The 288,358-nt window shown below is 37.1% G+C and overlaps 5 protein-coding genes and 2 long non-coding RNA genes across 10 annotated transcripts; 5 read left to right on the top strand and 2 right to left on the bottom strand.

Moving 5' to 3' along the window:
- Positions 1-33,775: 33,775 nt before the first annotated feature.
- LOC101886558 (uncharacterized) lies at positions 33,776-42,579 on the top strand. 2 transcript variants are annotated; one of them, XR_012397257.1, is made up of 3 exons: positions 33,776-33,833; positions 34,218-40,783; positions 41,168-42,579. XR_012397257.1 is itself a non-coding variant. In XM_005168784.5 (2 exons), the coding sequence occupies exon 2, from the start codon at positions 34,395-34,397 to the stop codon at positions 40,548-40,550; it is 6,156 nt and encodes a 2,051-aa protein (XP_005168841.2). In that variant the 5' UTR covers positions 33,776-33,833; positions 34,218-34,394; the 3' UTR covers positions 40,551-42,579. The 2 variants fall into 2 exon arrangements, 1 of the variants encoding a protein (XP_005168841.2); XM_005168784.5 differs by having other exon boundaries at positions 34,218-42,579.
- Positions 42,580-57,215: 14,636 nt separating this feature from the next.
- Positions 57,216-226,343, top strand: adamts2a (ADAM metallopeptidase with thrombospondin type 1 motif, 2a). The gene is made up of 22 exons (XM_695292.8): positions 57,216-57,352; positions 61,175-61,560; positions 121,441-121,609; positions 150,939-151,135; positions 176,838-176,921; positions 179,337-179,493; positions 180,174-180,279; positions 182,994-183,137; positions 186,953-187,085; positions 190,124-190,237; positions 190,435-190,580; positions 193,470-193,645; positions 199,286-199,419; positions 201,533-201,656; positions 206,722-206,802; positions 207,106-207,269; positions 210,641-210,800; positions 211,882-212,014; positions 212,169-212,376; positions 213,101-213,230; positions 215,212-215,286; positions 222,069-226,343. The coding sequence occupies exons 1-22, from the start codon at positions 57,268-57,270 to the stop codon at positions 222,848-222,850; spliced, it is 3,888 nt and encodes a 1,295-aa protein (XP_700384.4). The 5' UTR covers positions 57,216-57,267; the 3' UTR covers positions 222,851-226,343.
- Positions 82,301-85,954, top strand: LOC101886742 (uncharacterized). The gene is made up of 5 exons (XR_012397268.1): positions 82,301-82,355; positions 82,940-83,073; positions 83,160-83,202; positions 83,290-83,436; positions 84,853-85,954. It is a non-coding gene; the product is annotated as an uncharacterized lncRNA (long non-coding RNA).
- LOC141380020 (uncharacterized) lies at positions 152,371-157,363 on the bottom strand. Its single transcript, XM_073936056.1, has 2 exons — positions 154,712-157,363; positions 152,371-154,343 (listed from the first exon to the last, which is right to left on the bottom strand). The coding sequence occupies exon 1, from the start codon at positions 157,107-157,109 to the stop codon at positions 155,625-155,627; it is 1,485 nt and encodes a 494-aa protein (XP_073792157.1). The 5' UTR covers positions 157,110-157,363; the 3' UTR covers positions 152,371-154,343; positions 154,712-155,624.
- On the bottom strand, positions 207,222-267,802 carry LOC141380025 (uncharacterized). Of its 2 annotated transcripts, none has more exons than XR_012397272.1 (4): positions 267,256-267,802; positions 265,348-265,488; positions 221,454-221,559; positions 207,222-208,930 (listed from the first exon to the last, which is right to left on the bottom strand). It is a non-coding gene; the product is annotated as an uncharacterized lncRNA (long non-coding RNA). The 2 variants fall into 2 exon arrangements; XR_012397273.1 differs by lacking the exon at positions 267,256-267,802 and adding an exon at positions 235,590-235,708 and having other exon boundaries at positions 207,874-208,930.
- Positions 250,005-260,219, top strand: si:dkeyp-72g9.4. The gene is made up of 3 exons (XM_017352953.4): positions 250,005-250,136; positions 253,065-253,196; positions 257,699-260,219. Exon 3 carries the CDS (start codon positions 257,701-257,703, stop codon positions 258,496-258,498), a length of 798 nt encoding a protein of 265 aa, XP_017208442.2. The 5' UTR covers positions 250,005-250,136; positions 253,065-253,196; positions 257,699-257,700; the 3' UTR covers positions 258,499-260,219.
- On the top strand, positions 267,354-277,722 carry zgc:123105. Of its 2 annotated transcripts, none has more exon segments than NM_001365567.1 (9): positions 267,354-267,543; positions 268,054-268,165; positions 269,001-269,108; positions 270,434-270,627; positions 272,309-272,417; positions 272,514-272,638; positions 274,030-274,133; positions 274,232-274,392; positions 276,315-277,722. In NM_001365567.1, coding segments are annotated over 7 exon segments (933 nt in total). In that variant the 5' UTR covers positions 267,354-267,543; positions 268,054-268,165; positions 269,001-269,080; the 3' UTR covers positions 276,527-277,722.
- The last annotated feature ends 10,636 nt before the right edge of the window (positions 277,723-288,358 follow it).

Genomic DNA, 288,358 nt, shown 5'->3' with positions numbered 1-288,358 from the left:
TTGTTTTGGCAGCAAACAAATATAAAACAGAAAATGTATAACAAAATTAAGAAATCATTAGATATAAATATCATCTTACATATTACTGAGAGCCACAGGTCTACACAGCAAGGCTGCAGTCAAACTAACGTTTAAGCATGCAAAATTCTGTCATATGGCTCTGCGAAAAGGAGTGGGATTAAACAAAATATTTAGAGATTGAAAAAGCAAGCAACTGGTCCATAATTTTTGTTCAGAGAGGTCATGGTTTGATCTTTGATTAGTCTCAAGCAATCACATGATGTGATTTCGCAGTTCAGAGTTCTCCAAGCTTGAACTTTCCAATGCTGCAAACTGTAAAATTTGCCGCATGAGCTAGCATTCCAGGTCTGCAGCATTCACGTGCGTATGAATGGAAGTATATAGGAAGAAAAGTGCAGTGTGACCGGGACTTTAAGCTGTAACTCTAATTAAACACACCTGATAAAACTAATTAAGGCTCGTTAGAAATCTACAGGTAATGTTGAAGCAGGGTGGGAACTAAACTCTGCAGCCCTGCAGTTCTCCAGTAACTTGGAGTTTGACCCCCATGGTATATAGCAGGGGTGCTTAATCCTGTTCCTGCAGATTTCAGTTGCTACCCATATCAAACACACCTGCCTGTAATTATCATGTGGTGTTCAGGTCCTAATTAATTGGTTTAGGTGTGTTTGATATGGGTAGCAACTGAAATCTGCAGGAAGGTAGATCTCCAGGAACAGGATTAAGCACCCCTGGTATATAGCATACTTTTAAAGCAACTGCTAACATTTATCACAATCACATATCCAATAAATACACACACACACACACACACACGCACGCACGCACGCACGCACGCACGCGCACACACACACACACACACACACACACACACAAAGTGCTGCAGTGAAATGTGTTACTCTCTCCTCAATGCTGACCATGCAAAAAAAAAAAAAAAAAAACTGAACAGCAAAAAACACAAAATAATTATTTTAAATTTTAAAGTTTTAAATAATTAAAAGCTCTGTCAAATCTCAAAAAGTTTAAAATAATTATATAAAACAAAAATAAAGTTGGCAACACCGAAAAACCAAAGGATCCAATCTTTTATTGTTATAATTATTATTTTTTTACTTTAAAAATCTCATGACAACAAACTTTTATATTGTTTCTAATATAAATTCATAGGTGGAAACACTACTCTGATATCTGAAATAGCAACAAACTCACAACCTGGGACCTGACAGTAGAGCTTTTGTGTGTGGATGGTTATGTGTATCATGTTTTTGTGATTCCCTGTGATGATTTCTGTTCACATGTTACCTTACTAAGGTGATGGAATTTAATGGTTTTTATGTGCATAAAAGCTGCTTATTTGCCAGAAAGATACATGAAACTGTTAGCATCTGTATATGGCAGTATGCAATGTCCAATAAATAAATATACTTAAATAAAAGTAATGTAAGAAGTTATATGAGGAGAGGCTAACTAGCTAACAATGTAGCTTTCAACACATTTTAAGATAACTACAATATAACTTAAAACACAGCCTTATTTTAGAAACCCTCAACATTAATTTGAACACATTTTACTTACTCATTGTAGATTCTTATTTAAAGCCTAAAACATATCAGACTACATCTGAATTGATGGACAGAGAACAGAGCACACAGCAGTAAACAAATCAAACACCTGGCTCCCTTAAAGGGGCAGCATTTTCTGAAAACATTTTCTCAAACTTTTTTGTTAAGAATAAGACAGCCTATGTGAGTGTCTGGTGATGCCTAAATCATTGTTTTCTGCCTTTAAAATGCACGTCTTTATGATTAGCAACATAAAGCATCAGAGTAGATAGGACAGTTCTGGTTGTACAGTAATTTGCCATTTATTGTCACAGTTACTACCTGCAATGTGTACGTAAAGTAAGTTACTGTAATTTATCATTTGCACTACACAATTTAATACAAAGTCTGCTCCTTTTACAGTAAAATACTGTTTCTTTTCATTACAGCTAAACACTGGCTATTTTATAGTTATTTACTGCATAATCTACGGTAAGGGTTAACAGTGTAGCAATAATATCACTTTTATGCTGAGCTCACACCAAACAAAATAAGTTTTTGCATGAGTAAATTATGTACAAATCAATGCAAACGTGAGAACAGAGGCAGATTACCTTCCTGTGGGCAAACAACAGGAAATATGAATTACATTTGCTGTAAATGTGCAGAATTTTGCCTCATTTGCATTTTCTGCATTTGCTGTGAACCCAGCAATGTTGGCTGGTCAAAAGGGAGAAAACAGCATGCATGTTGATGTCATGAGAGAAAACTCCTGTTGTGGCATTTACATTAGTGATCCTCAACCACCGGTCCGTGGATCAATTAAAAAAAAAAATGACCATATTCTCTCAATTATAACTTGGTCACACGAGTGCCCAAATTTAACCCACAAGCTGCATAATGAGTTAGAAACAGACGTCTTTGGAAAGTTTCATTGCTAAGGGGAGAAGGCCCAGTGAAGAAGAACCCGCAAACTGCCAAGGAATGGATTCGCAAACATGACGGTGGGCTTTAAGGGGCTGTTCACATATCACGTCTTTTCTAGAGTTCACACAAGTTCATTATTTCAAATGGAGGTGTGCAACTTGTGACATGACACACTTGTACTTTTCAGACACACCCAGCTGAATGAATGCCGCAACTCACTGTGAGTCACTTGACAAGAACTGACCACTCAGCATCAGTTTGTATGGAATATGCACATTGCGGTAGACTAATTATCTCAGACAAACACAGATCACCAAAACACTGCAGTGCTTTGTAATTTTCTTCATTAATAAAACTTGTATCAGAGTGACAAAAATGATTTTCAGCTTGTCATTCTCTGAGAAAACAGTTGATCCCCTGGTCCTAAATGTAATTGTCATATTTGACTGGTCCAAGGTAGTAAAAAGATTAGGGATCTCTGGTGTGCATGACCACACTGTGCTTGGAGTTTTGGAAAATCTTCACCCTTGCCGAAGTTTTCAGAAAGTTTCGCTTTCAGTCTCCATACACTGTATTCTTGTGGAAAATCAGCAAAACTGTGTTAAAAAAACAGGGTTTTGAAAATGCCCATGTTTGTGTGGACAGGGCCTAAAAATGTTCATAGTGTGAAAGGTCACATATCATGCAATTTAGGCTGTATAATGTGGATAGAATTCATTTTTTTTATAAACTCAACAAAAACATATGACGAGAAGTGTTGGTAACACTTTCTAATAGCTAAACACTATGAACCATTTATTAAGCATTAGCATCTAGTGAATTCATTATCTGTTAAGCATTAACTCTACATTAATAAACGTTAGTAAGCAGTTTATAACTGCAGATATAAATGCCGAATTCTTGACTTACAAACACATTTATAATGTGCCTAATAATTGTATTTTCATACTTTGTTAATGATTTATTTTTCATTCCTAAATTAAGTATTGCATTACTTACAAACCAGTTATATAAGCATAGATGGTGGTTTTTTTAAGATCATTCAGAATGAGTTAGTAAATGATTAATAAACTATTGATTCTCATTATCAATATCATGAGATATTGATTAACATTTATAATTCTTATTATTCAGGCATATATTAATAGTTAATTGGTATGTTAATAAATGCTTTATTAACTAATTTTCATGCAGTTTTGTGACCTAATCTAAAGTGAGGACTATTTATGCTTTATTAATCCCTTATAAATGACAATTAAAGGCTCAGTTAAATTCTGAACATGAAAAAAGAACATAAACAACATTATTCAAACATATTCGTTTGGAGATACACAAATCAAACTGTATGGATTAAAAAATAAATCTTTGCAACCTTATCTAAAATAAAATGACTAAAATGATTATATTGTTGTTGTTTTATCCAATTTTATGTCGTATTTTGACTCTCCTGTTATTCAGCAACGTTTAAACTACAGTAATTTTACTTTTTAGATAATATTGCAAAGATGTAAAGTTCATTTGATACTGAGCTTTTAATTGTCATTTATAAGGGATTTATAAAGTATAAATAGTTCTTACTTGGGTTACAATGTTAGTTAATGAAGCATTTATTAACATATATTGTAACCATTACTATGTGCCTGAATAATAAGATATAAGAATGGTAATTTCAATAGTTTATTAATCATTTACTAACTCATTCTGAATGATCTTAAAAACCACCAACTTTTCTTAAATACAAAAGATTAGAAAATAATGCCATACTTAATTTAGTCATGAAAAATCAACCATTTACAAAGTATGAAAAACAATCATTAAACACATTATAAATGTGGTTGTAGGACAAGAATACAGCATTTGTAGCCGCAGTTATAACCTGCTTACTTTATAACTCTGCTTAGTTTATAAATTTAGCTATATTTAGTTAATGCTTAACTGATAATGAATTTACTAGATGCTAATGCTTAATAATTGATTTATAGTGTGTAGTTATTATAAAGTGTTACCAAAGTGGTTTTATTTTTTAAAGTCTGCTTTAGCCCATCTATACTGTTGTATGGATAGATTTTCCTCAGAATCAAATGTGCCCTGAAATAATACAAAAAGAAATAAATAAATAAAATCTCTGGAAGTTGAAAAAGAGGACATGAGATAAAGGGCCCTGGACAACCTTTGACACATTCCTGCCCTCTTTCCTGCTGAGCTTAGAAATTTCCTTCCCAACTGGTCTTGCAAAGTAAAAACACATATTCAGATGCGGCTGGTAATGAGGTTTTGTTCCCTGAAATAAATGTCTAGTTTAAGACATACCTGTCAACCCTCTCGTTTTTCCTGGAATTCTTCTATATTTTACAGTTCTATCCTGCTATCATCCCGTAAAGGTATTTTCCCGTATTTCTTCCAAATGTTCAGTATTTCTCTGAGGGTGGCAAGAAACATTAAAGAGCCGAGCATCCCTATACGCAACCCATATCGCCGAACCACCAGGGGCTGCCCTTGCTCTTAAATGTGAGACTGTTCCGTGCTTTCGCTTTGTTTGGGCACGAAAACACTTGCAAATAAATAAAAAAACAGCGCGACCTTCTTTCCGTTTCATTACAGGTGTCGTCACCCCTCCTATGCAATCCTCAAAACAGTAATTTAATGGTGCATGACTGTCAGCTACTCCGATCCATAGTGATAAATAGACGCTGTTTCCTAAACGGATTCTGTACACACGATTTGAAGCGGAGCGTAAGTCTGGCTTTTGGGTGCGTGTTTAAACAGACATATACACATAATTAATAATAATAATATCTTAAGATGTCGATCTTGTTTTTTTTTTTTTCAAACACAACTAAAATCTTAAATGAGCATAATAAGTTAGGAAAGCAGTTGAATGCCTTTATTATATTGTTAGATGTGTGCATTTTTAAAGTGACACCGGTAATTTAATGTAATAAAATGAAAAAATCTAAATAAATATTCAGAAAGATTTATTTATTGTTCTTTAATCAGAATGTGTACTTTGCAAAGTGAGGTCCCTTATTATGGTCGTCATATCCCTTATTTTCACATCCCAATGTTGACAAGTCTGGTTTAAGATAACAATGTTTCCTCTCCTGATAAATGACAGAATCAATAAAGACCTTTGATAAACTTTGTTACAACCCAACAGATGTGCAGTTTAGAAATTCTGAGAACACAGACAAAAATTTGGGTGCTAAATATTCATGACTGTTCTCTGGCTTTATATGGGTATTTAAAGGGATCTGGCAAAACATTTGGAGAAGATTTTGTAGCCAGATTTCCTGCACAGCCTTTGTGTCTCTACTATTGCCAAGTATGCTGACTTTGAGAAATTAAGTTTAAACCTTGTATTAGTACATGTGTTTATATATTATGCTGATCAGTTGTGTATTTTTATTCATTTTTCAATTCATTCTAAGTAATGTTTGTACCTACCTGGCAAACCTTTTTGATTAATTCTGGACTCTTACAAATTCATTGTATCCAGTAGATTAAGTGGAGTCTGTGCTACCAGTATGATGTGACAAGATTTTATTGATCTTTAAAGGGCCATGAAACCCCCTCGTTTCAGCAGGGTGTTTTCACACCTCTACTTTGGAAAAAGTCAGAAAAGTGGGTGTGTCCAGCTTTGTTTAGGGGGGGAGTGTCGAAGGAAGTAAAGAGGCATGGTGTGGGAGTGTCTATTTGGGCGCGCTGACTTTCCGAGTCAAAACACAGACCCACACAGGGGACAAAGTGACGGTGTTTACATGGACATCTGTAGTCGAATTATTTGCCAAAATATTAAATGGTGGACTTTAACTGCAGTCTGGCTCTTTCATTCAGGGAATTCATTCATGTTCCTCGTGGCAAACAAAATATTTGATTCGAGGAGCTGCTCTAAGCGTGTATTTTTCATGCAATGTTTGATACCGCACAGCGAATGAGAGAAAAAAAAAACTCAGCATTTCCCGGAAACTTAGATGCACTCGGCAGGTAGCGTCAGAAAGCCGTGTGTGTTATTCCGGTCACTAAATGCAGCGAAAATCCTACACGAGGTTAAAGTTTGGTTGTCTAAACACTAAACACTATGACACTAATGAATATTAAGGAAGTTGCACAATGGAGCCCGCTGATTGGTTTGAACCAAGCCTTACTCATGCATTAATGCATCACACTGTAAGACGTAATAAGACACCCTCTGGCACAGATGTCCAGTCTGCACGCTGGAATACAACGCTATTATGTCATGACCGTGACGCAGCTTCAAAAATTAGTTTCAAACCGGAAGTCCGAATTTGCTTGAAATAACGCAAAAACAACCAATTTACACTTTTTTTGTGAAATATAGGTGTCCTAATAGTGTTTTTAGCAGTGTGGGACACATATAAGACTGTCAACAGCTCAAAAAATGTGTTTTGGTGTTTCGTGACCCTTTAAGGTGCATTTGACTGCATGGAGCAGGAGGCACGGCAGCATGAAGACCTACCAAGAGTTCACACTTAGCTGATGATTGTTTATAAAGCTTGTTTGGCATGCTGTCCTGGGAGAGATCCCTGAGCTCACAAGATCCTCAAACCCAGAGCTCCCTCCCGTTTGCAAGGCGAGAGGGGAGTTTGAGCTCAGGTAGATCTTGAGAACTCCCCTGCTGTAGTAGCTGATGAACAGATAGTGATTGCTCTTAAGAGATAACCATTTACTAGAAGCATGTCAATGATGCTGATTTGGATTAGTTAATTAACTTAAGTTGCATGTTTTTTGATGGAGGAAGGAAACCAGAGAACCCGGGGAAACCCACATGAGCACGGGGAGAACGTGTAAACTCCGCACAGAAACGTTGGCTGGCTTGGTAAGGGCTAGAACCAGTGACGTTCTTGCTGTGAGGCAACAGTGCTAACCACTGGGCCACCGTGTCACCCATCTAGGAAAGGAGAAGTTGGGGTGGAAGGGGGGATTCTTCAAAACGAAGATGATCATCATATGGATCTTGGGGTACTTTATAGTGGCTTAGGAATCTTCTGATTGGTGAATCAAAAATTGAATAATGCAGGGTTGGCTGCAAGCAATCAAAAGCACGTGATCCTCTCGAAATTAGTTTATAAATAAACTTCACTTCAAGAGTTCACACTTAGCTGATAATAGTTTAAAAAGCTTGTTTGGCATGCTGTCCCGGGAGAGATCCCTGAGCTCATAAGATCCTCGAGCCCGGGGCTCCCTCCCGTTTGCAAGGCGAGAGGGGAGTTTGAGCTCAGGTAGATCTCAAGAACTCCCCAAGATGCCTTAATAAGCTCGGGACAGCATCCGCATATTAAAGACGGACGGGAGAGTGAGACAGATGTAATCATTTTATTGCAGGATGTATGAGCTCTGCTAGAGAGACTCTTAAAATGGTAGTGATGTTAGTATTAGTTACATTAGTATTAGCCGCTGAATGCGAATCAGTTTGAATCAATCCTTTTTGTAGAGAATGAATTACGCTGAGGCCCTCTTGTGGGCCTCTTGTTTGCCTGTTGGGAGCCGCTGCATTAGCCTACATAATCAAATTTGTTTGTTAAGTGCAAAAATCTGTTTTAAAACTAGTTCTAAATTCAGTTTTTAATTTCCAGCAAACAAATAAATGAGCAATAATAATGAAGTGTGGTCAAAAGTTATATCCAAGCACACATCCTATACCCCATATGGTCCAAAATCCGACAGGTGAACAAATCTAAGCTTGTTTTTATTAAAACAAATACAAATATTCCTATTATAAAAAAAAAAAACATACTACTAATAATAACAACATTAAACAAAAGCAAATTGTCATGAGTAAACTGAAAAAAAAATCCCCCTGAGATGAAGCATGGAGGCAGTGGTTTTTATATTCATGCAGAAAGTAATGATTTTTGTAATATTTTATTCCTTTAATTCTTTTTCATTTATAAAAATATTTGTGTATTGCTGTACATATTGCATGTTTAAAGCAATGTGTAGCGAGGCACACAACTAATAAGCTCTGCGCTGGACTTAAGACCTGCTATCAGCTGGTCTATTGCAGAGATGTATAATAACGAAGTAGAACTACTTCTGTAACACGGGGATTGACAAAGACAACTGAAGTAGGATCAACATGCAGGTTTATTCAGAGTCAGGTAAGCAATGGTCAACAAAGGTGCAAACAGATGTATAAAGGCAGTCCAGAATCGTAGTCAAAGTATCAGGCGAGGGGTCAGAAGGCAGGCGGCAGACTAAGACAAAAAGTAAACAAGGTTAAGGTCAAAACACAGGAAAACAAGACTAGGAAACGCATTGTAATGTCACTATACAGATAAACAAGACTTGGCAATGTGAATGAGTGTGTGTGCTGCTTAAATAGTGTGTGTATTAGGGATGTGCGGAGCAGCCGGTATTTGTATCTTTATTTGTATTTGTTGAGTGGGGAAAAGTACTTGTATTTGTATTTGTATTCGAGTAAAATTCAAAATGGCGCAAAAATATATATTTTTTCTATTACACTTCTAATTTACGTTATAGTAAAAGTATTGTTTAATTATACCCATTATATAAATTATAGACATGCAATATTGGTTGTTGTTTTTGAACATGGGACAAGAAATGTCATTGAAAAGAAAATAACATAGAAGCCATTATCTCATCCATGGTTAAACCAACAACTAATAAAATACCATTGTAAATATTAAACCCACCCCCCCCCCCCACCACCACCGTTCTTGTTGAAGGACACTAAATAGACAGAAAAAAAACTAATAATACTTCAAAAAACTGTTCTTCTTCTGAAAGAACTTCTTTCCAATGCACAGAATTACAAAAACTAAAATTAACTAAATAAATGTAAATAAAACCCTGCCTGGGAGATCTGGCAGAACAAAAGTATTCTATATAATACTAAAAGATACAGCCCTGCTATTGTCATCTGCCTGCCACAAAACAGACACAAAGGTTTTTTTTTTTTTTTTTTTTTTTTTTTTTTTTATGTTTGAAACATAAAACTGCAACTGACTTGCTGGGGCAGAATGTGGCTGTGTTGATGATTTGGTGCTTGTGGAGGATTTAGCAGAACATAGCTGTGCTGATGAGGGGATTGATGCTTGTGGGGGGTTCACAGACAGTATCAGGAGTGGAGGCTTTTAGTGCATGTGATAATACATTACATAGAGGGTTGCGTGGTGGCACAGTGAGTAGCACTGTCGCCTCACAGCAAGAAGGTTGCTGGTTCGAGCCCCGACTGGGTTCTCCCCATGTTGGCGTGGGTTTCCTCCGGGTGCTCCGGTTTCCCCCACTGTCCAAACACGTGCAATACAGGTGAATTGGGTAAGCTAAATTGTCCCTATTGTATGTGTGTGAAAGAGAGTGTATGGATGTTTCCCAGTGCTGGGTAGCAGCTGGAAGGGCAGCCACTGCATAAAACATATGCTGGATAAATTGGTGGTTCATTCCACTGTGGCAACCCCAGATTGATAAAGGGACTTATACGAAAAGAAATGAATGAATGATTATGCATAGAAGATGTTGACAGATGTTTAATATCTCTGCCTCTGCTGGTTTCACTTTTGCACACATTATACAGTATCACTTTGTTTTATCTGCAGCACCACTGACTGTAAAATGCTTCCACAAAGAACATGAATTTTTTTTTTTTGACTGGTGGAGGACCAAGAAATGGCTCAGCAGCAGTCTCACTCTTTTTCACTCTTTTTCTGGGTGCCCAAATGTATTTGAGGAGTTTTAAGTTAATAAAAAGTGACGGGAAGCTATGCTAAGGTTAACTAGCCTATAGCATATATCTTGCTGTCTGCAAAAGACAGTAATTTAGACGTACCATATAACTCCCATAAGTGCATACTATTCGACACAACTGCACAAGCATCGTTTTACCCTTTATAAACGAGCGTTAACGTTACTCTGTCAACAGTCTATAGTCTAAATTACCGCGCTAACTGAGCTAACGTTGCGTAAACAGAGCACCCGATTGCAAACTTAAAAAATGCAGCGTAATGGAATATCCCAATCAAACTCCGCTACAAGTTTATAAACTGCATCTGGAACCCAATTAAGGTACAAAAATTTATTTGACAAAAATAGTGATGCAGTGAAGTATTTTTTTCGCTCAGCCGAGCCTTCTCTGTCTGTTGCTGTGGAGAAGCTTGTGCCAGACACCTTTTACCTCCGCCCCGCCCTCCGACTTCTGACTGAGCGTCTCTCTCTCTTTCTCTCTCTTTCACTCACTCACTCACTCACTCACTCACTTACTCACTCACTCACTCACTCACGCGGGCATGCACTGTGGTCTCATGAGGAAACGCTGCTTTTTGATTTAATGTTTTTCTTGCTCCCGAATACAAATAATTTTTCAAGTATTTGTTCGAAATAAGTATTCGTAAAAACACGCTATTCGTGCCTTTCCGAATACCGTATTCGGGTTCGGCTCCACCCTTAGTGTGTATACAGTCTTTAACAATCCTCAGGTGGTGGGAGTGTTATCAGTCTAAATGAGGAAGTAGGTGTGTGTGGGCGAAGTGCATGTATGAAGTTGTAGTCCATAAATTGGCGGATTTGTAGTTTGTACGAGTGAGAATGTTTTTCAGCAACCTCTAGTGGTTAGAGGTCCCTGGTGATTGTGACAACTTCCCTACTGTGCTTAAGTACTAAAAGGCTGTATCTGTACTCCACTGGAGTATTGTTTTTTTCTCCTACTTCCACTTTTACTTCAGTACATATTTTCGATGAGTTTAATACTTTCCCTTCAATAGATTTTTATGTGCTGCATCATTACTTGTACAAAGGATGTCAAAATTATTCATATCGGTTCAGTAATAGAACATAACCGGTTATTATGTACTGACGTCGTTTATCTTCTATGGGCGATGTCGCAACACTATGGGGAAGGAGGCGAGGGCGAGTAAATAATGCTCTTACTACAATGAAGGCGGCACAGCACACAAGCTGCTATTTCACTACGGAGAAATGCTGTAAAACTCCATCTCTGCCTCTCTCTCTCTCTCTCTCTCTCTCTCTCTCACACTTTGGACATTTGACCCGCTGGCCTGTTTGTGAGGTAACTTTTTCCTCTCCTCTTGGCTGTTAAAGTGATACTTGTGGATTCAGACATGAGCGTGCCTGAGGTGCAAGTTTTCTCCACTGTGTCTATTACGGATAACCTGTGATAACCGCGTATTACTCACATACAGACTGTAACCGCGGCTGTTCTTCCCACCATCGGCGAACAGCCTTTTCATTTCCAAAGCCAATAGCAGCCCTTTCTGTTGAGCAAGTGAAGACAATAACCAATCATAGAGACCTCGCCTGTCAGCGCTCAAAAAGCGAGCGGGATGATATTTACATTAGTTTATTAGCTATAAATGCTCATGTTGTTTTCTGTGCATTTGTTGGAGTTTTGTTTAATACATTCAGAAAGAGAGTTTTCTTTGAGCAGGTCAAATTAAGGGTACAGTTCATATGTCTTACTGCTGTATTAAAGAACAAAATTGTATTACAAATAAAGTAAATATATTTATAGATTTTCATTAAAAAATTTATGTGCTGTGAAGAAAAAAATCTAATCATGTATGGAAAGCATCGTCAATGCACCAAGATGCACCAAGATATTGAATTGAACCGAATCGATGGCATGATAATCGTAACCGAACCGTGAGACCAGTGTGGATTCACACCCCTGCCCTACTCGTTACAATTATAGACTTTTTTCTTGGCTACTGCATGGAGGGCGCCATAGTAACCAGCGTCTTCCGGTAAAATGTTTAGAACTTTTGTTTAGATTGTTTACAGCCGGTAATTTGCGCTCCGAAAACAGGTTTCAATAATGCCTTGAGTGGATTACGGAGTGTTTCTGTGACACAATTTTGAAAGGTCTGTGTTAAAGCTGTTATAACCTGTCAGATCTGTGGTTCAAGCGCGAGAGAAAAACAGTTTCGTAAGCCGTGTTTCTTTTTGTTCTGCTTAAAGGTTCAGGACACCCTGGAGAACTTTTTTTTTATATTAACAGATTTGTGTGTGTTGAGCATCAGTTAAGACAATGTTAGCACCTGTCAGCTTTAATTGTGTGGAAAACTGGGTAATTTTGAGCTTTTTGTCAGCTAATTTCAGCTTCCGGGTTTAAAATGATTTTTAGGGCGGGATCAAAATCGGCAATGTAGCGCAGAACTGCAAGTGCAATGATGACGCGTCGGTTTCTCATTATTATTCATAGCGGAGTTTTCTTATCCTATAAGAAGAGCCGGCTGCTTAATTATTCATGAGACCTGCCAGAGTCAAGCCCGAGCTGTGAGACACGGACGGACCCACAGCAGTATTTAGCCGTTTATGAAGGCTCATATGCGTTTGTTTCCATGATTCACGGGGTTTGTTGCATGCTTTTCCCCCGCGATCCTGTCAGGCCCGATCATACAGCAAAGCTGTGTGCGTGCTGCTAGCATTTTTGTCGGGAGAGCAGCACGAGAATTAGAGAATGGCGGACGTTGACTTTTATCAGGAGTTCATTCACATTCAGACACATCACTGTGCTGCTGTGTTTGCCTTAATCCTCCAGATTACCAGCAGGGCTAATGGTTAAAATAGACAGGTCAGGAGACCTGCTGCACTGAGTCTGCTGGATACGGGGATTGAGGTAGAAATCCTCATTTATAGGGTTTACATGAACACACTTATCTTTATAATGATATAAATTGTGGTTATGTGTATATGAAATTACGAAAAACAAATGTAGCAGGGCATTAAATCACTGTTAATTTCTTTGCATTTTAACTTTGTAAACTAAAAACTCAAGCGTCTCCTCACGGTTTGTCTCATTTTGTGAGCTAACTGACAACAACAGTTGTTCGCTCACGTTCTCCCCTGCTGGCCACGCCCACTCCTGCCCAATGCTCGCGGAGCTCCACGCCCATTAATCATGCATCTTTTGAAAAAATTCTGAAGTTGACTTTAACCGAAATTGGGGGGTGTCATGGCCCTTTAATCACGTGCCCCAAAAAAGATATTTAAAGGGCCATGAAACCCCCTCGTTTCAGCAGGGTGTTTTCACACCTCTACTTTGGAAAAAGTCAGAAAAGTGGGCGTGTCCAGCTCTGTTTAGGGGGAGTGTCGGAGGAACTAAAGTGGGATGGTGTGGGAGTGTCTATTTGTGCACGCGCGAGTTTCAGAGTCAAAATACACACCCACACAGACAGGAGAAAGTGATGGTGTTTAACCTACATGGACATCTGTAGTCGAATTATTTGCCAAATTATTAAATGTTGGACTTTAACTGCAGTTTGGCTCTTTCATTCAGGGAATTCATTCATGCCTCTCGCGACAAACGAGATATCGAGGAACTGCTGCAAGCGTGTATTTTTCATGCAATGTTTGATACCGCACGGCGAATGAGAGAAAAGAAAACTCTGCATTTCCCGGAAACTTAGATGCACACGGCAGGTAGTGTAAGAAAGCCACGTGTGTTATTCCGGTCACAAAATGCGGTGCTAACATTTCTGCACTCAGTGCAATAGTTAACTTAATTCGATACGAACAAACTGAATAAACAAAGAGCACTGGTCGCTCACTTACCAAATCTGTAGAGACAGAACAATCACCAGCAACTAGAGCCGCGTCTTTATGAAGAGAATACTACAAGCAAATCCAGATTTCAGCGTTTGCAGATGAGAACAGCTCTCAGGTAAACAATAATCCTCCTTAGACACGTAAGTTATTGTTGTCGAGCGTCGCGTACACTGTTAATCCACACGTGATCCAGGTAAGCTCTCACAGAGAGAAAATGAAAACAAAACTTAACAGCAGCAAACTATAAAAGCAACACTTCACGCTTGTTTTGCCAACACAACGTGGCGTCTTTGTGGTGTAAACACGGTGACAATAATGAATATTAATGAAGTTGCACAATAGAGCGCGCTGATTGGTTTGACCCAAGCCTTACTCATGCATTAATGCATCACACTGTAAGACGTAATAAGACTCACTCAGGCACAGACGCCCAGTCTGCACGCTGGAATACACGCTATTATGTCATGGCCGTGACACAGCTTCAAAAATTCGTTTCAAACAGGAAGTACAAATTTGCTTGAAATAACGCAAAAACAACCAATTTACACTTTTTAGTGAAATATAGGTGTCCTAATAGTGTTTTTAGCAGTGTGGGACACATATACGACTGTCAACAGCTCAAAAAATGTGTTTTGGTGTTTCGTGACCCTTTAAAAAAAAACAATATGTCTTTTGACTGCTTTCTTTAATAACTACATTACACAATACTTGTTCTTTTACTTTCAGAATTTGAGTAGTAATTTTTTTAACTAAACTACTTGCAATACTTGTTGAATGTTGAATACTTTAGTACTTCCCCTTAAGTATGGTGTTTAAAGAGCACTTCAACTTCTACTCAAGTCACTTTTTGATAGAGCAATTGTACTTTTACTTAAGTCTGGGTCTCTAGTACTTTTTACCTCTTTGGTCTATTACACAGTCTATTTTAGTTCCTCACAATAGCAATACACCAACAATGTGCCTTAACACACCTCTTTTCTAGACCGAAACACCCATGGGTCCGCAAAGTGGCGTAAATGGATTTGCTATTTAAACAACGTGGCAGAAAACAGGAAAACTGAAGTTGGCTGGTCTGAAGCAACACATCAAGGCAAATTTTGCTGGGTGTATGATAGGGCCCTAAGCAATGTTTGGTCCCTAATGAATGTACAATTAAAAATATTGGAGAAATTTCAAAGAAAATATCAAAATCTAAATCTTAACACAACTAAAAATATGATCAGCTTAAAACATAAACAGAAAATTGGAATAATCAAAATTTGAGTCAGATTAAATTATTCTTAAGGTCAGAAGTAAAATTGCCCAACAAATTTAAATAAATCAAAATAATTCATGCCAGAAGTGCCAGAAAAGCATACAAGCAGAAGTCCTTTGAACACTTCACTGGATTCCGTGTTTGGGCCGGTGGGTGGAACCTTACAACGAAAATGGAACACCAGCATGTCCCAACCTAAATGGTGTCTTCAGCATTTTCAAAATGCTTCATTTTATTTGTATTGAAGATGCTGGAGTTGTGTGGATGCCAGGCATAACAAAATGTATAAGCCTTTAAGAAAAACACTCTAATGTAAACAGCACCTTAAAGCTTCGAGAGATGGATTAAAAGCCGCAACGTCCTTTACCTCCACACAGAGTAAGTCTGCATCCTGCATCCCAGTTGTGGATTACATTGTTATTTTCAGTGATAGTGCAAATATCAGTGCTGCAAGAGAAGTGCTGCCACACAGAAACACAGATGAGTCTTGACTGCAGTCACCTCAGTGAGGCTGATTTGATGTAAATGTCAGCAGACAGCTCCCAAATGCACCCTCTCCACTTCCCCTGAGTTGTGCTCTGCTCACAATGTCACCTGCTTTCTTCCCTTTTGCCAAAAGCAGAAAAGTTCATTTCGCAACAAACCCCCCTCCGCTCTTCACCTAACAAAAACCCGATTGATTACTTGTCAGCTTGTGTGTTGCTTCCTTAGTTTTGTCACTTCAAATTCTTACCATCATCCATCTAAGGCTCACAAGGACCCGTGCTGCGTCAAGGAGTTATTTAAGTAACCCCGCTCAAATTGAGTTGTTGATGAAGCCACGCTCAGAGTGGAGAGATTTAGGGGACCGAACTAAACTGCAGCATCTAGAGCCAGGGAGAGGCGTTTGTCACTGCCATAGTGTCGGAGAGACATCAAGGACACTGATGTTTGCTTGCGGGGGAGTGAGGCTCAGCTGGAGGTGCAGGTACAGGTAGGATGAGTAGATGCAGGGTGACAGCAGTTCCAGGTAGCTGCCGTTGCCGAATCCATAGGGAAATGCTGAGCTCAGCAGTCTGAAGTGAAGTTAACAGAACAGGCAGCTTGCAAAAGCGCAGGGAGGAGTGTGAGGTGAGAAGGCACAGCAAACATGACTGAGCAGATGGGAATTTCTTATTGTTTACCAGAATCCGCTCTCATAAGGGAACGTGCTTTGGTTTTGAAAGAGCTTCTTTTTTTTCACTTGAGCTCGACATTTTAAATATGGAAAAACAGCGAATAACCTCAATTTATGGCACTCTTCTTAAAAGGAAAGGCAAAGCTGTTATGTTCGTTTTCTTTGTTGGCATGTTGCAACATGTTTTTAATATTCGAAATCTTGCTAAATGTTTGTCCAGAGCCTTTATATAAGCTTTGATGCCTTTTGACCATCTGGAGAAATTAAAGGTGAAGAGCTTTGGTTTATTGTCCATTTTAGGTCTGCAAAAGTTTGGCCCTGGACTCTGATAAGCACCATTAGGGTGCAATGAAATAGGTCACGATTCCACCATAAAAAGAGCTTCTCCTGATGATAATTAAGGTATTAAGAGAACAGTTTTTTTAGTTCAAGCAGTTTACACTCAGCAGGCACAGGACATCAACATGATGTCAAATGGATGCATACCTGCCAACACTCCTGTTTTTCCCGGGAGTGTCCCGTATTTCAAACCTATCTTCCGCCCATCTCACGTATTGTTCTGTATCTCGGAAAACTCCCAGAATTCCACCCCCCTCTCCCACGCTCCTCAGCTTTTTGGTACAGTCCCCCTAGCTTTTTGGTTCAGGTTTGGTTCATTACATTTTGGTTACTTTCCAACACAACCTAAAAACAACAAAATATTAACGTCTAATGATGTCACAGCATGATGTTGTGTTGAAGTTACCAATATGACGTCTATCAGACGTTGGATTTTGATTGCCGTACCTAATGAATAAATGTCAGTGTTTGATGTCAGTATGACGTTAGTTTAAGATGTGGGCTTGACGTTGGATTTTGATCACTTTCCAATTCAACCTAAAATCAACAAAATATCAACGTCATTTTACAACGTTATTGGATGCCAAAGTAACATTGTCCTTTGACACTGCCGATCTAAATCTTACCTAATATTAATGTCTTATGATGTGTCTGCTGGGCAGTGATTTTACAGGAAATATGCAGTTGTCAGTGTATAAAAAGAGTCCAATTAAGGAATAAACACTTTTAAAGAAACCCCAATATGAGTTAAAAAATGTCATATTTTGGTTTTGGGTGTCTCCAACAACAGTATGAAGTGCATACAAGATCAAAAAACACTTTCATTGTTTTATAATTTGCATTTATTTTTACCTAATTATCTCAACGACTCCCATATCTTTTGTTCAGTGATTCATTTGTTCCCAACCCCCTCCTTAGCGTGATGCTAATCTGCACTGATTGGTCCGATGACCCAGTCTGTTGTGATTGGTTGACTGCAGCCCACCAGGGCTTATCAACAATTTTGAAGTAGTCAGAGTGCAGAGTTTATGTGTGAGCACAATACAGGAGTGCATTAAAGCAATGCAGTTAAACACCAGCATATTGCTCTATTCCTAACCATAAGTAAAAACAGTGACACACATTCAGTATTAATCCACAGTGGCAAAAGCTGAACTATTTTGAAACTTGACTGTCGCACGTGTGTAGGAACAGCTGACGGTGGCCATAGCAACAACAAACGGCAGTAGATTGTGAGCTCACAAACGTATTTAAATCCAAAAACAAAGCAGCATTCGTCGCATTTTCAATGTGGTTTTAGCCATGATATGAGAATATAAAGAGTTAACCTGATAAAGTACAAGCGGTTACAATTAACAAAACACAATTAAATACTTAATTTGCATCTAGAGAAAACAAGGAAGGAGGCAACCATTTTACTCACACCTGCTTACACTTGTGAAATGCCGGAAGAAACTAATCCCTGAACTGTGTACCGTAAAGTTCCTGTCAAGCTCTGACAAAGTTCTATACATCAATAGTCTTTTCAGATCCTTCTTTTAACAAACTGCCAATGAATCCCCCGTTGTAATTGTGCAGATTGCTGAAGCACTAGTCAGAAAAATGACAGGAACACAGCACAAGGCTGGGGCTCTAATGCTGAGGTACTTTTGCAAAAATAAACTTCAACCACTGACTATTCACAGCCTCATCTTTGGGAAGGGAAACTTTCTCTCACACTTTAGAGCACAGCATCTATGCAACTTAATTTAACCGGCATCTGCTACAGTGTTTGTCTTTCTCTTTTTCTTACTACAGTGTTTGTGGCCGGGGCAGGGGGTCTACATTTTCCCGGGTCTGTGTGCTCAACAGATTGATGGGGCTTGAGTTCTGTATCAATGTCACACCAACACGGCTAAAGACTTGTTACAGCAGCGATTCATTTAAACCACCATTAGTCAACTCTTTTATAGTTTAATCAATAGTTTTAAACACAGTGCACTTTCAGATTTTAGCCTCAGCTGATTATTTCACTTCAATTAGAGCTGTGTTACACACTACATGGAAGGTCATTTTCAAAAAAAACAAGAATGATGCAAGATTAATGCATGGAAGCTTGTTTCTGCCTCAGAATAAAATGTAAAATATAAACTTCAAATAGCCATTTTAGAATTTTAATTATCACAATTCTGACTTCGTGGCTGTTGTGGTGTCCCATTTCTTTTGGGTACATTTTAAAGCCCTTCCCCTTCACACTCGGTTTTAAGGGCTAAGGGGAAGGGGTAGAGGTACAATTATAGAATTGAAATTGGGCCTTATACTTCAGATTGTATAAATCAGAACTTCAGCATATATACTTAGCTTTTCATTTTTTACACCATGTGGAAATAGCCTTCCATATTAAATACAAATAAATCAGTTTCTTTACACTTTGCCATTTCAAGGGTCTCTCAGCAAGTCATCCTGTGATTTAATGCATCAAAGCTTTTTGATTTCTTGTACTGGGCAGAAAATGAGACAGTAATTTATGCTTTGGTGCTGAACATTGCAGAGACGGTCACCAGATTTGCAGACAGGACGAGCAGTTAAAAACAAACTGTTCCTGAAACACCAGGGGATTTCAATTCTTTAAGTCACTTTTTTGGAAGATTTCCCTCCCATTCCATTCTATTTCTTTCCTGTCCAAAGTTTCAATGTCTTTGATCATGGAATTGGAAGCAGAAGATGTGGTGCACATTGCAGAGTGAGCCAAAAATCGGGACTGCTTCTGGTTAAACAGAGGGATTAAACTTCGCAGTCTTGTTTGGTGCACAGTCTGTTATTCAGTTTATATTCACACTGCGAGGATGTTACCAAGTAAAGAAAAGGCTGTTTACAAGACTATAGCTCCTTCCACGTTTCAGAGCTATGTAACTCTTGGCACTTTCTGTAAATGTAGAGTACAAATCTGAACCTGAGACTCAGAAACTACACATTTGAATATTCTTAAATTATAATTCACTCAAGAATGGAAATTTACAGATCATTTGCTAACTCCCAAACAATTCCAATCATATGGAGTTTTTTGTCTTGTTGAACACAAATTAAGATATTTTGAATAATGCTGGAAATGTGTAGCCATTGACAATCATAATAGGGAAAAAGACTGTCAATGACTGTTGGTTTCTAAAATCTTCAAAATGTCTTTTGTGTTTTAACATAAACTCATTTTGGAACAAGTAGAGGATAGTTTTTAAAGAATTAAAATTTTTGGGCAATTTATTTTATTAAAAATGGTCAATGAGAAGTACCTTAAGTTTGCAAATACACTAAATATGCTTATAATTCATTCATTCATTTTCCTTCAGGTTAGTTCCTTATTTATCAGGGGTTGCCACCAGGGGTGTAGCAACCGGGGTGAAAAAGACCATTTAGAAACAGGTCATTAATAATTATATAAACGTAAACTTTTTGTATGTCATTCAGCTGTCCCCCCACTTTTAAAATGTCTGCTATGCCCCTGGTCACCACAGCCAACTATTCTGGTATATGATTTAAACAGCGGATGGCCTTCCAGAAACCCACGCAAACATGGAGAGAACATGCAAAATCCACACAAAAATGCCAACCCAGCCTAAACTCAAACCAGCGACATTCTTGCTATGAGGTGACAGTGCTAACCATGGAGCCACCATGCCACCCTATATACAGTTGAAGTCAGAATTATTAGCCCCCCTAAATTATTAGACCGCTTGTTTATTTTTCCCCAATTTCTGTTTAACGGAGAGAATTTTTTTTTAACACATTTCTAAACATAATTCTTTTAATAACTCATTTCTAATAACCGATTTATTTAATCTTTACCATGATGACAGTAAATAATATTTTACTAGATATTTTTCAAGACACTTCTTTACAGCTTAAAGTGACATTTAAACGCTTATCTAGGTTAATTAAGTTAACTAGGCAGATTAGAGGAATTAGGCAAGTTATTGTATAATGATAGTTTGTTCTGTAGATTATCGAGAAAAAAATATAGCTTAAAGGGGCTAATAATTTTGTCCCTAAAATGGTTCATAAAAAATTCAAAACTGCTTTTATTTTAGCCGAAATAAAACAAATAAGACTTTGTCCAGAAGAAAAAAAATATTATCAGACATACTGTGAAAATGTCCTTGCTCTTTTAAACATCATTTGGAAAATATTTAAAACAGAAGAAAAAAAATCGAAGGGGGCTAATAATTCTGACTTCAACTGTATTTATAATATTAAAACTAAATATGAACTATGCTATTAAGATGTAAACATTATTAAGTTATTAATTTTCTATTAAATTGATTTCTTTGCATTCCACATGCTTTTTAGATCAACATCAGTTTTACAATATTACTTATTTTATAAATAGGCATACAGTGAATGATGGCACATTCTACCAGAAATGTACATTTTTACGCTTGTCCTCCAAAAGAATCACACAAAAACAAGCATAAAATTTTACAATTCAATGATAGAACGCATCCTTGATCAAAATCCAAATGCAACAAAATGGCATTTAACTTTACAAATTATGTACCACATTTGGAAGAGTCAACAAAATAATATACAAAAATGCAAAAAGTGTAAATTACAAAAATCAAAAATGTAAAGTTCAAAAATCACACATCCTTGATCATTGTCAGCTTCTTCTCCATCAAATGATGTCACTTTACAGCCTGGTCGGTTTCTTGGGTCATTTTACTAGACATTGTTATGTATCCCTAAGTCGAGGCTGAAATGCAGGGGTGACTGTGTCTTCGCAGTAGCTAGTCCTAGGTTGGGGAATGCTCTGCCCCTCTGTATTAGATCTTTTTAATCTCTGTCTGTTTTTAAATCTAGGTTGAAAACTTGACTTTGATTTGGCATTTTATCAATGAAAATTGTCCTTTTTAGCTATAATTTTATATTTTGTCTTTGTTGTGATGTGTATTGTGCAGCACATTGGTCAACCTCTGGTTATGTTTAATAGTGCTATAAAAAAAAAATTAACATTGACTTCCTCTGAGTCATAGCTTAAAGGTGCATTGGACACATTAAATGGTAAATTTAATGCAAATGTGACAGGGCTGACAAAAACATGAGGACAATTGTAAAATAGTATTTATTTGTAGAATTTATTTATAATTTCATGTTTTAATCAGTTGATGTGAATGATAACAGCTTAAAATGGCTATTTATGAAGTTGTTTTTAGCATAACAAAACTATTAAAGCAGTAGGTTCAATTGGGCTGAGGACAATGAGAAAGAAAACAATGAGACAAATGAGAACCAAATGAATGACAGATTTCTTTACAAAACAACTCACAGAAATCTACCACAGGCCATTTTGGAATTTTTTAAGGACGAAATACTTTTTATTGACTGTATGTTTTTATTTCAAGCACAGATAATATATCCCTAAAGTAAAGTAAACAGAAGACCATTAATGTATATTGATGATAATATAACATACAGGGCGTCACGGTGGCACAGTGGGTAGCACGATCACTTTACAGCAAGAATGTTGCTGGTTTGCGCCTCGGCTGGGTCAGATGGCATTTCTGTGCGAAGGTATCATCTGGGTGCTGCGGTTTTCCTCACAAGTCCAAAGACATAGGGTGAATTGGGTATGCTAAAATTGTTCCAACTTGTGTAAATGAGAGTGTACAGTGCACCCAGAAAATATTCATAGCACTTCACTTTTTCCACATTTTTTATGTGACAGTCTTATTCCAAAATAAATTAAATTAATTTATTTCCTCAAAATTCTACACACAATACCCCATAATGACAATGTGAAAAAAAGATTTGTTGAAATTGTTGCAAATTTATTCAAAATAAAAAGCCTGAAAAATCACACAAACCACTTTGAATACTTTTCGGATGCACTGTAGGCTATGGATGTATTCCAGTGATGGGTTGCAGCTGGAAGGGCATCCGCTGGGTAAAACATATGCTGGAAAAGTTGGCGGTTCATTTTGCTGTGGCGACCTCTGCTTAATAAAGGGACTAAGCCAAAAAAGACAATGAATGAATGAATGAATGAATGAATATTTTATACAATTTCATTAACTGTAATTTCTGAAATGAAGGAAAAATTCAGGACTGCATTATGTGGGATGCAGCAAACAAACAAACAATAATTTAGTAGGCTATGTAATATATACATACATGCTACAATTAACAGATCGAATTTCATACAAATATTAAACTGATATACACTGATTTGTGGGTGATGCAGTGGCGCAGTAGGTAGTGCTGTCGCCTCACAGCAAGAAGGTTGCTGGTTCGAGCCTCAGCTTGGTCAGTTGGCATTTCTGTGAGGAGTTTGCATGTTCTCCCTGCTTTTGCGTGGGTTTCCTTCGGGTGCTCCGGTTTCCCTCAAAGTTCAAAAACATGCAGTGCAAGTGAATTGGTTTGGCTAAATTGTTCGTAGTGTATGAGTGTGAATGAGTGTGTGTGTGGATGTTTCCCAGAGATGGATTGTGGCTGGAAGGGCATCCGTTGTGTAAAAACGTGCTGGATAAGTTGGTGGATCATTCAAGAAAATGAATGAACTCTGATTTGTTGTCAAGCTACTCATATTGACACAGATATTGAAAACATCGAATGTACCATCCCATTCTTAACAATAGGTATACAGATAGGCATTGCCCTACAGTGATAGATCACCACAAAATGAAAAATCTGTCATAATTTACTCACCCTGAACTGGTTACAAACCTTCATGACAAGGGTCTCAAACTCAAATTGGCAGGAGGTCATATCAATGACTGACAATTCATAGGAGGGCCGTTTTAACTTTCAAGCACAAGAAAAAAGTTGAAACCTGATGTAATAAATGCACTCATTCATTCTTCCTCAGTGGATCAAAGATCTTTTTGTGTCTCGTATATATTGAAGTGGTAGTTTAAATTGCTATTAAAATGTGACAGATAGAGGGAAATTATTCTACATAATGTGTTAAAAAATAAAAAATAAACACCCCCTCCCCCCCAAACCTTTTACTTCATTCATTCATCCATTCATTTATTTTCTTTTCGGCTTAGTCCCTTTATTAATCCGGGGTTGCCACAGCGGATTGAACCGCCAACTTATCCAGCAGGTTTTTACGCAGCGGATGCCCTTCCAGCCGCAACCCATCCCTGGGAAACATCCACACACACATACACACACTCATACACTACGGACAATTTAGCCTACCCAATTCACCTGTACTGCATGTCTTTGGACTGTAGGGGAAACCGGAGCACCAAGTAGAAACCCACGCGAACGCAGGGAGAACATGCAAACTTCACACAGAAAGGCCAACCAGCGACCTTCTTGCTGTGAGGCAACAGCACTACCTACTGCACCACTGCTTCGCCCCCCTTTACTTCATTTTTTTAGTTTTTTTATTCCTGTTCAAGTTCTTATGAGGAAATAAAATAATTCATGTATTTCACCACCAGATCTGTAGAAGGCAGTGTGGTGTGTCAGTGGGTTACCTAGGAGAATGGCACTGCAGGCAGCTCCAGGTCATATTAAAGGTTCATGAAACCCTTGAGTACTTTTTTTGAGATTTTATCAGATAAAAAAAAAAGGAAAACTGGATAAGTTTGAGCTTTTGTCAGCTAATTTTAGCTTCCAGGTTTAAAATGATTTTTGGGGCGGGATCAAAATCAGCGACGTAGAGCAAAACTGCAAGTGCAAAGGTGACACGGCGGTTGCTCATTATTATTCATATAAAAAGATTTCTTATCCTATGAGAAGAGCGATTATCTTTATTCTGATGTAAATTGTGGTTATGTGTATATGGAATTACGAATAACTAATGTAGCAGGATATTAAATTACTGTTTAATTCTTTGCATTTTAACTTGAAAAGATGTTAGAATGTGTTGAGTCTTTAAATTTATTAGTTTTTGGTTTAATTAGATGGTAAACATTATAGCCACTCATGGTTAGCAAAAGCAGCCGAAGCTAATGATGAGTTTAGGGTTAACTCAAGTGATGTGAACGGAGCATGTACTTTTGTATGCATTCAGAAATATGTCTTTTTTAAACACCTTCTAAACACCTTCATGCTAAGTAATTGTTGTAATTGTTACGTTTGTGAATGTCAGCCAGATTAAGTTAATATGGTGTAAATTTTTTAGTGATTCTCTTCTCAAATGTTTGTGAAAGCATAACACTGTCCCATAAAATACTAAATTTAAATAGTAATAAGAGATAGTAAGAGTTTAATGTTTTAATAGTGGAATTTTGTTTTTTAAAACGTCATAATTTGCTTTCTTAATAACTTAAGGCTATTAAATGTGTAAAACGATTTTTTTTTTATTCTTTATTATTTATATTTCTCATAAATATATTAACAAGTGTTAATATAAATGTTGATGTAATGTTATTGCAATTTGGAAATGCTGTGAAAGAGAATGCTATTATATTATTATAATGATTAGAATAATTTTTGCATTTATATATTTATAAAGTAGTCATAGATGTGGGTAAGAAATGTATATGTTTTATAATTCTTGTAATATTCAGTATCTCAAAAGCAGGTTTATTCAAGTGTATAAAGTACTTTTGTTCAATTTATTAATGCCATTTATTCACATAGAAAATCTACTTGGGACACATTTGAGTTTTATCTTATTGAGATAAGTTTTTATTCTGAAACACTGTGTACAATGTGTTAGCTTAAAAAAAAGTAATTATCTTTGTCATATTAAACTGCACTCGAGCAATGCTTAATAATGCTTAATACGTGTCTGTCTCCTTATCATTCACAGTTTTGTGTGTGATTTGGTTTGTGCCCGTCCAGATTCCCCTAAGTCTGGAGCTGGTAACAAGAATACTACACTTTAATATAATAGGCATACTAATAATAATCAATTATTCCAAATCAATTGTTGCTTAACCAAAAGTTTAACAAATAGCATAAGCAGTTTTGGTAACTGCATTGACTTTACTGGCAATTATTCTTCTCAATACATAATTTTTTTTGTTAAACTACAACAAAGAGGGGAAAAGGATGTAAATATTCACACTTACTTTATCATGTTCAATTTAGCTAGCAGTAAACATTTAGTAATGCACATTTTTCCACAGTTCTTAATATGCTTATTAGGAAAATTTATTAATGAATTGAATTGAATCATTTGAATCAAATTTTGAAACTATCATATTTACATCACCAGCATAACGTGTGAGTCATAAAGATGTGTTTGTACAACAAAAAACAGGTGGTATAAATTAATTATAATTAAATGACTCTTGAATATTTACAAAAATAGAGCTTTAGCAAAAAAAATAGAGCACTTACGGACATACATTTCAACACTTAAATCAGCCCCAGAAATAATCTGCATGTGCTCCACTGCACTCTAAAAAAAATAGAAAGTAACCCAAATATATAGTACAATACCTTAAATGTCCAGTAGGTGAGGGGTCAATACCACAATTGGATATACGACTGCACAACAATGATATAGCGGTTCAAAAATATATGTTTTGTTAGGCTGAACCTCGTTCGGGGTTGGGCCGATAGACGATGCCATCGTCCATCGACGATGGCCAATAGACATCACGATGCTGAGCCGGCATTGCCGATCCTCTGCCCTGCCCCCATCGCAAAACCCGCTCGCGAAAAATACACACTTAGGCCCCGTTTGCACTAATACGTCTTAGTATTAAAATGGCATTTTAGAACGAAAATGATCCACATCCACACCGTGTTTTACCTAGCATTTCTGAACAGCCCTCCGTCCGCTGAAAACGCACATCACGTGACCACACACACACACATAAGTGGTGCTCACTGCAGAGCCACACACACAGCCACAAACCGTCATGCGCTCCTCTGAGCTCCAGACAGAGGGCAGTGCACGTCGGACAGTTAATCAAAGATGTACCGCTGGATCGCGTCTCACTATAGTTGTTAAACATGATATTCAGACATCCCAAGTCTCCCGGAAGTTCCTCCCGGTCCTCAAATAAGTCGCGCACCCTTCTCACCCCCAGATCCCTTCTCGCTCTTCAGACATGTAGCGCGCAGTCTATCAAACCACCCCCCACCAGTCCTTCACATGATGACGATGCCATCATCCATCGCAATGTTTCACATTAGACATTGTACGATGCCAAATTGGTCGACATCGCCCAACCCAAATCTTGTTATATTTTTGACCTCAGTTGCGGGCCGAAGGGAGGGGGCGGGCTGCAAATGGTCCCCAAGCCAGCAGTTTAAAACCCCTGCTTTATGATTTCCTATCATCTGTAAAACACAAAAGTAGATATTTTGAATAATTCTGAAAACTTGTAACCATTGGCTTCCGTAGTATGTTTTTCCTATGGTTTGTAACTTTCTTCAAAATATCTTCTTTTGTGTTCAAGAGAAAAAGGAAACTCATAAAGAAATTTGAGGTTAAATAGTGAGTAAATTTTCATTTCTTCTTTTCGTCTCTTTAATGTGTTTCAAACGATGCTATAAACATAGCCTAGTTTACAGTAAATACATTTTTACTCTTTTATCTTCTTTTTGTCTTATAATCAGAATCTTCTTCCTGTTTCCTCTATGCTGTGCGTGAATTAAGAGGGGGATGTGTTTCCTTCAGGAGAGACACCTTGTCTATGAAACATTGTATAATGAGTATTTCCGCTGTCGCTGTGCTTGACTACTATGACTGTCTACCGCTCCATTTTCCAGGCAGATTCCACTGTCTCCTGTCACAGCCATGTCTCATAAAGCCCACTCATGCTTCAGCCCCACAGTTATGGATATTAGTCAATGCCGGAGAAGATCCAGAAGACCTTGAGGTCCTCCTGGCCCACAGTGAGCGCACTGCTGATCTGACATATGGCTGCTCAGTGGGTTTATTGTGCGCAACAGCAGAGAGCTTTCCCAATCTTCCTCTATTAAACAGCAGAAAGGAATAACCTTTACCTGAACCCACTGGAGACATCACCGATGAGGTGCAGTCGCCTACTCGTCTCCATCGCTTGAGAGAATGACGTACCTGCTAAAGTGAGAAATGCATTCCTTGGAAATCCCTCTTCGTTCTTTATAGTCAGTTCAGCAGGGTGTTATCACAAAACTGATGACACAGTAGGTTTGAGTGACATCTTTGGTACTTTTATGCCATAAAAGGTTCTTTACTAAGAATTCTATTAAATACAAAGAATACTAAGAAATAATTCTTTGAAGAACTCTTTACTGAAAGGAAAACTTATATGAAATTGCTGAAAAAAACCTTTAGAAACTTCTATTTTTAACCACTAGAACAGGATATTTTTAAAGGGCACCTAATTAACCCCTTTTTCAAGATTTAAGTCTTTTGTGTCTCCATAATATGTTAGGGAAGTTTTAGCTCAAAACACCCATCAGATTATTTATTATACACTCTTAGAAATAAAGGTACACAAGCTGTCACATATTTGTACATAAAAGGTCCATATTAATACCTCAAGGGTACATATTAGTACCTTAAAAGTACAAAAGTGTTCCTCTTAAAAATTTTAGGTACTAATATATACTTTTAAGGTACCAATATGGACCCTTTGAGTACAAATGTGTACCTTTTGAAAAGGTACCACCCCAGTGACTGTTCTGTACCTTTATTTCTGAGAGTGTATGTTTCAGAAAATTGGCATTTTCGGCTCTGAACAATATGTAGCTGTTTTTGTTGCCTGTACCTTTAGTGCTATTTCTCTCTGCCCACCGTTCCTACGTGCCTGTCAGAATGTGCCTCAATCTCTGCCTCGGCTGCATCAGATAAACAGCAAAGTGACAGACATGAAGGAAGCAGATCAATGAGAAATACTAAAGTAAGAACTTTCCCAATGATTATTTGATGTATTTGTTATGGAGTTAACCCCTTGGGGTTGAAGACCGCGTATACGCTGTCTGACAAGTTTTTACCTCATTAAGCTGAAATTAACTTAAATTACACTTTCAGTTTTGATCGTACAGATAAGATCAATACATCACTCGAATGTGTTAGGTGTCTAGTTTTCAATGTGTACACTCAAAATGACAACAGCCGTGTGTGCTTTTGCAAAACAAGGATAACAAACAGTGTTGGCAATCTGTCTTTTCTCTCTCCGTTTACTGTTTTTAGAAACGCGTCAGTAAAATGTGCTGAAATTCAGTGAAAACAAAACACCTGGAGATAAGACACATATCTTTAGAAAGCTTGAAGTGTCTACTTTTAAATGCAGCGAGTGCATGTTGAAAACAAAAATTTTGATTGACAAAGTAATCAGTATGAAACCAACGCTATGTCTGGTTTCTCAGTCTGAGCTCATAAGAGTTAATGCTACCACGCCCACAAGGTTGTGATATTACAAATAGCCTGCATGAGATGCAGGCAAGATGTAGACTGTGTAAGGAAAAACTTGTCATTAAATTAACTGAAACTAAAATGAGCAAACACTCAACAAAGAAATATGGGAGATGTTTCTAAAGAAAGCTTGATATGTCTACTTTTGCATTAACCAGTTCAAAGTCGAAAACAAATAATCTCTTTTTGTGTAATCTGTATAAAAGTAAGGACAGATTCTCCTGTCGCCTCATTAGAGCGAACGTAATCCCGCCCTTAGTGAGCGCGCACTTCATATGGAAATTAACTGAAGTGAGCCAGGAAATAATGTACACGCTCCCCAAGACATGCCATCAAACGACAAGCTTTATTATAGTTACTTACTTTCATTTAAATGATGATTACATGAGTGAAGAAGCACAGAACAGCGATGAAGAACTTACTTTCTCCTCAGAGGAAGAGCGCGACTCTGATGATGAACGCATACATTTTGAAGAACGTCTAGACCCGGCAAAGTAAGACTTTTATTATTACCTTCATGATTTATATGAAATATGTCCTTATAGACCACTTATAGTTTCATTGCTATACAAAGTGTTTCCTATAACGTATAGCGTATAATGATAAGCATAGGCCTTCAAAAAAAATGTAATGCTATATAAATAAAGAATTACACACACACACACACACACACATATATATATATATATATATATATATATATATATATATATATATATATATATATATATATATACATACACACACACACACACACACACACAGCAACTAATGAATTAATAAAACAAATTATGTCAAGTACTCTACTATAGTATGGTTCAAAACAACTGCATTATTCACTGTAACTTAATAATAATGTTTTTTATGTGAGTATGATAAACTTATTTGTGGTTACTAATGTTAAAATATAGTTTATTTGTTATTTGCATTCTGTTCTCTCATCAAGTATGCATATGCTAAGCTATTGTGAAAAATAAATACTGACAGTCATTTACAAAACAGGTCCTATTCAGTTTATAATTTCTGTGGTAACTGAATTTATTAGGTAAATTAGTACTAGTGTCAGTGAACATCACAAAAATGTTAGTAATGTAGTTTATGTAATCAGCTGATTATTCTTTAAGTAGATTTGCTATGTGGAAGTTTATATAGTTTACAGAGTTTTATACAGTATGCTGTCTCTCACAAAAGTATCTCGAGTTATTTTGTGTGAGTTTATAGTATAGTATATTTTTAATCAACTGCAAACAAAGAAATATATAAACTTATTTTTTCTCAGATTATTTTTTAAAACTCTTAGTCACATACCTGTCTGATGGCTCATTATGCAGCTCATTATGCAGCTCTTTGTCTTCTCAGGTGTGACTCACTGCATTAGTAATGATAGTTCACACCTTATCACAAAGACCATTTTCACTCAAAAAGTGACTTAGAAATTTTAATTCATTATATTGTTTTCTGTGAGCAAGTAAACAAAAAGATTCTCACATAATTTTGAAGCAAAAACACTAGTCTACAAGATCCAGTTCTCAAAAGTCTTGTGCACAAATGTTCTCTGTGTGTTTCACAGCCTTGTTTCAGTGACTTCAAAATTGTAGTTTTTCACTAACCACGCATAAATGTTTCTTTCTCAAAAACACAAACACATACAAACATTCTGCTTTGGTATTATTGTAGCCCAACTTGTGCTGTTTACATTGTTATCACACTTTAGCTATTAATATGTTTTAAGATACAGAAAACAACACAAATGTCAGTGCATGTCAAAACTTCTCCAGAGCCCCAAAACACCCTCAGACCCCAGAGGGTTGGATCCTATTTTAACGTCTGGAAATTAAAAAAAGAGGCTTATTGTGGTTCTATCACAATAATGATTATGATTTATTGGCATGTTTGATTGTTTGGAGAACCTTGAATATTCATGGAACCTTTTCATTGAACAAAAAATCGTAAAAAGTAAAGATTTTAGTGTAATGCTCTTACATTCGTAGTTCCTTAAAGTGTTTGTGAAATAAAAATTTACAGGTTATTTTGCTAGAACATTGTGCTATTCTGTAGGTGAACATTCATTCATTTTCTTTTCGGCTTAGTCCCTTTATTAGTCTGGGGTTGCCACAGCGGTATGAACTGCCAACTTATCCAGCACATGTTTTACGCAGCGGATGCATGAGTTTTCATGAGTTTCCTGGGAGAGATAACAAAACAGGAGGGTGGCGGGAGACTCTCTAGAAAAATGAGAGTGTTGGCATGTATGAATTAATATCTCTTGTGCAAATAAATTAAGAACAGCAGCTATGCTAATTCTTTTCTTTGCTTTTTATTTCCCGAGGCCTCTAGATTGTGTCGTGCCACTAGATCAGATCCAAGACCAGTGAAGAGATGATGCTAAACCTACGAGGACTCGAAGAGATGATGCCAACCATCTGAGAACTTCAAGGACAACAAACACTTAATATTAAAATTTGCTTTGTTGAACATGTATTTATACATGTAAATATCATTTCTTTGGATGGACACTATATACTGTATAACTGCAAGGTGAGTATGTTTATATACTGCCAACTCTATATACAGCTCCTTAACTTTTCAGATTTGGACTGTAATGTAATATTCTGTCCATTTTGTGAAGCTGCTTTGGAATGATAATAATTATGAAAAGCACCGTACAGGTAAACTTTAATGGAATTGGATATATTTATATTGAATTATGATTATTGGTTTCTACAATCTTCAATTCAGCCAACCATCAGTGAAAATTCTAAACTGAGTCATCACTTTTACTTTTACTAAGCAAATGTCTGTTGATGCAGATGTCAGGTGCTACACAGACCCTGAAAAGTGAAGTAATTTTTAATTGCCTCCTGCTGTCTGGCTGTAATAATGTTTATAAGCCTCACCCTCGCAATTAAAACTAACAAGACATGAGCCAATCAACAAAATAATTTTAGATTCTCAATTGAAACGGTTTAAACACTTTGCAAATGCAGGTCAATACAGCACGAATACAACCGGCCTCTGAGCGAGCTGAGAGAGGATCATGTGAGCTCTATTAGTGTTCCTGTTGGCTGTCGCTCAACAAAGTCGCTCTTCATTTGCAATAAGTTGAAGGATCGTCAACTTTGTCCATCACTTGATACGCCTAGATACGAACCTGGTTCGCTAACGTTCGCGGTCACTCACGTAGATGGAGATCGCCGAAGTTGTTTGCTCTCCGTTGAAATGAATGGTTGCTTGCCACTGTGAGTTACTCGTAGTGTGAATGAGGCTAAAATAAACATAAAAAATGCATGAATGACTACATTTACATGGACATCAGCAATAAAATTGTTTTTTATTTATCTGAATAAGATAATAATTTAATTAAGTTTACACAAATTATAATTACTGTAATTAAGTTTACACTAGAAGCTTTTTAAATATTCCTTTCATGATCCCGTTTTACATGTTATAGCACATAATTTGATTGTCAATGCGTCACCACATTATCCCCATTTCCTCCAGAGTATCATGCAATTTCGGGTGTTTCATTTTTAATTTGTCGACTTTAGCTACAGTTTGGCACTTTTACTTTCATTTAGGAACATTTCATGCATGCCCCCCATGACAAACAAGATTTTGGATGCAAGAAACTGCTGGATAATTGTAGATTTAAAGGAATTTGATACTACTTGCTCTGCATTTTGCTGTGCCGGTGACTGTGGTCCTTCACTGGCTCGGTAGGTGCAGATAATAGAGTCAAATGGCTGTGTGTACAGACTATCCTGTTGCAAAATGCGGCGAAAGTCCTACATGGCGGTAATAGTTTGATTACAGTGTTTACATGTCTGTACTGCACAAATCGACATACTCCATGTCTTAATTAGATTTCTGTTTAGTTCAGTTATGAATTTAGTCAGATTAAGGTAATCAAAAATCGCTGTTTACATGATGGACTCTTAATCAGAGTATTGTCTTAATAGTTTTAAAATTGATAATTGGATTATTGCGGTCCATGTAAACATACTTACTGTTTGAACATTTTCTGTTTACAGTGTCTGAACATATATGGGAAAAGATATTGATCCTTAGTTAGCAGTTACTAATTGTTATTTTTTATTGTTAATTATGGTTATGCTTGAGTTTGGAGTTTTGATTCAGCAGCAATTACAATTTTACAGACTGTGGCTCCAAGTGACATCATCAACACAACATGGCAACGGTCCCTAGTGGGTCATTTTGGCTTCACATTCAATGGATGAAAGTCGAGATGCATTGCCCACATTTTTTAACAGTGTGTGGTTAAACAGGCTTATAGGTTTGCTTGTGTATAAAAAGTCTACACAGTTATATAACTTTATAAAGAGTTCAAAAAGCTGAACAACAGCTTTCATAACAGTGCCAAAACTGCTCCCTTTACTAGTCCTCACTGTTTTCTTTCTGGTCCTGTAAATGTCCTTTGTAAATCACGCAGCCCTGAGATGCTGCTTTGGGTTCTTGAAGGACTCCTTCCAAAACCAACCTATAAAATCATTTTTTTTTCTGGTGGGTTGAGCCACTTTATACAATTGTAACTCTTTCAAAGTGAAAGCAAAACAGGTTTGCCATGTGTAGGAAAGTCCTATACAGGGTTGCAGTTCTTATGAGTATACCCTAGATGGCGCACCTCTCTAATTTGACCGACATTCACTACTTTCGCTTTCAAGAGCAAGCACATGGCAAAAATCACTTGTGAGGCACGGTGAGAAGGCAAACATCTATCCTGTGTGCGTTCATGCCAAGAAAGTAAGTTTATTTACTGATTCCCACCAAAAATATGGGTAATACTTATGTTAATACTGTTGTAACAATATCTGTAATGTTGTATTTCACCTTTAATGCATATATTTGCATAATCTTATGTTATATGTTAATCTGTGTTGGGAAGCTAATATGCTAGTCCAAACTATTTATGCCATAGTATGTTTCCTTGTTGGATTAATGTTTATATTTTGACACATGGTGTAATGTTGAGTCATTTCTAAACACTACAGTTTGACAGTGAATTTATTCCTATACCTAAAGATTATTTTCTGTTGTAATCTAAATGGAAATGTTTGACTGGTATTTGTTAATTGCTAAACCTGTAATATTTTATTGATACTTAATTTGTTCTATTTTATGTTCCAGACCACACACACACACACACACACGTACTCACTCATTAAAGCTATTTTTGGATGAAACTCTCCGAGCCCTTTACTCTCTTACCGGAGTCTCCAGTTTTCAAGGACTATCAGAACATTCCAGAGGTTCCACCTCAACAAATGGTCCTTCGAGCCGGAGGATAGTAACCTTGAAGACAACATGCAATCCGAGCAGGAGGTCACACCAACCATTGTGCAACCTCGTACTCAGCGGGAGAGACACCCACCAGCCTACTTGGGTGATTATGATGTTGGATATCAACCAAGCCAGATTCCAGCTTCCAGTGCAGGGGACAGTAATACAATGCCAGCAGCTGCCATTGCATCTGCACATCCAGATGAAGCGCATGTGTCTTGCCGATCATTATCAGCACATTCATCTGCAAAGTCATGTCATAGCCGATCCAGGACAAAGACCACCAGAAGCAGTGTATCCAGCCGTTCAACAGCTTCGCAACTGACAGAGCTACAGGCAGCTATTGTAGAGGAAAAGCTGAAAAGTATGGAGCTAGCAGAGATGCAGAGGCAGATGGTGGAGGAGAGCAAAGCTGAGGAGCAGTGTGAGTTCCTGGATCAACAAGCACGCTTAGCATTATATGAGAGAGAAGAATTACTCAGAGAGCAGCAGAGGAGAAGTCATCAGTTAGATGAAGAGGCTCGTGCAGCACACAAGACCAAAGAACTGATCACCAAACAGCTTGAAAGACAGCGTCGTATTAAGCAGAAAGAGATGGAGCTGGAGAAAGCGCGTCTTGTTGCTTCACTTCTCCGAGAATCAGAGACTGAGAATGCAACTGCTATTTCACAAACTGAAGGTGAACTTGACCCAGAGCAGGTACAGACTGATACACTCCGTTTACCAAAGGTAGAGGTTGCTCACCATACACTACGACAGTTCCCTGATAGTACACAGCACTCTACACCACACACATATCAGAGTAAACCTGTTACTGCTCAGCCATTAGTTCCACATTCAGTACATGAGCACATTACCTCTCATGCTACATCCAAATCATTATATGTAGAACCAATGAATGTTGTTCCTTCTCCTATCTGTTCTGTTGCAGCACCAGGTGTGTTTCCCTCACAGGTAAAATTACATGTTGCAGATGTTTGCCCTCCTTTAACCGTACAGCCATCTTTGTCCTATGAGAGACAAACATATAGTCAGTTAGGCTCTAACCTTCTATGCCCAGGTGCATCATATGTGTCTCCGGATTCAACAGCGACCAGCTATGCTCAGCCACCTCACCAGTCAATTTCAGTACCGTCTCAGCCCACAATTAATCAGTCACAAAATCCTGTTAGGCAACAGCAATTAAGCTCACAGCCATTACCCAGGCTAAATGTTCCCAGTGTACAGCCACCAGCCCCAGCCAATGTTATAGATATGCTAATTGCTAATTCATATGGTATACCTAAACCAGCTCTGCCTACATTTGAGAGTGGTAGGGAGTCAGACTTTGCCCTACTAAAAATGGCATTAGATAGTCTCATAGGCTGCCACGCTCATCTCACAGAGCAGTTTAAGTACCAGGTACTTCTAGACAGAATAAGACTACCCAGTGCATACAAATTAGCACAAGCCTATATGCATGATCCTACACCGTACACTACTGCATTGCAAGCCCTCCAAGACAAATATGGGCAACCTCGTCAACTTGTACAGAGTGAACTTGGGTCCATTTTGAACTCTCCACCAGTTAGAGTAGGGGATGCCGAAGCCTTTGATAATTTCGCTCTTGCAGTACATGCACTTGTAGGTATGCTTCGTTCTTTAGAGGGGGAGAATGGGTACGAACTGAAGTGTGGCTCACATGTGGACAGACTTTTAGTCAAATTGCCGGCTACCTACCGAGATGGATTTGTTGAACATTGTCTCAGTCGTGGTATACTCGTCACAGGGACAGATAAAACATACACTCTTCATGACTTAGCAGCATGGCTTCAGCTAAAATCACAGGCGAAGCGCATCTCAAGTAGAGCTGTTGACATGTTTCAAGAACAGATAAAGCCTCAAAGGAAAGGGAAGAGTAGCCATACATCATCATCTTCTGTGTACTACAACATTAGTAGCAGTCATGATAAAATGCCACTTACCACTCTGCCATGTCGTACCTTTCCACAAAAGCCCAGGGACAAACCAAAAGCTTACTGTCCATACTGTAATACCCGTGAGCATTATCTCAGTATGTGTTCCAAATTTAAGTCACTGACGACTACCCAGATCACAGAATGGATCAGAGACAAAGGTTGTTTCCGCTGTGGACGCAATCACAAACCTGAGGCTTGCACCCTCAAAAAGCCCTGTAATATATGTCAAAAGCAGCATCTTACTGTACTACATGATGTAAACATGCAGGAGCCCAACAAGGTCCTTATGGTCAGTACCTCAGCAGACACCATTTATCTTGACCGTCCCAATCGTCCTCAACAGGTCATGTTAAAGGTGGTCAAAGTACTCATACATAATGCCAGACACTCACTAGAGGCTTATGCTTTGCTAGATGATGGTTCCGAGCGGACAATTCTCCTCTCCTCTGCTACACAATACCTCCAGCTGCATAAAAACCCTGAAACGCTCTCATTGAGAACTGTTCGACATGAGGTTGTTCACCTGAAGGGGTCATCTGTATCATTTGAAATTTCACCCGCTGACAATCCTAGACAAAAATACAAGATCCATCATGCCTTTACGGCTGATGAATTGGGTTTCTCAGAGCATACTTACCCAGTGAAAGTACTGATGAAAAAGTACAAGCATTTGCGAGGGTTACCAATACCAGAAATTGATCATGTGCGGCCTGTACTACTAATCGGTTCCGACTTTCCACATTTGCTCATTCCCACTCAGCCTGTGCATATTGGCCCATCTGGTGGACCTGTAGCAATCTGCACCCCGCTTGGTTGGACACTCCAAGGTCCTGCCAGCCTGATGCATGTTCCTAGTGATGAGCAGCGGTGTCTCTTCACTGCAGTGGGACCTACCCACTTAGATCTACAGAGACATGTGGAGAAATTGTGGCAGATCGACACTTTACCTTATATCAGTGAGAAAGCAGCCACTCGATCCAAGCTCGATCAACAAGCACTTGAATTGCTCGAGCAGCAAACTGTAAGGGTGAATGTAAATGGCACAATGAGATATGCTACACCACTTCTCAGGCGGAAAGACAGTCCTTGTCTAAAAGCACCCAAATCGGCTTGTCTTTCACTACTTCGAAGTACAGAACGGAGAATCATTAATGACCCCAATCAAACCCTGACATATTGCGAGGAGATTCAGAAACTTGAAAATGCAGGTTATGTAAAGAGGCTGACAAATGAAGAAGTTGAATCCTCTGCTGAATCATGGTATCTACCACATCACTTAGTCCACCACAATAACAAAGCCAGGCTTGTTTTCAATTGTTCATACCAGTACAGAGGACTTGCGCTTAATGAACATCTTCTTCCTGGGCCGATCCTGGGTCCTTCACTTCTTGGAGTCCTACTTCGGTTTCGTGAGCACACAGTGGCAATCAGTGGGGACATTAAAGCAATGTTCCATCAGATCAGACTTTTGCCAGAAGATCGCTCACTGTTACGTTTCCTTTGGAGGGACATGAAGAAGAACGAAGAGCCAAATGTCTTTGAATGGCAAGTCCTCCCATTTGGAACAACCTGCAGTCCCTGCTGTGCCACATATGCACTACAACAACATGTGAAAGACAACTGTGTAGGCTATGAGGATGTTCAAATGTCTGTCGAACAAGCATTCTATGTAGATAACTGTTTGCAGAGTCTTAACTGCCCAGAGAAAGCTCGCAGCCTAATTGACCGAATGCGTAGTCATCTGTCGTCAGGGGGGTTTGAAATCCGCCAGTGGGCCAGCAACATACCCCAAGTAATAGAACACCTCCCAATAGAAGCCAGAGCAGCTAGCACTGAACTGTGGGTTTCTGAGCATAGTTCAGATCCACAAGAGCCAGCTTTGGGTCTCCGCTGGAACTGTCTCACTGACCATCTTGGATACCAACACCGTCAAGTTCATTATTCTGAACCCACACTCCGAAATGTTTACAAGGTACTGGCTACGCAGTATGACCCACTTGGATATCTAATACCTTTCACTACGAAAGCAAAGATATTAATTCAGGATCTTTGGAACCTAAAAGTTGGTTGGGATGATGTTATCCACCCAGAAAGCCTGCGAATACAGTGGCGCCAATGGGAGGCTGAACTGGCTAATTTGCACACCGTTGAAATACCCCGAGCATACATACCACCATGTGCAGACACAGAAGGCATGCAGAGAACCATACATATCTTCTGCGATGCCTCTGAACGCGCGTACGGGTCAGTCGCTTACCTCTGTACTTTAGATCAGCATAACCAAACACATGTTGCCTTTGTGATGGCAAGATCCAGGGTGGCTCCACGCAAACAGATATCAATGCCACGCTTGGAGCTTTGTGGAGCTCTCACAGGAGCGCAGCTAGCAAAGTTACTCAGTAAAGAGTTGTCTATTCCTGCCAGAGATGTTGTCCTGTGGACTGATTCGACAACGGTCCTGAGTTGGTTAAAATCCGACTCCTGCCGCTATAAAGTCTTTGTCGGAACCCGCATAGCGGAAATTCAGTATTTGACAATGGAGTCTTGTTGGCGATATGTTAACACTGCAGACAACCCAGCGGATGATTTGACCAGGGGGAAGACTTTGGTAGAGTTAACCAAATCCCAGCGATGGAGTCAAGGACCACAGTTCATTCACCAGCATCCAGACACCTGGCCATCCCTGCCTGAATTAGCTGCTCCTGATGATCATGATGAGCTAAGAAAACAAACATTCTGTGGCAATACAATCATCACTACGCCTCAACCTGCCATCTCCAATTATAAAAATTGGAGTGAACTGTTGAAGTTTACTTACCAGTCCCTTCACGGGGCGGCTGATTCCATGACTGCAGCAGATGCCATTGAGGTTGAGTTACATATACTAAGGCAAGCTCAGAGTGACAGCTTTCCAGAAGAGGTGGGTGCACTAACAAAAGGTAAACCCATATCCACCCAGAGCCGTCTGGCTGCACTAGCCCCTGAGTATGATCAAACAGTTGGTCTTATCCGAGTAGGCGGACGGCTTCGCAGAGCTGAGTGCCTAGTTCCAGACACCATACATCCCATAATACTGGACCCTAAACATCCAATTACCATGCTCCTAATCAAGAAATATGACAACCAGCTTCTCCATCCAGGTCCAGAACGGGTCTTAGGTGAGATCAGACGCAAATACTGGATCCTTCGTGGCAGGGAATCCATTAAGAGACACCAGTACAACTGTGAAACATGCCAAAAATGGAGAGCAAAGCCTGTAATACCAAAGATGGCAGACTTGCCTCCATCACGTTTAAGACTATATAAACCCCCTTTCTGGTCAACAGGCGTTGATTGTTTTGGCCCATTCACCATTAAAATAGGACGACGCACTGAGAAACGCTGGGGCATCATATTCAAATGCATGACGACAAGTTGTATACATCTTGATCTCTTAGAGAGCATGGACACAGATGCCTTTCTGATGGCTTTACGAAGATTTGTATCACGTCGGGGAAAGCCATTTGAGATACTGGCGGATAGGGGGACAAATTTCAGGGGAGGAGCCACTGAATTGCAAGAAGCTTTTACAGCGTTAGAAGCTTCACTTAAAGAACAGTTAGCTGGTCAGGAAATTACATTTCAGTTTAATCCGCCACATGCCCCGCATTTTGGTGGTACCTGGGAGCGAGAGATACGGTCTGTCAAAACAGCTCTTCAGGTAGTCCTAGGCAATCGAACTGTGACTGAGTCCGTTTTACGTACAGTGCTGGTAGAGGTTGAGGGAATCATCAACTCCAAGCCACTCGGGTATGTTTCCTCGGATGTAGCTGATCCAGACCCAGTCACACCCAATCTATTGCTGATGGGCCGTCGCGATGCATCACTCCCACAAGCGATCTACTCCTCTAGTGATCTGTTAGGTAGAAGGAGGTGGCGACATAGTCAAATTTTGGCTGATCATTTTTGGGTAAACTTTGTACGGCATTACTTACCAGGCCTACAGACACGCCAAAAATGGCAAAGGGACACCGGCAATTTAACTATTGGACAGATCGTCATGATAGTTGATCCACAGTTGCCACGAGCTTCATGGCCTATTGGTAAAGTGATTAAGACATATGCTGGTGTAGATCATTGCGTACGTACTGCAGAAGTGCAAGTAAAAGAGCGAACTTATCTTCGGCCTGTCGCCCGGTTAGTTAAGTTACCATCATGGGAAGATGAGGAAGGAAACAATTAGCCTTGAGACTTTCCCTAGACTAATTACAAATTTATCTAGTAAATTTGGGGGCGGCTTTGTAGGAAAGTCCTATACAGGGTTGCAGTTCTTATGAGTATACCCTAGATGGCGCACCTCTCTAATTTGACCGACATTCACTACTTTCGCTTTCAAGAGCAAGCACATGGCAAAAATCACTTGTGAGGCACGGTGAGAAGGCAAACATCTATCCTGTGTGCGTTCATGCCAAGAAAGTAAGTTTATTTACTGATTCCCACCAAAAATATGGGTAATACTTATGTTAATACTGTTGTAACAATATCTGTAATGTTGTATTTCACCTTTAATGCATATATTTGCATAATCTTATGTTATATGTTAATCTGTGTTGGGAAGCTAATATGCTAGTCCAAACTATTTATGCCATAGTATGTTTCCTTGTTGGATTAATGTTTATATTTTGACACATGGTGTAATGTTGAGTCATTTCTAAACACTACAGTTTGACAGTGAATTTATTCCTATACCTAAAGATTATTTTCTGTTGTAATCTAAATGGAAATGTTTGACTGGTATTTGTTAATTGCTAAACCTGTAATATTTTATTGATACTTAATTTGTTCTATTTTATGTTCCAGACCACACACACACACACACACACGTACTCACTCATTAAAGCTATTTTTGGATGAAACTCTCCGAGCCCTTTACTCTCTTACCGGAGTCTCCAGTTTTCAAGGACTATCAGAACATTCCAGAGGTTCCACCTCAACACCATGAAAAATACACATTTGAGGTATAAAACCCACTTGAGAAATGTAAGAAATGTGCTGTGATGTAATTTTTGCTTCATATGCAAATACCCATCCACCAAAACAAGGATTTGAGATTTAGCTGAAAGGCATGACAGTAAACCACACTGGTGTTGAGGTGTAAAATGTTACTAGAGTGTATGACCTAGTTTTCCATGGTTGATCATAATATAGTCATTGGACTCAACAGATTTATTGTTTCCTTAAAGGAATAGTGCACCTAAAAATTAAACTTACCGAACTTTTTCGAGTCTACATGGCATAGACATTTAAGGGTGCTTGAGATTTCTCAAGATTACATTGTCTTTGTATTCATACAATAATATGCAATACCATTAATTAATTAATTCATTCATTTATTCATTCATTCATTTGTTTTCCCTTGCCTTAGTCCCTTTATTAAGCCTGATTTATACTTCTGCGTCAAACGCCGGCGTATGCTACGGTGCTGACGCATAGCCCTTCGCCGTGGCCATCGCCGTCACTGACGTTCACCTCTCAAAAATTGTAACTACACGTCGCAACGACGCGTAGCGTAAGCTCTGTGATTGGTCGGCTTGGTAGCGCTGACGAGTCTGGGCGGGACCGAGAGCCGCGCGAATGGCGCGAGCGATTGTTTACAAGTGTGGAGTCCCGTGAAGGAGCTCCGGATGGAAAGTTTTGTTTTGTGTTTGCCTCATGGTTAAAGTTGTTGCACATCCGCCAACATACACACTCATTGACATACATACACTACGGCCAATTTAGTTTATTCAATTCACCTAGGACATGTATTTGGACTGTAAGGGAAACCGGAGCACCTGGAGGAAACCCATGCCAACATGGGGAGAACATGCAAACACCATAGAGAAACCCAACTGACCCAGCTAGAACTCGAAACAGCGACCTTCTTGCTGTGAGGCAACAGTGCTAACCACTGCGCCACCGTGACGCCTTGGGAACACTTTGGGGTGAAAAAAAAGTAGAACCATGAAATGCAGCTACCCCTGCAATCACACATTTTGGCCAAAACACCAGTCAGATGATGAGTACTGTGAGTTTGTTTGCAGAGGATCTGTTCAAATAAAATAACATTTCCCAATGAAAGGTAACAACTGCCGATTCACAAACAACAATTACTCAATTTATATGAAAAATTGTGAAATTTTTTTTTGATTGATTGTGAATTAAATTGTTGAAATGTTTTTTGAGTTAATATTAACATCTAATAAACAAAAAAGGCTAATTAACAATACAAAGTGTTTTTTGGTGAATTTATTGCATTTAATTTTACATTAAGAAGATAAATACTGGTCGAGAGAGCTGCAATTTAAGAAAGCACATGCAATTACAAAAAACACCAGCAAATAAAGAGACGATCTTCATCAGCACACGTGTTGAGAAATGGACGTATTTTTTATTTAATGTCATGTAATCAAGATTAAAATAAACGAAAAACAACTCACCTTTAAAGGCCGCCAATCACTTCACTGAGCGACAGTCACTACATCATAATACATCCATATCTCAGCAGGGTTTATCATGGTTTTGGGTCTTCTAGAAACATTTTCCATTGTATTACTTGCAAATCCGCAAGTGTTGTGACCAATTTGCTATGCATTTCTTTAAGGTGAAATGTGCTATCAAATTGATGAAGATAGTTTCTTTATTTACTGTTTGTAATTGCACATGCTGAAATTGCAGCACGTTAAGCTCTCTCGGCTACCATAGATAAAGTTTCCTTTAAATATCAAAATATATAAAATCTACTTCAAATATATATTTTTAACATGCTGTTTATTTACCACAAAAAATGTTTTGAGTTTCAGTGCTAGGGCCCCCAAATCACTAAGTCTCTCCTCTGACTGTATGTATAGTCTCAGAAAAAAATTATACAATGTAGTACCAGAGAAGTTACAAACCCTTGTCACTGGGGTAGTACCTTTTTATGGATCAGAATTGTACCAAAAGACAAAGAAACAAATTTGTACCATAGCAGTTTGTACTTTTAAGGCGTGATTTGTACCATGGGAAACCAAAATGTACCTTTGGTTTTTAAAGCCTGCAGATACAATATTGTACCTTCATCAAAAGTACAAATCTGATCCATAAAGGTACCACCACAGTGACAAGACACTTTGTATCTTAACAGTGTCAAAAATGCTTTCCAAACATTATAAAAAATGCCTAAAAAGTTTAGTTTACAACACCTGTAGTTATATTTTGTATTATAGAACTTCATAATTAATGTTTATGAATTTCTTTAAACTCATCAATACTTTTAAATGAGGATTCATGTTTTAATACAGAAACTATTCATAAAATCACTTTGCCTCTCCAGTCATATTTATTTTCATAGATATTGTAACAAAAGAGTTATTCAACACTTTTGTACCTTTTATATGGGAACAATTGTGTACCTTCATTTCAGTTGTACCATAAAAGGCAGAGAACAGTATCATAAGAGGTCTTTTCTGTACCATATAGGGTAACATTTTTACAAAGGTACAAAACTGTTCCTCATGGATATTATTTGTACCACCGTATACCTTTTTTTTACTGAGAGTGTATACAAAAACCAAAAGATTCACAAAAATCCCTAAAAAAAAGTTTAATTCTATGGAAGAGAGCAGCATGAACACTCAAATTATCTTATTTTGTGTTCCAAAGAACAACATGACATGAGGCTGAATAAATGATGACAGAAATGTCCTATTTGGCTGAACTCTGCCTTTAAGTGTCTTGTCAGTACTTGTATCTGGGTGCTTGTATGCCTTTAAGTGTATGTTCATGTAATCCAGCAGCAGCAGCCATTTGGCCCAGCAGGTCATGTGACCTGTGAGTTTGAGCAAGGCGTTTCTGGAGGAGAGGGGAGAGAAGGAGCGGAGGAACAAATGTAAAACACACGTCCTGGCGGGACACACTGGCTCGGCCGTGGCTGGTTTCAAAGCCAGCAGTGACGGCAATAGATCCAACTCTCTTTTACAGCCACCAACCAGTAACAAGTCCCTCTAGTGCTAACAGCTGCCAGCTCTGGCCCTGATCTTCCATTAAAACCAAAGGCAAAGTAAGAAAGCATATCTTGTCAGCTAGCTGATTCCCAGATCCTCAGAAGTGAATCATATGACACATATGGCAGACTTGGCCGGATTTACCGGAACAGAAGAGGAATTCAAACAGTGTGATACACGCATTAGGACATGCTGTTGCACATGTGGTCTGTGATGATATCAGTGGTCATAATGGAGTTGTTTGGGGACATTAGATGGCCGTGTTTAGACTTTAGGTTGTATGTAAACGCAGCTGTTGGTTTGTGTATGGAAAGCTTGTGTTTAGCTGCAGTGTGCATCTATTGGTTTTCCCTTCAGGCTCTATTACATGAAGTTTGCTGACTCATCTTTTTTTCGTCCACAGTGGGCAGTAAATGGGTTGGAATAGCAATAGTCTATTGTTGCCTGACTACATTAGGTTTGTAAATTAAATTTTCTAATTTGAAATGTGTTCTGTGCTGCGCTTGTTTTTATGTGTGTCTGCGTGTGTACTTCAACTTAGGAAATATGTAGTATTATGTTGTTGTAAGATACATTTTAAGTTTTAGATTTATTTTAAATTTATATATTGCATTAAAATGACAAAAAGTTCTTTTTTTAACTGAATACATTTTAAGATTATTTGTTATTTGATATATATGTATATATATATATACACACACACACACACACACACACACACACACACATATATACATACAAACAGTTCTGTCTGGTTCTCAAATCTGGGGTGCGCTGCGAAGAGAGCACTAGGTAAACATGAAGATTGCTAAAACTGAACTGTAAAAATAGTTTGAAAGCAAATTACACCTAAGAGAGATGACTTTAATGCGTTTTTATTTTTAATAATTCCAACTTTGAATGTAAAAATATTCTAAGTGAATAGGGCATGGGGGGATAAGTGGGAATAGAACACAGCCAGGAACTATGTTTCTAACTACAGCTCCAGAGCTGTAGTTGCAAGTGCTCAAGTTTGCGAATGTTCGTTGGAGCGACGGATTTGGGAAATGGCAAATCGATGAAACTGTGTTTATAACAACGGAACTTGCGAGTTTAGTTGGCTAACGATGGTTTTGGGTAAAATACCTCGATTGCCTGATAGCCATGCAATATTCTGCAATAACAGCACTTGTACAGCTTCCTCACCCTTCTGAATTACTCCACCCACAAAGACTGATGGCAGATGAATAAACTCACTTCATTGCAGCTGTTGGACAACATAATGTACTTCTTAGGAGTTTTTGGGTAAGAATGTAGTTGTTTAGGTTGCAACTATGCAGTTTATTCAGAAGGATAGTGTCTATTTTAAAATATTTATAATTTCTGAGATACAGCGCGTTGGCATCCATCAGCCTGTCATTGAGCTAAACAAAGATGGTTGATGTTCCACCACAAGATGACCGCATAATAAGCCCTTAGGGGAGAAAAACTCAGCTTTTTTTAAACTACAGCTGATTAAATCAATTTTAAATCAATTTTAAACAGGTAAGTAACTTTCTAGGTTGATCTTTCTTTTTTGTATGATGTACCACTGTGTTTATACCATAGTCAAGTATGCTTTGGCATTTTCAGGGTTAATTATTGTGATATCCAGATTGCAGCAGAGAAATACTGGGACATGTCTCTGGACTGATGGCATTTTATGCCGTTCAGCCTTATAATCTTGAAATGTGAGCAAAATCCCCTGTTTTGTTATTACTTTAGACATTACACTAAATAATGATTCAAATACGAGCTCTAAAATGACATTGGTGAATTAGTTGAAGTTTAATTCAAAATTATTAGCCCCTTAATTTTTAATTCTGACTTTAGCTGTGTATATATATATATATATATATATAAATATATATATATATATATATATATATATTTATATATATATATATATATATATATATATATATATATATATATATATATATATATATATATATATATTAGTGCTGTCAATCGATTGAAAAAATTAACTAATTAATCACACCTTTTTTAAAAATTTATCGCGATTAATCGCATTTAAAATACAAAAACTTTTAATTTTGCCTATTCAAATGTAAAATTAATGTAAACGCAAGACAAAAATCTATTTAGAATCAAAATATAATTGTTTATTATAATTAAAATTCAAAATATAATTGTTTAATAGAATTTTTGTTTAACTTGTAACACAGATTTCTTCATGTAAACAACATATCCACAATAAACCATCAAGATCCTGGCTTGACAGCCTTATTTATTAAAGAAATTAAAACACAGGCATGTTAATGACATTTAAATTTCAAAACAATCAATGCCAATAAAGAAAACATTGATTTCCATGTTGGATTCTAAGTGGACTGCAAAAAAAATGCCAAAATACAGGAATTGCAGATATGGAAAATGAAAAATTATAATAATAAACTATAGAATACAAACTGTTGCACTCATTGTAAAGTTTTATTGCTGTGAGTTGAGAACATTAGTTATAGAGTAGAAACAATTTTGCTTAATCCTCCTTTTCATTCATCCAGTTGCTAAGACTAGGAGTATCCTTTAAGTGCACAGAGACTCCCAAATGCCCGCAAATAAATGATAATTTCCCACAAACCGGTCGTTAAATACATTGTACACCCCTCTCCCCCGCATCCCTCTTAGCTCTTCAGGTAGCCTATGTTGCGCGCAACTCACCCCCACCGTCCTTAAGGTACGTCTCCCGCGCACACGCCCCTACTCAGATACGTCGCTCACTCCACCCCTAACACCCCTCAAAGGGCCTAACACAGACAAACACACAGACTATCACACAACGCGCTGCAGACTTTTTACAACCCCAACAGCCTTCCATACTGGAGCGACTCCCCTCAGATTCAACACGCATGATCACGTTCATTAAATTTGCTTAAACTAAGCGTCCTAAAGTATTACTGACACAACAACGCGAAGCATATGCTTTCGTTGCGTTTAATGAGGAAACATGCTAAACTTGGAGGGCTCATGCTGAAAGGCAGAGTAATGCCCTGTCTTTGACAGCTCTCACCAGAGACTTTCTGAGTACATTCACATAAGACACCAATACTCCGATTTTAATATGATTAAGATTATACTCTTATTAAAATTCTACCGTGTAGCCTAAGCAGTGATTTTATTACCTTAAAGGAACACCGAGTCACGAAATGTGGAGGATTTTCTATCTGTTTGCCATGCGGTATTAACTTACAACAGAAGACACCCGAAATTGCATGAAACTTTGGACAGCCTGGTGATGCGACTAATTGTTTTATACTGAAACTTGCCTTCAAAAAGTGCTTCCTTGGTCTTATCTACATTTCTTGCATGTTAAACACGTCTACCACAACAGGAAGTAAAAAAAAACCTGCAACTGCGTTAATTTATTTTAACGCGTTAATTATTTAAAATTAATCGCATGCGTTAACATACTAATTTTGACAGCGCTAATATATATATATAAAATGTACAACATGTACATATCATTTGACTAATTGGTTAAAGTGAGTGAGTGAAAGAGTATCCAAAAATCCAAAAGCTTTTCAATTGTAACATAGGCTCATTCTGAAAACGTAGCCCATTATATACGTATGGCTGCTTTTCGTATTTAAAACAAACAAAACAGAATGGTCTGACACCATTTTTTTATGCTTACCAGTTGACCATGGTTTTTCTGCTGTTACCAGTTTGTCCAGTGGCTCATCGCGTATGTCTGAGGGTTTGAGATGCAGAGCACAGAGTTGAGTTCTGTAAAGAACGGTTCCAGGAAGCAGGTAAGACAAAAACAAAAGCAAAAAAATAAAACAAAAAAGTATATTAAAGGGTGAGATGTGCTAAATATCAGGCTGCCACAAGTGCTTTTCTTTTTCTGGATTGCTTTTCAAAACACTGTTGGTTAAGCTTAGGAAAGTGGGTGGATGCTGGTCAATCGGTGCTTTTTAAAACACTATTGGTTGGGTTTAGGGAAGGGGGTGGGTGGTGTTATCGGTCGGTCGGTCAGTCAGTCAACAGCGGCCTCTGGTGGATTTACGTGAGAAGAGCAGGCGTGAATGGCAATTGTGAGAGAAATTTGAGATTTCAAACAGCATACATAGTGGCCTTTGATGGATTTGTGAAAACAAAAACTGCACAAAAATGTACCTCATGGGACATATTTTGCACTCTCCAGTATATAAGGGCAGGTAATCAGAATGAGCCCTGTTTGAGTTTTTAGGATCAATCATAGACATATTCTAATTTTTAAAGCGCTTAGAGAAAATATTCCTTTCACAGATTGCCTCTGAGGGTGTTATTTAGACAAGGATTAATATACATGACCATCTGCTTTCACATTTACACTTTTGCAACTTCTTTCAGTTCAGTGAACCAAAACTCAAGTAGCCTTTCCTCGTCTGACCTCATCTAGCAAGTTCAAATGACAAAACTCTCAACTATTCCCAGGACATGACCTTCCCCATAAGTATAAATTATACTTTTACAGCTTCAAAACAGTGTTTGGCCTTGATATGGTGTACTATTACATTTTTTAAATGCAGGAATTTTTAGGTTTACATTCTGGTTGTCAGCAGCAAAATAGTAATAGAGTGACAGAGTTAGAATGTAGAGGTTTGATTAAACCCCTGTCTGCCTTTACCACAGTGACAACCTCAATCTTTTACCTCAGTCAGAGAAGCATGACAAATGGATGGTGTCCCAGCTGCCCGAGTGCCGCCCCCCTCAGAAACCATCTCTTCTGCTCTGCACTTAAAATCCCACAATCTGAGGTCTCTGCAATTATGTCATAAAGTTAACCACAGCTGACTTTTGCTAACTGAGCTTATAGTTTCATAGTGCGCTGGTGTCTTTACACTCTTATTTGATCCAGAATGCTTCCCATAATAAACTGTTTTCCATGCATATTCCTGTTAACACTTTACATGAAGGGGTGTTTCAAAGTGAAATATTTATAATCATGACATAACATGAGATTTTTTGCATGCTTATGGCAACTATCTTTAATGTTTTTCACTCCGTTTTTTTAATTTTAAATGTGAAGGTGACAACTTGACGTAACAAAATATACCTTAACCTTTCAGTGTTATGTCATGACTACTTGACATTAACAAGACATTATTACTTGACATAAATTTTTCATAAACATGATTGTCATGAGGCCATTATAAATGAAACTAATTAAATTTGTCAATAAAAATGTCATTAAATATTATTGATTCTGTTTAGAAAACAATTTGACAGAGGATTGATAATGTTAATGATTAATTTTGTTTTACTGAAAAAGGTAATCAGAAAAGTCATGTTTATGACAGATTTATGACAAGTTATCTTGTCTTTTTAATGTCAAGTTGTCATAACTATGACATCTCAAACAATGTAACCTCTTCATTAAAATTGGCACAACTGAGCGAATGACTATTAACGACAGTTGACATGTGTTATGCCATGATTATATTCTACCGGACAAAAAGCTTTGTCTTTGAACCCAGTTGTAAAAGCAACAAATAACAACCTGACTTCTAGTTGATCATTTGGAAAAGTGGCAAAAGGTGGATTTTTCAGATGAATCATCTTTTGAACTGCATCCCAATCATCACAAATACTGCAGAGTCCAACTAGTACCCGTATGAACCCAAGATTCTTATAGAAATCAGTCAAGTTGGGTAAAGGAAAATCATGGTTTGGGGTACATTCAGTATGGGGGCGTGAAAGAAATCAGCAAAGTAGATACCATCGGCCTGAGGTATCCTTCTCATACTTTAGCACCCACATCAAAGTACCTGAAAGCAAAAATTGTCAAAGTGCTCCAAGATTGCCCAGCCCAGTCACCAGACACGAGCATTATTGAGCATGTCTGGGGTAAGATCAAGGAGGAGGCACTGAAAATGAATCCAAAGGATCTTGATGCACTCTGGTAGTCTTGCAAGAAGGTATTTTTTATGCAATTCCAGATGACTTTATTAGTAAGTTATTTGAGTCTTTGCAAAGATGTATGATTGCAGTTCTCTAAGCTTATGGCAGTCCTACACAATATTAAATTTTTTTTTTTTTTCCATTGCACCATGACTTTATTTTCTATATTGTTCATTAATTCTGTTAAGTGACAAGACTTTTATCTAAGCAAGTAAATGAAGCAATTTGAGCACAGTAAAACCTGATAAATGAAGAGAACTCAAACCAACTGAGTACTGTAATACACAATAAGTTAAGGCAACTCAAACCGTTTGAGGAAATCGATTGCTACAAACCATTTGAGTTAAAAAATAAACAAATCTATATGAGAACTGTGAACATTTAAGTGGAAATAATGAGGTATTTAATTAACTTATTACCTTCAACATGGAGTTCATAACACTTTTCAAATTTGTAGAATTAACTTTCAGTAAATTGAGTTAACTACACTTATTTAATTTGATAAAGTTGACCGTTGGGTTTTACAGTGCACTGAATTATTTTCTGAATGAAATTAAGTGCGTTATTTAATATGATGTAGCCTAAATTACAAAGCTTAAAGTTTTTTTTTTTATTACTGAATACATAAGTGAGAGGAGAAGGGTGGTGATAATGTCATATGTGTGACACTCAAGTTCCTCACTAGAGCTCCAGAGAAAAGTAGGATTGAAGCCATTTAACACGAAGAGAGGTCCAGACCTTAAACAATTTATGTTGCTGACTTGATTGCATTTCTGTGGCAGTTGTCTATGAGGAGCTGCTGCTTGCTTTTGTGTTGTTTATATTGTTATTAGAGTTAGACTGATTGTCCTGATGCTATTGGAGAGCTCTCAACAGTGAGAGGAAAATCAGTCTAGATCGAGTCATCATGGATGTTTGAATCTTGTGCTGGAAGAGCTTGCCAGGGGGACTGATAGACTTGCTGTCTGCTACAGTATGAAGGGGCAGTTGCAATATGTGAGGGGGCAGAGGAGTCACCACAATTCCCCAAAGACTGAGGTCTACAGTTTTTGCCCTAAGGCATGGACCAGGGAGAGTGAAGGAAGGGGGAGACAGAGGACAGAGCAGCAAATCAAGACACATCCTATGACACTAGGTAATAATAGTGATGGTCTCTTTTAATGCAATTTTAGCTGTTTGACGAATTCTAAGAACCAGGCTTCAGTGTGTTTGGGAAATTATTATTTCCTCCTTTCCCTCGCCCACCCCCCTCTCTCTTTCTGTCTATCCTAATCAACACAGGCTTATTCTGAAAATGTACCCCTGCATTCCTTTCTGGAGAGCGCTATTTATGTAGCCAGAGCTACAGTACATATGGCTGAATTTCATCTTTAAAACTAACATTACGGGGTGGTATGACACCGGCGACGACTTCTGTATCATTTCGCACTACCAGCTGACTACTTACCTTCATGTGAACCGCTTTTCTGCTGTTACCAGTTTGCCCTGTAGCTTGTCATGTGTTTTGATGAACTTGAGAGGGAGAGAGGAGTTGCCGGCGAAGAGGAAGTTCGAGTCTGGCAAAGAACGGTTCCAAATATAGGTAAAACAAAATAAAAAAATATATATACAAAAAATATACAACTTTTGTTAAAACAAAAAGTAAAACAAACAAGTAAATGACAGGGTGAAAACATAAAAACATCAAGCTAGGGCTTTTTTTTTCCTGGATTGCTTTTGAAAACAACATAGGTTGGGTTTAGTGAAGGGGTTGGGTGGGTGTATTCAGTCAGTCAGTCAAAAGAGGTCTCTGGTGGATTCACTCACAAGACACTTGTGGCACTCACAAGAGAAATCTGAGATCTGAAAAAGCATACACAGTGGTCTGGTGGATTTGAGAAAACAAAAATTGCAAAAAAAAAAAACATACTTCCTGAAATGTATTTGTATATTGTATCCAGAAATGTATATAGGGGTACGTATGTATAATGAGCCCGGGTTGATCCTAATACTTTCATTTCCTTTCTCCTGCCTTGTCTAACTTCTAGTGAGATGAGATCTGGAGCAACTCTACCACTCCACAAGACTCATGAAAACAAAAATAACAAAACTGTAAGAAAAAAAGAGGATTTAATCAATACTTGAGATAAAGTAGACACATGTATTGATAGTGCTATTAATAAATTAATCTCAGGTAGTGCTGGAATTACCCTTCTTCTTTAAAGTTTCGTCAAACCCCTAGGTAGGTACCACCTTCCCTAAACTCCCTTTAACTTAATTACGGTAGTAAGGGGCATATCTGCCAATACTTCTGTTTTTCCTGGGAGTCTCCGGTATTTGAGACCCACTAATGACCCACCAATTTGAGACCCACCAATCTCTCGCCACCAATGCACTCAATAGAACTAGTGATGTCACTGTGAGGGGTAGGGTTACGGGTGGGGTTAGGTGAGCACATTAAAAAGCATTGGATGCAGCTCAAATTGCATCTGCACCAAGTCTGCAGCCAGACCCCTCTCACTCTGCCTATTAATTATTTCTCCTGAAAAACTCCTTTAATTTCACCACGTCCCCGGTCCCTAGTTAGGACGATTTTAAGGGCCCACGCATTCTGGGGGCCCCCAGAGATATTATTAGGGGCCCATATACCCCTATCTTCACTTTTGACTGCGACACTGCCAACCACCCCCCTCCCTCTCTTCGGTTTTGTCCATGACTCTAACCTCCCCCCACTTTCGACTTTTTCAACAATCCCCCTCGCTCGTCACTGTTGTCCGCGACACCCGCCCCGCCACAAACCAACCCCCACCCCTCCAGTCTTTGCTTAGGTCCCTGAAAGTTTGTCAGATGGGTCGCCTATCCCCGGGTTGTCAACTTTGGCATAGTATCCGATGACAGCAGCACCCAAAACAAAGTCCATTGTTCAGTCACACCACAGTACAGTTACTAACCCAGTGTTATTCAGCGAAACACACACTGCCACCCCCAAAGCCAACTGCCCATCCCCCCACTGGTCTTCTGGAATTTTGGAGAAAATTGTTGGCAAGCATGGGTTAAGTTTGAAAGAATTTATATTTTCACATTGTAGCTTTGGCAATTGAGAGTGTAAGTGAATTTTCATAAATGAAGAGAACTCAAACCAACTGAGTACTGAAATACCCAATAAGCAATCCCCCCTCGCTCGTCACTATTGTTTGTGACACGCGCCCCGCCACCAAACCCTACCCCCCCCGCACTCTTTGCTTGGGTCCGTGAAAGGTTGCCAGATGGGTCGCCTACCCCTGGGTCACCAATGTTGTATAGTATCTGATTGCAGCAGCGACATATATCTAGCCCAAATAATTTTGCCATCTCTGTGTAATCAGAGGAGAATTTATTAAAAAAGCATTTTACACCATGCCATTATAAATGGTCATCAGTGTTAAAGCTCCACAGTGTTTCTCATTAAACCACACAGTAGTGATGGCCTCTTACATGGCTTTGATCATCATCAATGCTTTCAAATATCCTGATTGTTGTACTTTTACAGCCTTTGCCAACAGAGGTGGTTGAAGTAAAGGTGCTGACAGATAGATGTCACATGATCCATTTCCTCCTGTGCCACAGAGATGCATTAGATATTCTTTTTCCAAGAAGCAGGCATCCAATCTCAGCAGGTGATTTATTTCAATAATCCGCTAACTTCATAACACAGCAAGATGCTTCTTCTTCAATTGCTGTATGGTCAGGTCCAGAAAAAAAAAATAATGTATGGTATTAAAAACAATATGACAGATGTACTCATTTTGTGTGTGGTAAGAAATAGAACATGAAAGATGAGGAATGCCAGTTTATAGTAAACACCTTCTTATTCTGTATTTTCATCGTAAAAGTGCAATAGATGATTATGTTTTTTTTTTTTTTTGTGCAGGTTAAAAGTCTCGTCATATTCTGATAGTAATGAGTAAAGTAAGTGATCTAAATGTATTTATGTTTATGATCAGGGCAACACGTGAGAATAAAAAATGTTCATCCATTCAAAATGCATGTACAAAACATTATGATTATGTATGTCAACATACAGTGTGTAGATTTGTATACATGTCAGTCAAACAACATCAACCTTGTTTCTATTGTATTAGTGAAAAGAAAGACCGTCTTTAAAAGTGCTTCTGTGAAGAAAGCTGGATAAAAAAACATTCTAAAACCTTAATAAATATTAAAGTTGCTTTGGGGTCAACTAGAGGAGTTAAAGGTGCCTTATAAAAAAAATCTGGGAATACATATAGGCATAGTCAAATAATAAGAGTTCAGTATATGGAAATAAATATACCATGAGCCTCAAACATCCTTGTTTACTTGTTCTCATTTAAATTCCACAAGTGTAAAACTCAAGTGAAAAGCAGCTCAATCAGAACACAATGAGAACTGTTGCGTGGTTTGCAGGATGTGTATGTACTTTAGCTCACATTCTACGTCAGGGGTTCTCAATGTTTACATTAAAACATCAAAATCTGAATTTTAATTAAGGTCAAGAGTCTGGAGCAATTGATATTACATAACTTGTTTTTAATAAACATCCATAACATGCATTGCAAGGCAACACTATTTATTTTTCTTTAAATAAAGTGGCATTTGCGTTCAAAACATTAAATACAATGCAAATGTGGCAAAACAACTAATATAAGTGTATTTTTGTACAAGCTGTGATTGCATATCTAAGAGATGCAATGTTAGACACTATGCACTCAATGGAGTTAGTGAAGTCACTGTGAAGGGTAGGGTTAGGGGTGGTCATTAAAAAGCATTGCATGCAGCTCAGATTGCAACTGCACCAGGTCTGCATGCAGATCTCTCTCCAAAAAAGGTGAAAAAATACAAAAGGTGTTTAACGAAAATTAGGTGTTGTAGTTTGCGGTCTCCATATCTGTATTTTGTGGATACTGCTGTTCAAAATGTCAGTGTTTTATTTCACAGAGGCGTTTCACATTTCCACTCTTTACAACTCCATTTGTCTCATTAAAGACATTAAATCAATCAGAATGGCTTTGTGCTGGCTTGTGGCAAAATAAACGCATACTTATCTGCCCATTCAACTTTATCCTTTCTCTTCTCTCCATCAAGTTTTCTTTTCTGTGAGACAGACATTTTTATTCATTCATATCATCGCTTTGCTGCGGTGTGTTAAAGCAAGCGTGCATGCATGATTAGCCCGCTTGATTGCATGAAGCCTCGTATAATCACTAGGTCATGTCAACAGTCAAACAGGAAAACTTTGAATATTTCGCCTTCGATTTCATTTTCATTTCTGTACTTTTTATTTTTATTTTTTTATTTTTTTACAAAAATGCAAACAACCAAACAGTTAATTTACAAAGTTTATACATTTATCAGTGAAGGAAATCCACAATTTGGATATCCAAAATGGAGTCGGGTCCAAATTGAATACCCTCGCAGTCCAGAAGCCCTGTTCTACATCATCAGCGGAGCCAAGCACACTGTCAACGAGGAAACCCTTGAATGCAATAAATATTATTACACACCGATAAGTTTTGCTTCCTACACAACTAAAAAGTGTTAGATATAATTCTGTTTTTTAAAAGGGTTTTAAGTTTGGAATTGCAGTAGCCTACTATAACGGTGTAGTGTTACAATGTTGTCATCTTTTTGGTGTGTGTTCATAACTTCAGGAGCCCATGGCTTTGGATTGCAGTTTGCATGTAGGGAGGGACATGCATCTCAATGCCATCATTAGGCTAAATTTTGCGTTTTCCCAAATATCCTACTGCACCTTTAAATGCAAACTATCCTTCTGGAAGGACCAGGGTTTGGCTGATTAGTTTTGGCAGTACACAATAGCCACAATATAGCTATTTAAAAAGAAATATATAAACAAACTAATATGACAATTAAAAAAATCATGCCAAAACAAAGATGGCTAACGTTTATTTCAGGACTTGTTTAAAGTAACTTTCCAAAAAAGTTTTGTCTGGTGGTAAACACCTTTGACCTACCATTGGTCTGTGGAGATTAGTGTAATAGGTGTGGCCCTAAATCAGTCTATCAAGATCACATGACTGTGAGTAAAAACAAACACCAGAGAGCTGATTTATAGTTCAAATTTAAGTTGCTATTCTTTATGAAGAGGAAATGGACATGTTTAATACTGTTAAGCTGCTTTCATTAAAGCAACAGATTGTATAAAGTGCTAAGCTGGCACAAACACTGTAATTATGCCTTCTTAACCGCTGTTCTCTCACCGCTGTCATTTTATTAATGTACGCATTTTTATGGTTGAGAGGATGGTGCATGTTTCCTTATTCATGTAAACACTTGTAAATTTTATTTGATGCAGGTGGAATAGTAACAACGCCTTATTAGCTTATTCATTGTTACTATTTATTTTATTTTAATTTTGTTAGTAGCTTACTACCACTACCAGTTAGTAGTTACTATTTGGAATATTCTTTTTTTTTTTTTTCTTAAAATCTATGGTTGGTCATGTGATGCAAACATGGCGGTGCCCATGAGAGGGCGACCCGCTCCACGTCGAATATTGTTTTAACGAAGACTGCTGTTTACCTTCTCATGCGATTATAAAGCCCAGTTCATTTACTTGGTCTAAAACTCGCCAAAAAAGTACATGTAGTGCTATTCAATGATTTCATATTACACTAATTATTTTTTTTCTTCCTACATCTTCATCCATTAAACTTGTAAAACTATGTGTACAAATAAACTTAATGGTGTTTTACAAGTCCATCACAGGCATGATAAAAGTGCAGTTCCCCATTATTCTGACCAGAAGAAGAATCAGCCGCCGGTGGTCATCTGCTGTCAGGAGAGGATCTGCATTTCCCGTGGCCTGTGGAGGAGGAGAGAGGGCCGGACAGGGAGGGCGAGAATCAGAGCCTCTCTTCCCCAGTGCACTTTGCAGTCAGTCAGGAAGGGGAGGGGGGAAGGAGGGGGCCGCGTTCACTGCTGGATCGCTTATCTGAGATCTCAAAGTCCGCCTTTCGCCGTGCGCTCTCCCCTCTCCGCGGACCTGCCATGGATGTTACTCCTGGATGTGCATTCTTCATTATTTTCCTCCACTTTCAGCGCGCGGATACTCTTTACATCGCCAACAGTATAGGTAGGTGGAGAGGTTTTTTTATTGTCAGCACTAATCACGGTTACTTTATGCAGGAGATACGGATCGGTTCAGATGTCCAGGGTTATGAAGCAGCAACTCAGTTTCCATGTTTCAGCAACTTACACTTTTATAGAGATGAATGACTTTTATAAGAATGGAAGATTTTATTTATTTTTTTGTCTGTCAGCGACGTTTTCCTTGAATGTGAGTGTCTGGAACTTTTCATGACATCTAAACTGAAACTTGAACTTTTATTACGGTTTTAAAGAACGTTATACAGCATATGCAATATGCATTAGATTGACCATTAAGGCGTTGATTGTGGAACTCCCACGCGAGCTGTCAATAATGTAAACAGCTGATGGATCTTGTGTCTCTTGCTTGAAATAACTGTCGCAAAATGCCGACATTAGTGTCAAGATGATGAGTACACAGAAGAGTAAATTAGAAAGAAGAACCAATGCATATTATAATAGCATCAAATTAAATCAGACAAATCATAGTGTTGGCTTCTCTGCAAGCTGCTCTTCTCTGAAGAAGTGAAAGACACTTATGCATAGGATGCATAAACAGACAAATGTGTTGCTGTGTCTTTAATCAGTATGATAGGAACGGATGACACCATAAGGGAAAATGGGGTAAGATGTGTCCCCCTCCTAATCTAAAAGAAATTGCATGATTTTTGTCAGGTGATCTTACTGACAGATATAAATGTAATATTTAGCTGCCTATGAATAATAAAGAAATGTGATTTTGTATGTCAGGATGAGTTTTCATATGTCAGACTTACTGTCTAAGAAAACTGATTTTTGAAAAATTGAGAAGAATCTGTAGTTTAATTTAATGTCTGTCCTGTTTTGTGTTTAATGCATTGGGGTGATTTTGTAACTATTTGCATTGGAAAATTTAAAAAATGTATTATGGTTTACAGTGGTCTTACTAGGGCTGCACGATATTGGAAAACATTGACATTGCGATACTTTTTTTCCTCTCTGCGCTATATATATATATATATATATATATATATATATATATATATATATATATATATTGATTTTACCAGGCGACACAGTGGCACAGTAGGTAGGTGCTGTCGCCTCACAGCAAGAAGGTCGCTGATTTGAGCTTTGCCGGGTCAGTTGGCATTTCTGTTTGGAGTTTGTATGTTCTCCCCGTGTTCGCGTGGGTTTCCCCCACAAGTCCAAAGACATGTGGTATAGGTAAATTGGTTAAGCCAAATTGTTCACAGTGTATGTATGTGTGAGAATGAGTGTGTATGGGTTTGCCAGTGATGGGTTGCGGCTGGAAGGGCATCTGCTGCGTAAAACATGCTGGATAAGTTGGCGAGTCATTCCACTGTGGTGACCCCAGATTAATAAAGCGACTAAGCCGAAAAGAAAATGAAGGAATGAGATTTCACTAGACGACTTACTGTAAATAACTCTTTGCAAATACTTTAGATCAGGGGTACTTGAGGCTTTGGGGCTGAAGGTAAACACAGTTGCCTTGGGTAATTTCCTAGTTTATTTAATAATGATTAGACTAGAAAACATTACTTTATAATAACTAATACTGTTTTTAATTACATTTAATAATGAACTTATTACAATAAAATCAAAACATTCTCTTTTATAACACAATTGCATTAGTTGTTGCTTTGATTTGTTTGCCGATGTCTTCTGCATAGTCCTTTATTCGTGGAGTGACAGTATTTACATTTTAAAAAATCAGATTCGTTTACAACATTTAATTAAAACATTAAAATTTAGTTTGCAATTTTGTTGCTCAGCAATAAAACAAACAAAAAAGTTACATCAAATTAGAAATGACGATCCCTGTGTAAAGGCATTTGTCTCAACCCTCTTAATCATACTCACTCTCCTCTTAGATGGCATGGTGGGTCAAATCAAAGGTTACAATTAGCCAACTTTGGCCCGTGGGCCCTACATTGGGCATCTCTGCTTTAGATTGATTAAGATGATTTTTAGGCGAGTTAAATAAAAATGCTTAGAACTCTGTTAAAACGCTTACATATTTACAGACCTTAAAAACACATGCACATGATTAACTTTCACTCTATTATGCTTAAATTCTGCAGAATCTACACAAATCTTATATGTTTTGACCTGTGGTTCCTGGTCATCTATAATCCTAACTCAACATTGCCTCTTGCAATGTGACTACTGCGAACGCACATTGCGATATCGATGCTCAAATGTTGCGTAGCCCTAGGTCTTACAACAGTTTACAATTTGAAATCCATAATTAACGACTTGACAGTTGAAATAACTGTGTAACCCCAAATATATGGACACATAATGACTTACATCCCTATGATATAGGAGACAGCAGACATCCTGAAATACAAAGAAATAGATTAGTTTCACATCTGTTTAATTTCTCCGTGCCAAGAGACCAAATTATGCAACGTGACACAGCTTACCCCACACTCCTCAATGCAATACACTTTCAAGTGTTCATCTTACATTTAATAGGACAACACCTGAAGCTTTATAAAGATGTTATTTTAAATCTGTGCATGCACATGTTTGGACAGATGCACTGTCTGCATAATGTAATTTGATTGCGTGATGCAATGTAAGTATTGCAGCTGATTTAAAGATTGGAGGAGTTTTCTGGAAGCTTCTTGTACTCATACTTTTAATGATGCTTCTAAGAATAAAATAAACAAGATAATGCAGACAATTATTTACATTGTGTAATATTGTGAATATTAAGTCATGCTGGTTTACAGTAACATTTAAAACCCTAGATTTATATGATATCCACATTGATCAGATATTTAGTGCACTATTGATATGACAGCTTGTTACATTCCACTAATAGGATATTTCAGGATGCCTGCTTACTCCTATATTATATTATATTATATTATATTATATTATATTATATTATATTATATTATATTATATTATATTATATTATATTATATTGTATTGTATTGTATTGTATTGTATTATATTATATTATAATATTACATTATATTATATACATTTTATATACATATTATATTTTGTTATATTATATTATATTATGTTATATTATATTATATTATATTATATTATATTATATTTATTATATTATATTACAGCCGAGGCTCGAAGCAGCGTCTTTCTTGCTGTGAGGCGACAGCACTACCCACTGTGCCACTGCGTCGCCCCTATGTCATGTTATATTTTATTTAGTTTTATCATATTATATTATATTATATTATATTATATTATATTATATTATATTATATTATATTATATTATATTATATTATATTATTCATTCATTTTCTTGTCGGCTTAGTCCCTTTATTAATCCAGGATTGCCACAGCGGAATGAACCGCCAACTTATCCAGCAAGATTTTACGCAGCGGATGCCCTTCCAGCCGCAACCCATCGCTGGGAAATATATTATATTATATTATATTATATTATATTATATTATATTATATTATATTATATTATATTATATTATATTATATTATATTATTAACTATTGTTACAATATAAGATAATATAATTCTGTTTTATTATATTGTATAGTCTGTTTAATTTCTGTATTTCTAGGACAATGCAGTACGCTTCCATATATTCTTACATTTATATCTTATACATTTAATGAGACCTGTAGCTTTATAAAGCTGTTATTTGAAATCTAGACATGCATTTGTTTAGACAGCTGCACTGTCTGCATAATGTAAGGATTGCAGCTGATTTAGGGATTGATGGAGTGAGCTGGAAGCTTCTGGAGCGGACGGTGAAATGTATTGACTTAGCGTTTGTGAATGTGTGTAACACTGTGTCCTGGCAGATTCCCTGCAGCATGTCCTGAGGGAGTACGGGCTGGTGAGGCCGGTCAGTGTGGATGCAGACGGGCACTTCCTCACCCACGCCGTCTCTGCCAGCCGCTTGAGTGGGCAGGGGTCCCACCGGCGCAGGAGGAGGCAGGCCAACCAGCAAGGAGAGACAGACCACCTGAGGGAGACTCTCTTTTATAATGTCACTGTTTATGGACAGGAGTTTCACCTTCGCCTCAGGCTCAATTCCAGGCTCGTGGCTCCGGGAGCTAAAGTGGAGTGGCTGGAGGATGATAACCAAACACACTCGGAGCCCTTGTTGCCCAGTGACTGCTTATATGTGGGTTATGTTACCAATGTGCAGGATACATCCGTGGCTATCAGCAATTGCGATGGCCTGGTAAGTTAGTTTGATCTAATATGAAAAGCATTACTGCATGATGAAATGTGGGTTAATGACATTATGCCTGTGTTTTGGAAAGCTTAAAAATACTATTCGTATAAATGGGAGGCTCCTAGTCAGAAGAAATCTCATGGTTGAGTTCTATCTATCTATCTATCTATCTATCTATCTATCTATCTATCTATCTATCTATCTATCTATCTATCTATCTATCTATCTATCTATCTATCTATCTATCTGTCTGTCTGTCTGTCTGTCTGTCTGTCTGTCTGTCTGTCTGTCTGTCTGTCTGTCTGTCTGTCTGTCTGTCTGTCTGTCTGTCTGTCTGTCTGTCTGTCTGTCTGTCTGTCTGTCTATCGTCAGTCTGTCTGTCTGTCTGTCTGTCTGTCTAGACCAGGGTTGTCAAACTCAATTCCTGAAGGCTGAAGCCCTGCACAGTTTAGTTACAACCCTGCTCCAACACACCTGTAGGTTTCAAACAAGCCGAAGGACTCAATTAGTTTTATCAGGTTTGTTTAATTAGGGTTGGAACTAAACTGTGCAGAGCTGCGGCCCTTTTGGAACTGAGTTTGACACCTGTGGTCTAGACAGACAGACTGGTTAATTGATTTGACAGACAGATAGACAGACAGACAGACAGATAGATAGACAGACAGACAGACAGTTAGTCAGACATAGAGAAAGATAGAAAGACCTATTGATTGATTGATTGATTGATTGATTGATTAAAACTTTAGATAGATAGATAGATAGATAGATAGATAGATAGACAGACAGATAGATAGATAGATAGATAGATAGATAGATAGATAGATAGATAGATAGATAGATAGATAGATAGATAGATAGATAGATAGATAGATAGACATTGATTGATTGATTGATTGATTGATTGATTGATTGATTGATTGATTGATTGATTCATTGATTCATTCATTCATTCATTTATTTATTCATTCATTCATTCATTCATTCATTTATTCATTGACTAATTACAACTTTAGACGCAGACAGACAGACAGACAGACAGACAGACAGACATACAGACAGACAGACAGACAGATAGATAGATAGATAGATAGATAGATAGATAGATAGATAGATAGATAGATAGATAGATAGATAGATAGATAGATAGATAGACATTGATTGATTGATTGATTGATTGATTGATTCATAGATAGATAGATAGATAGATAGATAGATAGATAGATAGATAGATAGATAGATAGATAGATAGATAGATAGATAGATAGATAGATAGATAGATAGATAGATAGATCACAGTATGGGTACAATTGTTGCATTACTTGACTAATTTTTTCATCATAGTGAACACTGTGTTAAGGCCTCAGTAGTAATAATGATATGATTAGTTTGTACACTGCTTTAACTGCTGTAATATGTGTGAAAAGAGGCTATTTAGCAACTTGCTGTTGGGTTTATGAACTGCTCTTATACTGGATATCCGGCAGAGGTCCTTCCTGCCGGTTCTGTGTATGCTTGACTGGCATGGTTAAAGCTATTACTAGAAAGCTGCCAGTCACAACTCATTGACATCACAAGAAATGAATCTACTGTGTGAAGTGCACGGCGTTTATGTATCAAACATCATCACTTTACAAAAGGAGCTATGTGAAACAGTTCTCCTTACAAATCGCCCCTTGAAAAGCTATTTGGCCTTGGCAGTTGTCTTTGAGTTAGAGATGGTCATAGATATCATTCATGTGTTTATATCTTGGATGAAACTGAAGGAATTTTCATAGCCTGTAGTGGTTTGAATGTGGTCGAGAGAAGTGGAAAAGTGGTTTGTTTTTTCAAGCTCTGTTCAGCTTTGGCTTTTTTAAAGTTCCAGATTGCCTTCTTTCTAAAAACTCAAACTGATTGTTCTAAAAAGCTTCTTTTTATGTAACAACTTATCATTACGAGATATCCCCATTGTCTGGAAGTGTGTTCACTAGTGTGCACATGACTTCAAAAAGTGCAGTAGTGTTAGTGACTTTTGCATTCTAAAAATGGCCCAATGTCAGTATTGTTATGATGAAGTCACACTGTCAACCCATTGTTGGTTTTCCTAATGGTAATCTAGATTTCTCTGTAAACGATGGTAAAGTGACTGCATTTAATGGCAAAGCATAGATTTTAGTCAGGTTAGACATCATATTGAATTTAACACATGAAAATGAGGATAGACATCCTTTACTATGGCCTGCTAAGGACTTACTGCTTTTATTTAGCTTTATTTTCCTGTAGATTTTTTTCTAAAAGCATTTTGTCAGCTCAATAGAAGCTGTGTTGTTAAACAACAGTGCAATCCTTTGAATGCACCAATGTCATTCTTGTCAAAAGCTAAAGATGGCTCCCCTGACTGAAGGTCATGGGTTTGTGCTTATTTGTCTTTTTACTCTGGGCACAGTTGCTGTAATGTGAATCCAGGTTCAGTTTTTCCTGGTACCCTTACTGAGATGGTCTTGGTTCAAACTCATTGAAGTGTATTAGACCTATGTTAATTTCACATAATGGTATTATTCGTTTGTACAGTATGTACATTACATGGATACTTGCAATCTGATTAATTTGAGGAGATGTTTCCAAATCATTATTTTGGAGAGGAAAAGCAAAGGACGTCTTGACGTAGCCATGCATGATGACCCATACTCGTAATTTGTACTTATTTAACCCATTACAGCACTCACACACAACTGCTCATTTTGCACTTATTATGAACGGTTAAGGCCTAGGACTACTACATTTGCCACCACCTGCTCCATCTCGCACATCAAGACTTGAAACCTTAAGACTTGGCCCAATCCCAATTCGATTTTTGTACCCCTAACTCCTTAAAACAGAGTGTGAAAGGGAAGGGGTTCAAAATTTACCCTTAAGAAATGGGACGCGGTGCAGCGGTAGCATTAATGAGGTCGATGTATCGGTCCGTTGTGGTGAAGAAGGAGCTGAGCCGAAAGGCAAAGCTCTCGATTTACTGGTCAATCTACATTCCTACTCTCACCTATGGTCATGAGCTATGGGTCATGACCGAAAGGATAAGATCTCTGATACAAGCGGCTGAAATGAGTTTCCTTAGTAGGGTGGCAGGGCACACCCATATAGACAGGGTGAGGAGCTCTGTCACCCGGGAGAAGCTCGGAGTAGAGCCGCTGCTCCCCCACATCGAGAGAAGTCAGCTGGGGTTTCTCGGGCATCTGTTTCGGATGCCTCCAGGAATGCCTCGGGGAAGACCCAGGACACGCTGGAGGGACTATGTCTCTCGGCTGGCCTGGGAATGCCTCGGGATCCCCCCGGAGGAGCTGGAAGAAGTGTCTGGGGAAAGAGAAATCTGGGGTTCCCTCCTAAGACTGCTGCCCCCGCCGAAATGGACGAAAACGATGATGATGATGATGAAATGGGACACCACTACACGTCATCATATGTCATTGCAATTTCTTACTTCATATGAGATTACGATCACGGCTGCTGTAGTTATTCCAGTTGCGTTATTTTTTTAGTATTTATCTTCAGGAAATCACTGAAGGCAACAATATCATGTTAACAATATAATAACAATATAATGTAGCAATAAGATTGTATCTGTACTGTGCGTTTACACCGCAAACAACTTTAACATGATACCAGACACTGTAAAAAGGTCATTTCCAGCCACTAGACTTTCTGACAGGGTATTCGAGTGTCATCGAATGTCAGATGTGAAAGTATGTTGTGGGACTACTAGACAGGAGTTATTATTATGGATTATAGATAGCAAAATGTAGCGTGTTTTTGGCATTTTTAAAAAAAGCATGATGGTAAAACACAAACGCCGTTATGAATGTATTAAAACATATGCTTGTTTGTTGTAAAATTCATAATAATAACAAAAAATATTAATTTGTTCATCTCCTGACTTTGGTGTGCAGCCATGCTGCCATTGTAGATAGTGTATTCTGGAAAAATTATCTAGCTATCAACCCCTCACCTTTAGCCCTAGGCCTTCAAGCTAAAGAGAATTGAGACACCCTTACACCATCACGTGAACAATCAAACCAAGGGGTTGGAGTAAGGGATAGAACTGGGATTGGGCCTTGGTCTCTCTTGGCAGAATGGGGGTAGGATGACTCTCTGAGTCTCCTCTAGACTATACTCTTGTACATATATTCTCAGTCTCCTTTCTCCCCCTATTCATGATGCTCCTAGTGGCCAAGCATGATCTGCCACTGTCCACATAACACAATTTAAACTCAGGCTCATTGGAGATGAGGGCTACTTTTTGGAGCCATGAAATATGTGCATGGGTCTATGTCTGTTTGCAGTTTTTGTTTTCCCAAATACACTAGAGGTCACTGTGAACATTTCTGCAAATCTCAAATACGTTATTGGGCCAAGTTTTCTCATACGTGCCATTTCTTGAAAATCCACAAGAGGCCACTGTGTACATTTCTGCAAATCTCAAATACAGTACTGCGCTACATTTGCTCATCATACATGCCATTCTTGCACAAATCTGTGAAAAAATTGCAGACAGCTAACCCCTCGCCTACCCTAACCAAGCGATAGTGTTTCAAGTCCAAGCTAGTAAAGAAAAGCACATTGCGGCCATGTGCTTTTACCACAATTTCTCATTGCTTCATTTTTTAATTTTTTTATGGTTTTGTTTTACCTAGTTTCTAGAACCGTCCTTCACTCAAACCCCAGTCCATCCCAAATCCAACACCGTACTAGGCGAGCTACCAAGCAAACTGATCTATCTAGTAAAAAAAGCCATCCATACAAAGGTAAGTGGTGAGTGGTAACAAGAAAAGAAACAATAGTTGACGTTGACATCATTCTAGTCTGGAGTGTTCCTGCAGGTCACATATTTTTGGTTTTCCCTAATCCCCAATGAGCCTGTGTTGCACAATTTACATCATCAGGAGTGTTCACCAACATTCATCCACACTCATTCTGATTCTGACATTCTATTGAAGCCGGACAAGGACATCAGTGGATATTTCTAAAGATAAAAACTGTTTCATCAGACCACTCCACAAACCATTGCAGAATGTAGATGGCTACAGTATAGTTCCAACCCTAATCAACCACACCTGAACAAGATAGTCAAGGTTTTTTCTTATGTATACTTGAAACTTCCAGGCTTGTGTTGCGGCAAGTTGGAGCTAAACTCTGCTAGACTATGGTTGGTGACCCCTGCACTGTTCACACATTCTAACTTGTTTCCTAGGTAAACCATTGCCACTGTTGTACACTGTTGTGTATTTTGTCAAACTAAAGATTTTTTTAATTGAATTAAATACAAATGCATGCTACTTTGCATCCTGAACGAGCATTTAGTTGCTTTTACTTTTATGTGCCACAGCTTTTTCCCTACCATACTAAGACCAACTTCTACACACAGTATTGGGTTTGGTACCACAGTGAGGCCCTTCATTCACATGACAGCTTTCATATTGCCAATTGGTAAATGGTTAGTTAAGCCCCCTCAAAAATTAATTCCATAATTTAATCAACATCAGTGCATCTTAGATGTATATATGACTTTCTTCCTTCAGTTGAATTTAATTGAGCTATTTTAAGATTTATCTTGAGCTTTTTCAGCTCTACAATGGCAATGGTCAGCTAATGTTTATTATCAGTACAGAAAAAATTAAAATAGAGTATATCCATCTGTAATAAAAAGTGCCCCAAGCCATCCATCATCTTTTTCTCTAAGGCTCATTCTAAAAACGTACTACTATATACATTTCTATGTCCCAGGAGCTACGTTTTTTTTTTTTTTGCAGTTTGTGGTTTGCAGTCCCTGTGTATGCTTTTTGCGATCTCAAATTTTGAGAGAGTCCTCGCTGTAGCCCGCGGCTTGATGACGTAGTTCAGGGGTTCCCAAACTTTTCAGCCTGCAACCCCCAAAATTACACTGCCAGTGACTCGCGACCCCTAATATCCTCAGAGGTGGTTATAAATACGGAAACTTTGCATGCAATAGCGCTCACACACTAATAAATCCAAGTCTATTCTTGGTTAAACTTTTTTTTATGCATGTCATTGCTGTAAATGGGCCAGAAAGTTTAACCTGGAGTTATAAAATTAATCTGCTGCATCTGACGCTATTGCTGTGTCTTTAATATAATGTAATTAACCCAGGGGTCGCAATCCAATAGAACTACTACTTATAAGCTACTATTTTTTCTTTTCAGTAGGTTATGGATAAAATATGGTAATTCGTATGGTTTAATAAAAATAAATAGATTTTTGGTGGTCACCAGGCGACCCCCCTTCATTGTCCAGCAACCCCTCGGGGGGTCCCGACCCCCACTTTGAGAACCACTGACGTAGTTGACCAGGTCCACTACTTAGTTGACGATCGCCTACACCTCCCCCTACCCTAAACCCAACCGTCACAGGAGCATGGGCATTACTTTAGTGAGCGGTCGATGTCCAGTAGGTAGTTGACGATCGCCTACACCTCCCCCTACCCTTAACCCAACCGTCACAGTAGCATGGGCATTACTTAAGTGGGTGGTACAAGGTTCACTAGGTAGTTGACGATCGCCTACACCTCCCGTACCCTAAACCCAACAGTCACAGTAGCATGGACGCTATCTTAGTGGGCGGTACAAGGTCTGGTGAAAAGAAACGACATCATATCGGCCCATAGCATTCGTTTTAAATGCAACCCTTTAAACTTCTTTCTACATAATTGGCAATTGTCACGTACAGGTGTTGGCACTAGTGCTCCAATAAATGCACCTAAAAAAGGAGACAATGATGACAGAAGGCATTTGCCAGAGGTTAAACATAAACAGTTTATAAAGCTTTAAAAATTGGTACTCATTGCATTGATTCACTAAAGAGAGTCCCCATAGCCAAACGAAGCACTTTTTATTACAGATGGATGTGCTTTATTGGACTTTTTTTGGACCGCTGATAAAAAACGAAATCAGTTGACCATTGCCAATAGACCTGGAAAAGCCCAAGAAAAATTCTACAATAACTCTGATTGAATTCAATTGAAAGAAGAAAGTCATATACACCTTGCATGCCTTGAGAGTGAGTCAAGCCCCCTAAAACCTTAAGTATACTTTGGTCATGCACATTCTGCAAAGGTCTATGCACTGTCCACAGATGTACATGCACACTGTTAGCGTGCAGCCCAATTTTTCGTTTCCCTGCAGACAGTGTATGCGCCAGAGTGCACACGAAAGGTGAATATTGAGGCAGAGAGTGCTTGTGTTGAACTTGTTCATCTGCACTCATCCATGGCTGAGTATACTTTGAAGGCTGTGCACGAGATGGAATGGAACGTGGAAAACAAAGTATTCCCCAGCCTGTTGGATTCAAGCCTTTTTGAGTGCAATTTTTATTTTACAATTAAAAGAGAAGACAAAATTAGATATTTTGTAAAATGAACAGAAAATCAGCTTCAATTATTTAAATTGCATGAATGCAAACAGTTAGTCATCATCTTTGCTTTCTCATGTATAAGTGAGCAGTCTTCTTAAGAATTTCATGGCCGTGCAAAATCTTTAAATCACCAGAAAGATGATAGGAAAATGAACACAAACCAGCTTTCTGAATAGAGGGAGCAGCTCATTTCGGTTGTGTTTAGGCCTTGACCTCAGTGATGGATATAGTAGCCTTTTACTGTCTATACTTGTGACTTTGTGGCGTTCCTCACACGGAGGGTGTTACATTTCTGTGCCTGGAGCCTGTTTAGAGCATGTCTGGGCAGCTTCGGAAAACACTCCAGAGTGACCTCACAAGTACAAGCCCCTGCTCCGCCGTCACTGCATCCTGAGAGGCGGGGGAACAGTAGCCCCGCAGTGAACTCACACACACGTACAGCACCACAGGAGAGCAGGGCCTGGCTTTTAGTAGAGTGGATTTCTGGATTATTCCATTTGACCAACAGGGTTTTCACTCCGGAGATGGAATCTAAAGGGAAACAGTCACCTTTTTACATTCCTTATTAAAGAGTAAAAGGAATTTAATGTTGCATTTGGGGAGAACTTCCCTTCCCTTAAGCTAAATGCAGTCTAATTCAGCATATCTGCTTTTCACCGGTAATTGTTTTATACTTAAGCAATTTTTTTGCACATTCTGGCAAATTCTCGATAAAGTTTAAACACTTTTCCATGCAGTGTTTCAGCACAAAAACTTTCTTTCGTACAAAACTAAGCATTATTGTGATATCATTGCTAGATAAAAAGTTGTTTGATTTGCTCATGTTGTTTGTTTAATTGATCGCGGCAGCATTAATTCCTCACAAGATTGTCAAATAATGAAGAAGACCAATATTACAGCTTAACTCATCAATCAAAACCATTTGGCAGTAAGTGTGTTTGTTTTTTCTGAGTGCATTATAGTCCTCAGATTGAACAGTAAAGTCTTTGTTATACAATATTACACTCAGTGACACTTTAAAAGCATATGACTTCACAACCCAACTGCTGGATGCAGACTGCGTATTCAGTTCCATTCATATTTAATGTCTGAACCACCCACATACACACGGACAAACACACATGCCTAATTCTTATATAATAGGAGTTTGTGGAAGAACGAAATTATGTAAGTCCAGGAGCTAGAATGGATTTTATGGTAATTAAGGCACACTGACCTTTCTTAACAAGCATATAATCAATTATGTGGATGTTCATGGTATGATGAATTGATGAATTCTGCTTTCCAATATGAATGTGGTAGACCACAATGAAGAGCATAGGCAGGTGTTGCTTTTGTCCAAATTGTTTGTAGGTGAAGTTCCTGAAGTTTTATATAATATTTTTTAGTTACACTTTACTTTAAAGGGGTGTTCATATGATGCAGTCTTTATATTCATGACATGTAATGATAATGAATGAGATTGAATGCTTATGACAACATTAAGTTATTCCATTGTCTTGAAGTTTTTTTTTACTTGTTCAAACTCCCTTTTTAAAATGAGCTGAAACAACACAATTCTTGAGATTTTATTGGGACAACTTAATTTTTCATGTTCAATCAACATAAATTAGTTAAAAGTGTTAATTTAACTTAATCGATTTGTGTTGTCTGTCATAAACATTATTGTCATGAGGCTATTATAATTGTCATGGATTTTACATCAGCGTCATTAAACTTTTTTTTTTTTTTACATCAAATTCAGTTTGTTATCTAAATGTCAATAATTAGTAATGGCAGTGTTATAAAATTATTTGACTGTATTGACACTTTTAATGAGACATTTAAATTACAAATTCAGTTTGTTTCACTGAACAAAAAAAAAAAAAATATTCATGAAACAATTGTAATGCTCTTATTACTATCGTCTTTATAACCGATTTACAATATTTTTTTTTTACTTGGTAATGTCAAGTTGTGATGACAAAGACAGCTTGTGATGTATATGTCAAATTGTCATAACAACTGTCATAACTTAGCTAATAACACTTAATGACAGTTTTCATAAACATGCTTCAAATTCAAGACATCTGACATGTCATGAGAAAAAAAGCCATGTTTAATTTTTTAAACACCATTTTAAGGTCAAAATTATTAACCCCTTTAACAAACATTTTTTTCGACTGTCTACAGAACAAACCATTATTATACAATAACTTGTCTAATTACCCTAACCTGCCTAGTTAACCTAATTAACCTAGTTAACCCTTTAAATGTCAATTTAAGCTGTTTAGAAGTGTCTTGAAAAAATTAAACATTAGTTACTGTCATCATGGCAAAGATAAAATAAATCAGTTATTAGAAATGAGTTAATAAAACTATTATGTTTAGAAATTTAGAAAAAAAAATCTTCTCTCCATTAAGCAGAAATTGAGGGAAAAAAATAAAAAGGGGGGCTATTAATTAAGGGGGGCTAATAATTCTGACTTCAACTATACATATTTGTCTATTTTGCCAATATTTTAGAGAATTAAAAAGCAATGAGTCATGGCTCCTAAACGGTGGTGGTCTTTTTCTGAGTCTTCAATTTGATAATGCAGCATCAACTACTTTGCTAACCTCAGTGCAACCTCAGCAAAGGTATGTATTGAGGGCATATAGATGCTGCTTAGGGGCACTCATAGGAGAAAATGGCACCTGTAGTAAGTCTGCAAGGCTGCTCGTGCTTATGAAGTCTACCATTTGTGCACACTGAGGGCACATAGACTTATTTTCCACCAATGCTGGTTTGGAGCCAGAGCCTAGCTCCAAATCTGTACTTTGTCTTTCAACACCCAAAGCACCAGCTCTGAACTGGGAAAAGTGATTCTTAAGTAGCACCAAAACCTTGCTCGGCTATTGTTAAGAACCACTTGTGTCAGGGGCAGAGGTTGATTATTCTGACCAATGAGATGGAGAGAATCAGTTTTAGCACCATATTTGAAATAGCAGTGAAACAATTCTGAATGCATTATCACTTGCATTCTTTAATCAAGTTTGGATCTCTAATCAAATTAGGGCTTACTCTCCCTTGTATATTCTATTTTTTTTCTGTTCTTTTCCTGCTGTTAATCATCATTAATATCAATGGATAGCCGCGTTTCTATATGCCGTTTTCTGATTTGAGTTGATAGGAGAATTGAGATATAGGGCCCTATCATACACACGGCGCTGCGGCGCAAGGTGCGAGACATTTGTTGTTTGCTAGTTTCAGCTTGGTGCAAGAGTCGTTTTGATGTTTGCGCCATGCTGTTTAAATAGCAAATGCACTTGCACTCATATGTGCGCCCATAGGCGTTCTCATCTAAAGGAGGCGTGTTGAGGCGCATTGCTGGCACTTTGATATTTTGAGAAACTATAATCGATTGTTCTATAGACCAGAACAAAGCCAGTCTATTGTTCAGCACAGATATCTTTACATATGAAAAAATAATTAAAATATTAAGGGTATATATAGGATATAATAAGGATATATATATATATATATATATATATATATATATATATATATATATATATATATATATATAGGATTAAAATATTACAAAACTAATAAAATATTTCTTTTTTTTTCTAGCCTACATAAATATAAAAAACATACTTTCATTACTTCTTCATCTCGGGTGGCTTTTTCAGTTTATTCATAACAATTTGCTTTTGTATAATGTCATTATTCCGTCTGCGCTTAAAGTTGAGCAAGTCCCAACTTCTGCAGTGAGCAACGCCTCTGTAGCGGTGTCGACGGATCCACAATGCAGGTTGGCAATGTCTGACGTCTCCCATTCAAAGTCAATGGGAAGCGTTGAAGCTGCGCTCCGTATGAATGGGGCGTAACTGACATGTGTACAAAATGGCTGTTGTAAGACTACTAGAACGAATTGCTCATGAAATTTGTACACTCTTCTGAAAGCTAAAATGACAATTGGAGCACTCTAAATTTTGTGGAGTTAACAGACACGTGAACACAACAGCTGCTCTAAATCTGCAGGACCACAAGTGCATATGAAGAGTGCTTTTTGGGATTGTATTATATGTATTAGGATATACAGTAACTAGGATATAACGAAGTGGGGTTTTTTGAACCTACTTCGTTATTATTGTTCATTTATTTGTTTACTGGAAATTATAACTGAATTTAGAAATAGTTTTGAAACAAATCTTTGCGCTTAACTAACAAAATTAATTATTTATAGGCTAATAAATGTCTGTGCGTACAAAAAGTTTCCCTATCCATGGGAGTAAAAGTGGAAGTAAATAATGAAGAGGCTCATCATTCATTCTCACGCTGTAGATGCTCTGTTTAACTGTTTTCTTGCTAGTGAAACGCTCAGTTTTTCCACTTACAAAGTCTGTCATGTAAATAGCAAATGCGCCATGGCTCGACGCAACTGACAAATTGCAAAGGGAATTGGAGATGTGACTCTAAATTGGTTTATTCTCAAAACACACCTATAACTCATTAAGAAAATGAGCTCAACCCTTTTAAACCATATGCCACAGTTCGGAAAACAGCCATGTCAAAGCTTCTCTTATTGCAAGCTCACCAGTAGTACGCAACAAAGGCACATAGTGCCCAAAAAGGGGGTGCCACTAAAAGCTAAAACAGTGATTGGGACACATTACAATCTCATTGACTGTGAACACAATGGCTGTTGTAAAGCCTGGTTTATACTTCTGCATTGAGTGATCGGCGTGACCCATGGTGCATGCAATGCGCATATCCGTGTATTTAGCGGAGAGTGTTTGAACTCTCAGTAGTGATTATTAGGGATGTAACGGTATTGTAAATACCGTCATACCGCAATATTAAATTTTTTCGATATTACCGAAGTCGCATGACTCGGTAAAACTATAGGTCTTCTGAGAAAATTTGCTCAGGCGAATGAAGCGAACGGGAGGTAGCTGAAACTTCATTTCCCATCAGCCCCGGCGTGGCCATAATCCTTTGCGGTCTGTTGTCGCTACAGATCCAGTAATGCGGAAATGGAGTGTGCTGCTAGTAGCGGAGATGAAAAAGAGCTGGAAATGATCGAACCTAAAGCGGGTGTTGTCGCCGCGCGCGTGCTGAATAGCGGTGCTGTCACGCGCGTTCTGATCAGCTGTGTTGTGGCGCGCGTATTGTAAAGCGCCGAGGGGGGGTTGAGCGCGCATACTCAAGAGAGATGTTATCGCGCGCCTACTGAAGGGCTGGACTGGACGGAGGTTGTGTCGCGTCGCGGGGGCACTTTTGATCGTTTTGGAAGGGCATTTTCTATCCAAGACTAAAAAGGGCATGTGCACTGCACAGGTTGAGCCCTATGTGTGCACGTGCCTGCAAGTTGGGGAATACGACTAATAACAGTCATGGGGACTGCAGAAACACAGCACACTGTTCAGATTGATGCAGACATTGACTTGTACCGCAAAGAGATCTCTATCTCACTCATGGTTTGTCCTCTCAAGTGGGGGAAAGACAATGCACAACGTTACCCCACTGCTGTCAACATGGGCCAAGTCATATCTCTCTTGTCCCAGAATCCTCAGTCCCAAATGAGAGGGGTTTTTTCTGTTGCAGGGGACATTGTAAATACCCAGAGATACCAGCTTTTACCAGATTATAGTTATATGATCATTTTCCTTTAAACCCATCTCTATCTAAGTGAGTGATTAAATGTTAAATGTGATGAGTTTTTAACAATACTAAATTGAAACTTTATTTTTTTACATGGTTTAATAATTTTTTGTTATTAAAATTGAAGTTCCTGTTTCAAAGCTAACAGATAGATGGCTAATTTGTATGTCATTGACACTTTTGGCACTTTTTTGGGAGTATTTTCAAATGTTTTTTTTTTTCCTGTAAATGATTCAATAAATACCGTACCGTGACATTCATACCGAGGTATTACCGTACCGTGAAATTCTGATACCGTTACATCCCTAGTGATTATTAAACCACACTGAACTGAGCTAAACTAAACTTAAACTCTGAAAACTAAACTGACACTATTTTAATTAACTATGATCTTCTATGTGAAGTTGCTTTGACACAATCTACATTGTAAAAGCGCTATACAAATAAAGGTGAATTGATTTGAATCGAATACTTCTACGCGCTGTTTGTATTTGCAGAGCAATAACAGTTTCAAAACACTAGCTGGCAGTAGGTGTTTATGTTCCTCTGTTTTGAAGTTCTCGGTTAGCTAGCCGCTGGGAAGAAGGAGGCGGAAACCGGCAAAGTTTAAAAAAATTTTTTATAAGAAATTAAAACAAATGGACGGCAGCTGCTCAAGGAGTCTGCTGTCAAACTGAAAGCAAAAGTAAAACAATATGTCCAGGCCCAGTCCTCTCTCGTCCTCCTTTGCCATCGTAATAACTTAGCAATGATTCCATTATTCATAATAGTCTAAAAGGTGATGGTAATAGTTAAGCATGGAAGTTTGTATATATTTTAGGTTGCTGAAAGAATCATTTGCTCCTTTGTTAGTTTGGGCTTCTCTTTAGTTTTTTTTTTTTTGCTCGTCATTCGCGTTTGTCCATTTCTGAAAGAATCGGATATCAGAAGCACTTCAATAATCACACGCACGTTATTATCATCAGCTCAGGAAGTTTGTTATTTCAAATATAGACACGGGGGGCGAGTGATCGTGAGAAAGCAAAACCACTCACACTTTTAGACAGCCTTGTAAACAACTACGGGACACAGGATAGATTCTGCACTTCTTCTTGACTTAGTGGCTGTTCATCTAGACAATGACAAGGTTTGTTTTATCTCAGGTCGACCATGGCTCGTTATTATATGTATATACAATTACGGTGTAATGTCTCGGCTGTGTATTTAAAAATGTTACTTCCTTTGTTTTTGATCTCCTGGTTTTTGTTTGAACTAGTGGTGTATTTCAGTACATAGTGTACTCGCACTATGTACACTTGTCTTGAACTGGGCTGAAGCATGCTTGTTCCCCCTCACGTCTCTCCTGACGGCCCGCACTCAGGGCGTACTCACACTATGCTATCCGAACCGTGCCCAGGCCCGTTTCCTGGATCGTTTGAGAAGTGTGAGTGCGCTGAATCGGGCTCAAGCACGGTTCACTTGGCCAGCCCTGGCCTGGTTGGAGGATGTGGGCCTGAGCGCGGTTCACTTTGGCGCGTTTTGCACTCACACTACAAGCGTACCGCGCCAAAGCCCGAAACTGAAAGCAAGACTTGACTTTTAAGGGATTGTTTATTATGGATTTATTAATCAATCTTACTGTTCAGTGAGCGCAAACTGCCATAGTTGATCAAATACACAAACCCCTCACTGCACGACAGCTGCATACCTTCAGCAAACCTCCTCATTCCTAGCGGATCTGTTCGACGAAATATCTGACTGCGTGTCACCGCATCCCCAAGGATTGTTTGGCGAAATATTTGACTGCATGTCACTGCATATTAAACGACTTAAACTTTATAACTAGAGTAATCTCCACTTTGCTGAGCGAGAGCGCTTACTGAACAGCGTAGCATCGATGACGTAAGTGTGCCCAGGCCTGATTGTAATGTGAGTGCGGGCGTCGGGGGAGATGGGAGGGGGCACAAGCGTGCTTTGGCCTGGTTCGAAGCAACTGTACATTGTGTGAGTATGGCCTCACATTACATTCGGGCCTGGGCATGCTTACATCATCATCTGATGCGCTGTTCATTAAGCTCTCTCGCTCTGCACAGTGGAGATTTCTTTAGTTATATTGTTTTGCAGTGAAACACAGTCAAAGATTTCGCTGAACAGATCAGCGACTTTTGACTCACATAATAAAATCACAAAGTCCTCGTGCTGCAGGAGTTATGAGGTTTGCTATAGGTGAAGCTGTTTTGAAGTGAGGGGTTTGCGTCTTTAATAATCTACGACAGTTTGTGTGCTATAAACAGTAAGAATAATTAATAAATGCATATGAAACAGTCCCTTTAAAGTCACGTTTCGTCTTCAGTTTCGACCCAAGTGAACCGTGCTCTGGCACACCTCTTCAACCAGGCCAGGGCCGGCCAATTGAACCATGCCTGAGCCCAATTCAGAGCACTCACATTTCTCAAATGATCCGGGAAATGGGCTTCGGGACGGTTCAGATAGCATAGTGTGAGTACGCCATAAGACTGCAAGACTGTGAGTGCATGTTAAATGTGTCGATTGAAACAGGGTCAAAATCTACATTCATGTAGAGTATTGTAGTCTTTTCTACTCAAACACCTGTCTGCAATTTTCCAGGAAGATTGTCAGGTCTGTTTGTTTGGAGCTGAAACTAAACTTTGCTAGAAGGTTGAACACTTGGTTTAGAAATGATCACTTCATCTGGCCAGATCCTGAGCAAAACATTTAACATCCTTTTACTGGGGCTGCAGGCTCAGAAGTACATGCTGTTGTATAAATGCATGATAAGACAATTACATTCCTTTAGGCCCTTCGTAAACTTTGCTCTTGAACAAAATAATGTGAACAGCCTCTAAGCAGGCTGTCGTAATTGTATTTTTATTTGCTCAATTGCATAATTACATAATTCCGCAAACCTGTTGTAACAGTGTGTAATTGGTACCAAACAGTTGTATTGGCATTAGTGTCAGTGACTCATTTCTACCGTTTTCATCACAGCTCTATATCCATCCTGTTTTACCCAAGCTCAGTTATGTCAGCATACAAACATCCCATTTGGAAGGTGCTTGATGCACTTTTTCAGACAAATTCAGTGTCTCAAGTCATTGTTAACCAGATGGTCCATAAACATAATTACTATTTGGCTTTGTTTTTCATTTGTAACTGAATAGCTGAAGGTTGACGTGTGTAATTACTAAATGACTGTATGGGATTGCAATTGTATAAATACTGTTTACAACAGGAGGATTAAAAAATAAAACGTTAATGCTTTAATAGGCATTGTAAATGCCTGGTTCACTTTGTGTCCATTAAAACAAACATTTTCTTAGAGTGGTGTCAAGAACAAAACTTGCCAAAGAAAGAGTTTCCCCCCCTTTGAGTGCAAGTTAAGGAGATAAATATAACACACACCGTAACATTAGAATCATTGAGTGATAAAAACACTGACAGCCAATTTAAATTCATTTGACTTTAAAGAGCTTGAGCATTTAAAGTGGCAGACAACAACTGTAGAGTGCACTTTTAATAACCAAACTGTTATCATTCATTGATTTGAATGCTTTATAATTAATGCTCTTGATGTGATCAGACCTTAACAGCTCTCAAATAAGCTCTGTTCAGTCGTACACAATTTGTATTGTCAGTTACAACAGTCACTGTGCCAGATCATGCAAGACAAAATCTTGATGTGTTGTTGGTAAAAAAATAAATAAATAAATAAAAATGCCAGACTACACATTGCTTTACAAACAACCATCACATGATGTCCACATTTTTTCTGTCATCAAGAAGCCACAAAATTACAAATTGTAATTATTTATTGTGTTTCCTCACAGACAGAAGTTCCCCCTATGTATGTATGTGTGTGTGTGTGTGTGTTTTCTGAACAAAAATATTTGATAAGTAAATTAGATCTGTACCAGGAAGAGGTGCTTTTGGAGCTGTAGAAGTGGTTTCCCAACAACCGCTGTAAACAAACCAGCCCTGGATGCGCTCACAAATGATAACGTTTAAGTTACATCCATATAAAATGCTAATTTTGAATGAAAACATGATTGGCTACGTTTACACTGCAAGGCATAGGGCGTACTCACACTATGCTACCCGAACCGTGCCCAGGCCTGTTTCCCGGATCGTTTGAGAAGTGTTCAGAGTGCTCAGAATTGAGCCCGGTTCACTTGGGCTTTGGCGCAGTACGCTTGTGTGTGAGTGCAAAACACGCCTAAGCCCGAAACTGAAAGCCAGATGTGACTTTTAAGGGACTGTTTAATATGGATTATTTAGTCATTTTTACTGTTCAGTGAATGCAAACTGTCGTAGTGTATTAAAGACGCAAACCCCTCACTGCACGACAGCTACACCTTCAGGAAACCTCCTTATTCCTGCAGGACTTTATGACTGTTTATGAGCGTCAAAAGTGGCTGATCTGTTCGGCAAAATATTTGAAAGCGTGTCTCTGCATATCAAACATCTTAAACGATATATCTAAAAAAATCTCCGCTGAGCGAGAGCGCTTACTGAACACTGCAGCGTCGATGACGTAAATGCGTGCCGAGGCCCGAATGTAAGGTGAGTGCAGGCCGTCGGGAGAGACGGCAGGGGGGGCATGCATGCTTTGGCCCGGTTCAAGACAACTGTACATAGTGTGAGTTTGGCCTGATTTTTTCTCCGATTTTTTTCCCAGAATCAAATTTCCAGTGTGAACAGATCATGATCCTAAATTGGGGTGTGTTTCCCAAACAACAACAGAACTCGTGGCTAAACTATAATAGTATGATGCATCGTTTGGGAAAGGAAAAATGTAGTGATGAGTGTTTCCCAAAACAAGAAGTTTCCCTGTCCCAGATCCATTGTTTGAACCACGTTAGTTGTAACATTAAACGTCCATAATGACGCTGTAAACAGGGTGGAGTAACAATTTCTTTTGGGAATTTTATACATTATTTTATACATTTTTACAATAAGTAAATGACAGCAGAATTTAGTTTTTTTTGGTGAAATATCCTTTTTAACTCAGTTCCTCTTCACTATCCTTCAGCTTAATCTCTGATTTATCAGGGGTGGCCACAGCAGATTGTGCCGCCAATTACTCTGGCATATGTTTTACATAGCGGATGCCCTTCCAGATGCAACCCTACAATGGGGAAAACTCAGTTCCTGTTTGTAACCAAGATCTTAAGGAGAGCAATATATGCTGATAGTGTCCTCACTGACACGCTCATGTTCTTTGTAGAGCAGCAGCGGATGAAGCTCAGAGCTCATTGATGCAGAGCCTGTCGTGGAGCTCAGTAGGGCAGTTGCGCGCTGTGAGGTCTGAACCCCTGCTAAGTGTGAAGTGAGTGGGAGGTTCACCGTGAGCTTGTGCCTTGGTTCTCCAGCAGGGGCACAAGCTGTTGCCACAGCTAAAGCTAGTTTTTTAGCAGGAAGCCTGAAATTAGCAGGATACTCCTACTCATTGAGGATTGTTGCAATTTACAAGAGGATTATTTGGGTTTGTGAATAAGTACAGTGTGTTTTTTTAAAGATGAAGTGTTATTTTAATTTGATTAATTCAATGGTTGACTGAAAAGTGTAAACAAGTGACTCCTTGGAATGTTATTTTGTTGTTTGCATCTTATTTTTTGGGTCTGTCGTTGATTTACAGAGAAACATGACTCAACTTGACCAATGGCATATGGGAAACCTGGCTGGAAATAATAATTTTTGCAATTCTACTCAATAATGCAATCAGTTCTGAAATTGCATGCTGCACTTTTTAGTCAGCAATCATAGTGAGGGGAAGCCTCTTCAAAGGTTATTTTACAAATTAATTCCACTGCTGAGATATGAGATGGTTTGTTTTATTTTTATGATTTCATTAGTCCAGCACATTAGGGGATACAGGAACATCTGGAAATCTAAATGGAAATGAAAACCCCCTCTTTCTTTTTGTAAACATGCCTCAATTTTCTCATTAGTCAGACGCCGCTGCTTGTTTAGCTTCTTGACTCAAGTCACCCACACATGGTTGTTTGTGTTACTGTTTGTTAGCAGTAGGTTCTGAGCAATTGTCAACTAGTTTCACTACATTTTATTATCCTAAGATACCACTTGCTTATCAGTAGCACTAAACCTGTTAACTTCTATATCAGACACTGTTGTTTAATGCTGCATCCATCTGCATGAGGCAAAGTGCAGTAGTTTGACGTGTTTTTTCTTTTTTTATCTCTTGACATAATTAATAAACAGTTCACATGCTGAAAGGTGCTTTTCTGGGTCCCTGACCTTGAGCATATTGACCGAGATGTGGCAAATCATCCACCTAGTGGAATTCTTTACATCAGCACATTTTACCTTCATATGTGACCCTGGAAAACAAAATGATTCTTGAGTGTCAATTTGTTTTAGAATTAAGATTTATGCAAAGTAAAAAAATCAGCTTTAAATAGATGTATATTTGGTTTGAATAGGACAATTTTTTTCTAAGGTACATATTTAATATTCTATAACTAGAATCTGAGGGTTCAAAAATATCAAATAATAAAGGGCCATGAATCCCCCTTTGTTTCAGCAGGGTGTTTTCACACCTCTACTTTGGAAAAAGTCAGGAAAGTGGGCGTGTCCAGCTCTGTTTAGGGGGGAGTGTTGGAGGAGGAAAAAAAGACATGGTCTGTAAAAATTTGCAAAAAAAAGGGAGTGTCAATTTGGATTTGATTTTCACACAGACAAACCAAACATAGACGCAGAGGAGAAAGACAGTGACTGTGTTTACATGGACATCAGTAATCAAATTATTTGCCAACTTATTAAATGGTGGACTTTAACTGCAGTTTGGCTCTTTCATTCAGCAATTTATTTCATGACCCTCGTGACAAACGATATATTTAATTCGAGGAATTGCTGGAAGCGCGTATCTTTCATGCAATGTTTGATACCGCACGGCGAATGAGAGAAAAAACCCTCCTCATTTCTCTGTAACTTTCATGCACTCGATAGGTAGCGTCAGAAAGTGTGTTATTCCTATCACAAAATGTGCCGAAAATCCTCCAAGACGGTAAGTTTTATTGTGGTGCTTACATGTTTGTACTTGGAGAGCAGCATATGCAGCGGATTTTTTAGTCCATAATATTGTAGTGATGTTAACGTACGGTAAACTTTATTAACTTAAAAATCATTTGACTAAAGTCCGTCTTTTAAACACTGAAAGAGTACTGCTGACAATACGAACTAACTTTGCCTCTGAATAAACAAACAAAGACCACTAGTCGCTTACTTATCAAATCTGTAGAGACAGGACAATTTACACAAACTGGATCTGCGTTTTTATTAAAAGGAGACGAGCAGCAAATCCGGATTTCACCATTTCCAGAAAAGAAAAGCTCTCGGGTAAAAAATGTTCCTTAGACACATATTTCTGTTGAACGTCGCGTGCATTGTAATCCTGAGTCCAGCTGCGCTCTCATAGAGGGAAAATGAAAACAAATCCTTCACTGCAGTAAATTATAAAAGCAACACTGCACTGTAAAAAATCCAACTTGCAAATTGCTAACTCAAATCAAAATTGTAAGTTGGGTGGACATATTTTGAGCTCAGTGTTGAGTTTACTTTTAAAAATGAGTTAACTGAAGGTGTAAAACTGGTTTGTTCAATGAAAGTAAATACTTAAGTTGAGCAGACTTTACATTTTGAGTTCTTCACTGGATCATCTACTTCCCGTCTTTGCACATGCTTAGTCTGTCTTCGGGTGCCATTTTGCACGAGGTGTCCTCTCACCAGCAGCAGCTGCCATCTCCTGATTCAGGTAAGCTTTGTTTTAGCTTTATTATCAAAATTAATCTAAATAGCGTGCAAATCTAAAGTAAAATGTAATGTTATGTTCCCAAAAAAATAAGTTACATCGTGTGAAGATCATTTCTGACAAGCTCGGGCTAACAAGCTAGCCACCTGTGAAGTTTGCTTCATTTGAAGGACTGTTTAACGTTAATTTGCTTCTTAAACTGGAGGGAAATGTAGTGAAATATTGTTGTTGCAAACAGACATATCTGAGCGGCCGGTCACCACTGTATTGTTAACCCTGTTGTGTCTGTATTAAAACAGCAATGCGATAACATTAAAACCACTTCAAAATAATATTTAGCATACCACTTTAAAGATACAGTCACTAGTAGTGTACATATAGTATTCCAGGAGCTTGTGGTTTTTATGATTATTTATTTGGCATACATTAACCATTTATGAGTTAAGTAACATGTATGTATGTATTATTTAAATCTTCTCTTTTTATGTTTGCAATATTTATTTTATATTGTGCTTTTTAAAAACATCAGTTTAATTTATGAAAACAATTTGACCTGCAATGTTACATTTTTATTTACTTTTTTATAGGTTTGGAATGCAGTGTAAGTTTTGCAAATTTGTAAACAGTAGCTGAGAAGTTACACTACAGGCTACATCGCTATCAAGGACCATCCTGGCAGCAGCCTTGTTTGTTCGCAGACTGCTTCTGCACTTTAAAGACTGTAGGTGCATTAAAATCACATTTGACATTAGCACATTAACAGTCTGCTGGAGTTACTGACTATTTGATTTTTTTAACCTCCTGTAGCCGATGTCCGAAAACAGTGGCCTGCATGTTTTTGGGAGTTTAGGCAAGTTTGCATTTGAGATTATTTATTTCAAAATGTATAACCCTTGTTCACAATTCATACTATTCATTTTTTATGGTCTGTTTGTAGGTCTATGCTGAGTTTTACAGGATTACTCAAACCAACCTCAAAGATACCTTCTCTTTTTCGGATGAATACGCTATCAAGTTTTATGGATCATGTGGTGGGCGATATGGAGAGATAATAAGGACCGCCCTGGACCAACTGGACAATCAAGTAATTATTTAGCATTCAATCATATCACTGATTAAAGGGGGGCATATTAAACTTTATGGAGTTTACCATGGAGTTTCTCTTTTTGTGTGCAATATTGGAATTCATGCAGGTAATTTATCTTTGAAGTTACAAAACAGTTTGTTCCCTAAAAGAAAAGTTTGTAGCACTGTTTTCACCTCAGTAAAGGATGCTACATTTTCATCACTTAGTCTTTAGTAGAACAACCATGACTGAGTCCGGCTGACCAGGGAGTGAAAACAGGTGCTGCAACAATAATTATAAAGCAAATTTCATTTTTAATAATTAAAACATGTTGGGAATTTCTGATGAAAATGACTAACCTGTGAATAACCATAATTAATGCCCTTCAATTGTAAAGTGGTGCCACCTGTCATCTCTCAGGGTCAGAGCATCTGGTTTAATGTGACAATAGCTAATGACCTATGGCAAGCCGTTTTAACTTTTATTCTATAGCCCCTACTAGTATCTATTTTCTTGTTACTAGTACTTATATTTTAGATACTAGTATTTTTTACATTAAGTACTAGTACTTATTTATTAGATACTAGTACTTATTTATTAGATACTAGTACTTATTTATTAGATACTAGTACTTATTTATTAGTTACTAGTACTTATTAAATAGATACTAGTTCTTATTTATTAATTACTAGTACTTATTTATTAGTTACTAGTACTTATTTATTAGTTACTAGTACTTATTTTTTAGATACCAGTACTTCTTTATTAGTTACTAGTACTTATTTATTAGATACTAGTACTTATTAAATAGATACTAGTTCTTATTTATTAGTTACTAGTACTTATTTTAATAGTGACTAGTTACTATTCTGTTGTTACTCGTAATGAATTAAACATTTTCCGATTCATTTCTATGGGATCTCTAATTGAGATATCAACTATTCAGTTTTGACTAGTATGTATTCCAGCTGTGACTAGTGCATATTTTTATCTACTAGTAGTTAATCATTAGGTACTAGTACCTGTTACTGAGTTGCTACTACCTAATTAATAGATACTAGTACTTATGTATTAGATACTAGTCCTTATTCATCAGGTACTAGTATCTATTTAATAGATACTAGTACTTATTTATTAGATACTAGTACTTATTAAATAGCTTACTAATGTTTATTCATGTAGAGTTGATGCTTAACAGATAATCAATTCACTATTTGCTAATGCTTATTAAATGATTCATTATTATAAAAGTGTTACCTGAAAAGTTTTATAAATAGAAGGTATATAAATGACTGTGTTACTGACATTACTACCTTCAGTTTCCAAATTAATTTGCTTTGCCTTTGCTTTTTTTTACCTTGCTTTTTGGAGATGTTTGTGATTTAGCAGTAAAAATAGTTTTTCATCCTCTTTTTATGTTTCTTTTTACTGCAGGACACAGAGCCAGAAGATATTTGCACAAAAGAGATGGAGATGGACATCCTTAGCACTGTTGAAGATGATGTTGCCACTCTTCAGACCAACCTAAATGTAAGGTGCCTGTCTGTGGTTCTGGGAGAGCAAATCATGCTGGTAAAGGTCTTCCGACAGCTGTTGTTCTCCTCTTTGGTTTGATTAATTTCCTCATTGTGAACTACCCCAAAGAACTGAAACACATCTTTGAAACTATTCAGAAAGTGTTTATTGGCCTTGATCCTCAGTGCTCAGCAAGAGTCCAGTCTTTCAAAAACAAAATGAATTTGTTTGTACACTGAAATAGTGTTACTCTTGGTGTTGTCACCAAACTTAAATTCAGTTTTGATTTTACATTTTCAAATTTTAAAAACATCCATTTCCCACCAATTGATAGATTGGCTGTTGTGTTCAAGCGCTCAACATAAATGACTGTGATTGGCTGAGAAGTTCACCATTTCACTGCTCTTCACTGATGTTCATGGAGTGCAAACACAGATACACACACACACACACACACACACACACACACACACACACACACACACACACACACACACACACACAAACTGGAGTGTTTCAAAACCAAAACGTCGCATAGTCGATCCATCAGCGTAACACTTGTGTCAGCTTATACACAGACCAGTTGATCAATGTGAAATTCTTAAGTGTCCCTGTATCTGTGGTTACACTCAGTAAACAGCAGTGAGTTTGGTGAACTGATGATCTTCACGCCCAATCAGTCTTTTCTGTTGAGCATGTGAACACAATGGCAATATAACAGTGTTTAAAACATGGTCAACAACGCTCAAATGTTAGCAGGAAATGGACGTTTTTAAAATTATAGAACTGATGGGTAACAAAATTAAAATATCGTGACAAAACTAATTACTTTTGCACTTTGAAAAAAAATGTTGATAGTGCAAGCATTTTAAATATTACTTTTGCTTAACTCGAGCACTTAAAAGGCAATATAGGATTTGAGGATTTACCTTTTTGTTGCCTCTTTTCCTTCACTGGACTGCAGTACATTTCATTTGGACAGAAAGCTGTTTGCAGAATTGTCAATAAATATATTCTTTGATATTGTGTTTTATAGTGTGTTTTGTAATCTCTTAACTTCATACTTAGAGTCATACAGGTATTTAATTGAGAAGCGCAGATATAAGATTTCCATAAAATTATGAATTAAAAGATAAAGATTAAATCAACTTAAAAAATTAAGGCAACCAGCTGCACAGCTTTGAGTTAACTGAACTTCTGTTAAGTTGTGCCAACTCATTTATTACAGTTTACTCAACACCTGTTTAATTTTAGGCAAACTCATAATGACAAGTTAGATGAACTTAGGCTTGAAAGTTGTCATGACTTAAACCAGCCATTTCAGTCAACTTAAAAAAATAATTTGGCACAACTTCAACCACTGAAGTTGAGTAAACTCAAAATTTCTTTGCAGCCGGTTGCTTTAGAATTTTAAGTTTACTAAACTTTTTATTTTTTACAGTGTGACAACCCGTATCTCCAAACAATTCTTGTTCTCTCGCTTTGCAGCACAACCTGGCTTCTCTCTGCCGTCTGAACACTGTAACTGTCATGGATGTTAATGAAGTTGCACCTCATACATAATAGAGCGCGCTGATTGGTTTCAAGTCATACTCATGAATGAATACAACACACTCAGAGACGTAATAAGCAACTCCCAGGTACAGACGTCCAGTCTACACGCTGGAATACACGCTAAGATCTCATGGCCTAACGCAGCTTCAAAAATTAGTTTCAGATCGGAAGTATGAGTTTGCTCGTAATAACACAAAAACAACCAATTTTCACTTTTTAGTGAAATATATGTGTCCTAATAGTGTTTTTAGCAGTGTGTGACACATATACAACCGTCAACAGCTCAAAAAATGTGTTTTGGTGTTTCATGTACATTTAAGAAAATTGCCTTTAAAGTTGTCCAAAGAAAGTGCTTAGCAATGCATGTTACTAATCAAAAATTCATTTTTTTGTATTCACAGTAGGAAATTTACACAATTTCTTAATGGAATATAATCTTGACATAATCTTCTAATGATTTTTGGCATAAAGGGAAAATCATTTTCACTCATGCAATATCCAAAAATATATCCATGCAACACTGGGGTTCAGGGTCACATACAGTTGAAGTCGGAATTATTAGCTCCCCTGTTTTTTCTTCCCCCTGTTTCTGTTTAACAGAGAGAAGATTTCTTTAACACATTTATAATCATAATAGTTTTAATAACTCATCTCTAATAACTGATTTTTTTTATTTGTCATGATAACAGTAAAGAATAAAAATAATAAAAGAATATAAAAAATAATAAAAGAATATAAGAATATTTTACTAGATATTTTTCAGGACACGTCTATACAGCTTAAAGTGAAAATTAAAGGCTTAACTAGGTTAATTAGGTTAACTAGGCAGGTTAGAGCAATTAGGCAAGTTATTGTATAACGATGGTTTGTTCTGTAGACAATCGAAAAAAAAAATAGTTTAAAGGGGCCAATAATTTTGACCTTAAAATGGTTCATAAAAAATTAAAAACTGCTTTTATTCTAGCTGAAATAAAACAAATAAGACTTTCTCCAGAGGAAAAAATATTATCAGACATACTGTGAAAATTTCCTTGGTCTGTTAAACATCATTTGGTAAATATTTACAAGAGAAATAAAATTCAAAGGGGATCTAACAGTTCTGACTTTACAGTATATGCTCACATTGTTAAACTTGTCATTTACTGGTATGAAACAGCATTTCATAAACACCATTGCCAAAACAAATGCATACATTTTCAAATTGGTGCTGTTTTCATATGATCCCTAAATGCCCATTTTCTGGAAAAATGTAAACAATAACTCATTTGGTTCACAGTTAGTTCTGAAATTTCAGCAGCCATAAAACTGTGACACACCTATTTCACAGAATCACACTGTCAGGCTCATGTTGTGTTTGTTTTTTGGCAATTTATCTGATTCAGTATGTTGGCGTCAGGGCTGTCAAAAAAGATCATTCTTATTAGATGTTCAGCTTAGCAAATGAATCTATGCATAAGTGTAAAAACGTAAATGATGAAAACGAGAAAATGATTTGGCGAAGAGGGAAGGCTCTTCTAATGCTTTGCAAGAATACCTGTGTATTTCAACATGCAACTAAGTAGGCATGGGACGATAACAATAACCACACAAATGTTGAACTATTTTAAAATTGACCGTGCTGTATGCATTAGGAACAGCTGATGGTGGCAAAAGCAAGAAACGGCAGCGGATCGCCCGTTCAGAAACGCATTTAAAATCGGTAAAGGAAGAAGCCCGCACAATTAAACACAAATTTTGCAAACTACACAAAACTAAAAACAAAACCACACAAACTAAACAATTTAATGACACTTACATGTTATGATCCGGAGGAAGAAGAAACTTACTGACAAAGTCCCTGTCAAAGTCTGACATAGTCCCATAGTCTGCTGCTCCTTCAATAGCAAATGGCTGTTGAATCCTGCGTTGCAGCGTGGGTTATATATATATTGTCTCAAAATCACATTTTACCGGAACTGGAACTACATATTTGGTGATGTACCGTATCTGCGTCAATACGATCAAACAAAAGATCTGAATCCGACTCGATTGGATTCGATTTGTTTTAAAAAAGGTGCACTTTCAGATTTAACCCTCAGCTGGATGTTTTATTCACTCAGAGCTGTGTTACACACTGCATGGAAGGTCATTTTCAAAAACCAATAATAGGGGCTCTTTATCTCTGTCTTCTAACAAAAATGATTCTGTACCTCCCTGTTGTGCACTACTTGTGTGCATTTCTTGAACAGGACTCCAACAGTCATCTTCTCTGCTGAAACAATCCTTTTCTCTCCACCTTTGATGAAACCGAGTGTACATTACTCTGATTCAGGATCCGACCGATAGCCTTTAATCTTCTGAACACTCTCTTTTGATGTCAGGTTTGTTCAGTGTGTGTTTAGGCAGCGTCATGAGAGCGATGCACAAGCTTAGAGCCAAGAGTCTCAAGTGACCTCTGAGCAGTCTCGAATGAATTAAAAAATGCTCCAAATGAGAAAGCGGGTGCTGTATTTTCATGGGGCCATCTGTCAGACTTAAGCAGCAGGCCTTGGTGGCACTTTGTGGCATTTGTGTGTGTGTTATCGTACTGTAGCAAAGGATGAAAGGAGAGAGCTACTCAGGTAGGGGTTGCTCCTGAAATCTCCTGGCACCTGTCGCCTGGGAATCTTTCTGAGCTCTTTGATGATGTCATTAACATTCCAGCAGCAGCGCTCTCCAAAGCATAAAGTGGTGGAGAAAGAAAGAAATAAACATTTTGCAAATTCCAGAGCTCACAGCTCAGTGCGCTGAGGTACCAGAATGGTTTAGAGGTACAAATGAACACACTCTAGAGCTTTGGGCACAGATTTGACTAGGAGTCGCCTTCCAGATGGATGACAGCTCTCATTTCTGGAATGGCCTCTTTGCTTTTATTGTGAACCTTGACTTAAGAGTCTTGTGATGTGGCAGCTGTGAAAGGGAGAGTAGTCTGGCTCGCTTCAGAGAGTCTCCTGATACCTTAAACACACGCCTCTCCTTCCTGTGGAGGGGAAAAACAGAGGCTGGACTGACACACATGTGCTCAGGGAGGACTGGGAAGGGAATCATAAGTCAGATAAGGAGTCCGGCCCTGAGGCTGTACTTAGTTGAACTCACTGCGAGCAGCTCATATCTGAATTCCTCAAATTATTGCATGACACTGAGATTTGGGTTTGTTGTTACATGGAGACAAAGAGGTGTTTCCCTTATTGCTCTGTTTCTCTTTCTCCCTCTGGCCCGGTTGTGCTGAATGTGTGCTACAGCAGTTTTTAAAGTCATATTTCCTCTCCAGTCAGTGAATTGGCTTAGTGCAGCACTGCGAAACACATCATTTTCTTAATCAGTGTTTTTGCTGTTTTACAATTTGAAAACATCGTACTCACCCCAATCTACCCCAGTAGTGCATATCCGAACATAAAAAGTTCATTTTTATTTCTGAACTGCCAAATAATTACTTTTCTTGTTTCAAGGAGTAGTGCAGTCAAATCACTTATTTTGTGTACAAATCATACACTTTAAAAAAAAAAAAAAAAACTGTAAAAACCTGTAAAAACCCAAAAAACTGAAAAAAACTCAGAATAAAAAAATGTAGATAACTTGTGAAAAAACAGTAATTTCTAGTTCCATAATTACAAGTTATTACTGTCATTTTACATATTTTAACTGTAATTGTGCAAGCTATTACTGCCATTTTACTAATTATTACTGCAATTACACAGATTATTACTTACATTTTACAAATTATTACTGTAAATATATAATTTATTAATGTAATTATACAGATAATTAATTTGATTATAATGATTATTACTGCAATTATGCAGGTTATTACTGTAATTATACAGATTAATTTATGTAATTATGCATGAAATCTCTAAATATTCTGTAAAATTTTCCACTTTTAACATACATCTAAAGCTGGGAAAAAAAATCTTTTTATGAATAATTGAAAAAAGGTAGGCGACGCAGTGGCGCAGTAGGTAGTGCTGTCGCCTCACAGCAAGAAGGTCGCTGGTTCGAGCCTCGGCTGAGTCAGTTGGCATTTCTGTGTGGAGTTTGCATGTTCTCCCGTGGGTTTCCTCCGGGTGCTCTGATTTCCCCGACAGTCCAAAGACATGTGGTACCGGTGAATTGGGTAGGTAAAATTGTCTGTAGTGTATGAGTGTGAATGAGTGTGTATGGATGTTTCCCAGAGAGGGGTTGCAGCTGGAAGGGCATCCGCTGCGTAAAAATGTGCTGGATAAGTTGGTAGTTCATTCCGCTGTGGCAACTTCGGATTAATAAAGGGACTAAGCCGAAAAAGAAAATGAATGAATGAATGAATGAATGAAAAAAGGTACAAATAATTGCTGTTGTCATAAAACAATGTAAATTTACCTGTAAACTATAATATAGTTTAACAAATATTTAAGGATATGTAGGTTAAACTCCTACAAAACTGTTATCTATTTTTTATTTCCTTTTTTTTTTTTAAATAACACATTTGGTCTTCGTTTAACAACAAAAAACAAGGTTAGTGTCATGTGAGGACACATGCACAACAAAGTTGAGGATCAGTTTATTAACAGAATCATCTTGCAGTTAAAGGTTGAAACAGGAACAAACAGGTGCATACAAATAATCCCAAGCGTAATGGCGGCAAACAAAATAACAAAGTAAAGGAGTCAAACACTAAACAGTTTAAGCTCAGAAACGATGTGTCTGTGTGTGCTGAGTTTATAGTCCTTGAAATCAGTCCATAATGATCTTCTGACTGTGTGTGTATTCAGTTAGAATTAGAAACCCGGGTGTGCGAGGTCCATGCTGGGAGTTGTAGTTCGTTAAAGTAACGTGTGTAGTGTTCCAGCGATCTCGCTCGCTAGATCACTGGGGATCATCCCAGTTCGCATAGCAACATTGTTAGAGTAGTAAAATAAACATTTCCTAGTTTACAGTGCATGCATTATATGCAGCCTACAAACAATAGGCTTTATTTCACTTTATTAACCTCATACTAATCTTCAATGTTTACTATCTTCACTAAAAACAATTTGACAGAATTTTTGTTTCCCTATTTTTACAGGAATAGTCTGTAAATATTATATTATATTATACATTTTTATAAAAAGCAGAAAAATAGCATAATACCAAATTACAAGCAATAACAGTACATTTAATATTAGAATTTTTTTATAGCACATCATATCTGTAAAACAAAAGGTGTTTCACTCTATGATGAAAAAACTGGAAAATTCTGTAAAAAAATAAAGACAGTTACCTGTAAAATAACGCTTAATTTTTTACAGTGCAGAGACTATTGGGTACACCATGATTTTATATCAAATTCACTAATGTGATACATGACTAAAAAGTGGTCATAAACAAGTGGCTTGGAACCAAAAACAGTCACGACTTAACAAGCGGACATCGTGTGTTGTAAATGACCACATTGATCTGATGCAGAAGACATAGGTGAACAAGCTCTTTTTCTGGAGCACAAAAGTGTTATTTTGTTCTCACTGAAGTCACATGAAATGTTTTGACATAATTTTGGTCCTTTTCCAGAACATCTAAGGACTGTTTAGGAAGGAATGCTTAGTTGGGGCTAATATTGTCAAGAAACACATTCTATTACACTACCAGCAGCAACCTGAACCCTTAATACAAGGCAATTTATTTTTATGCAGTTTACACACAAGTTGTAAACATACTCTACAAATTTTAGTTATGGTTATTTTCGTTATGGTGTTTTTCTGCTGTTGTAGCTCATCTGCTTCAATTTTTTATGTGTTGAGTATTCAGAGATGCTCTTCAGCAGACCTCAGTTGTAACTACAGGATATTTGAGTTTTAGCTGAAGCAGTCCTGTGATTCTCCTCTGACCTCTGGCATCGACAAGGCATTTTCACCCACTAAAATGCTGCTCACTGGATATTTTATCTTTTTCAGACCATTTTCTGTGAACCCTAGAGATGGTTATGCGTTAAAATTCCAGTTGATCAGCAGTTTCTAAAATACTTAGACTAGCATGTATGACACAAGCAGGGATACCACATTCAAAGTCAATAAGGTCACCTTTCTTTCTCATTTTGATGCTTGGTTTGAGCTTTGGCAGACTGGCTTGACCACGTCTACATGCCTAAATGTGCAAGAAGTTTCAGAAAGCTTCTGCTGCATTTGACATGATGTTTTTGTCAAACTAAAAGTTTGTCAAATTTTGAAGGCAGTAGAACTTGAAATGAAAAGCATTCATTCATTCATTCATTTTCTTTTTTCATTTTCTTTTCCTTCCAGCTGCAACCCATCTCTGGGAAAGAAATGAAAAGCAGTGAAGCCAAATTTTCTTTCCCAAAACTTTGAAATATATATGACATCAACTTGAAGGGATAGTTCATCCAAAAAGAAACATCTGACATAACCCTCAAATGGTTAGTATCAACTAAAGAAGATATTAATAATGCTGAAAACCTGTAATCATTAACATCCATGGTTGGAAACACAAATATATCTAAGTCAGTGGTTTCAGGTTTACACAATTTTACATTATATCTTCTTTTGTTTAACAAAAACTTTAGAATGAGTAAAAAATGACAAAATTTTCATTTCTGGGTGAACAATCACTTTGAGCTGTATTTTGAGTTGTGCTCATCTTTGATTTGATCTTCACTCAAAGGAAAAGTGAAGGCTTAACAGTGGAAGTGCAAGTGTGAGTGTCAGTTTTTCCTTGTGTTTAAGACAGTAAATTCTTGGCAGCTGATGATGTGGCGAAGAGTCTGTTACATGAGATCATAGTTTCAGTTACCAACAGACCCATTGATAGAAAACGCTTCCATTGAGAGCTGAAAAGTTTTGAAAAGTACAGTTCTGTGTGAAAAGGCAGATTCACATTATTGATTAGACTATTATCTGTTTGTCTGGACTTCTTAAAGGGTTAATTCTCCCAAAGCTGAAAATTCTACATTAGTTTACGCACTCTTGACTTGTCACAATCCTGTTTTAATTTCTTTCCAGTGTTGCCAGATTGGGCAGTGAAAATATCGAATTGGCAGTTATTATGATTATGCACAATTAATTGTAAAAATATTGCAATCTCGATTCGACTCCCTAGGCAATCTTAATCCAGCATTTATACGATTCTGTTAATCATATTTTTAAGTTCAGGAGAGAAGCAAAGGTGGACGGATGTCTTCACATAGTTTTACATATGTTGTTCAGCAACCTGGACACCTCCAAATGGTGTTGAAAGAGTCACATCCTGTATATATAATTTATATATCACCCCAAAAATGTAATATCTGTCTTCATGTAATGATGTATTCGCAACCGCAAAATCACACGTGACGTGAGCTGACCGTCAGCTGTGGTAACAGTGCGCACACGCCTCTAAATGAAGTCTACTTTAGTGAACAGAACCTGCATAGGCTGTGAAAAACAGGTAATAAAGTTGTAAATAACATTTTTATATAACAATTTTTTAAAAACAATTTTGTGGCACAGAGTGATCGTTCGGGAGCCGCGCGGGAAGTGATCTGCCCTTAGCAGTGAAAATGAAACCGAAAGGGCACACAATGTTGCCAGATGTAGCTGACTGATTCCAGCAGAAAAAAATATCCAAAACCCGCCGAAATGCAAAAATACCCACCCAGTCTTCTGTATTCATGAAAATCACGTCAGTGACAGATTTTAAGCAGAAAATTACAGGTTGTAAGCATATGACTTAAACACAATAATTCAACATCAGAATTATCATCAGCATTAATGACCAAGACAAATCTAAAGTCTGTTCAAGTCTATACAAAATTGAGCATTTTAACCAACAGTACAGCTACAAAAAGCCTATTGCTGTTTTACCACGTTTGAGAATGACAATAATAATAGCCCACTCATATTTACCTTTATTTTACATCTACAGAATCGTGAGAAAATCATGATCTTTATTTTAGGCAAAAAAATTGCGATTATCATTTTAGCCAGAATCGTGCAGCTCTAATTGGCGGGTTAACAAAATTTGGTTGGTTTTAAAGCTAAAGTTTTATATGCAACTGATTTAACAAAACACAGCTGTATGTTGCTACTCTATTCAGTTAGTGACCAGTGCATAACACAAACTGCGCGGGCCCAGCCACAAGAGCAGGTGAAGTTGTATTTAAGAGCTGTATTTTAACAATCTCAGTGCAAAGTCTAAAGTACATGGTGCAAAACCATTAAGGGCATGTCTGAATACGCTTTTGATATTTTAAGGACAGAAAAATACGCTCTGCACTCTGGCGCATGGTCTAACAGGGTTGTGCTTATTCTCTTAATAAGTTATGGGTGAGTTTTGAGCATAACAAGCATTAAACCAACCAGAGTCTCATCTTCCATTCCCATTAAGAGTCATTTAAATCGTGCCATGGCGCATTTGATATTTATATGGCAGACTTCGTAAAAGGAAAAACTTAACTCTTTACTAGCGAGAAAACAGATAAACACACCATCTGCAGCACGAGGAAAAAGAACAAGTCTCCTCTAATTGGCCTCTTCACTTTCTCCTTTTTACCTTTACTCTTTACTTTACTCCTTTACTTTCGTGGATAAGAAAACATTGTTGTACTTCACTGAAGACATCCATTGTCATACGTATTTAATTTCATTTGTTAGGCGCAAAGATTTCTTTGAAAACTATATCTAAATTCAGTTCTAATATCCAGGTAATTAATAATTGAACAATAATAATGAAGTGTGGTCAAAAAACTGATTTATATTCAAACACGCATACTAGTCTTATGCCCCATATGGTGATGCACACGTCTCCAAAACCGACTGGTAGAAAAATTTAGGCTTGGTTTTATTAAAAACAAATATTAATATGCATTACAATAAATAATACTGCTAATAATAATAGCATTATACAAATGCATATTGTAATAAATTAACTGAAAAAAGGCATGGAGGCATGAGGAAGGCATGAAGGTAGAGCTGCACGATTAATCTAAAAAAGATCGCGATCTCGATTCGACCCCATTGACCAGGGGTGTCAAACTCAATTTCTGGAGGGCCAAAGCCCTGCACAGTTTAGTTCCAACCCTGCTCCAACACACTTACCTGTGGGTTTCAAACAAGCCTGAAAGACTCAATTAGTTTGATCAGGTGTGTTTAATTAGGGTTGGAACTAAACTGTGCAGAGCTGCGGCCCTTTTGGAACTGAGTTTGACACCTGTGCCATAGACGATCTTAATCCAGCATTGCTACAATTCTGTCAATCATATTTTCAAGTTCAGGAGAGAAGCAAAGGCAGCTGCACAAGTCTTCACATTCATTTACATATGTTGTTTAGCAACGTGGACACCTCCAAATGGTGTTGAGTCACATACTGTATTAATAAGGTATAATTTACCCAAAAAGGTAATTTCTGTCTTCATGTGATGATGTATTCGCCACCGCGAAATCACACGTGACGTGAGCTGACCGTGAGCTGTCACCACAGAGAGGGCAGGCACGCACTTGTGAATGAATAGTACTTTAGTGAACAGAACCTGCATAGGCTGTAATTAACAGGTAATATATTTGTAAATAACATTCAGTTTGTGGCACAGACAGATAGTTTGGGAGCCGCACGGGAAGTATGAACAGCCAACGCAATCTCACGGCAATTCGTAACTTTTTGATTTAGTGGCTCATTCGTATGAATTCGTACGATCTAATTTATACAATTAAGTACGATTTGTTCCCAGAAATGGGTTGCGGCTGGAAGGGCATCTGCTGCGTAAAAACTTGCTGGATAAGTTGGCGGTTCATTTCGCTGTGGCGAACCCGGATTAATAAAGGGACTAAGCCGACAAAAAAATGAATGAAGGAATGAATAAATACGATTTGCTCATCACCCAATGATGGCTGGGCTTAAGGGTGGAGTTGGGTTGCCACGTCTCCTTTTTAAAATCGTACATTTTGGTAGGACTAAACTTATACGAATTTGTACGAATTACCTGACATTACCTAAACTGACAAAACGTAAAATACTTACGTTTCCTCGTGAGATCAGGTTGGAACCGCACTTAGCAGTGAAAATGAGACCGAAAGCAAGCACATATAACCATATCGCATTATAGAGTTATGATTGCGACAAGCATTTGATGTGTTTTTTTTCTTTCATAGCAAACACAGAGTTGTGCATGAGAAAAAAATGTTTAACTGTGTCAGTATAACTACTCTAGCCTATATAATTTTGGCTATAATGCATGAGGGAATCTGATAATGACAAATGTCTAATTTTACCAGTAGAATAAAAAGTTCTAATAATGTTGTCAATGACAAATGACAAGCACATGTCTCAAATATAATACTTCAACATCAGATTTATGAATAGTTCTGATGTCATCACTTTACTGTGCATTAATGACCAGAAAAAAATTTAAGTCTGTTCAACTCCACCATTCCAAGTCAAAATACAAAATTTAAGCATTTCACCAAACAGTAGAACTGCACATAATATTATTTTTGGTAATTTTTTATCATATGTTTGAGAAACATATGGTAAAAAAAATCGTGCAGCTCTAAATGAAGGCAGTGTTTTTGTTATATATTTATGTAGAAGATAATAATTTAATTTCATATAGAAAGATATTTGTGTATTGCTGTACATCCTGTGTGGATTAAGCAACGTGTAAGCGTTTGAACCCACATAGGTGCATAACTAATGCACTCTGAGCTAGACTTTCGATCTGCTTTTGGATGGTCAATGGCGCGGTCTATTTCAGTCAACAATGTGCCAACAATGTGCCTTAACTTACCACTATTTTAGACCAGCACACCCATGAGTCCACAAAGTGGGGCAAATGGATTTGCTATTTAAACAACATGGTGCAAATGTGAAAATTAGGGTTGTGGTGGTCTAAAAATAGCAACAAATTGCGCCACACGTCTTGTGCCTTATAACACCGGGTCCATAATAGGGCCCCAAATCTGACTCCCTGGCCAAATTGGACTCCTCTTCGCATGCACACACATTATGTGGCACCTGCACTTTAACTCACAGTTGTTTGTCATGACACTTTTATCAATAATTTTTTTTTACGGCAATTGACAGCAAGAACAAACAAACAAACATATAGAAGCAATGTCTGATTGGCAAGCAACATCTAACTATGTTTAAAAGAATTTAAAACGGCAAATAGTACAAATTTACACCCTGTTTAGAAAGTAAAACATACTCTAACAGTAGTGTAATCTACACAACATTAAAAGCAGTGTGTGAGTGAGAGGGGGAGCAGTGTTTCATGGTTTGATCCAGCTATGTTGGGGTTCTGTGACTGCTGGTGTTGGTTACTGTATGGGTAAAAATGATGACAGTTAAAGTAACTAGGTTAATTTAAAATTAAATAAAATATTAATCTAATATTTCAGGCAAGGCGAGGCAGTGGCGCAGTAGGTAGTGCTGTCGCCTCACAGCAAGAAGGTCGCTGGGTTGCTTGTTCGGACCTCGGCTCAGTTGGCGTTTCTTTGTGGAGTTTGCATGTTCTCCCTGCCTTCGTGTGGGTTTCCTCCGGGTGCTCCGGTTTCCCCCACAGTCCAAAGACATGTGGTACAGGTGAATTGGGTAGGCTAAGTTGTCCGTAGTGTATGAGTGTGTGTGTGAATGTGTGTGTGGATGTTTCCCAGGGATGGGTTGCGGCTGGAAGGGCATCTGCTGCATAAAAACTTGCTGGATAAGTTGGCGGTTCATTCCGCTGTGGCGACCCTGGATTAATAAAGGGACTAAGCCGACAAGAAAATAAATGAATGAATGAAATGAATTAATATTTTGGGCCTTTTTTGTAAACTTGGGCAGGTTTTGGACAGCTTTTGGCCTTTAAAAAGTCAGTTATATCTGGCAGCAGTTTTTTCTGTTGACCAAAAAAGAAGATCTTTTTAAAAATGCTAAAAACCTGTAGCTATTGACTTCCACAGTATTTGCTTTCCTACAATGGACGTCAATGTTACATGTTTCTGACATTTTTTTGAATATATTCTTTTTGTGTTCAACAAAAGAAAGAAACTCAAACATGTTTGGAACCACTTGAGGGAGATTAAAAAGTAAGTACTTTTTCATTTTCGGGTGAACTATCCCTTTAATGCATTAAGGAAGCAACCCTTTAAGGGTAAGTACTGATTTTTAAGACTGTCCAGACAGGAAAAAAACATGTGTGTGTGTGTGTATGTGTGTGTATGTGTGAGGTCTGAACTGATTCATATACTGTGTGTGTGTGTGTGTGTGTGTGTGTGTGTGTGTGTGTGTGTGTGTGTGTGTGTGTGTGTGTGTGTGTGTGTGTGTGTGTGTGTGTGTGTGTGTGTGTGTGTGTGTGTGTGTACACGTGTGTAAATACTTTCCAGTACTCAGCAGCCACCATCATTTCTTCAGTACGTCAACATTCCTGCTAAACTCTTTGCCATAATTGGGGAATTCTGGCTCTTTTTTGCCTTCATCTGTCATTCTTTAATGGCTCCAAAACCAAAAATCTGCGAAGACATCCAGAGCTCTTCTTCCTTTCCGAGAGCTGCTCATATTCCCTGTCAGTTGTTTAGAGAGGAGAAGAGACGTCTGCGTGAGATACAGGCCAGCCATTGGACAGGCTGTGGAAAAGCAGTAGGTTTGGCTCGGGGAACGTGGTTGTCTTTGCCCGGGCTCTGGAGATAAATGATCAGAAGGAACATGTAAGGCTGCGCTTTTCTCTGAGGTATTGCTATTCCACTTTACTGTGTGTCTGATCACGCACACTTAGGTTTCTGCTTTAAATCACGATTCAATAATCCTTAAGTAATCTGACCTAAATCATTGGACTGGCACAATTTACCACATGGGTAACAGAGAGTAAAATTCACAACAGATGATGGGTGATAATATTCAGATAAAAATTCTGTCATCTTTTATTTATTTCAAGTCTTCTGAATGTGTATGACTTGCTGTCTTTTTGCAAAACATAAAAGAGAGTAAATGACAATAGGATTATTATTTTCAGTTAAATTATCTATTTTTTAACATGCTATATCAGTCATTATTACATGCCTGTCTGGAATACTCAATTCTAATTGGTCAGTCATGACATTCCGAGGTATGCTATTACGAGATAACAGCCGCTCAATAACACAGGCTCATCCAGCAACTTCGAATCATCCTGACCTGTGGTCCCCAACCTTTTTATCACCGCAGACTGGCCAACGCTTGACAATTTTACAACGGTTGTAAGTGTACACAGATTGCTAGGCAACCATGAATCATTTTCTCAGCGATGACAAGCTGACAAAATCTTGTTGCAACTCTGATACAAGTTTTATTTATGGAGAAAATTAAAAAGCACTGCAGTTTTTGTCTGACATAATTAGTCGACCGAAATATGTATTCCATACAAAGTATGAAGCTGATCAGTCAGTTCTTTTCACGTCACTTGTTCACGTAAGCTCTGTGTATTCTGAAGATGTTTTCAACTGTTGTACCTAAAAAACTGGTGCCTTCATTGAAAATAGCAAACTTGCGCATGGAAAAGATGCGATAAGTGAAAGGTCGTCGTAATTTCCAGCAGTTGATCACAGATGTGCTGGATTCTCCTGATTTGTTGACAAATGGATTGCGGATCCATTCCTTGGCAGTTCGTGTGTCTTTCACTGGGGCTTTTACTCTTCGCAAAGAAGCTTTCCAAAATCTGTTTCTTACTCATTTTGCTAGCTTTCAAGGTTACATTTGGGCTGTTTTGTTTTTTTACATTTTACATTTTGGTTGGTTACAAGTGACTAAGATGTAACCGAGACAATACGGTCATTTTTTTAAAAATAAAACATTTTTCAAAATAAAAAGTCTTTCAGAGGTACGTTTCCCAAAACCATCGTTAGCCAACTAAGGTCGCAAGTTCCGTCGTTACAAACATAGTTTGTTGATTTGCAGTTTTTCAAATCCATCACTTCACCGAACATTGTAAACTGCGTCACAAACTTGAGTGCTCGCAACTACAGCTCTGGAGCTCTAGTTTGAAACATAGTTCGTGGCTGTGTTCTATTTACACTTATACCCCTATGCCATATTCATTTAGAACATTCTAACATTCAAAGTTGGAATTATTAAAAACAAAAAAAGCATTAAGGTCATCTCTCTTAGGTGTAATTTGCTTTCTAACTATTTTTACAGTTCAGTTTTAGCGATCTTCATGTTTACAATTTTGCTCTCTTTGCAGTGCACTTTGAAAACATTGATGTTATTTTGAACACAGCCTCATGGCGAAAGCTATAGGGGACCTATTATTTAAAATCGTAATTTGTTACGTCTCCAAAGCATGTCTCCAAAGCATGTCTCCAAAGCATGTCTCCAAAACAAAAAACATAGCTTACGTTAATGCTTTTAATTTCTAGTGGGTTATTTTTTAAGTATCTGTACTGTATGACTTGGGCCTGCTGGTTACTTTCTGCTGTGGTTTAAAAGTGTCAAATTATAAAAGTAGACTTTTCTCTAAATAAAAATAAATTAATAAATAAAATAAAAAATATCATACTTATTAATAATAATAATAATAATAATAATAATAATAATAATAATCATTATCATCATCATCATTAATATTATTAAAGTATGATTTTGTTTTCATTTCCTAATAAATAATAAATATTAAATTTCATTTCCTAATAAATCCCCTCATTATTTATTTATTTATTTATTTATTTATTTATATGACTCTTATATAATATTAGAAAAGTGTTAGCTTTTGTTAGTGATTTTATGTTTTAGAATAGGATATGTCATATTCTCAATATTATTGGTAAAGGAAACACAGGCCCTTTATGTGCCATTTGCATATTCAGTTAGTATGGAAAGCGAGTGCATGTTTTTACCAAATCTATAATTAAATTTTATTTTAAATGTGTGTTTGTGTAAAACAATATAATTTGCACAAAGAAAAGATGTGGTTCTTTTCTAAAGAAGTAGTTACTTAGAGCATCATTATGGGTATTTATGTTAATTAACATGGTTCAAGCGATGGATCTGCGACAGAGAAACTATGCATTTTGGGAAACACTCATCACTTCATTATTCTTTTTTCAAACGATGCATCATACTATGATAGTTCAGCCGCGAGACTAGGGCTGCACAATATTAGAGAAATTTAACATTGTGATATTTTGTTTTTCTGAAACATATTGCAATATGAATACTACTTCACAAGATGCTTTGAATAAGTCTATTTTGGGAGAAAATAATAAATAAATTAAATTGATTTGGGTGATTTTATAAATGAATGAATCAAGTAAAAAATAACAAACAAATTGCAAGCAAGAATAAATTACAATAGAGCAGGGGTGCCCAAACTTTTTCTAATGAAGGGCCAAAAACCAAACTTGATTGAGGCTAGTGGGCCAAAATTAAATACAGTTGTCATGGGTAATTTCCTAATTTATTTAACAATGTTTAGAAATAACTAACATTGCTTCATATTAACTAATACAGCATCATTCTTTATATTTTATAACATTTTATTCTGCAATTATTATATTAAAAACAAAAATCTCATTTATAACAAAATGGAGCACCGTTGAATTTTTGCCTTGATAAGATGGTGGGCTAAATCAAAGCTTACAATAGGCCAACTTTGAACTGCGGGCCCTACTTTGGACATCACTGCAATAGAGCAAAGAAGAAAAAGTTAAATAAACAGTGCTTCAAGGTTTTCCGAAGAGTCGATTAGTATTCAGGAACAGAAATGGAATTATACAAAGTCAAAAACTGTTGTCGTCATTGTATTGATAATTCTGTAAAATAATTCTTCATTAAAGTTACAAATGTTGTACGTTATTGTGTCAAATGTTTTGCACTCTTTTGAAATACCTTTTAAACATACAATTGACAAAGTTTTACTCTGTTATGGTTATACTTCGCAATGATTCCATTGTCAATTGTTGATCAACTATAATCCTAACTCAACATTGCATATCCTGCGAGGTGACTATTGCTTAAATGCACATTGCGATATTGATGCTAAAACAATATTTTGTACAGCCCTAGTTCAGACTCAGATAAAAAATTAAAAGAAAATAATTAATACTTTCTTGTGAGGCCAGTCTTGTGAGGCCAGTCACGGGAGGTACCAGTCTACGATCCAGGGGTTGGGGAATACTTATCTTAATCATCAGTGAATACATCCACATACCTATACATCCATCAATATTTATTTTTTATGCTTGTATGTCATGCCATTATTATTATTATTTTTTTTTTTTGACTGTTTGGTAGATTAATGTATGATCCATTCAGCTGGTTTAGTTTCTGTCAAATTTCCGTTCTTGACTGTTTAGCCCCATCTTATGACTGAATAATGCATAGGTTAGTGTATGCGCGATTCAGCCATTTTGTTTCCTTCACCTTTTCATTTAATTAAATAATTAATGAACTATTACGGATCAAAACAAGTTTTTTTATCTATTTTGATGTTTTGTAGCACATAGCTGTATAATAAGTATGTATTCTTAAATTAGCCAGTAAATTTATTAAACTCAGAATAAATATACATTTTTCATGTTATGAATGCAAATTTACAACATCTACATATAAAATGGTATTTTCAAGTTTGTTTATTTTTTTAACTACTAAAACAAAATTACCAGTTATCAGAAGTAATGTAATAATGTTGGCTTATTTGCAATAATTCTTAATAAATAATAAATCTTATTTTAATTTAAAATATCATTTTTATACGAATATATACATACATACATACATATATATATATATATATATATATATATATATATATATATATATATATATATATATATATATATATATATATATATATATATATATATATATATATATATGGATACATATACACATACACAAACATAATAAAACCATACACTAGCTCAATTCACCAAACAAGACAGTATCAGGAAAATACAGTAATTTACTTAGTAAGTATATACATTAAAAGATAAACTTGTATACATATAAAAATGTATACATACATAAAATAGCATTAAATAAATAAACATAAAACAAACTGTGGAAATTGGATGTATATTTAAAAATTAAATTAAATAAATTAATGAGTTAATTTTTACATTTAACAAAACTATAATTATTTTATAGATTTCTGACATTGAATATATATCGGTTATCAGACATGGCTTAAAAATAATGACCAGCTTATCTGAATCAGCTAGGCAGTGAGCATTCTTACCATCATATATTTCTCAGTCAAAATGTTTGGTGATTTTTACGTTCATAATGCTTTGACAGTGATAACTTGTCCTTGTAATATTAGTATTTAAAAGGCCTGTATAAGTTTGGCTAACCGTTATCAATCATCATTGGGTTGGTAAATGAATGAACGTATGAACAAAATGTCTTTATATAAATTCACATTGTTTTTGCAGATGAGAAATATAATGCGATGAAGAAATATAATTTAGTCACATGGCTAAATATTGCTAAATGGTCATTCAAACAACTTTGCCAAAGCCTCTCTACTTGACGGTTGTTCTCATGCATCCACCATGTTTGTAGTTTGTTTACACTTTTTTTCTTGAGTTTGTAGTTCTAATCAAAAACATGTCCAATGCACAACATAATGTGGGCATTATTAGCAGTTAGAGTACGGACGGTTCTACACTTCGAAATAATTAATGAACAAATTAATGACTTGAACATGCAGGCTATGTTATGTTAATCATATCATATAAATATTTTTACTCATATTTCAGTTTTCTTAGTTGATTGGCCTTCATTGGTGAACATTATTGGTGAACATCTTTATAACAAACATGTTTTGAACCCTTAGAATGTACAACATACTGTAGTTAAGGTAAATTTAACATAGATTACACAGACAAGTGCAATTGGCTCTGTTGTCCTAACAAAAGCACACATGAGAAAGCTCATCATCATAACTCTCTCCGATCAAAAACCTCCTAACGCACTTTGGCTTTGTTTAAAAGGAAATGAATGAGAACACTGCAAATGTTCTGTGTGAATGAAAACACCAGTCACCGCTTCTTTGTGTGCCAGATCTCTTTACAGTTCTTAGTGAAGCTAATCGTGTTTAAAAACAAGGTTAATTTTCCATTTTCTTATGAACAGGTCATGTTTGGAGACTGTCCAAATCTTGATTGAAACCTAAACCTTAGCTCCTCGTCTTTCTCCCAAGGCCAGTATTGAATAAGAGTCATCAAGAAGTATGGAGAGAAAAATGCCCTCATCTGGTATCCAGAGGACCAAATGCAAACGCAGCTGGTCTACTATGTACTATATTCCATGACTGACAGTCTAGTTTATGATATGTTACTCTTTTAAAGAATTCCACTATACCTGAAGAGAGCTATCGGTCAGCATTTTCATTCATCTCAATTGCACTTGCTAGGCTAAAGGCTAAATTCTCTTCTCAGACAGTTTTTTGTTTTGCAGTTTGCATTTAACGTACCAATATTTTACAGACCTTTTAATGAAAAAATATTAATTTGTCTGTCTCTAAAGCATCTCCTACTTAATGCCACTTACAGTACTGCTGCCAGATGTCTTGTCAATAGCGGGGAAAGAGTTAACAAGTTTCAAATGGTTTACGTTACATGTTAAAAATTAAATGCAGTTAACAGATCATTAAATAAAAATAGATATCTGTATGTAATAATTATTTAATTTGTTTTAAACTTTACTTGAAGGGGTTGTTCCTAAGACTGTCATGAAACCTTTATAATCATGACACAACACATGAATGTAAATGGATTTTATGCATGCTTATGACAACTTTCATACCTGTCAAAATTGGAATTTTGACCATCCCCTTCACCCAAACCCCCCCCAAAAAATCCCGAATTACTAAATCTGTTCATCTGGAGCTGTCACATTGTAAATAAACAGTTTAAAACGGTCAGTTATATGTTTTAATATTATTCACATTAGAAAAAAATGCAAATAAATGAAAGTTTAGCCTATTAAAATTAATAGCTATTATAAAGAAATTGAGTCAAGTTATCAAATTTCATCAAACTTTTCTTTATTGTATAATTTCAACATTCTGATTAAAGTGTAGCAAATGAATCTCATTTAGATTTTTAGTTTGATTTCATTAAATAGCGTCACTTTAAAAATGCACAGATCTATAATGAAAGCATTCGATTTACTTGCCTAACTGTTTATGCTCATTTAAGACAAAATTAGTTGTTTAAGAGAAAACCAACCAAAATCGACATGTTTAGTTACCCATCGCGTGTACAGAATCCATTGGGGAAACATCGTCTTTTTTCTCTCTATGAAGCACGTCTGACAGTCACGCATTGCTACATAAAATAACTGTTTTAAGGATTACATAGTGGCAATGGCCCCTGTAATGGAAAGGAAGGGAAACTCACTGTTGTTCTATTTATTTCAGTGTTTCCATGCCTAAATCAAACAAAAGCACAGAACAGATTGACATTTAAGAGCAAGGGGCGTCCCCTGTCCCATGTCGGGCACCTACTTCCACCACCCCCCCTCCTATGTCAGATACGTCGGTAGTGACAACTTGACATTACCAAGACAACATAACTTGACTTAAATCTGTCATGAGACCATTATAATTGTGAATGTTTCATATTCTGATCACTTTTTCAGTGGAACAAACAAGTGTTTGTCATTTAAATGTCACACTAAATTCATATGCCATTACACTGCCAAATCATTTTTAGAAGTGCCATTAATATTGAGTGGCATGTTAATGACAAATTCAGCTTGTGCAACTAGTTAAGGTCCAAAATATATATTAATGATGCTGTTATGAAATACATGACATTTATAGTGACCTCATGAGAAAGTTGTCATAACCATATGTCATAATATGTCAAGCTGTCATAACCATACAGTATGTAATAATATGTCAAGTTGTCATCTTTGCATTTAAAATGTCACAACTGAGCGAATGAGACCTAATGACAGCTTTTATAAACATGCAAGCATAAATATGTGTCATGTCATGATTATAAAGGCTTCCTTACAATCTTATGAACAGCCCTTCAAGTACAGTGTTTTCGATTATTAACCACTAGAGTTACATTCCACATTGATTAACTGATCAGAGAAATGGATAATTTCTTTTTATGATTATGAGGAAAACATGAGTTTGTACAAGTTAATGAAGTGCACAGATACATCATTTATAACATGCACTACTATATACAGTACATATAATAAATAAGAAAAAGTACATTTTGATTTTGTGCTGATTTAAAGGTCACCTAATTTACCCCTTTTTTAAGATTTAAGATAAATCTTTTGTGTCACCAGAATGTATCTGTAAAGTTGCAGCTGAAAACACCCATCAGATTTTTATTATACCTTTCATAAGTTTGTAATGGTTCTGTATTGCTCTGGGGTGTATATAAGCAACTAGTCTCACAGCGGCAGCGGTCGCGGCAGCCTCGTGTGAAGACCGCCTCGTGTGAAGACCAATGAGTGTAAAGACCATTGACTCTACCTTCGCCATCGACTCTACCTGCGCGACTAAAACCGACGAGTGTAAAGACCATTGACTCTACCTTCGCCATCGACTCTACCTGCGCGACTAAGACCGACGAGTGTAAAGACCATCGACTCTACCTTCACCATCGACTCTACCTGCGTGACTCCACCGAGCAAAGACACCGACAAAGCACTTGAGTACTTCACTTTCTTATTTTACTTTATCTTTACACTTAATTTTGTTTTTATTGCACTTTTATTATGTGTTTTCTAATTCCTGTTGTTACTAACACTCGCAAAACACGGGAGGTATGCTGCAGGCGTAATCCTCACAACCTTCGTTCAGTACATGTATCTGCTATTTCACAACTCTCCGTGGGCCTCTGGAATTGTCAATCAGCTGTTAACAAGGCAGATTTTATTACCTCCATAGCTACATATTCTGACTATAATCTCATGGCTCTAACTGAGACCTGGTTGAGGCCGGAGGACACTGCTCCAACTGCTACTCTTTCTGCTATTTTCTCTTTTTCCCACACTCCTCGTCAGACAGGGAGAGGGGGTGGGACTGGACTACTGATTTCCAAAGAATGGAAATTTACACTGAGACCGTTCCTGCCAACAATCAGCTCCTTTGAATTCCATGCAGTCAACATTATTCACCCCTTCTACATAAATGTGGTTGTCATCTACTGCCCACCGGGTACATTAGGTCACTTTTTAGATGAACTGGATGTTCTTCTCTCATCTTTTTCTAATTATGACACTCCCTTGTTGGTGCTAGGTGACTTCAACATTCACATTGAGAGACCGCAAGCTGCTGACTTTCAGACTCTGCTTGCCTCTGTTGACCTCAAAAGAGCACCTACTTCTGCTACCCACAAATCAGGTAATCAGCTAGACCTTATTTACACACGACATTGCTTCGCTGATCAAACACTAGTAACTCTACTACAAATATCGGATCATTTCCTTCTGTCCCTCAATATCCACATTACTCCTGAGCCGCGACACACTCCAACACTGGTTGCCTTTCGCAGAAACCTACGCTCTCTCTCACCCAATAGACTATCCACCATTGTTTCAGACTCTCTTCCTCCATCTTGCAAACTCTCTGCACTTGATACGAACAGTGCCACTGATACACTCTGCTCCACACTAGCATCATGTCTAGACAGATTATGTCCTCTTGCATCCAGGCCAGCCCGTGCCAGTCCTCCTGCACCCTGGCTCTCGGATGCTCTTTGTGAGCATCGCTCAAAACTTCGGGCTGCAGAGAGAATTTGGCGGAAAACTATAAATCCTGCACAGCTTTTAACATACCAAACTCTTCTGTCTTCTTTCTTGGCTGAGGTTACTTCTGCAAAGCAGACATATTTCCGTCAGAAAATCAACAATGCCACTAATCCTCGCCTACTTTTTAAAACCTTTTCCTCCCTCCTCTATCCTCCTCCTCCACCTGCAAACTCCACACTTACTCCTGATGACTTTGCTACATTCTTCTGCACCAAAACTGCAAAAATCAGTGCTCAATTTGCTGCACCTACAACAAACACGCAAGATTACAACACCAACACCACACACACTCACCTCTTTTTCTCAGCTCTCTGAGTCTGAGGTGTCCAAACTCGTGCTATCTAGCCATGCAACCACCTGTCCACTTGATCCCCTCTCATCTCTTGCAAACCATCTCTCCTGCAGTCATACCAACACTGACTCACATAATTAACACATCTTTTGACTCTGGTTTATTCCCCACTTCATTTAAACAGTCTAGGGTAACCCTACTGCTAAAGAAACCCAACCTGGACCTTTAGACTACTTGGAAACTACAGACTGGTATCCATGCTTCCATTCATGGCCACGATTCTGGAGAAAGTAGCGTTCAATCAAGTCCTGGACTTTCTTACTCAAAACAATCTCATGGACAATAAGCAATTCGGCTTTAAGAAAGGCCACTCAACTGAGACTGCCCTGCTCTTGGTCGTGGAGGATCTGAGACTGGCTAAAGCAGACTCAAAATCATCAATCCCCATCTTGCTGGATTTGTCAGCTGCTTTTGACACTGTAAACCACCAGATCCTGCTATCTACGCTTGAGTCACTGGGCGTTGCGGGCACTGTTATACAATGGTTCAGATCTTACCTCTCTGACAGGTCATTCAGGGTGTCTTGGAGGGGAGAGGTGTCCAACCTACAGCATCTAAACACTGGGGTACCTCAAGGCTCTATTCTTGGGCCACTTCTCTTCTCCATCTACACGACATCTCTAGGACCAGTCATCCAGAAACATGGATTCTCCTACCACTGCTATGCTGATGATACCCAGCTATACCTCTCTTTTCATCCTGATGATCCCTCGGTTCCAGCTTGCATCTCAGCCTGCCTGTTGGACATTTCACACTGCATGAAAGATCATCATCTTCAGCTTAACCTCACGAAAACGGAAATGCTTGTAGTTTCTGCCAACCCGACTCTACACCATAATTTCATCAATCCAGATGGATGGGGCAACCATTACTGCATCCAAAATGGTGAAAAGCCTTGGAGTGATGACCAACTAAACTTCTCTGACCACATTTCTAGAACTGCTCGATCGTGCAGATTCGCACTCTATAACATCAGAAAGATCCGACCCTTCTTATCTGAACATGCAGCTCACCTCTTTGTTCAAGCTCTTGTTCTCTCCAAACTGGACTACTGCAACTCTCTGCTAGCGGGGCTTCCAGCTAACTCTATCAAGCCTCTTCAGCTGCTCCAGAACGCAGCAGCACGAGTGGTCTTTAATGAACCTAAAAGAGCACATGTCACTCCGCTACTCATCCGTTTGCACTGGCTGCCAGTTGCTGCTCGCATCAAATTCAAAGCTTTGATGTTTACTTACAAAGCGATTTCTGGCTGCGCCCCTTCTTATCTCCTCTCACTTTTGCAGATCTATGTGCCCTCCAGAAACTTACGTTCTGTGAATGAACGTCGCCTCGTGGTTCCATCCCAAAGAGAGAAGAAATCACTTTCCCAAACGCGCGTGTTCAATCTGCCCAGTTGGTGGAATGAACTCCCTAACTGCATCAGAACGGCAGAGTCACTCGCTGTTTTCAAGAAACGACTAAAAACTCAGCTATTTAGTCTCCTCTTCACTTCCTAATCTGCAATTGCCTCTCTGGATATACCACTAACTGCTTCCTTGTCCTCATTTGTAAGTCGCTTTGGATAAAAGCATCTGCTAAATGACTAAATGTAAATGTAAATGTAATTTCAGCTCTTAACACAATGTAGCTGTTTTTGTGGTCTGTGCCTTTAATGCTGGTTCTCCCCGCCCACCAATCCCACGTGCCTGTCAGAGTGTGCCTCAATCTCTGCCTCGGCTGCATCAGAGAAACAGCACAGTGGCAGACATGAAGGAAGCAGATCTCACATAACGTTTGTGAGAAACACTACAGTAAGAACTTCCCAAATGATTATTTCATGTATTTGTTGTGGAGGTAATTCAAGCCTTTCAATAAGTCACACTAAATGTCGTTACAAAGTTCAAAGTTCACAGACACACACACACACACATACAGCAAACATGGTTTTAGAATGGCAAATGTGACAAGATACACGTTAATATCCACTGCTGCATGGATATCCGTAATGACAATGTACAAAATAAGTCCGATTGTACATCCACAAACCGGGATCTTCTTTTATAATTGTTCTAATATGCAGCTGCAATGATAAAGTAAACACTGTAAAATCACTGTAATTCATTTCAAATCTGCACTGTTTTAAAAATGCTTTAAACTTGTAAAACTCATACCTGATCACATCTGATGATGTTTGATGATCACAGAGAGCTGGACAGATCTTTTAATCCCAGTTGCTTTGTGCATGTCCTGTCTTGTTGATATGATTATGCGTGTTACTATGGAGACATGTTAGTACATGTTTGTCAGTTAATACGGTGGGCGGGATAATGTACTCCTACATCACATTGCGATGGGCCTCAAAATTTGAGGGATTTGGATCCTATTTTAACATCAGGAAATTAAAAAAAGAGGCTTGTGTCTTTATATCACCCCATTATGACACTATACTTACAGACAGTTCTGTCCAAACAGCTTACAAAAGATGACTTTTATAATAGGTGCCCTTTAACACTTATTTATAGGATTATTAAGATCGCCCCCTACTGGCAATCCATAGCATTTGAAAATGATATGTTATAACTGAAAGCAAGTGAGTTTGTTAGTTTTATATGCTCTCTGAACCTCTAGTTCAAAGTAAATGAGTGAGCAGGACTCTTGATATATAGTATAATGTGTGAGCTGTGGGATCCCATTAACATCCTTTGTCCATTCGTCATGGTCCACACACTCTCTGACAACATCCATTTGATGGATTGGACAGGACGGTGTATGTTAAGTGTAGTAATCTGTCTGCTGTCATTAGTGTCATTACACCCAACTACTCACATGCTTCTCTTTCACCAAATACTTTTTTTTACAGAACATAAACAGATTTCCAGTAGCCTCCTGTGCTCTGTCAGAGTCTGGCCTCTCATGCTGGAGAAACACTGCATTTCCTTTCTGTCTCAAAGGCTTAGCATTTTTCCTGGTTGTGTTTGTATGTGTGTGCGCTTGTGTCTGTGTATGTCTGTCTTACAAGCACTTTGTCTCCATTTCTGTTAGTTCTCATCTTGAGTTGAAAAGTTATAAGACATTTGCCCTGCTCCAAGGTCTAACGTGGGAGTGTTTTTGAAATGTGAAAACTTCCATATGGCAGACAACTTAATTCTTTTGTTTTTTTGTGCCTCCTAAGATGCCTTTCTCATCAAATTCTGAAGCGGTGTTGTATTAAATCTTAGAAACGCATCCAGGAATGCATTCTAATAAAGTGAAAACATAAGATGGCAGACAGATGGCAGAAACTTTAATTCAATATCAAACTAAAAGGTTTACTGTTAGCTTAGCAAAATGCTAATGTCTCCCACTTTAAAAAAAATGCTGTGCAAGTTATAATACTTTAAATACCATCAATTATATTAGATTATAGCAACACAGTGGTTTAGTAATTCTTAAAACTGCATGTGGATCTAGTGGTGGGCAAAGCAAGGCTTTATGAAACACTGAAACAGTCGAAGCTTCGAAATGTTTAGAAACCACCTCAACGATGACACCTAATGGTCATTTTTATGTATTGCTCTTGAACAGCTTCAGCAAAAAAACAGTTAAGCAAATTAAGGTGTTAAACCCTACGTTTTAGGGTTGAGGTTTCAAGTGATTTAGTGAAGCAGTGAGAGTTTCTGACTGGCATGCAGAGATAATAGCAACCCAGGCTCATTTTGAAAATGTAGTCCCATGGACGTTTCTGGAGATGGCAAAATACATCCTGGGAGGTACGTATTTTTGCAGTTTTTTGATTCACGAATTCACGAGAGGCCGCTGCGTGCGCTTTTTCGTATCTCAAATGTCTCTCACGAGTGCCGATTGCACCCGTGCTGTTCTCGCATAAACCCACCAGAGGCCGCTGTCGACCAACCGTCTGTCTGACTGACTAAATGATTGACACTGCGCCTGGCCAATCGACCTACCCACCCTCCTTCTTCCCTAAACCCAAACAATTTTACCAACTGACCCACCCACCCGCTTACTACCCTAAACCCAACCAACGATTTACAAAAGCCGTCTGATTTTTTCCTTGCTCTTAGATTTTACCACATTCTCACTCTGTTATTTGCTTGTTCATTGTTTTTGTCTTACCTGATTTCTGGAACCGCTCTTCCCCGCACTCGATCCTGATCGTCGTCGTCGTGGTCAACCCCTCTCTGCATCTCAAGTTCGCCGACGGACACGACAAGCTAACTGGACAAACTGGTTGCAGCAGAAAAGACCTCCACATGGAGGCAAGCGGTCAGCCGGTAAGCACGAAAAGGAATGGCGTCACACCGCCCCGTAACATTCGCTTAAAAAAAATGAAATGCAGATGTAGATGTTCATTTTTAAATGCTCTGTTCTTGTATCATTGTTCTCACATCTGAATGAAAAATTTGTAAATAAACATGTCTTGTTTTGGTCATAAAAAACATTAACATTAATAACTACATCATCAAGTCATAATTTCAGAGTATTTCAATCTAAGGAGGGATTGGAACTTGGATCATTTGCAGCACAGTTGCTCTGTGAACACACACAGTCCACTAGGCTAAATCACATAGATTTTTTTCCAACCCTGTCAGTCGTAGATACGCCAGGTCTTGAAATGCTTCTGAAATGGCCGATGCTTTAAATCACTTTAGTCACATGACCTGGTGTTTCTAAACAATTTAGTCATGTGACCTATTGTTTCGAATCACCTTAGGGCCTACTCACACTATGCTATCCGAACCGTGCCCAGGCCCGTTTCCCGGATCGTTTGAGAAGTGTGAGTGCGCTGAATCGGGCTCAGGCACGGTTCACTTGGCCGGCCCTGGTCTGGTTGGAAGAGGTGGGCCTGAGCACGGTTCACTTTGGCTTTGGCACTTGTAGTGTGAGTGCAAAACGCTTCAAAGCCCGAAACTGAAAGCAAGACGTGACTTTTAAGGGACTGTTTCATATGGATTTATTAATCATTCTTACTGCTCAATGAACGCAAACTGCCGTAGGTTATTAAAGACACAAACTCCTCACTGCATGACAGCTGCGCACCTTCAGCAAACTTCCTCATTCCTGCAGCACGAGGGCTTTATGAGTGTTTATGAGCATCAAAAGTGGCGGATTTGTTTGGCGAAATATCTGACTGCGTGTCACCACATATCATACGACTTAACGATATAACTAGACAAATTTCCTCTGTGCTGAGCGAGAGCGATCACTGAACAGCGCAGCAGTGATAACGTAAGTGTGCCCAGCTCCGATTGTATGTGAGTGCGAGCCGTCAGAGGAGATGGGAGTGGGGGACAAGCGTGCTTTGGCCCAGTTCGAGGCAACTGTACATAGTATGAGTACGGCCTTAGTCACGTGACCTGGGTGTTTTGAATCACCTTGGTCACCTGACCTTGGTGTTTTGGATTATACTTCGGTGCAGTGTTTCAAAACATTTGAGCTTCAGGATGTCGACAGTGTGCGAAAACGTCAGTTTCACATCAGCCCTGGATCAACGTGGATCCTCAACTTCATTGCCCAGCATCCCTAACTTTACAGAATGTTTTCTAATTTAAAAAAATTCTAAAATACATGACACTAAATATATATTTTAATAACAAGTTTACCACAAATTCATAACTTTTAATATATTTCAATGGCAACATTACACTTAAAAAATGACTGTCAAATCTACAGTAACTTACTACCAATTTTGGTTGTCAGTAATGCTGTGTTCACACCAGACGTGGAACGAGCGAATAAATCACGCTATTTGCACATAAATAGACACATGAGTATTTTCAATTTACTCACTTCATTCGTGTGTCAAATTCACTTTACAATAGACGTGGATTCACGTGGCTTCTGTCTGCCCATTGAGTCTTGCTTCATTGCTGAATGGCTAACATGGATTTTATTGAGAGAATAGCGGTGTTTATGTACTTTAGGAAGGCTGATAAACAGCGTCAATTTGTTTGGAGCTGTATCTGAGTCTACCAGATGCATTCAGAGGTGCACCCAACTCTGTGAGTTCATCAACTCCTCCAGAAACTATACCTGGATGATGGAAGCTTTCAGCGGGGCTTTAGACTGAGCTGTGACCTATTTATTGAGCTGTTGTCCGGTATCAGCAGATTTTCTCCCGGGACATCAGCAACAGGCGCTACATAATAATCATGCCCATTCAAGAGAAAGGTCCTGATTGGTTAATGTCTGCTAAAGTTCATATTTTCCAAACCCAGCGTTTCTTGCCAATCGCACAAAACGCTTAACTCTCAACGATTTATTTTGACGCAGAATAACCCAATTCACACACATTGTGCCACAGCATGTCGAGTCGAGTCTTTGCATTGACTAAACATGTAAATCACTCGGGCTTGGCGCTTAGTCCACATCTGATGTAAACACAGCATAAGACTGTTAATTTACAGTTAAGCTGTATTTTCTTACATTACTATTGTAATTATTAATTTACAGTACCAAAATTGCCAGTAAGTTACTGTACAATTAATTGTAATGATTAATTTGCAGTGTAATTATGAAATTACTTGTAATCGAATACATATTCACCAGTCACTACATGAGAAACATTTTTATTATCCCCATTTAAGGGATCAGTGACGCAGAAATTAACTAGTTTTAAAGTGAATCAAAGATTAATTGACTTGGGCAAAGTATCTTGATTTGTTTTGAGTTGTTTTAGAAGTCCTAATATTGGCTCAGTGGATTTCTCCCCCTGTGATCCCTCGGCTCAAACAGGAAGGTCTAAATTGTCTCTGATTGTGTTTTCTCCTAGGTGTGGATTGGGGCGAAAATGAAAAAATATTTCTCCCTCTTTGAAGTGCAGACAGTAATTTGTTTGGTGGCATTGAGGAATGTCTCGCTAAACTATCTCTGCCATCCATTCCTGTTATATTCCACAACAAGAAAGTCGATGTTAGAGCCAAACTGGCCACCTGGAGCCAAGAAAACTCGAAGCAGTGGTGGGAAGCGAATCGCTGCAGCATTCATTGTTTGTGTCTGTCGGAATCAAAGAGATATTGGCTTTATGAGCGATCAAACACACACAGTGACCGCAGAGGACAGTGGATTTCTTATTGGAGAGGACGGGTGGTCTGTTTCCACACATTCATGCACACACAAACACACACATAATGCATCTGAATCTGTCAGCAACTCTCTGTTGGATGTTTTGGCACATAGTGAGGCTTCAGACAGGCTGAGTTTGGCCCAAAAACAGTCTTGCTGATATGATATGGAGCTTTTGGATAAAGCTGGATGGTGCATCTGTCCTGGTTTGATCTGTTGGAGGTCTTGCATTGTGTTTCTGTGCTTTAGATTGTAACTTTTTTTTTTCTGTAGATTGTTTGTTGGAGAGCAGAGAGTCTGTCTGTGTGTGTTGAAGAGGACCAAGAGATGGGCATCAGGCAAAGTTTCTTAGGCTTTAATTTTGATGGTGGGTTTCATTTCAGATTACAGGATCTGGAGGTTTCCCAAAAGGACTCCAAATGGAAAGAATTAGTCGGTTGAAAAACGCAGATGTGTTCGATTGTCCGGTAAACCCCATTGTTGACTTGTTGTTTCCAAGTAGACTGAGTTTCTTGCATTAAGCATGAAATGTGCTTTTCGGTAAAGATGATGTGCACAGTGTGTTTTCTGCCCAGTAACAATAATCAGAGGTTTTCAGATTTTACTTGAATATCTGCTCAGTTAAACAGAAAGAAGGCATCTGACTAACTTTAATGGCTTGTTTAAATAAAATGTTTATACTAGTGGTGGGCTGTAATTGGCGTTAATGTGCTGCGTTAACGCAAATCTCTTATCGGTGTGTGAATAAATATTGCCAGTAATCTATTCTCAAAGTTGGAATGGGAGCTAGGTCTGTTCTATGCAAGCTATGATAACTTTCACCTTGATATTTTAGCGCGGATGTATACCTTGCCGAATCGCACTGTAGGGGGCGAGAACGAGTCTGAGTGTGACTTTAACTGCAGTTCGGCACTTTCACTCATGAACGTTTCATTCATGCCGCCGTGACAAACCAGGGTATTAGACACAAATAAGGATTGGTGAGAGTGTTATGGAATTTAATAACGCACGCCAAATGGAAAGAAAAAAAAAACTACCACATTTCGTGATGTGTGTGTGTGTGTGTGTGTGCATGTGTGTGTGCGTGTGTGTGTGTGCATGTGTGTGTGCGTGCGCGGTTCATTATTTACAGCTGCGTGTGTGGATCTTGTGGGAAAATATGGTGAAAAATCCTACATGACGGTAATAGTTTGACTGCGGTGTTTACTTTAATAATGCCACTAATATATTCATACTCCATGACTTAATTCCATTTCTGTTCTGTTCAGTTATGACTTTAGTTGGGTTAAGGTGATCAAAAATCGCTGTTTCGAGCTTATTTAGGCCTACAATTCAAAATTTATGTTTAACTATAGAACTTATAGAACATCATTTATTTTCATCACCAATTATCATAGTAACAGTTTCTCAAGCAGTTTGTGATGCATTTTGGAAACAGGAGATGAGCCCCTGGTATAATGCGCCACCTTGCTTGAAAAACCCGTTCTCAAAGACTTACTTTTAGTCGTTATTTGGGTAGCACACATATTCTGCATGCCTTCAAATGAGCCATTTTAATCTACATTAATCTAGATTAATTCCAAGATTACAGTGAGATTAATATAGATTAAACAAAATGTATCTGCATGTGTCCACCTATAATATATACATTTTTGATGTTATGTAAATTCTACCACATAGAAGTCTGTCATTCAGCAAAGCAGCAGCTTATTCAAATATTAGTATAAATTGGGATAGGATAGAAATTATATAATGTGTAATTATATAATAATAATCTAAGAAAACAATATACACCGTATTTTTAATGTAAAATAATTATGTAGAATTATAAACTATAACATGTATATTTCATTCCTTCATATCATTGTTTACACATTGTGTCTTGGTTTTTCCCCTAATACTGTAAACATCATTTATTACATATTACAAATTTATCATTTTTATAGATAATTTAAAGGATATTCCTGGATTTTCAGCAATATTCTCATCTTTAGGATCACATGGTCCTGTTCCTGCGAGAAATCTGTTATGTAATGTAAAAATCGCTCACTTTTTCCCATACTGTATGTAGGATGTCTGGTAGATCAATTCAGGTCGTAAATCCTCATAAAAAGGTCTGTTTTAACCAAGAAGAGATACAAGCAAATAAGGGAGTAAAACTTAAAGGGAATTTACTCCACTAATGACCCACCCTAATGTGGCTCCTTTATAAGTTTCTTTATTCTGCTTAGCACAAAAGATGATTTTTGGAAGAAAAATGAAAACCTGTAACCATTGACTTTCATAGTAGGAAAAACAAATCGTCACCTTAGAATTATAAGGTTTAATCTGACATTTTTGTCAAAATTGAGTTATTAACATATTCTTATTAAACATCTTACTTACATTATGGCTTGTTTTTTATAAGTTGTTTACATTTTAAGATTTAAAAAAAATGCGCGCTGATACACCGGCTTTTATGAGGAGACTTTTTTTCCGCTTTCGCTTTTCAGCCTTTTCCACTGAGCCTTTTCCACTCTCAGTGAATGGCAAATGGAAACGTCCCTTGCCTCAAATCTCTGTGCATTTTAAGAAAAACAAAACACAATGTACATTCGGAAGTGTAGCATGCATCCATAACATTTATTTATTTTTTATTTTTTTTTGCGCAGCGACCCTACTTTGAATAAGTCTGATTTACTATACAATAAATGGTAACTGCGTTTCACAAAAGACAGAGTTTTTTTTTTTTTAATCGCACCTGGATGCTATGAGTATAAACAAGAGACCAAGACCTTAAGTATGGTAAGAATGAATGAATAAATGACAGCTTCTATAATTGTCTGAGAGGAATCCACCTTTTTGCCCAGTAGGCCTATTTTGTGTTTTATTTGCTAAGCTATTTTTTAAAAGATAAATATAATGTATAAAACTATACATTATTTAAATTACTTCCTAATATCTATACATGTGATAAGCTTTTTATATCAATGGACAATGCACAGATATTGCTGTTTCATAATGTTTTTACACTACATTATTTGAATCTACCAAGTTTAATTTACAATGTTTGCAATGTTTACATTGCTCTACTTACATTAAATCTAAATCCAAAATATCAGAAATGACAACAGATTGTTAAGATTTAAATAATGACAGTTTTAATGTTATTGACTAATGCAATTTACAGATTTCATTCATTCATTTTCCGTCTGCTTTTTCCCTGGTTTATCACAGCAGAATGAACCGCCACTGACTTGACAGATTTATATATTTTAATTTCAGGTGGTTTGTGTAATGTGTTTTATATTTGGTAAAATAATTTCTAATTGCATCTTAATTTTCAACTAATTACACTGTTTTGCTTCAATAGGTGGATTTAGAGGGTTGTGCATAAAAAGCAGAAGTGGATTTAGCTGGTTTTGACACAAAAGAAAATTTACCTTGTTAAAAAACAAAGAATTGTCTCAAGTAACATTTAAAAAAAAAAAAAAAAAAGGTATTTTATTTACTAGCTAATAACCTTAATAACACATATAAAATGAAATTTCTGAACATAATTATAGGAGCCTGATATAAAATGCTCATTTACAAGAAAAGATATCTGATGGATGTAGAGGGTTTTGCATCTGAACTTTTCAAATACTATAGGAGTCAATACAGGTTTTTATTTTGTGTTTAAGAGATGGAAATTCATAGGTCTGAAACAAGTAAAGGGTGAGTAAAAGATAACAGAGGATTCCCTTTTGGATGAACTATCGTTCCAAGACCATTAAATTGTCACACTTACCAAAATAATAATAATAATACAACAGATTTTAATCCAAGATGCAAGTGTCTCTTTATTGACTGGAGGTCAAAAATAACAGTGCAAAAGAGACCAAACAGTGAATTTATGTGAGCAATAGTCGTGACAGAATCGTCAGCCAATAGTGTCCAGAAGTCAGCTGAAATCAGGCAAACAGACCAGGTAATCAAATAGTAGCCCATGTGAGTCAAGATACACATGAAAATAAACAAGCAATAACAAACTGACAATCAAACAAAGGATCGCCGCTCAGATATAGCCGTGGTAATTAGCCACAGCTGGTCAGCTAATCAGAACAGCTGATCGGCATAGCAATAAACTACGTAACCACAACAACACTGACACGCCACAATAACCCACGTGGAGGTAAGCAACACAGCCATGTGACAACACAGACAATAATAGAAGTGTGCACTTACATACAACCGCAACATAATTGTGATTTTGGTTTGTTTGTTTGTTTGTTTTAGTAATTAAAGACATATACTCCTTTGTCCTTTTTCCAAGTAATTTTAGAGTCATTTTAGAATTTAGATTTTGTTGAATATTACTGTCAAATAATCTAAAAATCTATTTAGCCATATTCTCCATATCTCACACATTGTTGGGACTAAATTTATGTTCATAATATTTGTATGACTTTTAGTTTGCATCAATCAATTAATCAATCAATCAGTCAGTCAGTCTGTCAGTCAGTCAGTCAGTCAGTCAGTCAGTCAGTCAGTCAGTCAATTAGTCAGTCAATTAGTCAGTCAGTCAATCAATCATTCAATCAATCAATCAATCAATCAATCAATCAATCAATCAATCAATCAATCAATCAATCAATCATCTTATATTTGTCTTAAAGTAAGGGTTTAATTATGATTTCAAAAGAATTTAATTGAATTACATTATATTTAATCCAATTATGCTAAAACTGGAAACTCCAGAAAACATCTGTGTACACATTATGAGGGTTAGGAAAGAAAAAAGTCCCTCTGCCCCTAATGACACCATCATTCTTGTATGAAACAGATATAACACCCCCTGTTTGGAGAGGATTTTGGAAAAGGACAAAAGTATATGCGAGTCTCTATTGTTTGGACATCAGCACTTTCGGTGCGTTCAGAGCACGTGCGGCGGCAGCCCTTTATGCAGTGGTGTCGATTTATGCAGTGTGTGGGCATTTCCTTCGTAATGAACCCTCAGGGGAATGAGGGTTTTGGAGGGAGGGAGGTGGTGGGATTGTAATATTTCCTGCGAGACCAAGCTGAACGACTAGCTCAGCGGCCCGTTCTGTGCCGGGCTTCAATTTTGCGATGACTGAGGGGGGCTCTGGCATGACTTTAACAGCCCTTCTTGAAGTTCACATTTGATATTCCAGCACATCAGAGAAGAGGTCTAACCTTGCCATCGATTTACCCTCTCATTTGGGCTGTCTAATTTGCTGTGGAAGCGAAGGGAAAAGACCCTGCGCTCTGGCAGGGAAAAGCCAATAAGTCGTAGGGACTGCTACGTGTCCTACAATCGATTAGCGCTGTGTGGCTAAAGCCTTGTAGAGTCTCTCTCTCTTTCGCTCTTGTTACGTTCACGGCGCCCCTGGCAATGGACGCGGCCCATCAGTCAAAGCCAACGAATCTCAACTCGACACAGCGAGAGCGCAACATGAGCTGTCAAGTGTATCTGTCAGTGAGTTTGTTCACTCTGGCAGAAAGATTTGTATTGATCTTCGCTCGTGGTTTGGATTTCCCTCTTTGCCCTCATAGACTATTCCTCCTTAAATGGTATAAACAAGACAATGTCACATTTTCTTCCTAAAAGCGTCAGGTTGTTCAGAAACATTAGTGAAGAGTTTGTTGTTTTGCTTCTGACAGGCAATGTCACAGAGTTTCAGAGATGGCCACACGAGTTAGAAAGAGGAGCGATCGATTCAGAGATCAGGTTGCCCGAGGGTTTCTTCCAAAGCTGATGAAAACATGATATAGCAGGCGCACAGAAATAGCCCTGATTCGCTTAATGGACTTGATTGTGCAAGCTTTGTGTTCTACCTGTTTTTGAAAAAGCCTAATCTCTGCCTCTCCTTCAAACCCTTCAGGCGGGGATGATCCGCGCAGGTCAGGAGGAGTTTTTTATCGAGCCACTGGAGAGAGGAGGCGACATGACAGGAGAGGAGGAAGGAGGACCCGGGCGTCATCACATCGTCTACCGCTCCTCTGACATCAAGAAGCCGGCCGTCAATCAGCCCGCTGACTTTCACCCCAGAGGTCAGACCACCTTTATAACACCAGCTCGTCATGGAGCGCTGCCGAGAGCTTTCACATGCATGCTGATGACTATAGAGAGAGATGCTGAGTTTCATGCGGTTGACACTACAAAATTATTTGGCTTTCTGAATTATTAGCCCCCTTGGATATTCTTTTGTCACCCAATTTTTGTTTAATGGAGATATTTTTTTTCACATTTCTAAACATAACAGTTTTAATAACTCATTTCTAGTAACTAATTTATTTTATCTTTGCCATGATATTTGACTATATATTTTTCAAGGTACTAGTATTTAGCTTATGTGCAATTTAAAGGGTTTACTTGGTTAATTAGGTTAAAGGTGCAGTAGGTGATCTGTCAAAAAGCTAACCGTTAGCATACTAGCTTTGAAAACACAGTCCCTCAACTGTCGTCCAAAGCCAGACCTCCTGAAATCACGTACGCACACTGTAAAGATAACAGTAGACAACCCATTTGATCATGTCATTCACCAGTTAGAAAATTTATAGTGCTTGATAATAGTATAAATCTGTAGGAAAACTGTATTATATATAGCATGTTTTCAGTTGTGTAGCAAGCAAAACTTGTCATACTGTGCAATATTTTATGTACGCAAGGATCGCTGGTAGGGATGTCCAGATCCAATCACATGATGAGAAATCGGGCCCGATCACGCAGTTTCAGACTCGATCGGAATCGGTCAGGTTACCTCCTGATCAGGACTCAAATATATATATATATATATATATATATATATATATATATATATATATATATATATATATGTATATATATATGTATATATATATATATATATATATATATATATATATATATATATATATATATATATATATATATATATATATATATATATATATATTCTCATTATTTTTTAACACATCTATATTTATGCGGTGGCAAAGAGTTAGATCTCTTTCTTGACTTTACACAGAAACTGCAAGCATGCTGCATGACATCACTTTGTTGCAGAGACGCTATTGGTTAAATGCTGGCAGAGAAGAACACGGAAGCAGCTTTAAGCAAAAAATGCGAGTATGTCTGCAGTCTGGAGGTATTATAAAGTTGATGACAACATTGCCATAGCAAACTGTGAGATATGTAAACTCGGGATTGCCAGCTGGCAATTTTAAATTGAGGAGCTATTTGTTTTTATATTCGTTTTTTTTTTTTTTTTTTTTTTTTTAATTTAATTTACTCGCACTAAATTCAAATTTAATTTACTCATGCACTAAAGTCCAAAAGTGAAGAATTTATGTTATCTATTACTTGATTGTTCAAGCTACCTCACAGAAGTACTTTGTTTGTTATCAGAGTTGTTGAAATTTAAAATAAGGTGAATTAAACCAAAAAATAAGAAACATCCTGGAACGTTTTCTTCACTCTTCTCTATTATTTTTATGTTATATAGAAGTATCGGATCGGGTTTCGGTATCGGTCGATTCTCGAAATCAAATGACTCAGACTCGGACTCGAGGGCATAAAAATCTTATCGGGACATCCCTAATTGCTGGTCTCACTCTCTCACGCTTTGTCCTGAAGCCATTTTGCTTAGCAAGCCATATGCAAGCTACAAGGCTAGGGGGATTAGCGCTATTTACTGAAGTTTTGCTGTTAAACTAAATAAAAATCCACATTATCGATGTTGTAAAAGGACCTCATAAAAACTGAAAATAGTCACATCACATCACTGATGGCTGAACAACACTTCTGTGCATATAACCCATTTGTAAAACAACACCATCTACATAAGCTTTGGGGGACTAAAATAGTTTTAAAACAGAACATTACCTGTCTCACAGAAATACTTCAGCCATGGTGCCGTCCTTCCTCCAGTGCAAAAGTAACTCCTATATTGATTCAGGATTTGGAAAAAAATTAATTCAGCATATGTTTTTACTGCTGTCACTCTCTCGTGTGCACAAACCTTAAAATCTGTCTGCGTGAACAGTGGTGTGCAGCAGTGGCGTTGCGAGGGGGGTGCGGGGTATGTCTTTGCCCCTGATGTATTGTCAAAAAAACCCTGATCTTTTGGAATATGCTGCACTTAAATAAAAATAGGTTGTATAACATTTATTTTCTTATCTAAGTACTTAAAATGACCACATACATCACGTGCATTCCACTTAATGCAGTGTGTGTCAGGTAATTAAATAGTCAGCTGTTCAGCAGTACCTGTTTCTACCGGCAGGTGGGAGTGGCACTGTTGTCACATGGTGCTAAAATAAATCCCGCCACTGCACTGTCATCATTCATTCATTGTTTTGAGGAGCTGAAGCTGGTGCGGTAATAATACAACTGTTTTGCGAAACTGAATAGTTGTAACTACTGATGAAGCTTAATATTTATTTTCACAGTATAAAATGTGTGCAGTTTTGGTGAAATAAAATAACTGTCATCAATAAAATGTGCATCATATAAATGTAAATAAATGCGAATTAGTCATAAAAATGTAAATTGTACTAGCCTTCTAGATATGATATAGATATCTAGGCATATTTATCTATGATATAGCCAGTCACATCTGTTTCTGTAATAGTTAAATCACAGTGAGTCCATGCATTAAGCATATTATTTATAGCTATATTCTACTGTAACATGCTATGTCAGTTAGCATCGGATTACACAGTAAATCGATACCTAAGATGGCTGAAAGAACACATAAACCATTTATTGTCGCTGTCATGTAAATGATCAGTTAAAGCCATTTTATGTTTATTCAGATCTTATTTCTTTATTTAACTACAGCAATAGCTGGATGCCTTCATCCATATTTGGGATTTCCTGGAATATTCTACTTATTTTGTGAGGCATATATGGAATTTCTGCTCAAGTATGAATAAAACAGGCGTTACAAGCATTAAAGTGCTACAATGCCTACATTAACCCTATTTTGAGGAAAGCTAAAAAAAATCTCCCTCTAAAGAAATTTGAAGTAAACATATTTCTAGCACATAGATCATTATTTTTTTATACTAGTCGGTTGGGTTTAGGGAAGGGGGTTGGTGGGTCAATCGGTCCTTTTTAAAAATCTATTGGTTGGGTTTAGAGAAGGGGGAAGGTGGGTGGATCGATCAGTTGGATAAATGACAAAATAAACATATTTTTTTTATTATTAGGAAACATATTCTTCCAAATTATTTCCATAATAGTCCAGAGGCGAATACTAGCTTAATGTCAGCAGGAAAGTGTAGTTGGGATATGCAGTATTTATATTTGATTTATATATATATATATATATATATATATATATATATATATATATATATATATATATATATATATATATATATATATATATATATATATATATATATATAATCACAAGCTGACAGTTAAACAGTTGAGCGTGCATCTTTTAAACTGTCTGCTTTTTGTTGGCTGTATGTGGGCGGAGTAATACACAAAGGGTAAGAGGCTGTAGGAGTTCTGATATTGCAGAATATCGCACGGCTATCAGCCAATCAGATTCGAGAACCAGACAGAACTGTTGTATATATATATATATATATATATATATATATATATATGAACTACTCTGCAATTATTATCAAATCTCGTGTCTCAACTACTGTATATAAACTAGTAGACAAGTTGACAACTGGAATTCTCAAGTGAAATTCACAAAAGCGACCATGCTGGTATTTTTCTTTGGGGAGAGATAAACTGGAAATGAGTGTTAAAATGATATGTGAAGCACATAAAATTTTAACGCATGGTAAATGTAGCCTCTTAGCAAACATTTGCAGTCTTTGCAAATACTGCATAGGCTTTATCCATTTGATGCAGTGAATTTAGCTGTCTAAAAGCCATGTCTTGTAGTATTAAAGAAAAGGTTGAAAATTGAAATGAAAGTTCGGATGAATGAATAATGACAGAGATGAACTTCATTTTTGGTTGAACTATTCCTAACTGAATGCTCTGGAGCAGGATAAAGCGAGGAAAGTTCTCCAGGGCTGAGTCATTGGTCTTCCACCCCCGTCTCTGTCTCTCTCAGCATCCCGTGCGAGACGTGTGAGGAAAGGAGCTGCAGAGTGACTGGATAAAGTCATAAACTTCTCTAAAAAGGATTCACATGTCACATTGAGTTTGAGCGGTCGAGTTCAGCCGGGGGATATGGAGAGGCTTGACATGCGTCACAGTCCCTTCGTGTTTTTAATTTTTCTTTCCAGACTCTTTGTTTTGGAGAGCTGCATGAAATGCTTAACTGCAGTACTGCATAACAGAGCCGTGTTTGACAGAAAAACTCAACATCTTGCAGGTCCTTTTAAAAGGAATTATAAGAGTAGCTGTGCAATCTATCAGTGTTGGGCACTTTTAAAAAGCAATACTGTTTTAATGTGTACGTTTTGTTTTACTTTCTGCCCAAACCTAGGTTTGTTTCAAATATTGTGCATAATTCCTTCTTATAGTCTTCAATGGCTGCCTGTGGTCAATGTCGACTTTGAATCTCAAAGACAGTTGTAGCTGAGATCTGGAATATAGTGGTCCCTCGTTATTTTTTGGAGTTCCGTTCTAAAAATAACCCACAATAGGCGAAATCCGCAAAGTGGTCAGCTTTATTTCTTTTACGATTATTATACAGAGTGGGCAATTTCTTTAGATACACCTTAATAAAATGGGAATAGTTGATGATATTAACGTCCTGTTTGTGGCACATTAGTATATGTGAGGGGGCAAACTTTTCAAGATGGGTGGTGACCATGGTGGCCGTTTGGAAGTTGGCTGTCTTGGATCCAACTTGTTTTTTTAATAGGAAGAGAGTCATTTGACGCATCAAACTTATTGGGAATTTCACAAGAAAAACAATGGTTTTAACGTAGCTTTATTGTTTATTTACAAGTTTCTGACCACTTCTAAAATGTGTTGAATGTGCTGCCCATTGTGTTGGATTGTCAATGCAACCCTCTTCTTCCACTCTTCACACACTGATAGCAACACCGCAGGAGAAATGCTAGCACAGGCTTCCAGTATCGGCAGTTTCAGGTGCTGCACATCTAGTATCTTCACACAATAGACAACAAAGATAGTGAGGCCATTCTTCATCAATGGAAACCACTGCTACATGGTGATGTGTTTCTCTCTTTATGCACTGAAGCTGGCACGTTCCCTGAGTTTTTTCAGCAAGATGGTGCACCACCACATTATGAGTGTCAGGTCCGAGCATTCCAAGATGAACAGTTTCCTGAAAAGTGGATTGGTCATCGTGGGCAAGTTGAGTGGCCCCTAAGGTCTTCCAATCTGACACCCTTAGACTTTTATCTTTGGGTTCATCTGAAAACAATTGTCTATGGTGTGAAGATACAAGATGTGCATCCACAAAACTCCAGCCTTAATGGGGTCGCACTCCATGCACATGACAGCTGGAAGTAACACACACCGGATGCGCACATTCACATGTTATTTAAAGTGAAATTATTCAGATGCTGCTTAGTAGTGCATCAGAAATATGAACAGTGTCCTGAGTCGTAGCTGGGGGCCATGGACAGCAGCAGATATGCTGTGCTGGTGTGCATACCCTGATATAGACCTATATTTACAATTCTTAAATGAATGGCACTGCATGGCGTGGCGCATCCGGTGTGTGACCCCCTTTATGATGGTCTTGCTCTGGACAGTTGCAACCCTTTTTGCATTGAAATTCATGTTAATTTGGCAAGCTGAACGCATTCTGTACTGTAGGGAAACACAGAGCAGATTGATTAACAGTGGTCTACTGCCAGTCAGGACGCAGAACACAATGTGCTGTAAAAAAAGCAAACCAAATTACACACACACAAAAAAAATCTGCAAACAATTCTTAACAGCAAAAAATCTCAACAATTGTGTTGTTTCAGCTCATTTTAAATAAGTAGCTTGAGCAAGCAGCAAAATCATTTTTTTTTTCGTGTATGATGAAGCCTCACAATTTCTGACCAGTCACAGATGGGGCCATCTGACCAATCAGAGCAGAGCAGGGACTCGGAAAGGAGGGGTTTAGAAAGACCAGATCCATGAACATACCATTTCAGACATTGAGAAACAGTCGGTGTGATGATGCGACACTATATATTAAAATAGAATAATAAAAATACAACATTTTTTACTTTTTTACTTTAGATAAATGTGTATTGGTTTATTAACTATTGGGTTAAAAATATAATAATAATAATTAAAAAAATAAATACAATAGTTTGGTTTGTCAATGTTTGAAGCGAATTTAGATTGAAACACGTTTGTGAACTAGCAAATTTTGCAACAGTATGCATACACACTCAGAAATAAAGGTACAAAACCTGTCACTGCACTGGGGTGATACCTTTTCAAAGGGTACAATTTTGTACCTTAAATGTGAACATTTGTACCTTAAAAGTACAATTTTGAACCTTCAGAGTATACATTTATATCTTTGAGGTATGATGAGGTACACATTTGTACTTTTTAGGTATTAATGTGTCATTTTAAGGTACATATGTGGTAGGCCTGGGAGATTAATCGAAAAGTAATCGAAATCGACATTTAAAACCTATAATCGATCAATTTTTTTTTTCGAGACAATTTTTTTCAGTTACTTTCCCTTCTTCCCGTGTGGAGTCACTTAACTTCGTTTCACTTGATTATTGCAAGCAGGGGCAGAAATGCCTTGAGATGGCGTATTTTCTATTATAATAAAATTATTATCTATATGACAATATTTTTTACAGAATATACAAGAAATGCAATGTTAAAATATATATATACAGGATATACAAGAATTATTTTGTTAAAAAAAAAAAAGATTAATTAAGATTTAGATCCAAAACGCCCAGCCTTAATAGGTGGCCCTGTAAGGTATAAAAGTGTACCCTTTGAAAAGATTCCACCCCAGTGACAAGCTTTGTATCTTTATCTCTGAAAGTGTCCTCTAAATATTTTTACTGTTAACTTTAAACATTTGTATAAAAATTTTTAACTTTTAGTTTGCAGTCTTCAAACTGTAGTTTGCAAGTGAAAATAAAATGAAAATGACTATTTCTTAGATCCAAGGCTCCTTCTGTCTGGTATTGAAAGGGAATATGTGCATGGTTAGAGACATGTTTAGTTTGCAGGTGGTGGTTTAGGGTTTGCAGATTGGTCAGTGATGTAATTATTGATGTACTTTTTAAATGAATGTACAATTTAAATACACAATGCATTATTATTATTTTTAAATAGTGCAGTGGGGAAGCGCTGCCGCCTCACAGCAAGAGGGTTGCTGGTTTAACCCTCAGCTGGGTCAGTTGGCATTTCTGTGTGAAGTTTGCATGTTCTCCCTGTCCATAGTGTATGTGTGTGAATGAGAATGTATAGGTGTCTCTCAGTGATGGGTTGCTGCTAGAAGGGCATTCCCTGTGTAAAACAAATGCTGGATAAGTTGGTGGTTCACTCCACTGTGGTGACCACTGATTAATAAAGGGACTAATGCAAAAATAAAATGAATAATTGAGTACAGCACATAGTAGAAAATTATATTTAACGAAAATTTCCAGTTAATTTACGCACCCTCAGGCCATCCTTGAAATTACTTACCATATTTTCTGCAGTATGTGTGGTAAAGTGTTAAAGGAGAATTTTTAGCTGAAAGCGTGATTCTTGATTCATTTTGCGTGTCAAAAAAAAAAAAACATACATACAAAACAAAATGAATGCTTGTAGCAAATGTCCCTAAGTTTATTATTCAACAGTGTGTAATCTTCTTCTCTAAAGCCCCTTTCATACTGTAATACCGGTAAATATCCAGAAAATTTCCGGAACAACTTTATCAGTAAATTCATAAAAAAAAGGTGTTCACACAGGCAAGGACGTTTTGTCATTTTTCCAGAAAAGACCATTCACACATCCATTCCAAAATACTATACAATAAATTCTGACATCATTAACCAGAAATGATCTCTAAACGGCTGGACTTGTATTTGTACACATAGAAGTGGTCGGGCTTTTGTTGATGGTTTTACTTTTTTTTAAAGTTTTAGCATTTATGCAACTGCTTTGTGAGACATCCAAAGGCAGAGACACGAACAGCAGCTAAATGTTTACAAATTTGACGACATTACAAATTCTGTAGATGTAATGTGAACAGCTTCTATGAGGAACACTTTCGCATTTCAACATGTTCATAACATGTGTTTATGCTGGCGGCTCAAGCCGATGCATCAAGAAATTTATGAAGAGCTTAAAGGTAAACAAACAGCGGCAAAGGCTTATTATGAATAAATATTCAAAGGCTTTTATTTTCAGTAAAAGCACAGATATAATTGCACCTGAATGTTCTGACTGACTATAGTAGACGTGTCACGTCAGAGCATTCTAGATGTAAACGTGCTCTTTCTGGCTTCTGCGTTCACACAGTGCAGCATTCCGGCAACTTCTCTTTCCGGAAAATTGCCAGAACGAATTTACCTGTATTTTCAAAAAGGGCCTGTTCACACATATAGACCTTTTTGGGAAATTGCCGGTAATTTTCCGGAAAGGTCTGTATGTGTGAAAGGGCTATTATCACACACACACACACATACTCTAGCACTCCAATTTTTGTAAAATGTACCCATATTGTGGTAAATCATTACTGCTTTTAAACAGCTTGATGTAGTTCCAGAATATAAGACAGAATTTAAAAATAAAGCAGTCAGTATGAAAACTCCAGTCAGCAACTTTCATATAAGCGTTTTCCTCACATTTTAGCCAACTGTTACAACACAGCAGCAAATACTTTAGCTTTTTTTCCCCAGTTACACATCAAATTAAAGCCATAAATCAGTCAAAATCCTTAGAGGGTGTGTCCATTTATCAGAAAGCAATATTCAGCTTTAACTGAAAGGTTACACATGTGGCAGTATAGGCTTGATGTTGGAGGATATGCCCAAGCCGGTACTAAAAATAACGAGACAATATATCTGTAAGTGAATCTCAGTGTTTTCTGAGCGAGCAGTCTTTGGCGACATCAGCTGGAGCGTGTGTGTGTGCGTTCGAGAGGCTTCCACTCAATTCCAGCAGAGACATGCTGGACGCAGGCAGTCAGTGTCTACGTGGCAAAGCCTGATGAGAGTTTAAGTTCTACTTGGCAGACGTGCGGTGCACAAAATTCAGAATTACTGCAAGTGGAGTGGTGGGAGGAGAGAATGAGTGAGAGGTTTTTTCCTCCTGCAAAATTAGGTTTCATAATCAGACATGCTAGAAATAAAACTCCTACTTTGATTATATCATTTTAGAGCTTATTTGGAATTAGATACTGTGTTAGAGTGCTGTTTTGTTAATTACCATGCATATGTATTTACTAATTTGACCCTGATTTAGTTTTTGACCTTCTCAACCAGTACTGATTTAGTAATGACAACACTTTCCTTAAAGCGTATCCTTTTTTTATATTATACAATTACAGAAACCCCTTTTTTTTTTTTTTTTAACCCTTATGTGCTGTTGGGAATGTTTTCATCCTCTCTGGGGTAATTTTGAGGCTTAATTTGGCCATAATGTTCTCTGTGTTTCAGTTAGCGGAATGATTTTTAATGACAAATTATATTTTGACATATTTTAATAAAATGGTTTGAATTGTTTTTTAAAACTCAAATTTATTACATATATATTATGTTTGAGATGAAAACATCCACCAAATTAAACTACTGTAAAAATGCATCAGATTTATTTGTTAATCAATCTCAGTCCTGATGAAAACTACTAAATGTTTTTAAAAAGTTACAGGATTTTAATGCTTTAATTGCCAAATTAAAAAATGATGTCACTGATGTTGTGGAAAAAAACACACAAAATCATGTATTTTTAATAGAAATAGTAATTGTGGACTGGATTTTTTTTTTTTTTACCTTTTATCAAAGTCTTGAACATGTGACGCAGCATTGCCTTTGATGCATTGTTTTTGATTGATTTTCATTTTTCTCTTCCTAATTTACTGCTGTGCTTTAAGCACTGTCAAATGTGGTTATAATGGAAGTCAAAGGGGCAAAAACAGCCACCAACAGTAAATTAGGAAGAACAAATGAAAATCTTCATGCGATCAAAGCCAAAGTTGTGATAAAAGACTGTGATAAAAGGTAAAAAAAAAAAAAATCCAGTTCACTGTTACTATTTATATTGAAAATATGTCTTTTTTTTTTTAGCAAATCAGTGACATAATTTATGGACATGGCAATTAAAGAGTTAAAATCATATAATTTTTAAAAAACATTTAGTTGTTAAATGTAAATAATTATGTGATGCATTTTTACAGCAGTTTAATTCAGTGGATGTTTTCATCCCGAACATAGCAAAAGGGTATAGTAAATTTGAACAGTGCACAAGGGTTAAACTGCTGTAAAAATGCTTCAGTTAAATATTTGTTGCATAAGTCTGTTAATCAACCTCAGTCCTGATCAAAACCGCTAAATGTTTTTAAAAATTATACAATATTTAAAAAATTTTATTGCCAAATTCATAAATTATGTCACTGATTTGGTGGAAAAAAATGTGAAAATGTGACATGTGAAACAACATTGTCTTTGATGTATTGTTTTTAATTAATTTTCATTTTGTCTCTTACTGACAAAACTGTAATTTACTGCTGGTGGTTGTTTTCGTCCCATTGACTTCCATTAAGGCTGATTTATACTTCTGCATCAAACGCAAGTGTATGCTACGGCGCAGCCTACGTGCCGACGCATAGCCCTACACCGTGGACGCGAACCTGATGGGACGCTCGTTTAAAAAAACGTTGTTTTTTTATGTTGTTGGAAAGTTTTGTTTTGTGTTTACCTCATAGTTAAAGTTGTTGCACGTCCGCCGGTTTCTGCCTCAAAATGAGCGAGTTTGAGCCACTTGAACATCCCGGAAGCGTTCAGAAAGAACAAAACACCAGCGAAGAAACTCGACACAGAGACACATTAACACCTCATTGCCAACTAGCGTTTTGGAAGTGTTAATGGAGACCAACAGAGACGCAGAAGTATAAATGCACAGCTACGCGCGTTGCATGTGCCGTTGGTTACGCCAGTCATTTGTCGCAGAAGTATAAACCAGGCTTTATAACCACATTTTTTTGACCGCAAAGCCATGACACCATATAATCATGCATTTTTGATTGTTGGTGGTTTTCCCTGTTGGGAAGAGGTAAAATTTGTAATGTTTACTGTCGATCATCAGTTAGCATCATTAACCATTTAGATAGGCCTGTGCAAAAAAAGGGTAGTTTCTAGATTTTATATGAAGTATAAGAACAAATGAAAGTGTGTGTAAGTGCATCTGTGAGTGTGTGAGAGTGACCTTTGCACACTTACCTGATAATGGAAGTCAATGGGGCAAAAACAGTCACCAGCAGTAAATTAGAGTAAAAAAAAAAAGAAAATCTAACAAGGCATCAACACCAACGTTGTAACTAATCATCCACATGTCCAAGACTGTGATAAAAGGTAAAAAAAATCCAGTTAAAAGTTACTATTTATATTGAAAATACGTCATTTTGTGTGTTTTTTCACCAAATCAGTGACATAATTTGTGAACTTGGCAATTAAACAGTTAAAATCCTTTCATTTGAAAAAAAAAAAAACATTTATGGCCCGTTTCCACTGAGTGGTACGGTACGGTACGATTCGGTACGCTCTTATGGCCGTTTCCACTGTCAAAAGGCGTACCAAAAGGCGGTGCTAGACGCGCAGCTGAACGCTATTGGTTTACAGAAGAGATACGTTATTCACTTATAACAAGCCAGAATGTAAACAAAGGACCCGCCATGTTTGAAATACACAGCGGAAGAATACAGCGGAATTATATATTCATATATCATTGTCCTGATGAACAGCCATACAGCCATGGAGTAGAGCAGAATCTACCCTGTGCCTCGCAGGTTTTTTACGAGCTAGTCTGACGCGCGAGCGGTTTCGCTTTCTTCCTTGCGCTCGCCACGCGTCTATATCTGAAATAACAAACTTCTTAAGCTGATAATAATAATGTGCGCTTGATTATTGACATGCATTGGAAACCCGATCTCGTGAGAAGCTGAAAAACGCGAGAATGACATATTCAGAAAGAAAAGGACAAACGCGAGAGTGGAGCGCGGAAAAAAAAAAAAACGGAGCACGTTATTTCTTCAGCAAACATGAACAAACTGCCTTGTTTTAATTATCATCATCACCACTAATATGAACTGGGAATGATGGAATTACTCTCTAACAGAGGCTACTGACATCTGCTGCTGAAGATTACAGACACAGATGAGAGGTTTTCACTGACTGTAGGCTATACTTTGTGTTGTTTTGAACCTAATTAAGAACTAAATGTATGATGTGTGTAGTTTTTCTGTAGTTGGTAACATATCGGAGACTGTTAGGGGCTGTATGTGTTCATATATGTTCATTTATTTATTTATTTTATAGAATTACAGACGTTGCAGTAGGCTATTTTGCACTGTCATTGATCTGCAGTTATAATCAACTCCTGTTTATAGAAAAGTTAGTAATAAACATTTATACAGAAGTATTTATGTGTGTAAAGCGTCTGTTTTGTGAGAAGTGCTTTTAATATGATATGTTAACGACCTGTGCAGCTTTACTGTAGACATTTCCTCGAGCAAGAATGATGCGACTGAAACTTTCTGTCTTACACCACGTCCACCAAAAGGGTACCCTTTATAGTGGAAACGCAAGCCTGATAAAGGTGACCCGAACCGTACCGTACTGTACCAGTCAGTGGAAATAAGCCATTAGTAGACCAACATTTAGTTGATCAAGACTGAGAATGATTAACAGATTTATACAAAAAAGTTGAAAAAAAAATCTGATGGATTTTTACAGCAGTTTAATTTAGTGTATATTTTTATCCCGAACATAACAAAAGGGTAGTAAATTTGAACAGTGCACAAGGGTTAATTAGCATCTTTATAACCATACTTTTAATACAAATACCTTAGTTAAATTATGCTTAGAGTAACAACCTCATGATTAATCTGCTGTGTAACATTGATTAACTACAGTAGAAATGTTTTTATTAGTACAGTAGTATTACTGGTTAATCTTAATAAAGACCAAGAGTAGCATGCTAACATGCTAACAATGTGTCAAGTATGATTTATTGTATTAATTTCACTGTTTCTCATGGATTTACATAAGCTGTGGCAGTGCTCATTCTAGAAAGCTCCTGTTATGTTCACTCATACAATCATAAAAGGACTTCCTGTTACTTTAACCTGAGAAAGAAGGCTAGCCTTCACAGTACTGAATCATCAATACTTTGTGCTTTCTCCTCAAATGTGGCTTCTGGCATTTTGTTCAGAATAATACAGGTGAAGCCATTCATTTAAGAATGACAAAATGGAGGACATGCTAATTAGTAACTCCTTCTCTGGCATTGAGCAGATTTTCTGTCTGTAATGAGGATGCATAATGCCCTCATAAAAGTTGTCTGCAAATGTTGGCCTCTCATTCATCATCATTAAGCATGTTGCGTCTTTTAAAATATGTAATTACTATAGGCTTGCTGTTGTAATCACTGTTGGAGAACTGTCTGTAGTGATACACAGGAATACACTACCGAGATATATATATATATATATATATATATATATATATATATATATATATATATATATATATATATATATATATATATATATAATGAGAAGACAGAATGACTGCTTCCTATACAGATGAGGATCACAATTTTGCATGAAAGCAATGGGTTTACTTACTTTTTTAAGAGTAAAATAAACTGATCGCTTTTAAAGTAATACACTCAAAGTTCAATGCAGAGTGAGACATTGGCTTTTACAGAGTTAGCCTACAGCGAACAAAGTTTGGGCACTACAAAAAATACTTCCGGGTTAGTGAGATCATGAACCCTTTAGGTTACTCGCATACATCCCACACATCAAAGGGGCATGGCCAAAGGTTCTGTAATGTTATAGCAGAGAAGGCTAAAATGCAGTCCAAACGCTGCTATTTCCACAGAGCTGCTTCTGTTTCTGTATTTGGGCTTTCGAAGGACACGACACAATGAGAGAAGTGCTTACAGTTTGATTTGAATTATGTTCCAGAGGATTACAAAAATTATAGCTCTAGCATTTAACAATGGGGAGCTTTCAGAATCTCTCCTAGTTCAGTGCTGGATTCGGTTAAAACTCCTCAAAGAAGGAGCAGCTCCAACCATAATAGAAGAAGCTGTGGATTGTGAGCCACAACCTGTAAGTGTTTTTATTTGCTAAAATTGATCTATGACACACATAGTTTCAAGAGTTAACGGTAGGGTTGCTCGATTATGGGATTAAAATCATAATCACGATTTTTTTGGTCACAATTGTAATCACAATTATTCAAAAACGATTATCAGTTGAAGTCAAAATTATTCACCCTACTGTGATTTTTTTTTTTATATGTAAATATTTCCTAAATTATGTTTAACAAAGGATTTTTTACACTATTTCCTATAATATTTTCTTCTTCTGGAGAAAGGCTTATTTGTTTTATTTTGGCTAGAGTAAAAGCAGGTTTAAATATTTAAAAACCTATTTTAATAGCTCGATATAATTAGCCCCTTTAAATTATATATATTTTTGATTGTCTGCAGAAGAAACTACTGTTATACAATGACTTACCTAATTACACTAATTAAGCCTTTGAATGTCACTTTAAGCTGAATACTAGTATCTTTAAAATATCTAGTAAAATATTATGCACTGTCATCATAGCAAAGATAAAAGAAATTAGTTATTAGAAATGGGGTTTTACATCTGTTATGTTTAAACTGTGCTTTAAGCATCTTCACTGTACGAAAAAGCTTTAGCTACAAAAGTTGTTCAGTTAAGAGCAGTGAGGGATTTTCTACTTTTGTTGTTTGATTAATAATAAAAACAGCTGGCAGCAGGAATATTGCGTGCTGTCACTTTAAGAATAGTGCGGCTATGATATGGTTTCTCGTTCACATGTCTTTTGATTCTCAACTTGTTTATTATGCAAACAAGGGTTACTATGAATAATTACTAAACACCGCGCTCTGATACAAACGTGCATGCATTTGACCATTAAAGAACTCACATCAAAATGGCGTGTGCTCTGTCGCACTTTTAAAAAATATGAATAATGCGCATCTCGTGCTGCAAACGTTACATTACAGTACATGCTTTAGTCATTTTTACGTGGAACTGAGCTTTGCAGAGCAACAACTGGAAAGGAGGCGGTATATGATGGAATAATCGTTTATCTCGATTAATGATTTTTCATAATCGCTAGAAGCCAAAATCGAAATCAAAACCGGATTTTCGATTAATTGCAGAGCCCTAGTTAACGGTATGTTGTAGCAAGGACAAACTACTATGTAAACAACGGGAAATGCTGTTTGGCACCGTAAACAAGTTTAGCTGCAAATTCTTATTTATCTGTTAAACCCTTGTTAACACACACAATCTTCAGCAGTGCTGCAGTGTCTCCCGCTTTCCATGCACTCTACATCTCAAATAACGAATTTGCAAAAGATATATAAGCGTTTCATATTACTTCCCTGCTAAAAAATCCAGCTTAAACCAGCCTAAGATGGTTGGCTAGTTTTAGCTGGTCGACCAGCCTGGTTTTAGAGGGGTTTTGGCCCCTTCCAGGCTGGTTTCCAGCCATTTGCAGCCTGGTTTCAGCTAAACAGGCTGGGAGATGACCAGCAAAAATCAACTTGACCAGCCTAGCCAGACTGGGAGCCCAGCCAAAACCAGCTATGTCCAGCTTAAACCAGAATGGTCAATCTGGTTTTAACTGGTCACTTACCAGCCTGACCAGCTAAGACAAGGCTGGAAACTAGCCTGGAAGTGGCCAATCCCCTCTAAAACCAGGCTGATCAACCAGCTAAAACCAGCCAGCCATCCTAGGCTGGTTTAAGCTGAATTTTTCAGCAGGGTTACACATGCTTATAACCTGAATATACAAAGATACTTGTCACGTTTTATTTTAGACAGCAGGCCTGAGGTTCTGCTGTGTTTCTTTTACATTTTCTGTCTGATTCAGACACAAACTGGTACTGCTACACTGACTGACAGTATTTACACAACAGAGGCAAACCGCATATTAGTAAGCACTTATTAGGTGTGATGCTTCCTGGTGACATGGAGCCAGCAAATCACAGCACTTTATGTTAGCTGACCAATCAAAGCCTCTTGAAGGTGCATCTTCGGAGGAGCTTGGAAATATGACGTATGTCGTTTTTATGTTAGCTGAGTAGCTGTAGTTAAGCTGTATAATGTAATTAAAGTAAGGTTATGAAAAAAAAGATGTGATTTTTTTTTTTTTTACAAATAATAATATTAATAATAATTCCTTACATTTATATAGCGCTTTTTTGGACACTCAAAGCACTTGACACATTGGGGGGAATCTCCTAATCCACCACCAGTGAAGCAAATGAAGCATTGAGCATGTTGCTTTGCAACCCACAAACTTAACCAAGCCTTAAAAATACACTCTTGACCACCCCTTTAACAGAGACAAAATGTGATCGGTTGACTTTATTTTTTTAAGCTAGTAAGCCTGTAGCTTTTGAAGCAGTTAACTGACTACTTTAAAAAAGTGAGTAAACCCTTTCCCTTTAAAATGATCAAGTACATTACCTATGTGCATAATTATAAAAAATTAAGACAACTTAACGTTTTCAAGTTACAACGTTTTTTTAAAGGAAAGTGAACTTGTCACTTTAATTGCAATTGGTTTACTTACTTTTAAATTAATGTTACTAATCACTTTTATTTCTGTAACATTTATAATATAAAATATTGCTGTTGCAACTGTCATTTAATGTATATCATTTATTCATTTTAAACAAACCATTGGCCCCAATCATGCATTGAATTAAATTAACATCATAAATGAGTAATGTGAACTAATAGTCAACTAATGGCTTAAACTATTAGTTGACTAGGAATATATGTGGTCTGCTTGGATCAGCAGCCGTAAGGTTTACATATTGATGCAACACATAATTGTGGAGCCATGAATTATTCGTAAAATATAATCTGATCAAAATGGCTTGGTTAGCTTTTATACATTATGGTTAACATTTCTTAAAATTAAACTTCTTAAATGTTACAGAATAATATGTTTACAGTATTGTGCAAAAGTCTTAGGCCACTGGTATTTTCACAAAAAAAAGTTTTAAAGTTGTTTATTTCTATATTTTTCTGTAGCATGTCAATTTACATTTGAAGAGTTCAGATGCAAAAACCTCTTAAGTGCCATTTTTAGTTTTCTTCTAAAACTTTATCTCAGGCTTGATTCAGCAATTTCACTTTTATGGCAAAGAATAGGTTAGTTTTATTGATTTCAACATGAAATAACTGAACATAAACATAAGAGGCAGAGAAAAATATTCATTGAAAGAAAATTCTAGATGGCACTTAAAGGTTTTTGCATCTGAACTCTTCATTTCCAAATATTATTTTTGTCATTAATTGTAATTATACAGTGAGATTAGGAGACAAGGAGTCTGACAACAGCCAGTGCTCCACACGGATATCTGATCTGTTCATCTGTCTGGAATGACATGAAGAAACAGCACAAACTGAGACAAGTCTAGAAGAACTTTGGCAACATCTCTAAGACTCTAAAACTTACATGTAAACCTATATGTAAATTTGACATCAACGTTTTACAGCGTATATACTGAAGGCAATAAATCTTCTAACAAATAAAACTGTTGATGACCTTACATTAAAATCTGAACCTGACTCTTTTCCTCCTTGTCAGTGTATTTGAGAAGAGTGTCGTTTCAGTACTTTTGTCAGTCCCTGCTCACTTCATTCCCCTTGACATTTCGGCCCACACATACAGTATCACACCGCAGCATGCCAAATGTGCCATATCGCCTGTAGCTTGCCATCGCAGATCTTGTAGGTTTGTGTATGTGGCTTTACGGTATGTGTGTGTGCATGTCTGCAGAAATGTGTAATGTGACCGCATGTGTTTTTCATTTAACGTTTTTCCCATCCCTGAAACAACAACATTCCAGTTGTTCCATTGACTAATAGCTGTTGGCCTGTTCTTACATTAAGGAGGAGCATTTAGCTTTCAGAGCTGCAAATATCTCCATTTGCGCTGGGCCACCTCTGCAGCAGTTCAAGTAAAGACTGTCTTTAAATGAAAGCCTGCGGCTTTTTGTCTGGGGAGCTAATGAAGACTGATCTTTCTGTGCCTTGGAATTTCAGATGAGCTAACTTAACAATGCTGTGATAACTGATGGTGCTTCAGTAAATAAGACATTAACCAACACATTACAGGGTTCACTTGGCTTGTTTTAAGATTGATGGCCAAGGTAAAGATGTGATTAAGACCTCAAAGATATCTTTATTGGAGAACAGGAACAGTAGGCCAATGTGTGGGTTTTGTAGTAATACAATAGAATAACCATTTTTAGTTCCATTAAGAACCTTTTCAGTTCTTAAAAATACATTTTTTCATATCTAATGATCTGAAGAACCTTTTCTTGGAGATTAAAGGTTTCATGGATGTTAAAGATTTTAAGTAGGACCATATTTTTCGGGGTATTGGTCTAGATATTCTGAGGCCAGTTTGGATTTTTAAATTAGTTTAGTTTGGGCTCAAGATGAGTTTTCGTGCTCAAGAGGGTTGGTTGTTTGGTTTTGATTGAGTTTTATTGCCCTGGTAACTTATGCTACAAGCTAACATGGGTTACTCTACAAATATAGTTTTTATTATGGCAAGAATAAAAGCAAAAAAAAAGTAAACTTAATAAAAACCTAAATATTTAAGACTATTTTGTTTAATTTAACCCATTTAACAATTAACACATCGCTGTCTGGCTATTTTGTCCTCTAATGATGTGCTAAAGAGGCAATAATGGTTCGACATTCCTGACTATTATCACCAATAGCCTAGAAAAACAGGGCGTCAGTATACTGACAGGTTCAAATAATCTTTTGCATTTATCAAAGAAAAAAATTGTGACTTTATTTTAGTTTTGTAATTATTAAATTGTTTTAAATTCAAAATTGTAATATATACATCAGTGTAAAACCTATAAATGGTGGAAAAACCACCTGGGTCTCCACTTTTGCCATGGCCTCTCTTTTTGGTTTTAACAAACGTATCCCTTAAGTTTTTTTAAACTTACAAAAACGTTCCTCCTTTCCCTCTTCTGTTGCAATTTTCAGCCAAAAATTATTGGTCATCTGGTTCTTCCTATGGTGACGCAGTGGCGCTGTAGGTAGTGCTGTCGCCTCATAGCAAGAAGGTCGCTGGTTTGAGCCTTGGCTGGGTCAGTTGGCGTTTCTGTGTGGAGTTTGCATATTCTCCCTGCATTTGCGTGGGTTTCCTCTAGGTGCTCCGGTTTCCCCCACAGTCCAAAGACATGCGGTACAGGTGAATTTGACAGACTAAATTGTCAGTAGTGTATGAGTGTAAATGAGTGTGTATGGATGAGTTTCCCAGAGATGGGCTGCAGCTGGAAGGGCATCCACTGTGTAAAACATGTGCTGGATAAGTTGGCGGTTCGTTCCACTCTGGCGACCCCAGATTAATAAAGGGACTAAGCCAAAATATAAATGAATGAATGATTAAATGGTTCTTCCTATGATCACACATGGTCGGATCATAAAGATGTCTGGGGGAATTTAGTAAACAAACAAACATTATAAAGTAAATAATTTATGTAATGTTTACACTAGGGATGCAACAATACAGGTAGCCCACAGTTCAATACATACCTCAGTTTTTTAACACGGTTTTCGGTTCGGTTCTCATGGCTTGACCAAGTTTTTTATTTTTTATTTTATAGTCAATATTAACTGTAAGAGGTTAAGGAGAACAAATAAAAACGATTTCTTGCAATACTCATTTTGTTTTATTTATAAGCCTAGAAAAGTACACTAGTTCATAGTGTATTGTATAAAAAATAAAAATAACACTGAAATCTCCGAGGTGCTGGTAGCCCATGTACAAATGGGAACACATAAAATCCTACACTTTGAAAGTAAACATACATGTGAAGTTATTAAAGATAAATTGGCCATTTCAAATAACATATTTGTACTTAAGTAAACATTAATAAACCATCTTAATTATCTCGGTGCTGAAAAAATGCGAGACTGTAGTCTGTAATGCAGATCGAGTGCTTTTATAAAATGACAAAAGCCACATCTTCAATCACCGAAAACGGCTGCAAATCTTTAGCAATAAACACCCGCACTTCCTTTGTTATTTTTATGTGTCTTTTTATGTGAACCAGTTGGGTATGTTTGCTTGAAAGATTCAGCGAGTACTGTTGCCTCAACCTCACTTCACGGCCGCTCGTAATGTTAAAGTGTGGAATGATGGTCAAGCGCCAACCTAACTTTAGAGCATAGTGATTGGATATTTACTGATTTTTATTTAATTATATTTATTAATTAGGAGTTTCCTCATCTCAGCTCATAGACTTACAGGCACACACAGTCAATTCGGGAAGATATAAAACGCACATAAATTAGTTAAACGCTTAACCGAGAAAACCGCAATTCAAAAGCACGTATTGAGCCGTGAAGGTCATACCGTATGGCTCAATATTATATTGAGAACGTGACCATGGCATCCTTAGTTTACACATATTTATACTATTCTTATTGGGGGGTACAATTTGGCATTTCTTCATGTAGATGTAATTGTTATTTAATATTATATATTTGGGTAGCGCTGTTGCCTTACAGCAGTAAGTTTGCTGGTTCGAGCCCCGGCTGTTCAGTTGTCATTTCTGTGTGGAGTTTGCATGTTCTCTCTGTGTTAGCTTGGTTTTCTTCCAAGTGCTCAGGTTTCACCTACAGGTCCAAAGACATGCGCTTTAGGTAAATTTGGTAAGCTAAATTGCTTAAAGTGTATGTGCGTGTATGTCCTGATCCTCCAGGTTGGGGGTTGAGCGTTGGGCTAACGACCCACCTCATAAAAATGAGTGTTACGAAACACCAATATGGTGCGATATAAACGGCCCTGGGAGTTGGTATATGTCTGTGTGTGTGCATGTATGTGTGTTTGTTTTTGTGTACTTGACACCAAATTGGTATAATGACCTAGTTGTTCTCTATAAAGGTTGTTTTGAGGACATATCTTGTGTTCTCATAAATCAAATTGCTTAAAAATTCTACTTTACAGTGTCTAATGTCAGTCAAAATTGCCACAGGTTTCCTGTGAATGCTGGTTTTTGGAGTAGGGGTAGAGTAAGACCATATGCCATCCAAAGCTGTTTGTACAGTATAAAATACATCAGGTCTATGGAGAGTGCTCATATAGCATATATACAGTACAAGTGTGCGCGCTTATATTTCTCCATGCTGAGTCACACCTTCATTGAGGATACCCTTACATGTCTAAGCATAATCAAACACACCTTCATCCAAGCATGTTATTCAACCAGTGATGTCGTAATTAAAGAAAAAAGTCATATTTTCATGAGTATTACAATTTTTAAGGACATTCTGTATCTTACGGCTTCATTTACTGTGATTTAGATCATCTTTATTCTTTCCAGCTTGTTTCCAGTCACATCTGCCAGCATTGATTAAAAGCCAAGCTATGTATTTACTTAGCATGGAAGTTTGTTTTGATTTGCAGTGCTTTGCAATAATTATCTCCTATTTGATTCAAAATTAACTTTACCATCAGGAATTTAAAAATAAAACCCTTTAAATATATATTTATGAAAAACATTGACAGAGTCAAGCCAAGCGTCCACTGCCATAACCAAAGAGGATTTCTACAGTTGTTAAACAGATCCGAATGACTTTGATTTCCTTTTCAAAGGAAAGGTTCTGCATGAAAGATCCAGTTTTCATGTTATCCTTGCAGTTTTTCCATGATGCTTCCGTTTCTTGAATACAAATAACCCTTGTGAGGCTGATATGTCAAAAGTGACAAGCCCAGCACTCATTGATTCGAAGAATTATGATAATTGACTGCATACTGACTGCATGGCCTTCATCAATATTCCGTACATCAGCTTCATTCCTTGCAGACCAGTTGGAAACCCCATCTTCAGTTGAAACACCACTGACTTCAGGTCAGGGTCAAGGAATAACTAGAAGCAGACAGGGTCTCTTTCTGAACACCAACCAGGACACAAGATGCTTGTTTGTAGCTTTCTATTTTTAGTAAATTGCCATAGTATGAAGTGACACATTGCCGGCTGTTACCCTTGAAATATGATGACTGTGGGATTCAATAGAGCATCAGCAGACATTATGATACTCACTTGACTGTACGATCAGTTCATGTTTTTAAATTAAAATGATGGATATACCAAAGATTTTAACTTGCTCATCATTTACTCACCCTAAATTCTGAGTTTCTCAAACTGGAATGGATATGTGGTGGAAATACCATACCAACTTTCTAGTTTCTCTGTCAAATGAACGCTATGGAAAAGTCTAATGGCAACCTTTGTTTCTTTTTCCCACTTATGATATTCACAGGGACATTATATTGACAAATAAAATATTATTTTTGTACAGTTCTTTGCACAACACCAAATAAATGACACAAAACCGTGTCTATGATTTGTAATTGAGTACATTTGCTCATCTATCAATCTCCATACGAACAACTTTTACAGCGTGGTCAGTTTTCTTGGTAGCTTATTTTGTATGGTGTTAAACTTGTTTCTCGGGTTTGAATCCAGTGAAGCTCGGGTTCACAAAAGAAATAAAAAACAATGTAAAATTAAGGTAAAACTGTGTGGTCGCAGTGCACTTTTATCTTACGTTTGCTTTGGAAACGTTGTTGTTTTGGTTTAGGGAAGGGTTTAGTTTCAGTGTGGTCTATGTGATCCATATGACAAGCCCTGCTTTCTCTTGCACAATTAGGACATGTAAACGTACAGCAAGAAATATCTTCAGTAAAACATTTCCTGTTCGCAAAAATGTAGACAGTGCCCTCTAGTGAATTTGTCGTATGAAATGTGCAAGAAAATATACAGGGAGCAATATATCTTACATTTTGTGTAAGGTATGCAGGCTGAGATGCCTATTTTGAACAACATAGGCTCATTCGGTGAAGAACGGTTCCAGAAGGCAGAGACAAAAGACAAAAAATAAAATAAACAAGTAAATAACAGGGTGAGAATGTGGTGAAATCTGAAAACTGGATTACTTTTGAAAATATTGCGGTTGGGTTCGGGGAAGGGGGTGGGCGGATCAATCTGCGATTTTTAAAACAGCATTGATTGGGGAAGTGCGAAGGTGTGGGGATAAGTTGGTTGGTCAGTCAGTCAGTAGCTCGATAGTGGCCTCTGGTGGATTTATTTGAGAGCAACAGGCGCGAATGGCACTCAGGAGAGAATTTTGAGATCTAAAAAAGCTTAAACAGCGGCCTCTGGGGGGTATTTGGCAAGCTCCAGAAATGTATATAGTAGGAGTACGTAATCATAATGAGCATGGGTTGATTTTAAATGAGCTTTGGCTGGGGAAAAAATCAAGGAGAAATTAATGTTCTCTACATTGTGACATTTTTTTGTAAGAATCAAAGCCTCTACAAAATGTTAGTTGTTAGTAAAAGAACTGCAGATATTCAGATATTATAGAACCTAGTGGGCAAAAATATTGAGCTTTTTATTTTCAGCTAACCTAAAGAATCAGAATTTTCCAACAATATGGAATGAATCATTTAAAATCAATGACTGTACAACAGTGTGCAACAGTGAACCATTTAGAATGAATCAACATACTATTAAAAATAATACTTTCTATCAATGCGGACCATTTAGAATGAACCAAAGACAATCAGAATTCTCTTAAGAATCATTTATATTGAACCAATTCATTATTAAGAGTCATATTTTCAATGATGTGCGAAAGCTTAGTACTCAGGATTGAAAAAATAATATTAATAATGATAATAATAATTCATTACATTTATGTAGCACTTTTCTGGACACTCAAAGCACTTCACAGATTTTTGGTGGGAATCTCCTCATTCACCACCAGTGTGCAGGAACCACTGGATGTCTGGATGACGTGACGGCAGCCATATTGCACCTACTCTTTTTCGAAGGACATCTTGAATTTTTTACATCTCACTAACACCACTTCCGGCAGCAACCTTGCTTTCCCACGTGGTCTTCCATCCAGGTACTGACAGGGCTCAGCCCAGCTTAGCTTCTGTGGGCGAGCATGCGAGAGTCGCATTAACCAGTTCACAAGAATGTAAATCAGACTTTTGACCACCTATAATGAAAGTGAGGATCATTTAGGATGCAGTGATTCACTACATATGAGACAAAGCAGAGTTCAAATGAGCTTTTTCTTGTCTCAGACAGTGTTTCGATTTGTTGCAGTACTTGTTGGATGAAGTAACTTGTTACTAGTAAAGCTACACATTATTGTAAAAAACTGCTATGTTTAGTCACAGTAGATACTCCTCTGGGTCAGTGCTTACATTCCTTTGAAAATCATTTTAATTCTAAGCCAATGCTTAACCTTTTCCATGACACTGGCCTTTTGTGTTGATGTCCTGGTAATTGGCTCTATTTTTGGTGTCATTCCAGGACTAAGCTCACATTCATAGGTCAACCTAACATATACTTGTGCTTGTTTTCCAAAGTCTTATTTGACTGGAACAGCTTTGGTTTGTCCTCTTTAGTTTATTTCCAGTGTCGTGTTTCTAAATACACGGCATAATGATTTGGAAATAAAGCAGGCGTCTAGTGCACAAACAAAACCAATGACCCATTTTTTTTTTATTTTGCATTGCAGTGCAGTGCAATTGATTGGCTTCTCATTTGCTTGTTATCTTGGCATGTCCATGCATGTTCAAAAAAATACTGAAGTTTATTTGTTATTAAAAATTAACCAGAAGATTAGATGTATTTTTCTTTGTCTGGGAATTCCTTCATTCGAAATCTTCCATATTCTGAACAGACTGTATTTACATGCATTATACTACAAGTGCTGGACTTTGGAAATAAAATCTGAACGCAACAAAAGAAGAGCGTTTGTTTGCATCTGTACAGCCTAATTAGACAGCGCATTAACATTTCTGTGGGTATTGATTTGATACCAAACTGCTGATCCATGGGGGAAAACATATGTTTCTTGTTTCTGTTTAATTAATGTTTTCAGCCAAAAGTGTTGGTTCAGAGAATGAGGTTCACATCTATGAAAAAGGTTTTACAGAATGCCAACCCAGGCTCATTCCGAAAATGTACTGCTATATATTTCTGGAGAGCGCCAAATACGTTTTTGTTTTGCGAATCTACAAAAGGCCACTGTGTATGCTTTTTCTGTGAAGTAAAATATATAATTATGTATGGAAAGCATCGTCAATGCACCTTGATGCACCAAGATATCGAATTGAACCAAATCAATGGCATGATAATCGTAACTGAAACGAACCATGAGACCAGTGTAGGTTTACACCTCTTGCATATAGGGCTACGTTTTCAGAATGAACCTATGTTGCAGAATATAAAGTGAAAGTTTCATGTGTTGTGAGCAACACTCGAGCTCCTGACTAAATACTTCCATCTGTCTATGCACTGCATTTGAATGTAAAGTACTTTGTCTAAGGAAGTTCTTTCAAGATGCACAGGTGGTCAGGATTGTCATTTAATGAAAAAGTAAATAAAATTACCCATTGGGGGGAAAAATAATAATAAAATTGTGCTTGCAGGGCAAGACAAAAAAATTAAGGCAGAGCTCAAAAGGTACAATAGGGCAGGCTTCCCAAACCAAGTGAGATAAACTGGTGAAACATGAGGAAAATATAAAGCGGGCAAAAATAGGGAAACCAAAGACAGGGCAACTGAATGACTGAAAATGCAGACAACTTGGTAGGAGGAGCTAGATGGGAGAATGAGCCATGTGCTACACAAATGACTATGCAAGATGCTAGATTAAACACAAAACACAAGTGCAGATTGAGCAGCATGGATGTCTAAGGCCCTGTCCACACAAGCACAAGCAGGCCTATGGGTTGGGAGAGTGGGGGAAGGGGGTGACAAAGGTCCGGATGTCCATCGAAAAAGACTTTAAAGGGTCACGAAACACCAAAACACATTTTTTTCCTTTCCACTGCACACAACAAGCGACAAACAGAAAGTCATCAATTTCCAATAAAGAGTAGTCCGAGAGCTGCTCGGAGTTCCAATCATCTCCTGTGCGGAAAAGTTGAATCCGATTTGAGCTGCGAATCTTTTGAAATATTCCTGCAACTATACTTGTTTGATATACTAGTTTGTTTGTTTTTTCGTTTTTTTTTTATTAGAAAATGTTAATATTAAAAAACATTTCTATTTATAAATGACTAATAAAAAATATGATTTTTTATGTTATTCCCACATTCACACCAATAAATTTTACTGGTCCATTAGTTTCTAGTATTCATTCCTTTAACCATGGTGAGCACATAGAGAATAAAGGCTTTTGCTTTTGCACTAATTTATTTTGGACTTGAGAACAGCTTCTCTCCCATGGTGCGCGGCATAACTGAAAATTCTATGCGACTGCCACAAGGGGGCGGCTTAAGACCAAGCGGAATCCTCTTGCTTTGGTGTGACTTCAACTTATCTGTTTTGTTCAGTGCAAACTATGTTTTTATGAGTGCAACATCCAGCTGTGCAAGAAAACACAATTTGTGTGAAAGCATTGTTCACGAAAAACTTTATTGTTAACAAATAGAGAAAACTTTTTACAATTTCAATCTAAATCTTAGACCTTGTTCTTAAAACAAAAATGGCCAATAAAAAGGTGTGAAGAACCTAAAGCAGCACATATTCAAATTAATTTAAATAATAATTTGGCTAGTATTCATGAATTTTCTAATTTACTGTTTTTTTTACAAGAGAGGCTGGAAAAATGTGTTGCTCTACTTGATTTTCATTATTATGTTTTAATTTTTAACTATTCAAATGGCCAAATTCTCACAGAGAAAGTAGAACTGAGGAACTAAGAAAAGACAATAGGCTAGTTTAACATTAAAAACAGATTCCTTTTTTTGTAATGATGTAATATGATGGATCTTTAATGCTTTGAACTGTCGGAATTTCATTGCATTGATGTAGACATGAATAAGTGAATGAAGATAATTGCTATGTTATTTTCCTGTGAAATAATGTTTTTAAAGGTGAAGGTAAATATTTCTTGTGTGGTTAATTACAGTATATAAAAATGAAAATGTGTTTGTTTTTAATTATCGAGTGGCTGTCTAACTAATGACGTAATGTGAATGACTGTGGGATAAAAGGGTGGAATGAGAGGATTTTTTCACACACTGAGGAAACCATTGTGCCGAAATGTCTGATATTTGGATCACAGAAGAATGTAAAATATAAGCTATACAAAGAAATTAGTTAAAGAGTGCGAATCATGACCTTCTGAATAATATTATTGACAAAGATTAACGCACCAAAAATGTTTTAAAAACGCGAGTGCGCAGTGCAAACTTCATTACGTAACGGATATATGCTAAAACCTTTAGATAATTTTCTCTTTTTCTGTAAATTGTCTTACCAATAGTATGATTCCTTTACAGACAGAACTACGATTAAAGTTAGCAAACTATACAATGCATTTGCAGTTTGGTCAAGTCTACTTCATCTAATGCTTTTCATGTTCACAATGTCAAATTATTAGTAAGAAACTACATTAAATGATGACTGTGCAGAGAAATTAAGAAATCATTCAAACTGATTTGTAAATCAATGCAGACCAAAATCTTCAGATCTGAATCATAAACTGACACAGCATGGAATAAATGCATTTCTTAGCTCACATTGCATTGAAATAAAGAGAGGAATACCACCTTGTATAATGAAGTACAAGAGCAACATGTTTTTGGGGCCGGAGACCATGGATTGGTATCATTTGCATAATACTGAGAATTATTCTTCTTCAAAGTGCAAGCCAAAGTGAATTGGTACAGTAATTTTTTTAGGCTGGCATGGTTTTGGGTTCTCTTTCACCTCTCACTATCCCTCGCTCGAGCAGTTTTGGCACTGGAAGAGGCTGAGAGACTGAGAGACATGTCTAAGTGCCACCCAATCTGAACATGAAAGCTTTTGGAGTTGAGAGAGTGTTGGTGCCGTGTATTAAGTGACAGGAGAGAGAATGTACTGAATGAAATGAGAAACACACTGCCATTGTTTTTCCACATTCTAGAACTATTTCCCTATTCAGTAATGGGCCAAATAATGATATTAATCTGCAGTCTAAACAATATACCATGGGCAGTTTAGTTTCTATGGCTTATTGAATGTTCTATTTCAATGTTGTTTTTTAAATATGGTAAAAGTGAATTGCTGAATGTTTGGACCAAGTTGGTATATTCAAATATTCCTTAAAGGCACAGTATGTAGGATTGACCAGGAATTGCGGTCCAAATTCAAAATATTGGATAGGGTTTTTTTTTCACCCAGCCCCCTGACATGATGCATATGCAGGTTGCCAGATTGACAACACCAACTGATAGCAAGCATGCCTTAAGTTTGAGCCTTGCACTGTAAGCTGATCAGCTAATGTTTACATTTGTAAAATTTGAATTGTTTACAAAATAAAAAAACACATCACATGCTTTTTTTAAATAACTCTGAATCTGTGTCTCATTTCGGAGGCTGCTATTGTCCTCCCAGAGACCTTCATGACTAAAATGAAATAAGAGGTGTTTTTTCACCAAGGCAACCCAGTAAAGTTCCTTTAAGGCAAGTCATTTCACTCTGCAGCCATCTTTGAAATGTCTCTTGGATGGTATGCATGGGCATAATCATTAAATTCTCCAAAATTGCTTGCCAAGCTTATGATTACATTTCATATTAGGAATCACCAATGAAATTATACAACAAATGTGTCTTTAGTTTCATTTCTAAACGTTTGGATCACACAAGATCTGCAGAAACTCATGTCTGATCAGAGCCCCTCCTCCAGAGAATGCTCAGCCAATCAGCGACTGCTGATTGGCTGCTGTAGTAAAAGGCGGGACTTCATTTAATACTATACAAGTAACATGTTCTGTGTATTCTGGAGTCTTTGACCCAGTGTGCTGAGATATAATTGGGCAAATTGTCAGTGGGCGGAGTTACACAGAATCAAAGCATAGACAGATATTCAGATTAGGACAGACAGATTAACACTTTTAGGGAATAACAGACTTTTGAAGATAAACAAGTATGTTAACTTCGCATGTTTCCTGAATATCTGCAGACATATTAGCTTATTTTTATGATTTAGGAAAGTGAAAATTAACACAGCACCATCAATATGATATATAGAAGTTTGTAGGTAACAAATAAAAAAATAAAATAAAAATAAATCAAATCTTCATTCATTATGATTTTGCCCCTGTAAATGATCGTCTTGTGAAAATTGTGTTGCTTTTGTTTGGTCAGGTTCTCCTCTGGGTGGTCTTGCTGCACTGGAGTTTTTACCCCAACATGTGAAGAAGAAAATCAACTCGCGAGCACGCAGAGAGACGTATGAAGATGAAATCTTTAACATCGAGGTTCTTCTAGGGGTCGATTGCTCCGTGGTGATGTTTCATGGCAGAGAGCACATCCAGAAGTACCTTCTGACCCTCATGAACATTGTAAGTTTTTCTAAATATTTTGCAATGAATTTGCACTACATTCTCATTTGCATATGTACACATTGTCATATGTCATGATGACTTCACATTACCAAAACAACTTAACTTGTCATAAATCTTTCATAAACATGATTGTCATGAGCCCATTATAACTGTCATATTTTTCTGATCACTTTTTTTAGTGGAACATACTTCTCACTAAATGTATCAATACCTTGTTAAAAAATATTATAGTGTAATTATATTATGACATTTTAGTGTCAAATTCAATTAGTAGATTCAGTGTAGTTGAGGTCAAGAACAATTGTAGTAACTCTGTGTAATGCGTGATAGTCATGTTTATGACATATTTAAGTAATGTTGTTTTAGTAAAGTGATGTGAGTTGGTAAACGAAAACAGGTTATGATGTATTTGTCTGTCATGTTGTTATAACAAAGATATCTCAAACAATGTCACCTTCACAATTAAAATTACACAACTTAGCTAACTACAATTAAGGACAGATATCATAAGCATGCATAAAATCTCATTCACATTCATAATGTGTCATATCATGATTATAAAGGTCTCATGGCAGTCTTTTGAACACCCTCCTCTAGTAAAGTTTACCCTCTTTATTCAGGTCTGTGCAGAAAAAAATCTTTTTTAAATATATAATCCTACAAAGCTATTATAATCAGAGTATGTGCCATACATGGAACGGATCAATGAGCGAGATGCATCATTTACATTTAGTCACTTAGTCCAAAGCAATTTCCTAATGAGCATCTTACATTTCACCAGAGTTGTGTGTTACAGCACACTAGCAGCAGAAACAAATACAGTGCAAAAGTAGATCTTTAATATTCTCTTCACACTAAAAAAAAAAAAAAGTATTTTCTCTAGAATTTTTTACTGTAGAGGAAATTATTTGTTAACAAAATTATTCATCTATGAATCAATGTCTGTAACTAAATTGTGCATTAGCTAGAGGACAAGTAATTTAGCTTCAGAAACGTATTGGTTCTGTTTAAACCAATCAACACTTGATATTTAACACTTGGGTGTTAAAGGCTGATCCAAACTTCCATCCGTCTCCCTGACAACTGTTCTGTGTCAAGAAATTACATTCACATCCCTGACAATGTTTCCTACCTGAAATATTGATGTACTTGAGACCCTCGACAAGACCAGACTAGTAATGAACTTCCCACCAAGGCAAGGCAAGGCAAGGCAAGGCAAGGCAAGGCAAGGCAAGGCAAGGCAAGGCAAGTTTATTTATATAGCACATTTCATACACAATGGCAATTCAAAGTGCTTTACATAAACAATAATAAAAGAAACAAGTAAAATAAAAATAAAAACAAATAATAAAAATGCGTAAAAACAAAACAAAACATAAAAACAGGTAAAATGTGATATAAAAGAATGAAGAAGAAGAGAAAAACATGATAGTGAAATCTGTCGGACGCAGCACAGTGCTCATTCAGTAAAGGCACAGCTAAACAGATGTGTTTTCAGTCTTGATTTGAATGTGCCTAATGTTGGAGCACATCTGATCATTTCTGGAAGCTGATTCCAGCAGCGAGGGGCATAGTGGCTGAAAGCTGATTCACCCTGCTTTGACTGAACTCTTGGAACTTCTAGTTTATATGATCCTAATGATCTGAGTGATCTGTTAGGTTTGTATTCAGTGAGCATATCTGTGATGTATTTAGGTCCTAGGCCATTTAGTGATTTATAGACCAGTAATAATACTTTAAAATCTATTCTGAATGTAACTGGCAACCAGTGTAAAGACCTGAGGACAGGTGTGATGTGCTCTGATTTTCTGGTTCTGGTTAGAATTCTGGCTGCAGCGTTCTGGATGAGCTGCAACTGTCTGACTGTCTTTTTAGGAAGACCAGTGAGGAGTCTATTACAGTAATCTACCCTGCTGCTGATAAAAGCATGAACAAGTTTTTCTAAATTTTCACTAGAAACAAAGAATCTGATTCTTGCTATGTTTTTGAGATGATAGTATGCTGATTTACTGACTGCTTTGACATGACTGTTGAAACTCAGATCTGACTCAAGAGTCACACCAAGATTCTTGACCTTACTTTTTGTCGTTTGACCTTTAGTGCCAAGGTACGCATTTACCTTGAGAACCTCATCTTTGTTTCCAAACACAATCATTTCAGTTTTCTCTTTGTTTAACTGAAGAAAGTTTTGACACATCCAATTGCTCATTTCATCAATGCATTGGCAGAGGGTGTCAATGGGGCTGTAGTCATTAGGCAGTAAGGCTAAGTAGATCTGAGTGTCATCAGCATAGCTGTGGTAGGAGATTTGGTTCTTTCTCATTATTTGGCTCAGAGGGAGCATGTAAAGGTTGAACAGGAGAGGTGCCAGAATCGAGCCTTGTGGGACTCCACACGTCATGGGTGTCCACCTCGACCTATGGTCACCTATGCTGACATGGTAACCTCTACCTTCAAGGTAAGATCTAAACCATTTGAGGACCGTGCCAGACAGCCCAACCCAGTTTTCCAGCCTATCCAGAAGTATGCTGTGATCGACAGTGTCAAATGCAGCACTGAGATCCAACAATACCAGCACTGTTATTTTACCTGAATCTGTATTTAGGCGTATATCATTGATTATCTTTATAAGAGCGCTCTCTGTACTGTGATGTGCTCTGAAACCAGATTGAAAATTGTCTAAACACCCCCTGAAGTTTAAGAACTTGTTAACCTGGTTAAAAACAACTTTTTCAATGATTTTGCCAATGAAAGGGAGATTTGAGATTGGACTGTAATTGCTCAATAGGGTGTTATCCAGGTTGCTCTTCTTCAAGAGGGGTTTAACAACTGCAGTTTTAAGTGAGTTTGGAAAAACCCCTGAGAGAAGTGAAGCATTTACCACTTTTAGAAGATCCATGTCTAAACAGGTAAACACCGTTTTGAAGAATGATGTGGGGAGCGTGTCAAGACTGCAGGTTGATGTTTTCATAACTTGCACAATTTCTTCTAAGATTTTGCCGTTAATTGCCATGAAATCAGACATAATGTCTGACTTCTCAAGTTGTGGTTGAGCTTGTTTGATATCGACACAACTTGACTGATTGGATGAGCTGATTGCCTTTCTGATATTATTAATCTTATCAGTGAAGAAATGAGCAAACTCATTACATTTGCTTTCAGAGAGGAGCTCACTTGGAATCCGACTGGGGGGGTTTGTGAGTCTCTCTATCGTTGCAAAGAGTGTGCGAGCATTATTTAAGTTGCTGTTTATAAGGCTTGAAAAGAAAGTCTGTCTAGCAGTGTTTAGTTCCATATTAAAGGCATGAAGACTGTCTTTATAGATATTATAATGGACTACTAGTTTCGTCTTTCTCCACATACGCTCAGCTTTTCTGCACTGTCTTTTCATCATTTGTACTCTAGGTGACCTTGTCCAAGATCCCTTTTGCCTGCCAGTCATCTTCTTGACTTTAACAGGAGCGATGTCATTTATGACATTCTCAATTTTAGAATTGAACAAATCAAGGAGAGAATCAACAGAATCTGCAGATATACTTGGTGCTAGCGATATGGCCTTCATAAACTGCTCACTGGTGTTCTCATTTATGCATCTCTTTCTGACAGAGATAGATCTGTCTTTAATAGCTGGAGTGATCAATATATCAAAAAAGATACAGAAATGATCAGATAGTGCCACATCCTTAACAACAGTCGATGAAATGTGTAAACCCTTAGTTATAAGTAGATCAAGAGTGTGTCCACGATTGTGTGTGGGTCCTTGAACATGCTGAGTCAGATCAAAAGTGTTAAAAACAGTCATCAGTTCTTTTACAGCATTGATTTCTGGATTATCAATGTGAATATTAAAATCCCCAGCAATACTAAAATAATCAAATTCAGAGGTTACAATTGATAACAGCTCTGTAAAATCCTCAATAAAAGCTGGAGAATATTTTGGAGGTCTGTAGATAATGATCAGTAAGATGCGTGGAGACCCTTTTAGTGCTATACTCAGATATTCAAAAGACAAATAGTCACCAAATGACACTTGTTTACATTCATAGACATCTTTAAACAGGGCAGCGATGCCTCCACCTCTAATATTAACTCTGCAAACACTCAAAAAGTCAAAGTTTAAAGGAGCTGCTTCATTCAGAACTGCTGCACTACAACTGTCATCTAGCCAAGTTTCAGTTAAAAGCATAAAATCAAGGCTATTTGTGTTGATAAAATCATTGACTAAAAGAGACTTATTGTTGAGTGATCTGATGTTTAAAAGCGCTGACTTAACAGTTTTAGCTGTTTTTTCTATAGTAGTCTCAGATCTACATTTAATAGACACCAGATTTGAATGATTTGCCAAACGGCCTGATGAAGTCTTTGGTTTTCTGTCACTTAACACAACACATATCTGCGTAGAGAAAGCTACAGACACACTGGGTTCCTGCTTGTTCTGAAAACATTTGATAAAGACACTGTTATCTAAGCAGGTCCCCGACACACATTACAGAGAGCTCTTGTGTTCACCAGCTGAAGATGGGGCGTTGTTGTTTGGGCCCTGGCGGTGCGATCGGAGGGCTCTTCCAGGTTGGCTCATAGGTGGTTGTGGAGCAGGCCGCTTTTTGGTTGGTAACTGGGGGCTTGCGGCAATGGAGTGTGAAAGTTTAGTTCCAGCATACACCAGTTCCTCCATCTTTTTTGAAAAACCCAAGAGTGGTGAACATTGTGACAATGAGAACGTGTCCGGTGACAGGGGCTGTGCATCTGGAGATTCTGTCTGCAGAAATATGTTTTCCTGAGGATCATTTTTGAGTGACGAGACTTGATGCTGTTCTGATGCGTCACAGTCTGCCTGTGTTGAGCAGAGGGCAACTGATAGTGTCTCTATCAACATTGGGTGTTTTGGCTGCATGGCATTATCACTGTCCTTGGGTGATTCGTCAGCCACAAGTCCACTCAGGAGCTGATTTGAGGTCCTGTGGTCATCCGGACATTTGCTAGGTGTGTGTGTACAATTCAGTTCAGTGGCACACACAGCTGATGGATGATTGAGGGAGAAAAAAATATTGTCCTTTAGCACCTTTGCACCAAGTTTGTTTGGATGAAGGCCGTCTGATGTAAACAGCTGTCTTTGGTTCCAGAAGAGATTGAAGTTGTCGATGAAATTCAGTCCTTTCTTGTTACATGTTTTCTGTAGCCATACATTTAGACCAAGAAGCCGTGAAAACATATTTGTCCCTCTTGCAGGGAGTGGTCCACTTATGAACGGCTGAACCTTCAGTCTTTCAGCTGTTTCCAAGAGCTCACAGAAATCTTTCTTGAGCAGTTCTGACTGTTCCTTCCGAATATCATTCTTCCCCACATGGATGATAATCCGTTTTGCAGTATTGTGCTTTTTCAGAATTTCCTCAAGTTCTTTGTTTACATCAGAAACTGTTGCATGAGGAAAGCAGTATGTCATAGTAGATTTGCTCCTGAAATTCTTGATTATTGAATCTCCTACGACTAGTGTTCTTATCTCTGTTGCGATCGGAGCAGAATGCCGCTGTCTAGTCGGCCTTGAGCCTCTGTTCCATGCAGAATTAGTTGCTGAATCATGCGATCTCTGTCTGACTGCATTTGGGGATTCTTTACCCATATTACTCAAAACTTCATATCTGTTCTGAAGCTGTATTTGAGTCCGAGCTGTATTTGGGGTAGAAGACGCTAATGCGGCAGCGTATGATCTGACCCCACGAGTACCCTTTGGTCTCGCACCTTGTTTATGCCAATGCTCATTTTCAACAGTTCTTTTCTGTTTTTCTGTGCTCAAAACAGTAGCAGGAACAGATTTATGGGACTCACCGGCTGTGTGCTGAGAGAATCCACAATGAAGCTGAAGTTCTGGTCGGATCGCAAGCAACTTCGTTTCAAGAACTGCAATCTTTTGTAGAAGTTTGTGGCAGTTTGTACAGCAATGAGAATCTGAATTAATCCGATCCAGAGGCATTTTCACAGCCGTGTCTTCCCGTCTCCGGAATGTAAGCAGCTGGTAGCTGGAGGATTGTTTAGACGAAATTTCCCTCTTGTTAGTAAAGCTATATTCCAGAAAGTTTGTAGAATCGATGCTGATCTTCAAGCCATGTTGTTTGAGCACTGTGCTGATAGGCTCAAGTTAAAATTAGGGTATAAGATATAAAAGCAAGAGTGCGAAGAGCGGAGCAGTGGGCAAAGACGTCCGAACAGTAGCAAAGCAGGAAGTAGTCCAAACCAAACCCGCACAACTAATCATTTTCTGCCTTTTCCTCCAATTTTATTATTTATCTCTTTTGTCATGTAGTCCATTTGAACAAACATAAAAAGGCTATGTGTAGGAATTTCAATGAATTGTTATTGTAAATGTCTAATCATTTAAACAAAACTTGAATTGTGTTGATGAAGTTTGGATGTTTGTTATCAGAATAACTTACAATGATATTTCTAATTACTTTTACTGCTAGTCATAAAAGCAAAAGGTTGTTTTGGGGCATTGAATCATGTTTCAAATTGTATGTGATTCATGTGCAATTAGGGATAGATATCATTAAGGTTTTAACAGTATTACTACTTTCATAGATACCACTTATCGGTTTGGTTATCTTTCTTGGTTTATTGGCCTCGTTGCAGTTGAAAAATATGCTCTTTTAGTTGCAAAATGCAGTCAAATAATCAGAAAATGTTTATGATTTTATAAACACATTCGCATAAATGAGTCACCGGTGTTTTGGGAGTCAACAACATAAAAATAAGCAGATTTTAAAAATAATTTCTTAATAAGAAAAGTTTATTATTAGGGTATTTATAGGCTATTTTTGTAAATACAGTAATGTAAAAGCATGTCTAATGTTTAAGATTTATTTAGGCTACTGCAGAAAAAAATACTCTTTTCATTATAACCGAATGTGTGTGTATAATAAACTATTAATATTATAATCAATCTAATTTAGAGAGACCTTATGGGATTGACTGCTAGCATAACGATGTGGATGATGTACCTTTAGCTAGTCAGTCGAAAACTTTTTATTTGCCTTTCTGCAGTTAATGCAAGAATCTTCCACTGGATTTCATCACATTAAGTTGTTAAATTTGATATTTCATTCATCTTCTCTTCATCTAACAGGTCCTTTTAATTTATTATGTGTTCTCAGGTAATGTGTTTTGCCTGGGAGCAAAGATAAGTTAATAAATTAATTTATTTAACCGCTTACACTGATTCTGCACATTTGACTGAGTGCTTGCCTTTATTGTATACACTTATTGTATGTCATACTTTTACAATGTCCATTATTGAATATTAAAACTGATATTCAAGCAAAAGAGACAGTATGTTTCGTATTTTTCGAAGAAAATGAGGCAACTATGTTTTAGGCTCCGTTTTTATAAATTTGCATACAGTAAAAATGACGGTCATATAATTTGTAGCTACATAATGCCTCAACATTTTTGGTGTCTGTTAAGTTAATATCAAAATAAATAGGAAGTTCCTTATATAATGTTTTCATTTTATTAAGATACAACATAGCCATATGTACAACATAGCCTAATGTACAATGTAAAAAAAGTTATTAAATTGATGGTATTTGGAGCATAAAAATTCTTTATTTTTTTTAAACTGAAGATACCTAAGTTCAATGATTTGGTTAAATTTAAAACAGCACAATTTATGTTTAAAGCTAGGAATAAATTCCAAAATGCATACAAAGTTTTTTGAAGAAAGACAAAGGGATATAATCTGAGAGAAGAACAAGATTCTAGGAGGTTAAAAACAAGGCCAACTTTAAAAGGTTGTGCATGTCTGTATGTAGTGTGAAATTATGGAACAGTCTAGAACAGATTTTCAAACAATGTCAGGATATTAATACATTCAAAAAGTTGTATAAATATATAACATTAAAGAAATATAATGATGATTGAAAAATATTAAATTAAGAAAAAATACGATAAATTTTTCACTTATTGGCCGTTAGTAATACTATGTATGTATTATTTTTTTTAAGTGTATGTTATAAAAAAATGCACAAATGGAATCAAACATATGCCAAAAGGATCAAATATGTCTCAAGCAAAGCTCATGTGTGTCATATAAAAAGAAGAGATAAGTAAAAGAAGAAATAAGTTGAAGAGATAGACGAATGATGTGTATGATAGTGGGATGGGAAAATAATAAGCTTGTGCTTCATCTTGCTCCATTTTCGACCATGTTGAAATGTGTTTTTTGTTAAAGAATTTTTATGTAGGAAATTTCTGTTCAAAAATAAATAAATCAAATCAAATCAGGGTGTCATGAATGATGTTATAAAGTTGACTACTCTGTTCCCTTTAAAGATTAACCCGACATGTCCTCGGAAGTTTGTTTTCCATATCAAACTTGCGAAGTCTGAACTTACAAGGAATTGATGCAAGACTGAACTTTGTGCACTTAATGTTAAGGAAAAGGCCCAATCAGATAGGCGAAGATCTGCGGCCATTCCTGTGTTTTCAGATGTTTCTGGTTTCCTCTATCCACACTGACATTGAGCAGCAGCCTCCTTTTAAAATGAAAACAGCCTCTCCAGCATTTTCAAAATGCTCCGTTTTAGGGCTCAAAAACTTTGGGGTAGTATGGACGGAAGGCGTAACCGTAGCAAAACATACGCATTTGAAAACTAAAATGTATTAGTGTAAATGGGGCCTGATATTATGCAGTACCTGAAAATAGTCCACAACTAGGTAACAGTGCTGCATAATATCATTTTGCCTGCTACAGCCAACTGTTTAGCTCTAATATCATTATAGTGCCCCTTGTGGCAATTGTAGTAGTGCATTTGCATGCAAAACCAAAAAATAATAATAATAATTATAATATTTTTTTGTCTAAAAAAAAGATATCAACTAGGGCTTCTCGACTATGGGAAAAATCAAAGTCATGATTATTTTGGTCATAATTGTAATTACAATTATTCAAAATGATTATCATTTAAAGTCAAAATAATTTGGCCTTCTGTAAATATTTATTTATATTTTTATATATTATTTTATATTTCTCAAAGATGTTTAACAGATTCAGGAATTTTTCATAGTATTTTCTATAATATTTGTAGCAGTGCTCGTAGCAGTGCGATATGGCTGTATATCAGCACTAGTGCGGATGCTGCCTCCCACCAGTGCTGATATACAGCCATATCGCACTGCTACGAGTTTGATATTGCGTTTTACAACAGTTCAATGGCACAATCATGTATATAAATAAGAAAATCAAATAAGAGTCTAAAAACCCCTTTTTATTAGCAACTACTTTCTTCTGCCATTTATTCACATCTGATGCTGGCGTCAGAACAGCAGAAACCGTTACTAATTCACCAACGTCACTTTAGAGCTAGTGTTTGAATGACTTTCCATAGCGTAATGTATAAAGAGATTACAAAACAGCTGATTTTGCTCACACTTTAAGATTATAAGGCTGAACGTGACATGAAATGCCCTCCATCTACAGAGATATCTTCTTACAGTGTTACAGTCTACATTATTTCTCTTTTGCAATCGGGATTTCACAATAATTAACCCCGAAAAAAGCAACGCAATCACTACCATACTTCTGTTGTGTTTGTGATAAGGAAAAACGTTTTTAAGTTTCCCCGCCATGTCTTTATATTATGAGCATTTATTTTACCACAGTATATTCAATGGAGCTTCTAGCCTGCCGATTCTGACAGGCACGTGCGAGTAAACGGCTATTTGTGTCATTTTACGCTTGAGCAACCTAATGAATGCCAAAGTCTATTTAACTGATTGTATTTGTCAGGGTTCTGCCACTCTGGTCTTGGAAATTCTTGTTTTGGTGGCAGAGCTCTGACACTAGCTGTGTCTGGTCCTGTTTCTGTCATTGTGTGTCTTTGTGTGCGCTCGCCGTCGTGAGTGTACACAGAGTGTGCACGCTCCTGCTTGATGCGGGCGCGTTGGCTTTGCGTGTCTCAGACGCGCGCGCTCTTGTACTCGTGTTTGTGTTTTTGTCTGTCTGCAGCGTGGTGTTTCATTCCCAGCGTCTCAGTCTAGTTGGTTTCGGTTTTGGTCAGCGCTGGGATGAAGCATGCATGCTGCGTGTGTGAGCGCACGGTGAGTGTTTTCAGTCATCGTGTGCTCGTGTCTTGCGTCTGTCAAAGCACGTGGCTACGTGTTTACATTGTGGTCACGTGCTTTTGTCGTGTGCTTCAGTGTTGTGCTTGTCTTGTCATGAACATGCGGTTAATAAGTTCTCTCATTGGCTGCATGTTCTTGTCCTGTTTTATGTGAGCGCATGGCTTGTGTTGTCTCTCTGTGTCATGCACTCTCCCGTCTATTGTCTAGTCTCACCCTCCTTGTTAACTCATTATTTTTTGTCATGTTCACCTGTTTGTGTCAATTTACTTTTGCTTTAAAATCCCCTCATGTTTTCAGTCCTGTGCTAGTTCGACGTCTAAACTCCCCATGTGTTCCTGCTCTTGTCATGCCAGCCAAGTTTGTTTGTTAGTGTCATAGTTATGTTTTTCCCCCTCGGGGTGGTTTTTGTTCTTCTTTTGTTTTATTTTTAATATCAATAAATTATCCTGTTTGCACTTGAGTCCTCGCTCCCTCATCCTTCCTGAACCCTGACAGTATTTTAATTACATTACAACATCGATGCTGTAAAAGGAATGGTATAAAATGGAAAAAAAAAAACTCATAACAGGTCATCGGAAGTTTATCAGTATGGGAAAAACACTAGTTCGGCATATACCTTATAACACTGTTGAGAACCGGGATAGTATGCAGCAGGTTTTGGGCGGCTACTGCAATCGGGTTTTGTACCAAAGTTGGCAACCCGGGGGTGTTTACAGTCTCTACCAAAGAGGGGGGTGGGTGAAATTATGGAAGTTTTCCGGGACAAATTATAAACAGGATGGTTGCGGGAGACTGGGCTGAATTACGGGATACTCCCAGGATAAAACGGGTGTGTTGGCAGATATGCTTACCAGTTTAATAATGATTTGAACAGCTATAGTTAGAAATCAGACTGTTATAATCTTCTAAGTGTTAGGGCTTGTTATACGGTTCTGTCGCTATCTTGTGGATAGAAAACATCAACTGTCTTTGGTCTCTACTATGGCAGGCTAATGGCCGAGCTCTCTCAGAAATTGTAAATATTTTAAAATAGGCCCTATTCTTATAAATAAACTGCATAGATGCAATCTAGAACAGCTACATTCTCGGTTAAAAAGTCTCAAAAGTACATTTGGTGTCTAACAGCAGTAATATTTGTCAAACTGTAGTGTCTCACTGCTTGTTGCTGGCTGTCTGTGGGCGAAGTAATAGACAAAGGGTAAAGATGCTGTCAGATGCTGTCTTTTGATCCTCATCTAACATTCGTTTGTTTAGTACACAAATGAGGGTTAATATGAATAAGCACTAAACATCACGTGTTGACACAAATTTGCATGTATTTGAACATTAATGCGCTCACATTAAGATGACTTTAAATGTGTGTGCTCTGCTCGTATCTGATGCTGAGCGCACACACACAACAGCATGCACTCGTTGCGCTTTTAAAAACATGAATGATTTGACTATAAATCAATGAATGATGCACAGCCCATGCTGCAAACGTTACAGTACAGTACATACTTTTAGTTATGTTCACGTGAAACTGAGCTTTGCAGAAAAACAAATGTGTACAATTGGAAAGGGCGGTAAATGATGCAATAATCGTTTCATTTAGATTAATGTTCTTTCATAATCGTTAGAAACCAAAATCGCAACCGAAACTGAATTTTCGATTAATTGCACAGCCCTAATATCGGCATCAAATGTTTCTTTCTACCAATTCTGAAGCTCTTGCAACTCTGGTATTCCTCCATCCTTGTGATTCCCTCATTGGCGGGTCATTTTGGTTTGCATGGTGGTTCCATTGCTAAGCAGAAGACAACCTCTGATGGAAGACCTTGCTGCATTATTAATTTAGTCCTAATGATTTTCTGGCACTTTGGCCTCTTACACGTCAATTAGCTACCTGCCAGCTACAAGCAGAGATCAGGACTAATAAAATACTGACAGGGTCCTGGAGAGGGCCAGATACAGCCAGTGCTAATGAGAGACTCACTGCTAAGGTGATTAGCATTGTATGTGTGTGTGTGGGAGAGAAGAGAATGAAACAAGAGAGTATGGGCTGATAATAGTCATTTATGTGCCTGGGTTACAGAGCTGTCATTACTGAATGCTGACACATGGTTTCAGGTGGGAACAAGGTTACCTGGCACTGTTTCTTGGAGACTGATATTATACCATTTCTGTTCATGATAACAATGATAATGAACTGTTACTTCAACATACAAGTCAAGGCAATATTTTTATATAGCATATTTTATACACAAAGGTAATTGAAAGTGCTTTACATAAACAAATATAACAGAAACAAGATAATAAAAATGATTAAAAGAATTAAAAATGATTAAAACAGATATAAAAAAAACTTGTTAAAATGTGTTAAATAGGTTATTAAGGAATGAAAAAGAAAGGAAAGACATTATAGTGTGATCTGTCGGGTGTAGCACAGTGCTCATTCAGTAAAGGCACAGCTAAACAGATTTGTTTTCAGTCTTGATTTGACTGTGCCTAATGTTGGAGCACATCTGATCATTATCTGGAACTGAATCCAGCAGTGGACGCGTAATAGCTGAAGGTGGATTCACCTGCTTTGATTGAACTTTTGGAATTTTGAATTTATTTTATCTAAGTGATCGGTTAGGTTTGTTTACAGTGAGCATATCTGCAATGTATTGAGGTCCTAGGCCATTTAGTGATTTATGGACAAGTAATAATACTTTAAATCTATTCTGAATGTAACTGTGAGCCAGTGTAAAGACCTGAGGACAGGTGTGATGTGCTCGGATTTTCTGGTTCTGGCCAGAATCCTGGCAGAAGCATTCTGGATGAGCTTCAACTGTCTGATTGGGAAGGCCAAGGAGGAGGCCGTTACAGTAATCCACCCTGCTGCTGATAAAAGCATGAACAAGTTTCTCTAAGTCTTCACTTGAAATAAAGCATCTAATTCTTGCAGTATTTTTGAGATTATATTATGCTGATTTACTTACTGCTTCAAATTCAGATCTGACTCCAGAATCACACCAAGATTCTTGACCTTATTTTTTTGTTGTTTGACCATTAGAGCCAAGGCATGCATTCACCTTGAGAACCTCATCTCTGTTTCCAAACGCAATGACTTCAGTTTTCTCTTTGTTTAATTGAAGAAAGTTTTGGCACATACAACTGTTCATTTCATCAATGCACTGGCAGAGGGTGTCAGTGGGGCTGAAGTCATTAGGCAGTAAGGCTATGTAGATCTGAGTGTCATCAGCATAGCTGTGGTAGGAGATTTGGTTTACAATAGAATAGGCTCTGCTTATAAATGTATGCATTATATGAACTAAAATAAAATGTTTTTACTGTGTTTTAATAAGACACACACACAAAAAAAATATTGTAGCAATAGTTTATATACTAGACAAAGTTTATATACTTATACTTTGCCGCTATGTTTTAAACCCCTGGGCTTTATTTGTTTATTAAGCATTCATTTGTTTGATCTAATTGATTACTTCAAGTATAGCAATTGATTAATCAAATAATCACAATTAAATCTATAGGACAAATCACTCTCAAAAGAAAGAAAAAAGCCAGAGAAAACACAGACTGTGTCAGGGTTCTGCCACTCTGATCTTGTAAATTCTTGTTTTGGCGGCAGATCTCTGACACTACTCGTGTCTGGTCCTGTTTCTGTCTCTGTGTGCGCGCGCGCCGTCGTGGGTGTACGCAAAGTGTGCGCGCTCCTGCTTGACGCAGCCGCGTGCGCGCTCTGCGTCCCTCAGACGCGTGCGCTCTTGTACTAGTGTTTGTGTTTTCGTCTGTCAGCAGCATGGTGTTTCATTCCCAGCGTCTCAGTCTTGTTGGTTTCGGTTTTGGTCGGCGCTGGGATGAAGCATGCATGCTGCATATGTGAGCGCATGGTGAGTTTTCATTCATCGTGTGCTCGTGTCTTGCGTCTTTTGTCAAAGCACGTGGCTCGGTGTTTACATTGTGGTCACGTGCTTTTGTCGTGTGCTTCAGTGTTGTGTTATGTGAGCGCATGGCTTGTATTGTCTCTCTGTGTCATGCGCTCTCCCGTCTATTGTCTAGTCCCACCCTCCTTGTTTACTCATTATTAGTTTGTCATGTTCACCTGTGTGTCAATTTACTTTTTGCTTTATAATCCCCCTCATGTTTTCAGTCCTTTGCGAGTTCGTCATCATATGTTGTCGATGTTTACCTGTCTTGCTGTGTCCAGTCCTGCCTTGTCGTGCCTGCCCAGTCAAGTTTGATTTATTGTTTGTTGTAGAAGTGTTTTCCCCCTCGGGGTTGTTTATTTTGCCTTTTATTTTATTTTTTAATTAATAAATCCTACTTCACTCTGCGCTTGGGTCCTTGCTCCTGTTTCCCTTTACCGGATCGTGACAGTACGAACTCGCCAAAAATGAGGACCCAGCAGAGTGAAGACAACCCTTTCTCCAGCCGCATACTGCAGCTCATCAGTCTGCAGTCGCTGCGGCAACGTGGCATGAAGGTGGAAAGTTTTGCGGCTAAATTTTGTGTGGCAGCAGAGGGGCTGGGGTTTAATGATCAAGCCCTGGTGAACCTCCTTAACTATGCCCTCGACAAGCCCCTCAATATCCAGCAGATGCTGAAATTGGGAGGGCTATCTTACCATCAGTTTGTGGAGCATTTGGTTCATCAGGCTGCTTATGGCGAACATCCCAATCCCAGCTCTCTGTTGCCCTCTGCTCTGCAGCTAAAGGAGAGAGTGATTCTTCAGGAGGAAATTCAGAAGGCTCCAGCCCCAGAGCGCCCTCCAGTGTCGGCTCCAGCCCCAGAGCGCCCTCCAGTGTCGGCTCCAGCCCCAGAGCGCCCTCCAGTGTCGGCTCCAGCCCCAGAGCGCCCTCCAGTGTCGGCTCCAGCCCCAGAGCGCCCTCCAGTGTCGGCTCCAGCCCCAGAGCGCCCTCCAGTGTCGGCTCCAGCCCCAGAGCGCCCTCCAGTGTCGGCTCCAGCCCCAGAGCGCCCTCCAGTGTCGGCTCCAGCCCCAGAGCGCCCTCCAGTGTCGGCTCCAGCCCCTGAGCGCAGCTCAGTGCCGGTCCCAGTCTGGCTCCTTGCCCTGCCGGCGCCACCCAGACGTCTTGCCCAGCCGGCGCCACCCAGACGTCTTGCCCTGCCGGCGCCACCCAGACGTCTTGCTCTCCCGGCGCCACCCAGACGTCTTGCCCTGCCGGCGCCACCCAGACGTCTTGCCGTGCCGGCTTCAGCCCAGCTCCTTTCCCTGCCGGCACCACCCAGACGTCAAGCCCTGCCGGCCCCAGCCCGGTTCCTTGCCCTGCCGGCACCTACCAGACGTCTTGCCCTGCCGGCACCTACCAGACGTCTTGCCCTGCCGGCACCTACCAGACGTCTTGCCCTGCCGGCACCTACCAGACGTCTTGCCCTGCCGGCACCTACCAGACGTCTTTCCCTGCCGGCACCTACCAGACGTCTTTCCCTGCCGGCACCTACCAGACGTCTTTCCCTGCCGGCACCTACCAGACGTCTTTCCCTGCCGGCACCTACCAGACGTCTTTCCCTGCCGGCACCTACCAGACGTCTAGCCCTGCCGGCCCCAGCCCGGCTCCTTGCCCTGCCGGTCCCAACCAGACGTCTTGCCCTGCCGGCCCCAGCCCGGCTCTTTTCCCTGCCGGCCCCAACCAGACGTCTTGCCCTGCCGGCGCACCCCAGACGTCTTGCCCAGCCGGCCCCAGCCCGGCTCCTAGCCCCTCCGGCTCCCCTCTGGTCTTCAGCCCCTCCGGCTCCCCTCTGGTCTTCAGCCCCGCCGGCTCCCCTCTGGTCTTCAGCCCTGCCCGCTCCCCTCTGGTCTTCAGCCCTGCCGGCTCCCCTCTGGTCTTCAGCCCCGCCGGCTCCCCTCTGGTCTTCAGTCCCGCCGGCTTTAGTTAAGTCGCCTCTAGACCAGCCGGCTCCCCACAGGCCTTCATCCCGGCCAGCTCCCTACAGGCCTCCTGCCTTGCTATCCCAGGCCGATCCTCCTTGGGTTGTCCCTCCTGCTCCACCTTGGAGCATGCCTCTGCCACCCTGGACTGATCCTCCGGCTCCACCCTGGTTCCCTGCCGGGGTCCCTGATCCATTGCACCTGTCCTGGACTGTCCCTCCTGATCCTCCCTGGTTTTGCCCTCCCATCCCTCCCTTGTTTGTCTTGTTGGGTCTGACTTGGCTCCCCTCCCTCCCCCCTTTCATGTCTTGCCTGTTCACCTCCCTGTCTTGTGTTTGTTGATGTTGCCTGTTTTGTTGTCTTGTGGTGTTTCTTGTCTGTCTTGTACCTTGTTGGATGTTCCCTTTAGGGACGCCAGGTGGCGTCCCTTTTGGGGGGGGGTAGTGTCAGGGTTCTGCCACTCTGATCTTGTAAATTCTTGTTTTGGCGGCAGATCTCTGACACTACTCGTGTCTGGTCCTGTTTCTGTCTCTGTGTGCGCGCGCGCCGTCGTGGGTGTACGCAAAGTGTGCGCGCTCCTGCTTGACGCAGCCGCGTGCGCGCTCTGCGTCCCTCAGACGCGTGCGCTCTTGTACTAGTGTTTGTGTTTTCGTCTGTCAGCAGCATGGTGTTTCATTCCCAGCGTCTCAGTCTTGTTGGTTTCGGTTTTGGTCGGCGCTGGGATGAAGCATGCATGCTGCATATGTGAGCGCATGGTGAGTTTTCATTCATCGTGTGCTCGTGTCTTGCGTCTTTTGTCAAAGCACGTGGCTCGGTGTTTACATTGTGGTCACGTGCTTTTGTCGTGTGCTTCAGTGTTGTGTTATGTGAGCGCATGGCTTGTATTGTCTCTCTGTGTCATGCGCTCTCCCGTCTATTGTCTAGTCCCACCCTCCTTGTTTACTCATTATTAGTTTGTCATGTTCACCTGTGTGTCAATTTACTTTTTGCTTTATAATCCCCCTCATGTTTTCAGTCCTTTGCGAGTTCGTCATCATATGTTGTCGATGTTTACCTGTCTTGCTGTGTCCAGTCCTGCCTTGTCGTGCCTGCCCAGTCAAGTTTGATTTATTGTTTGTTGTAGAAGTGTTTTCCCCCTCGGGGTTGTTTATTTTGCCTTTTATTTTATTTTTTAATTAATAAATCCTACTTCACTCTGCGCTTGGGTCCTTGCTCCTGTTTCCCTTTACCGGATCGTGACAGACTGTGATTAAAACAATATCCAAATTTAGGAGGTAGACTAGAAGTTGTAGTGCCTCCACAAAATATTTATATTGTAATGTGTTTGTTTTTTTCCCAGTGGTTGCAAATCAATTAATTAATCAATCAAAAACCTACTCAAAAGCCATGTATGACACAGCTATTCATTCAAATGGCTGATTCATACACAAATTGTAATGTAAAGGTAATAGTAAATGGATTAGTATTCATTTAAAAGTAGAAGTTGTTGCACACACAGACACTCATTTAAAGTTTACAGTACTTTCATCAACAAACTAAGTGTTATATGTGTATACAAACTATGTGTATTCTGTGTATTTATGTGTTTAAGTGTTGAATCTGTTCAGGTGTTCTAGTTTTTTTTTTTTTTTTTCTTAATGGCCTCTAGTCAAGCTGTCATCCATTTGTCAATCACTCCTTTTTCACACACCTTGAGTCTCAGCACCTCCTTATAGATTTCTTCCCAGGCTGCCCCCAGGGTGTTCTGTAAATGAATGGAGACAAGACAGGTGTGAGCAGAATAAAACTGTTCCTCTTCTTTTAAACTGGAAATTAATTTAGTGGTAAAAGTTTGAAAGTACATACAATCTTAGTAAGTTGCAGGTTAATTAAATTTGGGGCCTTTTAAGACATTATTTATGCACATCTTTTCCTATTTCCAATTAACAATATTTGCATTTACCTTTACACATTTGTCAGAGGCATTGGAACATGATTTATAGTCTATGAAAGGCACACATTCTATCAAGACATGTTTGGGGATTAAACCCATCATTGTTGTGCTACTATAACTCAATGCTCTACCAATCGAGTTATACCAATCCCAAAGTTTTACACCAAAAACATCTGGGTTGTCTGAGAAATATATATATTTAGAAATTTTAAAAGATTTATACAATCATAGGCTAAAAACGATCTAAAATACTTTTTTCATTGTTAACATGTTCATCGACAGCCAATCAGTGGTCATTGCAATAACATTTTCATTCCAATGAAATTTTGGCAGTGAGTGTCAGAAGATTTCAGGCACTTTTCTGCAGTGTGACTTCGTGTACGTTTAGCGTGATCAAAACAAAACAAAAACAAAAAGGTGCGGATCCAAGTGCAGATATTTATTTACAGTGCAACAAACAAGGTGATCAAAATACAAAGTAACAAACAAGCGACAAAACTAGAAACTAAAACAGAGACAAGGCTCAGAAACAATAACTGTACAAACTAGACTTTAGCAAAAAATTCAAAAACAAGATCAAGAAACTCGGTAGCAAGACTTACTAGAACTGGGGACAAGGAAGACAAGGAAGACAAAGTAGACAAACGACGCGATGCAAAACAGAGGTGAAATGGTTGTATAAATAGTCCAGATAATCAACGGTAACACAGAACAGATGAGATGACGGGTCAGTGTAAGTGTTCCGGTGTATGCGCGTGGTATGTATGGGATTGTAGTCTTTCTGGGACGCTGTAGTGCTAACTGAGTCCTGATGCACTACAGCGCCCTCAGGTGGTCACTGATAGATGTGACACTTCGACTATGACAACTAATAGAAGCGCAGAACCAAAATGACTTAAATAAGCACTTCAAAGCATCAAACTATATAATATACATTCTATATAACTATATATTATACTGTAATTCATGGGTGTCAAACTCGTTTTCACTGAGGGCCACTTCAGCATTATGGCTGCCCTCAAAGTGTTGGTTATAACTGTACGACAGTATAGGCTATATGTTACTTATGTTACTACTTCTTAATAATGTTAAATAATTTTCTCTTTATTTTATTATAACATTAAAGTACATGCAGGATGCTTGTAGAAAAATGATCAGCTCTTCTGGGATATCTTGAACTTGCACAGAAAATGCGATTGAAGTGATTTCTTTACATTTGCAGCAAAGGCTTGCTGTTACACCCAGTCTTCCTTGTGTGTTTTGTTTTCATAAGGTGACCTTCCCCATGTGCTCCTTTGTTCCCGTTCCCACCATTTGTTAATGTTCATCTGTGTCACCTATGTTCATACACTGTATGTAATCATTGTAATCATCTCCAGTGTATCTAAGTCCCTGTGTTTAGTCATTCGTTGTCTGGAATTCTCTCCATTGATATCTCGTTTGTTGTTTGTCTTCCCCCCTTGTCCTTCCAGTGTTCTTCTTTGTGAGCATTTATAATAAATCAACGTATTTAATAATCTTGCCTTCCTCAAGTGAACTCGGGGCATTACATATGCGCATTTTGCATCATTCACTCATTGCATTGACTTTCCATATAATCTACTCACATATGTGCTCGCAATATAAAATGATATGGTGGGATGCATTTGACCTGCAGGGTTTGAGTTTGACACATTTGCTCTAATTGAATTAATCCATTTTGTGTTTCTTGTGTTGTAGATTTTCCACTCGCTTATCATTGACTTAAATTGCATTGCTCTTGGTCATACCTGTCAACACTGGGATGTGAAAATAGGGCATAACACAACCCCACACCACACCTTATCCTCTTCCAAAAAAACTACAAAAAACATGTCCTATGTTGCTGTTGGTTACACAAACCCAGGGGTGCATTCGTGCCGGAACAAATTATCTTCAAATTATACCTCATTTTACCGATCCCCCACTTTTCACGTTCTTCCGCGAATCTCCAACCCTCTTCACCTCTCTTTCCTCTGATAACTTACCGGATCCGTGACTCCTATCTGTTCGGGATCTTGCAATTTACAAGTTAAGAACTGCACAAACCTACACCTATCAAATTCTCAAACTTGATACAATGACAAGAGCTGCGCCGAAAGGAGTGCTTAAACTTAGTGCAAATTTGATAACAAGGGGTCCTCCTTTTGGTTTGGTGATTTATGCGTATAGAGAGTGTCAGCTCTGTGCAAATTTACTGCCATTTCCTTTAGCCCTTTTCACACATGCATACCTTTCTGTAAATTACTGGCAGTTTTCCAGAAAGGTCTGTGTGTGTGAACAGGCCCTTTTTGAAATACCGGTAAATTCGTTACGGGTATTTTCCGGAAAGAGAAGTTGTAACATTACCCGTAATTTGCCGTAATGCTTCGCTGTGTGAACGCACAAGGAAGATTGCCGGAAAGAGTGCGTTCACATCTAGAACGCACTGACGTGAGACGTCAACTTTAGCCAATCAAAACATGCACGGTTTATGAAAATAAAAGCTTGTGAATATATGTAGTGATAATTGGATTTATCAGATATTAAAATCAATATTTAGGTATTGATATTAATATTGATATTTTTGCCCCACTTGGGGGCACCAATTAATGTAGAAATAACAGATAAATAACTCATTTTAAACGGGGCACCAGACAGCTTTCCTCTGTCAAAATAACTAACAATAAAATGTTGTTAATTAAATTATACAAATGAGGAGTTTATTATCTGGCCAAATCTGAAGAATAATGAGATTGTTTGACTTGTAGAGCCTTTTTCTGTATTATCAACACAAGGAAGGCAAAATTGTAATAAATGTGTATTTATTAACAAAATAGTAATCAAGGGTGACTACAATTACTAAATGTACAATAAATGAAGTGCATAGGCAAGTGATGAGGGTGATTAGGTTAAAGTAAACCTTATTCTACAATAACAAGGAACTGAGGAAGTTTTTGTTATTAATGAATACCAGTTATAAACATCTAATTCATTAGAATATTTTATACTAACACACACTGCCAAGGTCTCATTTTGAGGGTTGGAAAGTGGAATATTTACGTTTCTGCCTTTGATGCAGTGGCTGGAAGAAGTTGGATCTTCTTGCAAATCTTAAAGCATGAAGTGAGCAGACTTGGCTCTCTTGAGCCAAGAGAGGAAGAAATCTTTAGTTTCGGGAACACACAGACTGGAGGTTTCTGGAAGTGGTGGTTCGATGTCAGGAACACGCCGACGTCTTTATCCTTGAGCGTAGAAATCTGTATCTTCTGGAACACGCAAAAATTGGAGATATCTGGAGGTGGTGGTCTGATGTCGGGGACACGCCAACGTCTTTGTCCTTGAACGTAGAAATCTGTATCTTCTGGAACACGCAGAAATTATAGGTGGTGGTTCAATGTCGGGGACACGCCGACGTCTTTTCCTTGAAGGTAGAGTCCCTGGAAATCTGGGACACGCAGATTTCTAGAGGTGGTGGTCTTGAAGCTTTGGTTTCAGGAAAAAGCACTGTGAATCCAATTACAAAATCCTTGCTGGAACACGCAGCAAAAGTTCTGATACCACTCTGTGTTACTACCACACTTCTGCACCACTCTTTAGGACAGAACCCCTTCAACCACCATGAACCACACATTTTGACCACCTTTTGACCCCACACACTTTCTCTTTGTTTAAGAGAATGTCTTTAATACTTTCTCTGGAAGGCGGGATTGAAGGATGTCACCTTTCAAATCCAGCATTGTTATTGGATGATCCTGTCAGTTGGTCACTGAGAGGTGTCATCCAAAATGTGGTCTGCATTTGCATATTCAGTGTCCACCGATTAACTATTTTAATATTTAAGATTCTTAAATATGTTTCTATGCATAATTCACTTTCCAAACCACATCTAATTTATCCAAGGCATTATTTGCAATCTATAGAGTCTAAACATTACTATGTAATGTTGATCTTTACCCAAGCATTCATATATAAACCTTAATAAGCAAAGTTTTATACAGTGGAGTATTTCAAGCAGTGCATATTAAATATATACATGATCATTTGAATATACAGGTTTATGAAGTGAAATATTCCATTTGTGTCTCTTTTGTGAAATGTAAGTTTCCTGATCCATGTGTCTCTCTGCGTTTGAGACGATGTTGAATGTAAATTGGATCAAAAAGCTGTTTTGCAAGTTCTGGGCTCTTAACACCTTTGTCTCTCAGATAAACAAAAGACTGATGGTCACTGTCTCAATTGCCACTTTCTGATGAGCTTAAGAAAAGGGTCAGACTTTAGTGTTACATGAGCACCAGCACACTCACAAATTATGTACATCTCGACATGCGAAAGTGTTTCTTAATATGTTTTCATCAAAGTTGTTCACAATACTGATCCATCCACAGTTTGTAATGTAGTCATATGTTTACAAATGCACACCCAGCCGTTTAGAACTCATTTCTGGTTAATGATGTCAGAATTTACCGGTATTTTGGAATGAATGTGTGAACGGTCTTTTCCGGAAAAATTCCGTAATGTCCTCGCCTGTGTGAACAACACTTTTTTGAATTTACCAGTAAAGTCGTTCCTGAAATTTTACTGCATATTTACCGGTATGTGAAAGGGGCTATTGAAAGATTAAAAATATGGAAAAAATATGGTATGATAACGGAATAAAATAGAAAAACAACAGGAGGGCCGATAGGAATGGCTCTTGCTAGATTGTGTTGGTTATTATGTAAAGGAGCGGCTGTTCTTCAATTAACATGTCAACTGATCACTTGCACAGCCTTTTACCCGTCTATGTGCTTTTAAATAACGCTCTCATGATGATTTGCCCTGATTAGTAAATATGGCCTTTTTAATCTTTTGTTTATTTGTTGCCCACTAGCACTTATCCATACTTTACAGCCAATTATCACAATGCATTTATATGTTTTCTGTTAGTCTCTGAAAATCAGCTGTATTCATATTTACTCTATATCTTGTTGAAATCATTTATGGTGTAGTATATGATAGCTGTCCTCTGCTTATTTCAAAGCCAATGACATGTTTTCACGCTGGTTCACTGTGCTTTAAGGTCTCTGAAACCCTCCACCTCCCCCAGCTCCACCTGTCTAGAGGATTTATGTCTTGCATTTTCTGAAATAAAAGTGACATATTTAATTTATTTCTATTTTTTTTTATCATCTAAGACATGCTTAGACTTAAATTTTAAAGCTTGGGTCCAAAGTTGATATGACAAAATATTTAACTTTATTCAATTCATCTTTTTTTTTATATAGTGCTCTTACAATAGATTGTGTCAAAGCAGCTTAACATAGTTCAAGTTCTAGTGCAGGGGTGTCCACACCCGGTCCTGGAGGGCCAGTGTCCTTGAGAGTTTAGCTCCAACCCTAATCAAACACACCTGAACCAGCTAATCAAGATCTTACTAGATATACTAAAAACCTTCTGGCAGGTGTGCTGAAGCAAGTTGGAGCTAAACTCAGCAGGACACCGGCTTAGGAGTTTGGACATCCCTGTTCTAGTGAATTCAATCTTTGTCAGTCCAGTTTTTAGAGTTATAATGACCATTTCTCCTCTGGAAAATTTCTTGTGCAGAGCTGCAGTCTAGGTTTTGGAGGCTGGAGAACGCTGGTCGTCCATCAGGGAGAAGCTGCACAATGTCATGCATTAATTACCACTTAAATAAAGTGATAGGTCTTTAATCTAGTTTTTACTGTTAGAGTGTGTCTGAGCCTCAGAGTTTGTACACTCTCAAAAATCAAGGTACGTGAGCTGTCACTGGGGTGGTAACTCTTCGAAAGGTACAAATTTGTACCTAAAAGGACCATATTAATACCTCAAGGGTACATATTAGTACCTAAACATTTTAAGAGGAACACTTTTTAGGTACTAATATGTACCCTTAAGGTATTAATATGGACCTTTTTAATACAAATTTGTACCTTTCGAAAAGATACCACCCCAGTGACAGCTGACGTACCTTTATTTCTGAGAGTGTAGGGAAGGCTATTCCAGAGTTTAGGAGCCATAAATGAGAAGACCGACCTCCTTTAGTAGACTTTGCTTTTGTGGGTACTACCAGAATTAGTGTTGTAACGGACCACAAATCTCAGGGTTCAGATCACACTACGGTTTTTGAGTCACGGATCTAACCATTTTTCAGATCATCAAAAATGGGAGGAGACAAATGTCATTTGCTTATCATTTATACAAAAAATAATACTGGAAAAATTATTAGTTAAAAAAAAAAACAGAACTTAGAACCTGTAATTTTAATAAATATAAACATCAAGAAAGAATCATCTGAAAAGTAAAATATTCAATATGAAAAATGATCTTTGCTACTGTTGCTGATAATGCTAAATATAGAAATTTAACAATTCCTACATAAAACTTCATGTTAATTTACAAGTAAATAATTTTTGAAAACCTATTCAGGGACATATTTTTAATTGTTGTTTTTTCTACCCACTGGCACAACATTAACCATTGCAAGTTCGATGAAACTGTCTTTTTAATCTTAACCATAAACATCAGAGTTTATATCTAAACTATAAACTGTTCTCCCAGAACTTCTGTGTTATTTAATGTTTGTAAGTAAATGAAAAAGTGTAAAAACGGAATCTCTCTTGATCAAACGCAGATTTGAATGCAGCACTTCGAAGGATTAATAAACATGCAAATTATTATCACTTATCATTCATCTTGCATGGGTTTAAATTGAGATCTTGATCTTTGAATTTTTAATTGTGCAGCTTTACACTGAATGCGTGTAATGCAGGCTAAACAAACAGTGACAGAAAACACCTTTAATGAATAACCTAAGAAAGCATTTAGGTCCTACTACAACTTTTTTCGTCATCATTATGTTTTACAAGGAAGCCAAAATGCTTTCATACATGGGATTTAAATGATGGGGGAGGTGATCTCTCTGCAAGTGTTATAAATGTTGGATTAACCTACAAGTTCAAAAAAAGTTATCAATCCGCGCATCATGTGCGTTCCGATCTGTGGGTTGTGATCCGTACTGATCACAGATCAACTATCCGTTACACCCTTAACCAGAATATGTGAACTTTCTATTTGGTAACACGTTATTTTAGGCATCCTTAGTAAATGTAGTTAATTAATGTTACTCAGTTGTTAAATTATTAATTACACTGTAATTACACGTAAAATAAAGTGGAACATTATATCCTACTTTATTCTTTACTATTCTATTCTATTCTATTCTATTCTATTCTATTAACATCTTCTATTGTAACAGAACTAAACTTTTGTTGTTTTGCAATGACTTGAGGGTGGATAAATAATGATAATGTAAATTTTCGGTGAATAGTTGCTTTAATTGGTTTGTTAAATTTTCTTAAGCAATTTCATTACTACTTTTTCAAAATTTTCTAAATCCTGGACTAAATGTGAACGAGCATGCAGAGTAGTCACAGAGCGCTTCTACAGAATACAAAAACACATACCTGAACACATGTCTGGGCACTAGTAAATGATGACTCAAGGTTCAGGGTTCAGCTTTGAATCCTTCTCTAGGTGACTGTGAGGGTAAACGCTGCTTCAGGCTGTAAAAACTGCTCCGCTTTTGCCTGTTAAACTCTGTAACATCTCAAATCTCTCCTGGTTCTGTGACAGTTTTTCCTGCCCCCATAATTTCTGTAGCCGTGTTATTGCCGAGATGAATTACACATCCATTCATCACATCCAGTCTCTCTGTATAGGGCTGTATTTGTTTCTGCTGTTTTATGCTTTGCTTTTCTTTTTGAATTGTTCCGCAGGTGAATGAGATTTATCAGGACAGCACTCTGGGTGCCCATATTAATGTGGTCCTGGTTCGAATCATGATGCTTTGCTCCTCTAAGGTAAACATGGCATTAGCCAGATTCCTTCTAAAAAATTGTTGGTTGATTGCTGTTGTATCAAAAGCACTTCAACGCATAAAAATATCTTAAATATGAAAACAATGAGAAATTAGTGCACTTGACTCTAACAGAGAAGGTATTGAACTGTATCATGTTGTTGAAATCCAAAGCAAAGTTTCATTACTGCTGCTGAAAGAGTTCTTTTTTTCTTTTCTCTGACAAATTAACAGTGAAGTTCATTCTTAGGAATCTTTACCATTTATAATTTAAAAGCTTGATATTAATGTAGGCATATAATATATTGATATGTATTAAATAAATATACATTCTGAAATTGGGTAGCACGTTCGCCTCACAGCAAAAAAAGTCGCAGGTTCGAGCCCCGGCTGGGTCAGTTGCTGTTTCTGTGTGGAGTTTGCATGTTCTTCCCATGTTTGTGTGGGTTTCCTTCAGGTGCTCCGGTGTCCCCACAAGTCCCAAGACAAGCGGTATAGGTGAATTGGGTTAGCTAAGTTGTCCGTAGTGTATGTGTGTGAATGGCTGGATGTATGGATGTTTCCTAGTGATGAGTTGCAGCTGGATGGGCATCTGTTGCGTAAAACAAATGCTGGATAAGTTGGCAGTTCATTCCGCTGAGGCGACCCCAGAATAATAATGGGACTAAGCCGAAAAGAAAATAAATGAATTCTCACATGGTTTCAAACCATTACATGTTTCTTTATTCTGTTAAAAACTAAAGAGGATAATTTGAAGAAAGCTGAAACCCCTAACCATTGACTTCCATAGTATCTGTTTTACCTATGATGAATGTACAGTAAATGCTCACAGGTTTCTTTTTAATTTTATACTTTGTAAACTGAGAAACTCTTTGAAATTGAAAATTGCCATGAACAACAATGTAAATATAATACATATAATGCAAAATGTCAATTTTGTCTGTAATGCTGAGAAATTTCTTTATGAATATATCATTGTATGAGATTAATAACAAAAAATCAGAGAATTACCAGTATTATTTATATTGTAATGGAGAGAATTTAAATTTAAATAAAATTATTTTGAATGATTGTTCAAAGATTGTGACCCATGCATATTTGTTTCTAAAAGGTCAATTTAAAATAACATATTGAAAGTTTTCAAACAACATAAATGAGTTTTACTTGCATCAGTTTCGCTTTATGATTAAAATAGGATCAATTTTTTCTTTTCTGGATTATTTAAAATTTTATTAAATACTATTGAATCCTCAATGTCATTAAAATATGGGGAAAAGGTTAAATATATTTTACTGTTTTTTGTAATATACTTTTTTGTAATGAATAGATTGTATACATCCTGTTCTAATCCTGTTGCATTATTACATTCATACATTTAACTTTAAATTACTTTGAAAAGACTTTAAATAAATGGTCACACTTTATTCTGATGGTCCGTTTGTTGAATTTAAGATACATTGCATCTACTTCTAATTCTTTTTAGATTAGTAGACTGTTAGGTTGGGGTTAGGATTAGGTTTAGTGTAAGTTGACGTGTACCTCTTTCTTATAGTCTGTTGAATGTCTGTATGAACAGATATTAAGCAGACAGTCTACTAATACTCAATTGGACCATCAAAATAAAAGGTAACACTTAATTTGCAGTTGCGTGTAGTTTACATGTAGTACGTGTACTTTATTTGTAGTTTACATGTAGTTGCAATGTAACTTAAATTCAACTAATGGACCATCAAAATAAAGTGTGACAACATAAAATGTTACCAAAAAATTCATATAAGTTAATTCATTCATTTTCTTTTCGGCTTAGTCCCTTTATTAATCTGGGGTCACCACAGTGGAATTAACCGCCAACTTATCCAGCATTTGTTTCATGCAGCGGATGCCCTTCAAGTCGCAAACCATCACTTGGAAACCCATACACACTCATTCACACACATGCATACACTATGGACAATTTAGCTTTCCCAATTTACCTGTACTGCATGTCTTTGGACTGTGGGGGAAACCGGAGCACCAAGAGGAAACCCACGCAACGCAGGGAGAACATGCAAACTTCACACAGAAACGCAAACTGACCCAACAGAGGCTGGAACCAGCGACCTTTTTGCTATGAGGCGACAGCACTACCTACTGCGCTATTGCATCCCCCATATAAGTCAATTGAAAGATTTCATTATTTAACTGAAGATGCCCTTATAGACACTAATCATGGTTTTAATAATAAACCATTGTAATCATGGTTTTATGTATAACATGTTTATTGTAGCAATGGTTATGGTCATGAATATACCTGCAAACCATGACTACACTTTTACTACAATAAAACCATGATAACATTTTGTAATACTGAAACTAAATTTTCTCAGTAGATGCTGTATGATTTGTGTTATTAACCTTTGATTTGTGTTGCTGTTGTCAGTCCATGGGTTTAATAGAGCTGGGCAATGCATCTCAGAGTCTGGAAAACGTCTGTCGCTGGGCCTTCCTGCAGCAGAAAGAGGACAAGAATGACGCTGAATATCACGATCATGCCATTTTTCTCACCAGACAAGAATTTGGGCCCACCGGCATGCAGGGTAATTCATTTTATAAACATGCATGATAATGTAACAAACCAATTAAAAGCGACTGTTCAGCCAAAATGTACATTTCTGTAATTATTTACCCACCCTCATGTCATTGCAAAACATAAGTTAATTTCTGTTACAATACAATATATTTTGAATGAATGCTAGTAAACAGTAGCGATTGACATACATAGTATGTAAAAAACATCATGGAAGTCAATGGTTACCAGTGTACAGCATTTGGGAAGAAAAAAGTGGGAGGGGTGAACTATGTCTTCAAAACTATTTATTGAATGGCTCTCTGAAATACTTAATCCTGATTGGCCAGAAAGTAGCTCCCAGATAACATCTACTGAAACTTATATCACAGGCTTCTCCGTGTTCTTCAAATCATCCTGACCATCAGTATACTGTTTATGTTCACATCCATGTATATGCTTGTCTGTCATGCTTTTTTATTGTGTGGCACTATCTGGTAACTGAATATAACATAAGTTAGTGTATGCTCCATTCAGTCGTTTTCGTTTCTTTCATCCTTGGCCTTAAATAATGAATTAACAACTATTACGACTCAAAAGAATGTTTTGTGTTAATTTTTACATTTTGTGGCTAGTAGCTGTGTAATAAATGGGATAAAGTACATCCTAATATGGTGACTGCAATGCTCTATTTTGGCTTTCTATTTGTAGGTTATGCTCCTGTGACTGGGATGTGTCATCCTGTGAGAAGCTGCACTCTCAACCATGAGGATGGCTTCTCCTCTGCCTTTGTTGTGGCTCACGAGACCGGACACGTGTGAGATAAACTTGATCTGAATGTTCAGTGTAATAATCCACTAACAACCAGTGTTAGAGAAGCACATAGGATAGTGAACTCCAAGCTACTCATAATTTAAAGAAGTTGAACTTAAGTCAGACTAATTAATTAGTTTCTTATTAATCGTAGAGTTCAAAAACCTATAAATGCCATCTGAAAATTCCTCCTGTGTTTTGGTTCAGTAATTTCAATTTATTGGCAAAGATTACTTTCTTTTTTATGAACTTTAAAATAAAATAACTAAACATAAACATTGGAGAAAAAAAATGCTCATTTTTGATGAAATTTTAATTTCAGAGGTTTTCAAATAACTCTTCAAATATAAAAGTGAACTACATTGCAGAAGAGATCGGGTAGCTAGGTTTTCATCACCCTGTGTTAATGCACAGTTTAAAGTTTTGCATGAGAAACGAGTGATGAAAACAAATTTCAAATATCTAAAATGTATGTAACTTAAGAAAAATACAATAATAAATATCACTGCTTTCCATTCTAAAACAAAAGTAACAGAATCAAAAATGAAACATCAAAAATGAGATCATTTCAAACGGTGGCACAAAGCAGAACAACTGTGTCATTATTCAGTTTCTTTCAGTTCAATTAATTGATTCAAAAATAAATTAAAGCGCTAATTAGCAATTAAAGTGCGGTCAAATTGATGTATTATTACTGCAGTTATTAGGAGTCTTTAATGGGGTGTTTATATGACGCCATTTTCAACTAAGATCCTTTTTAGACTAATACATTTTAGTTCTAAAATGCATAAGTTTTGCTATGGTTACGCCTTCCGCACCCCAGAGTTTTTGAACCCCAAAAACAGAGCGTATTGAAAACGCTGAAGAGGTCATTTTGGTTTTAAAACGCTGCTGCTCCATGTTAGTGTGGATGGAGTAAAACAGAAACATCTGAAAACAGAGGCGTGGCTGCACACATTCACCTATCTTATTGGGGCTTTTTCTTAAAAAAAAAAAAAACATTCTTTCCTTACGTTCAGACTTCGCAAGTTTGATATGGAAAACAAACTCCGGAGGACACATCGGGTAAATATTTAAAGGGAACAGTGTACTTTATAATGTAATTCACATCACACTGGCTACGTTTTATCTTCACAATAAAATGAAATCATGAAATAAGAAACTGCCTATTTTCATTTTGAACTGAATATCAGTTTTAATAATTCAATAATGGCCATTAAAAAGTATAACGTACAATAAGTTTATACATTAAAGGAAATAAAGGCAAGCAAGTGGTTACATAAGTTAATATACAAACTTATCTTTGTGCTCAGCCAAAACATTTAGTTACCTGGGAATAAATAATAGATTCAAAAGACCAAAGAGTTGTTAGATAGAGACAAGATGAATTAAATTTCACGTTTACCAACTATAGTGAGATGAGTTGTGTACATCCTTGATGAACTGTCTGACGTGTGCTGCTTTCACCTGTGGAGGGGTGCTCAAAGCACCCGCTGACTGTCTGGAGCTCAAACGTGCACATATGATGCAGCACATGCTATAGTGTGTGTGTGGTCATGTGATTTGCGTTTTTAGCAGTGTAATGTGTATGGAGAGTTGTTCAGAAACTCTAAGTGAAACGCCAGTGTGAACATAGATCTTTTTCAATATAAAATGCCATTTTAAAACTAAAATATATGAGTGTAAATTGGGAACTGGAAACTTTGTACTTGACGCCGTTTTTTTAGATGACATCTAAAAGATACAAACTTTTGAAAATTATACCATTTTACTTATCAGTAAACTTAAAGGAACACTTTGCTTCTTTTGGAAATAGGCTCATTTTACAAGACACCTAGCGTTATAGGTCTACAGTAGAGTTTAAAATTTTTTAGTCCATTCACCCAATCTCCAGGTCTTGCGCTAGCCCTTAGTCTAGCTTAGCTTAGCTTAGCATAGGTCATTGAATTGGATTAGACAGTTAGCATTTTGCTAAAATTAAAAAAAAAAAGCATAGATAATTTTTCTATTTTAAGCTTGACTCTTCTTTTGTTACATTGCATACTAAGTGGAGAATCAAAACTTGCCATTTTCTAGACTAATATGGCTAGGAACTCAACACTCCTTCCGGTGTATTAGTCAAGGAACTTTAGTGCCGTACCATGACTGCAGCAAGAACAATGATACACAGCACATGAAAATTGTCCTCAGCTAGGTAACTAGGTAATATCATTGCACCTGCTGCAGTCATGATATGGCAACAAAGACCTTTGATTATTAGGCCGGAATGAGAGTATATTTAGCCAAGCCATATCAGTCCTAGATAATGGTGATTTTTTATTTTCCGTTGGACTTAGTACATGAAGTAACTACAGAAGAGTCAAGCTGTAAATAGGAATATTATTAAAACTTTAAAAAATAAGTTTACATGAGATGCTAATGGTCTAACCCGCTTTAATAATCTATGCTAAGCTAAGCTAAAAGTGCTCCCACCGAAGCTGTGGATCAGCTGTTTAAAACTGTTTTCTTTTGTTTAGATTTTTTTTTAATAAAATGATGTGCACAATGACCATCTTCCTTTTTAAAACTGTGTTTCAGTCCCAGACAGTTCTGGCATGACATATTCAATCTGGACATATGAATATATGCCAAGGACTTGTCTATTTACATACAGTGTGTACACAGACTACAGAAGAGACCGTATTGACTGAGTGTGGGATGTTTGTTTGTTGTTTTCAGTTTGGGAATGGAGCATGACGGCCAGGCCAATGAATGCGGGGACGAGGTGCCCATGGGGAGCATCATGGCTCCTCTGGTTCAGGCAGCCTTCCATCGCTTTCACTGGTCCCGGTGCAGTCAGCAGGAGCTCCGGCGATACCTCAAGTAAGTCACTGTCCCTTGCGACTGTTTTGTTCTGCTATTTTGTCTCTCAGGTCATCGTTGCATCTTTGTTCACGTACTGTACACATGTGTACTCTTTAAAACATTACAGCATTAAATATCCTAACTAACAAACTGAAAGATCCCAAATGAAGTGTGTATGTGTACAGAATAAACAATATAGATTAATTTGGTCACAATCATGATCTATTTAAGCCTATAAATCACCTTAGTTATGCCAAGTTCAGACTGCATGATTTTCAGAGTAGTCATGCCACAGATGTTTTCACACTGCATGACTATCTGGCGTAGCATTCTGTCGCTGCTCTGTTTACACTGCAGTAGGGATCGGCAACAGGGGTTTTCACACTGCATGACATTACAATCCGCTTGTTAAGTGGTGACGTGTTTGTGACGCATGTAATACTGTTTCAGGCTCCAAGCCGCCACTCATTTGAGTGGAGAAATCATTCGTTTATGATCACGTTTTATTCATATCACACATTAAAGTTAATTTTACATAGAATCATAGTGTACACAACAATCTCTGGGCTTGCTGCATAACAAATACCAAAAATTTAACAATTTATAAAAAAATAATCACTTTCTGGCCATCGGATATTAGGCATGAACATATATACTGCGATCGTGATTTTCGAAAGACTTAAATCACTTTGTAAACATTTATTATTACCATTTCATGAGTCTCCCCATTCAGTTGAATAGAGCGCTTGGAACTGGAAGCCGCTTCGTGTGACGTCACACTAAACAAGCGGATAGAGTGGAGGAACTATGACATCACCTTGTAGGCCAATTGGCTGCTATCATAATGCTGGTTGTCTCGATAAAATTCCTTTAGGATTTTGCCATAGGCTTTTCGAGGATTGCAAATAATAAGCTCTGTGTTCAAAAACTGTTCATTACACTTGCAAGTTTTGTCCAACTGGATAATCCTCACACGAAAGTACAACTTTTACCACTTTTATATCTTACATGCAAACGCAAGAACTGCAAAGCCAACATTAGCCTATAAACTGTTCCTTTGGGTGCTCGCCTGTGATGTCAGCAACACCCTGCTACAGACAACTTTTCTAGCTTATTTTTAGAAATGTGGTCCATGACAAAGATTTAATCTCTCGATTTATTATAATATAAACCACGCTATATATATTAAACAAATAAACGCAAAAAAACCCACATCTGTGCCGTTTGGATAGTTTTTACATGCAAAATACATATTTTTTGCTTTACGATTGTTGTAAAGGTTTTAAAACACGTACTGTATGTTTTGTAAATGTGCCTACTTAGTATTATCATAAGAGATATTTTAATAAGTGTATCCTGCGTGTGCACACAGCACGCATTCAATATTCTATTTTTTAATCACTAAGTAGAGCGAAAAGCAGCCCATACAGTTATATATGCTTTGAGTGTAAATATTGCAGTTATGATAGAGGTGAATGTGTTCAGATGAAGAAAAAGAAAAACGTTGAAAAATCAGTTGATCACGGTAAAATGAAAGTTAATATTTATGTAGTTTATGAATTTATTCACACATTTGCATTACTGAGAGCAGGACAGGCTGCAGCTGTATCTTCATAAAGTAGTCGTCTTAAAATAAATGATCAACTAATTAATTTGGTCTCTACAAGTGAAGGCATTATTATGAATAATTATGAAAAATACTACTTAAAAATGCTATTTATAAAAATACTTAAATAACAGACAAATACGCGCAGGTTTCCTCCACAGTCCAAAGACATGCGGTACAGGTGAACTGGGTAGGCTAAATTGTCCGTAGTGTATGAGTGTGTATGGATGTTTCCCAGAGGTGGGTTGCAGCTGGAAGGGCATCCACTGTGTAAAACATATGCTGGATAAGTTGGGGGCTCATTCTGCTGTGGCAACCCCAGATTAATAAAGGGACTAAGCCAAAAAGAAAATGAATAAATGAATGAATGAATGAATGAATGAATGAATGAATGAATGAATGAATGAATGAATGAATGGACGAACAGACAGACAGACAGACAGACAGACAAATCCAAATGCCCAACGCAAGTGAGCTGCGTTCCAGACCGGATCAGCTTGATGACGTATAATGTCTCCGACATCGCCTGTAGCCCAATTTAGCAACTTGATAGCAACCGTCTTTTTAAAGAAGCGTAACTGATTTTAACTGTAACTGATGTGTTTTATGTCATAGAATAAAACGTGAAGATATCTTGAGTTTGTGTAAGCTACAGACCCTATTTAAGCAATTTAACTGAAATCCCATTAAAAAAAAATATTGACTTTGGGACGAGGGAACGGGAACTCCTAAAATGCTAACTCGCTTCCCGGTTTTGCATACTAATTCACATCATAGTTCCTTCATTCTATAGGAAGAATCGCAGACAACTTCGTCTCCAACTGCAAACTACATCTCACAGTCAAACACACACGAGAAGTGATGTGAAAACAATTTGAGATCGTGTGGTATATCTTTTATTTTTAACTACACAATGAGAAAGAAGCCTTTATGGAGAAGGAAATGTACTCATTTTGCTCACCTGGCTTTTGAAGAGAATTAGCAATTTTTCCTTAACTTTTTTTTTTCAACCCACTTGTAGTGCTCAGATGACACGTCCGCCAAATTTCCACTAGTTTTTCCTTCATTTCTCGGGTCCAAATACACCGAAATAATTTCTCTCCATTCTCCCACTGATCCTATACAAGTGGATGCTACTCTCTTATTGGCTGTAGGTATTCGCTGAAGTCAATTTCACATTTTGCACAGCATGATTTTGAATCGTTGACAGCTTCAGATATTTAGCATTTCAAATATCTCACGGGTGCCAGCAACTTATCGGCGATTCTCTCAGATCATGTCTTTGATTGTTCACACTGTGTGATTCTCAAAATGTGTCGAAAAATCAAAATCGGGGCTAAAATCTTGCAGTCTGAACGCATTCATGGCATTAGTTAGTTCACCTTAGTTTGGTAGTTCACACCAAAGTTTAAAGTCTGTCAAGACTTATTCACTTTCAGGTTGTTTGAAACCCCAGATAATTTTTTTGGAAGACAAATGAACATATTTTTGATGAAATCTGAGAGCTCCCTGATTTTCCATAGAAAGCAGAAAAAAAAGTTTGTTTTATATACACAAAAAGTATTCTCATAGCTTGATAATATTCTGATTTAACCATTGTAGACACAGGGTCTGTTTTGTGGTATGTTTCGTAATGGAATCAGGATTTGAAAGTGGTAACTTTGCATTTAAGCACAAGTCTAGAGTTGAGGTTCTGAAGAGATCATTTTGTGGTGATGTTTACAAATGTTCATTGGAATGGTTTTTAAGTCATGGAAGATGGAGCAACACCCACCTTTTGGATATTTACCATGGACCAGTGAGTGTTTAATGGCATAGTTCACCCAAAAATTATTTACTTACCATCCACTTGTTCCAAACTTGAAAGAATGTTAATAAATAGCCATTGACATCCGTAATATTTATTGTTCCTACTATGAATGCTTTTTTCCCAACATTTTTTATTATATCTTCATTTGTGTTCATTTGTGTTGAAGTTCAGAAACACTGGATGGTAAAGAAATGGTGAGGAAATGTTGATTTTTAGGTGAATTATTCCTTTAAATGTATTTTCCAACTAATCTTTTCAGGAAGTTCCTTTCGGCAAGCTTAAAGTAATCAATTCCATTTGATGTTTCTCCAGTTTGATCATTGATTTAGCTTGACAACGTTTGTTTTGACAGCTTTCTGCTAGTAGTAGCTGATTATGGTTTGTAATGTCCTTATTAAAATGTTCTCACTCATGCAGTACGTATGACTGTCTCCGTGATGACCCTTTTGATCATGAGTGGCCAACTCTGCCGCAGCTGCCCGGTCTGCAATACTCTATGGATGAACAGTGTCGCTTTGACTTCGGCATGGGCTACATGATGTGCACTGCGGTGAGTGATATGCCATCCCACTGCACATCCAATCACTTTAACTGCTTAGGTTTAAAATAGTAAAGCTAACAGTTATGTATACAGTGTAGACCAAGAGTTAAAGGGATAGTCCATCCCAAAAATGAAAAATTCACTCACCCTACATTTGCGAGATTTTGGTGAGTTTTTTTATCTTCAAATCTTTTCTTTGAAACTGTGGTATTTTTGTTATTCATAAAATGCAAGACAACAGCTACAATATTATTACTTTCATTATCTTATTGTTAATGATAACAACAATAGCAATGTTATTTATATAGCACAATATATTTTAAACAGCTTTCATTGAGCAGTGTAATTTCCAACAAATAAACATAAAGGAAAGACAGCAACAACCAAGTTGAAGTGTCACTCGTAAAAGCCAAATGCATTTGAAAATATTTTTTTTATTAATCTTTAATCTAGACTGAAAACCTGAATAACCTTTTCTAAGTTTTTTTTGTTCAGGTTGTTTTAAAAAAATAAATCCAAGGTTTTTAAACTATGGTTTAATGCACATTAATGTCTCACCCAAGTCTACATTTTGGGAAGTTGTGAGATCAGGCTTTGTGAGATGGGCTAAAAATAATTATTTCAGTTTTCCTTTCATTAAAAATGTTAATGTTTAATGAAAGCCAGGCCTTCACACGTGTCAGACAGGCTTGTGAGTGATTCAAGAACCCTAGAGTTTCATTTGACTAAGTGTCATCTTAATAGTAATGAAAAGACAGCCTATATTTCCTAAAAATCGATCCAAGAAGGAGCCTATAAAAAACAGCGGGGCTAAAATAGAGCCCTGAGGAACTCCACTGATCAGCAAAGCATTTCTCGAGAATTGTTTACACCACTTTTTCTGAGAAACTTCTGTTTATAAAATATGACTTATTATTATTTACAATATTATTAACTTTAATCAAGACATATTTATTCATTATTTAAACATTTGTATTACCTTCAGACTTTAAATTAGTGTACAATTTTACATATTTTTTGTTATTTTAATAGTTTTTAAAATGAATTCAGTTCTTCAGATGTGTTTGTCATATACAGCTTTTTTAGGTTTTATTTTTCGTTCCTTGTTGCTGTTTGGCCTGTTTCCTAGTTAGTCTCATTGACTGTTAATTAGGTCTACACTCCTGTTTGTGTTCAATTAATTATCTCTCTGTGTATTTTAGCCCACCGTTTCCGCTGTGTTTGGTCTCATTATATGTCTATGTGTGGTTTGTTCTCTCTCTGCATCTCCGGCACATTCTGTTTTGGGATTTCTTGGTTACATGACAGTTATGCATGTCTATTTTATATTCAATATTTGTAAGGATGGTAAATTGGTGAATTGTTTCTGATTAGGGTTATTGGAATTAAGTAAAAATAAAACAGCAAAAATGTAGATGGAAAAAAAAATGTATATATATGTATATATATATATAATTTTATTTCAGCTTGTAGCCAAAAAAGCATTTTGATGTACTGAAATAACTGAAATCAAAACTTTAAATACAATATGTAATTAATTTACATTTATATATAAAACTGTTCAAATTACAAAAACAAATGTTAAAATCACTAAGATGTAAGCTGAAAGTTAAAATAAAAATACTTTAGAAAAATAATAATACAATTAAATACTGGAGATAAAATAAATTGAAACATTAAAAAATCCTTTTTTTATTTAAAAGACCATGGAATTTTCTCATTTTCATTCAGTTCACAATGTACTAAAACACCTAAAATGAAAACTGGAAAAAAAAAAAAAATGGACAGACATTAAAATTGTCACCCTAAAAATTTAATTGAAAAAAATTGACAATCATTCAAGCACAATTAAGAAACACTAAAATAGGCATGGTTAAGTAGATCTTAATGAACTCTTTTTTTCGTTGTTAAATATTTCCCAAATGATGTTTACTAGAGCAAGAAAATTTTCACGTTTGTCTGATAATATTTTTTCTTCTGTAGAAAGTCTTTGTTTGTTTTATTTCAGATAGAATAAAAGCAGTTTTTACTATTTAAAAAGCCATTTTAAGGCCAAAATTATTAGCCCCTTAAAGCTATATTTTTTTTTTTTCAATAGTCTACAGAACAAACAATTGTTATACAATATTTTGCCTAATTACTCTAACCTGCCCAGTTAACCGTATTAACCTAGTTAAGCCTTTAAATGTCACTGTGCATAGAAGTGTCTTAAAAAATATCTAGTCAAATATTATTACTATTGTTTATAAATGTGTTAAAAAAATCCGTAACACTTTATGATAACTACACAATATGAATAATTTATTTAGCATTAGCAGCAAGTGAATTCATTATTTGTTAACAATAACCCTACATTAATAAACGTTAGTAAGCAGTTTATAGCGGCATCTACAAATGTTGTAATATTGACTTATAACCACATTTATAATATGCTTGATAATTGTACTTTCATACTTTGTGACTGGTTGATATTTTCATGACTAAATTAAGCACTGCATTTTTTACAAACCATTTGTATTTTAGAGTTGTTGGGGTTTTTTAAGATCATTCATAATGATTTAGTAAATGATTGATAAACTATTTGAATTAACATGTATATATCTTATTATTCAGGCATATATTAATAGTTAATTTGTAGGTTAATAAATGCTTTATTAACTCAACGTCATGCAGTTTTGTGACCTAATCTAAAGTGAGGACTATTTCTGCTTTATAAATCCCTTACAAATGACAATTAAAGGCTCAGTTAAATTCTAAACAGGAAAAAAGAAAATAAACTGAATTCATTTCTATTTGTTTGAAGATTCACAAATGAACTGTCTCAAATAAAAAAAAATTGAAAAGTTTCAATATTTTTTTGTTAAGTAGTTTTACTTTTATTTTATTTTTATTTTTTACCATTTTACAGAAAGGTTCTGTTCCTGTGCTTGCTTAACATTATTATTAATGCATTTCCCTGTCACCATAATCTGCAGTGGTCTGTAATCTGCACTGCTGTCATGAGCTTTAACTGGGTGTATGAATGCGAGCATGACTGTTTCTTTTAGTACAGCACCTACGATCCTTGCAAGCAGCTGTGGTGCAGCCATCCTGAAAACCCTTTCTTCTGCAAGACAAAGAAGGGCCCTCCAATCGACGGAACCAAGTGTGCATCGGGGAAGGTAGGACTTTCAGACCTCACTTTTAACAATATACCAAATACCACATTTATTTATTTTCTTTCTTTCTTTTTATCTTTCTTTCTTTCTTTCTTTCTTTCTTTCTTTCTTTCTTTCTTTCTTTCTTTCTTTCTTTCTTTCTTTCTTTCTTTCTTTCTTTCTTTTTGTTTGTTTGTTTGTTTCTTTCTTTCTTTCCCTAGAACTGTTTTAAGGGTCACTGCATCAAGCTGACACCGGACATTCTCAGGCTGGATGGTCACTGGGGTCAGTGGACCAAATTTGGTTCTTGTTCCAGAACATGTGGTGGTGGAGTTCGGTTCCGCACTCGAGAGTGTAACAACCCAGTGTGAGTGTCTGCAGAATGTTTTTGCCTCAAAAAGGAAAATAATTCATATTTAAATATGAAATATAATTATTATTTAATTAGTCAAAAATAGTTGTATCTTTAATAATGATTTGAATAAATAAAATAATAGATGATATAAATATACATTTTGAATACCCCTATAATTTTTCATAACACTGAGAATGCATGATCACGCCCTGCAGCCTGTGCGGGAAATTATTTGGTAAGCGGTTTGAAACCAGTAGATCTAGAGCACCTACAGACACCATAAGTGTTCATAGGACACTTTTCTTGTTTGACAGCTGTTTATATCTACATATAGTTTAAAACAGGGGTGTCAAACTTACGGCTCGTGGGCCGGATCAGGCCCGCAAATGGGTTTAATTTGACCCGCGAGAGGATTCTGTAAAGTATAAAAATGAGCTGCAATTTTTTAATAAAAGAAACCGCTGTTCCAATTGACGGCACCATAGCAATTGCAAACTGTTCATTTCATCTGATCTAGAGGCCTGAATCAGCATCTGTTTGACTGCCTTCTCAGAGAGAAAGACCACATCTATGCCCTGCTATACCACACTGAGGTGTTCTAATGAAGAAACATAACTATTTTACATTCAATCGAATGAAAATGTATGATTTTAAAAAGGAGGCATGGCTTTTAACCACACCCCTAAAACCAGCAGTCATTGGTGCATAAGCAAATCGTACTAAATTGTACAAATGAGATCCACTGAATTAAAAAGTTACGAACTGCTGTGAGATCGTGTTGTCCTCAGGCTCCAGCTTTATGTTTTATGTTGATCATATTAAAACATAGAAAACAATCCGAAGTTGTTTTTAAGTTATTTATTCCATGATTTTACCAGTCCGGTCCATTTGGTAATAGATTTTTCTCCATGTGGCCCCTGAGCTAAAATGAGTTTGACCCTGGTCTAAAATATTCATAGTTTGTAATTTAATAGATATGTGCGCTCGCACATGGAAGTTACAAAATAGCAGAAGAAACAGACTAGAAACAGAAATAATAAGTGCAATCATAAAAACATTTTTTGTTTAAGATACCAAAAAAAATTTAAAAGATACCAAAAATTGCATGGTCTCTGAGAATCACACATCTGCTGAAACAGCCAGTCAGAGGTTACTGTAGTTCAGAATACACCCATTATTCCTCAAACAACTAACAACTTAAAATACTTAAATAAGCTTGATTAATAATGTAAACATGTGGATCATCAAATTGAATGAATTATGGGTTTGTTTCAATGAAGCATGCATTTGTTTTACACAAACTAGCATACATTCAGAGTCCAAAAATATCTTAATTTTTTGATTTTGTGAATTTGTTTTTAAAAATTAAGATATTTTTATTAAGATATTTAACGTAAACTTTCATTTGTTAGTTTTATTTTTACAAAAAAAAGCTACAAAAAAAAATCTTGAATTAATTGTTTCAATTAAATGTTGTAAATAAAGGGAGCTGCAAATTGACTAGTGTATTCAGCATTAAAATCCATAATGTTATAAATGGAATTCTTATATTGTCATTATAATAGGTTCATTATAAAATGAAAAATATATATATAATGGATTAGTTAATATGCTTAAAGTAATGTTTTATATTAATTTTAAATAAACAAGGAAATTATTCATGGAAACTTTGTAATACAGCTTGATTTACCTTTCTTCATAATGGCCTTGGTAAAACAGTATAAACTCTGTACATTACTGGAAAAATATCTGACCACCTCAATAGTCAATCTGTAATTCGCACACTGGCTTGAATGTACCCATTCAAGTATTAGTACTCTTATAAAATAGTGCTAAATAGCAGTAAAAGTGGTTCATTGGCTCGTGGTTATAAAGGAACCACTTTAAGTGCTATATAGCATCTGTCTTTAATGGTGCTATGCAGCAAAAGAGGTTTTAGATACTCCACTCTCTTATGTTTTGCTACAGCATGAATGGGAATTTAAGCTGTTTTGAATCACTTTTATGTGTTCGTAAGGTCAAAAAGTTTTAAGTGAGGCCCTGGAAAATTTACTTATAGAGGGCAAAAAAGGTTAAGAGCCATATTTATCTTCAACACATAAACTGTGTGTTAATGTCATTTTTAATTCCTTTCCCCAGCTAAAGATTTAGAGAACTTTCAAAGAATATTTTTAGGGGTTACGAGGTTTATAAAATAGCAGTGTTTCTCAACCACATTCCTAGAGGACCACCAGCTCTGCAAATCTTCCATGTATTCTTAACCAAACACACCTGATTCAAATCATCAGCTCATTAGCAAAGACTGAAATACCTTAAATGGGTGTGACATCCAAAACATGCAGTGCGGGTCGTCCTCCAAGTATATGGTTTTGAACCACTGCTATATAGCATCATAAAGGGTTAGTTCACCTCAAAATGAAAATATTGTTATGAAGTACTCACCCTCATGTTGTTGAGATCCCCTGAGACCTTCGTTTTTCTACAGAACACAAATTGAGATATTTTAGATGAAGTCCAAGAGTTTCCTCGTCCTCCATAGACAGCAAGGGATGTGAGACGTTCAAAGTCCAAAAATATATAAAAAACATCATCAAAACATTCCATATGTCTTCAAGGGTTCAACTATTATCATAAAAATCTCCAAGAACACCTTTGTGCAGCCAAAAACTGTAAAATTGCTGTCTTTGGAGGATGAGAAAGCTCTCATATTTCATTTAAACAAATCTTCATTAAGATTCCAAAGATTAATGGAGGTCTTGGAGGACTAGAATGATACAAAGGTTTGTAATTAATAACAGAATTTTCATATTTGGTTAAACTAACCCTTTAAACCCTTCAAAGAACCCCTGAATAACCTATTTTGTGTATATGTGTGTGTGTGTGTGTCTGTGTATGTTGTAGTCCAGCCAACGGAGGGCGCACTTGTTATGGAAACAACTATGAGTTCCAGTTATGTAACACGGAGGAGTGCGCAGAAGCCCTGGTGGACTTCAGAGAGGAGCAGTGCAAGATGTGGGACCCGCACTTTGAGCATGAAGGAAACAAACACCACTGGCTGCCCTACGAGCACTCTGAACGTGAGTGATGATCAGAAAAATGGTTTAGTTTTATTATTTTCAAATCAATTTTCTAATTTTTTCCAGTCTAGTTTTATGCTGTCGCTGTCATCACGTTTCATTTTAACACATCCTGATGTTCGCCATATGTGTTGGAACATCCTCTTTAAATGTTATCCTTCCATAAGAGTGATGAAATATTTTCCTGACCTCTGTATTTTATGTTGAAGTAAACAGTTTTTTACATTCTAGACAAAACAAGAGTGGTGTAGAAATTATTTTTACTTTACAGGCTTTACAGGGTTGACTAAGGGTGTATTCACACCTGCCACTAGAGTTTGTTTTCCCTCTTGGTGCGGTTTGTTTGGGCAGGTGTGAATGTAGCAATCGCACTTGAGTGCAAAGCAAAAGCAGACCAAAAAAGCGTACAGCTTTTAATTTCAGCTTGGCGCAAGAGTCGTGTTGACATTTTGCGCCACACTGTTTAAATAGCAAATGCATTTGCGCTCATATGTGTGCCCATAGGTGTTCTGGTCTAAAAAAGGGAGACGTGTTGAGGCACATTGCTGTCGCTATTTTATGAAACTATAATAGATTGTTCATTAGACCAGAACAAAGCTGGTCTAAAGTCCAGCACAGAGCGCATTAGTTGTGCGCCTTGCTTACACATTGCTTAATACAGACAGGATGTACAGCAATACTCTAATATCTTTACATATGAAAAAGAATTAAAATATTAAGAATATATAAAGGATATAATAAGGATATTTTATATATATATATATATATATATATATATATATATATATATATATATATATATATATATATATATATATATATATATATATATATATATATATATATATATATATAATGGATTACAATATTACAAAACATTTTTTTCTTGCCTACATAAATATAAATACCATTCTTTCATGCCTTCTTTATCTCGGGGGTCTTTTTCAGTTTATTCATAAAAATTTGCTTTTGTACAATGTTATTACCATTAGTTGTATTATTTATTATATGCATATTTATAATTGTATATATCAGGTATAAGACCATATGGGGCACAGCATGTGTATTAGGATATAACTCAGTTTTTTGAACTCACTTCGTTATTATTGTTCATTTATTCGTTTACTGGAAATTAGAACTGAATTTAGAAATAGTTTTAAAAGAAATCTTTGCGCTTATCAAAAGAAATTAATTTTTTATAGGCTAATTGATGTCTGTGAGTCCAAGAAGTTTGTCTATACGAGAGTGAAAGTAAAAGTAAATAATGAGGAGGCTCATCTCTCATTCTCACGCTGCAGATGCTCTGTTTAACTGTTTTCTCTAGTGAATCGCTCAGTTTTTCCACTTAAAAAGTCTGTCGTGTAAATAGCAAATGCGCCATGGCTCGACACAACTGGTCCTTAAAGGGAATGGGAGATGAGACTATGATTGGTTAATTTTCAAAACACACCTATTACTCATTAAGAAAATAAGCTCAACCCTTTTAGACCATTCGCCACGGCGCAAAGCGGATTTTCCCGTCCTTAAAAGAGCAAATACAGATTCCAACACGCCCTTATTGCTTTTGCGCCCTGCGCTTTGCACTTTGTGCATGGATCGTCAAAATAGAGCCCAAAGACGACAGAAAAATGATACAATGTATCATTTGTTACCCTTAGTCCGGGCAAAAATTTACCTAACCACAGATGTGAAAGCACCCTAAGAAATAGACTATTTTTGAGACTTGATTATCATTATTTTTTTATTTATTGTTTTCCTCTTACTCTTTGCACTTAAAGTATCATTTTTTATGTATTTATTTGCTAACTTTAAAAGTAGAAATTCATAAACAGTAATAGGGTTGTAACTGAACTGAAGAGCTGCTTGGAAATATTCACTAAAGCTTTGGCTCAGTCATGGAGAAGCTTAAGCCAAGCGTTGCACAGCAGCGGTTGAAAGAAAGGCACATGGAAATGTGATTAAGCAGCAATGGCATCTCCTGTTGTCCACTGAGTCTGAAATACTGCTACAGTAGAGTGAACGCAGGTAGACGCATAATCGCCACTCCTGTCTCTCTCTTACTTGCTGTGACAATTAAACACTCTTGTTTTCACCACACTCTGCAAATAATGTTGACAGTGGTCCCTTTTATTAATTATGATTATTTATGTAACAGACATTTTAAAGGGGAACTGGTAACACTTTACAATAAGGTTCATTAGTTAATGCATTTACTAACATGAACTAATCATGAACAACACATTTACAGCATTTATTAATCATAATTGAACATTTAGTAATGCATTATTTACATTCAAGTCCATGCTTGTTAACATTAGTTAATGCACCATGAGTTAACATGAACTAACAATGAACTACTGTATTTTCATTAACTAACGTTAACTAACATGAACAAATACAGTAGTAGATGTATTGTTCATTGTTTGTTCATGTTAGTAAATGCATTAATTAACATTAACTAATGAACCTTATTGTAAAGTGTGACCAGGGAACTATTATGCAAAAATCATGTTTATAAGGGGTTTAAACAAAGTTGTGTGGCAACAGTGTGTGAATATAGACAGCCTCCAATGGTAGAAACACTTTGATTGACATTTTCATTTTGTACATGTCATCAGAGGGGGAAAGCCCAACCCATTAGTGACTATTAAATCTGCCACTATGCTGACATATAGGTGTTTGTAGCTCCGCCCTCTTTTAAAAAAGAGTACAGTCTCATTTTAATTTAAAGTGACAAGTCACCAAAATGACACAATTTGGATCAAAGCCTAAAAGGGGTAGTTTCAAAGAGATATAAAACGAATATATGTGCTGTATTTTAGGCTTAAACTTTACATTCTAGGGACATCAGAGACTTATTTGACATCATTTCAAAATAGGCATAATAGGTCCCCTTCAAGGGCGGCTCTAAAATTATTTTCATTTTAGAAAGATTGAAATCAATGGCAATTACTAAATCTGTCATTTAGTAATAACGAGATTCATTCGTATTTTTAGTAGGGCTGCAAGATATTAGAAAATCTGACATTGCGATATTTTGATTTTCAGCGATATATAGTGGGATATACTTTGTTATAATTTGACTTTTTGGTCACACTTTATTTTAAGGTTTAGGTCTCGGTCTTAACAAACCATTTTGTCTTTTTGCTTTAATAAACTTCTAATTTGCTCCTTATTAATAGTTATTAAGGTAGTTTGGGTATTGGATTAGGGATGTGACATAGGATCATACAGAATGTGCTTTATAAGTACTAATAAGCAGCCAATATCTCAATAACATGCATGCTAATAAGCAACTAGTTATTAGAGAGAATTGGTCCCTAAAGTGTTACCGAATGTATTAATTTTAATTGACGGAGTTGACTCTGTAGGGGAGTGAATCATGCATAACTTAATAAAAAAACTACAAGTATAGATAAATGCAACAAAGCATAGATAAAAGTGAAATAAGCACTGCATGCATTATGGTGTTATATATGTAAATGTAAAATTTACCCTGCAGGGTAAACTTAACATTGCATATCTTTGTGATGTGACTACTGAGGATGCACACATTGCAAAATCGATGCTGATACGATATATTGTGCAGCCTTCATTTGTAGATAAATTGAGCTTGCAGAATCATTTTTAAAATAAGCTTATTTATTTATTTACTTTCTTTACTTACACGGCTTTCTGGAAAAAAATTATCCTGATTAGTCAAACATTTCAAGGCATGTTGTTCCCAGAATCATCCTGACCATTAATGAATACGTTAAATTACCATGTTTATAGGCTATCTATCTATCTATCTATCTATCTATCTATCTATCTATCTATCTATCTATCTATCTATCTATCTATCTATCTATCTATCTATCTATCTATCTATCTATCTATCTATCTATCTATCTATCTATCTATCTATCTATCTATCTATCTATCTATCTATCTATCTATCTATCTATCTATCTACCTACCTACCTACCTACCTACCTACCTACCTACCTACCTACCTACCTACCTACCTACCTACCTACCTACCTACCTACCTACCTACCTATCTATCTATCTATCTATCTATCTATCTATCTATCTATCTATCTATCTATCTATCTATCTATCTATCTATCTATCATCTATCTATCTGTCTATATGTCTATTCATCCATCCATCCATGATATTATTTGCATTGCCATTTTATTAAAAATGTAGTCAAACATTTCTACAGTATGTAATTAAATATTTATGCAATTAATATAATTTTAACATTTAGAAGATTGCAGCTCAAGTGAAACATCAAACATCTCACAGAAACATTTATAATATTATATTTGATGTTAAGTGAAAGTAGTGCATTAAAGCTATATAATTATTCTCATTAAATCACAGTAAAACTTAAAAAGTTCTTCACTCATTCTATTCTTTACTCACCCACTTGAGGGTGAGCACAAATGTCTTTTTGTGAAAAAAAAATTGTTTAAAAAATGAATGAAAAACATGGGGCGGCACGGTGGCTCAGTTGTTAGCATTGTCACCTCACAGCAAGAAGGTCGGGTTTGAGTTAAGGCTGGGCCAGTGGAAATTCTGTGTGGAGTTGTCTCCATATTCTGGTGGATTTCCTTTGTGTGCTCCGGTTTCCACCACAGTCCAAAGACATGTGCTATAGACTGATTTCACATGACCTCCATTAGAAAAGTGAAATCGAGACTGCGGTGAGAAGAAACCCGGAAGTATAGCCTGAGTCACACAGGACTGTTGTGTAACTGATCGTATATCTTATCAGCAAATAGAAAGCGACAAAAATGTATCATTTCACTGTCTTCCGAGTGAACCGAAGGTCCATTCTGAATAGAAAGTGAAAATAAAAAGGGATAACAGACCTCATTTTCAGCTAAGCTAAGAGATATACCACTAGTTAGCTAACGTTTTTTTTTCAAACACCTGTTTTAGCTGCTATTTATCAAACTTAAGTTAATGCACTGATTCTTTTACTATATTAGACCTGTCAAGATACTGAATTTCGTTACTGAAATTTATAAAAACCATAAATTTCCCGCTAACATTAAAGCACCGTTGAACGCTACACTGTTCGTGTATCTGTGTTTGCACTCAGTGAGGTGCGGTGAACTGACGACCTTCATAGCCAATCACAGTCATTTATGTTGAGCACCGTTGAATACTATGGCAAATCAGGGGTGTTTAAGAACACACTCAGTGGCGTTTAAATGTTAGCAGTAAACTTCAGTACCGGGACAACACTATTACAGACAATTGCATTGTTTTATCGCTTACCAGGTTACATAGGCTGAAACAAGCAGGGAAGTCCTCACTGTGCTTTCGTGTTTTAAAATCGTGGCCTCGTGAAATAAGCGTATAGGTGAATTGGATTAACTAAACTGGCAATGTGTGTGTGTCTGTGAATGAGAGTGTATGGGTGTTTCCCAGTACTGGGTTGCTGTGGAAGGGCATCCACTGCGTAAAACATATGCCAGAATAGTTGGCGGTTCATTCCGCTGTGAGGAACCTTGATAAAATAAGGGTTAAAGCTGAAGGAAAATGAATGAATGAATAAAATACAGCAATTGCAGTGTTTTTGTCGTTTGATCATCTAATGTGCAAACCGTTACCTTTATGAGTTTGTCTGTTTATTTTGTCCAGCTGATGAAAGATGTCAACTGTACTGCCAGTCAAAAGAGACCGGAGACGTGGTGTCCATGAAGAGGATGGTGCACGATGGCACTCGCTGTTCCTACAAAGACCCCTACAGCGTGTGTGTGCGTGGAGAGTGTGAGGTAAAGGTTATTCAAACACACCCATCCCTCCAGTTCATCCTCCAAAATGCCATAGAATGAATAATATCAGGCCTAATCAGACTTCTTTCCACTTCTCACTGCCAGGTACGGTGTTGATTTACTAAAATCGAAAGGCCTGTGTTTTGATTTGTTCTGTTATGGCTGGAAAACATGACTGCGAAATTTGATTGACGAACTACATGCCGTGTTTTGCTACTGGAATTAAAAGATAAAGTGCATTCCAGGATGTATTGCTTTTTAATCTGAGAGGGATATGAATGTCTGGAAAACCATGGGTCTGAAAGTGAATTGGCACTCAGCAAGGGAAAGATTGTTTCCATGCAGTTGTGTGCGTAAGAGTGTTTCCTAGGTGAACGTCTTACATTTATATTGATGTGTATTGTTTTTAATGCCAAATAGAGATACTGGTAGGGATTCGGATTGAGAAATGTTATACTAAAGGTGCTGTTTGTAAGGTTTTGACTCTTCTAAATAATAAAATATACCATGTTTGCAGATATTTAAGAAACATGCTAAGTAAACGTACTTGTTTATCTGAAAAACAATACTAAAGTGAGTTATTCTTATTTGAAAATGTGTGTTCCATGTCAGAATATTCGACTTTGTTTTGGTGTGTGTAACTCTGACCACTGCCAGCTTACCCAGTCTTGAAGTATTGAAGACAGCCGAAAAATGCAAACACCTAAAAAAATATGCAGAGTTCTAAATATCCACATGATGATTTGAAAATATACATATTACAAGTATAACATACAATTATTAGCTTGTATGTAATTTGCTTGACAGTTTTTGACAACTAGTTTAATATTTTTGTATGTAATGGCTCAAGTAATGAAATGAGGACTATTATATAAAATGTGGAATGACTATTCAGCTTTCACAACTTTAGTTCATTTTGACTGACATAAGCAAATGATAATGTTATAAAACAGCAGAGAGTTGTAAGAAAGCATGTCCAAAAGCATTTGCAATTTTTTGGAAGGAATGAGAAACTGCTACTATGATGTGCACAAATGACTAATTGTTTTGAGAAATACATTAACTGTTGTGCAAATGTAAATACTGTTGTGAGAAATGCACCAAAGCCACTGAGAAAAACGAAATTGCACAAATAAAATCGTATATATTCATATGAATAAGCCACTAAATCAAAAAGTTAAGAATTACCTTGAGAACTTGTTGAAGAAACATGTTAATGACCTGTAATATTTTATTAATAGAATTTGTAATTTTATGAATATTTTACAAAAAACAGTGCATGTTAGCAATTGTTAGCAACAATATGTAAACGCTTTTATAAATGTTTTGTAAGGCGGCACAGTGGTTCAGTGGTAAGCACTGTAATGTTACAACAATAAGGTCACTGATTCGAGTCCCGGCTACACCAGTTGGCATTTCTGTGTGGAGTTTGCACATTCTCCCTGTCTTCGTGTGGGTTTTTTTTTTCCAGGTGCTCAGATTTTCCCCACAGTCTAAAAACATGTGTTATAGGTGAATTGGATGAACTACATTGGTTGTAGTGTATAAGTGTGCGAGAGTGTGTTTCCCAGTAATGAGTTGCTGCTGGACGGGCATCTGCTGCATAAAACATATTCCAGAGTAGTTGGCGGTTCATTCCGCTGTGGCAACTTCTGATAAATAAGAGACTAAGCCAAAATAAATGAACACATTTTGTAATTGTTATATTTATTAGATTGTTAAGATTCCAGTACTATTTTTAGACCTTTATCGTAACCCATGAATGGAGAAGTCACATGTGGTCTAAGAGAGCAATCTCTCCACTTGTGTTAATTAATTTGAAAGTCAGAAAGATGTAATCCTAAAACATCAATGATCAAGCCATGGTTTTTTTTTAAATTTCTCTGCTCTTGGTCTTGATGTGCCCAACTTTGCACTCACATCTGCACTTTTATAGGATTCTCGATGTCATGCTCATTTGACCTGTTTAGTAAATCTGTCTTTAAGTTCCAGCAAAGAAGGTTGTATAAAACAGCGCTTCTGTGAATCTGCTCAGCTTATCTAAGATCAGCCCTTAGGCTGGATCTATGTCTCTGTATCTTCTTGGTTCTCTTAAATCCTGCTCTCTGCACAGAAAGTGGGCTGTGACAACGTTATCGCCTCGGAGCTGGAGGATGATAAGTGTGGTGTGTGTGGAGGAGACAACTCCACCTGCAAGATTGTCAAAGGAAACTTCACCCGCAGTACCAGGAAACCAGGTGAGATTTTGCCAACTTTGCAAACTCAATGAGCATGTCTGCATACATGACCTGTGGAGTTTACTCACAAACAGGACCATCACTAAAGGGCAGAAAGAAGTGATGATTCTATGGCCCTTGGCAATTTTAATTAGATTAGATATTTTTTAGATTAGATTCAACTTTATTGTCATTACACATGTACAAGTACAATGCAACGAAATGCAATTGAGTTTCAACCTCAAATAACCAGGGCCTGTACCGTGTGCCTGAATACCCAGACTACCCCCTGCTTAGAAATTTCTAAAAACTCTGAAATCAAAAATTATTTTCTAGACAAGTAAAAAATATTGAACAAAAAATGCCAAAATTACAATATACACTCACCGGTCACTTTATTGGGTACACCTGCCCAACTGCTTGTTAATGCACATTTCTAATGAGCCAATCACATGTACACATGATTAAGACAATCTTCTGCAGTTCAAACCAGGATCAGAATGGGGAAGAAAGGTGGTCTTAGTGACTTTGGGTGTGGCATGGTGGTTGGTGCCAGACAGGCTGGTCTGAGTATTTCAGAAACTGCTGATCTACTGGGATTTTCACAGACCACCCTCTCTAAGGTTTGCAGAGGCGGATGGGCTACAGCAGCAGAAGATCACACAGGGTGCCATTCCTGTCATCTAAAAGCAGGCAACTGAGGCTACAATTCACACAAGCTTTCCAAAATCCGACAATAGAAGATTGGAAAAACGTTTCTTGGTCTGATGAGTCTCGATTTCTGCTGTGACATTCGCATGGTAGCGTCAGACTTTGTTGTCAATAACATAAAAGCAAGGATCCATCCTTCCTTGTATCAACACTTCAGGCTGGCGGTAGTGGTGTAATGGTGTGGGCGATATTTTCTTGGCACACTTTGGGCCCATGATCACTAATTGACCATTGTGTCAATGCCACAGCCTACCTGACCATGTCCATCCCTTTATGAGCACAGTGTACCCATCTTCTGATGGCTACTTCCAGCAGGATAACGCGACATGTCATAAAGCATGAATCATCTCAGACTGGTTTCTTAAACATGTCAAAGAGTTCACTGTACTTAAATGGCCTCCACATTCACCAGATCTTGATCCAATAAAGCACCTTTGGGATGTGGTGGAACAAATCAAATTGTGCTGACAAATCTGCAGCATCTGTGTGATGCTATCATGTCAATATGGACCAAAATCTTTAGGGATTTTTTCAGTACCTTGTTGAAACTATGCCACAAACGATTAAGGCAGTTCTGAAGGCAAAATGGGTTAACCTGGTACCAGTAAGGTGTACCTAATAAAGTGACCAGTGAGTGTATTCAAATGACGTGAAACTTTATAATTGTAAGCCCTCTGGTCCTAATTCTTGAACTCCAGCATGGGACGCAGGTGCATTCACAAGGATGCTGAAAACCATCTTAGTCATGGCACTAGTATAACCCCACTGATTCAACTTGGGCCGTGATGAATGGGTTAGGAACCAGAAAATTTCTTAAAGGGACAGTTTGCCTAAAAATAAACTTTTTAAAACTGAAAATCATTTACTCACCCTTTACTTGTTCCTAATTTGACCTTTCTTCTGTTGAAAACAAAATAAAATAATTTGAGGAATGCAGAAAACCTGTAACCCCTGCCTTATGGTGACCTACTGTGGAATTCTATGATTACAGGTTTTCAGCTTTCTTCAATGTATATCATTAAGTGTTTGACAAAAGAAAAAAAAAACTTTTGAAGATTTCTAAACCACTTTTGAGTGAGTAAAAAGTGAGTGCATTTCATTTTTTGGTTGAACCATTCCCTCTTTCTAGCTGGGCTCAAATACAGTCATCCTCTCAATCCAAACTGGGTAATGGCACCAACACAAGGTTCTACTTGCAATTACATTTAAATGCACCTTAATAGTCTGACCATAAGTGGATGTTGGCATGATTGTTATTAAAATTTACCACATATAAATACAGCCTTTAGTCTAAGTCTCTGATGTACCTGCTGACATCAGGGGTGAAAGGATTACCTGCACAGCTCTTACTAGCAGGTCTCTAATACACCCCTCAATCTCAGGTGCTGTTTTTGTTTGAAAATGCATATTTGTTAAGGTGCATGGTGTTCTCTCTACTCCAGCATCTTCAACCTATGAAAACTGTTATGACTACTCAAATGAGCTCATTTTAAGATTGGAAATGCTGGTGTTCCAGTTCAGTGTAGACAGACCGAAATAGACATGTTTCGCTAGATTGGTCTTCTGGACTATTGGGTATTGTTCCCTGATTCATCAACCTCCGACCATTACTACTACCATGACCATAACACAAACAGTACACTCCTAATACAAAATATGACCATTGAGTGTGAATGGTCAGGTTTCCTCGTTTTAGGCTGTATAGTGTGAATAGAGATCATTTTTGAACCACAGTAAAAACAGCAGTCTGGATGAGGAGCATCTTTATTCTAAAATGTTGTTTTAAAAAAAGTAAATGCACTAGTGCAGTGGTTCACAGACTTTTTTCAATTACTACCTCAGAAAAAAAAATTGTCTCTCCAAGTACCGCCATAATGAGCAGTATTGAAAAACAGTAGCTTAGTAGGCCTAATTAAGCATCTACAGCACAGTTAAAAAAAGGCAGATTAATTTCTATTAAGCATATGTATAATTGTCAGCCACTTCAAACATTATAGTTTGAACATTAACATCAACGTTTAAATTAAAATGTGCGTTGAAAAGTTAATTAAAAAATGGTGCTGTTCTTAAAAAGCAAAAAGAAAACTGCTGTACTTTAATGTAAAGTATTAACATACAGTAGCAGCCTATTCATCAAAACCTGGACATTCATTAATTCATTTTCTTTTCGGCTTAGTCCCTTTATTAATCTGGGGTTGCCACAGCGTAATAAACCACCAACTTATCCAGCAAATGTTTTTACACAGTGGATGCCCTTCCAGCCGCAACCCATCACTGGGAAACACTCACACACTCTCCTTCACACACATACTCTACGGACAATTTTAGCATGCCCAATTCACCTGTCCCACATGTCTTTGGACTTTTGGGAGAAACCAATGCATGTGGAGGAAACCCATGCGAACACGGAGAACATGCAAACTCCACACAGAAATGCCAACTGACCCAGCCGAGGCTCGAACCAGCCACCTTCTTGCTGTGAGGCGACAGCACTACCTACTGCACCACCGCGTTGCCCATGTCATATTCATATTTATAAAAGTTTTGATACATTTTGAAATATATGTTGTATGTACATATAACATATTTGTAAAACTTTTTGAAATCTAAACATTAACTTGTATGTAGATTGCTAGGGAACCCGTTTTTCTCAGACAATGTCAAGCTGACCAAGCATTGCTGCAGTCTGATACAAGTTTTGTTAAGGAAGAAAATTTAAAAGCACTGCAGTATTTGAGTGTTCTGTGTTTGTCTGAACTAATTACTCTAACAAAATTATATTCCATAAAAAATATGAAGCTGATTGGTCGGTTCTTGTAATGTGACTCGCGGTGCAGCATTCTGAAAAGTAAAAATGTTTTCAACTGGGTACGTCTGGAATACGTGAGCATGTCGCGCTGCTTACGCCTTCATCATAAATAATGAACTTGCATGTGGAAAAGACACAATATGTGAACAGCAGCCATCATTTGCTATCTACAGAAGTCGTTCTTCTTGGACAGACATCCTGGAATCACCTGATTTGTTGACAAATGGGTTGCGGATCCATTCGTTGGCAGTTCTTACTCATTTTGCTAGCCTGTGGGTTAAATTTTGGCGCTCAGGTGGTTGAATTTTTTTTAAATAATATATTATTCAAAATAAAACATTGTTCAGACTCAGTTAATAAATAAAACAAAACAAAAAAATTATGTTTTTTTTTTTGTACAGCCCGGTACCGATTGATCCACAGTGGTTGGGAACCACTGCTCTAGTACATATCTGCTCTGCCTCTTTCTCTAGTTCTGTGTCAATTAGATTGATTTTTAGCAGTTGATGACACGATGCACTAAAGCAGAGGTCGGAAACCTTTTTTCAGCAAAGAGCCATTTCCACATTAAAGATTTAAACCAAACCGTTATGTCCATGCACAACTCAAAAATAAACAAATATAAGTCTATTAATAAAAATCTATATAATTAATAGAACAATTAATTAATAGAATTTTTAAAAAATAAAATTAATAGAATTTTTTCTTTTCACAATCATCACTTATGAATGTTGTGTGAATTTACATGCACAAGGTTAGCATAAAAATATAAGTTGTTTGCCCTCTATTGGTGTCACGATTCATGTTTATCCACAGTGCCGCACACGTGGATTAGTTGAAACATCCTTTTATTGTAAATAATTTCTTATTCATCTTGCTGTAAAAAAAATTAAATAAAAATTACAGTTAAAAGGAATTATATTTGTATTTTCACAACTTTCAGATTTCTATTGGCAGTTATAGTTTTTTAAACGGCAAAATATTATTAAAGAGAGCCAGCTGGAGAGCCACATATTTTTGGTCAAAGAGCCACATGTGGCACGTGAGCCATAGGTTTCCTACCACTGAACTAAAGTAAACGTTCTAAGCACAGCGCTTTGATCGTAGGCTTTAGAGAACAAACAATGCTGATGACATCGGTGTTATCGTACGCATTAAATAATTAAAATTGTATTAATTTTTTCTTTCATTACTCAGCTATTCCTCCGCGTACCACTAAAAGTAAGCCCACATACCACTAGTGTCACAAGTAGCAGTTTAAGACCCACTGTACTAGTGTAAATACAACCTCAGTCCTTCTTGAATCTCAGCACCAACTCATTCAGATCTAATAAAACATTATTTAGGTTGTTATTTCCAGCATTAGAGGCTAGTGCTCTAACAAAGCTGGGAAAGACTGCAGTTACTCACATAAGTCACTAGTGTACCTCCTCTCCTAAAGTCAGGAGAGTGAGATTTACCTGCTTTTCTTTTGATATATTGCTTTTGATACATAATAATAGTCAATATCTTAAAAGATTTACTCGAACATTCATTCATTTTTATTGTTGTGAATTTCATTCCTAGGCTTTCTGAAGATCTTGGAGATTCCCAGAGGAGCGCGCCACATACAGATCCACGAATTCAAAGGAACGCCACATATTTTAGGTAGAGCGCTTTGTCAGCAAACGCCTGTGTGATTAATTACTCTGACACTGACCCTCATAATTCATCCATCTGGCCGCCCACGGTTTGCTATTGATGGAGAGGTTTGGTCTCTTTCTGGCACTGAGAACATTAGGAGCTCCAGCTCAGTGACTGTGAAGCACCTTAGACTCTTAGAAGTAATGCCTTCCAATACTATGATTTACAGGCACATTACATGCATATAAAATAAGGTTGATGAAGATTGATTCTTGCGTGAATAGGACTGCATGGAGATTGTCTTAATTTTAAATTGTCTTCTGATAGCGGTGAAGAACCAGGCCACAGATCATCTCTTCTTAAATGACGAGGGTGATTTTCCTGAGTCACGCACAGTAATTGAGAAAGGTGTGGCATGGGAGTACACAAACAATGACGACATGGAGACGGTCCAGACCACCGGACCACTCAGATATGGAGTTCTGATCATGGTAAGCACATTTCAGCTACAATTTGTAAATCTGATAACTACAAACCCAAAACTAAGCACCCGAGGCTAAAAAAGACTCTACAGCTAGAAGTGCATTTCTAAATACTATTAGTTGGCTAAGAGTTGAGTTAAACGGCCACAAAACCTCCCTGCCTCAGCAGTGTTTTCACACCTCTAGTAAAACGTCAGGAAAGTGGGTGTGTCTAGCTCTATTTAGGTGGAAGTACTGGGGAGGGAACAAGGGAAGGTTTTGCATAAAAATGTGAGTTTCCATTTGGGCACGTGCTGATTTTCACAGAGGCAAAACAAACACATATGCAGTGAAAAAGACAGTAACTGTTTACATGGACATCAGTAATCAAATTATTTGCCAAATTATTAGTTTGTCGACTTTAACTGCAGTTTGGCACTTTCACTTTCATTCAGGAACATGTCATGCATGACCCCCGTGAAAAATGGGATATTGGATGCGAGGAACTGCTGGAAAAGTGTAGTTTTAATGGAATGTTTGATACCGCACGGTAAATGGGAGAGAAAAAAAACTCAGCATTTTTCTGTAACTTAGATACACAATTGGTGTAATGACAACTCTGAGGGATGTGGATCCATTTGCAAGCTTTTATTAAAACACAGCAACACAACAAAGAGAATATGACAGCCAAGGACAAACAGTATAAACTCAGGAACGGTAATTTGGGCTTTGGTCAGGGCAGGCAGCTTACACTCAGAAACGGTGATACGGGCTTAGGTCAGGGCAGGCCTTATGTAAATGGTTACACTAATCGAGTTAAAATATTATCATTAAAGTTGAATCCAATGTACAAAATAAGGTAAACTTGACTGAGTGCTTCATTTCCCCTTTAATAGGAAATTAGTTGTTTAAAATAAAACACGCAGGACATCCGGGCATGTTTACATATTAAGTGTATTTGTCTGTTAAACACACACCCGAATCTCAAATTGTCCTACACTTTAGCTCCTCTTTAAATGGCGTGTATAGCTGTTCTGGGAGTCAGTCAGTGATTATACATGCATTCGCTGATTCAGAGGTTTCAGCGCTGGTTGAAGCTCCACTTTAATGGAAAGAAAGTGAATTCAGACATTTTATATTAATTTTAACATGCTTTCAAGATTAAAAATATGAGAGAAATATGGGAAAATACCTAATAATAGGACATAATGTTAAAATATGGGGCAATCTTGGCAAAAACAGGGTTGTCATGTATGAAGTGAAGTGTTTGTCAAACAACATATTTGCGAGATAACGCAAAACATGTTTGCGAGGGAACGCAAAAACTTTCAACAATATGTTAACCTATAGCTCTGTTTTTTTTTTTCTCCCACCCATTTTTTTTTTCTCGACCATCACGTCCCTTCCGGGTCTTCGTAGTTTCCATACAATGAGTCAAAGAAAACAAAACCGTCAATTGCTGATAAACTGAAGCCAACATCAAAAAGAAAAATGGAATTTACTGTGGTTGAAGAAGCCACTGTGGGCCTTTTTGTTCAAAATAAATTACTCGCCTCAGAAGATGAAAACGAAATCCAATGAACGTGCAGTGGACCAAAACAGCATTACAGATGTTTTACAATGTGGTCGGGGGTCTGCTGGTTTGTTCATTAATGCTGTCCCATCACACAGATTTTTTGTTATCACAAGACCTGTTAAAACAAAATCACATGACTTTTTTTATGTGCAGGCTGGAATTTATTCAGTAAATGTGTTTCCATCATATTTTATGCTCATGTTCTCTCATCAGATAAAAAGTTTATCTTACTTAGCTTTTTAAGTTTGCAAATCCTACTTTTAACCACTCATTTTTTATGTGCATTTTCAAAATGTATGTGCTTCTATTAAGCATTGTTTTATGCAATATTCCAAAAACCACATAAATGTATGTCCTTTGAAAAAGCATAAGAATATGTTCTTTCATAAAACAACTGTTTGGGGTATCCTAAAGTCACTGCAGTTTACACATTGGTCTCAAAAGATTGGTCACTGGTGGTCAGACATTATGCAATTTTTCACTTAGAAGAATGAAATAACTTGAAATAACCCTTGCCTTGTAAATTGCTCTCTCAATGGCTGTAGGTTGTTACCTATTACGTTTCCAGTCAAAACTAATTTTAGACTATTAGACCGATATTTGCTGGCTAAATTATAACCAGAAATGAATTGTCACTTCTTTCAGATTTGTCTTTATTCATTTAAAATATGCAGTCATGACTAACAAGCACCAATATTTTGGTATCTTTGTCTGCAATCTCTGGAAAAATGTGGTGGAAAATAGGGTGAAAATCAGTCATTAAATCATTTAAACCACCTAACAAAAGTCTTATTGCCTATCCAGTTTTAAGGAACAACAAATAATAACCTGACTTCAAGTTGATCATTTGGTATCAGAAGTGGCTAATATGAGAGTCAAAGACCTCTAGATTACGTTTATTTTACCTAAATAAAATATAACCATGCCTTGATTTTTAATTATTTAATTAGGACAGTAAGGTCTGACTTTGCTTAGACAAAAGTCTTGTCATTTAACAGAAATAATGTACAGTATAGAATATAAAGTCATAGTGCTGTGGAAAAAGAATGAATATTGTGTATGACTCCCATGATCTTGGAGGACTGCATCCATACATCTCTGCAATGACTCAAATAAATTATTAATAAAGTCATCTGGAATGGCAAAAAAAAGAAACAATTCTTACAGGACTCTCAGAGTTCATCAATATTCTTTGGACTCATCTTCTATGCCTCCTATTTTATCTTAACCCAGAAATGCTCAATAATGTTCATGTCTGGTGTCTAAGCTGGCCAATCCTGGAGCACCTTGACCTCCTTTGCTTTCAGGAACTTTAATGTAAAGGCTAAAATATAAGGAGGAGTGCTATCCTGCTAAAGAATTTGCCCTCTCCTGTGGTTTGTAATGTAATGGGCAGCGCACATGTCTTGATACCTCAGGCTGTTGATGTTGCAATCCATTCTGCAGATCTCTCACACACCCCCATACCGAATACAACCCCAAACCATGATTTTTCCTTTACTAAACTTGACTGATTTCTATGAGAATCTTGTGTCCATGCTGGTTCCATTAGGTTTTCAGCAGTATTTGTGATGATTGGGATGCTGTTCAACAGATAATTCATCTAAAAAAACTACCTTCTGCCACTTTTTCAAATTCTTCAAACTAGAAGTCAAGTTATTATTTGTTGCTCTTACATCTGGGATCGACAACAAGACTTTTGTCAGGTAGTATAGTGTATACCTGATATAAGTAAGTTAAATCACAAATTGTGTGTTACCAATTCAGCTAGTAAATAAAATGCATCTATAGTAAGTTATTAAACATTATTAAACATCTTCTTCAGGTTCAGTCTCACAGCATTTCTAAAGTCACAATCTCATACAAATACATCCTGCCAGAGGACCCGCTCTCATCAATGGAGAACACCCTGCCTCAGGACGACACAATTTACTTCGAGTGGGCTCTCAGGAAGTGGTCGCACTGTTCCAAGCCATGTGGCGGAGGTACATGAAAATATTTAAAAACTGTGGCTAATGCCGCCTACTATTAAGTAGTTGCTGCATTTGAATTTAAACGTACTACTTGGTCATTAGAAAAGTATGTTGTATACATTATGAATGTGGGAAGTATGAACGGAATTCAGACGTACAACATCTGCCATTTTGTCCTAATCACCTGACCTACCGTCGTGAGTTTCGTTGCTTTACTACGATTCATGAATTCTCTCGCGGGGCATCATGGGATAGCACAGCATGCATAGGATGCGCACTTCAGAATCTCTCCGGAAGTAGTTGGTCATGCGGGTACTTCTCGCATACTGATTTTCAAATTCTATGACAAGGGTGGCCAACCCTGTTCCTGGAGAGCCACCTTCCTGCAGATTTCAGTTGCTACCCATGTCAAACACACCTGAACCAATTAATTAGGACCTGAACACCACGTGATAATTACAGGCAGGTGAGTATGATATGGGTTGCAGCTGAAATCTGCAGGAAGGTGACTCTCCAGGAACAGGGTTGGCCACCCCTGTTCTATGAATTCGGACATATTACTTGGCTCCAGACTAATTTTAGCGTACTATATAGTATGGAAGTATGCGGTTTCAGACGCAGCCCATATCCTTCTTTTTAAAATTTAATCTAATTTTATTGAATTGATCAAGTCCAACACTATCGTGAATTAATATTTAGCATGAAATGAGCATTCAATACTTGAGGAGTCATTTAAAACATTGATTTAAACCATTTTTCAAAATTGGCATATGTAATGTAGAAAATGGTTTTATAGTTTGTGGTTGTTCAAAGTAAATGTATTTATTTATTTTACAAATTATATAAAACCATCTATTAAAACTACTGAAATATTAAAAACTATTAATACTAAAAACATTGTTTATGTATTATTTGTTGCATTCTGTATTCTGTATGTCAATTCAAATTGAGGAACATATAATCAATAGTTTAATTCCGAATTCAACCTAGTATGGCTCACTACTCTGACAGACATGAGATTTCAGTGGAACTTGGACAAACTGTAGAAGACAACAGCTTGTATCGTGGTTTTGTCTGTTTATCTGGCTTGTAGGGAAACAGTACACACGTTTTGGATGCCGAAGGAAGTCGGATGGCAAAATGGTACACCGCACTCTCTGCGCCAACATACCCAAACCTCGTGCCATCAGCCGAGCCTGCAACCAGAAGGAGTGCTCAGAACCAATGTAAGCAAATGAGGTTCACCATATGCTCGTTTTCAAACCAATCTCATACCGTTGTGCTTAAACACATCTTTGATGTCTAACTGAGTGATGGATGATGGTTTAAGGGCATGACTGCTTTAGTGGATAATGTTTTTTAAATGTGTGTTGTGTACAGCTGGGTGACAGGAGAATGGGAGGAGTGCAGTAAATCTTGTGGTAAAACAGGTTCACAGACTCGACCTGTGCGCTGTGTGAGACCTGAACTGGATGGTTCATACAAAGCCATCAATGCTAAATATTGCAATGATGACCGGCCTGAGGGGCGAAGGCCCTGCAATCGTCAACTATGCCCTGCTCATTGGAGAACTGGACCTTGGTCTCAGGTATGACAGAGAGTGACAGTGAAAAAATCTCAGTATCAGATATCTTATTTTTAAGAGTCTCTATTGTTTATTTTAGATTACCTTTTCTGTCTGACAATTGCTCAACGTTTTACACAAAAAAACATATCACTATCATGTCTTAGCAGGTTGCTGGCATGTGTGTCATAATGATTAATGCTTGTTTCTAGCATGTTTGCAATTTGTTAACAAGTAATAATGAGCTACGAACATATGTTTAGTAAGTTTTTAGCATTAATTAGCATGTTGGTAACATGTTCATAACCTGTTTAGCATTCATAGTTTATCAATATGGCACATTGACTTATTAGCATTTGACTTTATTAGCTGTTTACAGCATGTTTTAAACACGATTTAGCACATATTAAATAAATGAATAAGCATGTTGTCAACATGATGTTACACAAATTAGCATATTGTTAACTTTGTAACATGTTTAGCATTTTGTAGTATGATTCCTGAGATGTTGTTACCATGTTTAGCATACTGCTTGCATAAATTAGCAAATGGCTAGCACGATTTTGCTTTTGCTCTCTTGTTCTTGTTTTGTTTGTTTGTTTTTCCTTTCAAAGTTAGTTACTTTTTGTAAGAGTATTACCAGTTTAATGTATCAACCAGCCATTATTCTCATAATTTAAGATTGTCGATACTACATTCTTGTTTACATTCTGTCATTTGTTTCTGTATGTTGTGTATGGATGTGCAGTGCTCGGTCAGCTGTGGTAATGGCACTCAGGAGCGGCAGGTCATGTGCAGCACCCCTGATAATGCCATAGGCATCTGCATGGACACCAAACCTCAGAGTGTCAGATCTTGTCTGCCAGCACCATGTCCAAGTAAGTTTCCAATGCAATCTACAATATAAATATCTCCACAAAATTCTCTTCTGACATGTTCAACTCCTAAAATTTAAGCTTTTATGTGACTGCTTTGGAATTTGCTAGGTCATAATATTCTGTCATATATCACTGCGTATAAATTATTTTTACATAAACTCACTTCTGATGTGTGTTGACTCAATCTTTAGGCAATATTCACATTGTGTATGGATGGCCCACTTCACGCTACAGCTAAAATCAGTCACTTGTTTACCCAGTTACTATTTTCAAAATGGGGAAAGGCACATAGAGGGGAAAAAAACAATTCAGGCGATTTCCATTGCAGTAAATAAAGTTTGTTTTTACCGAAGTGTCACTCAAACTGCTGCAGCTTGCAATGTCTACTTTAGTCCAACAGAAAAATTTAATCATATGCAATTAAAGTCCATACATCTTATTGGAGCCATCTGATCCAAAGGTGATATAAAAAAATTGGTTAAATCTACAAATAAACAAACAAAAATAAAATAAACAAAATTAGCTATTGGAAGTTTACAAAAAGGGGCGGAGCTGCTCAATGTGTCCTACCCTGTCTTCTTTTTTTAAATTTTTTATTACATCAACACATTGACTAAAGGCCCGTTCACAACAAGAATGATAAATGTAAAGATAGCAATAAAGATACAGTTCTAAAAACTGTTCACAGTATTAAAGAAAAACATGGTTCACACCACAACTACAATGATAAAGATACAGAGGAACGATATCTTTGGGATCACTTTCAGAGAGATTTTTCCCAGCTAATGGACAATAAAACACTGACAGCCGGTCAGAATCCATTGAGAATTAAAAGGGTTTGCGCAATTTAAAGATACAGACGACACTGTCGAGAAGCACACTCCTTGATATTAGGCCCTTAGTTAAAAGATTATTTAAAGATAATGACTATCTTGGAAACAATTGGTTATACCATGGGAAATAATGATAAAACAATACTTGGATGTTCTGAAGTATGCTGGCAAAATTAAGTGTACAAGTTAAAAATACAGCAGGAAAAAGTGCTAGTTTCAGTGGCTGTGTCCAAAATCGCATGCTTCCATACTATATAGTATGCTAAAAACAGTATGCAAGCCAAGTAGTATGTCTGAATTCATAGCGAACCCAGATGACCTACTACTTCAGGCAAGATTCTAAAGTGCGCATCCAATGAACCATTCGCTATCCCATGATGTGGGATCCCATGATGAGTGAATTTACGCGACTGACGCTGATAGGTAACCATGCAGTTGGCAGATGTAGTCCGTCCGAGTTCCATTCATACTACTCACATTCATGCTGTAAAAAATGTACTTTTCTATCAGTCGAGTAGTAAGTTCACATGCAGTACCTACGGAGTTGTAGGCGATTTCGGACGCAGCCAGTGTCTTTGTGTTGCCTGCTTTGAAAATGCTAGTGAACTGATTACGATTGCTGAATTCACTGTTTGATTAGATTGATTACATGTCAGAAGCTCATAAGTATGTTCAGATGCTGTAGTAGCACACTGAGGACACCTGATGGTAAGAGATAATGCTGAATTTACAGCATAACCTAAAAATAAACAGATCATTATCAGTCTTCTGTGTGGACACAAATATATTTATCATTACTGTATATTTATATGTATCATTATCATGCTTCGTGTGAATAGGCCTTAAAGGTGCAGTATTTAAGTTTGACACTCAGTGGTTGAACTAGGTATTGCACCCCTGGTACAAAACACATGCAAGCGCAGGTTGCCAGATTGACAGCTTGCCTGACTATTGAGCATAAAAGCTGATTTAAGTCGTGTTCTACATAAAAGCAACATCATGCAATAGAACGAAGATTTCCCATACTAAAACGATTTGTGATTCGGGCATAAAGAAATCTCTGAAGGATGAGTAAATAATGACCAATTTTTCACTTTATTTGGCTCAACTAACACTTTAAATCATCTCTCTCTCCCCCAAACTCACAGATGACAGAGGCAACTTCCTGATCCAGTGGCTCTCCAGAGCAGACCCAGAGTTCCCGGCACCAAAGATCTCCTCAAGTAAACGTCCCGTTTCCAGTCATCAGCCTGCCGTGTGCTGCATGGCCGCTCGCTTCTGGACCCTGCCTCTGTCTCTTACGCTATGGCTCTGTTACACTCTGTCCTGACCGCTTCTCTGTCCTTCTCAGAGTCTTAACTTTCCCTTCATCCAAGGGAATTCTGTGGGCTATTTCTTTCCTCTGCCCTTGTTGGCTCTTCTGCAGGGCTGAGGGCTAAACGCGGCCTGAAAGTGCATTGAAAGGGGGCAGTATAGGTGCCTGTGAAGAAGAGGCCTTGTTTTGAGAAGCTGTGACGGTTGTGCTACGTCAGGTAATATGGATATGACTGTTGTGACGATTTCCAGGGTGAAAATCACTCAGTGACACAAACTCCTCTGGGAAGGTACCATTGTGGTACCATTGGAGCATTTAGTGAGTTTGTTCCCCAAATAATTATACAATATAAAATAATATATCACTAAAATAACAATGTGAGCCATAACCCTTATTTATTTTCCCTGTCAAATGTCATGTATTTTTGTATGTATTTTCGTCAAAAATGCTATATATATATAGAAGGAATTATGAAAAGCGACTTTTACAGAGATGTTTTATTTATCTTACCCTCTTTTTTTTGTACTTGTTGATTTGAAACGATCAGATGGTGCACGTTTCAACACATTTCACTGTATAGATCTATTGTGTGTCAGTGGTTGACGTATTATCGAAGGATAAAAATACCTCATGCTCCTGCTTTATTGATTTAAAACTCATGTCAGATATTTTTGCCTTATTTTAGGTTGAAGGAACGTAAGTTTACGTTGCATGGCCACCAAGTTTTCAAAAGAGGCAGCTAAGGTAAAGAACCACAGTGAATATGGATGTTTACAGCCTAGCGAGTGTAATCTTATTACGGTTATATCACGATTGTAAGTCTGTGGAAGGATGAAGCTTTAGCGATGCAGATTCAGTCTAAGGGCCTTTTTTTAAACTATACAGCAAGTATGTGTACATATTACATGATGTTGAATATACTTAGTAAACTTAACGACATATTTAATGACTGTTATCTCTTACACCAGTAACGAAAGTAATATACTATATTTATCTATGTATTTTGACCTTACTGGCCATGATTCCTTGCCTGGAAGGTAATGAATTAAGATATGTAAACAGTGTATATCATGATGAACAGAGTATTATAATGTGTGTGGGTGTGTGTGTGTGTGTACTGGCTTTGGTGGTTTATGAGGACACACATTTACATAAATACATAGGTATGACCTTTGTATTACAGTGTTGAAGTGGTTTATAAGGACTGCCTGGTGTTCTTGTAATTCAAAATGCTTAAAAATCATATTTAACTGGCTCTTTTGACATTTAAAATTTGTCATGTTTCATGTAAAGGTTGGGTTTAGGGGTAAGGGTAGGGTAAGGCTATATAATAAGCAGTTTTTATGTAAAAAATAAATTTACAGCTATGGAGAGTCCTCAACCAATGTGTGTGTGTGTGTGTGTGTCTTTGTGTGTGGGTGTATTATAAAGGGGAGTGTGTGTGAGAGAGGCCCTGATTCCTTGCCTAAGAGTAATGATTGGAGATATGTAAACAGTACCATGATTGGTTTATGAGGACACACATTTACATAATTACATAGATATGACCTTTGTATTACAGTGTTGAGGTGATTTATAAGGACTGTCTGGTGTCTTTGTAATTTTCAATGCTTAAAAATCCTATTTAACAGGGTCGTTTGACATTTAAAATTTGCCATTTATCCTGTAAAGGTTGTAAAGAGTGTAGGGGTAAGGATAGGGTAGGGCTATATAATAAGCAGTTTTTAAAGTATAAAATACATTTACAACTATGGAGAGTCCTCATAAACCGCTAACATAAGGGTGTGTGTGCGTGTATATAATATAACGGTGAGTGTGTGTGAAAGAGGCCCTGATTCCTTGCCCAAAAGGTAATGATAAGTAAATAGTATCATGATGAACAAGAGTATTATAATGTGTGTGTGTGCACTGGTTTCGGTGGTTTATGAGGACACACATTTACATAAATGCATAGGTATGACCTATAGGTATTACAGTGTTGAGGTGGTTTATAAGCACTGTCTGGTGTCCTTGTAATTGAAAATGTTTAAAAATTATATTTAACAGGGTTTTTTGACTTTAAAATTTGCCACATTTCCTGTAAAGATTGGGTTAGGGGTGAGGATAGGGTAGGGCTATAAAATAAGCAGTTTTTAAAGTATTAAATTACATTTACAGCTATGAAGAGTCCTCATAAACTGCTAAAAACAAATGTTTGCGTGTCTTTGTGTGTGCTTGTGTGTATTATAAAGGTGAGTGTGTGTGAAAGAAAGGTTATGTAATTTTTTAATAGGGTATGGCTGTTCTTCTAAGTAACTGAAATATATATATACAGTATAACAGGGTCCAGGTTAAAAATCCTTTATTTCAAAAGCTTTAAATTGAAAAGCACTAATGGTAGCATTTTCATTTCGTTCCAGCATGTTTCTGGAATTACATATTCAAAACATCCCGCATCTGGACACTTCAGTAATTAAAAACATAATTATTCGTTTGGTAAAGGAAGCATTTAATAGCCTTGTTTCTACTGAATGCTGTTCTTGTTGGTCTTTCTGTGAGGTTAAATCATGTTTTTAAATGTATTTCAGGCATTTCAGTTTTGTTATAAATATATTCTATTTTTTTTCAGTGGATTTGATGGTGTTGAGATGTTTACTAAACTGTGAATAGTGTGACACTTCGAAGCAGTTTACATTGTACTATGAAAAGTTGTATGTGTTGTCTTGTACACGCTCTATATTTGACAGGAAGTCTCTGTGTAACTAATGTGGTTCCTTGTCGGCAGTGTTAATGGGAATAAAGGGTCAAGTAATATACTCAATGCTTAAAACCTCTGACTTTGTGCTCTGTCATTTTAGGTTACTGTATTGCCAACACAATCTCACGGCAATTCGTAACTTTTTCATTTAGTGGCTAATTCGTATGAATTCGTACAATCTAATTCGTACAATTTAGTACGATTTGCTTATCCCCCAATGACGGTTGGGGTTAGGGGTGGGGTCAGGTGCCACACCTTCTTTTTTAAATCGTACCATTTCGTACGACTGAACTCGTACGAATTCGTACGAATCAGCCACTAAACTGGCAAAAAAACATACTTGCGTTTTCTCATGAGATCAGGCTGGTATTGCTCAGGCTGGCTAACTGTCGTGTATGTCACCTTTCTTTCTGATTTCTTGCTTTCTGCTTTTTTCCACATTTATATATTATATTGTTACGTTACGTTACATTATATTATCCTACAGTTAGTTCCTTAGTTTTAATTTATTCATTCATTAATTTCCTTTAAGCTTAGTCCCTTTATTAATCAGGGGTCGCCACAGCGAAATGAACCACTAACTTGTCCGGCATATGTTTTACACAGCGGATGCCAATCCAGCCGCAACCCAACACTGGGAAATACCCATACCCTCTTGCATTTACACACAAACACTACGCCAATTTTGCTTATTTAATTCACCTTTGGCGCATGTCTTTGGACTGTGGGGGAAACCGGAGCACATGGAGGAAACCCACGCGAACTGTGGGAAAACATGCAAACTCCACACAGAAATGCCAATTGACCAATCTGAAGCTGGAACCAGTGACCGTCATGCTGTGAGGCAACCATGTTACCCACTGCGCCACCTTATCACCTCCTGATTTTTTTAAATAATATTTTCATTGTGTTTTATTACATTAAAGGAGACCTGTTATCCAAAAATCACTTATATGAGGGCTTTATACACAGTTGTGTGGCAACAGAATGTGAATATAGCCAGCTTCTAATGTTAAATAATAAAAGTAATTAACTATTTTTTATATATAATCACACTTTAAAAAAAAAAACAGTCTGCAGAAACACTTTTATTGACATTTTTATTTTGTACATGTCATCAGAGGGAGAAAGTCCTGCACATTAGTGAAGATCTCTTCCTTTATCATTAGCATCAATAGCCCTAAATGAGAGGCAGGTGTCTGCCATTAGAGTTTTTACGTGCTGAAAATAATGTAAGCGATTAAACACCATTTTGAGCGTGTGAGTCAAAGCGATATCACTAAAGGAACACCCTTGCTCTATTTTTAGATGTAAGGCTCATCGGGCTCAACAAAAAAATCTATTTTCTCAACATTATCGCTTTAATCGGAATTATTGTTTGCACCTTTTGGTAGGTTTGCAAACGTGTACTTTTCATTGCGTCTACCTTAAACTTCAGCCGGTCGCATCACAGAAGCTCCCTGTGATCCTAACTAGATGCAGTTGGAAAAGTGCAAGCACGTTGCCTCATGTGCGTGTCTCTTCATTGTAAATAAAATAACAAACTTGCCTGCAAGCCGCACACCAGAAGCGCCTCTTTGCGTGGCGCGGCGCCTTGCATTTCTGAGTTTTGGCCGTAAGTTTCTGTCAGGGTGCACGCGGCAGAGCTTCGGGTCGATGACTGGGCGCCGCGGGCGGACGCCGACTTGGGGCGCTGTTGTGTTTTCCCTGGTGGAGGCCTGTGTTTGGAGTTCTAGAATGCATGCACTGTGTGGAGCGACGATTCGGGACACTTCATGTTTCTGCTGCGTTTCATGTAAAGCAACATGCCCCTAAACAGCGAGCTGTGTACATACCCCCAACATGACACTTTTTAACAAATTATAATAAAAACATCTTAACTTTGTGTTGAACTGAACTTAAACTGGCACACTCAGAAGAACCATAATATTAATATTAAATCATAAAAAAGGGGTAAACTATGTGCCCTTTAAGGCAGAAAAAACAAAACACCCGCAAAGAAACTCAACACAAAGGACCATAAAAGCCTACTGCCAGGAAGTGTTATGATGATGCATAGGCATTTGTAGCCTCACCCTCCTTCAAAATGAGCACTATCTCATTTGAATTTAAAGCGACAATCCCCAAAACTGCATAATTTTGGTCAAAGTCCAAAAGAGGGAGTTTAAAGAGTTATAAAACATTATTTGTGTGTTTTTTTTTGAGCTGAAACTTCACATACACACTCTATGGACATCAGAGACTTATTATACATCTTGTAAAAAAAAAGGCAGAATAGGTCCCCTTTAATACTTATTAATACGTATTTGTTTCTTAACTTGACACATTTTGTATAACTTGTATTTGTTTTTAAATTTTCATTGATTTAAATAACTGCATTTTGTATAGTTTTAGATTTTTCCTTTTATGTATTTGTGGCGGGGAAGGCGTGGTCGAAGGCCCTGGAACAGTGGAGAGTGGGTTAGGAAACTGGTGACTGGTAAGTGTCATTTAGAAATCATGATTAAGTCCTGTTTCTTCTTAGTGATTGGGTCGGAAAGATGCTTTTTAAGTGAGAAGAGGGGCTATTTTTGTACCCCTATCCCTTTTCCTTCCCCTTCAAATTTTACCCCTTAGAAATGTAACAGCACTGCAACACCTGCACACGTCATCATATGTCATCGCATATGTCATGACTGCTGTAGTCATTCCAGTTGCATTATTTTTTGGTATTTATCTTCAGGAAATCACTGAAGGCAATGATTTCATGTTATCATAACGATATAATGTGGCAATAGGATCGTAACTGCATTTACACCGTGGCTTGTATAAACTCAAGAAAACAACATTAACATTATATCAGACACTGTAAAAAGGTAATTCGCAGCCACTAGACTTTTCTGACAGGGCATTCGAGTCCCATCGAGTGACAGAATATTGTGGAACTGCTATACAGGAGTTATTAGGGATTATAGATAGCGAAAATTAGCGTTTTTTATTTCACCGTTTTTTTTATTAAGGATGATGGTAAAACATGAGCACAGTTATGAATGTATTAAAACGTGCTTGTTTGTTGTAATAATTTGTAATAATGACAAAAATACTAATTTGTGCATCTGACTTCTGTGTGCAGCCATGCTGCCGTTGTAGATGGTGTATTCTGGGAAACTTTCGTACCCCTTTGTTTCAAGTGTGGTTCTGAAAAATCTCAGTTTTAAGGGCTATCTAGTTTTTCCCCTTAGCCCTACGCCTTCAAGCTAAAGAGAATTGGGACACACCCATTTTTTCACATGAGCGTGCAAAACGAGGAAAAGGGCTAAGGGGTAGAATTGGGATTAGGCCTAAAACATTTTGCTTACCTGAATCGCCGATCCTGTCTTCTTCTACACGGGTTTTGGCACCAGTGTAATAAAGTTCTTCTAATATGAAGGAAGAAGAAGAAAAAGCATCTCTCCGACTCAATCACTGAAAAGAAACAGGTGTTAATCATGACTTCTGATTGACCCACTTACCACCCGCCAGTCTCCTAACCCGCTATCAACTGTTGTGGGGCTTTCCACCACACCTTCCCCACCAAGGTATTATTATATTATTATTTTAATACTGTTCTTTGTACAGTGGTATTTCTATGTTAAAAATAAAATAGGACATATTTACTTTTTTCGATTATCATTACTGTGTTGGCCTAAATTTCTATGTTAAAAATAAAATTGGACATATTTACTTGTTTCAATTATCATTACTGTGTTGGCCTAAATCTTGGCTAAGCCTTTTAAAATATTTATTAATTTCATTATTTTTATTTTTGTATTTACATCACTAACTATCTGTCAATGCTGCATGCTTACTGCACACTCTTTTATTACATTTTCTTATTCCGTTTTCAATCTTCTTACTCCTTTTTTCTTCATAGTTATATGTATTACATGACGTGAGTAACTTCACACTGCTTTTCCTGTTGGATTTTCTCTCAGGGTCCCGCTGTAAAGGAGACAAATCTGTGTTCTGCCGAATGGAGGTGCTCAGTATGTACTGCTCCAACCCCGGCTACAGACAGATGTGCTGCAAGTCCTGCAGCGAGACCAACTACACCTCTCAATTCAACCTGACTCGACCCTGGACCTACACCACTGCTACCCCACCCAAAACTCCCATTCGCACCACACTGCTTTTCAGGACCTCACAGAAACCCAGCACAACAACCACTCCATCAATCAGCAGATGGACAGACATCAGTCCCACATCAGCAACCACCAAAACTCTAAAGCAAACGACAACAATCACTTTTACAACTGGAGCTTTCACAAAACATCCCGATTCATTTGACTATGAAGAGGAAAGCAGTGGGTCCTTCTATGAAGACGAAACATGGAGCTCAGTCTCAGAGTCTGAATCATCAGAGTTCATCTCATCGTCCTCCAAGCCTTGGTCAACAACTCCACAATATACAACTACACCTGAAAATGAAAACATTGAAATGACGCTTTTGACAACGCCACAGCCGAATGTTACTGCCACAACGAGCCCTCCTGCCATAGTCAGTCTGCATCTCTCAGAGGACAAGAAGGAGAACAACTCCATTGATGTGTCCTACAGGATTGTCAGTCCCAATGAGGTGGCACTCAACCACTTTGTCCCTAGAAAGCGAGTGTCGTTTCGTGAGAAAACACAAAATAAAAGAATTCAGGAGCTTCTTGCAGAAAAAAGACGACAGGACTTCCTGCTTCAAAGACTGAAACGAAAACCCGGAGACTGATAGATTTGCTTCCCTCTATCCCTGTGGTATTTTGTGAGTATATTTTTGAAGTGGTTTCGTGGCCTCTACACACTCTCTTTGCATTTACAATTTTTAAAAAAGGAAATAAGCCCAAATCTCAGTCTTAAAAAAAGTTTTGAAGACATTTTCGCAGGGGTTTACCACATTTTGCCTTTAAAATGTACAAGATTGATAAATACCAATGTGGAGATTCAGCAGTTTAAGCTAGCTACTGGCTATGTGATGTTTTGCAGTCCTTTACAGTCGATCCCTGTGAGATCTTGGGTAAACGTAAACATCAACAGTCAGACTGTAGGATGCACATTGTTGATCTTGTTTGCAGCTGGTATTAACATGTTTTTAGTGATCCAATCTCAAGTGATCAGCTGAGTTGTATTACCATTTCTTTCTGGTATTAACATGGCTGGGTCTGATTTTGCAAAGTATGATGAAGTCCTGGATTTACATCTATTATGTTGATCCTGGAACATCTTTCCTGTTTGAAAATGTAATCCATACCAAATCCCCAACTCTTACAGTAAATTATTCCCAAAATCATTGAGGATTTATAGCTGGACACCAATGACATGAAAGCACAAAACTATGGATGTCCCAATCAGGTTTTTTTTGCCCTCGAGTCAGAGTCATTTGATTTGAAGTATCTACCTATACCAAAACTCGATCCGTTACTTCAATAATACATAACAAAAATAATAAAGAAAAGCGAAGAAACAGATACAAGATGTTCCTTATTTTTTATTTAATTCACCTTATTTTAACAACTCTATTGTAACAGAGAATTTTTGTTAGGTAGCTTGAACATTCAAGTGATAAAAATTACATCAATTCTTCACTTTTTGACTTCTGTGCAACAGTAAGTATACAAAAAAATCTAGTATATAAAATATAAAAATAAAATGTAAAAAAAATGTTTAAAAAAATTAAGTCCTGATTTGGAAGTAACCTTCAATTCTGATCCGAGTATGAAACCATGTGATAGGGCCCAATTTCCAATCACGTGATCAGATCTGGACATCCCTACACAAAACCCTAACTATAAGCCTAAACATGAGCTGTAAATGTATCCCTTGAATCTAATTGGATCATTGTTCCATGATGAACACTGAACACAATTGCAAGAACGTTTAGTGTTCATAAGTACTCAATACCTTCACATGTGAGTGGGAAAGCATGCAAGTCAACTAGAACTCTTTTGTGTGTTTCGTTACAATGCAACAAAGTATGAATACCTTGTTTTGGTGTACTTTCTCATTTATGTTGGTCCACTTTGCATTATTGTTGCTATTTTGATGCAACATTTGTTAACAGCTGTGCCATTGACCAACTAAAACTTGGACTACAGTCCGTTGAATGGCTTTTATTCGCCTATACGTTAATATGCAACACATGTAAACTATGTTTATTACAAGGATGCGCAGCAGCACACGAACACAAAGAAATGCCAAATAACTCATATAGGTACAGTACAACTCTTAAAGATGGCTGCCTGTTAGGCAGCTGCAGGCCATCAGTGAGCATCACCTCTTTTTTGGCTCATGTTGAAGGGAGGTTGACAGATTCAGCATACTGAATCTGTCTGCTGCCATTGAAAGAGTGCGCTCTGATTGGCTGTTCAGCTACAAATCTGAGCGTGAAAACATAAGTGAATAAGCAAATGACACGTTTAAAGTATATACCAAGAAGCCAGCTGTAATTTTGTTACATTTCTTAAATATTTGCAAACTGAAAATGGTACGCAAGTGCTTTGTTTACAGTTTGTATGTGTAGGAGTTTCCCTTTGTGAAAGGAAAATACAGACTACTGCAGATGCATGTGACAGACACACAGGTAGTGGGTTTGTAAAGCTACATCCTCTGACACAGGTGCAGAACATATCTTCCAATTTCAGTTAGCTGTCATTCGTTTGGTGTGTTTACATGCATCTGTTTTGTCTAAACAAGACCAGATACAGCACAACACAGTCGGTTTTAATTACAGCTATTTATTTGTCCCTGCTTTAGACAGAGAACTGACCATGTGTTTAGAAGAATTCACCTGAACTGCATGCTTCAAACGATGCCCAGAATGTTCAGATTCTATTACACCTTTATTTAGTGCTGTTCACTTGTGATTGGACTGATGTAAACACGTCTGAATACCAGGAGTAAACTTGGCCAGAGTCAAGGTCTAAATGGTGCTGTTGACAGCACGTTTGAGTCACACAATTTCCCTGCTAGAACTTAATTATGAGCTGAAAATCATTGTGAATCATGCATGTCACATGAAAGACCTCAGATTTTGCTCAAATTTGTCTTAGCCAGCAAAATCAAACAGTTTGGACCGACTTATAGGAGAGTTTTTAAATGTTTTGCTGTTTGAATGCACTTAAATGAAAGATGTTGCACATGACACTATTGCGGAATGAAGAAATCCATAAATCATAAGTCACAAAATTTGTCATTTTTTTCTAACATATAAATGTTAGAAATACTTTATAAGGGAAACATCATGTTGTTATCATTGCCTCTCCATTAAAGGTTAACTGAAACTACAGAAAGCAGAATCAAATCAGCTGTTAGTTTGTCTGTTGTAACTGGTTTGTTGCTTTTACATAAGTTTTGGTTAGCTGGTGAAGCCACCGTCTTGTTTATTTCTCCAAAATCAAACCTGTTTAATTTTCATTGTCATCAGGGGAGTGATTTTTCACCATCTTGTTCACCTTGTCCAAACACATCAAGAGTGCTTGTTTAAAATGTACATTGATTTTTTTCAGTTTATCTGCTAGGTTGTCTTTTGTCAGTTTTTCAGACCAACCTGTACCTGTGTGTGGAAATATTTTGCCCTCATAAGAATCCAGATTTCATGGTTCCCAAAGATATCACAAGGGTCCACCTGAAGAACTGTAATGGTGCACTCACATTTTTTCTAAATTCTGACCAGTGGTAATTATTATAAGCAAGATTTTTTTAATTCTTTCAGGCATAAAATATCCACTTTATTGTCAATAACGGTGCTACATATGAAGTTCAACTCAAGTCACAAACTCTTTTTTTTATTTTATGGATCTGCATGAGCAGCTTGAACATATAACAAAATCTCTGAGGGCAAATCTTTTATAACGAAACTACAGTTATTGTTCGTACGAACCACCTCAAGTTTGGACACCATGAACCATATGTTGAAAAATTATAACCCTTAGGTTTCTGTTCATGTGTTAAGAAAACATTTATATTCTGCTAAATCAATAAATGTAAAAGAGCCAGATGCAGCATAATGGAATGTAAACTATATGAGCAAGATGTTGAATAAACAGCGAGATGAATTGCAGCAGTCAAATATGCCGCAGTGTTTACATGAGAGAAGAACAACACAGATGGACACGAGTGTGAACAGCCACTTATGATTGCTTGGATTTTTTATTTTTGTTTTACCCTATTGTCGATTCCTTAGCAAAACATCATCTAGTTTCCTTCTTAATAAATGCACAGATCTCGTATCCCTTCGTAAATGTTGTAAATATAAACTGTAATTTTCTATTTATTGAAGCACCTGTGCACTTTTGTGTTTATCAGACCACTTTTTGTGCATGCGGCATGATTGACAATCCTACACTTATGCAAGAGGCAAGAAATCTCTTCCTCATTGTCTTAGAAACCAGTGTGAGTATTATAAGGTAAAACAAAAATGAAATATCTACATACTTGATTCAATCGATACGACTGTGGACGACGTCAACATTTTTGACTCAGCACATACTTGATTTAATAAAGTTGCAGAGCTAATGGCGTTGGTCGGTCTATACGTTTCATTCAACGTTTGAAAAGAAAGTCTGTCAAATAATTTGCCGCCAGGGAGGAACCAACCGATTTCCACAAGATGGCGATGTTTCTCTTCATCACTTTTTCCTGGTGTGACGTGAGTTGTTTTCATCTTAATCTCTCTCAATTTCTCATTCCTGGAAGGATTTATTTTGGTTCACAGGACATAGGCTACTTCGCCGTTGAGCTTCAATTTTAAAACACATAGGAAAAAAGGCTTTAATGACGACTTCCAAACATTCATTGATTTAATGGATTTAAACCCTTTAAATTACATTGTGTATACTACTTTTAATATATATATATATATATATATATATATATATATATATATATATATATATATATATATATATATATATATATATATATATATATATATATTAATTTTTAGTCGTTTGTTTGATGGGGTGGTGTGGTGGCACAGTGGGTAGCGCTGTTGCCTCACCAAAAAGGTCGCTGGTTTGAGCCTTGGGTCAATTGGCATGTTTTCCCCATGTTTGCGTGGGTTTCCATGCTCCGTTTTCCCCAAAGGTATGCGCTATAGGTCAATTGTGTATGCTAAATTGGCTGTAGTGTATGTGTGGAATGAGAGTGTATGGGTGTTTCCCAGTGATGGGTTGTAGCTAGAAGGGCATCCGCTGCATTAAACATATGGTGGATAGGTTAGTGGTTCATTCCACTGTGAAAATTTGTATTTTTTTTACTTAAATATTTGTCCTTACGCCCCTTGGAGTAGCCTAGTTTTTAAAATTAGTTTATAATTTTTCTTTTTATATAATAATAATTTTGCATATACTTCAAATGTTAGTAAATAGATTTCTGAAATGAAATTAGGATGATATATATATATATATATATATATATATATATATATATATATATATATATATATATATATGCAATGCATGAATTTTAATAAATAGTTTAATAAATAATAAATTAATTTAAACAAAATATTTAATGAAAAAGACAAAAATCATAGTTCATAAAACTGTATGCAAGGGTTAATCTCATACAGATTAGTTTGTTTTGCTTTATTTAGAGATGAAAAAAAAAGCTTTTATTTTAGGTTCTGTGTGTGTTACATTTACAGACAGCAGATGGCAGTTTAGTGAAATTGTGCTTCATGATTTTATGGTTTGTTTTGCATACTGCTCGTGGTCAAGGTCTCAAAGTTGCTGTTTTCACATTAAAGCAACCTTGTGTCATTAGACAAATGAAATGAAGGCCTGACCTAAATAGCTTGTCTTATTATTGCTGCAAAGTCAACGTGACTATAAAGGTTTAATTGCTGCTGTATATGTACCTTAGGTTTATTAGAATTCATTAATTTTCTGAAATGACTATAAATATCATAATAATAGTTTTATAAAAGTTTTATTTAACATAGGCATTAAGAGAGTTTACCAAATATACAAAGTTCTGTCATCATTTATTTACCAAAGCCTGTTTTTCTATTTTTGTGTTAATTACAAAGGTAGATATTTAGAAAAATGTTGGAAATTGGTTGTCAATAGGTTTTATTTCACACTATGGCTGTCAATAGCTACAGCATATTTCCGTCCACCTATTTGAATGAACATTTTGGAATATCGCACAATACAATGCTCAACGGAAATTACAAAATGAACATACATTTTGAAAACATGCATAAAAAACATATAGTTTTTATCCAAGTAAAATGATGCATAAACTATACTTTATTGAACAAATTCCAGCATGAGTATCAGAGAGAAAAAAAAGTATTTTTGTTACAAAAAGATTATGTGATAACAAAAATGGGTGCCATGAGACACCATTAATAGACAAGTTAGCAGACCGACCACCTTGTAAAACATTTGTAATGTTATTATGGTCATTCTAAAATTTTCAGCCAAACTTCATCATCAGTGTGGTTTGGTATCATTACCTCTCAGAATTCACCACACTGAACTGAGCTAAACTGAACTGAACTTAAACTCTAAAAGCTTAACTGACACTGTTTTAATTTACGATCTTCTATGTGAAGCTGCTGTCTTGAGCATCTGCGTTCCTAAAAAGCAATCTCCTCCAAAAGCCACAGCGCGTTTATTGTGTTTCGTCTTCTGAGGTGCAAGTAATTTATCATGTGAAAAAAGGCCCACAGTGACTTCTCTTATATATCACACCAAATTACAATTTTCTTTTTGATATTTGTCACCAGCTTTATAAGAAGTGATGGTTTTGTTTTGGATGGAAACACTGTTTTATTTGCAAATGTTGTTTGTGATTTTCCTGTTTTGCACATAAATCTAACTAGCATCTTTGAATGGCAAATTAGCTAATGATTCCAACATTCTTTAAAATATTAGTATTTTTTCTGAAGAAAGAACCATATGAGTCTGTGTAAATAGGGAGTGAACTTCCTTTTTTTTTTTTGTTAAACAAAATTTTAGATTACCAATAAAGCGTCCTTGTAATTGTGCATAACAACATGAAGGGCATCTTTAAAAAATGTCCTTTACCAAAGCTGTCACGTGTCAAATGTTTATAAATCAGTTTCCTTATAGCCTTTGCATCAGATGAATATCTATGTGGAATACACAAACATGACAAAATATACTGTATACCTTATCTGCATCTAGATAATTATAGTCTCAAAGCAAACAGTCAAATAAAAATTCAAATATCAAAAATATAAATGATGATTTATGCTTACTATAAAATCTGTATTTTTATATTTTTAACTTTAAAAAATGTGTTGACTTTTGACTATTTCATTTTAAATCCATTTTAATTACATTTAAAAATAGCAATGCCATTTACAATTCAATTTATTTCAATGTTTCATATTTTAGTTCCCATTTTGTATATATTACTGAAACTTAGAAGTTGTTTTATCACAAAAAAAACACACATACTCTTAAGAAATGTGTATATTCTAGTGACTGTGCTTGTGTTTATACTGTAACGTCTATTGAAGCAAGCATTGAAAAAATATGAACATTTGAAGCAAATCTAAATAATTATCATCACGAGTGAAGGATTTGGTGTTTAGTGATCAGTGAAACATAGTATGAACAAAAAAATGTGCTTATATAATATTTAGTGTCGCCTATAGTAAAAATATCAGACAGACTACTAATAGTTTTTTTTTTGGTACCTATAAAATTAATTTAAAAGATAATATATACATGCAGCTTTGTTTCTTTTAAACTGTATGTTTCATAATGATTTGTAAGTATGAAAAAAATGTTTCACGACATATAAAAAAAAAATATTGAGTGACCAAAAGTAAAGTAAAAATATCATACAGGATATGACCCCTGGTGCACTGTTCAAATGGACTACCTTTTTATGTTCGGGATAAAAACATCTACTGAAATAAACTGCTGTAAAAATGCATCAGAAATAATAAATAATAATAATAAATCTGTTAATTAACCTCAGTCCTGATCAAAACTACTACATTGTTTAGAAAATGAACAGGATTTTGACTCTTTAATTGCCAAGTTCGCTAAAGATGTCACTGATTTGGTGAAAAATCAGTGACATCTGATGTTTTTTTTATACCTTTATAACAGTCTTAGACATGTGAACGATTAGTAACAACATTGGCTTTGATGTATTGTTAGATTAAATTTTTTTCTCCCTAATTTACTGTTGGTGACTGTTTTTGCCCCATTAACTTTCATTATGACCACATTTGATGGTGCATAAACACACAGTCTTTGTTTTTGTTTACTCCATGTAGTTTTGAGAGCTAAGATGCATATTTAAATTTTCTTAGACACATCGAGATAAGTGTATAAATGTCACTCTCACACACTCACAGACACGCATACACACAATTTAATTTGCTCTTGTACTCCATATAAAATCCAAAAACTAAGCTTTTTTTTTTTTTTTTGCACAGGACTCAAGGTTTAATGGTGCTAACTGACGATCAACAGTTAAAATTACCAATATTACCTCGAAATTTTAATCAACAAGGAAAACCACCAACAATTAAAAATGCATGATTATATGATGTCATGGTTTTGTAATAAAGAAATGTGCTTATAATGGATGTCAACAGCTAGGGCAAAAACAGCCACCAACAGTAAATTAGGGGAAAAAATGAAAAGCAATCAAAAACAATGCATCAAAGACAACGTTGTTTCACATGTTCAAGACTTTGATAAAAAAAAAATCCAGTCCAAAATAACTTTTTATATTGAAAATTATTTTTTGTGTATTTTCCACCAAATCAGTGACATCATTTATGAATTTGGCAATTAAAGAGATCAATTTTCTAAGCAACTTAGTAGTTTTGATCAGGACTGAGGTTGATTAACAGATTTCTGCAAAAAACAATTGATAAAAATATTTATCAGATGCATTTATACAGCAGTTTAATTTAGTGGATGCTTTCATCCACAACATAAAAAAGATTTGTAAATTTGCCCAGAGTGTATTCTTGAGTTTTGTTTTTAATTTCAAAACATTTTCTCAAAATATGTGTCAACATAAGATTTGTCCCCAAAAACCTTTCTGCTAGCTGAAACAGAGAACGTTATGGCCAAAACAAGACACAAAGTGTCCCCTAGAGTGGATGAAAACATTCCCAACAGCACATAGGGGCTAAAAAGGTCTTTCAGTATTTAAGGAAAATAAATCTTAAGGATAAAATCCTTTCTATGTATGATTCATAATAACTTTCAAATATGACTAAGAAGTGTTAATTGTGTTTTGTTAGCAATTTTCTTATCAGCACAGAGAACACCACCAGGAATGTTCTGTCTTGCTTCTCACTCTCACACAGTATGTGCAGGACATTTACAACAAACAAATCCATCGTGTCATCCCATCAATATTTCATGTCCATATTTCTTAGCACAGAGAGAAGCACTGAAACTTTAATGGTCGCTCCGTTGCGTGTCCTGCGCTGCTGAAGTTGACTTTTTCTTAAAAATACCTGAATAATTCAGCAGAGCAGTGAATTACAAAAAAAAAAATGCTTTGAAACCTTGGGGCCTTGTTATCTCTCCCTTCAACCAACGCACACTTCTGCATGGTGGCGTTTTATGTAACCACATTGTGTAAGAGTTACTTAAAATGAACCCTGAGTAGAACTTCTTTTTTTCTTTTTTTTTAGGGCAAATTGAGAGTTATGTGAAGTAACATGCTGTTGTGTAATTTTATTGTTTATCACATTACGCTTTTAAAATGCTTTAAACGCATCACTTTACATTTCTTTGAGATGTGTTAGAAGCTGTTTGCAGCACAAATACTTAGCTATTGGATAATCTGTGTGTTTTAAATCAACTGTCTCTTGGTCAGAATGTGCACAAAATGACTGCAGTGCACAAATTGTCAACAAAGTGTGTCTCGTTTTCTTTTATTGCATAAAGGTGGCGGTGGTTTGAGTCCATTATGAATTGGCACAAATGCCTCGTAGACATCCTGGAGTCTTTTCTGTCTTCGCTGACAGGAATGGTTTTAATGGAAGCCAAATACTGCTAAAAGTGCAGGTTATGTGCTTTACTATTAGAAGGAAATTTAGACAACACAATTTTCAACTAAAACCTTTTTTCTTTTCTTTTTTTTACATTTTGCAGACACTGAAAAAAGAATTTCTGCTGCATGTTCAAACTACTTATTTAAAATAAGTATTTTAGGAAGACGTCTTACTTTTATATATATACATATATATATATATATATATATATATATATATATATATATATATATATATATATATATATATATATATATATATGTATATATATATATATATATATTTTAGCGATGAAAAGTTTTATCGATTCTTAAGCAAAATAGAAAATAGAAAACTATCTCTGTACAGAGTCAAACTTTTATCCTGTTAACAAACTCAAACAAACTAGTTCCCAACTATTGCAGTCATTTGGTTATAATTGAATATGATTAAAATTTAATATACAAAAGCCAAAAAAATTTGAGGAAAAAAAACTAAATGAACATAAAAAAGATAAATAAATTAAACAACAGTCCTTTTAAATGCATTAAATTTGCACTGTCATAATATTTCTCTCTCGTTGTAATCTGACCCATTTCCAAATAGTTACTTAAACCATTTGTTAGCATAATATATTTATTTATTAATTTATTTATCTATTTTTACTTCGATTGAATTTGTGTAACTTAACCCATTTGTGTTGGGACAACATGAAGGAATTGTGTGGAACCCAGCATTTTTGGGGCTTGAAAATGCAAACATTTAAAAGCATGTTTCATCAGCCCAAACTCACGAGAATAGACAACCATACTGTTATCTGAATAGTGGGTAATTCCTATGATTTCATTTGTATGAAGGTTAAAAAAATTAAATCCTACCCCTAAATCCAACTTTCATTGGGGGATGAGCAAATCATGCTGAAATGTACGAACGCGATGGTACAAATTCATACTAATTACCTTCTAAATCAAAAAGTTACGAATTGACATTTTGCATTGGTTTCAAGTTTTTATAATTGTGTTTGTGGCGTCCACAGAAGCAAGCAATGGAAAAATGAACATTTGAATTAAATCTAAATAGTTATCATCAAGAGTGAACAATTTACAGTGTTTATACTAATCGGTGAAACTTAGAATGAACAAAAAAAATGTGCTTATTAATGTTTAATGTCTACTAAACTGAAGTGAAAATATCACATAGGCTACTAAAAGCAGGCCCGGATTAAGAACTCAGGGGCCCCTGGGCACATTGTCTTGTAAGGCCCCCTACCTGGCCCCACCCCTATAGTTGAATTAAAAAAATAAAATAATATAATAATTGTTAAATAAAATGAATCTTTAATTTGTTTCCCACATATTTAAATAAATGATATATAGTACATATGTATTTATAGTATACAAAGATTTAACTTACTTTTTACATTGAATAAAAATACTAATAAAACTATTATGTATAACACTATAGTGTGTGTGTGTATATATATATATATATATATATATATATATATATATATATATATATATATATATATATATATATATATATATATATATATATATATATATATATATATGCAGCTAAATAATATGTCAGTAGACACTTACATCCGGCCCACTTACATCATGGAATGATGGCACTTGGGCGGTCCGCGCCTGTTTGCCAGATCTGTTTGCCAGATCTGTTTGCCAGATCACAGTTTGCTTTTATTCTGGTCCAGATCTGGCCCGCACCAGACACTTAATCTGCACCACATACTGAATGGTATGATGGCTCTAGGGTGGTCCAATCCTGTTTGTCAGATCTGGGCCACAAATAAGCCAAAGCAATACCACATATTATCCAGAATTCAACCAAATAAACTAGAACTGGCCCTATTCTGGGCCACAGTTTGCTTTTATTCTGGCCCAGATCTGGCCTATTACTTCTAATAATGGATTAAACATTGGTAAACATCAGTGAATTATTTTATTTCATCACAGGTTGTGCCTCACTTCATTTTGTTTGCTGTAATAAACACACTTTTCAAGCAAAGTTCTTAAAAGTTACAGCAGTTTAAAATAAATTTTATAATAAGAGGTTCAGGGCTATAGACCATATTTGCCATATCTTCTCTGAGCCATAGTAGGCTCACAGCCGCAATAGCCTGAGCTTACTGTGCCAAATATTTGCCAAAAATGGCCCACATATGTCTTAAGATAGCTGGGCCACTTTAGGTTTAGACACAGATTACCCTTAAATGACTATGCCACTATCTTGCCACCTGTGGCCCACATTTGTTCTCTGTCATTTTGGCCAAATTTATCATTTTCAACATGGGCCATATTGGGCTCACATTCAGATTACATTTTGCCATAAGTGCCAAATCTTTGCCTTAAATGGCCCATAAATGAATTTGAATCTTTGGCCCCCCTTTGCCATTGTAAAGGTGGCTACTTCAGGCTCACATTAATTTTGTCTGGGCCGAAGGAATACCACCAGTACCGCATAACTGCCTAAAGTGGCACACATTCGTCTCTGGAGCATTAGAAGACGGTCATGTGGTCTGATGAGTTTTGATTTACCCTGTTTCAGAGTGGTGGAAAAAGTGGTTCAGGGAGCATGAAATGTGATTTTATACATGGGTTGGCCACCACATAGTCCAGACCTTAACCCTATTGAGATTCTATGAGATCTGTTTGAGAAGACTTTGTGCAGCAGTCCAAAACTCCTATCATCATTACAAGACATTGGCAAAAATTAAGACAACCCTGGATGGAAAAAAATGTATTTCTCCTGAAATAGATAAATATGAAGACTGCTTTTTAAAGCAGTGTAATTGGTATTGAGATTGGTAAGTATAAATTTCACAGAACTGTGTGAATATCGACATTCATGATATCCACTTGTCAAGATATTCGATTTGAAGCTCGAAATGTACTGTAAAAGTGCATCCCAATCGCATTTATGTAAACACTATGTTCGGATTCATCTATGAGAAAGAAACAAAAAATTTCCATGTTGAAGCCAGGGGTTTAGAGTTTTAACAGTTAGCGCCTCCAGCCTCATTTACTGAATTCACAAGCCATTAAATCTATTCTCAGAACAACTGATTCAAAATTAATTATTTGCAAAGGTTTCAAAGTTTTGAACAAGTGTCGAAATCGCCAAATCATCTAGTCAAAGCAAAACACTTTTAAATGTTTGTCCACTTGTCTAGTGAGAAAAGTGTCAAAGCAAAAGAAAAATAAATGATTCTGTCTTTTGGGAGACAATAGCTCCATTTATATTGCACTTTGATTTTGGAAACTTTGCAGATGTTTTATATTTAATTGCATAAAAGGTAATATCCAAAAAAAAAGTATGTAGGGTTAATACATCCATACTTCAAACAAACTTTATATTGTGTCATATTGCATTTTTGTGTTCAGTATAGTCCTACTATACAAAAGTTGTGAAATTATAATGAATGATTCAGGAAGAAAGGAAGTGAGGTGTTGCTTACCTAATGTGCATAAATATCTGTAGTTTGGGTTTTTATGGAAATGTTGCTGACAGAAATCCCTTTAATCATCTGGGATACTTCTGGGAATTCAGTATATTCAGTCTTTCTTAAGATAAGATCTGTAATGATTAGAAAATTGCAAATGCAGCCCTAATTTAAATGGCATTGCTTATAAAACAGATCAAATTCTTGAGTTATTTGTAAATGAAGGAAACTGAAAGTTTAGTTTTATATAATTACATTATAGGAAACTTACAGTAATTAAAAATTAAGTAAATTACATATAAATGTTAACTTTTATATAAACATTTACACATGTTACAAATGATACTTTTGTTTAATGCAATATAATAATAATCAGATAAATGATACATCTTTGTTATCTTAAACACCTATTTTTTTTCTTGATGAATAGTATCTTGTATAATATTTTAACATTCACCATGCTTCTGACAACCTGTAACAACAACACATGAAAAAATAATCTCTAAAATACTGTCCCAAATCTAAAAACGCACTCTAAACAGTCAGCTAACTACTGACGCAAGAAGTCACGCAGTCAGCAGTTAAAAAAAAATATGTTTTTTCTTAAATAACTAGCAAAATATCAAAGGAGGCCGAGTTATTTTTGGCTTGCCATATGTAGCTTCATCAAAGCCTTTGATGCCAGATCACATGCAGCACGCTTCATTTATTAAAGAGACAGGGAGATGATGCAGCAGTCACGAACACAAGGACTGTAAATGTATCGTGTCGCCCGAGAGCAAAAAACAGTCTTTAGTAAACCTCCGCTCTTGTTAAACGCATTATCAATGGAGGGCGAATGATAAAGGTCATCTTCTCAAAGTATCTCTCAGCAGGTCTCTCTCTCTCTCTCTCTCTCTCTCTCTCTCTCTCTCTCTCTCTCTCTCCCTCCTGCACGTGATAAACAGGTACACGTGCACAGTTACTCATAAACCAGACTTTCCAGTTCAGGGTACAGCGAAATGCTTTGTTGGATTTATTAAGACATCAGAGAATGGAGGCTATTCAGCAAATTAAAAAGTAAAAAAAAATAATAAAATAAAATAAAAAATAACAATAAAATGTGAAATCTTGGTAGTTTACTATTCCTCTATATAATTTAGATTATACACAGAACTGTTTTAAGTTGTATATCATTTTACATAAACCCCTAATGGCCAAATATATATATATATATATATATATATATATATATATATATATATATATATATATATATATATATATATATATATATATATATATATATAATTTAACAATTTATTTAATCTCTAGCTGTTGAATAAAACTGCTTTGGGTTTCATTTACTAAGTATGTATGCATACAAATTTGTAATGTGTTTATGACAATGTTCATACACAAATGAAAAAGTGTTGCTTTGTAATATATTAAGATGTATTATAATTTTAAGAAATTAACATACAAACTGTTGTAAACACAAGTACAGAAACTTTATTTATAGCTTACTTGTATATTTTATCTATAGTTGTTATATATTTATTCACTCATTCATTTTCCTTTAGCCTAGTCTCTATTTCCAGACGTTGCCACAATGGAATGAATTGCCAACTATGGCAAGAACATGCAAACTCCACAGAGAAATTCTAACTGACCCAGCTAGGACTTAAACCTGCTGGGTTGTTAGTTACGCAGGCGCTATCTGTGATAAACTGTGTGCTGTGATATTCGCCCTGGTCACCACTGTTGTAGCAGCTGGTGATTTGTTGCACTGTGGCCCTGCAGTTGCTGTGAACAAAGTGCAGTAGTGTACATTCCCCACAGTTGGTTGATGGTTCATCGCTTTGGTATCTGTGCAACATTTTTGAAAAAGGCTCCCTCACTACAACAGGGCATAAAGCAACCAGCACGGTGTAAAACAATTATGAGGAATAAATTGCGATATTTGCACGTAAATAGACACATGAACTTTTTGAGTTTACTTGCTTCATTCGCACATCAAAATCACTTCACAATAGACTCAGATTTGCGTCATGGGCAGGGCTTCTGTTTGCCCAGTGACTCTAGCTTCATTGCTAAATGGCTGATATGGATTTTATTGAGAGAATAGCTGTACTTTATGTGATTTAGGAAGGCTGATAAACATTGTATATTCGTTTATCATTCGTGCCACCTCATTTGTGCAAATTGCACCGCAGGATGTCTATTTGGTCTTTGCATTGACTTAACATGTAAATCACAGCATCAGGTGTGAACGCAGGATTAGGTTAACACAATTTGTAATTCATCAAAGTTCAATAAATCAACATCTTTCTAACACCAAATGTTCTACTGAAAAAGAGCTTGATACCTCGGGTGGCATCTGAAATCCTTGCAGCGATGCACCTGTGACACTGTTGGGTTGCCAGGTGCACTCATTGTTCTAGGCTGGGGTTGGTCATAATGAAAAGGTTTATTGATGTATGTTAAATATACACAATTTAGTCTTGCTCTTTAAAAGCAGCTTCATACACTACTGGTTATCTGATGAAACATAATGACTAATGCAGTTTAGCAATCACACATGAATCACTGCAACTTTTATTTTGTGAGTTCGCTATTGATAAATTAAAACAACAGTGCAGCAGTACCAGTACAAGTACCACAATGAAGTGTTTGATATTGATATTGATATTTGATATTTGATTACTGTATTTGATTTGATATGGCATTATTTATCTAAATCTATGTAAAAATTCAGTTTTAGGTTAGCTTTTTAAGGAAAGAATTGTTACACCATTTGTTTTGAGAATGTAAGCTTGTGAACTTTGGTGTCCAAAGCAAACACATTTTGGAGCAACCAACTAATCATCAATAGGAGTTGCAGACTGTTTTTGAACAGATTTCCCACTTGCCCTATGTTTACCTTTGGTTGAATTAACAGATAGCCCATTCCTCAAACTCACCTCATTGGTTGAGCCAATACTGCTGTATCTGGCTGTTTAAATGCATTTGCATTTAAATGCAATTACTGTAATATATATATATATATATATATATATATATATATATATATATATATATATATATATATATATATAAAAAGATGCAAATACTTTGCTTTCACTTTGGATTTTGGAACCAATAAGCCTCCATGACTCAGTTCTGTGCTGGAAATGAAAGCACCATGTGAATCTGTCTATTGCTGAGAGTCGCTGTCAAGATGGAGAGATGAGAATGAGAATATATCAGCTTGGTGTGAATGCGGTTCATTGAGGCCAACACAGTTCAGCTGGTATCATGATTTGCACACACGTTGCCATGGTATTTCAGTCTTTCAGCCCTCGCTGCTATTGCAGTCTGTATTATAAAGCTCCATATTTCTTCTGTATTCCCTCTAGTTAATCATTTTGTCCTTCTTTCGGTTGACTCAGGTCGACCTACTTAGCACAGAAGACTCTGTCCTCTTGTCTTTCAGACTCGTCATTGGATTAATCTTTTCCCAATTCTCCTTTCTCTCAACATTTTTTTTTTTGTCTTTCATTCCATATCCCCCATAGTAGCATTTGGAAGTACTTGCAAAATATAACATTTGCATATGGATACATATTATTGTTTTAAGCAATGAGCATGCCAAGATTATTTTGATGCCAACATGATATATAATGCTGATTTTTATTTTTGAGGTTGCTTTTATTTCCAGAGGATTTTGATATCAAGTATATTTGATCTGTTTTTTTTAATGTTTGTTTTTCATTAGAATAGCAACCCCTCTTTGTTAATGCTAACAGTTTAAAGCAGAGATTCCCAAAGTTGGCCCATGGTCAGTGTTGAAGAGTAACTAGTTACATGTAATGGGTTGCGTCATTTAATTACAAAATAAATGTAACTGTAATTTGTTACAGTTACTGAGAAAAAAAAAATTGTAATTAAATCACAATCACTTATGAAAATATTAAAGATGGGGAAACATTTAAAAAAGATCTTTAAAAATCAGAATAATATTAAACTTTTGCTTTGCCTATTTTTGATATGCACAATGCCTTCTGCTCAGGCCATTTATTAAAGCAGTTCTATTCTTTTATAACTACATTTCTCAGTAGTGTGGCGGTAGCATTGCTACTTTCTAAATCAAGTAGATTTTCAGTTGCAAAGATATTTTTTAGTCAAGTAGTGCAGTAGCACAATTTACATTTCCTGTTTGCTGATTAATTAATGTCACAGACATTCACGTAGCTGTGAGGCTGGTGTCTAGCCAATGAAAATAAAGCCATATGACAGCAAGAACGCTCTGGTTACTAAAGTAACCCTCGTTCCCCGAGGAGGGGAACGGAAATGCTAATAGTGGATTTTAATCCACGAATGGGGATTTCGTTTCAGAAAGCCAATTGTCTGAAAGAGTATATAATGGGCCAATGAAATGCCAAATGAGTTGGCAGCGTAAGCTGCATATAAGCACAGGGTAAGCAAGGAAACGCTATCCTTTTAAGCTGAAGAGACTGACACTTACAGCTAAGGAACAATCATTATGGCGATGTTATATAGCATTTCTGTTCCCCTCCTCGGGGAATGAGGGTTACTTTAGTAACCAGAGCGTTCCCCTTCGGATGGGGACCTTCAATGCTATAAGTGGATTTTAATCTACGAATGGGGAAATGTCTGGAAAACGCCATAATGACTGCACCCTACCTTCGCCTCCGATGAGAGGATAGCCAGGCATAGCGTGAGCGCTCCTGCATCAAAGAGAGGCGCGGTCTTCCGGGCTCTTACTTATCCTAGTACAAAGAAGTTTCACGGATTTAGCTATATTTTTTGGGTGTCGAAAGTGAAATGCAGTCCCGATAGGGAGGACGCTGCGGAGGCCACCTGCTACCCAATGGGAGATATAATGGCAAAATATATGGATAAGCCCTGAGAAGGGGCAGTACGCATATAATAAGATGGTTAGCGGAGAGGAAAGACACGGGTCAGCTTATGAGGGGGGACTGCACTGTGGCTGAATAAGCATATGGGATCGCGTAGTAGGGATCACGCATAGCGGGCACCTATACCCAAAACGCGGGCTAACCAGCGGGCAGACCTGCAACGTAATGGGCCAGCAGGTGACTCCTTCACTGTGTCAGTGCAGGGGGTCTCAGAAGAATCTGCTGGGCTCACCTAACGGGGAACTTTACTGACAGATGAAAAAGCGCACGTATCTCCGTGTTAGGGAGAATGGCGCAGCAAGTGTGTTTCAACACCTTAACCGAGTTGTTTCCTCAATCACCAAGGGTTACCTAATACCCTTGAGGAAACCGGCTCTACTCGCAGATTGTAAAACCTTGCAAATGTATTAGGTGTCACCCAGCCAGCAGCTCTACTGATGTCTGTTAGAGAGGCGCCGGGTGCACGCGCCCAAGAGGATGCGATGCTCCGAGTGGAGTGCACACGCACTCTCGGGGGACAAGGCTCGCCCTGGCTCTGGTAAGCGAGGGAGATGGCATCCACTATCCAGTGGGCCAACCTTTGTTTCGATATGGCACTTCCCTGCTGCCGACCGCCATAACAGACGAAGAGCTGCTCAGATGATCTAGAGTTGTCAGCAGAGCTGTCTTCAGGGACAGAAATCTTAAAGATACTGAGTCAAGTGGCTCAAAGGGATCTGTACGCAGGCTCGTGAGCACGAGGGCGAGATGCCAAGAGGGCATGAGAGGGGGGCGGGGTGGATTAATTCGCCTAGTGCCTCTGAGGAACCGGATGATGAGGTTATGCTTTCCCACGGTGCTGCCAGCCACCATGTCATGATAAGCGGAGATGGCAGCCATGTAAACCTTGAGTGTTGAGGGCGACAGCCTGCTCTCCAGTTTCTCTTGGAGGAAAGAAAGCACTACGCTGATCTGGCAATTTCGGGGGTCTTCTCTGCGAGAGACGCACCATTCAGTAAATAGACTCCACTTCAGGGCATAGTGCACCTCGTGGAGGGGGTTCTAGCCTGAGTGATGGTATTAACCACCGCGATCGGTAGGTTACCTATGTCTTCCTCGCGTCTAAGCACCACACATGGAGGTTCCAAATATCGGGGCAAGGATGCCAGATGGTGCCCTGTCCCTGAGAGAGTAGGTCCTCTCTCAAAGAGATCTGCCAGGGGAGGGCCGTTGCGAGGAGGGAGAGCTCTTTGATCCAGTTCCGGTTGGGCCAGAGGGGCACAACCAGCAAAACCAGTTCCGCACATGCTGCTGCTCCAGCACCGGAAAAAAACGGTGTAGAGCAAGGAACACTGCCAACAGCTCCAGGCGATTGATATGCCAATGCAACTGGGTTCCTTTCCACAAGCCCGCAGCTGCATGCCCGCAGCACACAGCCCCCCAGCCCATGCTAGAAGCATCTGTTGAAACAAAAACATGACTGGATGCCTGTCCTAGAGGTACTCCGACCTGTAGGAACGAGGGGTCGTTCCAAGGGCTGAGGGCATAGCTACACAGCACAGTTACAGTGACTCGGTGTGCGCCCGCGTGTAATGCGCGTCTGGGGACTCGATCGTGAAGCCAGTGCTGGAGTGGTCTCATATGGAGTTATCTGAGCGGCATGACAGCGGCTGCAGATGTCATATGCCCCAGGAGCCTCTGAAATAATTTCAGTGGGACCACCATTTTGTTGTTGAGCTCTCCGGAGTCCAGCTCCCACCCGAGAAAAGAGATCCTCTGCACGGGGGCGAGTTTGCTCTTTTCTTGGTTGACCTGAAGCCCCAACAGGTGGAGGTGCCGGAGTACCTTGTCTCTGTGCATAATCAATTGCTCCCGAGAGTGGGCTAAAATCAGCCAGTCGTCGAGATAATTAAGTATGCGGGTGCCCGCAAACCGAAGGGGCACTAAGGCACCCTCCGCAAGCTTGTTGAAGACCCGCGGAGACAGAGAGAGCCCAAAGGGGAGGACTTTGTATTGCCAAGCTCGACCTTCGAACGCAAACTGCAGAAACTGACGGTGGCAAGCAAGAGTGGAGACATGGAAATACGCGTCCTTCAGGTCTATTGCTGCAAACCAATCCCGAGAACAAACGCTTTGGAGGATGCGCTTCTGCATGAGCATTCTAAACGGCAGCTTGTGCAGACAGCGGTTCAAAACGCGCAGATCTAGGATTGGCCGTGACCCACCGCTCTGCTTGGGCACGATGAAGTATGGGCTGTAAAACCCCCTCTCCATCTCGGCTGGAGGGACCGGCTTGATTGCATCCTTCGCCAGGAGGACAGCAATTTCCTCTCGCAAGACAGGGGCGGACAGGGGGCTCACCCTGGTAAAATGCACATCCATGAACTTGGGTTCGCAAACTGAATCGCGTAGCCGAGTCTGATTGTGTGTATGAGCCACCGCAAAGGGCTGGCCCGTGCTAACCAGGCAGGCAGAGCTCTTGTTAGTGGACTCATCGATACAATCGCTGACGTACCAGCAGTGGGGCCGCGCGGAGTGGGTTTGCTAATCCAGGAAGCGCGAGGGTCCCGCGGAAGAGCTGGAGGCGAGAGATTTGTTCTCACTCCGCACCCAAACTCGGGAGGGGAGGCTCGAGGGGTGGGAGAAAGGAGACCATCTTCCCAGCGCTCGTGAGCCACTGGCGTAACGCACAGAACCTGCGAACTGGGAAGCATAGCGTCCCAAACTGGCAGGATTCGCGCTTTCACATCCGGGGAAGTGGAAAAGTGCTCTTTCATTGATGTTTGCGCGGCAGTGAAAAGTGCCATTGGAAATGGGGCCTGCCCCTCCAGCAGCCTGCCCCTCCCTCTTCTCCAGATGACTGTTCCAGGGACACTTTGTGGTCCGTTTACCGGATTAGCGGAGCTCTGGGCAGGTTGCTCGAGGTGCTTGACGCGCTCACTTCGCCGGAGGAGTGTGCGGGGGTGGGCCAGCTCTCGTAGGCGGTCGCCTTTGGCGAGGAGCAGCAGATATGGATGGTTCGGCGGGCGAAGTGGGCTTACGGTCCCGCCGATAGGTGACATTACCTATAGCATCAGACTGCTCTCACCTCCTTGAAGTCCTAGATGAATTCACAGACAGTGTTGCCGAACAGGCCAGCTTGGGATATAGGGGAGTCAAGAAAGCGCACTTTGTCGACTTCGCGCATATCAGCCAAGTTTAGCCAAAGGTGGCGCTCCTGGACCACTAATGTGGACATCATCCTCCCCAACGCACACGCAGCTGACTTAGTGGTCCGAAGAGCATAGTCGGTTGCGTTGCGAAGCTCATGTAACAAGCCTGGGTTGGACCCATCCTCGTGCAGCTCGGCCAGCTACTGCGCTTGGTAGCGCTGGTAGGTGGCCATTGCGTGCAAGGCGGAAGGCCTGCAGCCTTGTAAGCTCTGGCTCCGAGGGAGGCAGATAAACTACAGGCTTTGGACGGGAGTCGAGGCAGACCCCGCCAAGAAGAGGCGCCACGCGGACAAAGATTGACTGCAATCGCGCTCGACCTGAGGAATCGCTACATACCCCCTGGCCGCTCCACCAGAGTCAAGAGTGGTGAGGGCGGAAGAATACGCAGCACGGGCAGACAAAGGTGCCTTCTAAGACTGCGTGAGCCTACTGTGCACCTCCGGGAAGAAGGGGACGAGAGGCTTCGAAGGCATAGCCCTCTGGTCCTCTATGAAGAAGACAGATCACTTCTTCTGCTCGAAGCTTGGATGCAGTGCTTGGAGGAGCAGGAGGTTCAGATAATCTCCCACTGGAACCCTCAGATCTGCCAGAGTGCCCGCTGCAGTGCAGGGGACAGCTGGGGTGGCTCGCCCTTTTGCAAAGGCTAAAGATCTTTGCAAAGATCTTAACTGCGCAACATTCATGGCATCGCAATAACGACATGAACTGCCCGCGAGCACCGCATTAACATGCTGGACCCCAGACATGCAACACAGTGCTCGTGCCCATCATCCGGGGACAGGAAACCACCGCATCCAGAAACGCACGGTCAGAGCGCCATCCTGAAAAGGACATGCTGCAAGACTGTGTTGTTCTTTTTGTGAAATTGCAACTTTATACGCACCGCTCTGGAGGACCGGACCCAAAAAACGCCAGACAAGGGAGAAACCCAGCTTACTCGTCTGCAGCTGCATGTACATACTCTGGACCGGGAGACTGCTCTCATTTGCTCGAAATGGCTGGAGCACAGCAGGAGGAACCCTTATCGACTCTCAGAAGGCTGTAATGCTATGTAGTGATGGGTCGTTCATGAAGGATTCGTTCATTTTGAACGAATCTTCAATATGACTCGGGAACTACGAGTCCTCTCAGGGAGTGATTCGTTCATCCGCGCGTGCGCGTATTTGTGCAGGTAGTATCGTTAATTTCAAGTCTTCATCACATAGGCAGAAGCCAATCATATGCATTTAGAGCCGGAAAAAGAATTGATCCGCTCACCTCTCGAGTCCTCTATCGGGCCTGAGTCACTCGTTCATCACGAGCCAATCATACGTGTTTAGAGCCGGAGAAAGAATTGAACTATTCATCTCTCGAGTCCTCGCGTTTGAGTCATTCTGTCACGTGATGAACGAACGATCATGGCTCCTTTCAGCTTAGACTGTGCATTGATTAAGATTATATGTGCCTGTCAGTATAACGTGAATGAACCACTGACATTTGAAGACATGAAGAGGTGAGCTGAGCAAAGAGACAACAATACCTTCATACACAAAAGAGCTGGTAAACATTGAATTATTATTTTCTCCTTCTTATAATATTCTATTTATGACTTATTTATCGTGTGATCAACCTTTTGCGCTAGTTGTAGGTGTGTTTGGAAGCAATTCGTAACATTTTAATAATATTTTGGCAAATTGAACCAAATGAATGAAATGACTCAAAAAAAGATTCTGTCTTCCCTGTGACTCTAGCTTTATAGTTAAATGGCTAACATGGATTTTATGAAGAAAATAACAGTGTTTATGTGCTTTATGAAGGCTGATAAAGAGCGTCGATACGTTTAGGGCCATGTCTGAGTCCACTACATCCTTTCATTGGTGCATCCAGCTCTTTAAGCTCATAAACTCCTCCAGAAACTGAACCTGGCTGGCGGAGGCTTTTAGCTGTGCTTCTGAATGAGCCCAGCCCAGTTTGATGAACTTCTTGTCAGTGTCTGCTGGAGGATTTCCCCTGGGACATCAACAACAGGCGATATGTCACAATCACGCCACCACAAGAGCAAGCTCCTGATTGGTTAACACGGCGCGAATGTCCGCTGAAGTTCAGATTTTTGCACTCAAGTGAATCGCGTCAAACGCGCAAAACGCTCAATTCGCGCTACGCCATTCGCGAAATCCGCGCAATTCCAGTCATTCGTGCCGCGTCATTTGCGCATATCGCGTTGCAGGATGTCTATTCGCGTGTTTACATGGACTTAACATGTAAATCACTCGCGCTTGACATGCGTTCCGAAGGGAAATGACAATTCCTTCTTCTTCCTGTTTTACGGTGGTTGACAACAAACTTTTTGGTGTGTAACTGGCCACTTCTCGATCTGGGGTGCATTTCCCAAAACCCTTGTTAGCCAACTAAGGTCGCAAGTTTCGTCGTTACAAACATAGTTTGTTGATTTGCTGTTTCCCAAATCCATCACTCCAACGAACATTTGCAAACTGCGCCGCAAACTTGAGCACTTGCAATTACAGCTCTGGAGCTGTAGTTAGGAACATAGTTCCTGGCTGTGTTCAATTCTCACTTATCCCCCCATGTCCTATTATTTTAAAACATTTTAACATTCAAAGTTGGAATTATTAAAACAAAAAAAAGCATTAAGGTCATCTGTCTTAGGTGTAATTTGCTTTCAAACTACTTTTACAGTTCAGTTTTAGCGATCTTCATGTTTACAATTGTGCTCCCTTAGCAGTGTACTTTGAAAACATTGATGTCATTTTGAACACAGCCTCATGGCGAAAGCTATAGGGGACCTATTATTTAAAATCTGAATTTGTTACGTCTCCAAAGCTTGTGAAAACAAAAAACATAGCTTACGTTAATGCTTTTAATTTACAGTGGGTTATTTATTAAGTGTCTGTACTGTATATGACATGGGCCTGCGGGTTAGAACTTTCTGCAGTGGTTTACATGTGTCAAATTGTAAAATTAGATTTTTCCAAAAAATAAAAAATAAATAAACAATATCCTATATAATAATAATTATTATTATTATCATCATCATCATCATCATCATTAAAATTATTAAAGTGTGTTTTTTTTTTTCATTTCTAATAAATAATAATATTACATTTAATTTATTATAAATAGCCTCATTATTTATTTATTTATATGTTATGATATTAGAATACATGATAGCTTTTGCAAGTGATATGTTTTAGAATAGGATGTGTAATGTTCAACTTCTAAATAATATTAGTAAAGCAAACACAGGCCCTATATATGCCATTTACATATATTTCAGTTAGTATGGAAAGCAAATGCATGTTTTTACCAAATCTAATATTGAATTTAATTTTAAACGCGTGTGCGTAAAAAACCATTAAATTTGCACAAAGAAATTATGGGTTTTTCTCTAAAGTAGTAGTTACTCCACCCACTTTAGGGCATCATGATGGACGTTTTACGTTATAACTAATGTGGTTCTGCGACAGAGAAAAGAGGGGTTTTGAGAAATACTCGTCACTACATAGTTCTTTACATAAACGCAAACTATGATAGTTCAGCCGCAAGTTGCGTCGTTGTTTGAAAAACGCACCCCTGGTTGGTGACATCACCAACCAATTAGGCTAACACGAGAAATTTGCTTGATGAAAAGATGACTGTGGAAGAGGATGTCTATATATATAGTTTACTGTAGTAAAATCTGAAGTATACTATGGTAATTACTATTAGTTCATGATAGTTACTAATGATTCTACTTTATGTAATGTAATTTAGTAATGAAGAGTTGTAAATATATATATACAATATAATGCTCATTCCTATAAATATTTCCCTTTTTTGTTTTTGCTGTTATATACTATAATGTGTTTGTGTTTAGTACAGTATATTAATCTTAGTAAAATTTAAACAATTTAACTGAACAGTTCTGCCCTATTTGTTTCATTGACAGTTTCACTGATCACTAAGATATGATTGACTTGGATTTAAGTTGCTTCAATTTAAAAATTAAATTGCAAAAATAGCTTAGATGTGTTTTTATTGCAAATGCCATAAAACTCACCCTGCACAACTAACTCAAATTTAGATTTTGTAACAACAATTAACAATTTTTTATAAGGTCTGGTTTGTGATAGATGTACTTTAAAATGAAATAATATAATTTTAATACAAGTGATGAAAGATTTTGAAGTTCTAACAGTAAACAGAGCCACTGTAAGCTCACACCTGCTGGGTATAAATGTTAGAAAATGATTTAGTTGAAAATATCCATTAGAAACTTATAAGCAATCAAAAAGTAATCAGATTTAATCAGTTACTTTACTTTTAAAGTAATTGAAAAGGTACACAACTTATTACATTTTAAATAGGGTAATTTGTAATCTGTAATCTATTACATTTCCAAAGTAACCTTCCCAACACTACCTATAGTAACCTTTGATTTGGCCTGCAACCCCATCTGAGAAGAGAGGGAGTATGATGGGAAATGTTGGGGCAAATTCCATCAACAGAGATAGTCTATTCTAATTTAGCATAAACTTTCGTTGATTTGTTGAAAGCAACACAGTGGCGCAGTGGGTAGCACAATTGCCTCACACCAAGAAGGTCACTGCTTCAAGCCTCGGCTGGCTAGTTGGCATTTCTGTGTGGAGTTTGCTTGTTGTCCCCGTGTTTGCATTGGTTTCCTCTGAGTGCTCCGGTTTCCCCCACAGTCTAAAGACATGTGCTGTAGGTGAATTGGGTAGGCTAAATTGGCTATAGTGTGTGATTGAGTGTGTATGGGTGTTTCCCAGTGATGAGTTGCAGATGGAAGGGCATCCGCTGCATAAAAACATATGCTGGATAAGTTGGTGGTACATTCCGTTGTGGCGACCCCAGATTAATAAAGGGACTAAGCAGAAAAGAAAGTAAATGAATGAATCAATGATTTGTTGAGCTACAAAAAAATGAAATTAAATGTTTGTTGTGAATGAATCTTTTTTTTTTATGTTAAAATATAAATACTGTTACTTGACGGATATATGATGATGCACAAGACATTGGCATTGAATTATTGATTATTTTTTCATTGCAAAAAGTACATTAAAGATTAAGAAGTTCATAAATATTAATAAATGAGGAATTTACCATGGCAATACAGTTTGGTATATTTACCTTTGGCCCACCAACATCAATCAAGTTTGATTTTTGGCCCCTTAAAGGAAAAGGTTTGGACACCCCTAGTATAAAGTAAATCTGGGATGACAAGATGGTGGATAAATTGTAAGATTTAAAATTAACTAAAGTTAACTGAAATAAAACACATCAATTTTGAATCATTCAAATTAAATTTACTTTTTTTTATAAATAATTTAATAAATAATAATCATACCTTCATAGAGATCTAGGAACAATTAAATGAAAATTTTCAGTAAATTAGGTATCAGCACACTAGTCCATATTTGACCACATTGTTATAGTTAATTTTATTATAGTTATTATAGTATAAAAAAAATTCAGAATCACAAAAACAACTTATTTATTCATTCATTCATTTTCTTGTCGGCTTAGTTCCTTTATTAATCCAGGGTTGCCACAGCGGAATGAACCGCCAACTTATCCAGCAAGTTTTTACGCAGCGGATGTCCTTCCAGCCACAACCCTTCTCTGGGAAACAACCACACACACACTCACTCATACACTACGGACAATTTAGCCTACCCAATTCACCTGTACCACATGTCTTTGGACTGTGGGGGAAACCGGAGCACCCGGAGGAAACCCATGCAAAGGCAGGGAGAACATGCAAACTCCACACAGAAATGCCAACTGAGCCGAGGTTCGAACCAGCGACCTTCTTGCTGTGAGGCGACATCACTACCACTAATAAGCACTACTTATTTTATTTTATTTGATTTTATTTGAAATTTTCAAATAGGTGGAAAGCAACATTTCTCCTTTTTATTTAGTCGCACTTGATCTATTAAAGCTAAAATTTATTAATAAACAAATAAAGATAATTACTATATAAAAATGACAAAACCCCATACCAAACCTTAACTGAAACATAAATAAAAATAAAAATCTAAAAGAAATAAAGAAATAAGTATTAAGTCTCTAAGTAATATATAAGTAATAAGTCTCTCGGTTATATACCACTCCCTTAAGTGGAGTGAATTTGATCAGAGCAGACTGAAAAGCTTCTTATATTTCCTCTGACCAGAAGTGAGACAAATGGAAGTGGATTTTACAGAAATGAACAGGGCTGCTCTGTAAATGTGTGGTTTCCACGCTGCTCCACCTTCAAAACAACAACCTCCTCCCTCTCAACACATCCCTCCTTACACTCCCACTCTCGTTCCCTCACTAATCAACACTTGATAAACAGAGTGAACTTGATGTTTGTGGCTTTAACAGCACAGTCTCTAATGAAGTCTACATTGACGGCATCAAACTAAAAACAGCACCAGATCATCCAACAAACGTGGAAAATACAGAGAAACAGCCTTCAATAACAGGTAAAGGACTTGCACAACACAAATAAGTTTGTTTGTTATTTGTATCAAGTATGTTCTTAGGCAGATATTGACTAAATTTCCTATAACTGCAGTATATAGTAGTATACAAGGATTTTCTAGTCGATACACTCTTTTGTACAGTCGATATAAACATTTGAGGCACCGTATGTGGGCAATCCACCATTAACCCTGTTGTTTGTTATGCTGAGCTCATGTTTACTACCCCTCTGCTGTATGACAGGAACATGAGCATGACGAAAGGTCATCTAGGACTCTATATACCTGCAGAAAGAACTATTTATAGCTGTACAAACACACTCACTTAAGATAAGAGCACCATTCAGTCAAGCAAGGTCAAAAAATAGACATTCTCCAAGCTTATAATTGATTATTTCCTCTTCGTAACCAAAACAAGGAGGGCAAAGCGATATATCAGGAAATTAAATTATGAATGATAAAACTGGTATCGGCAAAGAATACAAATCACAGGTCAGCATTTGACAACACTGGTTTTCTGGTTTCGCTATTTATTTTGTAATTGTTTAAACTGTCAGGAGACTAAGGTCACAAGACAGTAAAGTTTTTTGATAACTGAATATCCAATACTTCATATCAATAATATTTATTTGTTTAATAGTTGGTATTCAGAGGTAATTTCATGCTACTAAAAATATTCAACATTTTGAGCCATCTATTTGTGTCTGTGTTAAATCTGATGAAAAAAGTACCCCATTATATTTTTCCATTAATTTCTTATGATGGTTGTGTGTCAGTGTTGCTAGGTTTACACTGTAAAAAAATGCTGAGTTTCACAAAAACGATTTGTGTTGGGGCAACATGAAGACATTAAGTTAACTTATAGGTTTTTACAAATTAAATAAATTGAACAAAAAGAATTAAGTTATCCCCCCCCCCCCCAAAAAAAACTCTAGAATTGTGTGGTAAAGACTAATCAAAACTAGCCCAGCAGTAGCCCAATGGTATGCTTGAAATTGAGTTCTACACTGTAAAAAGAAAATTGTAATTGTTTGTGCAAATGCATTTAAATTACATTCACTGTAAAATAACAGACAGTAAGTTACAAACATTTTCCGGAAAATTCTGTAATTTAATGTTCATTATTTTACGGTCAATGTCAATAATTTACTGTCCATTATTTGACGTTAAATGTCTGTAATTTAACGTTTAATATTTTACGATAAATGTCTGTAATTTAACGTCCATTATTTTACAGTAAATGTCTGTAATTTAACTTCCATTATTTCTCTGTAAATGTCTGTAATTTAATGTCCAATACTTTACAGTAAATGTCTGCAATTTTTACATGAATTATTTTACAGTAAATGTCTAATTTAACATCCATTATTTTATGATAAATATCTGTAATTTTACAGCCATTATTTTACGATAAATGTCTGAAATTTAACGTCCATTATTTTACGGTAAATGTCTTTAATTTAACATCCATTATTTTACAATTAATGTCTGTAATTTAATGTCCATTATTTTAGGGTAAATTTCTGTCATTTAAAATCCATTATTTTGGGATAAATATATGTAATTTAGCGTCCATTATTTTACGATAAATGTCTTTAATGTAACGTCCATTATTTTATGATTAATATCTGTAATTTAACATCCATTATTTTATGGTAAATGTCTGTAATTTAATTGTCGTAGTAAATGGCCCCTGAAATATCAGGGGCTCCCTTCCTCATTTATTGTAGTTCCTAGAATTAAATAGCAGGAGTCAGCTTTTTGAAGTAGGGTCTATCAGCTGGGCCGGTGCTTCCATAGAGGCGACCTAGGCAGCCGCCTAGGGCGGCAGAATAGAGAGGGCGGCGTCCCCGAAACTACCCTCGCCACCCGCGCCCTCATCCACGTCTAGGGTGGCAGAATAGAGAGAGCGGTGTCCCCGAAACTATCCTCGCCACCCGCGCACACAATTATATACGCGTCTAGGGTGGCAGAATATAGAGAGCGGCATCCCCGAAACTACCCTTGCCACCCGCGCCTCCGTTAGCCTATATCCACGTCTAGCGCGGCAGAATAGAGAGGGTGGCGTCCCCTAAACTACCCTCACCAACCGCGCCTCAGTTATATCCGCGTCTAGGGCGGCAGAATAGAGAGGGCGTCCCCTAAACTACCCTCGCCACCCGCGCCTCGTAGTAGGTCCACTTCAAGAGAAGTCAGCTGAGGTGGCTCGGTCCCACCGGAAGGAGGCCTCAGGGAAGACCCAGGATTTGTTGGAGGGATTATGTCCCAGCTGGCCTGGGAACACCTCAGGATCCCTCCAAAAGAGGTGAAGGAAGTGTCTGGGGAGAGGGAAGTCTGGGGTTCTCTCCTAAGACTGCTCTCACCTATGGTCATGAGTTTTGGTTAATGACCGAAAAGATGTCAGATACAGGCGGAAATGAGTTTTCCTCACAGGGTGGCAGGGTGCACCCTTATATATAAGGTGAGGAGCTCTGTAAATTATCTTAATTTGTGTTTCGAAGATTAACGAAGGTCATGAATGACATGAGAGTGAGTAATAAATAACAGAACATTCATTTTTGGGTTAATTAATCCTTTAACACTTTTTTTGGTCTTGCATGACTATAGACATCAGAGAGTTAATACTAATATACATTAGCTTCCCTTTTCAACTTCCCTTTTTAATCTCATTCCCTCATACCGTAATTTCAACTTCTTCCCCTCTCCCGTTGCTTTCTCCCCGCCACATCAGTAAATCCATTTTGCAAATGATTCTTCACAGCCACGGGGACAGGAATCAAGGCGCTATTTTTAGCACTGACCAAGGGAGGAGAGCAAGTGAGGCGCACAGGAGAGGGCGAGCAAGCAAACAGGCAAGAGAGAAGAAGGAAGGGAGGGAGGGAGTGAGCAAGATATACGGGGGAGAAAATCATTATTTTTTTGTGTGTGTAGCAGCAGTTGGAGGCTCTGAGCTGAGGCAGGGAGCGGAGGCAGCAGCAGCGGGGAAGAGGAGACCAGACCAGAGGAGCGGAGGAAGAACAGACTCACAGCGACGACAAGCAGCCGGAGAGAGACCCCGCTCAGGTGGGAAACGATATGCACCACTGGCCTCAATAGAAATCAGCCGAGAAAGATGATTGAATCTTTAGGTCTTTGCATATCCTAATTTATTTTGCAGATTTGATTCGGAAGCTATTTTAGTGTTTGATTTTTGAGGATTAGAGAAAGAGATTTTAGAGGATTTCATCAATTGTCGAATGAAAGGGCAATCTGCGCCAGATGTCGGTTGCAGTTAGTTGTGTAAGGTAGACTTGCTTTGATCTTGAAGTATATTGTGTTTTTTGGTCCATTTCCAGAATGGCATTTGAATTTTTCAGGACTTTTAAACAATTGGTTGGAAATTCGAAAGGGTGGGAATCAGTGCTGGGTTGTTTACATTAATAAAATGAGGTTTAGATAATTTGGGCAATGGGGCAGTGAGGGGTGTTATGGGGAGGAGCATGGTGTGTGTGTTTGTGTGTGTGGGTGTGTGGTCCTGTGGACCCATAACAATGTGGTTATATTTGTTTAGCAATACCAGTATTTTTTGCCCTTATGGGGACATTTTTTATTTATTTATTTATTTATTTTTGGTTATTTATTTTATTTTTGGCTCATAAACCATACACTTTATATATTTTGAATATTTTCTGTGAGGATTGGGTTTAGGGCTAGTGTAAGAGAATAGAATATACACTACAGTCTTTACTGTAGTGTAATATTCCTTATGTCCCCTTAAAACATAAAAAACCTACCGTGTATGTATGTGCGTGTGTGTGTATGCATGTGCATGTGTGTGTGTGTGTGCGCGCACACTCAAATTGCTATGAAATCTGAGCACAGCCTGGGATGTGATGGGAAGAGGCGTTGCCATGGAGACTGGGCTAGCACATATTCCGGTAACCAATCGCTCCCATTATATACATTGATTTTTGCTGTTTACTGTACAGAGCATCAATAAGGAATGATCATGCAGGTAATAACAGCTTCTGAAATGATGCTGTTTAATTATGAATACAGAAATAATGTGGGTCATTAGCGTAAAGTCAAGAAGAGAGGCATTAGACATCTGAGTCAGAGTGTGTGGGGGGAATTTGATATTCCTGTGTTGGTAACGATTTGAAATTAGATTTCATTTGTTAACTACATTAGTCAGCGTGAACTATGATAACACTTCTAAAGGATTTAGGGATACTATTTAATGTTAATTACTGCATTTATTAACACATTATGGAATAAAATGTATCTGGGAACTTATTTTATTATTAATAATATAATAACATTTAATAAGGACCACATTTATTTTAGTTATGTTCTAAAAAAAGGTATAATGTTTGGTTAAATGCATTTTGGTAATGGTGGTATTTGGTTGAATTTTTAATTGTAACTTTTCTAAAATGATTTTCAGAGAGATGAGAAATGACAATTATAAAATATGAAATATGATGATTTTGGGGCAGAGTCATAATATATTTTCCTAAAGATTGCTCTTAACTTTTTTTTAAATTCAGCTATCAAGTTATTCAGAAAAACAGTAGGCTAAAAAGCTGGTCGACTGGCAAGATTCAGAAGATACATCCACTTTAATACCCCATGAGACTGGAAGAGGATTTTTGAAAGGCAGTGAATTGACAACTGATGTCGTAGTCACATGGCAGTGACAGCTTGGCAAAAGTAATAAGGTCCTGTCCCAAATATACTCTAAACATTGTCTACACTGTCAAAATGCTGTTTTGACTTTTGTGTAGAAGTCTACAGCAGATCCCTTCACAGTAGCATTTGCCCACAGGGTCTAATTCTGAACTTTATGCATAATACATATTTTTATACAATTTAGAACACTTATTTGAAGTGAGCTTCGAAAAGAAATGCACTACTTACTAGGTATGGAACGATTATACATTTTATACATCATAGGAACATCATGGGTCCACGGTTATTCTGATTATTATGCATATCAAAACTAGTTTAGAAAATCACATGAAAACTCCTTATATTTTAAATAATTATTTATTGCTGCTCAGTAACCAAATAATACTACAATAATACTAATACAATAGGGTATATGCGTAGCTAGTGTTTCTTTCCAAACTGATAAACGGTGAATGGCTAATGTGACTTTTTTTCCATTTTATACAGTTTCTTTTACAACATTGATGTTGTAATGTAAAATACAATCAGTTAAACAGACTTTAGTAGTCATTTAGTTGCTCAAGCGTAAAACTAGACAAAAGCCATTTACTCACACGAATATACTGGGGTAAAATAAATGTTCATATTTTAAAGACATGGTGGTGAAAAATGTAATTTAATGCAGTGCTTCTTGTACAATCTGAGACCCACTTTATATCAGATATCACTTAGCCAGTGGAGATCGCTGATCTTTAAAGAAAACAGACCTTAAACGCGCCGATTTTGTAATGGCATACAGTTCACCGGAAGACCTTAACTCAGATTACTGACAAATTGAAAGTTCTTAAATATACTTCCGCATATGCCATATAATGCATAATAAAACAGCACAAAATAATAATTTAAAAAAATAAACAATATCTTCCATTTCTCTTTAGACTTAATAGTAAGTGGAAAAAAAGGTTTTTGACAATTAAAAATAAGTAATAATTTTAAACTAAAAAATAAATGACAAAATACTAAATAAATAATTGAATAAAAATAGAAATAAACAAAAAAAACAGTATTTGTCTAATGTAAATCTAAGCTACATATTAGCTAAGTAGTTCCCTTATAAAGAGAACAAATGTAGTCAAAGGATGCTGAACTTCTGTCTTTTGATCAGTTATGTTACTAAATTGTTTGATATCTTCATTTTCGTTTTTTCTTTTTAAACCAGAGTAAAAAAAGTATGAAGCTGAGTGGTCTGTTTTTTGTCACGTTACACGTGGTGCGCTCAGAGCATTCTGAAAGTTCAGATGATTTCAACCAGGTGTGCCAGGAAAGCATGTCGCTCCCAATATGTGCAAGCAAGCTACACGCCTCTATTGAAAATAATGAATTTGCGCACTCAAATGAAGCAATATGTGAACGACTCTTCACGTGTGGTGTGAAAGAGGTACCAGTTGATAGCTTCCACCATAGGTAATCCAGTGTGTATGCATATTAGCCTCGGAGTACAAGCTCGAAACTTTAAATTAGAATATAGTTGCATAACTTTGTTTAGTTGCAGCGGTTTTGTTTTGTTGGTCTTAAGAAGCCTTTACAATTAATTAACCTTGATGAATTAAAGCACGTTTAATATTGAAACCAGAAAAGCCTCAGTGTCTAATCTCAAACTAAATATATGACAAAAATAAGAATGCTAATTTCAACAGCTATAAATTACATAATTCATTTTGTTTTAGTTAAAATAGGCTAGCTAAAATGCAAGGCCTTATGAACAAGTTTAGATTGCAGCGTCCCAATTCATATACTCAAACTACGCCCTAAAAGTATGTCCTTTTTTGTGAAGGAAAAATATATACTTTTAAGAACGTAACAGAAGAGTATGCAAGCTTTGGGACATACTACTTCCAAATTATCAGATTGTTGTGTTGCTGAGTTGTGAGACCTGTCAATCATCCACACATCATCCACATTTCTGTCATTATTGATTTTCTACCTTATTGGAGAAGCAGCAGCAAGTTAATCTCCCATTCATTAGTCTTTTATGCAAAGAAATCTCCTCAGGTCCTTGGATAATTATGCATTTAGATGTCAATGTCCAAACACGTCTTTATATAAGTTCAGTATTCTTATTGCAGATGAAATATAACACGGAATAGACATAACACAGTGAAGTAGATATTAATTAACAGTCATACAAACATTTTTACCGTAGCCTCTCTGCTTTATAGTTGGTTTCGTGCATCCATCTTTTTTGTAGTTTATTTACACTTTTCACCCATGTTTGTAGTTCTAATCGAATTTAGGTCCAACGCGCAATTTATTGTGGGCAATATCAGCGGTTAGAGTATGGAAGCTTCTACACTTAAAATTTTTAACAGAAATAGTAAACCATCCAGGAACCTTTGGCATACTCTTTTCAACATACTACGATTTGGGACATACTAATTCTATTTTCAAATACTATTTGGGAAGGATAGTATGCAAATTGGGATGCAGCATATGTCTTTCTTACTTAACACACCTGATTCATATCATCAACTCATTAACAGAGACATCCATGAACTGATCCTTGTGTGACAAATATAAGAGACATACAAAATGTGCAGGGGGGTGGGGCACAAGGAATTGAGAACACCGGAATTGAGAACTACTGAACTATTCCAAGTCTTTTTCCTTACTACACTGGGACTGCCACAAATCTAAATGGCCTATGCCACCAAGGATCTTATGTGGCCTTGCCATAGCAGCCCCATACCTATAGTATAGCGCTATAAAGTTACAAGCAACTTTGTTTGATAAAGGTTGGAACTGAACGTTGTAAAGTAGAAAAGCTGACCTCGAGGAATAGATCTGAGAATACCTATCAAGAAATCCTGTGTGTGATTTTCATGTGTACTAATAAGCCACTCTTTCCACTTTCACAGTCATGCGTCCCAGGTCCAGACTGCTGGCTAAAAGAGGCCTCCCCACCATCAGGGAAGGCTATGAGGAGCTGGTGCAAGACCTGAACCAGACCAACAGCCAGCACACCACCACACAGGACTACTTCCTCTCCATCTGCCATCTGGCCCGGCCCACCTTCCCTCTGCATGAGCCTGATTGTGACATCCTCTCCATCGGCCCTTTGGATTCCCCAAAGCCCTGCCTACGCCTGCATCGCCTGCGCCATCATCTGCAGCCTCCGCAGCCCCAAACCACCACGGCCAGCGAGCAGATAGTTGAACAGACCCATAAAGAAAAAGAGACCACTAAATCTACTCCAGCAGAAGCAGTTCAGGCTCAGGCTACGCAGAAGGAGGGTGTCCCAGGTCCTGCAGATCCACTAGAGTACCTCTACAGTCACAGAGGTACACCGGCGCTCTCCACCAGAAGAGGGAGCGTTCCTCCACGAAGGCCACGAAGCGACACCTTCCCGTGTTGTTCCTCAGCACCGGAAATCCAGCGCAAGAGCAGCTGCCCAGAGCTTTGCCTGGCTGACACAATCACTGCTTCTACGATCTTGCAGAGGTCGCCTCTCAGCAGGAAGAAGCTGGATGAGGGCACTCTGGCCGCACGCAGTGGCGTTCCCAACAAGCTGGATGGCGCCCCTGCTGGTTGGAGGGGAAAGAGCAGCCGCTGCATGGACAAACAGACCATAGTGTCCCACTGGATCGCAGAGTGCCGCAGCGCATGGAAGGAAGCTCGCATTCGCGCATGCATGCTGCCAGCCATCGCCGAAAAGTAATTTACACTCTCTGTCCAGTGAGGTTTAAACATCACCGTAACGTGGATAAATGTGGAATTATGACTTTGCACTTCAGGTTTATATGCATATACATTTTTGATGTATTTTTAAATCCGTGACCCTATAGATGGTGCCGTGTCAATACCACACCATAGTGTAGAGTTACAATGAATGTCGATGATAAGACTGAGCCAGTCCAGTAACGTCCAGTCGTGAACAATAAATGCATTGATTGTTGAATGCCTTTGACATTGTTTAGTGAGATTTAAAGAATTAAAAATGTGTCATCTTAATCGCAGTTCGAATATTCAGTAATGTTAATAACACAAAATAGTTTAAAGGATAAAGGGAACAACATGTATAATATTCACTTACAGTAAAAGAATTTCACTGTGCCCACGATAATACCTGACTGGGAGGTTTTTTGTAAAACCCAGGTTTTAGCAAATTTGATTACCAGGCAGCTACTGTGATACACATTAATTATGCAATGCTTGCTTTAAATATTATCACATATTTGATCTATGATAAAATGCAAACAAAAATGAAACCTTTAACATACAAATATGTTCAGAACTATTATGTCTAAATATGAACCTTTTAGTACATTGGTACTGTATTTAGGAGACTGGTAAAACGAGCAAGCTATGATCATTTACTGCCACTTTCAAAATGAGGTAATGTTAAAATATTTTAAAACTAAGAAGAAAAGAAAAACAGCATGTAAACAGGAATGAACTGTTTAGAGCAGGCATGTCCAAACTACGTCCTGGAGGGCCGGTGTCATGCAAAGTTTAGTTCTAACCCAAATCAGACTCACCTGGGCTAGCTAATTAACCTCTTAAGCTACGGTCACACTAGAGTTTGTGTGTGCGAAATTCTGTCATACGGCGCTGCGAAAGGGGGCGGGAATAAACAAAATTATTAGGCATTAAAAAAGTGTGCGATTGCTCCATGTTTTAAATTTCTGTCCAGAGAGGTCATGTTTTGATCCTCGATTAGTCTCACCCAGTCAAGTGATGCGATTTCGCAGGTCAGAGTTCACGAAGCTTGAACTTTGCACCGCAGCAACCTGCGAAACTTGACACATGACCCTGCGTTTTCAGTCTGACGCATTCGCGTGCATATGAATGGAAGTCTATGGGAGGATAAGCCCAGTGTGACCGCAGCTTTACTAGGCTTTGTAGAAACAACCTTTCAGGTGTGTTGAGGCAAGTTGGAGCTAAAATCTGCAGGACACCAGCCCTCCAGGACCGTGTTTGGACACACCTGGTTTAGAGGAAACTGGATAGTACAGTCAGACATGAATAATAAATGATTAAATGCAGTGTTTAGGAATCATCTTAGCTCACTAACAAAGCATAAACTAAAAAATCTGACCCACAATATTTTGATATTCAGATTTATGACCAATATAGAACTGCACTGTTATCCTGTCAGACTGTTTGTACACACCCAGAATATCTTGTTTTCTCTGCATTAATTTGGTGTTTCTGTATTTTGAGATTGTCTTACTGTTAAAAGATTAATTAGTACGGTTGCATGTGAATTTGTACATTTTTGTATTAAAATGTATTTAAATTATTATCATGGATGTAATAATTTGAGAGAAACTGTATATTACACTATATGAAAAAAAAGAAAATCTGTTGTTTGTAAATTTTCAGCAACCTTGTACTTTTTTTTCCACTTTTTTAAATTAATAAAATGTCTGTGTTTTATGTATGAATAATGTGACTTTTTTATCCCTGTTCCATCAACTACATGACAAATCATTTGTACTCTGTTGTATTAGCTATAGGGAGGTGGATAGGTTACTTTATACCCGAAGGTAGATTTGGTTTGCAATTAAGAGTCCTCATCTCATAACAGTGCCACACAAAGGAACTCACATAGTAACAACAACAAATGAACATTAAGCCGTAAAAATAAAGAATAAATAAATAATTACTTTAAGTGTACACCCCCCCCCCCCCCCCCCACACACACACACAAGTAAATTCTTAAAATTATCTAAAATATACAAGTCACTGAAAAATCTCTCCTTTAGTCTATGCCTTATTTAAATGTCTAATAGCTGATGGTATGAAACTATTTTTGTATCGTTTCGTTCTACAGCTTAATAATACAAACCTGCGAACAGAAAGAAGGAGCTGAAACTTTGAGTGTAGGGGATGAGTAGTGTCACTTAAAATTGAATTTGTGATTCTCTTTAGCTGCCTGGTGTACACAGCCTCTAGATTGGCTAGTGACACCCCTGTCAGCTTACTGGACCACTTAACTATTTGATTTAATGAGTTTTTATTCTTGACAGAGAGATTCCCAAACACCAAAGCGAAGGATAAAACCGATTCAAGAAAAGCATGATAAAATAGAGTCATCATGTGTTTATCAATATGGAAATGATTTAACTTTCTCAAGCAAAATAGTCGCTGGTGCCCCTTTTTACACACTGCTGCACAATTCTCATCAAAGGAAAGTTTAAAGTCAATAATTGTGCCAGGGTATTTGTGTGATTGCACACTTTCCACAGTCTGATTTTTAATGGAAGTGCTCACCTGTATGTAAGCAGCCTTCTTATAATAACTGATCATATCTTTTGTCTTTAAAACATTTAACTGAAGATATGACTCCTCACACCATCTGACAAAGTCAGTAAGTACTGGACCATGACCTGTTTCATTATCATGAAGTTGGCTGACAATGATAGTGTCATCTGCATACTTGATAATGGTTCTATTTTCTCACCTGCTCTGGCACATGTTTGTGTAAAGGATGTATAACAGAGGTAAAAGAACATCCTTGTGGGGACCCGGTTGAGAAGCAAACTTTATCAGCTAAACATCCATTCACGATTAGTTAAAAAATTAAGGATCCAGCCCACCAAGTTATTACTATAACGTCAAACTGTTCCAGCAGTCTACTAATTAAAATGTAAGGTTAAATTGTGTTAAAAGCAGAAGAGAAGTCGACAAACAGAAGTCTGGCATGGGAACCATTTTTTTCCAAATGTTTAAAAAGTAGATTAAACAAAGTAACTGTGGCATCCTCTACTCCCCGATGATGCCTATAGGCAAACTGCATGGGATCAAGTGCTATATATATCTAATATATATATAGTCAGAATTATTAGCCCCCCTGAATTATTAGCGCCCTGTTTATTTTTTTCACCAATTTCTTTTTAATCGAGGGAAGATTGTTTTAGCATATTTCTAAGCATAATAGTTTTAAAAACTTATTTTTAATAATGGATTTATTTTATCGTTGCTATGATGACAGTAAATAATATTTTACTTGATATTTTTCAAGACACTTTTATACAGCTTAAAGTGACATTTAAAGGCTTAACTAGGTTAATTAGGCTAACTAGGCAGGTTAGGGTAATTAGGCAAGTTATTGTATAACAATGGTTTGTTCTGTAGATTATCGAAAAAAAATTAGCTTAAAGGGGCTAATAATTTTGTCCCAAAATTTTTTTATTTTATTTTTTTTAATTAAGAACTGCTTTTATTTTAGCCGAAATAAAACAAATAAGACTTTCTCCAGAAGAAAAAATATTATCAGACATACTGTGAAAATGTCCTTGCTCTGTTAAAAATCATTTGGGAAATATTAAAAAAATCAAATCAAATCAAAAGGGGGCTAATGATTCTGACTTCAACTGTGTATATATATATATATATATATATATATATATATATATATATATATATATATATATATATATATATATATATATAGACAAAGCTTCTCAACCTGCTGACTTTTAGAACATATTATTTATTTCTATCCGTTTAAATCAATTGTATTGATCAACAGAAAAGTCTGGTTAAAAGGTTTATGGTTAAAAATGTGACCACATATTATTATCAGATTTAATCATTTTTAGTAAATTTTATTATTTATATTTAGTTTAATGGCGAGGCAGTGGCGCAGTAGGTAGTACTGGGTCGCTGGGTCGCTGGTTAGAACCTTGGCTCAGTTGGCCTTTCTGTGTGGAGTTTGCATGTTCTCCCTGTCTTCGCGTGGGTTTCCTCCGGGTGCTCCGGTTTCCCCCACAGTCCAAAGACATGCGGTACAGGTGAATTGGGTAGGCTAAATTGTCCGTAGTGTATGAGTGTGTGTGTGTGTGTGTGTGTGTGTGTGGATGTTTCCCATAGATGGATTGCGGCTGCTTAGAAACTTGCTGGATAAGTTGGCGGTTCATTCCGCTGTGGTGACCCCGGATTAATAAAGGGACTAAGCCGACAAAAAAATGAATGAATGAATGAATATTTAGTTTATACTTCATTTCTATACATTCTGTTAGTCACTCATTATAAACTGCAAAACATGGTGGTAAGCTCCAGGGCGTGAGATGGGAAGTAACAAAGTGCAAATACTTCACTATACTTAATTAGATTTTTCTGGTATCAGTACTTTACTTAACAACTTATTTTTCTGACAACTTTTTACTTTTACTTCTTACATTTTTACACAAATATCTGTACTTCTACTTTTAAAATTTTAAATCGGGCTCGTTACTTTCGTTTTCATGTGTTTGGTGGCGCAATCTAAATTATTTCTTGTCTGCGCATGAACGCAGTGTTGATGCAGTCTATTTTTCCTCATTGCACACCTGCGTGCTGCACTGCGCGGCCTTTTCAAGGCTATCACGCACCGTACGTGGGTGGGCTAGTTTATGAAGATTGCTATGAGAAAGGCTAGAATGACTATGCAGATGTGACAGAGGGAGTCGGCGATTAACATGACTAATGCTGCCCTCTTTCACGCTAATAAGAAACCCACTTGTTCGGATCACAGGTAAACAGAGATACATTCAAGTTCAAAAACAGACCATTTAAATATTTACGCCTTCTGTCCACTTCCGATTATACTGCTTGCGATTTCTCTGGTCTTTCATTCTAATACTGCAAGATATAGTGCTTTTTGTAAAGATTTGTATATTAAGTCAAACTTTCAAATACTTTCTAAAAAAATTTATTTCCTTTATTTCTGATAAGTTTATATTTCATAATAACAGAATTTATGCCGTTTTTCAGTTTTTATTGATTTGTATTGACTATATGATTATACATATACCTGTAGGCCTGTACTGTTGTCTTCAATTAATAATTTTAACAAGTATTTTACAACAAAAGTAATTATACTGGGCAATTTATGAATAAAATTATAATGCAAAATATCCTGAATTTATATGTGGAAAAATATTATGCATGTGTTTTATAGATTGTAGTATATGTTGTTTTTAGCATAGAATAAATGTATTACAGTTTTTCTCAGTCACTTTGCAACCTTTCTCAGATCAGAATTGAAACCTACAAAAGCCAGTGTCCTTCTCAAAATCCTTAGTTCATCTCTCAAAACTAAGTTTCTGTGTCAATGAACATGTCAGTGGCGTTAGAATGACATGACTCAAATTACTTAATAGTCATGTTGTCAATAACAGTGTATATAAGGTTGTTCTGATGGCAATAGTTTTTGTTGCTATTTGTACTGTAAATAGTTGCCAGATCATGTCATTATGATACAGAAAGGAAAAAACAGCACTGCACAGGACAAAGAACAAACAAAATAAACATGCAAACATAGGACAACCTCCTTTTAGACCTTCATTTGAAAAAGTTGTAGACAGATTTAGAAAAAAGTAATGGAAAGTTATTAAAAAAGTCATTAAGACAACTTGTTCAGCCATTTTTTATGTAAAGACTTGAATTTATGATCAAATTATTAAATGTTGTGAGGAGTGAGACTATTCAACTGACCAAAATAATACATTTTGATCAACATGACGTAAGTGATTGATAATGTAGGAAACAGCAGAGAATTGCACATAATCATTTGCATAGATCTACAAAAGCATTTGCAACTTGTTCATAATAAGAAGCTGCTTTTCTGATGTGCACAAGTGAGTGACACAATGATGATCTGAAGATTGAACAGGGAGTTTTGAGAATTTCAATTCTGATCTGAGAAATGGAACAAAATTACTTAGAAAAACTGTAACAGTATTAATGTTTATTCATTAAATAAAATAACCTCAATACCCTGGGGGGGAAAACACTGAAATAAAAGGTTATGTATTTTGGACAGAATTCAGTGCAGAGTAAAATGTAATTATTTATAAAGATAGACAGGGCTACAGAATTATTTTAGAGTATATGAACATGAATTGCAGCTGTTGTTTTTGATTTAACAACCACAAAACTACATGATGAATGCTGTGAGTTTGCGTCAGCATGATGATACACAAGCCACCTTATTGAGCAATGTTGTGAGGCTATGTTACAGGTTGAGATGCTGCTTGGCTACTTTCATAAAATTGGTAACAAACATTTTACATAAAAATTGTTAATGTAAGTAAGTTTAAAATATTGTATCAATAGGATGTGAGGTCTACCTATCCTCACTCACTTTTCTTAAACTTAGTTCCTGATTTATAAGGGGTCGCCAGAGTGGAATTAACCACCAATTATTCCAGCTTATGTTTTACACAGTGGATACCCTTCCAGCTGCAACCCATTACTGGGAAACACCCATACACACTAACATTCTCACACACACACACATACACTACTGCCAATTTAGTTACCTATTATTCACCTACACCGCATTTCTTTGGACTGTGGTTGAAAAGGGTACATTTTACTTTTTTACTTTTGTACATTTTTGAGGCAGTACTTCTTTACTTTTACTTATGTACAAAGATGTAGTCAGTACTTCTACTTTTACCAAAGTTGTTTTAAACATGAGTATCTGCACTTCTACTTAAGTAAAGGATGAGTGTAATTTTGCCATCTCTGGTCCTGCATATACCCAAAGCCCTAGATTAGGGCCATTAGTACTTACTTATGGTTTACTGGGGTTTCTTACATGAGTTCATCAGCCCCTGTAACTCAAAAGGTCAAGAGGCTCCTCTGACTGTCCAGATTCTCAGTTCTTTTGTACAGCACAAACATGCGCTTATTCCAAAGAGACGCATCCTCAAACCTGTGAGAAGATAAAGACACAGTGACGCTTTGAGTAGGCAGATTACTATAACACAAATCAGAAAAGATGGTTACTGTCATTTATTATATGAACTTGAATAATTTGTTTCGAACCTGTTTATACTTTACACTGTAAAAAATAATATGATCAATTAGTCCTGACAGCATATGTTTTTAGTCTATTGTAACTTATTAATCTAAGTTAATTATGTTCTAATTTAATTTTATAAGTTACGCAAGCTGTTTAAGTCAGTTTAATATAATATAAGTTCAATTGACTCATAAAGTTAATTTTATTCAGCTTAAAATTTAAAGGCAACCAAGATTTTTTACAGAGTAGTTGCTTGCTTTAATAACATAATTTCAATATATTACTATATACATTCATTCATCAGGGGTCGCCACAACGGAATGAACCGCCAACTTATCCAGCATATGTTTTACACAGCAGATGCCCTTCCAGCTGCAACCAGGTACTGTGAATAATAACATAATATATATGTAAAATAACCCAGAGCATAAATGTGATGTATTTAGTATGTACATATTCATAGTATGTATTTACAGTATGTTACATACATTAGCTATGTATTTAAATGACAAAATATTTCATTACAGATATAAATAGGTGTTAATCAAATTTGTATTTAATCAAGTTACATTCAAAAACTTTTTTAGTTTACAAGAGTAATTACTTTGAATTAATTTATTTAATTTAAATATTAATGTAAACTTATCGATGCAGTGGCGCAGTAGGTAGTGCTGTCGCCTCAGCAAGAAGATCGTTGGTTCGAGTTTCGGCTGGGTCAGTTGGCGTTTCTGTGTGGAGTTTGCATGTTCTCCCAGGATTCGCGTGGGTTTCCTCCGGGTGCTCTGGTTTCCCCCACAGACCAAAGACATGCGATACAGGTGAATTGGGTAGGCTAAATTGTCCGTACTGTATAAGTGTGAATGAGTGTGTGTGGATGTTTCCCAGAAATGGTTTGCAGCTAAAAGGGCATCCGCTGCATAAAACATATGCTGGATAAGTTAGCGGTTCATTCTGCTGTGGCAACCCCAGATTAATAAAGGGACTAAGCCAAAAAGAAAATGAATGAATGAATAAATGTAAACTTTAAGAGGCAATTAATCTCAAAGATTGGTGGTGTTCCTGCTTTGAAGTCCAAAAAATTGTGCGGCCTGGTAGGTTAACCTGCAGACAAGTTACTTACAAAAAACCCTTCATTTATTCATTCATTTTCTTTTTGGCTTAGTCCCTTTATTAATCAGGGGTCGCCACAGCAGAATGAACCGCCAACTTATCCAGCACGTTTTACTCAGTGGATGCCATTCCAGCTGCAATCAATCACTGGGAAACACACAAAAAAACCTTTTACTTATAAAATAAATAGATAAAACAATAAAGTGATCGTTAATTTTCATTTTGTTATGAAAAGAAAGAACGTGAGTGTTAAGCAACCATATAAACAACTTCAAGGAGGCACGAGGATGTGAAATTGAACCTAATGCTTCACCTGGTAGGTCAACCTTATGATTTGTCTATCATTCAAAACGTGATAACATTAGAGTATTTAGGTGAAGAGCTTGTTAATCCAGGTAAAGTGCAATTTACAATTTTTGATGGACATTCGTGATCGACTGAAACATCAATATTTATAGACAAATAGGAAAATATCATGTAATACCTAAAATAACAGAAAATAGTTTTGTTACCATGTAAACATATACACATGCCACGTAAAAGGTGAACAAATAACTAATACAGTACGTGTGTTTCTGTATATGTAGGTCTTTTGCTGCCCCGTGCGGCTAGTTGGCGCACTGCAGAAGCTGTTGCGATAACAAGCCGAAGTCTCACGAGATTGCACGAGAACCGCAGAGCCAGCTGTGTTGGGCTGTTGGCTTATTGTCAATGAAGGCGAAGTTATGGCAGAAACGAAGGTCAGCTCTTCTCAAGCGTCTGTGATGTGCAAATTAGCCATTCGGTTACACGTTCTCCCAGTACCTGCGCTGGACTTTTAGCTGCTGCAGGGGAAGCGCGGGAATACTTCAGCAGGTAAAAACAATTGATTTGCGCGTTCACGAGCTCACCCCCCAAACCGGTTTCAAGTCGCCGAAACTGGAATGAACAGCTACTTCGCCTCATTTACATACAGTTCAACAAAGAGTGCGGTTTTGTTAACATTCAAGTCGGTATTCAGTAAAAGTGTTCTTTTTGTATTTCAACATTGACCGAAATGATGTTTGATAACAACGCTAACGATGGTTGTTTTGTTTGGCGCAGCTAGTCTGTTAGCTTTGTTGATGTAACGGGTATCAGGACTGAAAGCATTACGTAACATCACCAGGACAGCTGGTGTAATCCCAATGCCAACATGCACTGATTCCCACCACATTACTGCTCACTGTTGCGTTAACACTCAAATAGTGTGATTTAGGGATATTATATATCACGTTTAGGTGCATTTCTACTTTATGTGGCACTTTATATCTTCATTGTCGACTGGTTTATTATGCCGTCATTTATTTATAACTTGTTTTAATGGCTCCTTTGGCTCTTCTCCAGTTCTTTCTGCCTGTGCTCGACCTGGTGTCCCACAATGCTGAATAAGCAAACCCCAGCTTGTCAGAAAGATCAACCTGTGCTTTAGCAGTGGTGCGTCAGCTGCCATTCACTGGTAAGAGAGACATGTAATTATTTATGACACAAGATTTAATTTAAGGAGTCATAAACCACACTTTTGATATTTATTTATATACATCTATTGCAATATACATATCTAGGAATGGTTTTATTTTTAGATATCTTGTTTTTTCATTTTTCTTTGTCATGGCAAAAAGATACTAAAGCTGTCATTAGGGTCTGTCATTGGGCATAAAAGTGACCATATAGTTAAATAGTGGACACCACGTGAAGAAACACAATTAATACTTGTTTTGTAATGCCCCAATACAGTACATCTGGTTGGTGCACATCAAATAGAATAGGTCATCATCAAATAATAATAATACAATTTATATTGGTGGTGGTAGTAGTAGTATTATTTTACCCATGTGGTGTCCACTATTTAACATCTAATACCAGGTAATAATTCAATACTAATAATTTAATGGTATTTTCTTTTTCTCTTTTTCTTATCTTCTTCTGTTTTTTTTTTTTATAAATATCAATACAGATTTTTTTGCCCATAGCTAGTTAGATTTTTTTTTTCAGAAATTAAAATAAACTACACCAAAAAGAGTAGATAAAATAATAAAAGTAAATATAATATAAAAAACCTAATACAAAATAAAATAATAATAAAAAAGTCAACCATTGATTCATTGTTTAGGATATTGTGATTGTTCATTGATGCAAAGGCTCAGTTGAACATCATGCTAGAGGATTGCTGAACTGTGTATTTCTCTTTAATGATTAATCTAAGGCTGAATCCTGAACGGTTCTTTGGCCCTACGATCAAATAATGCTTGGTTAATATGTTACTTGTTTCTTTTTCTTGATTTCATCTGTAGATTGGAATCGGTCTGACCTGATTGGGTTTGTCCAGGCTTTCTTCATTTCTGATCTAACAGAAACGTTTTGTTCCGTTACCATGGTGTCCAGACCTGGAGATCTTCCAGGTAAATGAGAGAAACCTGTTTGTTTTACTCCTTGAGCATACAGTTAACATTAGGCATGGGACGATATCCGTTTTTAAGGTATACCGTGATTTGAAAAAGTTTTAAAAGGTTTTAAGTCTGTTCATCAATGTCATATGATTCTTCAGATATAGTAATAATATACTGCTCTGCTGTTCCATTACAATCAATTATTATTAGTACTAAATCAATAATAATGAATTTTATAGGTATCAGTTCTGACAACATTTCGTTTTTTTTTTTTTTGTGAAAAACTGCAAAATATTTAACTTTAAAACTTTAAATTTGAACTTTGAGTTTTAACCACAAGGATTGTTTTTTCTTTCACTCTTGAACAATTAAATGAGCAATTCCATGCAAATGTCAACCTTGCCAATTTTGCCAAGTCACACACGTGCCAATTTTGCATCTGTCACATCCATAACGGAGAGGTGTCGCATCCGAACGAAGCTTTTTCCACATAAATGCAAAAATGTCAAATAACATAAAATAAATAATTTTTGTTTTATAGAGAGCCAACTCTTATCCTTTTGATTAGCATAATTTCTTTTGGGTTTTGCAGTTTAATTCACAGAATTTCTGCAAAGTATGTTGTGAACTGTAAAACTTGCTGACCTTTTTGGTCACATCCATAACGCATGTTTATTTCCCTCATTTAAAGTATTAAATATGTTTACAGATTTATCTTTTTTTGCTCCCCTTACTCTGTGGTTAGTTGTTTTGGATAATATAAACAGATGTTTCACTATAATGTAAACACGTACTTTCTATGTGAATTTATGTTTTAAATCTTTACTGCAAATGTCACGTCCATAATGTTGGAATTGCTCAAATGTGTTCTCAATGAATGAATGAAAGTAAATAAATTTTAATGGTGCTTTTGAAACGTGCCGTATGGGTTTGCACAAAAATAAGAAACATCCAAACAGTTTCATCAATGTCAATAATATGTGTTTCTTGAGCAGCAGGTCATCATAATAAAATGATTTCCGAGGGATCATGTGACACTGAGGACTGTAGTAAACATGCTGAAAATTGATCTTTAAATCACATGAAAAAATATTTTAATCTACATTAAGAAAACGACTATTTTAAAGTACACTATCTCAAAATAAAATAAAATCATTAGATAAAATTATAGTAAAATAATAATAGGTTATTGATCTAAAAAAAATTGACCAGTAGTGTGCATTTGAATACCTTAAACAATTATCACATCAGTTTTTTTCTTTTTTTATTTTTCGTTAGGGCATTACATTGTGACTTTGTTCAGATGTTTCTGACTGCCTTTTGTTCTTTTACCTCAGCCCTGGAAGCAGGTCCAGGTTCTTCAGAGGGTCTCCTCGGAGGGATGTCTATCCCAGCTGGGATGACCCGTCGAGCTCTCAGCTATGATGATAACCTGGAGAGGCCCATGTCTCCACCTCCATCTGACATTAATATCAGCAACCTATGGAAGCGACCAGTTATACCCGAGAGAAAGTTTGCACGACTCGCTGAGGTGCGTGTGCAGTGCTTATTCTGTGCTGAACTGAAGGTCAAACCAACTCGTTGTGCAAAGTCTGTTCATGTTTATCTAGATTTCAAGCTGACGTGTTTGTGTGTTATGATTTTGTTGGTCAGAGGTTCTCATATTTGCATGTTTAAATTTTTTTTATACATTTTCAGATTTGTCTAGTTTTTATTTTATTACTGCACATAAATGTATTTTGTTAATAATGGTGTAAAATTAAATTCATTTAGACAGTCTTTCGTTGCACAATCACCTTAAACAATAGAAGTTGTATAAATTATACATTAAAATGAAATTAGTAAAAAATAGGCTGGCTTTGTGTTGTTCAATATAGTGTTAGTCAAAGTCAGCTTTATTGTAAGCTCTGCCACAAGTACAGACATACTGTGCATTGAAGTTACTTTACTCCCAGACCCATGGTGCATTTAGAAAACACTACAAAAGCAATACAAAATATATGCAAATAATTTTGGTAAATTTAAAAGAAACATTTTTAAGTACAAATAAGTGCACATAACATGTAGAGCTGCAAAACAACTTTGACTGTTAAAAGTGAACAAGCCTAGGAATCATTTTTATGTATGAATCAATATCTATATATTTTGTTGTTGTTGTTGTTTTTAAACTTGTTTTTTGGTTTTTGAAGGTCTTAGTTTCTCAGGCTTTTTGTGCTTTTTTCCCATTTAGACTTTCTGTTTACTTTTTTGGTCTTTAAATAAATAGAACAATAATGATAAAAATGTAGACAAAATTTTCGTGATGTAGACATCATTTCATTAACTTTAGTCCAAATAAAACCACAACGTTCGTCTTTTTAAAAATTGTAACTTAATTTCAATTGATTAATTTGCATTTGTCAGATATACATATTGATGTAAAATTAACATGATTTGAAAATCGGTATCATGTTGTTTTGATGTTTCCTTTGATTTGATTTGATTTATTACAAACAGAAATATCATCCATAAAAATTCTTTAGAAAAATATACATTTCAACATGGTCGTAGTGGAGTGGGATGAAGCACAAGCTTATAATTTTCCCATCTCCATTACCACACAGATCATTCATCTATTACTAATTTCTTCTTTAACGTATCTCTTCTGTTTTCTTTAACACATTTTGTTTAATTTAAGTCACATTGCATCTACATATTAACTAATTTTCATTAGAATATAATTAGACTGTTAGGTTGGGGTTAAGGTTAGTTTAAGTTGATATGTACTTGCAAAGTTTCTTATAGTCAGTTAAATGTGTTGAAGGAGCAGTATGAACAGATTAAGCACACAGTGTACTAATACTCAAATGAGAATTAGTTGGCATGTTGTTGCAATGCAACCTTTTGTTAACAAAATATGCAATTGGGAAAAAGTCGTCCTGCAAGTTAGATTTTTTGTAAAATTTGTTCATACAACATATAACTATATTATATATCCGACGCTACTGTTGTTAAAATATATAAATATATTACAATTGTCATAAATCAGATTAAATGTGAAACCTTAAATAATTCAGTTTGATTAGTTTTGTTTTTTTTTAAACAGAATATTTGTAATCATACGTTTCCTGCGTATTCCATATATACCACTAGGGGGCGCCATAAACTAAAACTTGCTTTATTCAAGTTTAAGAAGACTTGCTATTCTTTTGATGATTTCTGCATATGTTTAGGAGGATGAATCAGAAGGAGGAGTAAAACAAAGTGCTTCTTTTGAATCCACTAAACCAATCCCTGTGGTGAAAGCTAAAGCCTCTTCTGTCATGAACTCCCTCATCATCAGTAAGTGTGTTACCTTGACTCACATTTCTCAATGTTAACTGCTGCTTGACAGAAGAAATATTTGGTCCTTATCTGACCTGCTTTGTTCCTCCACAGAGCAGACCCAGGAAAGCATGCAAAAGTTTGAGAAGCAGGCAGGACTGACTGATACAGGCTACACTCCACACAAAGGCCTAAATGCAGAGGAGACCCGCTACCACCGTCTGGCCGAGTCCATGCATGTAGGTAGAGGTGTTGTCAAAGGAATCAATATTCAAAACTTGTGTGTAACTATAGGATTCTGCAATATCAATACTTGCTGCTCTCTCTCCATCATTTTATTTTATTCATTTATGCAGTTTCAGCAGCTTATTTCTGTTTTTTTTTTTGTAAACTTTTTTTAGTTTAAAAATCTAGAGAGGCATTGTAGAGAACTTAATTTTTATCCACTGTTATTGTGTTTCTTTCAGTCTCTTTTTGCGCTTCACTGGATAGACTAAATATACGACAGCTCAAAATAAATGTCTTTAAAACAGTCAGTTATGTCTACGAATGCAAAATCTTGTATGAATGGTCACAATAACCACTATAGCCATTGTGGTAGTCACAGATTTCTGTTAGCTCCAGTGTTAATACTCTGAGTTAATACTCGGCTGAGTTGGATTTACCATTTTTAAATCCATTCAACTGATCTCCAGGTCTGGCGAGAGCACTTTTAGCATAGTATAGCATAAGTCATTAAATCAGATCAGACCTTTAGCATCTCACTAAATGTTTTAAAAAGGGTATTAAATAATTTTCCTATTTAATGAGCCCCTGTTGAGTTATAAAAGATCATGTTTTTGTTTTGGGGGTCTCTAACAGCATGCTGAAATGCATGCAAGGTCAAAAAAACACTTTCACTGTCTTATAATATGCATTTATTTTCACCTAATTATCCAAACGACTCCCACATGACTTGTTTAGTGATCTATTTGTTCCCAAACCCCTTCTTTTGAGTGAGGCTAATTTGCTGTGATTGGTCCAATGACCCAGTCTGCTCTGCTTATGTCTGAAGGGAAAAGCACATTCATGTTTTACTGGATCCGGCACTGCATATTTGGTGATGTACCGTATTGACGTTGATGCGTTCAGGCAAAAGATCCAAACCCAACAGGATTCATTTATTTGACTCCGAGTGGACTGTTTCGTTAAAGAATCAATAGTTTTAAACACGGTGCACTTTTAGATTCAAACCTCAGCTAGATGTTTTCATTTACTTGGCATTGTATTACACACTGCATTGAAGGTCATTTTCAAAAACTTATTAAAGGGGCTCTTTAAAGAGTGACTCTTCTTTAGTAATATTGTGTACCAAGACCGACCAAAAAATTTAAATTTACTATTTTCTAGGTCGACGTGACTGGGAGCTATCATACTACACTCATTCTGTTATAATAAAGAATCTATGTTGGTTTACCAATGCTGTTACCTAGCTGGGGACTATTTTCAGGTGCTGCATAATATCATTGCAGATGCTGTTCCTGCATTATTACGCCAGAATGGCAGTATAGTTCCAACTTAATAGGTAGAGGTTCCGCAGGCTCTTTCAGTAGGCTTTTTAAAACCATAAATTGTGTTTTGGATGTTGTAGAAGCTTCAAATGCAAAGCACGGATGCCAAAGAAGAGAGGCAGCCATCATCTAATCAGTCTACGCCTGCTGGGACCCCTCAATCCTCACCCAAGCAAAAGCGCAGGTGCTGAAACAGTCAATGGCTTCACACACTTTGTTTTGAATTAATCATGTTGACGGCTGAGAAACAAGGTGGTATTTGTGTGTGCGTGTGTTTGGCAGGGGTTGGTTCAACAGTCAGGGCTCCACCGCTTCTCTCACCGGCTCTGAGATGAGCACCAGCTCCAGTTCCAGTGTAGATCTGGCTTCAGCTGAGGGACCTATAGAGCGCTGGGGGGTTTTTGGACCTCGGCCTCAAGTCAGCAAGTCCACTACTGACCCAGGTACAGATCCAGACACATCAGGTAAAGCACATGATGCAGTTTACCCTTTAAAAACTACTTCTGCCTATCTCTTTTAATCTCAAAATGATGCTTTTTGTTTAAGTAATTTAATTTGACTGTCAATGTAACAGTCAGAGATGAAAACAATCAGCATGATTGCTTAGATATGATTATTATTTCTACTTCACATGAATGAAGGGTATGTAATAACAGTAAATTGTGGTGTTTTGGTCATTATGTTTTTTGTCGTAATCAAACTTATTGTTTCCAACCTTGTTGATTTGTTTCCAATCTACTCCTAAATTAATTGATGTACTTAAAAATCCAGTGTTTCCTGCAGTGACAATTTTGACAAACCTCATTAGACATTTTATTGCAATGAATGAGTAATTAAATGAAGTAATTAAACCATTAGATTGTACTTAGGATATTTGGAGTGACGAAAGCCTAAAGTTTACAACTTTTTTTTTTTGTCTATTTGCTCACTTGCATGAGCACTGGTACTTCAGACATATGCATTAGAAAGGTTCATACTTGTGCTGTGTCAGTGCTTTTTCCTTTCCAGTAGTTCAATGCAGCAACAATGTATTTTTACTCATTTAAGGTACACATACTTATATCATAAACAAGCACTAGGGCTGGGCGATTAATCGAAATGAATTAAGAACCTATAATCGATCAAATTTTTTCCATGTCGTTTTTTTTTTTTCTGATTGCTTTCCTTACCAAGTTTTAGGCAATTAGCATTTTAATTTCAGTTATTCAACGTTCATAGATATTCATAGATAGTAGATAGTGTGTGTTTCCTTCGATTACTTCAAAAATCAAGTAATGCACCCTTCAATAAAAAATACCTCACGTGTAATACTGTCCAAAATTTGTCAGTGAATAAAATAAATTAATAAAATAATTGTTCATTAATCGTAATCGAATTAATGTTCAATTTATCAAGATTTAAATTTTAGGCCAAATCCCCCAGCCCTAACATGCTCATATGCACATATCTTTAGTTTTCGTTTTATCTTGATTTCCTCTTCTCATTGTGACACTTTATTTATTTATTTTTTTTAAATTTTTATAAAAGAGGAAAATTAAATTAGAGTTAGTGTTGGAAAATTAACTTAATTTTATGTAGATATTAATTTAGAAATGTATATAATGAGTACACTGACTACATAATAGATAGAAATCTGTTACAATTACATAGCAAAATCCTCATTAAAATATAATCTGTTTAGAGAGAATTTGGTCCATCTTTAAATAAGAGCAAACAGGTTAGTAATAAGTAAAGCTGCTGTTTGTGGAGTTGCTTATTGATCGAGTTGATCCTCCGCTGAGATTTTGAGAGGTTCAATGTATTAAGGCTTTAAATGTTGTTTAAATAATACATTTTGTTAAGCAAGATGCATTAAATTGACCATAAGTGATAGTACAGACATTTTGAAGTGTTGCAAAAGATTTACCATCAAATCCACATATCAGAATGATTTCTGAAGACACTAAAGACAACAAAGAATTCAGCTTTGCCATCATGGGATAAATCACATTGTATACTACACTAAAATATAAAACACATATTTTACATTCTAAAACCATATTACAATCTTACTAGGCATAAATGCCTCCATTTCAGAATAATTACAGATCCCAGACTTTATATCACATAATTTTATGTCTTACGGTGCATCATTTAGACCACCAATCGTCTCAAGTTTGTCCACTGCCTTCCACCTCTCCATTAACACTGCTCAAGTAATCAAATTTACTAACAGGAACTAACTTCTACTGCTACTGTATGTAAAACACAATAAAACTCTGCGGAGCAATTTTCACACATGCGTTTCTTTGGATGTTTGCGGTTCATCAGACTTCGCCCTTTCGTCAATGTCAACACACCCATCATCATTCCTGTGTGTTCACAGGGGGCTTTGCCCTGCAGTCCTATAAGGGCGCTCAGAAACCCACCCCAATGGAAGTAATGAAGGCCCAGGCCACCCGCCTGGCCGAAGATCCAACAAACTTCAAAGCTCCCCCTAAGATGGAGATCCCCACCATGGATGGAAAGAGACAGGTGACCCGTCCTCACAAACTCAAACACCGGGACATGAACGTCCTCACACCATCTGGATTCTGAAAGAATCCCTCCCTCCATCCATCCACCTCTGCTGTACTCATAGTGAACTTGTAGCTGGTCTACCCTCTCTCTAATTCCCCAGTGCTTTCATCATCACTGCTTTCCACATCAGACACGCATCATTTTGCTGGTGTCTCAAGTGAATGTTTGTCCTCAGAAGAAGTTGTGTGTACTTTCGTTGGTGCCATTGTCTTATTGGTAGCCTTTTTTCTTTCCATTCTAATTTATCAGTTTTAAAAGGGCCGGTTCACCCAAAAATGAAAGTTCTGCCACTTATTCACAAATAAATGCTCTCAAATGAAGGAATTCTGGATACTGTGAACATCAATGGCTGCCAGTTTCCAACATGGTTCAAAGTGTTGTTTGTTTGCATGTGTGTACACGTTCAAAAGGAGAAGTCTTGAAACAAGTGTTAAATAGAACTTTTTTGGGGTGAACTATCCTTTAAAGTGTTATTTTGTTAGTATGTATGCAGGTTGTTTGTGCCTTGGTGTTGTTTTATGTACTCTGCTGTAAATATTAAAGGGGAAGCTCACCCAAAAATAAATTTACCTTTCAATTTCATTTACTTTGTTTTGTTTTTATTAAATGGTAGTTCTTAACATTTCATAGTAGGAAAAAATGGACTATTGGGTTCCACCACATTTTTCAGAATATCTTTTGTGTTCAACAGAAAGTGAAACGGGTGTAAATTGTGAGATAATTAATAAAACATGTTTTTTTTTTTTTTTTTGGTGCACTACCCCTTTAATGCTGACTATGAAGAAAAGTGTTTTAATGTGTTGGATTTTACATTCCATCACAAGAGGTTAGAAAAACAGCGTTTTTCATCTGCCTAGAGCCACTGTCATGTGTATGTAGTCAGTGATGATGTTGTGATCTGTGTGGCATCATTAATACGCAATGGGTTCAGTGATAACTTAATTCTTTAAGTCTTTGCTGTTGTGTATTATGACGTTTAAAGCATCGTTGTGATACGGTCGTGTCAAGGACGGTGTGAAAAATGACAAGGTCACTAAATTGACTGAAGGCTAAAAAGCGTTGGCTGAAATGTTATTTAATGTAACTGCTCTGGACAGAGAATTTCTTCTATTTTTGTTACTAGTTTAAAGTCTTTTCAGTTTTCCAAAAAGTGACATGTATTTACTTTGATCTGGTTGGATCTGTTAATACATGAATAAATTTATGTAAATACATTTTTGGCTTGTGAGTTTCTTTACTGCATTTTGCTGTTTATTCATTCATTCATTTTCCTTTGGCTTAGTCCATTTATTCATTAGTGGTTGTCACAGGGGAATGAATAGCCAACTGATCCAGCATATGTTTTACACAGCGGATACCCTTCCAGCTGCAACCCAGTACTGGGAAACACCATACGCACTCATTCACACACACTACGGCCAATTTAGCTTATTCAATTCACCTATAGCGCATGTCTTTGGACTGTTGGGGAAACTGGAGCACCTGGAGGAAACCCACACAAACACGGGGAGAACATGCAAACTTCACACAGAAATGCCAGCGACCTTCTTTCTGTGAGACTGCTAACCCATGAGCCACTGTGTTGACCCATTTTGCTGTTTGTTTTTTATTATTTTCATAAAATAAATATGCAAATAAGTACCTGTTTAGGGGCATAACGGTGGCGTGGTTCACTCGGTTGTGGTGACCCCTGATTAATAAAGGGACTAAGCCGAAAAGAAAATGAATGAATGAGTACTTGTTTATAGCACTGTTTTGTTTATTCGTTTAGAAGTCAGTGATTAAAAATTTAACGCTAACACTACATTTGTTTAAAAGTTTGAAGATGGTTTTTATTTGAGAGAAAAGCAAAATTGTTGGGTTAATCTTTTATAAATATTGCTTCTAAAATATTGATGTTATTTAGACCTGTGAAACTAATGTTTTAAAAGATTTGTAACCCTATATTAAAAATGCTGGGTCATTTAAACTCAATTCTTGGTGTAATAGGTACAATTGTTTTACCCAATTTGTGTTTGAATAACCCATTATTTCTTAGAATATAAATTCTAATGTATTAAACAAAGGAAATGTGAATTGGTTTCCATAAAATATCCAGGTATGTTCAATGTTTTTTTTTTTTTTTTGCAACTTCTGAAACTGAAGACATAAATTCTATTTTAACAAAAAAAATTATAAAACAATAATGATATTATTTAATAATGTTTCACGATATATCGGTTATAATGATTGATCAATGATATACAGAGCTGGCTAAAACTGTATTTTCTTATTGGGGATGGAATAATTTGTAAAAAGACTTCAAATTAAATAAACTTTTGTCTTTCGGTGAATTTAAAGGTGTTATAAAGAGCGGTATTGGAAGCACGTGGTTGTTATTGTTGAGAGGACTAATAAAATGTTATGTAATTTATGTATTTTTAAATTGTTTTACTGTATGGCTGTTTTCTTGGCCAGGTCCCACTTGTAAAAGATATTTTAAATCTGAATGAGACTTCCTGGTTAAATATTGGTAAAATAAAATAAAAACACATTTTTGCCTTTGTTTTGTGTTTCAGTGTAATGAATATATTTGTTTAATATAAAGTTAGTTTACAGAATCAATATTAACCGCTAGCTGCCAATAAAATAAGTCTAAAAAAAAAAAAAAATTCACCAAAACAAAAATGGAAGCAAAAAAGAAAGCTAGATTCAAACTTGATTGTACGCTGAATAATTATTCATCGGATTTACTACATTTTTTTAAGGTAAGTGGTTGCAAACAATTTATTTGTGCTGTATTTAAACAAACAAAATTAAGTTGAACATTTCTAAATTCTTTGTGTAAAAATCAGCCCATTAAAATTGTGTGCAACATTTTAGCAAAATTTTTTTTTTTTCAGTGTACACTCAAAAAATGACTTTGCTGTTTGCTCAAACTATTTATTTAAAATGAGTTGAAACAACACAATTCTTAAGTTTTTTGGGGGGACAGGCACGTGGTCAGGGTGGTTTAAGTGGTTCGAAAAACTGAGTTAACTTAAATGGGTTAATTTGTCCTATTTTGACTGTTATTCCATCATAAATAGTAAAAAGAATTCATCAGAAAAGGTTTTAAGACCAAGTGGAACCCTCTGTTGGCTGTCGCTCGGTGTGACTTCAGCTAATCAGTTTTGGCCAATGCACACAATTATTTTCCATGAGTTCAACATCCAGCTGTTCATACAGAAAACATACAATCCGACTTAAGTGAAGTCATCTTTGGTTACTGTATTGTTTTTAAATAGAGAAAATATTTTACAAGTAACTTTTATGCTAAATCTTGGACTTTGGAAACAAAAAAATGACCAATGAAAAGGTCCCATATTAAAAATAATTTGAATACTGATTTGGCTATTGTTGTTATCCAGTTTTTAAATGTACTTTTTTGGGTTATCATGGCACACGACAATCTATTTCAGCTAAAATAGTGCTTAAATTGTCACTAAAATGCAGTATTGAAGTCTCATAATGAAATAGTAGCCTAAATGAGGCCTTTGACTGCCAAAAGGTTTGAGAACCCCCCCCACCCCTTTCACCAGGCTGACTACAGGCCTGTTCAGTCAATTTAAATTTGCAACAGCAAAAAAAAAAACAACAAAAAAGCGATTAAGTAAACTGAAGCAATTTGTGTTGGGGCAACATGAAGTAATTGTGTGGAACCCAGCATTTTTTACAGTGTAGTTAAGTACTTAATCTTATTTTTCTTCATTTTCTGGTCATGTGACATATTCCCTTATTCTTGTAATATTTGAGTCTGCCACAAGGAGACAGCACACTCCTAAAACTCTTTCAGTGAATCAACTCATCTCAGATGAACCATGATAGAAATTTTTGATGCAATGCAAACACTTCCCACAAAAAGTAAATCCTTAACTAACATCTGACACTTGCTTCATCCTTCAGTGTTTTCTCAGTTTCTCTGGTTCATAAACGTCTCCATTGGCAGTCACCTCACATCCACTGCTGCCATAGTAAATACACTTTCCTGGAAGTCCTGCCCCTCGCCCCAACACACACACACATACATACACACCTCCTCCTAGATTCCCCTTTCCAATCCCTCTGTGACGTTGTAGTTTTACACACTGACGCATCGTAGGTCATTTCCTACGTTTGGCAGTCGCGGTGGGACGTCTGGATTTAATATGGAGACTGGCGGTCCACCCAGTTCAAAGTGTGAGGGTCTGTGTTTTATATGTGAGTCACTATGATAAAGCCATGAGATCACAGTCTGACTGCAACATGTGGACGGCGCTTCACAGCTCATGCTGTGTGGTGTGAAAGTATGAAGCTTGATTGCAAATCTAATGTTACTCACAAAACAGCCACCATCTGTGATTCAAGCACACTATCGTGATTATGATCATCACACGTACTCGAGATGACATCAGAAGAGCTTTTTTCAATTGGGTCATTATTATTCATACCAGTGAGGGTTTAGGAAGAGCGTTTTTTATGGAAATGTTAAGAAATGTAAAACTTTCACAGTTTGCAATACCAGTAGCTGTTAAATATGTTGTTATTCTATTCCAGTGTTTCTCAACCACTTTCCTGGAGCACCAGCTCTGCACATTTTCTATGTTTCCTTAACCAAACACACCTGATTCAGATCCTCAGCTCATTAGCAGGGACTGAAAGACCACTAATGGTGTGACAGGCAAAGGAGACATCCAAAACATGCAGTGCTGGTGGGCTTTTAGAAACGTGGCTGAGACGCACTGTTCTAGACAGTGTTTGGTTAATTCATTTTTAAGTGTTAGTTCACTTAAATATGGTGTCATGTTGGCTGGGTCACTGGTTTATGTCCTGTCTAGGCTAGGAGGCCTTACTGTGTGGAGTTTGCATGTTCTCCCCATGCTCATGGTGGTTTGCTTTCCGGATCTCTGGTTTCACAGAGATTTTGGACTCATTTTGACTAAATTGGACGAAGTGTATGTGTATGAATGAGAATGTGTGGGTTGTTCCCTGTGTAACGGAGGCCAGCTAGTAAGTGCTGTATAGATAAACCTCACTCCTCTGACCTCCTAAGGTGCTCAAGTGACGGATGGCAGTGACCATGGTCTTTAGGCTCCTTGTTAGAACAATAAATTCCCATGCTGAAGGTCGCCAGTTCGATCCCAGCTTGGAGCTGGTTGGGTGTAGTAAGATAGGCGAGGTTTATTGGTGCCGTGACCCGGATGGGAGTGAGGTTTAGGGCTGTGAGTGTAATGGAGGCCAGCTAGTAAGTGCTGTGCAGGTAAACCTCACTCCTCTGAACTCTAAACGTGCTCTAGCGACAGATGCTAAAGGCCATGGTCTTTAGCCTCCTTGTTAGAGCAACCGACTGCAATGCGGAGGGACGCTGGTTCGATCCCAGCTTGGAGCGGGGTGGGTACAGTGGGACTGGTGGGGTTACACCAGCACTGGGTTTTCTTGAGTTAGTGCACTTTCAGTGCTGGGTTGTGGCTGAAAGGTCATCTGCCCGCCAAAAACACATGCTACAGTAATCAGTGGTTCATTCCCCTGTGGCTTTTTTAGTATGTAGAATGTAGTTGTTTAGATTGCTACTATGTTGCAGTTTTTTTTTAACGTTAATTTCCGTGAGACAGTGCGTCGGCGGCCATTAGCCTGTCTTTGAGTAAAGACGGATGACGATGTTCATCCACAAAATGGTGAGAGAAGCATAATAAGCCATAAAAAATTGCATAATTTCATTTTGTATGTTGAAGTGCTGTATTTATACCATATTAATATTGTGATCTCCCGATTGCAACAGAGAAATACTCTGAATTCTCTGTAGACGGATGACATTTCATGCCTTTTAGCCTTATAATCTCAAAATGTGAGCAAAACACTGTTTTGTCATCACTTTAACATTAAACAGCCAGAGAATCATTCAAATACTAGCTCTAAAGTGGCGTTGATGAATGAGCAACAGTTTTTGCTGTTCTGATGTCAGCTGCAGATGTGAATAAATGCTGGAAGAAAGTAGTTCTTTTTACAAAAGGATTTTGAGACTCTCCGTGTTTGATTCTCTTTCTTTATACACACGATTATATATATATATATATATATATATATATATATATATATATATATATATATATATATATATATATATATATAATTTAATAACAGTACTCTGCCTAAATAGTTTGGTGCTATGCAAAAAATAAGCATAGCCACAACCACAAACTAAGGGAGCACTTCACTTTTTTTTGCATGTAGACTAATAATTATTACTAATATTATTTGTTTTCAACTCCCCCACAATAAACAGTTTAGATTTATAATTGTTTCATCAATTCAACTGATCTTCATATCTGGTGGGAGCACTTTTAGCTTAGCTTAGCATAAACAATCAAATCAGATTAGACCATTGGCATCTCTCTGAGAAATTTTAAATAACTAAAATAATGTCAAAATATTCCATGAGGTTTTAGTGGTTCAACTTTAATCACATGAAGCTCCAAGAACACTTTTATGCACCAATAAAACTGTAAATGTGACTTTGTTCGCTGTCTTCCACATCTGGTCAGAATGTGCATTTATACAATACAATACTCAGTTCTTTTTCAACTCAATTTTTTTTTCACTACTGACTCTATTGGTATTATGTTGTATTGTTCATTTTGAATTCACAGCCTGGCTTGTCATGGAAGAGAAGATATTGGCAAAAAGAATTGTTTATGCAGTTTGATTGTTAATGCAGTTTTGTGAATGATATTAACATGTAGTATTAATATAGTTGAACTGCTGAAGTCAGATGAAATGTTTTCTGGACTTCTAAGAGATTTCACCGATTTATTCTAAAATATTTTAATTTGTGTTTTGAAGATGAACAAAGATCTCAGAAGTCTGGAATAATACGAGGGTAAGTAATTAATATAATTTTATTTTATTTATTTATTTATTGGTGAACTAACCCTTTAATTTATACATTTACTCTGTAATAGGATGTTCTGAGTCCAAATGCCAACTAGAAAATATAGAATGAAAATAGATAACCATGATGTAGCATTCACTCGTTGACTTTAGGAACACCTTCCCAACAGGGACAGGAGGCTTTTCTGTCTGCCTGTTCTCCCTGTGTCAGTGTTTGGATTTCCCAGTCTTTCACAGTCTGTCTTTTCACAGTCTTTCACAGTCTGGATTTCTCCCACAGCACACAGACATGCAGGTTAGTTCAGTTGAAGTATCTTAATTGTCCCTTGACTGACTTGTATATTAGAAAGACTGTGGATTAACCAACTGGTTTTGATGCAGCTGGAACTTCAGCATATCTTTTCTCATCTACATGCCTGAATGCACTTTGTTTCTGCCAAGTCGCTACTTAGAAATTTGTGCTACTGAGCAGCCGAGCAGGTGTACCTAAAATGTACCAACTGAATGTTTGTGTGAGAGAAAAAAAAAAAAAAATAGTTATACACTTACGGCCACTTTATTAGGTACACCTTACTAGGACCGGGTTAGACCCACTTTTTCCTTCATAACTGCCTTAATCCTTCGTGGCATAGATTCTACAAGGTACTGGAAATATTCCTCTGAGATTTTGGTCCATATTGACATGATAGCATCATGCAGTTGCTGCAGATTTGTCGGCTGCACATCCATGATGGGAATCTCGTGATCCACCACATCCCAAAGGTGCTGTATTGGATTGAGAACTGGTGACCGTGGAGGACATTTGAGTACAGTAAACTCATTGTCATGTTCAAGAAACCCCTGTGAGTTGACATGGCACATTATCCTGCTGGAATTGGCCATCAAATGATGAGTACACTGTGGTCATAAAGGAACGGACATGGTCAGCAACAAGGCTCAGGTAGGCTGTGGCGTTGACACGATGCTCAGTTGATACTAATATGCCCAAAGTGTGCCAAGAAAATATTCCCCACACCAATACACCATCGCCACCAGCCCGAACCGTTAATACAAGCCAGGATAGATCTGTGCTTTCATGTTGTTGATGCCAAATTCTGACCTTACCATCTGAATGTCGCAGCAGAAATCGAGACTCATCAGAACAGGCAACGTTTTTTCCAATCTTTGATTGCCCAATTTTGGTGAGCCTGTGCCAATTGTAGTCTCAGTAGCCCATCCACCTCAAGGTTGAACATGTTGTGCATATAGAGATACTCTTCTGCATATCTAATGAGTGGTTATTTGAGTTACTGTTGCCTTTCTCGAACCAGTCTGGCCATTCTCCTATGACCTCTGGTATCAACAAGGCATTTCCAACCACAGTACTGCAGCTCACTGGATATTTTCTCTTTTTCGGACCATTCTCTTAAAACCCTGGTGATGATTGTGTGTAAAAACCCAGTAGATCAGCAGTTTCTGAAATACTCTGACCAACCCGTCTGGCACCAACAACCATGCCACGTTCAAAGTCACTTACATCACCTTTCTTCCCTGTTCTGATGCTCGGTTTGAACTGCAGCAGATCATCTTGACCGTGTCTACACGGCTAAATGCAATGAGTTGCTGCCATGTGATTGGCTGAGTAGAAATTTCTGTTTGGGAGCAACGGGACCTAATAATGTGGCCGGTGGGTGTAAATAACTAAAGATTATTTACAGATCGTCAGAGTGGTTTATTTATGTTTTTTTCATTAAATTAGTTTCATTCAATAATTTATTTTTAAATATGCAACAGTTACAAGTTTTGAGTAATCAATCGCCATTTGCTAGTTTTCAGAAAGAAAATAGAAGAAAAAATAATTCAGGAGAATTCATGTTTTCATATTTTTTAAAGACGTAATCAAGTTTTCACAGATTGGATGCTGTATGTTTTTAATTGTCATTTGAATGCTGCCAGTGATTAACCAGCTCGTATAGGATTGGGATGATGATGGCAAAAATAACTAATTACAGATTGTTTTTCAATTTAAAAACATACGTACACAATAATAGCATTGTATTTAATTAAATGCATTGTTATGTAGTGGTTAAAGACAGTAAATTTATTAAAAGAGTACAAGGGTAAAATATACAGCTGAAGTTAGAATTATTAGCCCCCCTGTTTATTTTTCCCCCCAAATTCTGTTTAATTCTGTTATTTTTTTAAACACACTTCTAAACATAATAGTTTTAATAACTCATTTCTAATGACTGATTTATTTTATCTTTGCCACGATGACAGTATATAATCTTTGATATATTTGAGATTTTTCAAGACACTTCAATACAGCTTAAAGTGACATTTAAAGGCTTAACTAGGTTAATTAGGTTAACTAGGCAGGTTAGGGTAATTAGAAAAGTTATTGTATAATGATGTTTTGTTGTGTAGACAGTCGGAAAAAAAACAGCTTATAGGAACTAATGATTTTGACCTTAAAATGGTTCCTAAAAAATGTAAAACTGCTTTTATTCTAGCCGAAATAAAACAAACAAGACTTTCTTCAGAAGAAAAAATATTATCAGGCATACTGTGAAAATTTCCTCGCTTTGTTAAACATAATTTGGGAAATATTTAAAAAGAAAAAAAAATTCAAAGGAGGGCTAATAATTCTGACTTTAACTGTATGTACTCACCAAGTTGCCAATAAGTTTAGATTTAATGCCTCAAGGCATTGCAGGAAGGAAAAGGAAATTCCGCATTGTTGGTTTCATCATTTACAAGTATGACACATCTGCTAATAAGTTAAAAGCCTTTTTTTTTTTTTTTGCACCAGGAAATATATATATATATATATATATATATATATATTTTTACCTTTTATACACCCTGCTTGTCTAGCTACATATTTCAAACTGTTTTCCTTGTATCTGCCGCTTGCACGAATTCACATGTTTGCATTAGTCAACCTGATTGACTTGCGGAAAAATGGGGCTAATAGTCATTTCCATTAATGAGCTCTCAGTGTGTGCTTTAATTAGAAGTGACTTGCAGCAGAAGGGCGAGGTCATAATATGCGTTAATGAGAAGATCTTGTGAAGTGAATTCCAGAGTCACATGGCAGATGCTGTGAGCGTTGAACATTGCGTTTTGATTTTGATTTAAGCGAATAAAAGTACAATCCAGTGCTGGCGTTCAGTACCACAGCTCTCCGTTTAGCTGTTTTGCACCACAGAGGCCAAATATAATAATGATGCCAATCCTGTGAGCACTGAACTATTAAATACATGCTGCTGCTTCAGGAAATACATGGGGAAGAAGTGGGGGAAATACCAAAGTCACATCAAAGCTTCGCTGTAAATGAATAATCAAAGAGGAAATCACTGGTTTAATTGGCACATTTTGGTTTCTGTTTTATTTCTGAATTATTAAAATGCTATAAAAATGTAATTGTTGAATTTTGTGTGTATGCCTTAATATCTTAATGTACTAATATATCATTTAAATAGTTTATTTCAGTTGAGTTAAATGTATTGAAATTCTTTATCAGTAATTAATTAATTTGTTTTTGTGCCATTTTTTCTAAAGAGCTTGGGTTAGGTTTTTTGCATTAAATCAAAAGAAATTGATCAAACATGCAATCTAAAACTTAGTTTAATTTTGGCATAACTTTATCTTATCTATATGTACAGTTGAAGTCAGAATTATTAGCCCCCCTTTTAATTTTTTTTTTCCATTTTTAATTTTTCTCAAATGATGTTTTGCAGACCAAGGAAATTTTCACATGTCTCAGTATTTGTATTATTTCGGCTAGAATAAAGCAGCTTTTAATTTTTTAAACACCAATTTAAGGTCATAATTATTAGCCCCTTTAAGCTGTATATTTTTCGATAGTCTACAGAACAAACCATCATTATACAATAATTTACCTAATTAATCTAACCTGCCTAGTTAACCAAATTAACTTAATTAAGCTTTTAAATGTCACTTCAAGCTGTATTGAAGTGTCTTGAAAAATATCTTCTCAAATATTATTTACTGTCATCATGGCAAAGATCAAATAAATCAGTTATTAGAGATGAGTTATGAAAACTATTATATTTAGAAATGTGATGAAAAAATCTTCTTTTAAACAGAAATTAGGGGGAAAAAATAAATGGGGAGCTAATAATTCAATGGGGACGCTAATAAATCTGACTTTAACTATCTGAATATATAAAGCTTAAATCAAAGTTGTTTTTTCAAATATTTCTCAAAATATGTTTAACAGAGCAAGGCATTTTTTCACAGTATATCTTGTAATACTTTTTATTGAAAGTCCTATTCTATTTGATTTAATTTTCTTTCTGATAGAAAAAAAGTAGTTTAAAATTTTTGAAATTATTTTAAGGACAATATTAATAATTTGAATAATATGTACAATGCTGAAAATTATTCACGATTAATAGCATCCAAAACAAAATTTTGTTTTCACACACACACACACACACACACACACACACACACACACACACACACACACACACACACACACATATATATATTTACAGTTGAAGTCAGAATTATTAGCCACCTGTTAATTTTTTTCCCTAATTTCTGTTTAAAATAGAGATTTTGTTCAACACATTTCGAAACATAATAATAACTCATTTCTAATGACTCATTTCTTTATCTTTGCCATGATGACAGTAAATAATGTTTGACTAGATTTTTTTCCAAGACACTTCTATACAGCTTAAAGTGACATTTAAAGGCTTAACTAGGTTAATTAGGTTAACTAGGCAGGTTAGGCAAGTTATTGTATAATGATGGTTTGTTCTGTAGACAATTTAAAAAATACAGCTTATAGGGGCTAATAATATTGACCTTAAAAATGTTTTTTTTTTAATTATTTAAATTGCTTTTATTTCAGACAAAATGAAACAAATAAGACTTTCTTCAGAAGAAAAAAATATCCTCAGACATACTGTGAAATTTTCCTTGCTCTGTTAAATTTTGGAAAAAAAATTA

Source organism: Danio rerio, chromosome 21, assembly GCF_049306965.1.
Source record: "Danio rerio strain Tuebingen ecotype United States chromosome 21, GRCz12tu, whole genome shotgun sequence".
Classification (NCBI taxonomy): domain Eukaryota; kingdom Metazoa; phylum Chordata; class Actinopteri; order Cypriniformes; family Danionidae; genus Danio; species Danio rerio.
The sequence above is the reverse complement of the archived record's forward strand: the minus strand, read 5'-3'. Positions and strand labels throughout refer to the sequence as shown.

Excerpts from the sequence above, each read along its gene's own strand:
- si:dkeyp-72g9.4 (XM_017352953.4), top strand. The coding sequence starts at position 257,701 with ATGCGTCCCAGGTCCAGACTGCTGGCTAAAAGAGGCCTCCCCACCATC.
- LOC101886558 (XM_005168784.5), top strand. The coding sequence starts at position 34,395 with ATGCAATCCGAGCAGGAGGTCACACCAACCATTGTGCAACCTCGTACT.
- LOC141380020 (XM_073936056.1), bottom strand. The coding sequence starts at position 157,109 with ATGCCTCTGGATCGGATTAATTCAGATTCTCATTGCTGTACAAACTGC.
- adamts2a (XM_695292.8), top strand. The coding sequence starts at position 57,268 with ATGGATGTTACTCCTGGATGTGCATTCTTCATTATTTTCCTCCACTTT. Across the intron at positions 187,086-190,123 it reads GCTACATGATGTGCACTGCG|TACAGCACCTACGATCCTTG; the intron begins GTGAGTGATATG and ends TGTTTCTTTTAG. Across the intron at positions 190,581-193,469 it reads CGAGAGTGTAACAACCCAGT|TCCAGCCAACGGAGGGCGCA; the intron begins GTGAGTGTCTGC and ends TGTATGTTGTAG.